Source organism: Brassica napus, chromosome C7 (genome assembly GCF_020379485.1).
Source record: "Brassica napus cultivar Da-Ae chromosome C7, Da-Ae, whole genome shotgun sequence".
Lineage (NCBI taxonomy): Eukaryota > Viridiplantae > Streptophyta > Magnoliopsida > Brassicales > Brassicaceae > Brassica > Brassica napus.
In genome coordinates, this window is record NC_063450.1 from 36,918,401 (window position 1) to 37,193,691 (window position 275,291).

A 275,291-nucleotide genomic window follows, 5' to 3' on the forward strand; every position below is an offset into this window, starting at 1 on the left:
AATAATGTATATATAAATAAATAAACTGATAGATTTTATTTTAACTTTTATTAGTTGATATATATTGATATTATTCACCTATTTATTTTTACATATACTATTTTGATGTTTTGACGTAAGTTTAGACAAAATGTTTAGTATTCTCTTTTGATGGTATTTTCTAATAGAATCAATGTAGTTCTTTAATAGTTTGGTTAGTATTTTACATTTTTTTTTGTTTTGTAATTTTAAATAGTATGTGTTTAAAATAATTGTTTTATTTTAAAATTGATATTTACTATTAACATGAAATATTATTTTCAAAAAAATATAAACAACTTTAATCACAAATACAAATATAGATATATTATACATAAATAAATATATTATATAACTATTTGTGCTTTATCAATTAGTTAAAATATGTACATTAGAACATACAGTTGACCAATTAGTCAAAGTTTAGTAAACTTTAGATTTGAGTTAGCATATGAAACACTCGGAGCAGATACACCCATATCTCAATAGGAGGGGGGATTCGCTAATGCTCTAATTAGGTCTCTCCAAAACATGTTCGGTCACTAAGAAACACATCTAATTGATAACTCAAATCGAAGAAATATTAAAAGATCAAACGAATAACAATATTATACATACAAAGATTTTGAGAGAGAGTCCCCACCTAAATTTTCTATACAGTTTTTCACACAACTTATAACAACACAAATTCTCGATAACTGAGTTTCCGTTCTCAGCCTCTTGCATGTTCGCCTTTTATCATATTCTACAGCTGGTTCTTCCTCTTGTAAGTTTTTTTTGTCGACCCTTTTTTTGTAGCCACCATGCTTGTAAGTTGTAAGTTATACGTTTATAACTTTCAGAGTTACCTAGTCACGCTACTTTAGACAGCCATAGCCCCATCAGTTAGAAGAAGAAAGATGGAGCTCGCATGAAAACAGCGGATGGTATACCAAAAGCATTAAAAAGAACTATTGAATCTGTAAGCACAAAAAGGGAAACATTCAAGGGATCAATTTCCATGTGCTTTCCACTGAATAAAATGTAGGGAGAGAAGCTGTATGAGTAAAACGTGACAGCTACTTCTCCCACCAAACACGATATACAGGCAGCCCATCCTCAGAACTTGAAAGCGTACGTAGTCTTAGTAGCGGTGGCGCCATTATTGATGTTGTCAAGTGGATCGACATAACAGACACGGATCTATTGCTAATCTGTATAAAACACAGGTACCTTTACATTCAAGGATGAAGCGGGCACCATCATCAACTTTTCCAAAATTTTCTTCCATCTCCTGATCTCTCCTCTTCCCCCATCTTTTTTTATTGTTCTCTCTCTTACTCTCTGTGTCTGTCTTCACTCGATGATATGTAATTAGCTTTGTCGTTTGAACATGGAAGCTTCATACCAAAAAGATTTCGGTTCAGTTCAAGTGTTCATAAAGCTTTTGAAAAAAATGTATCATTGTCATCTGGACATTTACGAATTTATAAATCTTTAACTCTAATAAAAGATGTGCATTCTCTCTCTGTATATCCAGAAAAAGAAACTCCCATTTCCAACTTACAAATCTTCGAGGTTTACCAGTGTAGAAGCTAGGGTGCCATATTTCCTCTAAAATGGTTGGAGCCAAATTGCCTGCAAACACAATTTTCCTTTTAAATAAAATCCAAAGATTCTTCTGATTAGCCTCAAGGGAAGCTACAATACAATAAAAAGAAATTAGCGGCGTATATCATATATTTAGTTTTTTAGTAATAGCTTAAAATGTTGCTACCTTCTTGATCCAGTGACTTTGGTTCCATAGAACTCTTCAAGACCACCTTAATGTGTTGTCACAACTATCACCTATGAAGCAAACAGCTTAACCAGATTTAAAAAAAAAGAGGGAGAGTTTAATTTTTTCAGGTAAGCCTGAGTCTGAGGTATTTTGTGGCCAGAATCCAAGGTTCTACAATGAATTATCTATCACCATCACTGTCTGGAGCAAACCCCCGATAGCATTCAAGGATTCAACTCGAGACATGATGAATCCATATTTACATCTCCGGTGAAGCTTTTTCGCAATAAAGAAAATGATGCAATATTTCTGCATCTCCGGTGGCTTTTTTCTTCTTCTTCTTCTTCTTCTCAACAGCTATTCTAGAATCGGAGCACACCCACATTAATTCTATCTGATGCAGTCTCCGAGACCTGAAACTGAACCCCACATGCTCAGAACTTTACTTCAAAAGCTTATTAAACATCATTTTGTTTTGAGAGTCGTGACTGATGGGAAGACTATACCAAAAACTATAAAGAATGTTTTTAAAAAGAGTAGCTTGTGATCATTTTTTGGTCGTCACAGAGAGCTCACCATTTATAATCAGAAACTGAGGTACCTGCAAAAAAACTAAATCGCTCAAAGAAAGAAAAATATGGAAAGTATGGAAATTAGATCACATAAGTGAATTCAAATACAAAGAAGACAAACACAGACTTACGTCTTGAAGAGTGTTAATCATAATCAGTTGATTTGACAAGATTGTTCTGAGCTGTAAGGTGGAATTGGTCTCCTTCTTACCAATAGTAACCATCGCCATAACTCTTCAGTTTCTTGAACCCATATAAAAAGATATAGTTTCCATTACACATATTATGGCTGCTCACATCAAATTCAAGTTCCATGTTTAGCTTCCGAAAATCTTTTTCTCGCCAATCTCGCTTGATTGTATTATTTATGTAATTAATTAATATAGTGCAGGAAAAAATGAGCTGACCAGATTGAAAACAAAAAGAGCTGATGGTTTCATCAGTTCTAGGGTCTTCTTCTGGTGATAGTGATGAGGACTCAACAATCAAGACCAATACACTTATCCATCGATGCGGTGGCATAGCATTTTGGAAGTGGATTTAGTTTTGTGTGGTATCAAGCATCATGGTTAGATGAGATGAACCCTGGTATAACGTTCGTAAAAGATATTAGACAGTCATATGAAATGTTGAATTTAAATTTCAGGGAAACAAATAATCTTATTTGAAATTAGATTGCATACCTGCTCACTGATGAGGAGCAGTTTTAACCCAATAACCATGCCCCTTTCGCTGTGTTTCTTGCTTCCCATAGATGGATTAAACAGAAACGCAACTCCAATTCCGAGAAGCCAAGGGAGACATCGTTGAAAACTGAGCCATTGCAGCCTTTCCGGTGGATTCCATCGATATGGTTGCCATTTTCTATGTGGTTTTGTCGTTTGCGTGATGTTTGTGTGGAACAGAGATACAAATACGGATTAATATAAGCTGAGAAAGAAAGGGAGCTGGAACGCTTCCATTTCTTGAGTGAAAAAGAAGATTTAATGAGAAATAATGGTTGGAGGTCGACTTTAATGGTGAAAAACAGAGCTGTTGAGGGACGCCTGAGTTTCTCTGAGTAGAACGATGAAGGTGAAGTGTCGGAACCTGTTTCAAAGTCTTTGATGTGGATTATTGATTGGGCCAAAAGACATGCCTGTCCAAAACGTGGGTATGGGTTTATAAGGATTCAGATAATCAATGGATATGACATGTCAAAATAGGGATCTCTTATTGGATGATTTTTTAGTGCAACGTGGACAGTCTATGAGGAGCTCATATTTCCTTTTTTAGTATTGTTAGATATTCGGATTTGCAACATTGATTTTTTTTAAACAAGTTATCTCTAAGGGTTATATATAGATACTATTTTTTTAGCATAAAACTAATTTTTTTTGTCATGGACACACAATCATGCTTAAGAAACTTTGTCATATTAGATCCATACAAATATATCAAGGAATTAATAAGCTCACTTGAAAAGATATATATGGAAACGAAATTGAAGATCGTTATCCATAGATTATTTGGTATCTATGGAAAACTCGTAACGATTAATTGTTCCGAAGAATCACACGGGATTTAGTTGAGTTGATTAGACACGCAAAAATGAATGCCAAATATGATTTGACGCAAACTCAAAAACCTCAAGTAAGACTCAAACAGTACACTGAATATGGTTGAGTATGGATGGATGGAGCAGAAAATAAACAACTTTTAGGATTGAGAAACAAAGAAAATCGTATGTCTTCTTTGCACTTAGAATTGTAGGAGTTAATTTGGTCAATGGACACGATGCTTCAACACAAGAATTGCCAACATTTTGTAACATACTGCAAGGATATTATATCAATGATTCTAGACCCAAAAACATGGTCAAGTTTCTCCACGGAGCTAAGGGAGGTAGCATTGCTTCAAGAAAGATTTATGGACTTCAAAATTTTCCATATACCAAGCGTGCAAAATTGGACACCAGATGGTTTAGCTTAAATAGCATGTACTTTTCATTATAGTTTGATTTTTGTTGGTTGTTGTTTATTCCGATCTGGAATCCCAGACTATCTATAGTTTGGGTAATAGAATAGTTTTTCGACGTTAAAAAGCGGTATAAGCAAAATGCTAGTCTTGAAAACAAATGTAAGTACATTATTCAATAACACTATACTCAAAACATTTTTTCAGAATTCATCTATTTATATATGTATTCTCCAATTCCCTAATTCTGTTCATCTTGGTTTCATCGACAAAATTATTACTGACAATCTTCTTGTTTATAATTTTATAACAAAATAGGTTTTTTTTTTTATCAATTTTAACAAAAGATTAAAATATAAGTAAAAAAGTAAAAAAGGGAGGACACATGACATGACGAGACCGGAGCAAAGGTGAAAACCACGCCTTTCCTTTGGGCGTTACAGTTTTTTCTTCATTTCACTGTTTATTCTCAAAAATAAAATAACGAATATTTAAATAATCTGAAAATCATTGAAATTTTAAATTATTCTCACTCTCTCTTTCTTTCATGCTCTCTCTTGCAGTCGCAGGCAACTCAGAGCTCGAGATTCATCCTTTTCTTTTCTCTGTTCCACCGCCGACGATGCATAAGCCCTAGGCGTAGTTACGGCGGAAAAACAAGTACACTCTATATATAGAAACTTCTTTTTTTTGCTTCTTCTTTAGTGATTCGTACTGTTTCCTGGATCTAACGTTTTGCTTCTTTCTATCGTGATCCTCTCATAGCTAGTCGCTTGTGTGCTCGAGAATGCGAAACGCTTGTGAAAACACGGAAGCGAGAATCTAGGGAAGGCGAAAAGGTAGGGAAGCTAATGTCGGGTTCGAGAGTTTCGGATCTGCATCTCAAGAGAGAGCTGACTCAAATCAGGAAAGCTGGCCGCGTTCTGCGCGATCCTGGCACCACTTCCTCCTGGAGATCCCCTCTCAACTCCTCTAGATCCCTCGCTGCGGCGGTTGTGGATCCTCCGCCCAGCAGGATCTCGAGTCAGAACGGCAAGCTCCCGATTCGAGGAGAGAGTAGTAGTAACCGAGGCAAGGAGAAGAAAGTGTTCTTGTACAACTGGAAAACTCAGAGATCCTCCAGCGAGAAAAGCGGATTAGCTAAAAACGGCAAGGAAGAAGATGATGAATCTTCGTGGACTGAAGCTAGTGTCAACGACGACGATGATGTGAGTGATGCTAGGAAGGATGGCGATTCCAAGAGCGATTCGTATGGAATCCAATCGGCTTCGATGATATCCAGATGCAGAGACACGAATCTAGCGTCACAAGGCGTGTCGAAGATGAGGAAGAACAGTGTTGGTATCAAGAAGAAGAGCAAGAAGGAAAACTCCTCTCGTTTGGATTTTCTATCAAAATATCAACCTAGAAATGCTTTACCTCTAAGGAGAGGTGACACTGCTGAGTTATCAGACGATACGGAGGAACTCAGCAATGCGGAGGATCTAAGGAAGGTCGCTGGTAATGGTGGTGCTTCTCCTTTGCTTTTGAAGCTTAAGCACAAGAACTGGTCACGTTCTTCCTCTAATAAGCTGCTGAGAGCTACTAGAAAAGAGGATTCCTCGTGTACTTATAACAGCACGCCGGCTTTGTCCACCAGCTCGTACAACATGTATGCTGTTCGTAACCCAAGCAACGTTGGATCTTGGGATGGTACCACTACTTCGGTTAATGATGGTGATGATGAGTTGGATGATGATCACTTGGATTTACCAGGGAGGCAAGGCTGTGGGATTCCATGTTATTGGACCAAGAAGGCTATGAAACATAGAGGTGGATGTAGAAGCTGCTGCTCTCCGTCGTTTTCGGATACTTTGAGGAGAACGGGGAGTAGCATTTTGTGTGGGAGTCAATCGGTGTACCGTAGACATAGTCGACATTCTTCTGGAGGGTTTAGTAAACAGAAAATTGCTTCCAGGAGTGCTCAAGGTGTTTTGCCTTTGCTCACATACGGTGGTGATGGTAGAGGAGGGTCTTCTATTGGAACCGGGCTTAGTGACGACGAGCTTTCCACCAATTTCGGTGAGATTGATTTAGAGGCTCAGAGTAGATTAGACGGGAGGAGATGGTCTACTAGTTATAGGAGTCAAGATGGTTTGGAGGCTGCAGTGTTAGATGGCGAAGGAGAAGAAGGAAGTACACCGGAAAACATCAGAAGCTTCAGCCAAAAGTACAAACCAATGTTCTTTGATGAACTGATTGGGCAGAGTATAGTGGTTCAGTCGCTAATGAACGCTGTAAAAAGGAGTAGGATCGCTCCTGTTTATCTCTTCCAGGGTCCTAGGGGAACTGGGAAGACATCGACCGCAAGGATTTTTTCAGCCGCATTGAACTGTGTGGCCACTGAAGAAATGAAGCCTTGTGGGTACTGTAAAGAGTGCAATGACTTCATGACTGGTAAAAGTAGAGATTTTTGGGAACTTGATGGAGCTAATAAGAAGGGAGCTGATAAGGTTAGGTACCTTTTAAAAAACTTACCGACGATACTTCCACGGAGTTCCTCAACATACAAGGTTTTTGTGATAGATGAGTGTCATTTGCTGCCATCTAAGACGTGGCTGTCTTTTCTCAAGTTTCTTGAGAAACCTCTGCAGAAAGTTGTCTTCATATTTATAACGACAGACCTTGACAATGTTCCTCGGACCATTCAGTCAAGGTGCCAGAAGTTCCTCTTCGACAAACTCAAAGATGCAGACATAGTAGTGAGACTAAAGAAGATTGCTTCTGACGAAAATCTTGATGTGGAATCGCACGCGTTGGACCTGATTGCTATGAACGCGGATGGCTCACTTCGAGATGCTGAAACTATGTTGGAGCAGCTGAGTTTGCTGGGAAAACGTATCACTACTGGTCTAGTAAACGAGCTAGTAAGTTTTTCTAACTTGTCTATGTTTCTGTGTATTAGAAAAGGGTAAACCTACTAATGTAATTAATATGGCATTGATGTTTGTGTAGGTGGGTGTTGTTTCAGATGAAAAATTGCTAGAGCTCTTGGAATTAGCATTGTCATCTGATACGGCAGAGACAGTGAAACGAGCTAGAGAGTTATTGGACCTTGGAGCTGACCCAATAGTCTTGATGTCTCAACTTGCTAGTCTTATCATGGATATCATTGCTGGTACATACAAGGTCGTAGACGAAAAATACAGCGACGCCTTCCTTGATGGACGAAACTGTGAGTTACTAGCAAACTATTTAAAATCCATAGTGGTTAGAACTTTAGCTTATTGATGCATTATGATCTATTAGCTTGTTGAGAACATTCGATTTTTTCCTCAAATCAGAAGCAGACCCTTATTAGCCATTGTTTTGTGAGAGTAATGCTACGATGTGTCTTTGACCACTCAGTTTGATTTGAACTTTTTAGCTGATTGATTAATTTCTTGCTTCGTTTTTGTAGTGACTGAAGCGGATATGGAGGGACTAAAGCACGCTTTGAAACTTCTTTCTGAAGCTGAGAAGCAGCTTAGAGTTTCTAATGACCGTTCAACATGGTTCACAGCGACTTTGCTTCAGCTTGGGTCAATGCCTTCTCCTGGAACCACACATACAGGAAGTAGTAGAAGGCAAAGCTCTAGAGCGACTGATGATGACCCATCAAGCCTTTCTAGGGAAGTGATGGCATACAAACAGAGAATAGGAGGACTTCATTTTAGTAAGTCAGCATCCCCAGCTTCGATTAGAAAGAGGAGCGGAAATCACGAAGCCAAATCATTCTCCAGGGTTATCGATAACACCTGCTATAAATCCTCCTCATCTAGCCAAGTTCTAGAGAGCGAAGCCTCCATCTCCTCGCATGACAATAGCACCGCAAGCACCATGATGCTTACCCAAAGAGGTTCAGAGAAACTAAATGATATATGGAGAAAATGTATAGAAAGATGCCATTCCAAAACACTGAGGCAGCTGCTCTATACTCATGGGAAACTTATATCTATCAGTGAAGTTGAAGGTAAAAAACCTAAAAGTTACTTTCTTCTCTCACTTTTTCTTTCCTGCTGTGTTGAAAAGTTGTATATGACTTGCAGGCATCCTAGTTGCTTATCTCGCCTTTGGAGAAACAGATATCAAATCAAGAGCTGAAAGGTTTCTAAGCAGCATCACAAACTCGATGGAAATGGTATTAAGGCGAAGCGTAGAGGTCAGGATAATTCTCTTGCCCGAAACCGAGTTGCTCGTTGTCCCTCGGAAACTAGAAATGACCAACAGAGGTGGAGATCTGAATGCCATTACTGGTTTTAACGCTGCATCAGACGTAGGAGTTGGTAGCGGCGAAGAAAGCAGATCAAAAATCCCAATGCAAAGGATAGAATCCATAATCCGAGAACAAAGATTAGAGACCGCGTGGCTACAAACAGCTGATAAAGACACACCTGGATCTATAATAGGGATAAAACCCGAAAGGAACCAGATTCTACCTCAAGAAGACGCTTATCGCCAGCCTATCGTAGGTTCTCCTGCTATATCTTCTTCCGGATTAACTTCTCACCATTGGGTAGATGAGTTAAACAATGAAGTTAAGCTTTTGAAAATCGGTGAGAACGGTGAGCTTCAAGAGAATCTAACCGGTAAAAGAGGAGAGCATTGTCCTCTTTCCCCGAGCTTGCTTCATGATTCTAGCTTCGGACACAAGAAAGACAATCTGTAAGTTTTTCATGATCCTTGTTGTTCTATGCTAGCTACAAAAAGATGGTTATGTATGAACATTTTGGATTTGGTTTGTGCAGAGGAGGATACGAATCAGGACCAGGAACAAGAAGAGTTGGTTGTAATATGTTATTTTGTTGGAACACACACAAGACTCAAAAGAGTAACAAGGTATGTGGTCATTAATCAGAAACTGAACCTTCTTCCAATATATTGATTCGGTTTGTTTATCTCATTATGCGGATTTGATTTCGTAGAAACAGGGTAAGGGAACTCCTGTTCGTCCCCGAAGAATTCGAAAGAGAGGATTCTCTCTGTTTAATGGATGTGCTAAGCCAAGGAAGGCAGAAGGTAACTTTAGAAGATGAAGCTTTAGTTTCAAGAGTCATGAAAACAGAATTGTTCACTCAAACTCTAATTTTCTCATCTGTTATTCCACTTCCAGCATAGTTTTCCTTGAATACTATTTGATAATTGATGTCAAAGGATAGTTTTAATTTTATTCACTGTAAAGTTCATATCTTATTGAGTTTTATAGACTCTCCTTTTTGTGTTCTTTTTATAAAACTTAGAAAAATGTTACTATGAAATTTAATAAAATGTCAATCCTGAGCAGTGGTTAATATTTTTTTTCTGGTTTGTGTAGCATTTTTTTAACGAAAATTAAGTTAATGAACATCTGCCATTTTTTTTTTTGTTAATGGCATATACACGTAGATGATTTCTCTTCACCGTTGTACGTGATTTATGCAAGTGTCACGATTCTTTCTTCAATGAATAAATTGTTCTTTTCTCTGTGATGGAGTGATATTAGTCTATCGTCTAATATAAATAAGCAAACCTCTCTACAAAGATAACAGTGATCACTTTTGTTCTTCTTGCATTTGGTCTTACCCAAACTTCCAAACCGACTCTTAACCATCGCTTTTATCAACCAAACCAGATGGGAAGATCAAAGAATTACACCAAGAGACTGTTTATGAGTTTTATTAACACGATAGGACACCTACCACTATTCAGACATTTTTGTCTAACTAAATCTCATTCACTCATAAACTAACTAAATAACATTGACAGCTAATACTTATTACGCTAACTAAAATAAAGTGGGACCCTGTAACTTTCTTTTTCCTTTTCCCCTTTATACTTTTCTGTAATTTTCATAAATGAGATCTGATTCTTCCAAATTCATTTTTCCAGTGAAGTTATCTTTAATCATTGTATTTTTTATAAGCTATCTTTTGAGATATATGAAGGATACATGGCTGATGGTGGCGTAGTGATGGCGTATTCGACGGCAACATCAACGGTAGAGCGTTGGCGACTCTCGACTATGAACTACCATAAACATCTTCTTGTTACTCTGACTCATTATTGCCATGAATTAAGATTGAAAGCTATCATATCCGGGTAAAAATACATTAAAAAAAACAAGTTGAGAATGTAAAGAATCATGGAAAATAGGCGAGATATGCAGAGATTAGGGTTTCTGGTCGACAATGGCTAAGGAAGAAGATGAGGTTATTTTCGTAATTTTGCAATATTAATGAAAAAAAAAGAAAAACTGTGTGTACATTACATTCAAACTGTACTTGTGTACACTTAATTTTGTATTATACATCAAATACATCAAAGTGATTGTGTACACATTTTTGGCTCACCGTCATGTCTCTGCTCCGTTATATACGTTATCTTTAGTTTGATTGCTCCTTCTATGTACACGTGTACACGATATGGGGTGTACAAAATCACATTGTACAGAAAACAACAATCTTTTACATGGAAGAATGCTCTCATATTGAAACAAATCGATGAGACGAGATTTACGAAAAATATTTCACGGGCACACATGATTATGCATTGAAAGCTAGGGACTGTTTTAGTTACATGAAATTTATTGAAAGCTATTGAAATACTTTTTTGTAGCTAAAATAGTCCCTAAAATTTCTCAAATTTCTCAAAAAGAAGAAGAAAAAAGTGTTGATAATCAGATACAGAGAGGAGAGAGATAATACAAGTTACCAATTGTGGCACCATTTTAGTCACATGAATAATTTAATTGTGACCATCTTAGTCACCATCAATACCCTAAGATAGCACTAAAATTTTTTTTGTTACAAATAGACTCTAAGGATCAAAATGACCAAAATATTTTATTGAAGAGGTAAATATACATTAATACCCCTAGGGTTAACTAATCCAAACCTTACAGTTTAGAGTTAAGACCATGCGCAGCAAGGGTTTTAGTGAGGTTCATGGGCTCGAGTTCTAAGGGGCCGATGAATAAAAGAAAATAAAAAATGGGTTCGTTTTGATGAACTGGACCTTACGAGTGATATCGTATGAAGCGGGTTCAAGCCATGCGTCGTGTGTTGATTTGTTGAACGAAAGCGCGTAGAGGAGGAGGAAAGTTGGGCTTCCCCGTGTATCGACTCATTTGCTCTTCTCGACCAAAAAACTAGGGTTTCGTTGTGAGAGGCGATTTCTCGTGCGACGCCGTCTCCCGGAGGTTTTCTCGTTCTAATCGACGACGGAGTGTCTTCTCCACTTGCTCAGGTGAGTATCGAGTAGATTGAGGGTTGAATTGGGTCATTTTGTGGTCGAAACTCGAAACCGTTTTCTCGGATTTCAAATCAATTTGGGGCTTTCGAGTTTGGGATGTAAATCGATATCTGGGTTTCGAATAATTGCTGTAAATCGTCATGGTCGTTTCATTTAGGGTTCGTTTCTCTGAGATTTCAAATCGATAGAGGAATTTCGAGTTAGGGTTCTAAATTGATTCGGGGGTTTCGTTTAATAATTGTAAATCCTCAAGCAGGTTGATCGCCTCACTGCGGAGGTTTATAACCTCACGGTGCAAGTAGCTGACCTGGAGAAGCTCTGTTTCGAATAACCACCAAAGGTTAGACTCTATCTTAACTGAACTAGAACTACGCGTTTTGGTTGCTTCGTAGCTAGACGTTAACTAGAACTGAAGTAGGTTGAGTAGAGCTTTAAGTGATCTGAACTAGCTAGAGTATAACTCGTACTTGAATTTGCTTAATTATTCATTGTTGTGTTTGTTGGTTAAAGTTTAAAAATTGTTCGAGTTAAATAAACGTGATTTGATGTGTAATGAATGCTAACCGTGAATAAGTTATTGTGTATTTAAATTTAGTTGTTGTGTAATTAACTGTGGTTGTTGTTGTGTAATTAACCTAAGCGAAACTAGTTTAAAACATAGGGAATCCACTTATAAAAACACAAACAATCCACCCTTAAAAATCACTAAAACCTCTAAACATCAAACAAAACCAAAACAGAAAATGGACCATTTTTCCCTACACTCTCCCGGGTTTGTTAACCTGTTAGCCTCACAGAGCAGTCCACCACTAGACGTAGAATCTGCTGAGGCACCTGTTACCTCTCCCGGGTTAGTTAAACCAGTGGAAATGAGAAAGTGGTCAACCAAAGAAGACATTGTGCTGATCAGTGCTTGGTTGAACACCAGCAAGGATCCCATTGTCAGTAATGAACAGAAGTTAGGATCCTTTTGGAAGAGGATAAGGGAGTATTTCAATTCGAGTCCTCACCTCGTTGGCTCCCTTCCAAGACACTGGAGTCAATGTAAGCAGAGGTGGGGAAGGGTGAATGCGGAGGTCTGCAGGTTTGTGGGATGCCATGAAAGTGCGTTGAAGGAGCAATCGAGTGGCCAAACAGAGAATGATGTCATGAAGGCTGCGCATGACATCTTCTTCAATGACTATAATGTCAAGTTCACTCTTGAACATTGCTGGAGGGAACTTCGGTTCGATCAGAAATGGAAATCACACACTCAGCCGAAGGAGAAAAGTAAGGAAGGTGGTCCGCAAGTGGTGGCTGACGAGGAAGAGGTTAGGCCTCCGGGTGTTAAAGCTAGCAAAGCTGCCAAACGCAAGAAGCCAAACGAAGCAGCTTTTGATCGGATACAAACCATCCTACCTCAGAAAAACACACTTTCTGATCATGAAGTGGCTCTTAAGAATAAGCTAATCTCTGAAATGCTTTGATTTGGTTAGTGTATTAGCTTGTTTTTGTTTATTCAATCTGTTTTCCTTTCTTTGAGTAGTAGCAGTGTATTTGGTTAGTGTATTAGCTTGTTTATTGATTTTGTTCTCTTTTGTTTTGCAGGTCACGGGTTGGAAGGCCAGGGTGTTGCAGGTCACGGGTTGGAAGGTTGCGGGGTGTTGCAGGTAAAAGATTTTGTTTGTTTCTATATGTTATTTGCGGATACTTTAAGCCAAGGGTAGTAGGACTTTATGTCAGTTTTTAATCCCGGATGTAAACGGATGTACTATGTGTAGGACTTGATGTCTTTTGCTGTTGATTCACGGATGTAAAATATGTTGATTCACGGATGTAAAACAATGTCTCTCTCTATATAAACAATGTCTTTCAGTTTGGTTATAAAATGTGCATCACTTCTCTTCTCTATGTCTGTCTCTTATTATTACAACTGAGAAAAGCACACAAAGAAACTGTCTCACTTCTCTTCTCTTGTCTCTCTCTCGTTATCACCTCTCTTCTCTTCTCTTGTCTCTCTCTTCTCTTCTCTTGTCAACAAACTGTGGTAACAATCTGTAACAACAACCTTCAAGCAAGCTGATCGTGGTGCTCAAACATCAAACTTGAAGCTTCAAACTTCTCTCTTGTAGTAGTGAATTCAACAACAAACTTCAAGCTCCAAATCAAGGTAAGTGATAATGCAAAAAGATGATATAATGTGAAAAAATATAGCTTATGAAAAAATATGATAGAATAATGCAAAAAAAAATTAGATTTTGATAAAAGATGATATAATGTGAAAAAATATTTAGATTATGAAAAAAGATGATAGAATAATGAAAAAAAATATAGCTTATGAAAAAATATGATAGAATAATGCAAAAAAAAAATTAGATTTTGATAAAAGATGATATAATGTGAAAAAATATAGATTATGAAAAAAGATGATAGAATAATGGAAAAAAATTGATTTTGATAAAAAATGATACACTAATGAAAAAAAAAATTATGAAAAAATATAATAGAATTATAGAAATATGTACAATTGATTAAATTTTAGTTACAAATCCCCTTTTGTCATTTTAGGAAGAAAAAAAAACACTCAATGTCTTCCTCATCAAGTGATGAAGTTGATGAAGCTTTAGAAGAAATGGTCGACCAAGTAGTTGATAATTTCATCGACTCAGTGATTCATGCTCACCCCAACAAGCCGACGAGACGAGCTTATATCGAAAGAGATCGGGAACAAAGACACAATCAACTATGGAACGATTATTTCAAGGAAAATCCTACATACCCACCGGAAATGTTTAGAAGGCGTTTTCGAATGAACAAGCCATTGTTCCTTCGCATTGTCGAACATATAAGTAATGAAGTTCCATACTTTCAGCAAATACGAAATGCTTGCGGAAGGAACAGGCTATCTGCACTTCAAAAGTGTACGGCAGCTATACGTATGCTGGCATATGGTCAATCGGGAGATACATATGACGAATATCTCCGACTTGGTGACAGTACATCACGTTTATGTTTGGAAAATTTCACTAATGCAATAATACAATTGTTTGGAGATGAGTATCTACGAAGACCTACACCTGAGGATCTTCAACGATTACTCGATGTTGGAGAGGTACGCGGGTTTCCAGGGATGATAGACAACATCGATTGTATGCATTGGGAGTGGAAAAACTGCCCAACGGCTTGGAAATGTCAGTACACACGTGGTTCAGGAAAACCGACAATTATCTTAGAAGCCGTGGCATCACAAGATCTTTGGATATGGCACACATTTTTCGGATTACCAGGTACCCTCAACGATATCAATGTTCTTGATCGGTCACCAGTTTTTGATGACATTTTACAAGGTCGAGCACCTAAAGTTAAGTTCAAGGTCAACAACCACACTTATCGTATGGCCTACTACCTTACGGATGGAATTTATCCGAATTGGGCAACATTTATCCAATCCATCCCACTTCCTCAAGGTCCTAAAGCAAAGCTATTTGCTGAACGTCAAGAATCCACCAGAAAAGATGTCGAACGGGCTTTTGGAGTATTGCAATCGAGGTTTGCAATTGTTAAAAACACAGCTCTACTATGGGACAAGGAAAAGATAGGAAAGGTAATGAAAACTTGTGTCATATTGCACAATATGATAGTAGAGAACGAACGACACGGATACGCTCAAATTGATACATCTGAGTTCGAGTCAGGAGAGTCAAGCAGAAGTTCGAAGGTGAAAAGGAGAGAAAGTATCCATGTCGGTGATATGTTAGGCATTCGCAGAGAAGTTCGAGATACAGAGAAGCATGATCGTTTGAAAGCTGATTTAATAGAAAATATATGGCAAAAGTTTGGTAATGAAGATGAATAATGTTTGTATGTTTGTATGTTCTTGATTTATGTAATCTACTCTTAATGTATTGAATAAAAAGCTTTAAAATATTTATAATATATTTTAATATTTTATTCATGTATTCTCAATAATTTGATTTTTTTTTTTAAAATATAAATATTATTATTTTATTCCTATGAACTCCTTCTTCAGGTTCACTAATGCAGAAAACAATAGATACATGTTAATAACTATTCATGGACCCACAAAAAAATATTAAAAAATCCTTATGAACCCCAAGGGGGGGGGTTCACTAATGCTCTTGCTCTAAGAGCATCCGCAATGGAAATCTTTAAGTGGGAGTTCTTAGGGAAAAAATAATTAAATAATCAATGGACCCCACCAAAGCTAAGGATTCAATCCTTAAAATACCTAAATAAGGACTCTTTCTTAGTGAATCTTTGCACTATTTGCGGGTCCCCACGACTACGTGGCGGCCCGTGAATGGTCATCTTTTTTTAAAAAAAAAATCCAAAATATCCAGGATTAATCTGAAATGTCATTGTCGCTAAGGACTCCAATGAATCTTACCGTTGCGCATGCTCTAAGGGGTGGAGATTTAGGATTGAGGTTTAAAATTTTATAAAATTAAAAGTAAGTATTAAAATTTTGAAAATAAAAATTTTAAAAATAGTTTCAAAAATTATTTTCGAATTACAAAAAAAAAATTTCAAAAAAAATTTCAAAAAACAAATTTCAAAAAAAAAAAGTTTTATAAAAAAAGTTTGAATTTGAAAACATATAATCTAAATTTTTTTATATATATATCTAGGGTATTAGTGTCATTTTACTTATTAAATAAAATATTTTGGTTATTTTTATCTTTGTGATCTATTTTTGTGATCAAAACTTGAAAATAGTCTATTTAGAAGAATTTTCAAAATAATCGTTTCCATCGGTGGGGTGTTGAAAATCGTAGTAAAAAAAAGAGGGTTGAAAATCGTTCTGACGAGTGCAAATCAAGTCCTATTATGTGTGATGTATTAGGTTGAGTAAATGCTTGGTTGGTGTTGTCACGAGTGAGCTCATTTATTAAAATCTTTCTTTTTCTTTATGCTTATAATTCTTGGGCATGCGAGAATGAGATGACTGTAACAGAAGACATGGGATAAAATACGTCATGCATCAAAAAATGATTTCAAGATGTGTTCCTTGTGATATCACGTGTTTTCATGTATTCAAATATTAAATGTAACATTTTCATAACATTGTTTTCACTATTATGTATACTCCATTGTTTCTATTACTTGTTGGATCAGTAAACTTCAACCAGGAATGATGTGTAACACTTAAGCTGTGACTGTATGACAGCTCTGGCGCAATTATTTACGCTGAAAACATTTTCTCTTGTTCTCGCTGACAAGTAGCCAATCAGGTGAAATTGAATTTTTCTTTATTTACTCTCTGCACTGTTTAAACAGAAGAAAATACATCGACAATAATACTCTACGTACAGCTAGAGTAAATTTGTTTTCTCCTTTTTCTTCTCTTTCTCACTTTTCTCTTTTCCTCTCATTCCCTTTTATTTTGTTACTGTGAGTGTGACTGTATGTACTTGTTAGAGTAAATCTTTACTCTAATTTTAATTTTTACTCTGAATTCAACTTTTTCTGTCCAATCAGGTGAAATAATGTTTTCACCCCATTTACTCCAAAAGTGGAAAAACACTAATAAAAGCAGAGTAATTTTTTACTCCATATTAAACAAGTGAAAAAATTTACTCCACTATACTCTAATTTAATTCTTTTCTTTTCTACTTTTTTCCCACCAATTTACTCTATGACTAACCAATCACACTCTCTGAGTTACCCTGGTATTAAAGCCAATATTATCGGCGTCCCAGCAGACCGTCCTTAGGCGAAACGGGCCGAAAATAAATAAAAAGTAAGAGAATAGAAGAGAGGCGTGGGTTAATTAAGAAGTGTCCAACCTCGTCCTTAAGGAGCACGTGGCACAGTTTGATTGGAAAACTGAAAGGGGTAGAGGAAACACGAAGGTCGGTTTCAAATAATCTTGGTCTCGACTCCTTTCTCTCTATTTCGACGGCGATTTCGACGCGACGACGGCGATTTTCGACGCGACGACACCGGTCAGTCGTTTAATCGAAGACTTCTCCGCCAAATCGAATATAGACGAGGTATGTGCTCTTCTCTGTCCTCTGTTTTGCGATTTAAAAGTCGATCTATATGTGGGTTTGATTGGTATATGTTGTGACAATTTCGTTGCATGCATCGTGTTTGTAGGGGAAAGACGAGTTTCGGTGTGGAAATCATTCTCGGCGTCTCCCTATTCTCTCTCTCTCGACGGCGATCCAATCGAAACCAGGTTTGTGTTTCTTCTATCTCCGTCTCGGTTTGATTTTTTTTTTGTTCGATATAGAGCTTAGTATTGATGAGTTGATCTATCTTCGTCTGGGTTTGATTTTTTTTTTGTCGTGACGATGCTTCCTGATTGTGATGGTGTGTAATTTTTTTTCTCATTGTATGGTTGGTTTTAATGCTAAATTTCTCATATGTGAATTCTTTTGATTGAGTAAACAAAATTGGTTATGCGTTTATGCTAATTGTTCATAATTTTCTCATAGTTTTGATTGACTAAATCTGTTCATATACATGTGAAATGCATTAGGAGCTTGTTATACTTGCGCAAAAGTAAACTCATATTTTTTTTTGTGACGATGCTTCCTGATTGTGATGGTTTGTAATTGTGATGGTTTGTAATTTTTTTTCTCATTGTATGGTTGGTTTTAATGCCTTATTTCTCATTTGTGAATTCTTTTGATTGAGTAAACAGAATTGTTCATGCGTTTATGCTAATTGTTCATAATTCTTCTCATATTTTTGATTGACTAAATCTGTTCATATACATGTGAAATGCAAAAGAGCTTGTTATACTTACGTAAAAGTAAACTGATATTTAATAACTTGTTACTAGCTTTGTGGTTCGATGTGTTGCTTGTTAGATTTTATGGTTCGGTCATTACTGAAAGTAGTTTATGGTTCGGTCGTTACTTCTTATTAGAGTGTTTGGTTGTAACTCATTACTTCTTATTAGCGTTAATGGTCTTGTCTACTTTACTTCTCTGTAGTTTATGTGTTGCTTGTTAGAGTTTATAGTTGTAACTCATTACTTCTTAGCGTTAATAGTCTAGTCTACTTATTACTTCTCTGTAGTTTCACCTATTATATATCTCCACCATCTTCATTGTATCATATATCTCCACCATCTTCTTTCTCTCTTGTTTGCGCAATCCCCTCCTCTCTGGTTTCTCTCCGATTTCTCTTCTCTTTCCATGTTCTAATAGCTATGGATTCAAGGAATCCATATAGTCAGTCATCTAGTTTTATGGGCCTTCTTAGCAGTCAAAGCTTTCCTTATGAAAGTTTCCCTCAGTTCAGTTCACAACAAACCGACGCTGGAACTCAACCTGAAGACACACCTGTGGACCGTAAGGAGAGAAGGAAATGGACCCCATCCGATGATGAGGTTCTAATCAGCGGGTGGCTGAACACATCCAAGGATGCGATCGTTGGAAATGATCAAAAGACAGGGAGTTTTTGGAAACGAGTAGGCGAATATGTCACAGCTAGTCCACATGCTAGAGAGGGCTTCTATGAATTCAATAAAATGTTTGTTTACTTTTTTTTTTTTTTATCATTTTTGTACTTTTTTTTTCACTTTTGTAATTTTCTCATGTTTTCAAGTTTAATGTTATATGTTTTATTTTAAATTTATCTTTTATATGTCATTACTAATTAAAATAAATAATTAATTTGCTAAGATACACCAAAAAGTCCTACCAATAATCCTATTATTTTGGATTGTCCCTAACTTTTGTCCTTAACATCAAAATAAGATTAAACTAATCTAAGGACCTAAAAATTAGGGACACCAATAATGTTGCCCTAACCAATCAAACTCTTATTATTATACTGAGACACAAAGAGTATGATTGGTAAAACTGTAGTAACTTGGAATAAAAAAAATTAGAGGAAATGATTTTTACTCTTCCTCAACTAAAATGAGAGTAAATTTTTTACTCTTATAAAAAAGAGAGGAAAATATTACTCTATATATTTACTAGAAGACAAAATTATTTACTCCTCCTCAACTAAAATGATTTTTCCTGATTGGTTTTAGTTTGGAGTAACTGAACTGAAAATTAATTTGTCTCTAGTATTTTACTCTGATAATACCATACAATCACAGCCAAAACCATGGACTTCCGTTGTCTAAAACATTTTGAACTAAGCGATATGTGAAGAAGCTTCTAGAACAAATCCCATTAATAACTACATTACCATAATAGAAGCCTAAGCCCATTTAATCTCTACTTGGCCCATTTGTAACTTATCAGTTTCCTTTTCAGAATAGAAAATTAACGATTCAAGCGAGGTACGGAAAAGGAATAATTACAGTTGTCGCCTCCAATCCTTAATTACTTTGCAACTTCACCACCGTAAGATCGAACCTCTCACTGCTCTGTCCCCGTCTCCGCCGCTCTCTCCCGTCGATTTCTTCTTCTCAGGTTAGGGTTTCCTCCTCCTGTGACTAACTCGTTTGGTATCCGCACACGTAGTCGTCGTAGTCTTAGGGTTTTGGTGTGAAGAAGGTAGTTCGATTTGTAGAACCGAGCTTCTTCTTTGCGATCTTCACAGTTTGTTAGAGAGCTTGTTAGAGTTGCATTGCTCTGCTGATATGGTTTCTGTGTAAGCGTTTTAAGTCCCAATTGAGTGATGGATCCTTGTTTGATTGCAGTTGGAAGAGGTCAAGCAAAGATGGCGAACTCACAACTCTCTGGAATCATTGAAAAGGTCTTTCATCATCTATTTCGAACTAAGCTCACTTTTGATTTTGATGATTATATTCACTTTTCGTATGTCAATGTTCAGATGACGGGTAAAGATAAAGATTATAGATATATGGCGACCTCTGACTTGCTCAATGAGTTGAATAAAGACTCCTTTAAACTCGACTCGGATCTGGAGATGAGATTGTCCAGCATCATATTGCAACAGCTCGATGATGTTGCTGGTGATGTTTCTGGATTGGCTGTTAAGTGGTTAGCTTTCTTCTCTCTGCATCTTTGGTTTTCTCTCTCTTCCGTATCCGACTCTTGGTGTGTTTCTTTTGCTCCAGTCTTGCTCCACTGGTGAAGAAGGTCGGAGAAGAGCGTGTTGTGGAGATGACCAACAAATTATGTGATAAACTGCTGCATGGGAAAGACCAACACCGTGATACCGCAAGCATAGCTCTCAGGACTGTTGTCGCTCAAGTTGCTCCTTCGCTCGCTCCATCTATTCTTGTTACTCTAACTCCACAAATGATTGGAGGGATAAGTGGCCAGGTTAGTTTCTGGGAGGCCTATTCCTTTTTTCGATTGTATATGCCACAATTAGGGTCTGAGACAATTACATGATGTCAGCTAAATTACAGCTCAAGAGAAAAATCAGGCTACACAATAGATGGATTGATACTTATAGTAGAATTGATCTTACGTTAAAGTATTGTTGGCGCTGTTATAGTTTAATAGCTCTTTCTGAATAACTCTTAGTGAACCAGAGAACAGTGCGCGCTTATAATTATTTGCGTACCCTACGAAATTTGAGATGACTAACTTTCTGCTGGCTTGCTTCTGAAGGAAATGAGCCCAGGGATTAAGTGTGAATGTCTTGAGATCATGTGTGATGTTGTTCAAAAATATGGAAGTTTAATGGCAGATGATCACGAGAAGCTACTGAATACACTGTTATTGCAATTGGACTGTAACCAAGCCACAGTTAGGAAGAAGACTGTTACATGCATTGGTAAGTTAACAAAATTGAGTCTAAAAGATTGCTGGCTAGCTCTGTCAATAGTTGGCTTGTTTGAAACTAGATTCTAGCTCATGAGGCTTAATTGACAGCTTTCCTCAGCTGTTGGTGTCAATTCATGTGATACCAACGCTGGTTCAAACGACATATTCAGCTCCATTTGTTTTCTCCCCAGTCTTATGTAGAACTTCTAACTCAATGTTGGATATCTGATTTCTCATTAAAGTTTCAATTTTTTTTGGGTCCAGCATCTCTTGCGTCGAGTCTGTCTGATGATTTGCTCGCAAAGGCGACAGTTCAAGTTGTGAAAAACCTAAGTAACAAGAATGCTAAATCGGAGATTACACGCACCAATATACAAATGATTGGAGCAATAAGGTACTTCCTTTCTATCGTTCTTGGTTGTGGTATTTGTCTTTAACTTCTTACCAATGTATTACTGCAGTGTTATCATATGTTTCTGTTAGTTGTGGTTTTGTATCTATTTATTGAGTGGGATGCATGGTTTACCGTACATATCTATTATTAGGCTTTTTATGAGGTGTAATGTTATTTAATGCGTTTTTTTGTTTTGTTTTAGCCGTGCTGTCGGATACCGGTTTGGGACTCATCTTGGTAACACTGTGCCAGTATTGATCAATTACTGCACCAGCGCTTCAGAAAATGAAGAGGAGCTCCGGGAATATAGCTTACAGGTCAACTGAGATTCCTATTCTACTTTGTCACTAGACGTAATCTTTGTTTTCTTATCCAATAGATAATTATGTAGGCGTGCTTGTAGCCTCTTTTCTCTTATTCTGTCGTATGAAATTGGGATTTAAATATTTATCAAGCTTCAATGAAGTGGTTTGGTGATAATATGCCCGTTCTGAAATTCAACTGCAGGCACTTGAAAGTTTCTTGCTACGGTGTCCAAGAGACATCTCACCATATTGTGATGAAATTTTAAATCTCACTTTGGAATATATAAGTTATGACCCGAATTTTACGGACGAGATGGATGAAGATACTGATAATGAGACTCCTGAAGATGAAGAAGATGAGTAAGTTCTGATATGAACATTGGATCCGAATCCTATCCCCTTACAGTGCATCATTGTCTCAGTGATATATGTCTTTTTCCCTCACAGCGAGAGTGCAAATGAGTACACGGATGATGAGGATGCCAGCTGGAAAGTTAGGAGAGCTGCAGCGAAATGCTTGGCAGGATTAATAGTGTCTCGTTCTGAGATGATCTCTAAAGTATATCAAGAGGTATATATCTTTTTCTTAGTAATATACATCTTTTACTTCGGTTGATAATGTGGCATTATTATAGTGTTTAATCATGTTAGGAATGAAATTTTACTGTAGTCTGCACTGATGAGAAATTAAGTAATAAGTTTATTTTCTTGTGCAGGCCTGCCCGAAACTAATTGATAGATTTAAGGAAAGGGAGGAAAATGTGAAGGTATGTAAAATAAATAAATTAGTTATCCTGCATTGCTATATGGTTACTGATCCGAGGTACTGTTGTTACAGATGGATGTTTTCAACACATTCATTGATCTGTTACGACAAACAGGAAATGTGACAAAAGGTCAAACTGACACCGATGAATCAAGGCAAATTTTCTGCACCCTTTCACTCCATCAGTATGGACGCCTGTCACGTTACTAATGAATCCTTGCTGACTAAAATATATAACTTTGTTTAAAGCAGTCCTAAATGGCTACTGAAGCAAGAAGTCTCAAAGATTGTGAAATCCATTAATAGGCAACTGCGTGAGAAGTCTGTTAAGACAAAGGTACGGAAATATGAACTCTCCTTTTGGTTTGGTTCCTATTTAATGTTTTAGTAACTCCGTACCTATCTGCAGGTTGGAGCATTCTCTGTTTTGAGAGAGCTTGTGGTCGTCTTGCCTGACTGCCTTGCTGATCATATTGGTTCGCTCGTTCCTGGAATTGAAAGAGCACTAAATGTTAGTCGGGATGTTCAGTATATTTATTTATGTACTTTCAATGTTGGTCTTTGTTCATTTGCTCATGTTTCCTCTTTTTCCCCTCCAGGATAAATCTTCTACATCAAATTTGAAAATCGAAGCTCTTGTCTTCACAAAGTTAGTCTTGGCATCGCATGCGCCTCCTGTTTTTCATCCTTACATTAAGGTTGGAAACGTTTTATGCTTTTTATCCATTGAAATATTATCAAAATGTTCAGGGATTGTTGTTGTGTCCAATACTTCAAAACCCTCAGTCTTCAAAAAAAAATGAACATGAACAACCTTTGACCCAAAAAAATGAACATAAACAACCAATGCGGGTTGATTTGACTGACTCTTCCAACTCCTATGTTAATCTAGGCTCTCTCCAGTCCTGTTTTAGCTGCTGTTGGAGAACGCTATTACAAGGTGACCGCTGAGGCATTAAGGGTTTGTGGGGAACTTGTTAGAGTAGTCCGTCCAAGTACTCAGGTGAGTATCTCACTTCATTGAGACATTTTGTATTAACTTGCTGAGTCAGTCTGTTCTCTAGATACAGTGTCAGCGTCTTCTTTTATTATTCAAACCATACTTTTACCCATACACAACCCGCAGATCCTTGCATCTGAAATTTTCTCTTCTGTGGTTCAGAGTATGGGCTTTGATTTTAAACCATTTGTTCATCCAATCTACAATGCGATAATGTCTCGCTTGACAAATCAAGACCAGGACCAGGTTTGTGGCATGAATCCCCCTTTTTATTTATTTTTAATAATTTTTAATATCCCTGCGTTTTGGAGGCTTTAGATCTAAATATTTTTCTCTGTAAAATCTTTCAGTTTGTCTTTATGAGTAATTACAGAATTTGGATAATGGAAGCCAGATTGATTTGTTTGTATTGTACTATTTATGTTTCTTAAACTCTCACTTCGCTTCAACAGGAGGTCAAGGAGTGTGCTATTACCTGCGTGGGTCTCGTTATTTCAATATTTGGCGATGAACTCAGAAAAGAGTTACCTTCATGCCTTCCTGTGCTTGTTGACCGAATGGGAAACGAAATCACTCGCCTCACAGCAGTAAAGGTTGTTCTCGTTCTTCTGTTGACGTTTTTATTTCCGAAATTTTTAGCTCATGTATGTGATTCTGTTGGTGCATGCAGGCATTTGCTGTCATTGCCACTTCTCCGCTGCACATTGATCTGTCATGTGTTTTGGTCAATTTGATTGCTGAACTAACTGGATTCTTAAGAAAGGTATGGGTTTTTACAACCATATCTAATTGTCATCAGATTTCCTGTCTACTGTTCATAATCAGTGGAAAATATTTCTGAATACAATATCTGGTACTTACGCAATTTGTATTAATGTAAAACAGGCTAATCGGGTGCTAAGGCAAGCAACACTGATCACCATGAATACCTTGGTAACAGCGTACGGAGATAAGATTGGCTCAGATGCTTATGAAGTTATTGTTGTGGAGCTTTCATCTCTGATAAGGTTTGTTTGTCCAGAATTTTCCTAACGTTCTTTACTTTTTTACTTTTCTAGGTTGGTTGTGTTATTAGAAAGATGACTTCATCTGTCTTTTCCAGTGTTTTGGATCTCCACATGACAGCTCTTGCACTTGAACTCTGCTGCACTCTGATGACTGGAAAGAGTTGTAGTGAAAATATCAGTTTGGCGGTTCGCAACAAAGTTCTTCCGCAGGCACTAACTTTAGTTAAAAGTCCATTGCTCCAGGGTCAAGCACTTTTGGTAACTCGTCGTTTTGTTTGAATTGTTTTATACTTTGCCTGAGATCAAAATACAAAACGGAAATGATTTCTTGAACGCTTGTCACAGGCTCTGCAAGGATTCTTTGAAGCTTTGGTTTATCATGCAAATACTAGTTTTTACACCTTGCTGGACTCATTACTTTCCTGCGCTAAACCTTCTCCTCAGTCTGGAGGTGTCCCAAAGCAAGCATTATATTCAATTGCACAGTGTGTCGCGGTTCTTTGTCTCGCGGCAGGTGATAAGAATTGTTCTTCTACGGTTAAAATGCTAATGGAAATACTTAAAGATGATAGCGGCTCAAACACAGTAAGCTTTCTGATTTTGTATTAGTGTGCGAACTATTACGGATTAGAGTCTAGCTTATTTTCCTTTATAGATCTACAGCTATTTGAAGGCTAATTTTTTGTGGTGATGGATTTTCTCGTGCAGGCAAAACAGCACCTTGCCCTGTTGTCTCTTGGTGAGATTGGGAGAAGGAAAGATCTAAGCGCACATGCTGGCATTGAAACGATAGTCATTGAGTCTTTCCAATCTTCCTTTGAAGAAATAAAGTCTGCGGCTTCATATGCTCTTGGAAACATTGCTGTTGGCAATCTGCCCAATTATTTACCTTTTATCTTGAACCAGATTGATAATCAACAGAAAAAACAATATATTCTTCTTCATTCACTCAAGGAGGTGAGTTTTACTGAACTAAGTATAGTGTCAAATTACATGGTTTACTGGATTTCATATATTGTTCCTCCGTTTTTCAGGTGATCGTGAGGCAGTCAGTTGATAAAGCGGACTTCCAGAATTCTAGTGTTGAGAAAATACTTGCTTTATTGTTTAACCACTGTGAAAGTGAGGAAGAGGGTGTAAGGAATGTTGTTGCTGAATGCTTGGGAAAAATGGCGCTAATAGAACCTGAGAAACTGGTTCCTGCACTTAAGGTAGCTAGAGAAGTCATACAGATCAATCTAACTATCTGCATTCACTCATTTCCGCCATGCTTTAACGTTGAATAATATTTTGAATTGCGTTCTGAATTTTATAGGTAAGGACGACAAGTCAAGCCGCTTTTACTCGTGCGACTGTTGTTACCGCTGTGAAATACTCTGTAGTGGAGCGGCCTGAGAAATTAGATGAAATCATCTTCCCTGAGATTTCTTCATTCCTCATGCTAATTAAAGATGGTGACAGGGTAAAAGTTAATTAAAATCAACCCCATTCGATGATAACAAAAATGCTTTTGCTGTGCCTACTAGCTTTTTCTCCGCTTTTGGTTTATGCAGCATGTGAGGCGTGCAGCTGTGTCAGCCCTGAGTACCTTTGCTCATTACAAACCTAACCTAATAAAAGGACTCCTCCCTGAATTGTTACCGCTTCTTTATGATCAAACCGTTATTAAGGTAATTTCTATAGAAGGCTCTTAATGATATATAACACAATTGTATAAGGTTTTATTTCTCCGTGACTGAGCCATGTCTGTTTTGCAGAAAGAATTAATAAGAACGGTTGATCTAGGGCCATTCAAGCACGTTGTAGATGATGGGCTTGAGTTGAGAAAAGCAGCTTTTGAGTGTGTATTTACTCTGCTTGATAGCTGTCTTGATCAACTGAATCCGTCTTCTTTCATTATTCCTTTCCTCAAATCCGGACTAGAAGGTGAATGTGTGTCTATATCTTCTTTCATATGAAAATTAACCTATGGTATAATTTCTTTATAACATATATCTCTGTTTATGCAGATCATTATGATCTGAAGATGCTTTGTCATCTTATACTCTCACTCCTAGCGGATAAATGCCCCTCAGCCGTGCTAGCCGGTATGTTAATAGGCTTCCAAAATCATTGTCTCAAATCTGAAAAGAAAAATAGAGAATTTTTTTTTTTGATGCGTCTTCATTTTATCATGATGTTTTTCTTAAGTACTGGATTCGCTTGTGGAACCCCTGCAAAAAACAATAAATTTCAAGCCAAAGCAAGATGCAGTGAAGCAAGAGCATGACCGTAATGAAGACATGATTAGAAGTGCTCTTCGTGCTATCTCATCATTGGATCGAATCAGGTATCTCTCCCATTTCTTTTAAGATTATGATTTCTCTTTTGCGTTGAGTTCCAAACTGATCTGATCATTCTTTTCTTTGAATTAAACGTCAAATGTCAAATAGTGGAGTGGATTATAGCCACAAGTTCAAGAGCTTAATGGCTGACATGAAGAGGTCTGAACGATTGTGGGGAAAGTACCAGACCATCCGCAACGAGTAAAGAGTTTGTATGTTGTGTTACTACATAAAAAAGGTGGTCGATGATGAATTCATCTGCCTGAGATGAGACAAATACTTCAAGAGGGTACATGAAAAAATGAGAACATAGTTTTTTCTTTATCGCGAACAATGATTATATTGTTCAAACTGTCATTTAAAAAAAAAAACTTTTTTGTTTTTACTTTTGCAATAGTAAAAGGTTTTTTTTTCATTAAACCTTTGTTTGAGTTATTGATATGCTTTGCAAGTTTTGCATTTTTGCGACGGTGAAAGATTTTAGTCTTCTATTGTTTGACTTTTCGATAACTAGTAGTATTGTGTTTCAGACAGTTAAAGAATTTGAGTAAAAACTACAATCTGTTGGCCTCTCAAAGAATGAGATGATGTGCAAGCTACGTTGCACGGAAACTTCATCGGACGTTCGCTTCCCGTTTCGGAACCGGAATCGGAATCGGAACCTTGTGGAAGCTTACGGAATCTCGCTTCAAAAGCGTTTCCAAAATATTTTTTTTAAAAACACGTTGGAAGCTTATGATTCCGTTTTGGAATCACGCTTCCGTTCTTTAAAAAAAATACAAGGTTGAATATAAATAAAAATATAATCGTAGTTATTAATTTCTGTAAAATCAAAATTTTAATAGTAATGAATAGAGAGGATATAAATATATAAATATTAAAATTAATACTATAAATTATCTTTATGTATTGAGGTTTTTATTAAACATATATCATATATTCAAATATATTGTGTCAATTATTTATGAAGCATTAACAATAATTAATATAATAATTTTTTTTAAACTTAATTTATGTCTATTTTCACAGTTTTAATATGAAATCATTACAAAATTATTAAAAATGAATAAATAATTTATTTAAATTTATAACATATAATTTTTAGTCCTATTTTTTTTAAAAAAAATTCTTATATTTTAATATATATATATATATATACACACATATATATACATACATATGGATATACGCTTCCAATACGTACCCGCTTCCTAATTTTTCAAAAAATCTCGCTTCTGCGCTTCCATACGCTTCCGTTTCCGCGTACCCGCTTCCGTTTCTATGTAACATTGTGTGCAAGTGAACTCATAAGCTTAGGCAGTGTGAAACTATGGGAAACAGTGTATCAAGTCACTTTACGAATCAAAATTTGACACGTAGAAAATATTTACAAAATTTTAAAAGTTTAATTAAAACAAATAATTTAGAAAATGAACAACTGTATAACGGTTTCTTGAAATCAACTACATTACCCATGATCCTTCTCTTTTATCCACGATCTTAACTTTCATACTCATATATATATCCTATAAACAACAGCAAAGAAACTTCCAATCATTGAAAGGTATATATGCTCCTTTCAGAGAAGAAAAGGAGATCAAAACTTAACCTTTCACTCCACAAGACACACAGATTTTGAATTTCTCTCTTCCATGTGTTAAACATGTCATCTGACTGAATTGCGGGATATAATTCGGATCTTGGGAGTGATTTTCTAAAGCCATGATGCAAAGAACCATTGCTGGCTTCTCTAAGGCAGCGGTGGTGGCTACAAGAACCCACGGATCTCGGAGGTGCTTGTCCATGGTGATTCCTGGTCCTTCCATCGTCACAAGCGTGCTACTGATATCTTTCACTATACATGGTTTGACAAGGTTTTTGTATTATATTTTCTTCTGGTCGATTTCGTTTAATTTAACTCATAATGATCAAGGTTTAAACCTTAGGAAGTGAGTTTTATAGTACTATAAAATTTTACACTCTGAATCAAATTAGCGAGGAGACTGATTATGCTCTCCTTGATGTTTTTTGATTAAATAGACGTTTCTCTTTCTCATTTTGTTGTCTATGTGGGGTTTCAGTTTGCAGATGACACATGTTTTTCTTTGGCTGCGAGAAATAGATTGGGGCTACAAAGCTTGCTTCCTCCTAGTGGTATCTCCTTTGGACAGCTAAAGCTTGAATTTCTTTAGTAGCAAAATACCAGGTATTTGTTATCTCCTGTAATGCTTCTCCTTGTTCCGTTCGTGTGTTCTTCAGTTTCAATATAATATGTAACTGTCCATTTATACGTCTAACTCTTTTACTATCCTTCTAATAAATCTATATGATCTGCTTTCATGGTTTAGTTTGTCTGATAGCATACATTAAGCGATAAAGATCACTTATTCTCTGTTACATGCTAATTTTTAATTGTTTTCATAAGATCTATAATATTATTTTTGTATGTAAATGGAAATACTGAACGAACTACTAAATAAATAAGCCAAAAATATAAATTTCATGTCAAAAATTAGAAGAAAAAAAATATTGAAAGCAAAAAGCATAAGAAAGTAAAACACGAAAGCCTCGAACTAATATTTATATCAAACTAGCTAATATAGATCAATGTAAAAATATTCATACAAATTTAACTTCATTTTATATACTACTAGGGTCTTTAGCCCGGGCAAATTTCTTCCTATAATTTTTAGTTAATTTTAGCTTGTTTATTTTTTATAAAAGCATGTATATATATATTATTTCAAAATTGACTACCAAAAATATAAGTTATAATACACAAATTAATTTATTATGTTGTCCAACGAATTTGAAATGAATAACCTCAGAGGTTGATCGGTAATGGTGGTAAATGTTTTAGATATCCACTTTTTTCTAAAAAATTTTTTTTTTTTAAAAAATCATAATTTAGCTTTTAAAATTAAAGATACTGTACAAAGTTTAAAAAAAAAATAATATATTAGTTTTCAAAATCAACTTTTCTAAATATTTTATTTAGTGCTTTGAAAATAAATATATAGCAAAACAATTAAAGCCGAAGCAAAATAATTCACAGCTTAATTTCTAAAGTTAAAAAAAAAAAAAAAATTACAGAACAACCAATCAACCCCTCACTCTTTGTTGTTTATTTATTATTAAAATTAACGGAAATGGATGAATAGTCAATATTCTTAAGTTTCAGCTAAAATCTTTGGTTTCATATAAAACATTGTTAAATCTACATTTAATTTAAAACTTTTTTATGTATTTAGAATTATTGATTTTACATTTTCAATTTCTGCCCTCTCTACAAAAATACAAACTTACATATATACAAGCTTTTTGCATTGTTTATTTCATATGATAAATAATTTCATTTGTATAATTAATTTACGGCTATACAATATTGATTTGATACACTAACCAAAATTCTTTTATCAAGGAGACTAAAAACTAAATTTTTTAGCTAAAGGTTAAGAAATTTTTTCGATCAAATATCAACGGAATTAAGAGAAATGAAATTGCTTTACATGGTTTCTGATTAAAATAGATGATTTAAATCGGTTATTTTTACAAAACCAAACTATTTTATGATAAAGAATAAACTGAATAAAAATATCAAACAACAAAAATGCTATTTTTTTCAAAACCAGCTTATGGAAACACATTATAAATAAAAATAAAACACAACCCAAACTAATCCAATTTTTTTTTTTTAAAACACCACCCAAAAATTAGTCTTTAAATCATATAAACCGGACCATCACTCTGTAGATTTGGAAACACTACATAAAATTTAAAGTATAATATAGGACTGGCTAAGCATGTTAAAAAGCCAATATTATCTTAAAAAGAAACTATGTTCTAAAAAAAATCTTAAAAACAGAGTAGACATAGTCTCTTAGTGGATCTTCATTTATTCTTGTAGTATCCATCCTCTCCAATTATGCAAGCTGCGTTGGTGTGCTCTCTGGTGTGCTCTCTCTTTTAGACTGTGTTTTTCTTTCAAGGTTTTGAAATATGATAATTGTAACTATTTGCATGATCGCATCACCCAGACTTTATGGCTGACAAAATATATGTGTATTAATAAGGTTATAGACTATAATTTTTGACGATCATGACAACTTGATTATATATGCCTGAGACATCAACTAAGATTCACATTCACATGTTTAAGTGCATTTGCGAGAAAAGTAATTGGCATTCACATGAGATTGATATATTATTTGGTCTTTTAACTCGTTACTAAACCGAACCGTCAAGGGTTCATGTGAGGATGTTCCATGACCATATCATTATTGTATAAAAGGCTTACGTGCAAATGTTAGTCATGATAGTTGAGGAACTTGCCACAACAGCAAAGTTTGAGGTTTTGGGAGGGAAGCCTCAGTTGCCGTCATTTCTTTTGAAGATAATGTAGGAGATACCAAATTGGATGACATCTTCATCTGCAGATATCAGTGAAAATATATTTGGATACATACTGAGTCCTAAATCATGTTGACAATCCAGATTATTGTCATATATATAGATATAATTAAACATATAAAATTGTGATTTTATTTTACCTCTAGATGCATAATTTTTCACTCGCTTTAGCTTTCTTCAGTGATAATAGAGTGATCAAGATCGTTGAACGAATTGTCCTAAAAGCACATGCTAAGAGAGATGATATGAAGACACATTTTCTCATTCGCCCTGTTCTTTTACCTGCTTTTTTTACTTCTCGCTCACTTTTGTTGCATTAGCAATCTATGAATCACAAACTTAATCAAAAATTCCAACTGTTGGAATCAGACTTTTTTTTATTTTAAGATGGAAACACTTACCTGATCAAAAAGCAGGATATATGTACTTTGCAAACTGAATTTCTACATTTTCTCGATTTTCCTGTCAAGATCAAACACCAACAGAAGTCAAATTCCGTTTACAAATCATCGTTGCTAAGACGAGTACCAAACCCAACAATGCATGAATCCAATCAGATACAAACCCAGTGAAAAGCTTATATGAACGGCTCATGAAAAACAATAAGTCTAAACCAAAACACAAGCATGTCAAATATGTGAAGGATTCAAAAATACATAATTGCTCACAAAGATTGCTGAAGACACGGCTGTTCTTGGATCCGCTAATCATATTGTGCAGGGAAAGACCCCACCAATGCCAGTATCTTCCCCAAAGCCATAAGAGCTTCCACGAAAGAGTTCCACCAACTAATGCAGATCAAAAAAGAAGACCAAGAACTATACGATGTAACTAATTAACTAATCTTCTTTATCAAACTTTCACATTCACCAATATTTTGGCCTTTGTGTTCACATTCATCAATTTATTTTATGGGGGGAGATGATGAGATTGAAATAAATTTAGGCTGATTGGATTTCTGCAGTAAAGTGATAAGCTTTATGGCTCTTTGAGGAGCATCAAAATCGACAGTAACTGCCAGGAGTTGGAGGCAGGCCATGAGACGATGGTAATAAGTCGCCGGCGAGAAGATAGGTTTTACTTTTAAAAATGGGTCAGTTCTCAATATTATCAGTCCACATAATTGGCCCGTGAAAATTTTGTATCTGAGTAAACAATAGTCTGACGTGGTCACTAAAAGCTTTCTTATTCGTTGATTATTTTTAATGACGTGACACATCTCAGAGGGTTTCATATTCCCTTTTTAGTATTGTAAGATTTTGTGGTTAATTAATGATAAATGTGTTGATAATTTCTTATATATATATATACATATTTTTCTTATAAATATAAGTTAAATAATACAGGTTTTTTAGTTATAAATATTTTAAATTTGGTTTTATTTGTAAGCAAAAGTATTCTCATGCATAGCATGGACTCAATACTAGTGTTATATATGTCACAGACTAAATTGACAAATACTTCATTGGAAGAGAAGGCAACCGAATGCAGACTGGCTCGCAAAACAGGCTGCAACTTTTGATATTTTTGATCATTCTTTTGCCGAATACCCCAAGAGAGCTTGTCTGATAAATCTTTAGATACGTACTATCTTTATGAATAAAATGAGAATTTGAGGAAAAAAATCAGACAAATACTTCAAGTAGACCCAATATTACTTTGGAATGGAACATCGGAGATCATATTGGAATATAAACCTGACGGCTCGCAGTTTGCAAAAGGTGAAAATCCCAATTTGATAGCAAACAGTGACAGGACAGGGAAACAAAACAGATAAGCATCGCACTCAACTGGATTGGTCGACTCTACTCTATTGTCAACTAACAAGGGAAACAAAACCATCCAATAGGAAATAGCTAATCTTTGATTCAACTTACAAAAGAGCAGAAAATCCACAAGGGTTTTTAGATCTTCTGTTTTAAGAGGTTTATTCGAGAGGCGGGAACAATTGATACTCAAGTAAGTTGCCTGAAAATCCTTTAGTAACATAAAATCTCTTCTCTCTCATTCATTAGAACCCTCAGCATCATTACCAGACTTGAGATGAAGATGCTTCTCTCGCTTTTGGAAATCAGTCAAACCTTTACCACTTCCAATCACACCCACTTTCCCAAATGGATCCTCTGGTGATTTGAATATACTCTCTTTCTTCCTCCCTGTAAAAAACCCTACCTGCCAACCAACAAAACCATCTCAGAATCAGAGAGCAAGAAAAGAAAATGCGAATATTTTTTAAAACCTTTTTAGTTTTGGCTTTAGTCGTCTGAAACTGTTGCCACGCATTCTGTTTCTTGTTCTGTGTAACCTCGAGTTGCTCCTGCCTAGCCTTTGACTTGAAGGCATGTATCTTCTTACGCTTTGCAATTTTCTGCAAAAAACAATAAGCGAGAGATCTCATAAACAAGACCTCATATGTGGGACCAGAAAAATGAAATAATCACATCATCTTTGACTTACCACATCCTCGGGATCATTAGGATCGATTTTAAGCTTTGCCGGTAGAGTTTTGGATTGATAATCAGAACTCGCAGCTTGCTCAACCTTTCTTTTGAGTGCGTTCTTCGCAGCTTCAGCTATTCTTTCAGCTTCCAAGAGGGCATTGGTCTCTATTGCCCTCACATTATCTGGATCAACCTATATTAAAACATGGGAACCTCTAACATTAGTTTTTGTTTAATAGAAAAACACAAACGGGAACAGAAGCATTACCTCTTCCTTGTTACCCCACTCATTATACGACACATAATAGCCATTTAGAGTATGTGCCTCAACTGTCGCATCATACCTGAACATTTAACTAATCAAACAAAGAAAAGAATGGGGAAGAAGACAAATTACAAGAGAGCAGAGAGTTTTTTTCAGACATACCACTCGCCATCGAAGCTATAGACAGCTTGAACTTTTGTTCCAATGGGGAACTTACCCTCATGTATTGGGTCATTCCTTGATTCCTGTAAAAAAAAATGGAAAACAATCACGCCTAGTGGCCAAAATATGTAGTGCGACTTTGGAGTAACATGGATCCAGGTTTACATATCACATCAGTCCTGCTAAGAAGAACTGACTAAAATAATCACGTAGCCGCATTTTCAGGTAAAGAAGAGATGAGATAACAGAAATAAACGTACCATCTTTTGCCAAGCACCCTCAAGTAAATCGGGTGATTCAGGGGTTGCTCCAGCAGCTGATAGAGGAATCTCATTTTGCTTAGCGGTTGCAAGAAGTTCCTCTGTCAATGCAATCACCTACGCGGTGCAAAACAAGTGTGTCAGAGAGAATTGAGGATGCCAGCAATTTAACCACAAGAAATGTCTATTAAGATTATATCAGAAATAGAACTTCAGGGATCAAACACGCGAGAAATCAGGAAGCAGAGTGGTAATCATGACCCACAATAGCACACCTGCACAACAACCAAGATAGAAATGATGAATTCCTCGCTAATTCTCCTACTTCCATGTGTATCTCCCACGGAACAGCACTCAAATATACTCACCTATCAGATTACAAATGAGAGACCTAGCTCCACTGTATGATGATAGCTGTTAAATGAGGTCAGCGCTAATTCGAGCAAGATGCTGAATCCTTCAAAAGAGGGAGGGAATGGAAAACATAAAAGGACATGATGATTTGCAAAACCTAGATGCTCAACTAACATAATCTACTTTAGTGTGTTGTGTGTGTTTTGGGCACATAAGCTAAGGGGAGACAAGCACAATGACATAAAGATTGTGATCACACAAAACCAAGAATGAAGATTGAGAAGGAAGGATGTGTGATCGATCACCTCTTTAAGCTCCTTTTCCATGTCAGCATATTCAGAGTTTCTAGGGTCTTGCGACAAAAGCTGCCTCACCTGCCACAAACCCCCCCAAAAAGAGTGTAAAAATTCTCTTATCAGATAAGCAAAAATAAGATAGGAGAAAATGCGAACAAGAACAGGAAGATTATCATTCTACTTCACAAAAATAACACTTTGTTCAATCAACGAAACCCTAATTTGAAGCATCCTCTAACAATCTGCTCAATTCAATTGTTCTTCGCCAATTCTCAAGCATAATTCGATTCTAAAGCCCCAAATCCCTGAAAAAGAAGAGATTAAACAGTTCTTCACCTGTTGGAGCTGCTCTTTGTAGGTAGTGAGATTGGAAGCTAACTCTTTGATGCTCACTTCTTCTTCTCCGTCCATCTTCTTCTCCAAACTCAAGCTTCGAATCGAATCTCACTGATCTTTCCTCCTCTCCGATGTTCTTCTTCGTCGCCAAAGATATTTCAGAGAGAAGAAGGAACGCTATTGTGTTCTAAAACAAAACTGCACGCCGTTTTGCCTCTATAGATGAATGAATCATTATATAACATCCGAACGCGAAGCTGCGCGTTTCTTTTAATTTCAATAATAACCCCTAGACTTAAGAAAGTTTATATATTTATCCAAACTAAATATCTGCTGGGTCTTTTTTTTCTTTGGACCCGTGGATCTCGGTCCGGGTACAGATCCTACCCGAGATCAGATCGGGTATCCAGAAATTATTGTATATTTGAGTGATTGGATATATTTTTGGTATTTTGGAATTTTTTAAAGTTTTGGATTCGGGTTTTCAGGTATAATTTCAGGTTTCATTTAAAATTTTATATTTCCATAAAATATAATTCGGATATCTTTTGGATTTTCAATCTGCTTTAAGGTAAACTTTTGGATATTTTTGGGAATCTTTGCGGTTTTTCAGATATATTTAGAGTTTTCAGATATTTTCAGAGTTTTGAGTTCTAATTCGAGTATTTCAGGTTCTAAATACCCAAAGGGACCCAAATCCAAAATATACCTGATAATTATGTATATTTTATGGGTTTTGGATTCGGACCCAAAAAAAAAATCTCAAGGTTCCGGTAAGATATTTCAGTCATTTTGCTACTTTCTGAAAACCCCAGCCAACAATGATCATTCCGGATTGAAGAAGAATTCAGAAATGACGATTTCTACACTAGTCTCAATCCCTCCTTTCACTCTACCTTCCTCATCCACAAAACCACATCTCCTAACTCCAACACCCACTCGAGCTTACTCATCCTCGATTTCTCCACGAGTATTGAATCAAAACAGGACTCCAAGTTGCAGTCTTTTCCACCCACTACGCCGTAACTTCACCAGATGCTGCTCCTCTTCTTCTTCTCCGGATGAAGAACCAGAAGGAAACGAAAGCATCATCCAGCTTCCATCTCTCGGCGTCAACCCAGTGAAATTCGCGATATGCGTTGTCTTCTGGGCCTCTCTCTCTTTGCTTTGGTTCGCTAGGTCCGGCGATGCCAAAGCCGCCGCTGATTCCATCAAATCATCAGGCTTTGGTCTCAGAATCGCCGCCGCTCTCCGCCGGTTTGGCTGGCCGGACGAAGCTGTGGTGTTCGCTTTAGCCACGCTTCCGGTTATCGAGCTGCGTGGTGCTATTCCCGTCGGTTACTGGATGCAGCTTAAACCTACTCTTCTCACTTTCTTCTCTGTTCTCGGGTTAGTCTTCTTGATTTCTTGCGTAATACTAAAACCTTGAAGAGAAGAAAGGATACATCTTGTCGTTGTTGTTGATTTGTTATCAGACCAGAGTTTGCAAGTGTCAGCATTTTTATTGGTGATTCGTTTTGGCTTAAATGTTCTTTTATGTTATTTTTATTTGAATCTTTGAGCTTGGATGAGATCGAGTCATATAATAATGATAAGTTAGAGCAAACATTACAGTCCATATTCATATGATTCCATTTGTATAAACGAAAGAGAAATGACAATGTTTTTTTTTTGCAGAAATATGGTTCCGGTTCCATTCATCATACTTTACCTCAAAAAGGTGGTGAATTTTATAGCGGGTAAGAGCCAGACAGCTTCCAAATTACTTGCAATATTATTGAAAAGCGCTAAAGAGAAAGCTGGGCCTGTGGAAGAGTTCCAGTGGTTAGGGCTAATGCTCTTCGTAGCTGTTCCATTCCCTGGGACCGGTGCTTGGACAGGAGCTATAATAGCGTCTATCCTCGACATGCCCTTCTGGTCTGCTGTCTCGGCTAACTTCTGTGGGGTTGTGTTAGCGGGACTGCTTGTGAACTTGCTGGTGAATCTTGGTTTGAAAGAAGCTGTTGTGGCTGGTATTGTTCTCTTCTTTGTATCCACGTTTATGTGGAGTGTTCTCAGGAACGTTAGCAAGTCTATAAGACCGTCTTTGCCTTGAATTGGCTTTACATTGAAGAAGGGTATTGTTATTGTTCTTGGTTCTTTTGTGAAGAATCGAAAGATGTTTTGGTCTCCATCTTTTCCTCAATTCTATCTTCTTTTAAAAATTGGATTGCCCTCTTTTTCTATTACCATCTCTCTGTTTTGAAATTTTCGAAGACATAAAAAGGGACCGCAAGTTTTAATTGTCTCAATAAAGGACTTTATGTTCATGTACAATAATTTATACTTTATAGAGATGTTGTGTTGAATTCACTTCATATTCTCTCTACCTCTCTCTAAAATACATTTTCTTCGTGGCGTAAGTAAACTATCAGCAAGTAGCCATGAAAGAGCTCCTGACCGCAACTCTAACCGCACCAACCACACTCAGCTGCCTTGTCTCCGGTCTCAGTTCTTTACTTTCAATATCTTTGCAACTTGCTTCCATCTGAACCCCTACAAAATATGCTGTCTGAAACCAAACATGAACAAGGAAAACACAGCAAAATCAGAATCACTGAACTCTTGCTGTTCTTATCTCCAACACAACTCATAATCAATTCGGAACCAAATCATAGTGGAATTTGACTGCGAGCTGTTCTTACCTTGCCTGAAGCATTACGAACTGGCGATATGTGAAGAAGATTCCAGAACGTGCTCTTATCTTTTCTGTTACTGATCAAAACCATAAATGATCAGAGAAAAACAAAACAAAAAAAGAACTCTCTCACAAACTTTTTTTGAAGGAATACAAATCTTCAACCTGTAATTTAATATTTGCACTGTGCACGGTTGCCCCTTTAAGATGCATTCCTTCATCTAAACCAAAATTTAGAACTTCCAATCAAATGAAAGTCGTAAGCAATTATTATCTAAAAGTGAAAACGAAATCACTACCTCATACAGTACTGAGGAATCTGTATCAACCCCACTCAGAAATCTACAGTTTTGTCCCAACACTTCATGTCTCTTGTAACCTACAAGACACTGAAATATATAAAGAAGAGTGCCAAGAGGTTGGTGCTAAATAAAAACCAAAACAAGCACTCACCAGTCAATGTCAAAAAGGCATCACTAGCATAAACGATAGGCATGTCTGGTAAGCACGGATTCGTTCTGCAAAGTTACCACACAAATGTCAAAGTAGCCCACAGTAACTCAATAATATAACCAAAGTACCAAAAGAACAAAAAACTCACAATACGAAACTTTGTTTGATTCTACCAAGAGATATAACTAACGACGAGCTTAAGCAATCTGCGCCACGCAAACAGTTCCGCTTCCCACAGACTAATCTGCCAGCGAACTCGCTGTAACGCGTCAAAACAGATAATACACTGCCAACTGCTTCAGCAGATTTAAGCTTCTCGGACTCGCTCGCTTCACAGTGTTCCCAGTTCTCTAACTCTACATTGTAAACAATGATTTAGAATCTCTAACTCTGGTAACAAACACATTAAATTAAAAACCGAACCTTGTTCATCGCACTCCACTGGCAAAGCTCGTTCCTGATGCACGAAACTACCTAAGCAAACCTCTCTCCTACAAGAACCAAACACCATTTCTGAACAACCCGACCCGTTTCTCATCTTCTGTCCCGAGATTGGGACCTGGACCGCGACGAAATGGATCACTCTCCCGTCGTCATTCCCGAAAACAGGAATCATATGGAACAACATCCAAAACGGCGATCCGGACTTTCGGTAATTCAATATGCTCACCTGAACGGGTCTCTCCTCACGAATCGCCTCGCGAATCTCCATGATCGATCTCCGATTGGTCTTAGGACCCTGAAAAGCCCTCCCGTTTCTCCCGATGACCTCTTCTCGCGAGTACCCGGTCATTTTCAAGAACCCGGGGCTGGCGAAAACGATCGGGTGACCCGAGATAAACGGGTCGGTGATTGTGAAGCTGTGTGGAAGCTCGTCTAAAGCTTCTTTGATCCATAGCGAGTAACGGGCGTTAAAGGTTCCTTCTTTCTCCTCAGTGGTGCTGAAAAGAGATGCTGAAGATTGGGTTATGGACATAGTCGTAGCGAACACTCGATGACTGGTATCACTGTTCTTCTTCTTCTTCTTCTTCTACTATTCAGTGCCAATCCCATGTGGGTTTTAGAGCGAAAGTTTCAACCTTTCTTCTTCGGTTTGATCGGAACACGATAACCCAGATTACAATTTCAATCGGGACTCGAGAAAACCCATCCAAGCTTTCGGATAAGAAGGAAGAGAAAGAGAAACACAGCGATGAAAGTGAAGTAAGAAGAAGATAATCGAGGAGCAGTTAGCGTCAATTGATGTAATCTTGCTAGAAGAAACTTTCTTCTTTCTTCTTCTTCTGATTCTCTCTCTCTCTCTGATATTTTATTTTCTTGTGTGTTTCTGTGGCTCTTGGAAGAGGGGACGGTTCTGTTCTGTATTAAACAATTTTAAAATTTAGATATTTTTTTTGTTAGTATGTGACAGCTTTGTTTTTTGATTGGAGTAACAGCTAGTAGTTACTATAATTACATGTCATTATCAACAATTATCCACACGGATTTAGGATAACTACAAGGTTTTTTAGTGGGGCAGGAGGGCTCAGCTAGGATAAGTGTACTTCTTACTATTCATTTCTGGTCCAACCATCCAAGTTTTACTTCTTTTTTTTTCCGCTAAGTTTTGATTTTATTAATTAAATGGGCCAAACCCAAACGGCCGAAGCCCAAGTACACCAAGTACCAAACAAAAACAAAAGACACACATACACAAACGGGCTACAACATTAACGGCCGAAGTCCAAGTAAACTAAACGGCCCAAAGGCCCAAACATTGAAACCAGACAGCTTGACCTAGGCGCGCGACAAGGAGGCTGGGGTTTGAACACGTGTAAGAATCTGGGCCATCAGTATGACACGCGTCGCCCGCCTCGACTTTACCGAAACCTCTTCGCACAGCAGCCGAAATTTGCCACCGACAACCTCGTTTCGCCGGAGCTCAGAGACCGAAGAGCCTCCAACGAAACCATAGTCATTCTACGCCGCTTTGTCTTCACGCCGGAGAGTTCCATCGATCTAACGAGATCTCCTCCGACTATGTATCACCACAAACCTTAGACAGGCGATCCGAGAACCACTGCTATCCTCCTCTTGTATGTCATCACCATTGTCGGAGAGCTTCATCATCATCCGAGATCTCATCCGCGACGGTCCACGACCCCATACCTGACCACAAGAACTACACCGCACTTATTTCACCTCGATCTAATCACCACAACCCAAAGGACATCGGGTTCCAAGACGGCAGCGCGGAGCTTTGCAAGCCTCCACTCTCCGTGCCATCCAAGTTTTACTTTAAAATCCAGTTTTTTGTATATTATTTATATATATATATATATATATTAATAATAAAATGAAAACAAAATTTTAGTTAGTCTGAAAATCCATATCTTCTCTGTAGTAATATTTAGAAAAGAGAATCTTACTCCAATCCTTCTCCATTTTTTATTCAGATATTTTTTCTCTATATTTTTTGCTAAACTATTTTCTCCATATTGAAAGGAATATATATTCTTTTTATATTTAAAGTAATATTTTCTCAAAAAAGGAATATATATTATTTAATATTTAAAGTTTACAAAATGTTTTAGTTATCATTTATTGGAGTCAATTGGATTTCTATTTTATTTTTTATTGTAAAATATCATTGGAAATGTTATGAACTCAAAATAGCAGTGTGATAAGAAGAAAAAAATTAGTGGTTATCAGGATTAATGATACAATCACACCGGATGTGTCGGCTAATCTTTTTGTTCATATATTTCCTGTCAATTTAAATCACATCTGATATTAGGAGCGTGAGGTCCTATAAACCGAGATTCCATGTAAGCAAATACAAGAAAACGTCAAGGAATCTGACTGTCCATACTTATCCATTTTCAGTGACGTGTGGATTTCACTTGAGTATCGAATCGAAGCAAATTCGCTTACGCGGCAAATTACACTGTCTATCATCTCAACATGATAACACGTGTCATTCTCTCATCACTTTTATGGACTGGACCAAAAACTTAGTTCAGCCCATTGGACTGTATTACCCTGGCCACCACCAAACACGTCTTAAATGTTTTAATTGTTTTTCTTTAACTAGTTGTTTCATTAACTAAAAATTGACTGATCGTCAAGGAAATTGTTTCAACGCATGATGGAATACAAAAGAAAGTTACAAAAGAACTATAATTCAGTTTAACAGGATAATCACCTGCTTGGTTAGAACATCTTGCAAGTCCATCAATTGACCTAACGAATCTAATTAAATTGATTTCAATCACATTAATTAAAGTAGATTGAATACCGTTTGATTATCACTTTCGAACTGTTCATGTGGATTTCTTTTCATCAAGACATGTTTCATATATTCAGTTTGTAATGGCAATCTTAGCACGACCCACTGTTCTGTTTTTATATTGTAAAGAGATTTCAACTCTTCCTATTCTTCAAAAAATCCATATTATTAGTTTTATCAACTGATGACTATGAGAGAGATTTATGTTACTATAACAATCTAACACTGCTTGAAATCTGTCTTCAAAAGAACTAGTAGAATCCAAGAGAATCTCATTTCTAATATGTGATCCATGCCAACATGCATGTGCATAAATACATTTCAAGAAATAGTACCATGGATTTTTTTTTTTTTTTTTTTTGAGAACTCGTATACCATGGTTTCTTCATCTGTGCAACATCCTCAACATTGAGAATTAATAACTATACTAATGTGGTTCCAACCGCCCATTGCATGTGATAGCATTCTCTATAGGAAATGATGAATCTCGAGAGCAGTATTCAGTTTCCAGGTTTTCTTTTGTAATCGAATAGTGTGGGCGGAAGAGCAACATTGATCTCTTGATATGGTAAATAATTGTACCGTATAAAGTCCATCCCAAAAGGTCTTGTAATGATATGTGACTAAGTTTTCGCTTTAGAATATGTTAGAGCATCTTTCTATATTACTATTTACTGAACTCTTTTATAACAATTCTGACCAGAAAAAAAAAAGAGTTTTTAGCACAAAACCCAAATATAAATACCACACAATGATAACTCAATATCTTCCACAAAAGAAGGATAAAACATAGAAAGAACAATACAAAGAATCAGCCAAACTATTATTGGTTTTGCAAGAAAACAAATAAAGTTTTTAAAATCAATGGTTACATGATAACTACTCTGCTGATATTCGTTAATCCTCCATTAATGTCTTTCATCTTCCCTCTCTTTCAAGTTCCTTGTTATTTAAACAACCTATGAATCTGATCATCTATTTCTAAACCCTAGGCCGACCAGAAAACTTTTTTTTTGGACGACCCTAGTTCCAAGGGTTATCTATCACCACAATAAGTTACAAAAACTCACCGTCGATTTCAAATGGCGTCTGCTCATTTGAATATTGGGAGCTATGTCTTCGCCTTTGCCTCGTTATTTGTAGCCATCGTGGCTCCATCGGTTCAAGGTCACGTCGCGGTATACGATGAATACTGGACCCAGCGCCAAACCGACGCATTGCGACAAACTATAAAATCTTATGACCCTAATCCATTTAACGTCACGGACCACTTTAACTACCATGCCGCATTGTAAGTTTCGAAAAAACAACCTCGTTATATTTGTCTTTAAAACCTAACTTCTTACACAAGTAAACTTGATTTCTATTAAACCTTACTTATTTTAATGTTTTCTTCTTTTTGTTCACTGTTCAGAGCAATGGAGACGACTGGTGCAGACAACGGAACAAGGAGAGAGCTTCGACAAGTTAGACGCGGTCGGAGAACAAAGAGACGTGGCGGAAGGCACCACTCCCTTAACGCTATCGATAAATGCTGGCGAGGAGACAAAAACTGGCACAAGAACCGGAAAAAGCTAGCGGACTGCGTCCTAGGATTTGGTCGGAGAACAACCGGAGGCAAAAAGGGACAGTTCTACGTAGTCACCGACGCATCCGACCACGATCTCGTCAATCCCAAGCCAGGAACTCTACGACACGCAGTGACTCGCGACAGACCGCTATGGATCATATTCGGTAGATCCATGATCATAAAACTGCAGCAAGAACTGATCATAACACACGATAAAACTATTGACGGTCGAGGAGAGAATGTACATATAATGGGAGGTGCAGGTTTAACGTTACAGTTCGTGAAGAATGTGATCATACACAATATTCATATCAAACACATTAAATGTGGGGCTGGTGGGATGATCAGAGACTGTGAACATCATGTTGGGCAGCGTTCAAAGAGTGATGGTGATGGTATCAATATTTTCGGAGCCACGAATATTTGGATCGATCATGTCTCCATGACTCATTGTTCTGATGGGATGATCGATGCCATTATGGGATCGACCGCCATTACTATCTCCAACTCCCATTTAACCGACCATAACGAGGTAAAGTAGCATAAAACCGAACCAACACATGGGAAACATAAACAACTTTTCATTAAAAAAAGAATTTCGTTTTAGATTTAAAAATTTGTTTTATTATAGGTGTCCTTTTAGATTTTTTTTAATGCAATATTAAATAAAATTTATAGTTTTTACTCTTAGATTTAATTCACTTATTATAAAAATTAAACAACGTAATGTATATATTTTTAAATGTCTCTCCTTACCATGTTTGGCGTTTGGGATGTGCAGGTGCTGTTGTTTGGGGGTAAAGACGGGGATGTGATCGACAAGAAAATGCAGATAACGGTTGCGTTTAACCATTTTGGGAAGAGATTGGTCCAAAGAATGCCAAGGGTCAGATACGGTTTGGTCCATGTAGTGAACAATGACTACACTCACTGGGAAATGTATGCTATTGGTGGGAACAAGAACCCTACCATTATAAGTCAAGGCAACCGTTTCATCGCTCCTCATAAAGAAACTTGCAAGCAGGTAACAAAAACAACTACATTATTCTCTAATCATCACTGCATAAAAATTTGAGACGCAGCTTTTTTAAAAAACAAAGCGCAGGTTACAAAGAGAGAGTATACACCTTATACAGAGTGGAAGTCATGGAACTGGCAATCAGAGAGAGATTACTTCTTGAACGGAGCTTACTTTGTAAATTCAGGAAGGGCAAACGCGTGGAGCCCTGCCCCGAAAAACCCAATCCACAGAAAGTTTGCGATCCGGCCTCAATCAGGAACAGGTGTAAGAAGACTCACTAAGGATGCTGGTACGCTTGGTTGCAGACCAGGCAAGTCCTGCTGATTAAAAAGTTCTCTGCTGGCGCGTTTGTGTGTGTGTGTGTGTGCCGTGTTGTTAAGGTAACAAAACAAGAAAAAGACTGGAAAAAGAGAATTGTAACTAAGTGTGCACATAATGCAGTAGGGATAAATCATTAGGCTTCATTTCTTTTGGCTGTAAAGAAAAATGTTCATTCTTTTTGTGATTCAATCTTCTTTCTTGCCCCAAAGGACACTCAGTTTAAACACTAGTACATAATAGTTACTCCTAGTCTCCGTATATCCTATACTATCATCTATTATATCATCAAGGCTTGATGATATTTGATACCATCTGAATCAGCCTTCAAGTAGCTCTATCTTATCGCTTTCTTTCAAACCCTGAAACATGTCAAGACACAGATCAAAACCTATCCGTGGCTGCATTTGATAAAAAAAAAAATGTATTGATAGACAATACCTCTGAGGTTGAAGTTTCTTCGTTTGTAATTACTATACATGTGTTTGACTTCCCAGAAAGTCGAAGCTTCTCCTGCAATACCACATGTAGCAAGTTATCATCAGAGACAAGATGAAAACAGTTGAGAGGTAAAACCATTAATCGTAGGAACTATGTGCGTGCATACATATGTTTCTCTTCAAAGAGAATACATACCTGCATCAGAATATCTGGCATCTTGTTATTTTCTCCGCCCATAGAGTCGCATAGATACATTAAACCCATATTGGCAATATTCTGCCCAGAGAAAACAACAATGTAAGAAGACATGAGATTTAGATGTCATTGACCTGATAAATATGGAAATGAAGTTACCTGCTTGTACTCAATACTATCTAATTTTCCACCCTGAAAGACATGAGATTTAGATGGGATCAGTAAAACAACCACTAGAAGCTCTAATATTATTATTTTTGTTTGCTATATACACTAGGTAGGCTAATGATGTTATAAGTAAGAAAAAGAGGAAGAGTCCCATTGGTGGTTAAATGAAACAGGAAAAAGTTCTTTAAAACAGCTGGCACACGCACCATACCACCGAACATGCTATGCATTGCGTCAAAATCATCTCCAATGTTAGCAAGATCCTCTAGAGCAAAACCCACCTGTTCCATACATCTGAAACTTATTGGAAGAGAAGAGAACTCTTGAAATCAGTTAATACTTAAATGCGATATTCTTACATTATCCTGGACTCCCTTTAAGAGATCCTTGTGCAATTCCATCTTATCATCCGTCCTCTTAAGCCGCTCGGACAAGTGCTTTTTAGCATTCTAACCAACAACACAAAAGTAAAATCACTAAACAATTAGCATCTCTTAAAGAGCATATATATACAAGGCCTGAGCAACAACTGATGGAAGAAGCACCCTACAGAAATAGCTTCAGAAACAGTATCCAAATGCTTAGTCAAGTTCGAAACTGCCTCTTCCATGCTCCGCTTTGTTACGCACATGATGTCAGAGAATGACATACCCTACAACAGGAACAAAACATCAGCTTCATAGAAATCATTCCCAAGTTACAAACAAACAAACAAGTAATAATAACTTTACCTTGTACCACATGTAGCCATAACCTATAGCTCCTAGTGTCGCTGCCGGGACTATAAACGGGGTAAAGTCAGCTGGAAAGCGTAGCAGAGAATGTCAGACATAACTACACACACATTGACATTCTTTTTTTAAAATACCAAATCAAAAACAAACCTCCTTGAGCTCCTCCATTCATGACAGTTATCTGCCGCGACGAGGATATCTGACGGACCTCCATAGCTAACCGTTGCATCTACAACATCCCACACTTTCTAACTCAAACAATCTCTTCACCTCAAAAAGACTCACACACAACAGTACCTGAGTAGCCATGTCATCAGAATCGTCATCTGAATGATCTCCTGACCCCTCAAATCGCTTCACCAAAGACTTCAAAAAAACAAAAAAAAGGAACCTTTTGGACTAAACCCTTCTCATTCAAAACTCAGAAGAACAAGTTAAAAGCTTTACTACCTGTAGCTCCCCCAAAAGATCCGCCATTTTTCCATTCTTCACAAGGATTGTACTTGTGTAACCTTTCACATTCGAAAACCAATAAGCAACAAAAGAGAGTTAGATAAATCTTCGGAGAGACTCCACAGTGATGATCGAGAAACGTAGACCCCTAGTTACCTGCTCCAGCTAGAATCAAAATCCTCGTTAACCCAATACCGGATTGCATAGCCATTGTCAATAAAAGAGTTGTCTTTATTCTTCTTCTTCTTCTTCGTCGAGGTCTGAAACTTAGCTCTCGCCGGCGTAATAAACCTCCCCGTCAAGCTTGCTCAATGCTGGTTTTGCGGAACGGGGTCGTTTTATTAAAACAAATATCGGCTGTTGATGATGATGCGCACAAGCGTAATAAACAAATCTGAACCGTACATTTTAATTCTATTGGCCCAATTTTGTGATAAACTGTCAAGCTGCTCAACGCCGGTTTATAGTAAACGCTGTCGTTTTACGAAACTAGTCTGGGCCGTGTATTAAATAAATCTGAATCGTTGATTTAAATTTTTTAAGTAAAAACTATTGGGCCAATTTTATAAAGATCTTAAAATTATCGAGTAAAAACGAATTAATACAAAAGTTTATCTCTCCTTAGTTGAAATTTGAAACCTTTTTTCCTCCGTCGTATCCAAGTGGAGAAGACGACGATGTCGCAGCTCTTATCTTCTCCTCCAATGGCGGCAAACTCCAAAACCTTCTTAACCCATCGGTTCCCAGAAGCTCGTGTTCTCAACGCCGCCGGTGGTTTTGTAGGAAAACGGCATGGCTTCGCCGTGAGACCGACGGAGAGGGTGAAGCTAACGGTGAAGTCTCGGTATAGCGACTCATCTTCGCCGGCTTACTCTCCACAAAATGGTAAAACCCACTTGAAAAAAAGCTTGTTCCTTTTTGTTTGAATACTGAAAAATGGAAGCTTGGAATCCAGAAACATCGAAAGCATAGAGCTCTCATAGTGTATGTGTGTTTGTTTGGATTAGGGGAAGGATCTTCGCCACGGTTTTATGTGGGTCATTCGATTTACAAAGGGAAGGCTGCTCTTACGATAGAGCCTCGTGCGCCCGAGTTTGTGGCTTTAGAAGTATGTCTCTTTTACCAAATCTCTATTGAGTCTTCTCTCTGTAGATCTTAGATTGGTCTCCGTTGTCTTTGTTCAGTCTGGTGCGTTCAAGCTTTCGAAGGAAGGGTTCTTGCTGCTCCAGTTTGCTCCTGCAGCTGGTGTTCGTCAGTACGATTGGAGCAGGAAACAGGTCTGGTGTTATCCGTTACTTAGTAGTCTATGGAATTGTGATGATGATCATGAACTTGGTTTTGTGATAGAAGTTTGATTGGGGTAAGTTGATGTTTTGATTTGAATTGATGCAGGTGTTCTCGTTATCAGTTACAGAGATTGGTAATGTAGTTAGCCTCGGGCCGAGGGAATCATGTGAGTTCTTCCATGATCCTAACAAGGGAAAAGGGTATGCTGAGGACCCTGTGAGATCTATTTGATTACTTGGATTATGTTGTTGTTTTAGTTCTGTTTCGTGAATCGATGTTGTGTTATGGTTGTTGTAGTAGTGATGAAGGTAAAGTGAGGAAGGTACTGAAAGTTGAGCCCCTTCCAGATGGTTCTGGCCGCTTCTTTAACCTGAGTAAGTGAATCTTCCTTTTTTCGTTTCTTTCATGGACTAAAAGCTCTTCTGATATCCACCATTGTTGGTGTTTTTTGCATGAAGGCGTTCAAAACAAGCTTTTGAATGTAGATGAGAGTGTGTACATACCAATCACCAAAGCAGAGTTTGCTGTTCTTATCTCTGCTTTCAACGTAAGATCTCTCTCACTGTCTCTTAATCTCTTTGTATAGAACCATTTGCCTTTATATTAACTTTTATACATTGTGTCAGCAGTTCATCTTGCCGCACCTTATAGGCTGGCAAGCGTTTGCAAGCTCTATCAAACCAGAAGACTCTAACCGTCTTAACAATGCGTCCCCAAAGTATGGAGGAGACTACGAATGGAGTAGATGATTGAGAACTATACAGACAACCCTGCAAGCTCGGTTCTTGTGTCCATCCCATCTTTTTGTTATCGCTATCAACGAGTGGCAGTAGAAGTAGTAGTGTTTTAGACCAAATGGGATGTGTTGTTGTGTAGGAAAAACTCATTTTGTGTTTTACAAATTTTGTTTTTAGTCATGAGCAAACGGTTAGAATTTTGGTAATACAAAGAATCAACTTGATCACAAAGGGTCTTCACTACACCTTCTAAGAAGGCATATAGGCAAAAGTTCTCGATCCCGAGGTCATAAACCAAGGATTGGATTTGCAGTGTTAGTAGTGTTCTAAAATACGGTTTACGGTAACCGACAATATTGTTTTCATGTTATACAGTGTTTTATGCAGATTTATATAATTCAGGCGAATGATAGCGTTTAGACGGACCTACAAAGAGAAAGAAATCGTTGTGTGCTTGATCGCATCATCTGTTTTACGTGCTCCGAATCAAGACAATACCAGTAGTCCTCAAAGAGAACCCTGTTCTTGCTCAAACAAACACCTGGAAGTTTAACAAGTTGCTTCTCATTTGCGGAAAGTAAACCTCCGTTGTAGGCCTGTGATTTCGGTTTTTCGAAACCGAACCGAACCGATTTTTCGATTTTCGGTTAACCGATTTTTTTGGAAAAAATTCCGAAGAAAACCGAATTTTAATTCGGTTCAATTCGGTTCGGTTTTCGGTTATTTCCGGTTTTTGATTTTATTCCAAAAAAAAAACAAATCAACATTTTCAATAAAAAAATCGGATCACTCGGTTAATTTCGGGTATTTACAGTTCCTATCGGGTATCGATTACCCAAGGTTGTTTCGGTTATGCCTCTGTTTTCACCTGCCCAATCAAATAATCATGCAATCAACAATAGAAAAATAATCTCCAATATCAAAACCAACTTATATTCGATTCACCAAGTTAAAACATTCAAAAGAGATCACTCTCAAACATGAAAATTCAAAAAAGAAAACAATCTGAATCTCTTTTGCAAAGATCAGACTTTGAAAGATACATAGATTCATGAAGTTCAAAAGGATAAGTTGTCCAAAAGAGAGTGATAGGCTAAGTTGGTTTTGACTTCCTCGACATTCCAACCTACAAGTTTATGAAGAAAATCAGTAAAAACAGGGAGAAGAACAAACTACAAGAAACTATACAAATAAGAGAGCAACAGATTACCTCTAATGATCAGATTCACTCGGAATTTGCAAAGACTCTACATAATGTCAAAGGCAGTTAGGAACTTATGACTGTGAACATATAAAAATTGAAGGAAAATAGTTAAATGATTACCTAATGACTCATGAAAATCGAGTTCCTCAAACATCTGAACCAAGCTTGCAACCTTCTCAGCCTGGATGTTGTTTCGAAGCCACTGTTGTAGGCAGACAAGAGCTTCAATCATATATGGAGTCAGACAACTACGAAACGGATCTAAAATCCTACCACTTGTACTGAATGCTGACTTTAAAGCAACATAGGAGACTTGAACAGCTAGCACATCTTTTGCTAGTTCAGACAAGATTGGAAACTTACAAGAGTTCTTCCTCCACCAAGATAACACATTGTAGTCCAAGCCGAAGTTGTTTGAGCCTCGTGGTACTGGTTTTTCCATCAAGTAGATGTCGAGTTCACTGCTACCTTCTTCATTTGCTGCCTCTGAAACCATCTTTGAATACAAAGAATCTATCCTCTCAAAGTCTTCGTCATCGTCATCAGAGATATCAAACATGGTTCCAACTTCACCTTCCCTATTATCAATAACGTTGCTGAGACTATCACCTTGAGATGAAGAGCTAAGCTTGCTCACATACTCCTCATACAACGATTTCATCAGTGCCCTGATTGATGTTCTGAGATGACCACTCTCCAGACTATCCTTCCCGTACAGCTTATTAAAACATATAGAAGCAAATTGCATCTTGTTCCTTGGATCGAACACACTTGCAATGATGACCAGTGGGTTCATATTAATAAGTCCATCCCAGTACTTCTCAAATTTGTTCCTCATCTCCTTTGCTTGAATCTGTAGAATTCCATCTTTGCTATTGCTCAATGCAATCAAGTTCCTCTCGATAATCACAATCTCATTGTAACAAATGGTGGACGTGACTGTCTTCGATGCTGAGAACGCTAAAGTGCAGCCAAAGAAGATTTTCAGAAACTTCACTAACCTCTGCACCTCTTCCCACCCTTCCGTAGTAGGAGGTCCAACTCGCTTATGTCCATTCTCCTCTACTTCCAGAAAATAATCATTATACAATATGTCTTCGGCTTTGAGCTTCTCAAAAGCAACCTTAAACTTCAAAGCGGCAGACAACATGAGATATGTGGAGTTCCAGCGAGTTATGCAGTCCAAACACAAGCTCTCTCTACTAATCTTTCCTGTCAGCACCCTTAACTGAAAGGACTGCAATCTTGTACCCGATGATCTAACATACTTCACAGCATTTCTAATAGCCATTACACTATCTTTGACCTCAGATAAACCATCTCAAACTATCAAGTTGAGAATATGGGCACAGCAACGCATATGCAACAATGCACCATCCTTAACTAATGCATTTGGTCCTATCTCCCTACATGTTTCTGTAAACAGCCGTAGGGCCTTGTTATTCGCCTTAGCATTGTCTATTGTAACCATAAAGGCCTTCTCTATTCCCCAATCAGAGAGACGTAGACTCAAATGCTCAAAAATAGTGTCACCTTTATGATCCGTGATAGGCTTGAAGCTGATGATTCTCTTCTGCATATTCCAGTTTTGATCAATCCAATGAGCTGTGACGACCATGTAGCTGTAGGATGTTGTAGGAGTAACCCAAATATCGGTGGTAAGAGACACTCTCTGCTTCTCAGAACTAAACAACTGCTTTAAGCTAGATTTCTCCCTTAGAAACATTTCAAATATGTCTTCGGTTGCTGTTCTCCTGCAGTGAACTGTGTACATAGGCAAGATGTTGTGACAGAACCTCCTAAACCCTTCAGATTCGACAAAAGAAAATGGCTCATCATTCAGCACTATCATTTCATTCACTGATCTCCTAAACAAGGCATCATCATACTTAATGGCTGTCAATACACCACTACTATCTCCACCTAGCACCTGCTGTTTTCCAGATTCTTTGTAGAGCTGGGACATCTTACATCGAGCAATGTGATTCTTCATCGCACTCGTCCCACTCTTCTTCGAGTCACATCTAATCCCTTGAGCACAATAACGGCAGTTGCTGATGCTCGGATCATCTTCTCTTTGAATGAAATGTTGCCAAACTTCTGCTCTGTGAGCTTGTTTTTTCTTTGCGACAGGAGGCATATCAGTGCTTGATCTCTCAGAAGCAGATCTTTTCTTTCCCCCACCTTGATCTATATCTCCTTCAACGTCTTCTGCGAGGAAGTCACCATTATCTTCACAAGCTGACATCTACAAATACAATCAGAAAATAAACACTTAAGATTAGACAAATATATATACAAAACGAACCAAACATAACAAACAAAATGAACACAAAATCATACGCTATTTCAGACAACCCATTCGCTAAACTCTGTTCAAAATCAACAGAAATCGTTCCTAACCCAAGCTGATAAATTGATAAACTATAATTGAGTCATTAAGCGACACACACAAACCCTAACAATTAAAATCCCAATTCGATTATCACACAAAGTCACAAACCTTAAAATCGATTTACACATAAACTTAGAAAGAAGAGAAGACAGATACGAAAAGTAACCTTCTACTTTGTGCTCCAAATGATGTAAGGAAGTAGAAAAGTTGGTCTGGTCTGAGAATCAAACAAGGATTGATCAGAGATCGTGTTTGAGAAAGAGAGATTAAGAGAGGCGATTAGGGCAAACCGTTTACGACTTTAGGTTTGTCGGCACTTAGGTTAAGGATGACTAAGGTTAGGTATATATAGTTAGGTTAAAATTTCGGTTATCTGTTCCGTTATCACGAACCGAACCGAGGGGAAAACCGATATATTTGAAAACATTTACCGATCGGTTTCTCTCTTATTTCCGAATCATAACCGATATCTGACGTTTTCGGTTCAGTTCGGATCGAACCGATCAGTTCGGTTCGGAATCGCAGGCCTACTCCGTTGCATCAAAACAAGAATATAAAAATTGTTGGTTCAGGTGTGGTTCAGATCGGGTATTATGACAGTTCGATTTAACGGTCTAATTCCGGTTAAGCTTCTCTTGCTTGCATCCTCCGAGCAAATATCTAGAAGGCAACCACTGCTTGCGTTTATACGAAGGTTGTCCACTTCATCATTTCTCAATCGCAACGGTGATTTCGAGGATCGATCCGGAGACTCTCTTCTCTCATCATCTTCCCCTTTAATTCCCAACCGGCGAGGAGAGATGCTTGCTTGACGACGACGGACCTACACCGTTCCTTTTTTTTTATTATTTTTTGGCTCAAACAGTGAAATCTCTTTCCCGCGATGCTTCGTTGGTGGATCCGAAGTTTTTTACTTTTATGCTTTTCAATGTTTCGCTGTTTCTTTTTTTTTTTTTTTTTGGCTGAATTGATCCGGTCCTAAGAGCGAGATTACTCTGCGGATTTGATTTGTTGATGTGCTTCCAAGCTGGTGTTCAAAAAAAAAAAAAAAAAAGTGCTTCTAAGCTAGGTAGCTTTATGATCATAGGTTATATAAACGTTGGTAGATTTCAAATATATGACAAAACCAGGCTACACTTAGGGAAATGGTTAAGGGTTACCAGAAACGTGAGGTCTGCTGTTGAAGCTGATTGCAACTACAATTTAAGAACACATTGAAAGTCCTGAATTTTTACTAGGTTCTTGTGATCCGCTCTCTCTCTTGGTTAATCTTGTGTTGCTTACTGGAATTTGATAGAGTTAAAGAGAAGGATGTCGACTCCAGCTAGGAAGAGACTGATGAGGGACTTCAAGAGGTTGCAGCAAGACCCACCTGCTGGAATCAGCGGTGCTCCCCAAGACAACAACATCATGCTCTGGAACGCTGTTATTTTCGGGTAATCAATCAAACAAGTGAAAATACATTACAACCCTTTTTTTTTCACTGTACTAATTACGTCGTCTCCTTCTGTTTGGGGATTTGCAGGCCTGATGATACCCCATGGGATGGAGGTAATGTTTTCTAATTGTGATCAACGTATCTTGATTGATCTTTTGTTATCTCTTCTTACTTTCTCTATCTTGTATGATCTTGTCAGGTACTTTCAAACTCTCACTGCAGTTTTCTGAAGATTATCCAAACAAAACCACCTACAGTTCGGTTTGTTTCTCGGATGTTCCATCCAAACAGTAAGTTTAAAGATAACAACATCACCTGCTTTTCTTATTCACGAAACTGACACTTGTTCGTTGTCGTGCAGTTTATGCTGATGGGAGTATATGCTTGGACATCCTCCAAAACCAGTGGAGTCCTATATATGATGTCGCTGCTATCCTTACCTCCATTCAGGTATATATATATATATATATAGAAATGTTCATATTGAAATCCTTCTCATGTCCTGGTTCTAGAAAAGCAAAACAGTTGATGATTGTTGTTCCTCTTCTTCCTCGGTTGTCCTTTTACATTCGATCCCATTTTAAAGTTTTGGTGTTCTTGATATGATCATATTAGCTTAACTATCTCTCTTTTTTCTTTTTTAAACCACAGTCATTGCTCTGTGATCCTAATCCCAACTCTCCTGCGAATTCCGAAGCTGCACGAATGTTCAGTGAAAGCAAACGCGAGTATAACAGAAGAGTCCGTGAGGTTGTGGAACCGAGCTGGACTGCAGACTAGTAATAATATGTTGTAGCATTTGTCTTCAAAAACATTTGGTTCCACTAGCTCTTACAATTTCCTGTCTTCCGTGTGTTTTTCAAACTCTGTGATTGTTGCTTTTGATGTTTCTATGTATTTCCATGTATTATCTCAACCACATTCATCTCTACCTGATTATCATATCTATTTCAATTTGATCATTCTCAGAGATCTTCTTTTGCTTTGTTTAAAACAACAGGTTACTAAGTTAGCTTGGAATCTTCAGTGTAAGATAGTTCATGTAATATTGTAATCCATGAGACTACATATTGACTTATTGACTCTTGACTCTACATTCATCTTACATTATTGTTTCTACAAGTTTCTCTCTCTCTATGATCAGTGTTTTCGTTCATATATTGCCTTCATGGTTGCTTCATGATTCCCACTGTTTGTCCATCCTTGTTGCACTTGAATTGTATATTGCAGATTCCATACAACATCTTCAATAGATGGTCGCTTGCTCTGATCCTCACAAAGACAGTTGATAGCAAATTCCACGGTTGTCCTCAACGACTCATAAGCATATGATCCTCTAACAGATGGATCTGCTAAGCTGCTCAATACTGATGGTTCACCTCTCAAACCATTCTCCAGCTGCAAGATATAACGAAAGAGGGTTCCAAATTTTGTAGATTAACAAATATGAAAAAAGTTTTTAATTGAGAATTTGAAACATGAACAGACCTGAAGCTTCAAACTTCCCATCTCTGAAGAGCCTGCAGCTACTACCTTCCCTGTGATGATCTGAAGTAGTATCACTCCAAACTGGTACACATCTTCTTTCTCTCCATCCTCATTACTGCACACAATTCCATAACAAGTTTCAGAATTTGATACAAGAAAACACATCTTATCATATCTTAAAGAGATATATACCTCCGTGGAGTTTTGACTTGATTGCTCTCTGCTCCAACCTACAAATGCCAGAAAATTTTCTTAGATTGAATTAAAAAAAGAAAGAATGAAAATTATGCTTATACCTTGGATGGTAAAGGAATAGTGTAGCCACTGATTTTTACAGTGAGTGTTCCATCAAGCAGAATATTTTCTATATCCAAATTGTTCCCAAAGATTCCTGGTGCTACTCCCATGTGCAAGAACTGTATCCCTCTAGCGACTCCTATTGCTATCGCCATTCTCTGAGGCCATTGCAGCACCTCTTTCTTCCTACAATCTGATTCAAACATTCCCCATATGAACTACTGAAAACTAAATGTGTTTTTTTTTTGTCTTTTTCAGGTTTTACCTGTGAGAAAGTCCTTCAACGACCCGTTTGAGATATACTCTTGGACAATGAAGATGGTGTGTCCAGCGTGTTGATTATGGCCTTGGTTACTCGCAATGCAATGTCCAAGAACGCTAACCAAATGCATATGCCTTAGCTTTGATAAAACTTCCATCTGCTGGGCTAAGCTCTGTGGTAAACTCTTCTGTTTCAGCTTGATACATCTCACTGTCACTGCTATGCCTTCTCTGAGACAACCTCTGTACAACTGTTGTAATATACCAAAATATATCAACCAATCAAGACTTTATATTACGTAGTTTCATGTTATGTTTGTTGTTGTTTTTACCTGCTCGCAGAGAAGACTTGCTGCATCAAAGTCGTTAGTCGCTTCTTCCAGTTCCTCCAAGGAGAAAATGTGGTACGGTGCCAGACCAATCACTGCAGATCTCATTGTCTGCGGTACACGTCCTACGTTCGTAAAATTCTTTTTAATTGTTTTGCAAGAGAAAAAAAAACTGAATCAATAAAGTAATAGTAATAGTCTTTGTTTACTTGAATCTGGTAATGACTTAGTGCTGGTGGTTGTGTTGCTGCAAACCGAGGCTTTATCAGATGCATGTCTATCATTGTTGTTGTTGTTCACTTCAAAAGTATCTTCTTCTGATTCTGATCTTCTTCTTCTCAGGACAATCAAAACCGAAACAACCAAAATTGCTGCAAGGATGACCACACCAATGATTACCAAAATCACCAAACCGAGTTTGCTTCTTGCAGAATCTTTCTCTTCAACCTTTGGGACAGGTTCCACAGCTATTGCTTTGCTCGCTTGGTTTTGACAGAAAGAAAGCGGACGCTGATATTTAGCGTTAGGAGTCCCATTCAAAGACAAGCAATTGAACGAAAAGAGCACTGTCTGGTTCTTGAAACTCTTGGAAGAGTAGCAAGACGGAAGCTTTCCTGTTAGAAGATTGTGAGAAACGTCTAGAGCTCTAACCTTTGACGAGCTGCAGGTAGAATTTGGAAGCGATCCGCTGAACATATTCTGAGCCAAACCGAGAGTTTGAAGAGAAGGAAGAGAAAACAGAAACTCCGGAATCGATCCGGTGAACTCGTTGGAAGAAAGGTCTAAACTTTGAAGCTTGTTCATCTTCTTGATCTGTTCTGAAAGCTTGGATCTAAAGGAGTTGTTCCTCAACGAAACAGAGATAAGGTTACTTGGGAGTGAAGGCAATTCAGGACCGAGGTTATTACCTCCCAAATCCAGCTCTTGAAGATTAGACAACCCTCTGAGATCAAAGACAAAACCGTTGAGCAGATTGTTTGTTAAAACAAGGCTTTTCAGATTCTTCAAAGAGGAAATCTCTTTTGGAATATTCCCGGATATGAAATTAGAGCTGAGGTTGAGAGATTGGAGAGAAGGTGGTAACTTGGTGATGATCTTTGGAGAGAGAGGACCGGATATACCGAGGGAGGTAAGAGACAAAGTGTTTAAGCTCGAGAGTTTTGTAAGAAGAGTGAAGAGCTCTTCAAATCTTCCAGAGAGCTTGCTGGTTCTGTTTCCTGTGATGGTTAATTCTGTTATGTGACCTTTGGAGCAGAGGATTCTGAAGGAAGGAGAAGAAGGAAGGTTGCAGAAGTTGGCTGTATTGGTCCATGACTGAAGAATATGTGGATATTGTAGCTGCTTTCGGATATCAAAGAGAGTTTTTGATTCACTTGGAGTTAACTGAGACTCAGAGAGTAGTGGAAGAAGGAGAAGAAGAAGAAGGAAAGTGAAGGGCAATACATGGCTTTGGAGGGAACTTTCCATTTTCTCTGTTAAATTTTTAGTGTTTGGAGATGTGTTTTGGTTTAGAGAAACAGAAACTCATTGAAGGTTGTCCCTCTTTCTTTTTTCTGGGATCACAGAGACTGGCAGATCTATGTGGGAAGATGGAGACTTGAGGATAGCTTGGGATCAAAAAAGAGAGTTAAGATGTTCATGGGAAAATTAAGTGGATGCATTTAATGCCTGGAGTAGTAATTTTTTTTTATATTTTTGTGTTTGGTTGTTTGTGCATTACTGCACATCGCACAACCTCCGCTTGACAGACTGGTTTTAATGCATAGAAGAACATGACTATAATTTTTTATATTCTATTTTTCAAACTTTTAATACACTTAAGAACATGGATTATGATTTTTATTTGATTTAATTTTATGTTCACATTTTAAACTGTATTGTATTGTGTAATCAAAGGTCTTCAGATTTAGATAATGTTTTTGGTTTAATTTAGTTCAACTTGTTTATACTACTTTATAACTAGTTTTGATTGACCGGTATATGTAATTATGAATGTCAAAAGAATTGACAATAAATCAAATGCATTAAAATCCAAACCAGATCATAGGATACTTGAGAGCATTACTAGTTTTTCTTTTGTGAATTTTTGGAAACAAATTGATCATGTGCTTTGTTTTTTTTAAAGGGACCCTTATTTTTAATAATGCAACACGTGATTTTGTTCAAAACATGTATGATAACACTTGTTTGATTAAAACCTCTGTATAATTGAACAGGTTAGAGATGATGTTTGGTCACCTTTCGGTGAGAATGAGATCAAGAAATGTATGTCGTTTCTTGTTCTCCTGAAAACGAAGCCATTACGTTTGTGTTCTTTTCTTTTAAAGTGTCGAGATTCTAACAAATGTCGAGCTGTGTTCTTTTGTTTTGATGAACTGTTCATTTACTTTCTCTTTTATTTTATTTTTGTTTATTAAAATTCTCTTTAGTTAATGATTATGCAGTGAAACTACTGGTTTTTCGTTATTTGATAATGAATTACTGATATTGGAAAGTATTAGGAAAATTTTTACTGTACAATATTTATGGATTCTAGACGATGAAGCACATGCAACCGCCTTGGAACAATCGTCACTGCGAAAGTATATCATTTAATATTTCTAAAACAGGCATTTATATAGTAGGAGTATCAAATAAAAAGGTAAAATATCAGTCATTTATATATATTTTCCAGTGTTGAAAGTATATTTTTCTCCTAGAAAATCCAACTCTTTTACTACTCCCTCTCCTTCTGTTTCATAATACTTGATATTTTGTAATAGTGCACAAAAATTAAGAAAATTACATTTCTCTAAAAAAATATTTTAAAGATATAATTTTAAAATCAGTTAACCAATTATAAAAAAGACTGTAAAATCTAATTGGTTGAACAATTTCCAATAAAGCTAAAATTAACCTTAAAATCTCAAAACTTCCTTAAAATCTCAAAACTTCATGTAAATTGAAACAAAACAAACCTTCTAAAACATCATCTATATTGAAACGGAGAGAGTATTAAACTAAGAAATAACCCGCGCCTTGCGCAGAATGTGATTATTAGTTTCGTTATTTTTTAATAAGAAGACATTAATCTGTTTCATCTGGATATCGGTTCGGTTTTAAGTTATTTTTTGGTTTTTAATCTCCTAAAATATAACTATCATTTTAAATCAATATTTATTTTGTTTATTCGGTTAAAATGTTTGATGTTTTTAGTTTTTTTTCTTGTGATAATAAAAAAGTACTATTATTTGTTTGTTTTCATGTTATGAATCTTAGATAGTCGTGGAGTCGAACCAATGGTTTCATATTATAGTTTCTAAACGGATAACAGTTAAAAAAAGAAAAGAAAATTATTAATACAAATTATTTTACTACAATTTGGTTGATAGTGAAAGAAGCATTAAAAAAATATATATTTTAACCTAAAAAAATTAGATATTTCAGTTGTGGTAAATACTTAGTTATAAGGTGTTCACGTCAATGTGCACATAAGATATTTCGAAGACTCATCTTGGATTGTAAATGATGACACTGGCGAGGGAACAGTCTTTGACATAAAAAAAGAAGGTTGTAATAACGGAACACCCTATCAAAACAATTAGTCTCTTCCAATGAGCAGAAAAACAACGATAGGCAATTACCCCATGTGATGCGCCCAAAGATAGGAGGATCACTTTAGCTGGGTGTTGGATATGATCCGAGAAGGCAAACGGCACTTCTGGAACTGAGATGAATTGAAAGGATCGTCAAGAGTTGCGGAATGACTCTTGATATACCCACGATCTCCTTTTCAAAAACAGTTTTAAAAGGAAAGTAAACGTCTTGTTGTGGTTTTGATTTCTTGAGAAGTCCAAACATCCTGAAAACACTTAACAAAGTTAGCAAATAAAATCCTCACACTCTCAAGTTTTTAGCTCACGATTTTTAGATGGTCACTCAGAGTTCTTTCACTGGTTCAAAGGATGATAGACAGTTAAAATTCAGCAATCAAAACCCAAGACAAACTTTTGTGGAAAACAGAAAAGTGAAAGAAAGATGAAGAGATTTTTGATATGGATTCGCCTTAACTGTCCTAAGGGTGGGTTTCTCTTCAGCCAGCAGGGTTTTTCTTCCACCACTCCCCCTGGATTTCTCTTCAGAAGTGATTCAAACCAAAAAAAAAATTTTTTATCAATATTTTTTTTTAAATGACTGGCGATCACAAAGGAGTAAAGGAACAGCCCGTATCCAACAAAAAATAAGAAAAAAAAATCGTGGAGAAATGAAAAGATGAAAAGATGAAATGAAAACAAACCAGCCAAAGTGGCTCTGATATTACTTGATGCGCCCTAAGATAGGAGGATCACTTTAGCTGGGTGTTGGATATGATCCGAGAAGGCAAACGGCACTTCTGGAACTAAGATGGATTGAAAGGATCGTCAAGAGTTGCGGAATGGCTCTTGATATACCCACGATCTAAGGCTAACCACCCAAGAACGAATGTAGTGTGTTGGCTAACCACCAAACGACACACAAAGATGATTGGCTGACCACCAAATCAACAAGCCGGTTCAAACCGATGAACTAGCTAAGAACTTTCTCTCTCACTCAGAAAAAAAGAAGAATCGAAAATAAACAACCAAAACTGAAACTGATTTTATTCATCAAAGGGACTACATATTTATAGTGTTTTGTTGTCAAAGACAATTAAAGAAAATGTGGGAAAAAAATGCATAGAAAATACAAATTTGACTAGATCTAGTCAAGGCACGAAAAATGGAGAAGACTAGATATGGTCAAGGCACAAAAAAATGGAGAAGATTAGATCTGGTCAAGGCACGGAAAATGGAGAAGACTAGATATGGTCAAGGCACAGAAAATGGAGAAAACTAGTCAAGATGTCCAGGTTCATCCGAACCAGATGGATGCACGGGGTAAAGATAAGAACGCTTGTCGGACTGTCCAGATGGTCCGCCGGATGAGAATGCATGTCCGTCTTCGGTTTCTTCACCACCCAAGCTAAATCTGGCTCGACCGTGGGTCTTAGAATGTCGAGTTGGTCGGGGAAGACGAGCTTCAGTAAGGGGAAATTCGTCGTCTGGTCGTGGTTCCAGCCGAAGATCCAATCGGGACGCACGCGGGACGGCTAGGTCAGTGTGTCCGGTACGGTCAGATGAACGAACCTCGGTCAAATTGTTCAGAACGTCCTGATCTCCATGCTGGTTGGCTCCAATGGACTGATCCACGAACCGGGGCACATCACCATGCTACTCTCAGCCAGATGGAAGGTCATACGCAGCAGGAGTTGACGGGCCCTAGCTTCACTTGCTAAACGGGAAAGCACAGCTAGCCAAAGTCTTCATTTTGTCTTTCTGCAACAGTAAGAAAGGAAATCGTACGAATTTATAGATTGAAAATGAAAAATAGGTATGTGTATGTAAAAATATATAAAGATGGTTGATAAATATATAAAGATACTGTTAATTAATATTAACTCACATTTTTTCAAAATAGTACTTGAAAAAAAAAATCTTAAAATGAAATTAGTTAAAAACAAAAATATTGTAAAATTTATATAAACTATAATATATAACTTATATATAAATATTTAAATATATGTATATATATATGCATATATCATATCATATTGAATATCCGTTCCTATAAATATTAATATTTGTGTTTATTTTTTTTACGGATATTGCATTTTAGTATTTGATTTTCTTCGTAGAGTAACGAATATCCGGATTTTTCGGTTCGAATCAAAACGAATAACGAATCGAATCAAAATTTATGAATAATTTGTCCACCTCTATTCGTAAACAGTAAAAATAACGTAAAAAGAACTATGCATGTGAGTTTTATATTAACAAAAAGTAAATTACATAGTGTGAACATATTTACGTAGAGTTTGGCTGAGAAACTCTCTACATGTGACATGTGTCCATTTTAGTGTGAACACATTTATTATAATACTTATTTACGTGACATGTGTCTAATTTAGTGTGAACGCATTTATTACAATGTTTCTTTTTTAGTATATAAAAAATTCTCTATAAAAAATTCAAATAAATAAATAAATAGACGCCGTTATTTATGCTTCTTCGTATTTCAGTCCCGCTTTTCAAACACATTTAGGCCCAACATTTTTACGTCCGCATCTACTTTATTAAAATAGAAGTACAAATAAGAAATAACCCTAAGACTTACAACTTAATTACAATACAATGCCATTGAAGTCTAAATTAATTTTTTACCTAAATCTATTCCACAACAAATTCATGATAAATATTACACTTAATACACATTAATACTATAAACCTTAATATGTAAAGTAGAAAAAAAATTTCCATAAATTTGTGGGTATTATCCTGTATGAAATAATGTTTATTACATTTTTCAAAATTTTATTATTAATGAAATCAATTAACATTATTTAAAATTTTTAAAGGATATGTCGTTTTTGGAAATAAAAACTTAATAATGAGAACATATTTAAAAAGATCCATTTTACTTGATAATTCTAAATTTGTACCTAATTAAACTTTTTAAATAACTAATTTGACTAATCTATTTAATTGACGATATTGTTTTAGATATATATATATAACTAAAATGCTATTAGAAAATTATTTTTAAATTATTTATGATATTACATATGTTCAATTGAATTTTACCTTAAATTATTTTTCTTTAGTAAGGATTTGAAATATTAGATTTGGTAATAACATGTACATTTAAGTATTACTATTAAAAAAATTAAAAACACCTAAGATTTTTCTTATTAGAAAATTGTAATAGGGAAAGTTTCAAAAGAATAACAATGTTCTAAGAAAAAGAAAAAAGAGTTCATATAAAATAAAAATCCTACGTATAATAAAATGTTAAAGTCAATAAGTTAAAATAAAATTCATTTGATAATAATATAAATACAAGAAATGCAATTACTCATTCTAACAAATTACTCATTTTAATAAAGTAGATAATATAAATATTTTAGTGTCGAAAATGGATGACGAATATTTATATATCGGGTTGAGAAATTAAAAATTATGACTACTTATATAACGGGTTGGTATAATTATTATTTATGGACAAAAACTTATCAAAACATCTCAAATATTATTTTCGCATATATATTTTAGTTTATGGAAAACACACACATAAACTAAAAATAAACAAAAAATATATATTTTAATTATTATGCATAATGTCATAATAAAAATACATAATACGTGAAAAAATAAATAAATATTATATTATTTATAGTAAACAAAAGTATACTTCTAAAAAATGAAAAAGTGGTTTTCTTATTTACTGGGAACCCAAATGTTGTAAATAATTTTTTCCAACGTGTATCAAACCCGACTAATGAAAGGCTACTAGCATTTCCTTTACCACTAGCCAACTCGATATCGGGTAAATAAAAATGATATCGGTCAAATAAAAACAAATATTCGCGTGATATTTACATCTACCGTTATATAAATCATTTTACTTTTACTATTAGTGGAATTATATAACAGCAATATATGTATTATGTGATGTATTTTTGTCACCATTTTGTTATAATTTTTATAGATTATATAATTGTGTATAAAATTTTTTGTTACATTACGTAAACAAAAAAAACACTCGCCCGGTCGGGCGGGTCCAGCTCTAGTTCCATCTTAAATAACATTGCGGTTTATATTACATGGAAAGAATTAAAAATTGATTGGGTTATGTCACTAAAGTCTATTTAATTTTTCCGATAATACATTTAGAAAAAACTCCAGAATTAAAATTAAACGAGTTGATTTCCCCATGTATAATACATTTAGAAAAAACTCCATAATTAAAATTAAACGAGTTGATTTCCCCATGTAAGGGTATAAATATTTATAAAGTAAATATATTATAACAATCTTATTAATATTTTTTTTTGTTTGTCTACCCATCTAAACTAGATCAAGTGGAGAACAGACGAGCCGATTCTCCGAAGAGCATATCCATCTGTCCGAGTCTGATCTATATGAGAAAAAACATAGCTTCTCGTTCTTGCTTCTTTTGCTAGCGCGTATGCCCGGCCATTTCTACTCAATTGTTTTAAAGTTTTAATTATTATGTTATTTATATTATAATCAAAATGCATGGTTTATTTATTTTTTAAATATGTTATTATTTGATTTATTATTTGGTTATTATTTGGATATATTAGATCAGATTTATTTTTCCGATTCAATTAAAATATTTTTGTTACACAGATTAAAATTTTGATTAATTTTTTTATTTCATGTAATTTGATTCTTGTCTTATATTTGTAAATATATTTTTGTAAGATTATGTATAGTTTAATATATTTTGTTCTGAGAATTAAATTGTAAAAATGTACTAAAGTGTTGATCGATTCAAAGTCACCTAAATAAATATTACAATGATAGTCTTTTGACACTTTATGCATATATATATATATATAATTTATACAAAATACTTAATTGTAATAGTTGGTTAATATATTTATAATATTATTTGAGAATTTCATATTTATTTAGTAATATGTTGAGTCGTTCCATAATTTATATGTACAAAATATTTTATAAATAAAATATATGATTTTTTATTTAATGTTTGACTTTGTATAAAATTTTTGGATTGGTCTAGTTACTCATTTTGTGGGTGTATTATGTTACATATATTTCGTCAAATTCAAGTATAACTATTTCTAATCTAATTCAACCAAATTGTATTAATTGTATTCATTTTATTAATTTGTTTTTCATATTATATGTGTAAATATTTTTTTGATTTCTTAGTAAGTTTGTATATGTTAATTTACAAAAATAAAATTTAAAAATGAAGTGATGATAGGTACAAAGTTGCATAAAAACATAACCGATAAATATTAAAAGGGAAGATTAATTATTTGCTTCAATATCAAGTTTATTTTTTCTAAGCTTTCCTTTTTATGACATCACATTATGTATAAAATATTTTCGTTTTAAGTTTTATAAATAGTTTCTTTATCATATATGTTATTTGAAAAAATATAAAAAGGAACTTATATAAAAAAAGAAATATTAAATTAAATTTTATTCATTAAAGATATCTTACTTTATGTTATTTAAATTATTTTCTACTAAATTGGGAAACAAATTGATTTAAATAAAATGCTTAATAATTTTAAAATATGTATTATGTTGTTTAAGATTACCTTTTGAAAGGGAAGATTATTTCTTTACTTCAAAACCAGAATTATTTTGTGAACTTTCCTTATTATTAATTACACTATATATAAAAGATATTTTCATTTTTAAAATTTATAAAAAAAATTATTATACATATTATTTGAAAAAATAAAAAAAAGGAAACCTAAATAAAAAAAAGAAATATAAAATAATATAAAATAAATATTTAATAATGATAATTAGATATATTTGATTTATTAAGAATATCATCGTACTACCAAAGAGTTAACGTGAGTGCGACATGTCAGAAACTGACCGCTTAAATAACAGTATAGAGATGCGTTTTAGTTGGATGAGTGATTTATCAAAAAATGATTCTTAACATCGTATTAGTGACATTAATAAACAAATCTTTTGAATTTTCGAAAATTAATGCACCGCCTACCGCACTAAATAAAAAGCCCAATGTTGGAGTGAACAAGCATAAGAAACTCATTAACCATATGATCGGGACGTACAAACTATTTGACTATATCATGTCATAGATAAAAATTTAGATTGTATGTTTACATTACTAAAAATGTTGCACTTAACCTAGTTCAACTAATTATTTACAACGATATATTCTATCCGCTTCAAAACGATACATGTTTTAGTTTTTTTCACACAGATTAATAAAACATATTATATTAAATTTCAATATGAAATGCATAGTTTCCTGTGATTATATATTCCCTATAATTTCAAACTAATAAAAATTCAGCAAATGCAATTAATTTTCATGAAATTTACAATTAGTCATTATTAGTATATAAAAGTAAATTGAAAATATAAAAAATGTATCATTTTGAAATAATTTTTTTTCTCTAAAATATGTATCTTTCTGAAATAGAATGAGTATTAATTAATACTTTTTTCAACATATCCTTAAATTTATGTTTGATACACCGAGTTTTCAAATATTTTGAAAATGTTTTATTTTTCTTTAAATAACACATATTCCATCAAATTTGAACTGGGGTGTCCAACTTTCTTATTTACTTTACGTTACATCTAACAATATTATCTGGAATTAAAGTGATAGGAGTAATGAAAAGACTCGTTGACAAAGAATGTAACACGTAGTTAATAAAACATTTAATGCCAGGAATCAGCTGATTAACGACTTCAATAATGACAGTTGACAATCAAAAGTAAAGATTATTTCCGTAAATTCAAATATGAACTGCAACTAGGCTGATACCATCCTACAGCCCAGTATCGAAGGCCCATCCAAACAACGCTGTCGTTTCGACTCCGTTCTTTTCTCTCTCCGGTCTCCACTTTCCACTTTCTCTCTCTCAGACATTACAAAACGGTGAGTGTAATTCTCTCACTCACTGTAACCACTTTTGCTATTTAGGGCGCTGCTCCGGCGAGGAGGCCAGCCAAAGAACCAAAAAAGGGCAACATTGAGAAGATCAAGAAGACACGATTCGGTACATCTTCAGCTCCATCTTCGTTCACTCTTTTGATTTTGCTTTACAACGTATCTCACTCTTCGATTTCATCTCTCAAATATGTTCGAAAAGTGTTTGGGTTTTCACTCTTTCCTCGTTTTCCCGCTTCTTTTCTCTGTTAAATCGAGATGGGTTTTGGTTTGGTACCGTCAAAATCTCTGCTTTGTCCACTTTACTTTGCCTTTACTCGCCCTTATCTTTTGATTCGTGCTCTGCTACTTTCCCTTTAGTTACTGCACCGTCGATGTCTGTCTTCGTCTTGTGTCCAACTGTTAGGCTTCATTTCTTGTGTGTGTGTGTGTCTTTATAGGGTTTCCATCAACAGATTTGTTTTGACCTTTACCTTGTGGTGCTTTATACCAAATGCAGGTTGCTATATCTGTAGAAACTTTCTAATTATAGCCATTAAAGAATGGGGAAGACTCCAAGTCCTGGTAAATGGATCAAGTCTCTTCTTGGGAAGAAGTCATCAAAATCTAGTTTGGAGAAAGGAAGCGAGAAGCTGGTAAGAACATGGAAAAAACATATTCTTTTTTTTTTTCTTTTCTCTTAACATATGATATGTGACTGTAAACATTGTAGATATCTGCAAAGAAAGAAGAGCATGCAGCGAAAGTGGTGAAGGATAATAACAATCGTGTCTCAAACTTACTTACGAATCCCACTCCGGTAGCTTCATCACAAGAAGTTGCAGCTACACAAACTCTACTAGTCCCCGAGCAGCAGCCAAGTAGAGACATTGAAGGTGACGAGCCAAATGCGAATCTTGAGTCAGGGAATGACACTGAAGAACTCAAGCTTGAAGAAGCTGCTAAAAAGGTTCAAGCTGCTGTCAGATCTCACCAGGTGAATTCTTTTTTCTACATTCTAGTATTGAGACTTTGAGTCTTATTCTGCTGATACTCTGTTGTTTTTTTACAAACTCGCGAAGGCTCGTGAAGAATTTCAAAAGCTTAAAGGTGTCATAAAGCTGCAAGCAGTCATCCGTGGTCACTTGGTTAGAAGACAAGCTGTTGCTACATACTCGTGCATTTGGGGGATTGTGAAGTTCCAAGCTTTTGTTCGTGGGAAGAATGCTAGATCTTCAGAAACTAGGGTTCAACTTCAGAAAACAAATACGGTATTGTTGAATCTCTGTTAGGTTTACAAGCTCCACTTTGATATCCTTTACTCGAATGTGCTTTCAATGTTTTTAAAATCTTTTGTTTGGTAGGAAACTGAGAGTTCTGAGACTTTACAAGGAACCAACACATGCAGTTGGCTTGAGAATCCCACAAAGCTCTCCATGATTGATAAGGTAATATACTAATATTATCTTTTTTTGCTATGAGATTCTCTGACGTGCTCTTGCTTATTTTCTTCTCTGACTTTTTCAGATTCTAGTTTCCTCACCAACGGCGTTGCCTCTGAAGATTCAGTATAGTCCCGAGGATCCTAACTCAGCCAAGGTGTGGCTTGAGCGCTGGACACAGTTACAGGTCTGGGCTCCTGGTCCACTGGTGGTTAAGAGTCTGGTTCCCAAATCTCAGACAAAGAAGCGAAGCTTTCAAGCAGTTGAAGCGGACAAGGGAAAACTCAAGAGAGGAATCAAGAAACCACCCGGTGGTTTGAATACTGGAACTAGCTCAAGTAGCCGTTCTACAGCTGAAAACGAAAAGCCTAAGCGAACTGTGAGGAAGCCTTCCACGCTTGGTAAGGAGCTGAATGACAACAAGTCGAAGCAGAGTTCGAGAAGAAGCACTAGCGCCATAAAAGAAGGGTCTTCACTGGAGGTTAAAGATGAGAAGCCGAGACCTAGTCTCAAAAAGGCTCCACTTTCTAATGGGGTGGAGAAACATACACGCAAATCCGCTGAGAAGAAGAAGAAAGAGATTGTAGATTCAGTGCCGAAAGAATTGCCTGGTGACAAGGCTTCAGCTTCTGTAGTCGACACTCCTGAGGAAGAAGAAGAAAAGGTGAAAGATAGCCCTGAAACAGTTTCCAAAGAGACTGATCTCGAGAAAGATGAACTCAAAACCGGAGAGAGAGATGACAAAGCTGAAGAAGAGATCCAAGAGCCAGACGTTCTGATTATTACCTCTGAGAATGGAAATGTTGTGTCTGAAGACACAAAGCCAAGCGATAGAAGAGCTTCGCTGCCTGCAAAGATTGATGAAAGTCAACAGCAAGACGATGGGCTTACTACACATAGCGGGAGAAAGATCCCAAGCTACATGGCTCCAACTGCATCTGCAAAGGCAAGAGTGAGAGGAGGACAAGGGTCTCCAAGGATTGGTGGTCAAGAGAAGCCAGAGAAAAACGGGACAACTAGGCGCCACTCTCTGCCTCATATAGCCAATAATGATAAGCTGAGTGCAATGTCTCCAAGAGTTCACAGACTTCTCATAGCTTCAGCGAAAGGATCAATTAACAGTGACAGATCTTTTTCTTCTTCCAAGGACATTGGTGGTGGTAAGAAGCCTCTTGAAAGTTTCAACCTTTACTCTGATTTGTTTTTTTTTTGTCTTTTAACCTCATTCTGTTCATGTTTATCTCAGATAAATCGACGAAAGTTGAATGGAAACGGTGAATTCGTTTTGAGGCAATGGAGAGAGCAATCCAGAGAGTCATCCTCTGATCATCTTACACTGTTGGACAAAGCTCTGAAACCTTTTTAATCATTTTAACTGTTTTGTTTCTGTATGTTTTCAGTGTGTTTTACTTTGCTTTGGTGTGCCCGAGTCTTTGACATGTTCTCTTAAGTTTTACAGTCAGGATGCTTTGTTTTCACTTTTCACAAACAAATAGGGTTTTTAGTAAATAGTAGTTCTTATAATGCTTCTCCAGTTCTCCTTAATCATTTACAGTTTAGTTTATTCATGAATTTTGCTTTATTAGTTCTCTGTAAAACAAAGATATATAAAGTGAAATGGAACTGAACCAAAGTCTTGTAATCATAACTCAAGATAAAAAAGTTCAAAACCAAAACCTGAAAACAGATCACATAGTGCTCACCTAAAGAGAAAAACATTAATTTACACACACTGAGCAGCATGCTTTACAACATAAAACTATTTCAAAATGCTTATGCCAAAAAAAAAAAAAAGAATAACACCAAATCCATTGTAGCGTGCACATACATATGCATTAGTGTAACATATAATACAGTGATACTATCTTACACGAGGAGATTGATTGTGAGAAGGCAAAGGAGAAGCAACAGGAGTTATGTGCAAGAGAGGCCGATCATAACTATACCTCCTCGGAGATTTCTGTACAACAGATCCGTTACTACCTCTCGGAGAATCAACCTGACATTGTCTGGTTCCATTGCTACCTCTCGGAGAATCAATCAGACCTTGTCTGGTTCCATTGCTACCTCTCGGAGAATCAATCAGACCTTGTCTTGTACCAGTTCCAGGTTTATTAGTTGTTGTTGATTCAAGCTGATCCAACTTGGCCAAAACTTCTGACATTTTCGGTCTGAGTTTTGCGTCAGGGTTTAAGCATTGCAATGCAAGACTAGCAGCTACGTATGCTCCTTTCTGAGGATACTGACCTCCTAACCTCGTGTCCATTATCCGGAAGAGCTTTCTCCTGTCGCCAAGATAAGGTGTTGCCCAATCCACTAGACTCTGCTCCACTCCTACTTTAGATTTGTCCACTGCTCTTCGTCCTGACAGTAATTCCAGTAGCACCACACCAAAACTGTAGACATCACTCTTAGCAGTTAACCGCCCTGTACATGAAAACTCAGATGTGAGCTTAAGAGTTTTAGGAAGTAAACTGTATCAAACTATGAGCTGCATAAGTAAAGGGCTAAATAGCTTTATAAGTTAAAGCTATTTAGGATATAAAGATAAGGCCAAAGTTCCTCACCTGTGGCTACATATTCGGGGGCTGCGTAACCGTGAGTACCAACCACTTGCGTGGACACATGTGTCCTATCACCAGTAGGACCTGCTTTAGCTAAACCGAAGTCTGAAAGCTTAGCATTGAACTCCTGTGAATAAAGAAGTTTTTTAGTTAGAAACGAAGTGACATCCTGAACTGTGGGGTTGAAGAGAGTTTGCTTACAGCGTCGAGTAGAATGTTGGCAGCTTTAAAGTCTCTGTATATCACTTGCGATTTAGGGTCATGAAGAAAAGTAAGCCCCTTGGCTGCTCCTATGGCAACTTTCATCCTTATAGCCCATGTTAGTGGCTGCGCACCACCTGCAAGAGCAAAGGAAAATCATTTAACAGGGATTACAAAACATGGTTATGAACAAGACTTTGCTGAGGCTTTACATACGTCTAAAAAGATGATTCTCCAAGCTTCCTTTTGGCATGAACTCATACACCAACAACCGGTCTTCACCTTCTACACAATACCCAACTAGCTTGACGAGATTTGGATGACTAAGCTGACCAAGATAGTTCACTTCAGTCTGAAACCAAAAACAAAAAAGAAAACATGTCAGCAAACAACTTTTATGATTTACAAGAAGGAGAGGTGAACAAAGAACGTACCAGCCACTCCTTATGACCTTGAAAGCCTTCGGTTTTAAGCTTCTTAACAGCGACAACGATACCAGAACCAGGTTTGGAAGCGGTAAGAGTCGTACGATCAAGCCAGCCTTTGAAGACATAACCAAAACCTCCTTCGCCTAGAAGACTATCAGGTCGGAAATTCCTAGTAGCGCTCTTGAGCTCGTGAAAGGTGAAAGCTTTGAGATTGGGCGATGATAATATCTCTCCTTCGGTTCTTGGTGTAGGCAAAGACTCTACGCTAGTGTAGGAATTGATGCTTAAGCTTGAAGGAACTGTGGAACGGCTCGTCTTGCTAGAAGGTCTTGAACCCGATGAACCTACATACATTAGAGCCAAAAGACAATATCAAAATAAATCAACTTGTTCCAACATTTAATCTCAAAGAGATATCTAGAATCTTTGAAATCAGACACCTGCAGAGATGGGTAATTCAAAAGGATTGATCTTTGAAGATCATCAGACAAAACAGAAGCTTAAAAAGGTTATGGAGAGGTCTTAAGTCTTAAGCAAGCAACAAAACTGGGTAAAGGAAGAGAAAGCAAGGAGAGGAGACTAACCAGAATTAGCATGAGGACTGTGGCGGCTGCTACTATCCACTTTAGCTGATGAATCCAAACAATTACCCATTTTGCTAAGATAAAGCCTCTCTCTTTTTTTTTTTTTTTTTTTTCTCCAGAGAACGAACGAACAGATTCACAAGAACATCTGAAGATGGAAGCCAACGAGATTCTTCTTATTATTCTCTTTCTCTATCTCTTTCCTTATTGATTGCGACGCTGAGCAATCTAAAAATCGGCCACTATTTATGCCAAATCGGTTTTAAAAATCGGATATCCGATTTTCTCCGTCTAAACCGCCTAAATGACCGCCTAGCCGCCTAATCTGTTTTTTTTTTATTTTTATTTTTAATAATATTTTTATTTATTTGTCTGATCTAAAATTTTATCAATATCATTTATATTCAAAATTTTGATGAAAATTACACTATATTAAGTTTATATATTCTATTTGTGTGTTTTATACAATCTTAAACATGAAAATGTATTAATGTTATACACAATTAAAGATTAACTTGTTTTATAACATAGTAAACAATCTAAAAATTCTGCCCCGCATAATTTCCGATTAATCCCTGATTTTTTTTTAGGCGCTAGGCTCAACCCGACCGTCCGACTAGCGCCTAGCCCGCAAGGGGTAATACTTTTTGATATTTTTTTTTTGTGAAAATAAAAAAGGAAGATTCTACGGAGAAAACAAAAATATCAGAAGTATAGAAGAAGGAACGTGAAATTACGAGAGAACATTTCAAAAATCAAAAGTCAAGGTGGTGGTGGTGGGCTTTATCCGAAACTACGATTCTACCCTTCTCTGCTTTGTCCGTGGTGACTTGGTCCCTTGGCTTTTCTCGTAAAAGACAATAATACCCTTATGTTCCACGTATCTCAATTGTTATGCAACTGCAGCCTGCAGGGTCTCGAGAAGGGATAGTTTGGTGAAAGTGGTTACTAATCTGCTTACGTCAGATAAAGTCTCAACTTTACTTTTTAAACTTTAAGCCAAAGCAAAACTCCTATAAAATGCATCAAATCTAGAATGATATTAGAGATCATCCTACATTATGAATTACTTTTTGTTTGGTCTTTAACGTACTTTCTGCTGGAGAAGTACTTTATGTCTACCTTTTGGATTTTCTGCTCTCGAAATATCTTTGTTAAAAATAAAAATAAATATGAGATATAGAAGAGAGGAAGTAATCAAGTCCGGTGGTTTCATGGTCGTCTATTTCCACCATCTTTGTTTTTTTCATGTGTATTCAATTTCTCTTCTCATCTCTCTCTTCTTCAAATTCCAGTCATCTTAACTCCTCGTTCCTTTTACCGTCGATTTCATCCAAATTATCAAGTTTACCTTTTTTCCTTTTTTCTTTAGATTTTTTTTACATTTACTTCATCTGACATGTCAAAAACCTCCGCCGTTACGGATCTTGAGTCATCGTCACCGGACCCATAGACATTATCCTTAAAGAGAATTGTGTGGGTAGGTTTGTTTTGGTCATCGAATATGTGGTCATAGTCTTTGTGGCTGCGGGAATTGCGTTTGGTGGAGTTAAAGCTGCAACTGCCAGTGAGAAACTATGACAGATTAGAGCAGCTGCCGCTGACCGAGTCATCATGGACACCACCACCGCTGTAAGCATAGTTGTGGTCAGTGGTCAATCTAAACAGATACCAGCTTGAAGCTGTGTTCACTAGCTACTACTAAATCCATAGAGCCAAACTGTTGGTAGGGGTCTTTCCATCCTCGTAGTCACTCCACAAAACATTGTTGCTCTGGCCAGCCCCTAAACACATGGTGAGAAAAATAGTAATTGACTCATGAAACGGTGCCGTATCTATTTTATGTTTATTATAAAATAGAGTTTATTCTTTTCTTCTTGAGCCACGTCGTCTGCCACGTAGATAAGTCGAGCTCTCTCGAGCCGACACGTGTCAAGGAAAGCAAAACACGTTGTTTCATTTAAATCCGTTTGATGGGATTTGATATATTTTTGCGGCCCGATAAGATGTAATAGTGAGTAACGCTAATTCTAATGAAACGCGGAGATGTATATCGTCTCTCCCATTCGATCATGTATATCGTCTCTCCCATTCGATCGACGGCGGTGATGCCTTAGCTTCTCTACGCTATCTGAAACGGTCCGATTAATTGAGCTTCTCCACGCTATGCATCCCTCTTTTTAACTCCATAGACGCACATCAAGCCAGAGTCTCATTCAATGCGACGCTATGTATCCCTCTTCTCCTCGACACAAATGGTTTCTTCTTCTCTTCTTCTTCATCCAAATCTATCTGTAGTGGTTTGGGATTGTTTGTTCTTAGACCTGTTTTGATATCCTTAAGATTGAATTTTTGTATTGGCCAAGTACTTGGTGGTGCAGGATCGTTCTCCAGTGAAGTTCAGAGCGACGAATATGGTTTGATGTCGTACTCTTCTGGGACACACCAGAAAGCTGAGTGAGAAGTTGCATCTTATTGGTTACATATATTCTGCAAATTATATCTTTTTATTCCTCCAGGTATGCATCTTTATGAAGTTTTGTAAATTGTGGTAAGTGTTTAATGTAACAATCTTTAAAGCTTCATTCTTTGAAAGTCTGAATTGTGTTTAGATCTTCAAAAGTGTGGACTTTATTGTGTCCTTTAGGCTTTAGATAGTGTGGATACTTGCTATGAGAACGATGATGGATCGTCGATCATCCATCATGGTCTTGATGATTTTTATATGATTCTTGCGACGGATTTGTTTTTATTGATCAACCACAATCTCCCAAATCAATGAGCAGGGCAGAATAGTCTCCTCGCTGTAATTAGCTGCCAATATCGCACCTTCTTCCAGTTTCCAGAACCTCATGCCGTTCACTTGACCCGCCCATACAAGTGGTATTCCTCAGGAACCTCACATCATTCTTACAGTGAGTTTCACGCTTCTGCTGGTTATGGCTACTCGAAAAATTAGACTCGGAACCATCACTATAACCATCGTCTTCAGCCATGAGTGTCGGAGGAGTGAGGGTTTCTGGTGGAGCTTGAGTGCTGGACGATGAAGTCGTTGATAAGATGCGATCTTGCGGTGGTGGAGAAAGATGGAAAAATAAGAAAATGAAATTTTTAAGTATAAGAGTTTTTTTGGTAAACTTAGAATAACAAATTACATGACAAGTCTAAAGTATGTTTAACTGTAAAGAGAGAGTAAAGGTATGTGTAATATTATTGAATGTGGTAAAAGATTCGAATGATTATCTAGATAAACCAAAAGTTTTATTAAATTCATACTATTGGCGACAGCAAGTTTAGACTAGTGTTTAACGAAAAAGAGGTAGTTTACACGCTTTTGTAATATTTTAATCACAAATTGTAGTTATAAGAACTTTATTCCATGCATTGACCCAACACATTCCTTGTAGATCTATTCACATTACGTCGGACCGACACATACAAGAGCAAACTTTTTGTCCATATTACACTTTGACAATTGAAATCGTTTTATAAATCGTTTTATAAATTGGCAGAACTAATGATACAAACGTTACTAATCGCAGCAATACAAAATGGTACCTAGAATAGTTTTCATATATAGCAAACTTAAAGTAATTTCTTAAAGTATCTTGTTGGAAAAGCGTATGTGACAACTTGCATTTTATGAGCAGTGAAAAAGGAATAGATTGTTACAAACTTACAATATATGTATTATTTTTTACTGAATACAATATATGTATTTTGCAACTTGATATTTCTTTAGGAAGGTCTAAATTTTATATACCAAGCATCTAAATAGTACTTTTTCCGTTTCATAATATAAGTAGTTTTGGCTAAAAGCACGAAGATTAAGAAAATTATTATGTTTTTAAAAAGTATTTTATAATAAATAGATTAGATATAATTTAACCAATAAAAAATAAATCTATTTAATTTGATTGGTCACACTGTATTCAATAAATGTAAAAGTTACCTAGAAATACGAAAACTACTTACATTTTGAAAAAAAATATTTTCCTAAAACTAATTACAATATGAAACGGATGGAGTAATGTTTTAACCATTTATTTCAAACAACATAGTCTCTTTTCTTTTTATATGGTTTGTCAGCCAAATCATCTATCCATTGAGCCATCCGTTATGATAATCGTGAATAAAAAATAAAGAACTTTCACGTATTTTACAAAATACGTTTGAGGAGTGCATAATATTGTAGTTGCTATCATGCTTTCAACTTTCTTTTATTCATTAACAATATTATCATCTTTTCCTTTAAACAAAAGTATCTTATCCCCTTTGTTTTTAATAAACTTTTAATATTTTAAAGTGGTGAAAAAGATGGAGAATCCCTGGCTCTCGTCTGCTCGCGCTTCCGCCTTGCCTCCGGCGCTTCTCACCACTGGTGACCTGCCCCCGCCTGTCCCTGACCCCCCTGACCCCCCCCTCACCTCCTCCTCCTTTCCCCTCTCGCACTACCCTCCCCTTTTCTCCTCAACCTCAAAACTGGTCTCAGAGAAATCTCCCTCTGTCATCTCCTCTACTTCAGAGAAATTGGCTTCAGTAGTCAAATTCCCTGCTTCATCTACTAGAAACAATGGTTCTAAGTCTTCAGCTGCTCCTCTAAGAGCTGGAATGGAAAAAATTCAAAACCCTAAATCTAAAACTACTGCTCATCAACAGTACGTTGTGATTCAACCTAAAAACTCCTCTCCTATCCAAACTAACAAGGCCTCAAACTTCTCTACCTCAACTTATAGACCCCCTCCACCACCAATTTCCTCTAACACCTCCCTTGCTTCTAAGAACAACCTAGATCACACTGTTCCAAGCTTGAACTCCGCCTTAAACCCACCAACTGATGATGTACCCCTTTCTTCTCCTAAGACTTCCGCACAGGACCCTCCTATACTGTCGTCTCAGGTTCTGCCGTCCTCTCAGCCTCATCTTCCTCCAGTGAATCCAGCTGAGCCTCCTCCTAGTCTTCACCCTCCAAGCTCTGCTAATCGTGTTCCTGCAAAAAATCTGGTAGAGCGCATTAGGATAGCTGAAGACAAATCGCTTCACAAGTTAGCCACTCCTACTATTTCTGAGACTGGTAGGCCAAGAGTTCTTATTCCTGATGAGGTTTTCCAAAAAGGAGCTGAGATTCACAAAGACTTCATTGTTTGCTACTTCAATGGCAGACCTCCACCTTTCAAACAGATTCAAAACGTCTTGGATCACATGTGGGGAAAAGGAAAGAGGGTTGAAATCCACAACAACCCCCTCACTAGATCATTGTTAGTCCGTATTCCCAGCGACTATCTTAGGCAAAAGATCCTGGAGAAGTGTATATGGTACGTGGGAGATTCCATGTTTCATACTGCCCAATGGACATCTGCTCACTCCATCTCATCTCCTCCTCTTCATTCCATTCCGATATGGGCTCATCTCCATGGAATACCGCTGGATCTTCGTCACCAAGAAGGATTAAGCTTGGTTGCAGGTCTTGTTGGTTATCCTAAGGAAACTGATGACTTTACTAAGAACTTAGTGAGTCTTGTCACCTCTCACGCCAAAGTGGTGGTCGATTTAACTAAGCCTTTGCCTCCAGTTGTTGAGTTTGTCCGCCAGAGTGGTGAGGTGGTTGAAGTTACGGTCACCTACCCATGGCTTCCCCCCACTTGCTCGCACTGTAAAGAGCTAGGACATATCTCTAAAAACTGTCTCCTCCTCCCACTGCCTTCCCTCAATAAACAGCCTGTAAAGGAGCCTCTTGCTACTCCCTCAAAATCAAAACCCAAAGGCCCTACTACTAAGCGATCTACTACTAACGAGGTTCCCTCAAATGCTGCTCATCCCAATACTGACCTTTCATCCTCTGACCCTCAGGATGAAGTCTCTCTGCCTTCTGAACCAATGCAAGAGGATGTAAACCCAGTTTTACCTCCCTCCCCTTTTAGCCCCCCTATTTTACCTCCCACCTCTCCTCTTCCCCTCCCTGCTGATCCCTCTTTCAAAACCCCCATCCCCCACCCTAATATTGCTTCTCCTGTCCCCACTGCTCCTCATGCCTTTGGCCTTACCGCTGACTGTCCGAAACCTTCTCTTAAAAGATCTCGATCCCATCCTAATATTAACCTATCTCCTTCGCCAGAAAGAAACCATCCCTTCTCAACCATTGACTCTGCTTCTAATCAAACCTCTTTTTTACCTCCCATTAACCCTATTTCTCTACCCTCTAACCCTTCACCCATTCCCGTAACCTCTACCTCAAACTCGTTTGCTATTTTGGACACTGCTGTCTCTCTTCCTGTTGGGGAGGCATCTTCATCCTCCTGATGTATACAAAACTATTTTTTTGGAATGTCCGAGGCATTAATGACCCGGGCAAACATCGGATTTTTTGTCAATGGCTCAATAGCCAAAAACCCATTTTTGGAGCCCTTCTCGAAACCCATATAAAAGCAGAAAACCTTCCTCGGATTATGTCTACTATATGTGCTCGCTGGAACTATGAATCAAACCATGATGAAGATGAGGATGGCAGGATAATAATTATCTGGAAACACCCAGCGGTTGTCAAGATTTTGCATAAATCTCGCCAAATGTTGACTTGTGAAGTTGCCTTGCCAAATGCTCCGCCCTTTGTGTACTCTTCTGTGTACGCCTTAAACACGAGGGAGGAACGTATTGACTTGTGGGTTGATCTACTTCGGATACATCAAAGCTTGTCCCTTGACAATCTCCCTTGGATGATAGGAGGAGACTTCAATCAGATACTGCATCATTCAGAGCATTCTCTGCCTCATGTAAACTCATTTGATGCGTCTATGATTGAGTTTCAAGACTGTCTAACTCAACTTCAAGTGTTTGATCTGAGATTCCAAGGACCTTACTTCACCTGGAGCAACAAGTGTCCTGCCCTTCCTATAGCTAAGAAACTGGACAGATTTCTTATAAACAACAACTCGCTCTCAGCCTTCCCAAATAGCTCAGCCATTTTCATGCCTGCCCTAATCTCCGACCACTCTCCCTGTCTAATTGACTTAGCCCACTCCCTGCCCACAGCCGGAACTAAACCTTTCAAGTTCTTTAACTACCTAACTAAACACCCCCTTTTCACTCAAGTGGTATATGAGGCCTGGAGCCAAGCCGGAAGCGTAGCAACGGATCTTAAGGATCTCTACTGGAAACAAAAAAACATTAAGAATGACTTAATTCAGTTAAATAGAGAGAACTTTTCACAAATTCAAAGGAGAGTTGGTGAGGCTAACACTGTTTTTTTAGATGCGCAGGTACTAGCATTGGAGATGCCTTCCACTCTCAATTTTGAAAAAGAGAAGGAGATGTTTGATAAGTGGAATTTCCTAAGGGCAGTCGAGGAGAGTTATTTCAAGCAGAAATCAAGAGTTAATTGGCTTAAAGAAGGAGACCTTAACACTACTTACTTCTTCAGGATGTTCCAAACAAGATGCAGCTACAACTCTATCAGATCCTTCCTTCTTGCTACTGGAGCTCTAATCACCGACCCCATGGCCATGAGCCTCATCGCAGTAACCCATTTCAAGAGTATCTTGGGGCCTGACTACTTATCTCCTTCCTACATTCACTCTACTCCGGAATGGTTCCAATCCTTATGTCCCTTCAGTGTCGCTTCGGAGCTTCAGATCACCATGTGCTCCATTCCCTCTGAGATAGAGATCCAAAAAATTCTATTTAGGTTGAACCCTAACAAGGCTCCGGGGCCAGATGGTCTCACCTCAGGGTTCTACAAAGCGGCATGGGAAACTGTGGGTCATGAGGTTTTAACTTCTATCAAAGGATTCTTCACTACTTCTTTCCTACCATCTGCCACAAACGCCACCATCCTCTCTCTGATTCCGAAAAGGCAAGGAGCTTCTATGATCACCGACTACCGTCCAATAGCCTGCCTCAACACCATCTATAAAGTGATATCAAGACTTCTGGTCAGGAAACTCAAACCTAATCTTCCAGCTCTGATACTTCCAAACCAGACTGCTTTTGTGCGTGATAGACTCTTGCTCGAGAATACAATTCTCGCAGGAGAGCTCGTTAATGGCTATCATAAAGCTACAGGTCCGAAGCGCATCACCATTAAGGTTGATATAGCAAAAGCGTTTGACACTTTGTCTTGGGATTTCTTGTTCAACTGCTTGAAGGGTCTTCAACTACCTAGCCGACTGATTCACTGGCTCAGAAGTTGTGTGTCTACTCCGAACTACACAGTAGGCTACAATGGATCAGTACATGGCTATTTCAAGGGTAGGAGAGGGCTCAGGCAAGGAGATCCTCTCTCTCCATATCTCTTTGTCATAGCCATGAACAACCTTTCTCACTTACTTAACAACGCAGCAAGGGACTTTAGACTGGACTATCATCATAAATGTCGGGATGCTAAACTAACTCACTTGAGTTTTGCAGATGACCTTCTCATCTTCATTGACGGGTCCATCTCTTCTCTTCAGGCAGTGCTTCAGATCCTTAAAGAGTTTGAATTGCGCTCCGGACTGGCTGTTAGTGTTCAAAAGTCAAGTTTCTTTGCATCAGGTTTATCCCAAGCGGAAATAGATGCTATTCAGGTTTCTACTGGAATGCCAATTGCCTCTCTCCCAGTGAGATATCTTGGTGTACCTCTATCCTCTTCAAAGCCTACTCTCTCTCAATGTGAAGTACTCATTCAGCAGATTAAAAGACGTCTTTCCTCCTGGAGCGCTAAATCCCTCTCTTTTGCTGGACGTCTACTCCTTATCAAGACTGTGATATCAGGAATCAACACCTTCTGGTGTTCCTCGTTTATATTGCCAAAGTCGGTGATCAAGAGAATCAACTCTCTTTGTGGTATTTTCCTATGGAAAGGAGATGTGGAGGGTCATCATACTGCGCGAGTTTCATGGGAAACAGTAACTAAAGAAAAGAGTCAAGGAGGACTAGGAGTCAAGGATTTGTATACCTGGAACAGAGCTTGCACGTTGAAGCTTATTTGGCTGTTGTTCTTTCAATCGGGTTCAGTTTGGGTGGCGTGGTTCAAGACGGAAATCCTGTCAGGGAATCTGAGCAACTTCTGGACAGTTAAGCCTAATAGAAAGTACTCTTGGCTAACTAATAAGTTAATCAAAATGAGAGATGTAATGTTTACCTGGATTAAACTTAAGATTGAGAGTGGCAGAGACTGCAGATTCTGGACAGATAACTGGTACCCGGAAGGAAAGATTTGTGAACTCATGACAGGAGGTAGAAGAACTAGGCTTGGTATAAGACAAGATGCAACCATCGCAAGCTTGTATGACAATGGTCACTGGCTTCTGCCACCGGCAAGGTCTGAAAATCAAGTAAGCATTCTTGCTTTCCTCTCTGGCCTGACAATATCTACTGCTGATGACTTCTACGTTTGGGAAATTGATAGAATAGTTAGCGCAAAATACACTACTGGGCTAGTTTATCAAAAACTGAGAGGAGACTATACTCATATACCTTGGACTAAAGCAGTGTGGATTAAAGGAGGCATTCCTAAGCATTGTTTTATGGTGTGGCTGGTGGTTCTGAACCGCTGCCCAACTCGCAATCGTCTCCAGTCCTGGGGTTTGCAAACTGATACTAACTGTCTTCTCTGTGGTCTTCATCCAGAGAGTCGAGATCACCTCTATTTTGATTGCCCTTACTCGTGGGAACTATGGTCAACTATGGCCACAAGATTCACTTTGAATCCTTTGAGGACATGGGATCGCTCACTAAGTCAGATGCACACACTCTCTGGTAACAGATTCCGGCGTCGTCTTCTCCTGCTAGCCTGGCAAGCGATCATCTACTGGGTTTGGGCTGAAAGAAATTCTAGACTTCATCGACACACTTTCCGATCTCCTGACGTGTTGCTCCGTCTTGTTGATTGTCAAATTAAAGACCGCATCAACAGTCTCCGGGAAGTCAACCCAACAACTTGTTCACAGCTCCTCCAATTATGGTTTCTTGCTTGTGATCCTACCATCGTCTCCGCTTGATTGCTCCATTCTCCGTCTCGTTATTTCTCATCAAACGTTTCCAAATCCGTTTTGGGCTAAACTGCAATGGGTTTCTTAACTATGGGCAATATTTTGTTTTTATTAACTGGGTCTTGTTTTGTAACTGAAGATCATATGGGCTTCTGAACCTTTTTCTATTTTTCTGCGTTTAAATTAATGAAAGTCTTTTCAAAAAAAAAAAAAAAAAAAAAAAACTTTTAATATTTTATTAAATTCACGATTTAATAAACAACGTATATCCCTATCATGCACGAGTTTCTTAATTTCCCCCTGATTTAATTAGAACTTTTTAGAAAAATATAAGTTTCGTGATTTCTGAAATTATTAAAATTCCGTCTAAACCAACGATGACCAACCCTTAATAATTGCGACACACTTTGGTGCACACCTTATAATAAAGCCAGGCATGCCTAAAGTAAACCTCAGCCTTTGACGGATTCACAAACACAACCCAATGCCCCACTGCCTCATGGGTACTACATATAATCGTATACGCAGAGGCGCAGTGGCGGATCCAGAAAATAAATATTGTGGGGGCAAAAATATACTATACACTTCGTTAAAAAAATTAATGTTTTATTAAGTTTGCAACAAAAAAAAACACCAAATATGATAAAAACTCTTACAAAACAACTCTACGCTCATTCATCTTTTGAAACTTTTGTATCACTTTCTCATTTGAAACCGAGTCAAGCAGCTCTTTTTCAACAAAGCAGACCATACAATCACTTAGAAACTGATCTCCAATTCGGTTACGTGCAGCTGTTTTCACTAATTTCATAGCTGAAAAACATCTTTCAACACTTGCGGTGGCAACCGGCAAAATTAGAACTAACTTTAAAAGCCTGTAGACCAAAGGATGTGCAATATGCTTTTGAGTTTTCACCATCAAACAAGAAAGATCTCCAAGATTCTCCACACTCTTAAACCTTTCATCTCTACGTATATTATCAATGTAGATATCAAGTTGCTGCTCTAGAGATAAAATCTCACCATAGGTAAAATCTTCTGGATATAACTTAGCTAATCTCATCAGCTTCTCCTTGTCAAACCCATAAAACGAATCAGTCGGGCTTAAAGCAGCCATACAAATAAGTAGATCAGTGGTTACCTCTGTAAAACGATCATTGAACTCTTGAATCTGTAAATCTAGAACTGTGCAAAAGCAATTGACCTTATAATGATGCATATTGGTTATGTTGCTTCTCTTTCTTGGATTCTTTGGATTAACAAAATCGTCTTCCATGATGAGCATTCCAGCATTATGTTTCTTACAAAAAGAAGCAATTTTATCCATAAGCAAACTCCAACCATCATCCCTAAGCTTTTGCAGTTCTCTTTTAGTAGATTCCACCAGTGACATAGCGTTCAAAATATCTTGATATTTCTCTTGCAAAGCCAATGACAAATTTGCAGTGAGCCCCAAAATAAGCAACATTAGATGCAAATAGAACACACAATCAAATGTGTGAAAATATTTGAGAAGACCACAAGCTTGACGTTTCTGTAAGTCATCCATGCCTTCTTCTTGGACATACTCAAGAACTTTAATGGTAGTAGAAAATAATTCTTCCAACCTCAACAATGTTTTGTGATGAGAACCCCAGCGAGTATTTGCAGGTCTTGGTAAAGAACGTCCTGATTCTGTCATGTCCCAGTCTTAACTTCACCACTACTGATCTGTTTTTCTAATTCTTCACGCTGAATTTCTCGAAATTTATCTTGTCTTTTACAAGAAGCCCCAACAACATTCAACAATGTAGAAATCATATCAAAAAAGTCAGCAATGTCAAAGTGCTTTTTTGCAACTGCCACCACAACTAGCTGAAGTTGATGAGCGAAACAATGAACATAATATGCTGAGCTGTTTTCTCTAGCAACCAATGATCTCAAACCATTAAACTCACCTCTCATATTACTAGCTCCATCATAACCTTGCCCTCTCACCTTTTTGATGTTCATCCCATATCTAGCAACAAATCATCTATAGCAGATTTCAAAGCTAGAGAAGACGTTTCTTTTACATGAACAACTCCAATAAATCTTTCTTTGATTGCTCCTCTTTTATCAACAAATCGAAAAACAACGCCCATCTGCTCCTTATGAGAAACATCTGCAGACTCCTCAACCAGCAAGCCAAATACATCATGACCAATTTCTTCTAAAATAGCTTGTCGTACTTCTTCTGCAAATGAATGGACAATATCCTTTTGAATTAATGGAGAAACCATCTGATTATTTCCTGGAGCATTACTCAGAATGACCTTACTTATGGTTTCATTTTGTTCTCCTGTGTATTTCAGAAGCTGCAAGAAGTTTCCTTTATTCACAGCTTCTTCTTTTTCGAAATGGCCACGGAAAGATAATCCTTGTCGTAACAAGAATCTGGAAGCATCAATCGAAGCAGTTAAGCGGATGTGATACTCATTTTCCACCTTATCATCTTGCTTAAACAAAGCATGTACTATAGACTGATTTTGATTCATCAAATCCTCACATTTCTGAGCAGCAATAATATGAAAACTGTTGGGCGGTTTACCCATATGAGTACGCAATCTATCTGGCTTATTCCAACTATTAAACCCTTCTTTCACAAATGCATCACTTCCACCTTGCATCCGTATCTCATCTTTAAATAGATAGCAATATAAACAAAATGCCCTTTCTTTTGATATGCTATACTCTAGCCAACTACCATATTGATCAAACCAAGCTGGATTGAATCGTCTTAATGAACCACTTTTCAATATTTGTTTAAATGTATGACCATAAGGTTGACATGGACCTTTAGTTAGATATTTGCGTCTAACCTCGTCTCTTTGGTGCGAAAGATACTCCATTATATCTTTTCTTTCACCAGGGTCAGATGGCAAATCTTCAATATCGGTATTATCTATTGGAGGAGATTTTTTTTTGTCTTTCCTTTCACCAAGGTTAGATGGCAAATCATCAGCTTTGGCATCAGATTCCAGAGGAGGTACTTTTTTGAAATATTTCTCCATTGAATTTAACTGTAAAAAAAATATGTTTAGCAAAAATCAGTAGAAGAGTTTAGTTTATATAATTCTAATAGGGTGTTTTAAGCAAACCTTTACAACTCTGAAACATTAATATAAGAGCAAAAAAAAATTTACCACTTTTTCTTCACACAGACGAATGAACGAGAAGATGAGTAGATTAGGGTTTTTAATTCTAAATTAATTAAGTACTTTAACTATAATTAAGTAAAATTTCTAAAACAAAACAGGCAGAAGAATATTTTTTTATGGATGCAATTTTCTTTTTGTTAAAACAAATCTTAATAAAAAAAAAAATTTCATGGTGGCAGCTGCACCCTCCCTGAACAACGTGGATCCGCCACTACAGAGGCGTGACAACCATTTTAGATGCCTAAACAAAATTAACCGAACCCATAATTTCAAGCATATTTTAAAAACATTTATAGAAATTTTATTTCAATTCACTAATCTCTAATTATTCATTTGTTTCAACAAAAGTACTTAGAAAAACAAAATAAGACTAGTTTCTATAAATAAATAAAAATATAAATAAACATATCTCTAATTAAACACAAGTTGAATAAAAAGCAGAATTTTTTAAAAGAGTTGCGTATAAAACTATATAAATGGAAAAATAATTTGGGAAAGTATTAATCTTAACTCCATGCAAATCAGTTATGAGATGCTCATCGTTTATGCTCATTAGTCATCACATTAGTTATCATTTCTAAAATAAACATTTCTAAAATAAACCTATATGATGCCATAAGTGAATGTTTTGTTTTTTCATAAGTGGGCACGGTTATTACTTTCCCCATCAATAAAAAAAATAAATAAAGATCTTGTATTTCCTCTTAACTACGAAATACAAGATCTTTTAGCGAAATCAACAGGTTCTTTAAATTAATTTAAGTCAAAAAAATTTCATTTTATACCTTTAGGAATTATTATTTCTCTTAATTCTTATATTCTTTACTTGGAATCAAAGTTATAAAAGCATCTAGCCACAATTAAGTGAATATTAGATAATAATAAGTAATAATATATGATATTTTTTTTAAGTGATCAAAAAATATTATGTTTGTACAATATAAAAAGATGCATGAAAAGAGATATTTTGACAATTATTGTTTTTCATTTCTCTTGAGCAACTTAGGCAAATTTTAGTTAGAATTTCTAAGAATTTTGGAGAAGTTTTAATTTTTAGAAAAATCATTTTTTTAGTAATAAAATCAATTGTAAATTCCATTAAATTAGCTTCTTTATTTAAAATTTGAATCTCGACGATTGAGTAAAAACTTGTTAGTATTATTTTGAACAAGTTGCCGCTATGGTGAAATTGGTAGACACGCTGTTAGGAAGCAGTGCTAGAACATCTCGGTTCGAGTCTGAGTAGCGGCATAAGATCTTATAAAAGAGATATTATAAGTTTTATAATCAAATTAATACCCGACTTGTTTTCTAAAATCGGGTAAACCCTAGTATTAATTTATTAATTTTTAACAATTTTTTTATGATTTTTTCAATTTTAGAGCATATATTAACTCATATATCTTTTTCGGTCGTTTCAATTGTACTACTAATTTATTTTTTAACTTTATTAGTTAATTTAGATGAAATCTTAGGATTTTTTGATTCATCAGATAAAGGAATCGTAATTACGTTTTTTGGTATAACAGGATTATTATTTACGCGTTGGATTTATTCAGAACATTTTCCATTAAGCAATTTATATGAATCATTAATTTTTCTTTCGTGGGCTTTTGCAATTATTCATATAGTTTCCTATTTTAATAATAAAAAAATCACTTAAACGCAATAACTGCGCGAAGTGCTATTTTTATTCAGGGTTTTGCTACTTCAGGTCTTTAAACAACATGCCTCAGTCTGCAATATTAGTACCAGCTCTCCAGTCCCAGTGGTTAATGATGCACGTAAGTATGATGATATTAGGCTATGGCGCTCCGTTATGCGGATCATTATTATCAATAGCTCTTCTAGTCATTACATTTCGCAAGGTCGGATCTACTTTTTGGAAAAATAATATGAAAAAAAAAGTTATTAAATGAATTATTTTCTTTTGATGTACTTTACTACATAAATGAAAGAAATTCTATTTTACTACAACAAAACATTAATTTTAGTTTTTCTAGAAATTATTATAGGTATCAATTGATTGAACAATTAGATTATTGGAGTTTTCGTATTATTAGTCTCGGATTTATCTTTTTAACCGTCGGCATTCTTTCAGGAGCTGTATGGGCTAATGAAACATGAGGTTCATATTGGAATTGGGATCCGAAAGAAACCTGGGCATTTATTACTTGGACCATCTTCGCAATTTATTTACATATTAAAACAAATAGGAATGCTCGAGGTATAAATTCTGCAATTGTGGCTTCGCTAGGTTTTCTTTTAATTTGGATATGCTATTTTGGCGTCAATCTTTTAGGAATAGGTTTACATAGTTATGGTTCATTTACATCGAATTAACTAAAACATTAACAAAAAACGAAAAGAATCCAAATAAAAAAAATAGCATCTATATATAACTTCATATAAGTTAAGAAATCTAATTTAGTTTTAGTAGTAAATCATCAAGAACTTTTTGAATCAAGTAGTACAATGATTCAAAAGGTTCTTACAATACAAAAAGCAAAGACTTTTTATTATAATTCAATTTAATGTTTTTTTTTATTTCCTGAAAACTATCCATAAAAATAATTAGATAAAATGGATTCGACCTTGTCACTTGCTAATGAGAGCACAAAATCAGGATAAATCCCAATACCAATTATGGGTAGAAGAATAGAGATTGAAAGAAATAACTCTCGGGGTCCAGAATCAAAAAAAGAAAAGTTTTTGGCATTAATTAACTTGTATCCATAGAACATTTGACGTGACATAGATAATAAATATATAGGAGTTAATATCATTCCAATTGCCATTACAAAAATAATTAAAATTTTTGAAATTAAGAAATATTTTTGTCTGGTAATTATTCCAAAAAAACGATTAATTCTGCAACAAAACCACTCATGCCCGGTAATGCAAGGGAAGCCATCAATAAGATAGTGAACATTGTAAATATCTTTGGAATGCAGATAGCCATTCCACCCATTTCATCAAGATAAACAAGTAGGATTCTATCATAACTAGTTCCTGCCAAGAAAAAAAGTGCAGCGCCAATAAATCCATGAGAGATTATTTGTAAAATAGCTCCATTAAGCCCATGATCCGTTATAGAACCAATACCTATAATTATAAAACTCATATGAGATACAGAAGAATAGGTTATTCTCTTTTTTAAATTACGTTGACCGGTAGATGTTGAAGCTGCATAAATTATTTGGATTGTACCGACTACCATCAACCAAGGAGAAAACAGAGAATGAGCGTGAGGTAATAATTACATATTGATTCGAACCAATCCATATGCTCCCATTTTTAATAAGATTCCAGCGAGAAGCATACAGGTACTGTAATGTGCCTCGCCGTGGGTGTTAGGTAACCAAGTATGTAAAGGTATAATCGGTGATTTGACGGCAAAAGCAATAAGAAATCCAATATAAAATAGTATTTCGAGTGTGACCGGATAGGCTTGATTCCCTAATAGTTCTAAATTTAATGTTGGTTCGTTCGAACCATATAAACTTATACCTAAAACTCCTATTAATAAAAAAATAGAACTTCCTGCAGTGTATAAAATAAATTTTGTAGCTGAATACAAACGTTTCTTTCCACCCCACATGGATAAAAGGAGATAAACGGGAATTAATTCTAATTCCCACATGATGAAAAAAAGTAAAATATCCCGAGAAGAAAATGATCCTATTTGGCCGCTGTACATTGCTAACATCAGGAAATAGAATAATCGGGAATCCCGAGTAACTGGAAAAGCCGCTAAAGTAGCTAAAGTAGTAATAAATCCGGTCAGTAAAATCGTTCCTATAGAAAGTCCATCTATTCCCAGTCTCCAATAAAAATAAAAAAAAAATGATCCATTTATAATCTTCGGACAGTTGAATTAATGGATCGTCCAGTTTAAAATTATAACAAAAAAGCGTAAGTCGTTAGAAGAAGTTCTAAGATACAAATGCATATAGTATACCACTTATTAACTTTATTTCCCCTATGCGGGAGAAATAACATTAATGAACCGGCAGATATTGGAAAAACAACAATTATTGTTAACCAAGGAAAATCATTCGTGGTAAAGACAAGATACACCAGGTCCAAAGAACGCGTACTCAAAAAAATATATAAATAAAAAAATATAATTGAACTTCTTTGAGTACGAGTACTTGTCAATAAAAAAAATAAAATATATTCCAAATTTATTCAAATCAGGTTTTCGGTAACGTATCAATAAGCTAGACCCATGCTTCGAGTTGTTTCATGCCATAAATAAACTCGAACGCTCAAAAAATCCGTTGGACAGGCAGATTCACTTCTCTTACAACCAACACAATCCTCGGTTCTTGGGGCAGAAGCTATTTGCTTAGCTTTACATCCATCCCAAGGTATCATTTCTAATACGTCTGTAGGACATGCTCGGACACACTGAGTACATCCTATACATGTATCATAAATTTTTACTGAATGTGACATAGGATCTATAGTTTTTTGAATGTCATAAATTTTCAATCTAGTACACTTATAACTAAATGATATATTAAATTAAAATACTAGATGAAGCAATGATTTCCTTTAATAGAATTTTTTTAATGAATTCTGGCTCAATTGGTAAAAAACGGGGCTAAAATACTTTGATTTCTTAGATTTTCACAAATTTAATCTAGTAAGTCATAACCTATCATATATGCAAATTTAAACCTATAATTTTTGGATTTATGCTACTTATTTAATAAGGTCGATTGGTTGAGGCGAGTTGATTTTCTGTTACGATAAATTGACGAGACTATAGCTAATCCAATAGGTGCTTCAGCGGCTGCAATTGCTATAACAAAAATGCAGAAAATATCCCCTTTTAGTTGGGAATTATCAAAAAAAATCAGCAAATGTTACGAGATTCATATTAACTGCATTGAGTATAAGTTCAAGGCACATAAGAGCCCTAACCATATTTCGACTCGTGATCAATCCATAAAGACCAATCAAAAATAAATAGGCACTCAAAACAAGTACATGCTCGAGTATCATTGAGCAACTCCTTATCAATTTTGATTCATTATCAATATGAATAATAAAAACAATTCACCGGATTCAATCAACTAGAATATAACAACAAAGTACGAATAAAAACTATATTAGGGAAAAAATTTCAAATATATATAAAATATAAAAATTTATATTTAAAAAATGAAATAGTATTCAATCAAATTGAATGAACGGAAAAAAATATCATAACATACACAAACACAAAGTTTTCTTTGGTTTTTACTAATCGGAACCTTTTTTATTGACGAGCCACAGAAATTGCACCTATCAAAGCAACTAAAAGAATTATTGAAATGAGTTCAAATGGAAGAAAAAAATCTGTTGATAAATGAATTCCTATTTGTTGACTATTACTTATTAAATCTTGTTCTAAAATCTGGTTTAATCTTGTAGTCCAAATAACCCCGTACCATGACGTATCGAGAATAGTAGAAATTAATGAAAAAAGAATAGTTGTACAAACCAATGAAGTAATCCCATTCCCAACCGTCCACATATTGAAATCTATGGAATATTCGGAATCATTCATGAACATCACAGCAAATATGATTAAAACATTTATGGCTCCCACGTAAATAAGGAGTTGTGCAGCAGCTAATGGGAATTTGCTAGAATATACAATAAAGATATACAAACAAGAACAAATCCTAAGGAAAAGGCTGAAAATATTGGGTTAGGAAGTAATACCACTCCCAGACCTCCTACTAGAAGACCAGATCCCATAAAAACTAAAAGAAAATCATGTATTGGCCCAGGCAAATCCATTTTATTATTAAAAAAAGAAAAAATAGAAATCCTTTTCATGACCTTATTAATTTAACCGGAGAATTTTTTTTTAATATGTTTCTAATAGAGTGAAATTAGAATCTAATGAATATTAATTGATGTAGATACAATTATTAGACAGTTTCGCTTTTTTATTCTAATATTTTCAACCTATCTATTTCAAGCAAGATAATAATTACGAAAATATTATATTAAAAGGATGAGCCTTAATACTTAATATTATTCTATAAATACAAGTTTTTAATTAAATTCTTTATATAAATATAATATAATTCAACAGTTTTGCATTCTTTTTTTAATAAAATTAATGGGTTTACCCATTTTTTGTTTGAGGTGAATTCAAAATTGTTCGAATAGTATAATCGTCAATTACTGACATTGGTAAACGCCCCAAAGTGATTTGATTATAATTCAACTCGTGACGATCATAAGTTGAAAATTCATATTCTTCAGTCATTGACAAACAATTTGTTGGACAATACTCAACACAATTACCACAAAATATACAAATTCCAAAATCAATACTGTAATTAAGCAATCGTTTTTTTCGAATATTGGTTTCCAATTTCCAATCAACAATCGGCAGATCTATAGGACATACTCGAACACATACTTCACAAGCAATGCATTTATCAAATTCGAAATGGATTCGACCGCGGAAACGTTCTGATGTTATTAATTTTTCATAGGGATATTGAATAGTTACAGGTAAACGATTTGTGTGGGATAAGGTAATCATGAAACCCTGACCAATATACCTTGCAGCTCGTAGGGTTTGTTGACTATAATTCATGAACCCGGTTATCATAGGAAGCATATTGTAATTATCTATGAATAATTTGATCTTTGTTTCTTTCTCTTGTTTAAAACAAGTAATGAATATCTTGGATTGATTTTCAATTTAGAGTGAAAAGAGTTGGAAAGAAGTTGTTAATAATAGATTACCAAGGGAAATCGGTAAAAGAAATTTCCATCCAAGATTTAATAGTTGATCCATTCTTAGCCTAGGTAAAGTCCATCTGGTTGCGATAGAAATGAACAAGAACAAATAAGTTTTAGCTAATGTAATAAAGATACCAATTGTTGTTCCAAAAATTAGATCCTTTTCAAATAGCTCCAGAATAGATATATATGGAATAGAAATATTCCAACCGCCTAAGTATAGAACTGTTACAAATAATGAGGAAATTAATAGATTTAGATAAGAAGCAACATAAAATAAACCAAATTTGATACCGGAATATTCAGTTTGATAACCTGCTATTAATTCTTCTTCCGCTTCTGGTAAATCAAAAGGTAACCTCTCGCATTCTGCTAGGGAAGAAATTAGAAAAATGATAAAACCTATAGGTTGACGCCACAAATTCCATCCCCAAAAACCATATTTTGATTGTGCCTCAACTATATCAACTGTACTTAAACTGTTAGATAATCCTAGTCGGTGATAACATTACTATTCTCACCGCTATTACAAAACCGTATATGAGGTCTTCGCCTCATACGGCTCCTCGGGGGCCGTAAATAAATATAAGGACCAGATTAGTATTATTTAGATGGATATGATGTGTTCTAAAATGAATTAAATAGAAATATATCTGGGTCCTGAATTATACCAATGGAATTCTGTCTGCTCAAATTTTAAAACTAAAAAAACGCGCTTCGGAATTTATCTCATCCTTTACAAATTTTAATTTCTATTTGTTGAGTAATAACTTAATCCTTTAATAAAGCACCCCTTGTAAAAATAAAACTAGGTTTTTCAGCCCGTCGTGTTTTTCAATTACGAAAAAGAATTAAACATCCTATTAGTTTATTATTCACGATAGAAATTCTATTTTATTTTTGAAATCTATAAAAAAAAATATATACTTGCAAAAAAAATATACTTGTTTCATTCCTATTCTTCTTTCTTTTTTAGAAAAAAAGTATGTGGACTTAAAAAAAAAAAAAGGATTATTTCGTTTCTGATAGTCATTACATTTATCGGTGGATGGGAGCATACTCTGAATCGGAATCTTGGGGAGTACTGCCTGATCATTTCTACAAATTTCAAACCCCAATTAACCTTCTTTTTTTGTTATCTTATGTTATGCATAAATATCCTTTTCAATTTGGTTAATCTCTATTACAAATTCTTTGTGTATTTTGGTGTTTCTAACCATCCACGTTTTTACCTAATTGCCGATCACTTTGTAATATATGTATATGTATAGTAATTTATATAACTGATAGTGAAAACGTCATATGGTTAATATTTTTTTTAACCCGCTTCAAGCCCGGCTGACTAATCAACCAACCTTGGGGTAAAGTGATTCTTACGCTTATGTTTATTTCCATTTAACCTTTGTACATAGGAAATGAGACTTAATTTTTCTTTTTACTGCTAATTTCTGAGCAGTTTTTTTTCACGCATATATAACTATCAAATTCCTTTTATTAAGATTAATCCGAAATATAAATATATATATATATATATATATATATATATATATTATTCCGTTTTTTTTTCATTTTTTTTATCTAGAAGAAACGGAATAAACCTTTCTGTTTCAACGAATCGCACGTAGAGATATTGATAAAACACATAGAGTTAATGGTATTTCATAACTAATCGCTTGAGCAGCAGCTCGTAGACCACCTAAAAAAGAATATTTATTATTTGATCCATATCCTGACATAAGAAGTCCGATCGGAGCAACACTTGAGATGGCAATCCATAAAAAAATACCGATATTGAGATCCGCTAAAACAAGGTGATTGCTAAAAGGAATTACTGAATAACTTAGTAAAATAGAGATAACTGCTATAGATGGTCCAATACTAAATAAAGGAGTATTTCTTCTAGATGGACGAAGATCTTCTTTGAAAAGTAGTTTTGTCCCGTCGGCTAAAGCTTGAAGAATTCCTAACGGGCCGGCGTATTCAGGTCCAATACGTTGTTGTATCCCTGCAGATATTTCTCTTTCTAACCACACAATTACTAGTACACCAGTTATGATTCCCAATACAAGAGAAAATATAGGGACAAATATCCATATGAGTCCATAGACCTCTTTTAAAGATTCCAATCTAAGAAAAGAATTTATAGTTTGTACTTCTGTTGCATAAATTATCATTTTAACGATCAACTTCTCCCATAATTATATCTATGCTACCGAGTATCGTCATAATATCATCCAATTTCATTCTTTTAACTAGTTCAGGAAGAATTTGCAAATTAATAAAACCCGGCGGTCGGATTATCCATCTCCAAGGAAAACCACTTTGATCTCCTATGAGAAAAATTCCCAATTCCCCTTTTGGAGCTTCAACTCTTACGTAAAGTTCTTGTTTCGATAATTCAAAAGTAGGGGAAGGTTTTTTACTAATGAATCGATATTCAAAATCATTCCACTCTGGATTCCTTTTTTTATCAAAGCCCCTACTTTCTAAATTTTCATAGGGACCCCCCGAAAGTCCTTCCAGAGCCTGTTGAATAATTTTGATGGATTCTGTCATTTCGCTAAGTCGTACTAAATAACGAGCTAATGAATCTCCTTGTTTTTGCCACTGAATTTCCCACTCAAATTCATCGTAAGACTCATAACGATCAACTTTACGAAGATCCCATGGTATTCCGGATGCGCGTAACATTGGTCCGGATAAACCCCAATTTATTGCTTCTTCCCCACCAATAATCCCAACGCCTTCAACTCGTTCTAAAAAAATAGGATTTCGTGTAATAAGTTTTTGATATTCAACAACCTCTGTTAAAAAATAATCACAAAAATCCAAACATTTATCTATCCAACCATAAGGTAAATCCGCCGCTATTCCTCCAATACGAAAAAAATTATGCATCATTCTCATACCGGTGGCAGCTTCGAATAGATCATATACAAATTCTCGTTCTCTGAAAATATTGAAAAAGGGAGTATGTGCCCCAATATCTGCCATAAAAGGGCCAAGCCATAACAGATGAGAAGCTATACGACTCAATTCTAGCATAATTACTCTAATATAGCTGGCTCTTTTAGGAACTTGAATATTTCCTAATTGTTCGGGTCCATTTACTGTTATTGCTTCTGTAAACATAGTAGCTAAATAATCCCACCGCGTTACATAAGGTAAATATTGTATAATTGTTCGGTTTTCTGCAATTTTTTCCATTCCTCTGTGTAAATAACCCAATATGGGTTCACAATCAACAACATCCTCACCGTCTAGAGTAACAATTAAGCGAAGAACACCGTGCATGGATGGGTGGTGAGGTCCCATATTGACTATCATAAGATCTTTTCCTGTAACTGGTCTCTTCATAAGTTTTTCCTTGATTCGTTCTGGTATGAATTAGATTGCTGAAAAAGAAGTTTATTCAAAAATTCAAGATCTAAAAATAAACTAATTCACAATTTTGGAATTTAACGAGTTTTTAATTCCCGAATATTCAACTGATTAATTAATTCTTTATAACGTACTCTATTTTTTTTTGACAAATAAGCCAGGAGTCGTTGACGTTTTCCCAGAATTTTTCGTAGACCTCTCTGAGATAAATAATCTTTTCTGTGCAATTCCAAATGTGAAGTAAGTCTTCGTATCTTATTAGTGAAACTGAATACTTGAAATTCAACAGATCCCTTGCTTTCTTCGTTTTTTTCTTGAAATGAAATGAATGTATTTTTTATCATAAAAAGAAATCCTTCCCTTTTTAAAATGAATTGAAAGATATGAATTTTACTGATCAGTAATAATAATGGTAGTTTTTTTTGTACAAGGATCCGAATTTAATTATCAACTTCTTAATTCTTAATTTTATAAAAAAAGTTTAAATTTCGATCTAAAAAAGGAGGATTTTAAAAATTTATTTATGGATTCGTTCTGAGTGGTATCTATGTCATTAATTCAATGAATCTCATGTATAAAGATTTAATTTAAAACAATCCCTCACATTTGTGCATCCAATTGTTTTCATATACCGTAACTTATATTATATATTTTTCATATACCGTAACTTAATTATATATATATAGTCAAAATATAGTAAAAAGGATCTACCATTAATGCATTTGAAATCGCGTATACATGTGTATTCTTATCATACTGAAATGATTTCCGTTAGTCGTATTAAACCAATAGCGATTCATACAAGCTAAATCTTCTAATCGAAAATTGGGCCAAAGAAAGGATTTTAATTTAATTAGGTTTTTTTTATCCTTATCAAGATCTTTCTTTTTATTCAAAACTTGACCACAGTTTTGAATATTTGTATCAAATATATAATAAGTTGTCCATCGTTTTTTACAGACAAACGGACAGGTTCAACAATCAATATTCCTTTTTTCATTAATTTTGAAAATGTGAAATTCTTCTCAATCATTAGAATATCTAGGCTCATCTCTCCTCTTTCAATACAAGATATCGTTATCTCGGTTGGATTTTTTAGTCTAACCAAGAGACAGTATGCTTTTACATTATTGAGAATTTTTTGATTAAAAAAACAATTCCATCGCAATTGAAAACGCGAATACCTTTTGAGAAATAAGTCAAGTTCCGCTTCGGTATTGCTTTTTGGTGTTTTTTTATTTTTACGTTTTTTTATCTTCGATTTTGTATAATTTTCTTCAATCTTTTTTTCTTGCTTTGATAGAGCTGATTCCGTATTTATTTTTGTTTCTTTATCTGATTCAAACTCTTCTTGACCTGCCGATTCGTTTTCTTCTTTTTTTAGATTAAAAAACCGAAGGAATTTTTTTTCGTTTGATGGTATAAAACCTTTTTTCTTTAGGGTGATCTGTTTATTCACATTTTTTGTTTCATTAAAATTGAAAAGAAGTAATTTAATTGGTATGACCTACGGTTTCATTTTATATGTACTAGAAAATAAGAAAAATTCTGGAAAGAAAAAAAAGTCAAAATTTGTTATACGAGGATTTAGTATTTCTTCATTCATTTCCATCCAATCAAAAAAAATTAATTTTTGATTGGCAAGACTCGTCTTAGTTATTTTATAAATTCTTTGATAATTCTTAACTTTAGTCTTAATATTTTTTTTTTTACTCTTAGTATCAAGCTCAATATTTACTTTTTTTTCTAAACCAAAAGTTGAGAATTCTCCAATCCAAATATTTTCTATGCCAAATTTCCCCTATACTCCGAATATTATATTTTTTTAGAAAACAAGAGATTAAAAAAATTTCTAGGCCTGTAGACATATCAAAAAAAATTTCTGTAGAATGAATAGATTTGTAGCAAAAACAATTATATATAGAATCCTTTTTGAAATTCTGTTAATGTTTTGGATTGAAAAATGAGTTAGCCTCACAAAAAAATTGTTTTTTGTAATTATCAAAAAAAAAAATTTCGTATGAATACACTTTGTTTAAACTTGGATTTAGAACTAGAGAGTCTTGGTTTATTTTTTTTTTCCATTTTTGGGTTACTAATCTAGCCCATGCAATCCGAGGTAAATTATATTGAGAATGACTTCGTAACCAGTTTTTCCATTGATTTATTTCGGAATTTAAAAGGGTTTTATCTTTCCATTCATAATGAAAGATTCTTTGTTCTTGAAAAAAGCCTTTATTTGATTCTTAACAAAAAAGGATGTTATGTATATGTTATATTCAAAAAAAGACTTTAATTTAGAAAAGTTACTAACTTGAATTTGTGATAATTTGTAAAATACATATGCTTGTGATAAAGACCATAAGTCATAACTAAATTTTTTTTTTTGATATGAAGTTTTTTATAGTCGAAATAAAATAAATGGTATTTTTTTTTTCTCCATTTTCCTCATTCTTGTAAATATATCCATCAAGAATTTTTTTTGTTGAATCAACAAAAAGTTGTGTAGTAATTCTTGGAATATTAATAATACCTAGAAAAATAGAAATAGATAGTTGTTCAACGCAAAATTAAAAAAAAAAAACAGATTTACGAATTAATCAAGTATTTTTTTTTTAATGTCTGCCAACTTTTTTTTTATAACTCAATTATTTTATAATCATAACACAGTTTGTTACAACTATTAGTTAGTTTTTCTTTTTCTTTTGAAATTTTTTTCGTTTGATTTCTGATTGTCTTTATTTTATCAATCACATTTTTAATTTTGTTTTCGCTGAGTGAAGAATTTTGCCACTCCGTCGATTTTTTTTTTGAACAGATAGTTCATGAATCATCTGATTACTCATTATTGAATCTTTTTTAGTTTCATTTAATTCATATATTTCTCTCGGGCCAACTAATGGAATTCTATTTCGTTTTGAAAGGTATTTTTTTTTTCTTTTAGAAAAAACAAGTTTTTTATAATCCCGTTTTTAATTTCTTTTTCGACTTATAGGAAAATTGTTGCTCTTTCTTTGAAAATCCTTAAAACCGGAAAAGACTTCGTTTTGAATTTTTTGATTCTTTTTTTAATTCTTTAAAAATTGGTTTAAAAAAAGAAGGCTTTGTTTTGGTAGAACCAAAAGGTAGGTCAGTTTCCAGCCCCCAAACTGTTAAAAAACGAAAATCATTTTTTTCTCCTTTTTTTTTTTAGTCGAGCCTTCTGAGATGATTGAAATTTATATTTATGCCAAGGTTTAAGATAAAACGGAAATAAGATTTTTATCTGAATACCATCCGTTAACCAGTTTCGTGGAAATTCTATTTCGGATAGTTGAACCCCATTATAAGTACATTTAACATGCATTTCACGTTTCCAATCCTTTAAATCCTCTTCCCACTCGGGAAGTTGAAATAATACGATACGGATGCTATTTTTAATTATTATCAATAAAGGTAATATAATATATTTTCTAAGAATAGATTGAGTTACTAAAATAAAACCTCTTATTATTTGAGCAAATAGGAAGCTATCCCAAGTTTCCGCAATTTTTATACGTCTTTGTTCTTCTTTTTTTGATTGTTCTTCTTTTTTTGATTGTTCTTCTTCGTTCTTATCAAAAAAAAAAAAAATCCAAATGAAATTTCTAAGAATTTTTTTTTTAGCCCCCGTATATCAAACGGAAAAAAAAAATTTATCTATTCTATCAAAAAAAAGGGGCGAATGTGCTTTTGCTTGCAAAAATTCCCAAATAACAGTTTTACGTCTTTGGGAACGCATGGATCCTTTAATTATCTCTCGACGAAAATCAGATTGTTGTGAATAACGGATCAAAGCCATTTCATCTGTTTGATCAGAATTTTGATTATCTTTGAGATTAGTATAAATCTCGTTATGCGGTTCTTTTAAATCAGTAAAAACCACTACACGTTTTGCTTTTCTTGAACGAATTCCAGGTTCGGTTGGTATATTTTCTTCGGTTTCGGCTTCCAATTCTTCCAATTCACTTGTTAATTTGTATGACCATTGAGGAACTTGTTTATTGATTTTATGGAAATCAATAAAAAAATTTATAAGAGTTTGATCATTATTATAAATTATAACGACATCAAATAAAATTTTAAAATTTTTATTTCTTCTTCTGATTCTGACTGAATTTTTTTCTTCTTGCGGTTCGGAAAGAAAATAAAGTATTTTCTCTATTGATAAAGACTTTCTTTTAAATTTTTCTATTGTTTGCTCAAATTTTGAGAATTAATCTTCAGAAGTATACCATGAATTTTGTTTATCCAAGATCCTCTTATATTCTTTTTTTTTTATAGGTTTTGGTTATGATTTGGAACGAAGATAATTTTTTGATTCTTCCGCGCGAGATCCCATGTAAAAATGGATCATAAATTTTAGGTAAATATTCTTTTTGAGTTTCGTTATGACAAAATCGAGTTGTTTTTTCCAGTATATTTTCAATAGACCATTTTTTATCTAAAGCTTCAATTCTATTTAAAAATGCGTTTTTTAAATTTTCCTTTTTTTCTTCATTGACCAAACTCCAACAAGTATAAACTGGATCCGAGGGTGTTTTTTCTGTTGTAAATGAAGGGATCTTTTTTTGTATCATTTCAAAAAAAGTTGAAAGGTTGGGGGGATATGTCAAAGATATTCGTTCTTTTCCATCACTTTGGCATGTATAAAAAAAATATTGTGACATTTCATTTCTTACAGTATTTTCAATTTTATCATTTTTTATATATCGATTTGGTCTATTCCATCTTTTAAAATCGAAAACTAGAGTTATAAAAGGTTTTGTCAAACCATAAAAAACGATCCTCTTTTTTTTTTATTTTGAAAAATTCTAAATTAAAATTTTCTTTATTTCCATCTCGATTTTCAGAAACTGTTTTATAGTTATAGTATGTTCGAACGTGGAATTCATCATCCTTATTAATTTTTTCTTTTCCATTCACTCCGATTTCTTCCATTTCATCGATTTTGTCCAGATCCTCCCTTTCTTCCGAAAAAAGATAAGGAAAAGGAGCTTCTTCGGTAGATACCTCTTGGTCCTGTTTAGTCCCACCCGTTTCTGAGGTTCCTTTTAGTTTCTTAGTAAAAATGGGTGATGCAACAACAAGATGTTAATTGTAACAAGTAGTTTTGTTGGTTGGTTAATTGGTCACATTTTATTCATGAAATTGATTGGATTGGTATTAGTCTGGATACAGCAAAATAATTCTATTAGGTCTAATGTACTTATTAGATCTAATAAGTATAAGTTCTTTGTGTCATGACTCGAATCTTTAGTATTATCTTATTTATTACTTGTGTCTACTATTTAGGCAGAATACCATCCTGGTGAAGTGGTGATGCAGGCAGGTCCTAAAGATTCTATTGAATCTATATATAGTTGCGCTGAATCTATGCTCCTAGGCTGCGCCAGCTGAGAATGAACTTATACATGGGGCACAATATACAACATGCTCTACATGTTTACCTTACCACAAGAGATCCGATTCGAAGCATTGGATTTCTATAAGAAGAAACACCCAGAAGCGGCATGGGACATCCTAAAATACGGTCTATGCGGTGAGATGGACAAAACTTCATATTTATGACGATATAAGTAACAACTGGTAGCGAGCTAACACGACCATAACCACGACTAGGAAGTTTGTTAGCAACTTAGCATCAGACACACTAAAAAGGCGGTTCTTGGTCGGATCGACCGGTATTATGGTTCAATTTTAGAAAAAAATTGATTTTATGAACTGAAAACCGGTTTAGGAGTACAAAGAAAGAGCGGGTGGAAATTTCAAACTAAAAACAAAAAAGGTAAGAAAGGTGATGATTACGTTTTGTCTTTCCACTAACTAACACTTACTTTAACTCTACCCATTTAATAGAGAAGCAATCCTGATCCAACTAAGAACCCTCTTCATTTGAATTTTTTTTTTGTTTCTGCAGTTATAACCACGGAGGAAGGAGAAGAACAAGAAAACATAGGTACGTTCTTATAAAGATACGATAATTCACACCAAAATCAAATCATTTCCATTCATATAATCTCTTTACAAATCACATGAATATTCTTTTTAAAAAATATCCTTATGTTTCTGTTTCTTCCCACACCTATGAGAAGTTACTACATAAAGAAAGGTTCCCCAAAAACCTTTATGAAAGTCTTGGCTTATCTTTTCTTCTTCTTCATGTTTTCTAATCACCACTATATATAGGAAGGTGAGATGCCTCTCCGAAGTTGTTTTATCTTTTTACACTCTAAAACAAAAACTCTGCTTTTATGCAATATTTATAGATTCTGTACAAGAGAATCAACAACACAACAAATCAAGAATTCATTTGAAAAGAAAAGACCCGGATTATGTATCCGGGTTTGACCCTAAAAGAGAGGGAGGACAAACAAAAGAATGTTTCTTACACACACACGTCATGAATTAAAAGAAAACACATACTCTCTAACCCTTTTATGAAACGGGTTAGAGAGTATGATGAAGATGATGATGAAAAGAAACACTCCTGAGTATCTGAGAGAGAAACTCAGGTCTAGACTTAGAAATGTTACCTTTTAACATTCTTGGATTCTAGATTATCAACACTGAGGGGGGAAATAATGCAGATCATGGCACGCCCGCTTCACAAAAACTTTTCAGGCCGATATGGCTGCAAACCTATGAAGAAAATCTAAGCAAAAAGAGAGGGAAGAAATGCAAGTTATGTCGGCTCCATGGAGACATAACCGCGGTCTTTTGGTTTGGGGTTTACAAGCTATCAAGAAGGACTCTTTTGCAAGGAGGCGGTTGTGAAAGATTAGTAGCACTTGGACATGGTGACTCAACACCAAGTGTTTTTAGCACAAAGTTCCTCTCCTGTATGAGATAGATTCATCAGGTTTCTATTTATAAAGCTATTACCAATATTTAGGTGCAAAGCTTACACTTTCAGAGAACTGTGGGCTTGGGATGCCTGCTGCTAGAGATCTGAACAATGGAGTGACTTGAACAGGCGAGTTAAACTCTTCCTCAACCGACATGGGCACAATCTCATGACAAGTTGACAGTAAATCCACTTGCTCATTATCTGGTAGTAACATGGGTTGTTGGGTTTGATCACCAGAAGAGTGTGGCATTGTAGTTGATCCTGAGCTATAGTCAGAGCTTGCAGGTGAGTCATGGAGATCCGGTTGCCTATAAAGGGTCATTAAAATGTCAGAAACCGTTTCTGTATAACACCACAATAATTATTCATACTAATAAGAAGTGTGAGATCAGAACCTCCAAGAGGCTTGACTATCTTCGTTACTACTCCTCAAGTCCTCAACAAGATCCTTAAATTCCTCAAGTTGGAAATCGATATCAGGTAGTCCGTATCTGAATATATCATTCTCTTTGCTTTTATTAAAGAAATCCTGCAGGACCTGCACCATTAGGAACAACAACAACAACAACAACACTTCTCTGTTACTAGAAAGCTAACAAAAAGAATCTTGCAACGGTGTATTGTAAAACCGCAGAACAGTTTACCTTCCAGGCATTCTCCATGCTTTGTTCTGTGTTAACTTTCTGAGCCAATGAACTGAGAAGCTCAGCTTGTTGCATCAATGATGTTACCTTTGGATCATCCTTCTTAAGAAACATCTCTTTATCCTCACCTATTTACCAAAACAACTTAACAGAATAAGAACTCACTATGTTCCATTCTCACGTCAGTTTCTAGGATAAGCAACAAGAAGAAGAAATTTGTAAAGAGTTGTTCACCTTCGCTCTCTTTGGCACTGTCTTTTTGAATCTTCTCCTCATTGTGGGCTATTACCCAAAAAGGAGGTCTTATCTGCTGATTCACAACCTTTATATGCGATCTATCTCCATAGGAGGAATGCTGATTCACACCTGAATTAACCTTTATGTGTGATCTATCTCCATAGCCACCGAACACGGTGGGACCTGGAATGTCACTTCTCCTGAAAGAATGTAACACAACCAAAGTGTGTCAATAAACATTTCAAACTCACTTCTTTGGATCAATGGGACACCAAAAGAGAATCCAAAGAAAAAACAAAGGTTGTTGTCACCTGATCTTTTTAGCAAGAGGGGAAACGCTTTCGGCTTTCGGTGGTGTACTGATACCACAATCTGGAAGCAACATTCTTTTGTTACAAGAAGCAAGAGTATTGTCTTTAGCCATGGCTTCTTCATACTTGGCTCTCTTCTTGCACAGTGTTGTGAACCTGTTCTTCACTGCATTATCCGTTCTACACACAAAACAAGAAAGAACACATTTAACCATTTTCATAAACTTCATTCACCATAAAAGCTCTCTTTTGGTTATGCAATATAGATATATACCTGCCTGAGACCACTTTTGCAATCTCAGTCCATCTGTTCCCAAACACTCTTTGTGCCTATATAATACCAAAACACAGACACACAAAAGATGAGATACAAACTCTATAAACTCTATGTAATAACAAAAAAAAAAAGGATGTAATACCTCACACAAAAGAGTATCTTCTTCGGGGGACCAACCTCCTGTCTTGAAATCAGAGTTTAAGTATGTATACCATCTTCAAAACCCAAAATCCATGACCCGATTAAACAAAAACCAAAAAAAAAAAGAAACTCAAGAAAAAAAAAAACAATCATCCAAACCTGCGTCTACACTGCCTTGTGCTCTTATCAGAGAAGTTGGAAGCAATGATCGCCCAACTGAAATCAATCAACCCAACAAAAACACACACACACACACACATCTTTTCATCAGAATCAATCCAATAAACCACCAGAGAGATTGAAGAAGAATAAAGACACGAACTTGTCAGTGCCATGTAAAGTGATTTGCTTTCGAAGTATGTCATCCTCCTGCGAACAAAAACACATCTCAGAAACTCTGTTCGATCATACAGAGTGTTGGGGATGGATTTAACCCATCCACAAAGCCCATCGAACAAAAGGCCCAATCCAGCAAACCGAGTCGACGTCGGCGCAGAAGCCGATTCTCGAGGCTTCAACTTAACCAGGAAGCGCCGTTAGTCGAAGCGGAGAGCAAGCGAAGCGAGGCTGATCGACTAAACGGCTCGGAACGAGCGCCTCATAATCAGGCCCGAAGGGCCGACAAAGCCCAATGAGTAAAAAGAGATTAGGTAAAGGTAATCGAACAGAGTATAAAAGGAGAGGAAAGCAAAGGAGAAGGATGATCAACACTGAGCTACACAAACTTAGCGGCGAGATTAGGGTTTATCATCCGTACAACCATCTCTCTGCTATTTGTACTTTTCCGGTTTAAGCTCTCACGAGCTCCGGCCTGCTTTTACTTTCTCCACCTTTGTAACATCATCTCGAAATCTAATAAACGCCTCTGTTCGACCCATTTTTAGTATTGTTTACTTCACCGAGACCAAACTCACCTTAAACAATTGGCGCCCACCGTGGGGCAGAACAGACCTAGCGTTTCTAGACCGATATGACCACCGGAGGTACGAACCCTGATACCTCCGGAGAGGAGCCGGCACTCACGCCTCCTCCCCTCCTCTCGTCGGAGTTCATGAGTTCAGTCATAGCCCGACTTGCTCATCAAGAAGAAGTTCAGAAGACGACGAACGATCAACTCGCCGCTATCGTAGCTGCTCTTAGCGCCTCCACCGGTAACTCTCAACCGCTTCGTCGTCACCTTTTCAATACAAACCCCCCTACTCCGGCGGAAGGACGATCGACGAACCCAGTCGATCCTACTCTCCAACTCGCGGAAACCCTAGCCGCCGATGTTTTTCCTACAACGTCAGATCCATCGACCGTCCGAGAACTCGCCGAGCTTAAACTAAATTTCCAACAAATGAGTTCAAGGATCCACCAAGCAACGAGCGCAGTACCCGAGATTGACAGTGTCATCGCATCAACATCGCGTACTCCTTTCACCGAGGAACTGACGGAGGTTAAACTCCGAAAGATGGACAAGTTGCGCCTTCCAGAGTACAAACCAGGAGGAGATCCCGTCGAGCATTTGACAGCCTTCAATATTGCGGTAGCAAGGGCCAGACTTACCCCCGACGAAAGAGACGCGGGATACTGCCAACTCTTCATTGAAACACTCAACGAGCAAGCCTTAACCTGGTTCTCGGGACTCGAAGAGAATTCAATTAGAAGCTTCAAAGAGCTCTCCTCGGCCTTCCTCAAGACTTACATCATGTTCACCAAGCGCGAAGCAACGGCTTCGACCCTCTGGAACCTCAAGCAAACGAAGGACCAGAATCTTCGTGATTACATGGAGCGCTTTAAATCCGTCGTGTCAAGGATCAACATCCCGGACCACATTGCCGTTGATGCCTTGAGGAATAATCTCCTTGTGGAATGTAAGTTCCGAGAAGATCTTTATCGATGCACCGCCACGACGCTGCAAGATGCCGTTGCTCGTTCCCATAACTTCATACGCATGGAAGAAGACACTAAAGCCATCTTGAGCAAGCACAACCCGGCGAAGCAATCAGCTCCTAAGAACGCCGTCACGGCTCACGTCGAACCCCGTCAGCACGCCCCAAGCGATAAAAATAACCAAAATGAACTACGAAAGGCTTGATCCTCCCCGGAGGTACGTAGGCATCCCCTCTACGGGGTCCAGCCCCAACCTAACAAAAACACATTTCGTCTCACTCTCCCGAGTAAAAGACCCATCAAATGATGCTAGCCCCTTAACTCGAAAGCGGCGCACGAGCACTCATCCCACTTGGTCGAAGATATCCTGATCAGATATCAAACGACGGGAAAAACAGAGTCCCGCGTCACCGATGCTTGAGGCATTGACCGACTCACGAGCGAAATTTCTGGATCTTATCGCAAATCAGAGAATAATGAGTTGGCCGACCAAATCTCTCTCGGTTACCGCGGAGCATCCAGATACCTTTTCCTCGGAAACTCGTTAAAACTCCTTGCCTTGTTTTTTCTTGTTATATATCTTTAATATTCAATTACGGACAAGGTTGTCAGGAACAACTTAATGAGAAACGAATTACGATTCGAAGCCAAATAAACACTTAATAGGAATTTCAAAGTTTCTACAGAATGCCGAATTCATAGATTCCGAGGAATCAAGGCAACAAAAAAAAAAGAGTAAAAGAAGTTACAACAAACAACATGGATTATCAATCGACCACAGGAAGATCCTTGTCGCCACTGCCGTCACCCTCTCCGGGACCCGATACGCGGCCAAACTTCGTTGGGATTGCCTCGGTAACATTCGCGGCTGGCGTCTCGGTTGGAAGGTCGCCTCCCTTCCCCGGGTCCTCTGACGAGGAAGCCGACGAGCTGGCGTTCTTCGACGCCTTTGCAGAGGAATCAGTCAGCACGATGGTAGGCACAGCCCCGTCTTTCTGGACAACCGGTCCCTCTGATGTTCGCCCCGTTGGATCGACGCCTTGGTCGATATTCTGATTGGACGATACGGCCGTTTGAGCAGGTTTCTCCGTCGGGTCTGCCGATTGGGGATTTCGGTCGGCGAGGGGAGTACGAAGAGCAATGGCAGCCTCTGAATCGATTAAACCAATGTTCGATCCAAACGGGTCGAGCTGACGCCAAATCTCTTCGATCAGAAACCGGGATTCCAACACTAACGGGGAGAGGCGAAGATCTTCTGCCGGAATTTCCTTTACTTCCAAGCGTTCTGCTTCCTCTTCATAGTGCCTCTCTTGCTCAGCGAAGAAATCGATGGTTTCCTGCGGGATCTCGACGCCTGAGGCCTTAATCTGCTCGAGACATTTCCTCGTTCCGAAGGCTTGGCTGTAGAGGCACCTAGCATCGTCATACTTGTCCCGTTGATCCTCACGAAGAGAAATCCTATGGAAGCGTTTCTCAGCCTTAGCAATCATGGCGATCAACACGCGAATCCTCTCGTGCGTAACCTCGTACCTACGAGATTTCCGAAGCCTGGTCATCTCCTCGGAATGCCTAAGCGATTCCGCGGCTATCCTCCTTTCTAGGTCGACCTTTTCCTTCCGCTGCTTATCTACCACAACCTCGAGGTTGTTCATCGCTTCCTTACACATCTGCAATTCAGCTGCGTCAGATGTTCGCGTCTCGACAAACGCTTTCCTGAGAGACCTCTCCCGAGCAACGGCCTCAGTCTTTTCTTGCGAAGACACCCGAAGAGCCTCCTCCACTTTCTTCTTGGCTTCTTCGCTCTCGCGGATCTGCTCTCTGGCCCGCCTAAGGGCCGAGTCATACTTCCCGATCAAAACATTCCAGTCGCCGTGACTCTGATTAAAAAAAAGGAGAGACTTAGCCAAAATAATTTTAGGCTCAGGAAAGAAGGAAACAAGCAACCGCGTACCTTTACCGACGAGCAAGAAGCATGTTCATACTCATCTTTAAAGATGAGGTCCCCCACTGAAGGAAGCAAGTCAGGACCGCCTTTGACTAGTCGCAGCAAGCGAGCGCAATCCTCCGGGTAACAGGCCAGCGGGAGTTCTCGGCTGAACTCGAACTTAAACCCATCCTCCGGGGTCTCCTTGGGACGGCCGGACACACGGGTTTCGGAACCTTCCGTGATATGAGCCGAAGAATCGCCCCTCAGAGGGACTCGCGGTCTTTCAGAGGCTGGCAATTCCCTCGGAGTCTCAGAGAGGCCTTGATCACCCACTAAGGCTCCGCGATTCTGCTGAGAGCCTTCTCGTCTTCTCCGACGCAAAGCGATGGTCTCATTCTCGTCATCATCCGAGGTCCCAACCTCGGGAGTAGCGTCAGGGACCAAGGCTCGGAGTTCCTCTTCGCAAACCGAGGATGGTCGGGGCGCGGAGAAGTCTTGCTTCTTCGTTTTCTTTTTTCTGGGAACGTCTTCCACAGGTGGTTCCGCGGCTTTCCTCTTCTTACTACTCTTCTTCGAGGGATTATCCGGATCGGTTTGACCTATCTCGTCAGACTCTTTCCGAGTCTCCTTGCCTCTCTTCTTCTTCGAGGCCTTTCCCTGAGAAGAACCGCCAGCGGGCGCCTGCTCGGCGATAACGGGGACGACGTCCGTAATCTCGACTCCCGCAGAGCCGTCAGTACCCTTTTTGGCACCTATCTTCCCCGCCGTAATAAGGCTCAGATCGGGCAATTGCTTCATTGTTCGGGCTTGATTGATTTCCTTTTGCTCGGCTCGGGTAAAAAGAGACAACCGTTTCAGGGTCGATCGGTTGATGAGAGGAAGCAAGTCCGAAACCCAACGCTCTGCGAAAAACAAAGAACAATCCCAATAAGACTTTGTTCGCTTGATAGGAAACATAAAGGAGGAGCGAGAACTTACGACTCGCAATCCGTTCTACAAATCTTTGAATTCTCTCCCGAGTAAAGTCCTCCCAGTGACCTTGCTTCTGCAACGCGACAATCCGAGCACTCTCCTTCCAATCCTCGGGGTACGTAGCGAGATTCGGATGACCAACTACAAAAAGAAAATATAAGCGTTAGACGAGCACACACCACAATCGTCACATAAGATAGCGTGCAGTACCCATCTCTGCATTCCAGAGAACGCGGTAACCAGACTTCGGCGGCTCTTCGAACGCCGACCTGTTCGACTTCACGTAGAAGTACGAGCGCTGCCAGTCTGAAGTTTTGGTCGGATAACCCGTGACCACGTTATAGTTTGGGCGCATTCTCGTCGAGACGAGCCCATCGTCGGAAATCGAAACTGAAGTCAATTCCTCAAACGACCTCACACTCATCGATGTCCCCGCCTCAGCCGCGATCACCGATAAAACGACCATCAACCGGAGAGAACCGTTCATCAACTGGCTCAAAGCGACTCCTCTGCGGAACGCGTAAGCCGTGACGATTCGAGGAATCGGGAACCATAATTTCGTGTCGTTCCTGAAATACGACTCGTAGATGCACTGATATCCCTTCGGAGGCGACCAAGGCCTCTGGTCCCGCTTTGGAATGATGAACGAGACCCCGTGTGCGTTGAGATCTCGGAGGATAGCTTCCACCGACTCCACGGTGGACTTCGTCCTCTCGACGTTGGACCAATCTTGTCCGTCGACGACCGAAGGTCGAATTCTCCAAACCTCCATTGGACTCTCCTCGGCGAAGATGTTCCCGGGATAATAGCTGATCGGAACAATCGAGGTGTCGACCGCTTCCTGACCGTCGTCATCGCCCCGGAACTGTTCCCTCGCTTCCGAGACCAAGAGACGCTGCGATAAGTTCATATTTTCCGAATCCATCATCGCTTCGTGATGGGTATCGTCAGAATCCCGAGAAGATACCGCCCCCTTTCCCTTTTGTTCTCGCGTCAAACGACGGGGTGACGACATCTCGGATAATCGCAGATCTAAAAACAAAGATAAAGAGAGAGAAGGAGCGTAGAGAGAGAAAGTACCTTTAGCGCTGCGGAGAGAAATGAAAAGAAGTGGAGAGGGGGGGAGCTATTTATAAGAAAAGATAAGCGCGGAGATCAAGGCGCCATCATTACGCCTAATAAGGCCTAATTGGGCCTAAACCCAATTAGGCGCGTGGTCGACAGATGCGCCGGTCCGTCTTCTCGACCCGTAAGCATTTATCTCACGATCGCAACGCGTGAAAAACGGACGCGTCAATCCACTCTCTCGATCGAGAAGTATCGATCGAACGGGTCGACTCCTCAACGGTCAGTCGCTTGCTCGGGTTGAACCTTTTGTTCTCCGAACCACAGACACCAAATTCATCGAGGATCGATTGCTCGACCATCAATAAACTGGGGGGGGACTTACTGTTGGGGATGGATTTAACCCATCCACAAAGCCCATCGAACAAAAGGCCCAATCCAGCAAACCGAGTCGACGTCGGCGCAGAAGCCGATTCTCGAGGCTTCAACTTAACCAGGAAGCGCCGTTAGTCGAAGCGGAGAGCAAGCGAAGCGAGGCTGATCGACTAAACGGCTCGGAACGAGCGCCTCATAATCAGGCCCGAAGGGCCGACAAAGCCCAATGAGTAAAAAGAGATTAGGTAAAGGTAATCGAACAGAGTATAAAAGGAGAGGAAAGCAAAGGAGAAGGATGATCAACACTGAGCTACACAAACTTAGCGGCGAGATTAGGGTTTATCATCCGTACAACCATCTCTCTGCTATTTGTACTTTTCCGGTTTAAGCTCTCACGAGCTCCGGCCTGCTTTTACTTTCTCCACCTTTGTAACATCATCTCGAAATCTAATAAACGCCTCTGTTCGACCCATTTTTAGTATTGTTTACTTCACCGAGACCAAACTCACCTTAAACACAGAGCAATCAACCATATAAAATAAATAGAGACCTGTTGAGACCAAGTGACAATATGACGCTCCTTCTTTTTGGAGTCATCCTTCTTCTTCTTCCTTGTCTCTTCCATAGATTGTGTTACTCGCTCTCTGACGCTCTCTCTCGTCTTTTGTTCTAATGTAATAATATTATTTCGTCGACGCTCCTTGTTGTCCCTTTATTAAAAACCCCCAAAACTATCTCTATCCCACAGAGACCCCCATCCGAGACGAGACGACCCCTCCAACTTTGATAATAAAAACCCAAACTTTAGATTAAAATATCACTCCGTGAAAAGTAGCCCCATTTTCATCACTCGGTTGCTTTATAAACTAAACTCCACAGAGTCGTCTGGATTCGTACGTTCACAAAGAGAGTGAATTTCGACTAAATTGGAAAAGAGGGGTTTTATAGAAAGAAATAAAACAAACAAAAAGTTTTGATTTTTTTCCCAAATTGAAATGTTTTTTAATTTTTTTTTCGGTATCATTCAGACAATTCATGAACACTGGTTTGTTTTAGAATTAGAAACCTCTCTCACTGTTCGTTGGAACTGTAAATAAGAAATGAAAAAAATGATCTCATCCCCTCTCTCTCTCCTTCACATGTCTCCTCTTTTTGTTTTAAACGATTTCTTGAATTTTAAGAAAATAAATTAAAAAGGTTGGGGTTTAGTGCGCGGGTATGAAGGCAAGTTTGAAAATAACCCTGAAATCCATGTGTCTCCCCATTAACGCTTCTTTTGTTTTTCTCCATTTATTTCATTTTTCTTTACATATTACATCCATGAAATTTTGGGATCTCAGACGATTTAATAAATATTTCAATAATTTTGAAGGCCTAAAATTCTTTTTTTACAAATTTGAAGGTTTATGTATATATAATTTTTTCAAAATTTTTAGAAATCCAAAGCGAATATTTCGTTAGGCTTGGCCTATAACCGATCCTAGTTACGTTCGTAAGAGCACGTTTATTCGAGTCCCTTAAGTAGGTTGGTTAGCATAATTGGGCTTTAAAAATAAAGATTAAATCGGATTAAAGTAAGAGGCGTTGTTTAATTATGACCGCGAAGAGGCGTCCCTTACCAGGCACGTGTCACGTTCCAATTGGCGAGAGGAGCGGTGACGGGGTAAACTCAGGTTCGTTTCATTTTTCCTTCTTTTTTTTTTTTCTGTCTCTCTCCTCCGACAAAATGCGATTCTCTCCCTCTCCGTGGCTCGCGTCGAGGAAACGGTGACAGCTCTATCGGTGGGTCTCGGCGAAGAAGGAAAACAGAGACCTTTCTATCTTTCTATCGGTGGTTCACCTTGAAGAGCGTCCGGTGAACTCTCTCTCTACCGGTGGCTCTCTGAGACGATGAACAACGCGACTGCTTCGGTTGAGGCGAATCGAAAGGTAAATCTGCGGTTATATATGTTTATGTTTCAATCTTTCAAGTTTGCATGTATCAGATTCTTCATCGTGAATCTTTGAAATTAATTCCTCTGAATTTTTTTTGTCTTTAGGTGGATCGATCAAGAGGCATGAGGCATGATCCAGGTTGATTTGTTCCTTCTTCATCGTCAATTTATAATACATATCCTCTATTTTTTTTTTGATTTGTTTCTCTCTGTTTTCTCTTAGGTGGATTGATGAAGACACTGTCCGAGTTAGATTGTGTATGTGTGTAATGAGGTATGTTCCTGTAAATTAAGCTCCTTGTTCATCCATATTTTTACTCGAATTTGTTTTGATATGTTTCGGAAATTTTTTGTGTTTAGATGGTTTGATGAAGAGGCATCACACAGGTTCATGAGACAAAGAGCGTACGATTGTTCATACAGGTAAAGCCTATGTCTTTATTCTGTTTACGTGTGATAAAGCATTGTTTGAAATGAATTCAATCATCGGTTAATGTTAGGTTAAGTAATAAATACCTCTTTCTCTTGTTAGATAAAGGTTGTGTGGTTGTGTTAGGTAATTAATAGGTTTGGTTATTGTTAGATAGAAGTAAATGGCGTGGTGTGTTGATTGAGTTATTGTTAGATAGAAGTAAATGGCGTGGTGTGTTGATTGAGTTAGATATATGTCTTTTCGGACAACTTGGTGTGTGGTTGTGATCAATGCTTTGATAGGATTCTTGAAGCTATTAAGGAAACTGTCTTCTCCTCTATCTTCAATACACTTCTCTTCTCACTTCATAACTTTTCTTCTTTCATTTCTCTCTATCTTGATCCTCCTTCTAATATGGATTATTATCCATCTTCTGAAACTTCAAAGTTTGTTGACTTACTTAACAGTCAACAAACTGTTTCCTTTGGAAACTTTGAAGAAAGTGTTGAACTATCTTCCTCTCAAGTTCCCTTTCTAGGCAGTATAGGAACCCAAGATTCAAAATTTGATGGAGTCACGGGGGCAGAGCGTAGAGAACGGCGTAAATGGACACCAACTGATGATATTGTCCTGATCAGCTCATGTTTAAACACGAGCAAAGATCCTGTGGTTGGCAACGAGCAAAAATCTGGAACTTTTTGGAACAGAGTTGCTGCATATTTTGCGGCAAGTCCTCTAGTTGCTGCCTGCGAAGAAAGAGAAGGAGCCCATTGCAAGCATCGCTGGCACCGGATCAATGACATCGTGTCCAAATTCTGTGGTGCGTATGAAGCTGCTACAAGAGAGAAAGCTAGCGGCCAGAATGAGAATGACGTTGTCAAACTTGCTCATCAAATTTTCTACAACAACCACAAGAAAAAATTCAATCTAGAACACGCATGGAAGGAACTACGCAACGACCAGAAGTGGTGCGATCTCTTTACGGCTAAAAAGGAAGGGAGCTCATAACTGAGTTGTTCTCAAATTACGCAACCCCTTGCTGACTATGAAGAAGAACTCAAGAAGAAGCTCATAACTGAGTTGTTCTCAAATTAAGTATTGTTCTGTATCTGGTTATGTTTCATGTTAAGTCTCTTGTTATGTTTCATGTATCTGGTTCTGTTTCAAGTTGAAGTATCTAGTTATGTTTCATGTTTGTTTGCTTGTGCTCCGAGTTGGTTTGCTTGTTTAATGTTCTATAAAATGAAATGTTGGTTTGCTTGTTTAATGTTCCTACAATTTTCTTCTTCATCATCTTGCAGGCTGCGAGGCAACGAGGTCACGGGTTTATCTTATATCTTTGGACAGAGGAAAGCATAGTTCACGGGTTTGTACTGGAGAGAATGAGAGAATGTGAGTGAGAGAGTGTTGTTCTTGTCGGGTCACGAGAGTTAGAGAGTGTTGTCTTTTTGTAAATGACAGAGGTCACGAGTGTTGTTGTTGTTGTGTCACGAGTCACGGGTTTGTACTCGAGAGAGTGTTGTTGTTGTTATATAATTCAGAGAGAATAAGTCACAAACATCTAACTTTCTTCCTCTATCATTCGCTCATCACTAATTCTTCCAATCATAATCCAGAAACAATTCTTCCAATCATACTTCTCTCATTCTCTCATCACTAAAACAAACCTTTCATGGGTTCTTCTTCTAATCACAACTTGGATGAGTCATTTGATCAAACTTTCGATGAATGTTTTGATCAAACTTTCGATGAAACATTTGAGAATTTGTGCAATCTTTATGGTGAGCAAGAAAAAACAAGGAAAAGAAGAGTGTTTATCGAAAGAAATCGAGAGGAAGGCCATATGCGTCTATGGAATGATTATTTCAGTGATATTCCAACATATCCTGAAAATCTTTTCCGACGAAGATTTAGAATGAATAAGCCATTGTTCATGCATATTGTTGATCGACTCTCCAATGAAGTTCCATTTTTCCGACAAAAAAAAGACGGTCTCGGAAGACTTGGTCTCTCTACACTTCAAAAGTGTACAGCAGCTATTCGTGTGTTGGCATATGGTTCTGCGCTTGATGCGGTCGACGAATACCTCAGGCTCGGTGCAACCACTACTCGGTTATGTGTGGAAAATTTTGTGGAAGCAATAATAGATTTATTCGGCGATCAATACCTTAGAAGACCAACACCGGATGATCTTCAACATCTACTTCATATTGGAGAGCTTCGTGGATTTCCCGGGATGATAGGAAGCATCGATTGTATGCATTGGGAGTGGAAGAATTGTCCCACCGCTTGGAAAGGGCAATATTCTCGTGGTTCTGGAAAACTCACAATCGTTTTAGAGGCGGTTGCTTCATATGATCTCTGGATATGGCATGCGTTTTTTGGACCGCCAGGTACTTTAAATGATATCAATGTTCTTGATCGCTCACCTATTTTTGATGACATAATAAATGGTCAAGCTCCGCAAGTGAATTTCTTGGTCAACGGAAGAGAGTATCATTTGGCTTACTATCTCACCGATGGTATTTATCCGAGATGGACAACTTTTATCCAATCTATTCCAGTTCCACAAGGACCGAAAGCTGTTTTATTTGCTCAACGACAAGAAGCTGCCCGAAAAGATGTCGAACGTGCTTTCGGCGTCTTGCAAGCTCGATTTGCCATTGTTAAAAATCCGGCACTTTCTTGGGATAAAGTCAAGATTGGGAAGATTATGAGAGCATGTATCATACTCCATAATATGATAGTAGAAAACGAACGAGATGACTACACTCAATACGATGTTTCGGATTTTCAACAAGGAGAAGGAAGTGTTTCTTCATATGTCGATCTCACATATTCTACAGATATCCCTACAAATATCGCCAATCAGATGGGTGTTCGAACAAGAATTCGTGATAGACAAGCGCATCAACAACTGAAAGGTGATTTGGTTGAGCATATATGGCATAAATTTGGACGCGATCAAGACAACAATTGAGCTTCGATGTCTCTTTCAAATTATTATCGTTTATTTTAGTAATCTTTGTTTTAAGGTTTTTATGTTAAAATATATGTTTAAAATGTTATATTTGACTTTGTTTTATTTAATAAATAATTTTAATCTTTTTTAACAATTTTATGTTTACAAAGAAATTTAATATTTTTTTATTGCTAGGAACCTTAATTAAGCAACTACCAATAAACTCCTATCATTAAGTGTTTCTTAACAAAGTTGCCTGTCATAATTATAATAGTTAAAAATTAATGATGCCCCACTTAAATAACAATTAAAGGTTGCTAGCAATGCACATGCTCTAAAGTATGAACTTAATAAAATACTGTATTTATGGATGTGTTACCTTATGAATATATAATACAATAAAGTTTAGTACATTCAAAAATTTGCCTTAAGTTGCACACAACCGAACGTGCTGGTTTTATTACGGCATATTGCCAAGAGTTATTTTTTTTTGTTGAGTGTATGATATAACTTTTTAAAATCACAGAATAATGTTTCAAACTGTTTGCATTTAAAAGTGCACATGGTTCGACATGTGATCTTCAGACAATATATAGTCGTATCTAGAATAGGGTTTTCATTTTTCACACCTATTGTTCATCTTGATTGTGTTTTCTTATCTTTCGATAAGTAGATACTGGCATACTGCTTTAAATATAATTTTATCTCCATAGCGATTTGGTTCGAGTTTTATTTCCAATTTTGTAAAATATAACACAAATATATCACTTCAACTGAGATATTACAGAACAGTTATTGCAAGGAAGCAGACTGGCAATGTTGTTGTTATTTTGTTTAAATACTATACTAAATTTACATGACTCAACGAGCAACCAATGCTTTTGGTTTAAAAAATTCAACATTTAACGAAATTCGTTTTAAACTTAAATTAATATTTGAAGAAGAATTTAGCTTTAACTTATAAAGAAGATGCAGTTCGATGTATCCAAACTTAAACCTTATTTGGTAACTATTTGGACTTTTTTTTTTACTTACAAACTATTTGGACTTATATATCACTCAATACTTAAAACACTCCAAGAGAATGAATAGAAGTATTTTTATTTGGACTTCTATTTTCATATTTTGTAAGTATTTTACAGTGGTTAATCACGTGGGAATGTGATAAAGAAAATGTTTATATTTTTGGTTAAAACGTAAAAGTTAAAACTATCAGTTGGACGATTCGTTAGTTCAAACTTTGACCAGGATGTTGAGGTACAGGTGAGATTTGAGCGCGTGATGTTTGGGAATTTGGAATAGTAGCAGATTTAACCACCGAAGCAGTCAGACAAATCACTCTTCTTATTCACTTTATAAGTAAATAACGGGAAAACGTGCTATTTCCCCACGAGAAGTATCGTATCCTTCCATATGTCTCCCAAACTATGACCTTATCGTAGGTGTCCCCGAGAAGAAAGTTCGAAACGTATTTCCCCATGAAACTCAATTCGATATTAGTTAAGCCATTTTTCGGTATAATCACAAAACCAAACCGAAAAACATGGTTTAATTAACCAAAACGGTTCGAAACTAAACATAAACCCAGATTGACCCGACCCGTTGACCCGCCCTCTTTAAAATCAAAAATTGACTTCCCGACGAACAAGAACCCTAAAACTCATTTATCGACTTCGATTCTCTTCTCCCCCCCCCCCAATTTCCGACTGTGAGAATAAGGAGTGATGTCTGGATCTTCAAATGTCGTGACTGGAGCTTCCTCTGGAGCATCAAATGCGCGTAGAAGAGGTGGACGTTTTGTAGGTGTCCCGAAGAAATGTTGGTGTGGTGGATCCATCATTCCCTTGATGTCAAATTCGACTCCTAATCCTTACAGGAGATACTTTCGATGTGCGTATGCAGCAAAGAAGAGGGTAATTTTAGTTGTTATTCATGATTAGTCATGTTTAAGAAAGTTGTTAAAATCGTTTTTATCTAGAGAACCATGATTGAGTTATGCTTTGTTGTGTATGTGTATGTATGTTAATGAATTGTTCAGCTGGAGAATGATGATCATAGATTCAAATGGATAGATGAGGCAATATTGGAGGAGTTAGAATCACTTGAATGCAAAAATGCAAGTATTGAGCAATGTGTGAAAGAGATTACAAGAGAGATATTGGTCCTTGAGAAGGAAGTTCTTGATCGAGTTGAGGCCAAAGTTCTTGATCGAGTTGAGGCGGAAATAATTGATCGAGTTGAGGCAGTATTGGCTGAAGAGAAAACAAAGATGAAGAAATTGATGATTGTCTTAGGCATTGGAGGTGTGATTTGTGTTGGGTCGATGGTGGTTCTCTGCTTCAAGAAATGGTGAAGCATGATGAAGAATGTATGTGTGTTGGCTGTGTTCAATCTATGTTTGTTTTCCTTTAGTTATGAACTTGAATCTATGTTTGGTGTTGTAAGAACTTGAATCTATGTTTGTTTTGTTATGTAAGATGATGACTTGTTTTAGAGCTTATTGGTCATATGCATTGAAAATAGATAACAAGAATGATAAAAAACCATGAAGCCAACATAAACCTGAGCAAGATAATGTTTAAATAGATACTACCATTTCCTAAAGACACATCGGTTTGAACAAAAGAGGGTTAAGATAAGTTTTAAAACAACTTGACACACCAAAACCCACAACTTCCGAGACTCTAAAAAACACAAAAGCTGAGAGACAAAAACAACACCAAATCCGAGACTCTAAAAACCACAAAAGTCGTGACCACCATCAACACATATCTTCATATCCATGGATGATATGACAACCACCTTGAGAAGAAGCTTGAGAAGCAGCTGGAGAAGGAGCTTGAGAAGGAGCTTGAGAAGCAGTTGGAGAAGCAACATGAGAAGGACCAGCTCCAGAAGCCTACCAAAAATGAAATAGAACGATGGTGAATTAGAAACAGAACAATCATCTTTGAGCTTGCCAATGGTGAATTAGAAACATAACAAACCTGTTTTTTACTATGAAACCTTGAGTTGTGATCAGGTTGGCCACATATTCCGCAGTGCATTATTCTCTTTTTATGTTTTGGTTGCTTCTTGGTTGGAAACTCATTAGCCGGTTTCTTTCTTTTCTTCTCAGCTTTAGTCATCTTCTTCCTCTCCGGTTGGTCTGGATCAGGTGGAATATGAACGTCCGGAGCACCCGTTTGAGGCCAAAATCGAGCACCTCTCACCGGAATAAGGCCATCAGTATAGTTTCTTCTCCACAAAGACGTTCTGAACCACTTACATACGAAGTCCTCAGCCTTAAGCTTCTTATGGAGAATGACTCCATAGGCATGCTCACAGGGAATACCACAAATCTCAAACTTCATACACGTGCAAGTCCATCTATCCGAGCTGACACGGTGAGTACATCCACCCAACTTTGCTTCATACATTCCGTTGGTGCTTCTTGTAATTGTGCATTCAGTAGCCTTCTTCTTCTCTACTTTAAGAAACTCAGTCGCATATGGTGTACAAATCCCTAAAAAAATAATCACATTAGAGAATGAGAGACATCAGAGAGTGAAATCCTTGAAAACCAAAAAAAAATAATCAAATCATTTTATACCTTTGTGAGCATGAGAGATTGCCGATCGTTTTGCAATCCGAGCCATGGCAAGTCTTCTTATTGTCTCGAACATAGGGACAAATGGCAGTTCCCTTGCCTTTCCAATGGTGTTATTGAAAGACTCCGTGGAATTGTTTTCCACATCTTCACAATACGGCCCCAACCTGTGGTATGCTCTACACCAAGACTTCGGATTTGTCTTCATTACATCATCATATACACCAACATCGTAATTCAAAATCCTATCCAGCCTTTCCTTATATTCTGCTTCGTTGTAACTCCATGCTAAGCTCCATAAATAAGACTTCATGTCGCTTTTACTTCCATGTTTTTTCTTCAGATTCTCATAGATGTGTCTCACACACTTCCTATGCTCTACCTTAGGCAATTCCTCCTTAACTGCAGCTATCAAACCCTGTACCAAAAAGCCAAAAAAATAACCAGGTTAAATTCATTTCAACTTATTCAATTAGCTCATTTAAAAAAAAAAATCATAAAGACACTAACCTTTTGGCGATCAGACACGATAACAAACCCATCGCCATCATCAAGTCCTAAGTCTTCCCTTATCATTCTCACAAACCATAACCAATTATCTGTATTCTCAACTTGAACTACACCCCATGCCACTGGATATATGGCATTATCTGCGTCTCTTCCTAATGCCACCAACACTTGTCCTTTGATCTTGTGTTTAACGAAGCATCCATCAACTCCAAGCAAAGGTCTACATGTCTCCTTCCATGTCCTTCTTATGTTGTCGAAACAAATGTAGAACCTGTTGAACTCATCTTTTCCATATGTATTTTTCAAAGTCTCAATCACCACAGTAGAGTCTTTGTTTGATTCAAGTATCTCAGCTGCATAATCTCGAAGACGAGCGAACTGATGATCATACTCAAACTCAATCCACTTCAGCGCCTTAGTTCTAGCAGCTTGACACTGAGCCCTTGACACTGTGATCCCCCATTTCTCAAGAACCAGTTGTTCAATCTTCATTGGCATGTAATAATCCGGCTCTTCTCTGATTTTATCAACAAACAATCTAGCTATTTGAGGAACCTTCAGCATCGAACACTCTCCATTAGGCACACACGAATGATTCTCAACAAACACTCTCACTTTCCACACATTATCACTAGACAGAACTGAAGCATATATTTTCCATTCACAGCTTCCTCCCTCATTAGAACCCACACACTTAAAGCCAATTTTATCCTTATCATACATGTACTGTTGGATATTGTGACCTGTCTTAAGAGCGTAGTTTAGAACACAATCTTTGAAACCAACCCCGTTTACGAATGTATGTTTTTTGTACAAGCTTCCATCACCGCGTTTGATGTGAGTTACCTCTGGTGGTTTCTTCTTGCAGCCTTTCTCTTCCTCGTCATCACTCTCAGGAATCTGATCATGGCGAATGGAAGGCTCGTCGACGAACTCGTTGAGCAGGTGCTCGATTTCACATTCATCTCTCTCTTCTGCTTCTTCATCAAAGGTTTCTCCTCCATCGACATCATCAACTGAAGCCATCTCTCTTGTGTTTTATCTCCTTGATCTGTAGTTCTAGGGTTTTTAATTTCAATTTTCAGTTGAAATTGGGTATAAGTGAAAGGGGGGGGGATGAAAGGGTTTATGAGTTTGTCGGCTTAGGTTTATAATTTCTGGTTTGATTTCTATAATCGGATCTTTAATCGGGTTGTTAATTGGTCTATACTGGTTTAATTAACCAAAACGGTTGAAGTTTATAGGTTTAAACCGAGTGATTTAATTTTATGGGGCTATGGCTTTCGAACTTTTATTTCAAGGAGATATAAGTGGTTTGTTATAGTTTCATGGAGAAATACGTTTCGAACTTTCTTCTCGGGGACACCTACGATGAGGTCATAGTTTGAGAGATATATGGAAGGATACGATACTTCTCATGGGGAAATAGCACGTCTTCCCGTAAATAACAGATACTATGATAGATGTTTGTTGTATTGCAATATGACCGGGATACGTATAATGTTTTTTTTCTTAACAAAGGGATACGTATAATACTACTACTTTTTTTTGTCAACCGTATAATACTACTACTAGTCGACAAAAAAAAAAACTGTTACTACTTGTCTACATCCAAGTTACATTTATTTTTCCCTCGAGCTTCTTATACAAATGTAGGGTTTATTTTGAGATTTGGTTTGTATAGAAACTACAATATCTTAATTTCTGGTTCAGAGCATCTCTCAAAACAATTTCAATTTAAATTGGCAAAACTTCAAATTTTTAAGTGTGAGGGTATTTTTCTACAAAATAAAAAGTGCAAAATTATTTTATAAACTTTATATTTTACACAATAATCTTTTTATTTATAATAAAAATCACAAATTTTTATCTAATGATATAATATATAATAAGCATATTACAAATTATTCAATGGAGTTTTTACCAAAACTAACCCACAACTTGATTTTAACCCCAAACTTATACCCAAACTTGAATCAAATGCAAAACTAACCTAAAAGCCTAGTGAAATTACAGCTCAGCCCCTTGTGACCAAACAAAAAAACAGAAGCCATTTTTACGAATATAGCCCTAGTAAATCGTCTGAGTCGTCTGAGATGTTGGAAGTCGTCTGGACGACTGAAGTGTAAGTCGTCTGGTACCGGTTTATTTTAAAAATAATTTATAAATCTTGTAAAAAAATATTTTGATGCGTGAAAAATAAAAATCAAGTAATTATAAACAGTTTTAAGTGATATAAATTAAGATATGATAAAATTGATTTGTTTTGAAGATAGATGAGTGGAAGTAGTGAATCATGAAATACTTTGGTTTAGGAGTTTGGCAAACAAATGTTGTAGTATTGTATGTATTGTTAGGGTTAGATTTTGGAAAACTAAAATGTTTTTTTCAAAAATTAGTTTTCACCTATATGTGTTTATTTATGTGTATAGTAAACACTTTTCAAGTTTGATTTGATTTTATGAAGTCTTTAATTAGATAATTAAGTTTAGGGGTTATGTTTAGGGTGTGGACGACTTATATTTCAGTCGTCTGTTGAATAATTTACTCGGACGACGTATATTTTAGTCGTCTGTTGAATAATTTACTCGGACGACTTACATTTCAGTCGTCTGGTGAAGAAATTAAAACAGATGACTTACATGTAAGTCGTCCAAATATTCCCGCCTAAAATTTTTTAAAAAAATTATTTTCCCGCTTAAATAATTTAAACCAGACGACTTACAAGTAAGTCGTCTGGAAAGTCTTCTATTTTAGTTTCCCGCTAAAACTATTTAATTTCCTGCTAAAAATATTAAACTCTTCTGGACGACTTACATGTAAGTCGTCTGTTTTAATTTCTTCACCAGACGACTGAAATGTAAGTCGTCCAGGAAGTCGTCTGAGTAAAAAATATTTAATCTAATTGGATTTTTTGTCTCCCTATATAAAGAAAAATTTACACATTCTCTCTCCTCCTCTCAAATGGCTGCAACAAAAATGTAATGTTCATCATTCTAAAACTCTCCAACCTCTCTCTAATCTCTTTGACTTGAAAACACCAAACTTTATATGAATTTTTCAGTTTTGTCTCATGTATTTCTTACTAATCTATCTCTTTTACAGGTTTTTAATCAAATGGTACTCATCTTCCATTAATTTAAAGGTAAATCTATTAATTTTAGATATGTATTTTTGTGTGTTCTATAAATGTAGATTTATCTAATCTTCCACTCATTTTCTCTATTTTTAAGTCATTTGAACGTTTTTGGATATGCAGGTTTTTCAGATCTGGATTTGATATGCAGGTTTTTCAGATCTGGAAGACTTCTTGGACGACTTACCTGTTAGTCGTCTGGAAGTCGTCTGGAAGTCTTCTGACAAAGTCGTCTGGACTTCCAGGAAGTCGTCTGGACTTCCAGGAAGTCGTCTGGACTTCCAGGAAGTCGTCTGGACTTCCAGGAAGTCGTCTGGACTTCCAGGAAGTCGTCTGGACTTCCAGGAAGTCGTCTGGACTTCAGGGAAGTCGTCTGGACTTCCAGGAAGTCGTCTGGACTTCCAGGAAGTCGTCTGAACTTCATGGAAGTCTTCTGACGAAGTCTCCCTTTCATAATAGATCTGAGCGTTTTGGTAAGTTCTTATGTCTGATTTTTCTTCATTTGGGAACTTCTTGTTGTATAAAGTTCTTACTTTTTTCCCAAACTAAAACTCTCCAAACCCACTCTAATTTCTTTGACTTGAAAACACCAAAGTTTATATGAATTTTCCAGTTTTGTCTCATGTCTTTCTTATTAATCTATCTTTTTTGCAGGTTTTTAATTAGATGGTACTCATCTTCCACTAATTTAAAGGTAGATCTATTATTTTTAGATATGTATTTTTGTGTGTTCTGTAAAGGTAGATTTATCTAATCTTTCACTCATTTTTTCTGTTTTTAAGCCATTTGAACGTTTTTGGATATGCAGGTTTTTCAGATCTGGATTTAATATGCAGGTTTTTCAGATCTGGAAGACTTCTGGGACGACTTACCTGTTAGTCGTCTGGAAGTCGTCTGGACTTCTTGGAAGTCTTCTGACAAAGTCGTCTGGACTTCCTGTAAAGTCGTCTGGACTTCCTGTAAAGTCGTCTGGACTTCCTGTAAAGTCGTCTGGAAGTCGTCTGAACTTCCTAAAAGTCTTCTGACAAAGTCGTCTGAACTTCTTGGAAGTCGTCTGGACTTCTTAGAAGTCGTCTGGACTTCTTAAAAGTTGTGTGGTCTTGTCTACTCAAGTGGAATCCAAGCTTGTCTTTGTAGAGGAATGATCTATAATAGTTTTGCTTGTGGTCTGTTTTGTGAATTGCATGTCTACTCTTTTAGTTGTGAATTTTTTGTAAAATCAGTAATAATGTTTTCCAAGATGTATTAAATGTGCTAACAATGTGTTTACACATTTACAAATCAATGAAATAATATACTTCAGTAGCCTTTTTCTTATCTTTGGATCTCTCATATGCAATAATAAACTCCAATGGCCTTTTTCTCATCTTAATAAACAAGAATGTTGGTAGCTTTATATTGATACAACATTTTAAGAAGTATTTTAACCCTTCTTCCAACTCATAACAATAGTCATCATTTCAGTCGTCTAGTGAAAATTAAAATAATAATATTTTTTTAAAAGTAGACGACTTACAGTTAAGTCGTCATAGGTTAGTTTTGCAATTGAAAAAAAAAACTTCATGATTTAATTATATACAGACGACTTATAATTCAGTCGTCCACGAGACGACTGAAATGTAAGTCGTCCAGGATTTACGAGGTTTGACCAGAATCTCAGAAAAAAATCCTGGACGACTTACAAGTAAGTCGTCTCGTGGACGACTGAAGTATAAGTCGTCTGTGTATAATTAAATTTTGAAGTTTTTTTTTTCAATTGCAAAACTAACCTATGACGACTTAACCGTAAGTCGTCTACTTTTAAAAAAATATTATTATTTTAATTTTCGCCAGACGACTGAAATGTAAGTCGTCTGGGGAAGTCAAACTTCTGAAATTATCCAGTCAAATGCAAAACTAACCTATGACGACTGAAATGTAAGTCGTCTAGGTTCTTTAGAAATTTTTTTGAAACCAAACAAAAACAGACGACTTAACTTTTAGTCGTCTCAGGTTACAGATTTCAAAGTCAATTGCAAAAATAACCTCTGCGTTGACCAGACGACTTCCAGGTAAGTTGTCTACAGCCAGACGACTTCCAGGTAAGTTGTCTACAGCCAGACGACTTCCCAAGTAAGTCGTCTGACGAACAGATCTGAAAAAAAACTCGATGTCATACCTTAAATTGGTGAGATAAGTTCCTTAGCATACATAAGGCTTCTCCAAGCACACAGAATCACAAACGAAAGTAACCCACCCAGAATCGTTAGCTTCTATGACTCTATGAACCATAAAAAATTTAGAATCAAAATCTTGGGTTTTTTTAGCTCATTGTGGAGAGAAAGTGAGAGGCATGTTGTGTTTAGTTCACAAGAATGGAAAAAGAAGAAGGGTAAATCGATTTTGGGAGCATTAAGAGCTTCAAATTGGTTGTTCATGGTGGTTGTGGTATTGATGACAATGGCAATCTTGTAATTACTTGAAGATGATGAGGGTGAGAGAGTAAAAATGTCATTTTCGAAAAAAAAAAGAAAAAAAAAATTGATGGCATTTTCGTAAATTATATGAACTTGTGGGGTGAATAGGGCAAAACCAATTTTCAAAAATAAAGGAGGTTAGTTTTGTGTTTGACTTTAAGTTATAGGTCAATTCTGCAAAAAGCCCCGAAAATGATAACTATAAAAGTGACAAAATTATATGAAATTGTACCAAATTGTATAAGAATAAAATTTATAATGACTAAAATTATAAGTAGAAAATTTAACAAGATTATTATAAAGACTAAAATTTCAAAAATTGTATAAGATACAAAAATATAATGATTAAAATGATAATTAAAACAATTAACAAAATTATTTGAAAAATAAATTATTAAAAAAGTTTTGAAATTTACAAATATGAAATTTCACTATTTAAAATTTAAAATTTGAAGTTTTGAAATTATTTTTTGGAGCATGTAAAATTTAGGTTTGAAATTAATTTTGAAAATAATCTTAGAAAAAGAAATGCAACTTAATATTTTATTTCATTTACAAGAGGATTACAATCTACATAATCTGCTTGGTAGGGAAGGAAGAATCCAAATATCCAAATTTAGATTTGTGTTTATATCTGGATTTGTGATTCAAGATATTTAAATCTGGACTCATTTTTGACGAATCTAAATTTTACTTTCAGATTTGAGTACTCTTTCGAATATCACAACTTTTAGAATATATCCTGAATGAATTCGGGGACTGATCCAGATCTCATACAATAGCTCCATCCCTATTTTTTTGTACATAATTTTATTTTTTATACTAAAGAGTTGGATTTGGATGTATACAAGACACACTCCATTTTATATCTATATTATTAAAACTCAAGTACAAAATTGGAGTGTTTGGAGACTTGAATAGGACTATTAAAAAAATTTGGAGTGTTTGGAAACATGGATTGTAGTCCTTTAAAAAAAAATAATTTTGTTTGGAAACAAGGATAGTAGTATTAAGAAAAAAAGTAATGGACTTATGTTATTAAGAAAAATTAAAAGTACATCATATTATAAGAAACTATCTATCTCGGCCAGTTTTAAAATATACGAAAATGGCTCAATCTAATTGCCTAAAACTTTTATTTTCCAAACTAACCATAAAACAAAATTTAAACTTTATATACATATTTCAAATCAAAATAATAATTCAAAGTTGATTTATATCAAAAAATTGATTAATATATATATATATATATATATTCAAAAATGGATTTTTACTAAACTATTTTTCAATAACCATTATACAAAAATGTTGTCAATATATATAAGAAAAATAAAACACAGAGCTCAATTTGAAATACCAACTCAAATTATGGTTTTTATATTTCATATTAAGTTTTAAAAATATAATATATGTAATTATTTATATGATGATACGTATAAAATACTATTAATTATATGATTACTTATATGATGGTACATATAAAATACGATTAATTATATGATGACAATATACGATATATAATAATGACTAGGGATGGGCTTTCGGGTACCCACACAGGTTTGGTTCTGATCGGTTTGCGTTTCGGGTTTTTGGGGTCAAAGATTTCAGCCCTATTAGGATGTTTCTAAATTTTGGTTTGAGTTCAATTCGGATCTTTGCGGGTTTGGTTCGGGTTTTGATAATCTATTTAAATTATTTTTATAGTTTTAAATCATTATATATTTTAAATTTCTCAAAATCTAGAAATAAAATAATATATTACCTATTAATTTGAATAACATATGTTAGAATACCTAAGCTTAACATATCAATTGGCTTGATTTAAAATTTTGGACACAGAATCAATAATTATTTTAAGTATTTTTGGTGATTTGAGTATACTTTAACTATTTCAGATATTTACTTTTGACTATCTATATATATTTTCAAGTATTTAAACTAATTTAAAAGTATCATTCTTGATGTTTTATATACGTTAAATCTAAAAATAATTAATATATATATATAAGTATATAAATATATTTTTAGATAATTCGGGTACCCGAATACTTCGGTTTGGATCAGATTCGGTTCTCTAAATAACAAAATTTTGAATAACTCGAATATTTAATCAATTTCTGTTCGGGTTTGGTACTATATTTTTGGATCGGTATCGGTTCTGTTCCTCAGATTCATTTTGCCAAACATTAATAATTACATGAAAAACAAATATCAACATATTTTTCAAAATATAAACCCGCGCAGGTGCGCGGGTCAAAGTCTAGTTTGTGTTATAATAGAAAAGAAAATTGTGGATACAAAATTTTATAACGTGGTGGATGATGATGAATCCGTGAGACTTATCGAGCAAACTTGTCGTCATATATGTATGGGAAGCATGCGTACTACGTATTGGTTTACAGTATTTGATACTAAACTATTTTTTGGTGTACATCTATTTTTCTTATCCTATTATATTTTGTATAAAACTGAAACTGTATCTACTTTTATGTTAAATCGAAAAGAGATATAGATGCAAGGAGAGTAAAAGGTCGGTGAAATGAGAAAGGCCCACAAGTAGCCACAAAAAGGGTGACTCTATGATAGATAATGGAACCCAATGCAAAAGTTCACTCCTTTCGTCCCTCATTTTATCACAATTTCTTACACTAAAGTACGTTTTCGTTCGACCAAAAAGTTTACGTTTTTCTTTCTTTAATTTCTATCAGCCAACAAAGTTCTTGTCTTTATAATATTCGCTCTCTCTTTTAAAATATTTCTTTTACTCAAACTTTTATATAAACCATATAAATTTCACTCGTTTTATTATAGTGCTCCAAGTCATCAGTTGAGGATTAACTAAAGCTTATAGTTCAAAAAAAAAAATTAAAGCTTATTATATTTTCTTAACGACCTTATATTTTCTTATAATTTATGAAAACAAATCACTCATTTATTAAATATATTTATTGTTAAATAATCACAATAAAAGAAAATATGGTGGAGATGAAAAATGATTCCCACCACAACATGGGTCGTTCTCAATTCTTTATGTCACAAAAAATTGTCATATTGTGGCGTTTGGGCTCTACTTTGAAAGAGAGTGAACATTTATCTCCCATCACTTGTACATGATATTTCCATTGGATAAAGTATTTGTAGCTTCCAATTTCCTAAACCTATAATGCAACTTTACCAACTCCAACTACACACATATAGTCTTCTTTTCCTTCATCAGACCATGATTAATGGAAGGTTCTTAGGACGGGATTCTTAGCTGAATATAATAAACCGTCTCTTAACTTTTAACTAAAAAAGCTAAGAACTGGTTGTTAAATATCTTATTTAACAACCGGTTCTTAGTTTTTTTTTAGTTAAAAGTTAAGAGACGGTTTCTTATATTTCGTTAAAAACTTCGCTCTAAGAATTTCCCCATTAATCTTATATTTCCCTAAGAACCCTGTCCTAAGAAACCGTGGATAATGATGCTCTTATATTTTCACATCATGTACTTGGATTTTTCCTTCTTTGATTAAGTGAATCCACCCTTGTTAAGATTTTCATTCATAAAAATAATAGTATCTATGCCATAAGCTCATCGTATAACTTATAAACTTTTACCACATGTTTCCACCAAAATACGAATTTACAACAACGATATAATATAAAATCCAATGCAAAAATAGTATACAGAATCTATAGATGAATGGGAGTTTAACAGTATGATACACACAAGTGGAATACAAGCTAAGATTTTAAGAAACATGAATTGGAAATAAGCTGTTATCGTCACTATATTTTATGTATCACATATATCATGATTATTGGGGGGTGGGAATGATTATGGGGGTTTCATATTGATCAATATGATGGAAGATGTGAGATAAAATTGAATATATAAAGAAATGCGGAAAGAGATTGATAGAATTTTTGTTTGTTTAAGGCAGTGGCCAGCTCTTATAGCTTTGCAACAATTGTTTTTTACTTAACCCCTCACACTATTGCCTTGTTCATCCCCACACATTATTATTATATATATAAAGAAATATATATTCTTTATAAAAATTATTCAGGGTCGCATATTTATTGCTTTCCAAAGAGTTCTATTCTTATACGGTTCAAAATCTAGTACCACATTAAAGCAACACTATTTGTGTATAGTCTACTTAGCATGCTTATCAAATAAAAGGGAAGAAACGAAAGAATGGTGAGTCCACATTTTATTAATATCATATAGTGATAATATTTTGCAACTTAAGAAATAAAAATAGAGCAGAGAGCATGTTTGTGTATTTAGACAGGATAAAAAAATATAGTTTGTTTGCAGTAACTATAAGAATATGTTACACTGTTTTATTGCCTAAGAACTCTCGTAGAAATGTCCGGAACTTCATGGCCCAATGGTAAGGACGGGCTCCTTACTGCACCTAAGTTGCGAGTTCGAACCCTGCCGGAGGGAACTAGCTCATGATGTCTCTGGACACCCCACACGGATATGGATCCATGCTTTAGGGCCCATTTGCATACCCGGAGAAAGGGTCTATCCGTGGGCTGCACCTCCCCTTGGAGATTAGTCTGGGTCTTTCCATTGGCCCGGGATACCCCAGGTTTAACAAAAAAAAAAAAAAAAAAAAAACTCTCGTAGAATGAAAATATATTGGATAACCACTTTCTACTATTCTATTGGAGTGACGAGGATGTGATCCAGTGAAGATGATGATAAAATTAGTGAGTAGAAACGACTACTTATAAAAATATTAAAATCTTGATCCATAGATGGAAATGATTAGTTATATAACAGAACTATTGTGTGAAGTGGGAATTGATGGGGTTTTGTTGTTGCCTTGTTGGAGGAATGACCCAATTTCCCATAGTGATTTATACTAGTTTATTAATTTTGTTAATATTAACAGAACGTGATATGTGCATCTTTTCTTGCTTTCACCTTCTTTACATGATCTCATCATGCCAAGTAGAGCGGCCTCTGCTCCAATCAATTTCAACCACTTGTCGTTGTGTTCTACCGTATTCGTACTTGGGTTTCCACTACGTTGCATAGCCAGAGTTAGAAAAATATAAACAACTATTCGAACTCAAACTCATGCAACTTGATCAATGTCTTTTGTATATTATTTTGTCACATTTTATTTAAAATATGAGGTCTCTAAGATACATGTACACCCATATATATATATTATTTGTATTTATAATTTTTTGAATAGTAACACAATGATAACTATTGTAAACTAGTATTAGGTGATTATGCAAAGATCATCTTTACGTCTTCTGAATAGATGATAATCACATTACGTTGAGTTTTATTTCTATATATCGAAAGCATACGGAATTTGATGATTACGAATCTCCACTAGTTATTATATATATGTCGCACAAATTATCAACTAAACGTGATATTTCACTAAGAAGTTTTTACCAAAAGAACTTTATAAGAAGTTCAAAAACTTTCATAATACGGTGGCTAAGTAATGATGATCATAGCCCATTCATCAATATACTAGTAGGATTTATCGTTCAGTAGGTACTCCATCCGTTCCACAAATATAGACTTTTTAATATTTTCACGCATATTAAGAAAACACATTAAACTACCATAATAAATGTATCGTTTTTGTAATTTTTAATTTTTAATAACTTTTAACCAATAGTAATTCAATAAAATCAATTAATTTTCTTGAAGTTTACAATTTTTTCATAAAACACAAAATATACATCTTTTTGAAACATTTTTTTCTTCTAAAAAGTCTATCATTAAGGAACGGAGAGAGTATTATTTAATTTTGACATAATAATCATGGATTAAATCAAAGCATATGGTAATGTGTTTGGGTTGATTTATAAAATTTCAATTTTTTAAAAAATGTGTTCAATAGGTATTGTTGTCACAGATAATTTTTTTTGTCAACAAGACTGACACTTAAATATCATGGTTCTAGGAAATTTGTAAAACCGAACACTTATATTTACATCTATTATAGAAGTACCTCATACATAATTTGAGTGGAATAAATGGATACAGTCTGGAACATCATGGCCCAATGGTAAGGACGGACTCCTTTCTGCATCCACGTTGCAAGTTCGAGCCCTGTCGGAGGGAACTACCTCATGATGTCTCTGGACACCCCACACGGATATGGGTCCATGTTTTAGGGCCCATTTGCATACCCGGAGAGAGGGTCTATCCGTGGGCTGCACCTCCCCTTGGGGATTAGTCTGGGCCTTTCCATAGGCCCGAGATACCCCCAGGTTAAAAAAAAAAATAAAAAAATAAAAAAAATAAATGGATACATATAAAGAGTTATATTGTTATTCTAGTGGTATAGGAACTCCAGCTGGAGTGTCCGCCCCTGGGTTCGAGCCTTGGCCACTGCGAAAATTTACATGTGGGCTGCAGCATCCGAGACCGAAGACCGTTACACGGTGAGCCACATGGTGACGTTCTGGCAGCGTCCATGTTCACTTCGGTCTCTAGTCTGGACCACTTCGGTGGGGCCAGGATACTCGGTTAGCAAAAAAAAAAAAGTTATATTGTTATTGATATGTAGACAGTTTAAAAGGATACTTATGGGTAGATTTAATGTTAAAGCAGAAACGTTCCCTAGAAGAAATTACTAAAGGAAATTTTTCGTCAACAAAAAGAAATTACTAAAGAGAATTTTTCGATCGTACTTTCTTTTAATTTGATATCTTTTGACCAAAATATTAAGAAGAGTTTTATATACACTTTTGTCTACTGCATAAGGTTTTATGCTCTTATTTTTGGGTATTAGGCCGCTCCCTTATCATCATGAGTTTGTCTTTTTGTTTTTCCATTCATCATACAAAGTTAACAGGAAATAAAATAAAGACAACACTGGGAAGAAAAACACATTCATCTGTCCCACGTGTGCAAAGAAAGTAATTTGAGCATTCTTAAAATCAATATTAGCAATGTAAAAAATGATTTATAGATGTTGAATTGCTTGGGATTCCTACAACCGTGTGGGCACCTCACTTTAGAAACTTGAACCGAATTTTCTAAAACCCTAACCTTTTGTTTTTCTTTCGTCTATTTTCTGTTCTTTTACTTAATAGTATGACTTTTAACATATATTACCTCATGCACGCTCTCCCTATGCCCACAAGCTTTCTAGGAATCCGATGCCTATCTTAATCTTAGCTTGCTTAACTAAAGTTTCGTTAATTGGGCCTAAATCATCATAATTTCAGATCCAACTATTTATCAAAACTATGATCTAAGTGACTAAGTGAGGAGTGTTATATATGTAAGTATACAAAATAAATGAAACTGGTAGAGGTTTTGGACAATCCAAGCTGCAACAGCTGTCACCTGAATTTGCATTCATCAATAAGAACATGTCTAATGAAACTTAATAAATGATGGAGGCCACTAAAACACCATCAATTAGTTTAATGAATAATCTTTTGTTGTTAATTAACTATACTTCTTGGAGGGTGTGAAGTTTCTTTCATACTATACTTTTTTTTTTGTCAACTTCTTTCATACTATACTAGTATTAATTTTTGGGATTTTTTTTATATTTTGAAATAACAAATAATTAAGAAAGACAGAAAAGAACAAGATATATTTATACTAGTGGTTGGCCCGTCCTACGGGCGGGGTGTATAATTTTATGAAAATATTTTATGAAGCATTTCTTAAAAAATACTCTAAACTGAAAATTATTATTTTTTATTTTATGAAACATTTTTTTGAAAATATATTCTAAATAGAAAAAAATATTATAAACTAACAAATAATAAACATAGTAGAATATTTTTTTTTTCAGTTCATAATTATGAAATTTTAATTAATCTTTAGTTTTTTTTTCTTATTATGTTCTGTTAATTATTATGGCTTTTGTTGAACACTATTTAATAACAAAATTATTCTCATGTTATTTTAAATATTTTTATAAATTAGTATTTTTGAAACTGATAGAATATGATACTTTTAATAGTTTTTTACTTTGGTTACGTACCGCTTCAGATCAAATAATTTAGTAAAAAAGCTAAAGTGAACCGAACTGTAATTAAACAACAAAAGCTTAAATGTAGTGTAACCATTAATGATCTGGAAATCAAGATGAACCAAACCGTATATAAGTATTCAGTGAATTGTTTTTTTCTTTTCATCAACTAAAGCCTGAATAAGAAACTTTTTGGTCAAACAAATTATCACCTGAATAAGCAACTTTATTCTGCAACTTTTTAGTGTTAGTTGTATTGAATAAAAGCATATAATTCATAGCTCATCAAACATTTTCTATCAGTTTTATATAGTTATAACAACGAAAGCATTGTTAAACATATATTAATTACATAATTAAATAAAATATAATAATCAAAGAATATGTTACCTTTATATTACAAACCCAAAAAAGAGACCACGAAGTAGGATGTATACAATAATCTCTACACTCCAAATATCGATATTCTTTCTGTAATTTCATTTTGATACTTCAGGAATAACATAGTTAACACTTCCTACTATATCACTGTAAACCTTTGTTGTAAGCATATGCAGAAAAACATTTCAATTAAAATGACAGACAATGTAACAGAGTATGAAGGAAACAATTATGCACACTAAAATACCCAGAGCCACGTCCATCATTTAATGGTTAAGATTCCAAAATTGAGCCAAATAACGAAATTACATTTAAGACCCTATCAGTCACTCATCACTCCCTGTAAATCATCGTTCGTTGCTTCCTGCGGGAAGTTTATTTATTTTATTTAACATCTATTTTATTTTTAAAAAAATATTTGGCTATATATTATGTATTTTACTTTATTTTTATCATTTCTTTCTATTAATTTTTGAGTTTACGATATCCAAAGTATATTTTGTGCAATTAACTAAATTTCATAAATTAAATTTTGAGATTATTTTAGTGAGGCTATGTTCTACTTTACTTTGATAGTGTATATCTTTTTATAAATCTATTTTATTTTCTGTCATCTACTTTTATATATGTTTTTTCTAATTTGTTTTATCAAGTTGTTTAATGATACTTGTAACTATTATATGCTTTTTAAAATGACATTCTTTATTTTTATGAAATGATTAAAATAGATATATGCAATAAGTAGTGAATTTGTAGATTTGTAGCATTTTCTATTTTGTTCTCACAATTTTTTTCGGTGTGAATTTACTGTTTCTAGAATTTAATTTGTTGATGTTGGTAAATTTTCATGAAATTAATTAATGTTCCTATTCGTTTTAGTTTTTGGTGAATAGCTTTTATATATTTAAAATTTTGCAACTTTGAATATACCAAAAATCGCATAAACGATTATTTACAAATAAGTGATTACTTATAAGAATTTTGAATAGTATTTGTATTTTATATGTAATAATACTAATAAATCAGATAATTTTTAGTAAAATGTTGAAGATTCGGTTCGTTTTTAAATTTTATATAACTTTTTTAAAGTCGGATATAAGGTAATAATATATGTTTTAATATTTGATATATGAACAAAAAAAATAGGATTTATCTTCAAAGTTTGGTGATTTATTAATTGTTCAATGGATTTATCAAAAGAATTCGTCACATAAGATGTATCATATATTGTCAGAAAAAATTAAATATATACACAAGTATAGCAAATTATCAAGAGGATATTATCATTGACTTAAACAGCAATAGTTTAACAAATATTATTAAAAAATACTGAGAAGATTGGAACCATTAGAAATAGTATCTTCTCCAGAATATTATGATCTTCAAGTTGACTATTAGATGTTGTATTGCTTCTACCTTCAAAGCAATATTTGTGTTGAGGATTTTGTTTCCATAGTGTGCAGTGTTCCCTCTCAGACCAAACACCAGAAGGAAATCTTCTTCGTCTAGAAAACCAAATCATTATATCGGCAAATACACTGTTGCATGATTGCCAAAGATGGCAAACTCCATCAGCATACATATGGAGAGAATCTCAAGATAGGAAGATGAAAATGTAGTGCAGCTGATAACATGAGAAGAAGAAAAGTGAGAGTAAGAAAGATTCAGAAGCTGAGGCGTTAAAAGTTGGAAGAAACCTCTTATATAGGTATGTGATCTCACATGACTTGGCTGGTCAAGATGTCCTCCATTCCCTCCATTGGGGACTGAATATAAACGGGTGAATCTCCCCTGAACATGATTCAAGTACCATCATCACTGCAAGTTTTAAGAACGTCAAGACACAGATCGCGGAAATCTTAAAAGTTGCAACCATATTAAATCAAACTTACCAGCTAACTTCATACTCATCCACCATGACTCAAAAAGGATAAGAAAGCTATGTTTCATTTGATTTATGAACCTTAGCTCAGGTCTGATATTCACCTTAACGTCTATACTCTCTCTCTGTCACTCAATTGCCGACAATGGTTGTCAGAGAGAAGATGAATTCGACAAAGGATGGAAAGCATCTCACACACACTGACGGTTCTATGCTTTTCTTTAACCTGCAGAATGAAAGAAAAACACATGAAAGACGATCATTTAAGAAAAGAGAGTCTGATTTGAAGGTAATTAGTAAAAACATTGGATTCTGCCAGGAAGAATAATAAACAAAAACGTATGACAATAGACAAAATACTCGGTTAACGAAAAGACTTTCAATATACCTGAAATATGTATTGTCTAAAGTTTATCCATTTCCAAGATATAAGTCTCTGCAGATGATCCATTTTGTCTCGGCCCATCTTCCTCTGAATCCTTAGAGCTTTCTAGAGGCTGCAGCCTTACCCCACCTCTATGTTGGTGATCTACATTAGGAAACATATCAAGATACCCACCCTTTCAGTTTCATGGAAACCTTGGAACCCTTCAATAGCTGATGACTATCAATGTCTGAATCAACCGTTGAACCAAATCAACCGTTGCGTAAAACCTCACTGGTCTCATCAACTCTAGCAGGTTATGTGTAGTCTTTTATTGAATCGGGAAATCAGTACGGTTACTGGAACTGAGTTTATCTTTGTCTCCACGTGCATTCATCCAAGGCATCCTATTAGCCACCACAGCTTTCGAGCTTGAAACCCACATCTCTTTTAGTACTATCTCTCTTATAAGAAACCTTGAACATAGGAAACGGTAAAGCCTCTTGGTCAGCCCGAAGAGATGTATTGATTGCACAATTGAAGTGGAAGGAGTGGATTAAAAGGGGTGAGGTGGAGTTAAGTTGCAAAGTTATTGAAATCGGAGGCGTTAGGCATACTGAACAGCCTCGAATCTCTGTGTGGTCTCGCGGTCGGTGTGAAAAGGTAGAAGACGAAGACAAAGACAAGACGTTGAAACCCTAGGCGTGCTTCAGATGGGCCGCGATCATTAAACAAATAAGAAGACGCCGCAGCCCAAAAAAAATTAAAAAAGAAGTAACCAGTTAAGAGCCGACACGTGGCGACATATGCCCACACAAAAAAAAAGACGTGGATAGCTGAGGTGAGAGAAAACCCCAAATTATTATTATAGATGACACAAGTGCATAGTTTAAGGTTAGTTGTCACTTGTCACTTTGACCATTTGACCAAAACAGCTTTTTGTTTCATAAACATAAACCATTATTTGCCCAAAGAGTTATACTATTAATTATCCAATAAAAGTAGTTAACTACTTAACTTTACGTACGAATATGTACATGAAACGAATGGATATGTATGGACACGAGGGGGGGGGGGGGGGGGGGGGCGGCAGCTTAGTAAGTGGGGGTCAGCTGACCCCACTTCTTTAAAAAAAAAAAAAATCTTTTAGATAAAATTTGTATAATTTTTGTATTGACTCCACTTAAAAAATAAATTTGACCCACAAAAATTATTACAAAACATTAAATACAAAATTTTATTCCAACTAATATATTTTTATTTTTAAAACTTTGGATTAATATCAGTTTTAATCTTATTTTTCTATAATTACAAAAATTTATTAAATCGCTAAACATATTTTTTTAATTTTAAACATTGTTAATAAATTAGTTTAAGCCCAAATTGTATTAGATTTAGACTCAAATAGTTTATAATATAGAAATATTAAAAAATAAACAAACTTAAAAAAAATTAAGCTATGAGTGAGCGTCGAGTATATTTGTATATTTTTGGAGTAATATATTTGTAGTTTTTTGGTCATTTATACATTTTGCTTTTGATTTTTTTTTCCGATTCCAATACAAAAATTTTCTGGCTCCGCCACTGGACACGACATACATGTATTTATAAACAGGGCACATGTAATAAATCATGTAAATGTGTAAGAAAACATGTACATGTATACACAATGTGGCCATGCATGTGGCTTAAAGCTTTAACCTATGATAATTCTGCAAATATTGCGTCTTTATCAACAGCTGAGAGGCCCTTTTCTCTTTATGTTAAATCAATCCACCAATCATTTTTTATTTTTTCAAGATTCCACCGCCCATACACTCTCTAGCTTATGTACACACCGTGTGTGCGTTTATTAGTATATATACATCACTCGTATATGTATTCCCCCACCAATGTTTAATCACGGCATTACGTGAATGAAACAGTGGTAAGTTTTATAGTTAAGAGGTCATTCAAATTTTAAACACCCGACTAGTCGTTTAATTTGAATGAATATAACTATATATTGAATATTTCATTTACTGTATTTTATAGAGCTAGATATAACAAATTATTTCGAATTTTTAGCTGATTCAATGTCACCACCACTTAATTAAATAGTGGCAAGTTGATCTATAAGACTTCATCAATCTCACATATAATGTATACATAAGTTTTTGGATTTTGGTTCAACTCCTTACGGATTATACAGATAAACTGTATATTTTGGATATGATATATATGTACAAAAAATTGCTAGATATGATCAATTTGGTTTAGTGAAACCAGACAAAAAAATGACAATAATAATGAAATTTATTTGTGTATGTATACACGCAATGTCTACATAAATATAAAACGAAACGTAAGAACAAAAGGAAGCATTTCTTAAAAACAAAAACAAATGATACATATATAGTATAATCATATAATATATATTTTTGAACTATTTCTCATAATCATATAATATTTGCAAAGAAAAGCATATATTTGCAAAGAAAAGCATAATGATCAAGGAAAATGGAGAAGACTGCCTCAGTTTTGGTGAGAATGTGTCAGACATTAAAGCAAATTCTCACAACCAAACTCTTGTTTTTATATAGACTCACCTAGCAGTTGTTCAAAAAAAAAGAAAATAGACTCACCTAGCTGTGTTTCAAAAAAAAAAGACTCACCTAGCTATACTTTGGAATCCAATGTAGGTTAACTTCACCGGTATATATATGGTCAACATGGCATATAAAAGCATCATTATCCACGGTTACTGAGAAACATTTTCTTATATTTCCCTAAGAACCGTGTCCTAAAAAACCATGGATAATGATGCTCTAACAGCCTAGCTAGACTAGTTTCTAATTCGAACGACATTCTTTTGTTTTGTTGGATATGAATGATAGCTTAGATCAATTTCTAAAGAAGTCTGGATTGTGGTTTTTTATATTAGTAATGTTTCAACCAGTTAGTTTAAACATTTTAATTTCTTCTTACATGAAATAAATTTTAAATTGTGGAATCTAAGTAGTTGTTATATATTTAATGCGTGGTCGTACTCATTCAATATGCAGAGGGCGTCCCAAAGCTTGAATGGGTGTGTTCATATTTTTCATATAAACTGTATTCAGAATAGATTTACAGCAAGAATTTCTATTTTAAAATTTTGCCCGAAAGTTTCTAATACAAAAACTTCAAATATTAATACACTAACATGTTCAATTGATGGCCAGTGTACTACAGCAATATCTGGGCTTACGTTATCACAAAGTCCATTAGTGAAGTTCTAATTTATATCACGTTTATGATTTCTGCTTTTCTATTTTAGAATCTACAAAGTAACGAAGGATCCTCCAAATTATCAAGCTATATCTATCTTCTGCGGATATTGAACCAGATATTTATCAGAAGAAAGATAAAAACAGGGTAACTAATTAATGATGCAAAATTTATTGGATGCTTAATATATTTTTCTTAAGAACATAGACAAAGTGAAGATCATAGTACTATCTTGAATGCATGATGAAAATCAAACGGCAGTGACTGCAATTTTCATATTGCCTTCACAATGGCCTGGAAAATTGCAGATGAAGAAGTTTTGTCCTTTAGACAAAGTTAGATGATCTTTGCCTGAAGTGTATGTTGTCGCACCTGCCGGAGTTTTGCAATTGTTGTACCCTCCACTATCCACCACGACCACGTTGTGAAAACTCGGATTATAGTTAAACACTACAACAAATTTTTGAAATTGTAAATAAATGAAAATGTTTGCAGACTATGATACTTATAAATACTTAAACGATGATTTTGCACATGCAGTCTTGGTTAAAAAACACAGTTTAGACATATCTAGGGCGGGCAGCAAAAACTTAATTGCTTGTGGTAAATGTGTAGGTGTAGCAAAACAATAGAATACTATCAAAGCTTAAGTTAAGGACGTAAAGTTATGTATACCGAGAACATCACCGGCTTTAAAATGTTTGCCTTTAGGCCAGTCCACAACATTAAAGGCCCATTTCAAAGAATCACCAACAATGTAAGTCGAAGCTTGAACGTAATAAGACTGAAGCACCAACACTGAGATAACCATCAAAGCTACTATAGCACGAGCCGAGCATGATACAGTGCCTCTTCCCTTGGCCATAGATCAATCTTCTGAGAAAGTGTATACAGTCAGAGAGGGAGGGAGGGAGGGAGATGGTCTATAGAGAGTGAATGAGAAGAACAAACCAAAAATATATGAAGAGAAAGTGGACAAAGAGTTTTCAAAGAAGATATGAAGGCATTTAATACTATTTTGTTTTGTTTCATTAAAGGGGCATCTCAAGAATCCACGATATATGGTCATTTATCATTTATGGACACATTGTCTACGTAAAGTTGTAAACTGACTTTAGTCACCCAAAATATCTTTTATTTGGTTTATTTTTGTTTTGTTAGGACGCGAGAATCCAAAATGAAAAATTACACAACAAACGAGTTGGAAACAATAATATAAGGCGTTGAAATGTTCGAAAACCATTAAGAAAATAGACGAATATATAGTCGAAATTTGATATATTTTCTTAACTTAATAAATCGTCCGTAGAGACTGTTTACATCACCCGAAACAAAATATGCGAATGTAACATCTGCGCTATGCTCTCAAAACTTACTTTAGAAAGACTGGAGATTTTGGTGGAACTTAGAAACTTATCAAATCATATGATGTTTATGGGAGGTTGCCAAAATCGTCACACCACCTAGCTTATTTTTTATGGGAGGTTGAACTTTGTTTCTTGAAGCTCTTAAGTGCTTGTTAAGCAACCTTCAGACCAAAATTTTGAAATCTTTTTCTTTTATTTATCTTTATTCATGTATTTAGTAACATTAGCATCATGAGTACGAAAGATCTATTTTTATCATGTTTTAGATTCTAAAGTTAGGTTATCAGGTTTGCCAAAATCAAAAAGTTTTTATTTGTAAACAAGATAACTTTTGAAGTATTTCCAGTTTGGAAGAAGCTTATCAATGAAGCAATTCACAGTGAAAATTTCACAGAGATTCATAACTTCATATGTGATATCTTGAAAGATCAATTGTTGCTCATGAATTTGATCCATGATAGGTCTTGAGTCCACCTTCACAAAATTAAGAAATTTTGTTGTAGCAAATTTCTTCGAATCTACATTGTAAATTTTGATTTTTTTTCCAAAGCATCTTATAGATGTTTGAATGTTTCGACCTTATTGTATACATTGAAAAATTGGTCCACCAAACAATTTTTGATATAACCTTTGCATAGGAAGTCACCACACTTCCATGCGTCAAAGCTAGCTAGTTCCCTTAGATCAGTGTTATCGCATATAGCACCCTTAGATCAGTACTGTCGCATGTAGCACTGGTTTGACTTCAGTAAGATACCTAGCCAGTTTCAGAGTAGTCAGAAAGAAGTGCATTCTTTGCTGCCACTGCTTGAAGTTCATACATCAAATTAATTGGGCTGAAGTCCATTTACGTTGCTAGGAACAACCAGAACTTACGTAAACAGTGTTCTGTGGTTAACCATTCTCGGGTTAGGCTGTCGGCTCATTTGTTGAGTCACCATTCGCCCCATTGACGTTAGTTATTGTGAAGTATACAAAACTCAAATCTTAGTAAGTATTGTGACTTAAATTAGAGTAAACAATTTAAATCACTGAAATGTGTCCTTCAATTTTTAATAGTCGTTTTCAGAAACTGCCAAAAGACGTTTCTTGAAAGCTATTTTAATCATGTATATCATTTTAAATTTTAGAAAAACGAAATCCGAAACCTTTCAAAGAATTTTGTGTAAATCATTTTCTAAATATGATTCGTCTTTAATACCAAAATATTATGCCAAATAGCTAGAGAGCATTAACAGAAACGTTTCAGACCATTGTAAAACCATTTATAAAATCGTTTTAGGAATATTGTTTGCAATATTCAACCCAATATTGTTCTAGAAACTTATCTTGGGTTAGTTACTAAGTGGACTTAACTTAGCAATATGTCACCAAGTTGATTGAGCTTAATCCATAAGTTAGTTTAGTCACCAAATTTACTTAGTTTAAGTCATTTATCACCAAATAGATTTATTTTAGTCATCAACTTAGCCTAATTATTTTTTATGTAGACAAATCTAATATTTTACCCCACCTATGACTTGCAAAATATGAGGGTCATTTGCCATACAAAATCTAACATTTATTTTACCTTAGAATTTCACACATTAAATTTATAAAAATTATATTCACATTTTTATTTTTTATTCGGTCCATTAAACTTGTAAAAATATTTAATAATTTTCACTATTGAGGCTATTGTTTGTTCATGACTATAGTACATCTTTATGAGACTAGTTCGATTTAAATACTTTGTTATATATATAGATGCTAGGTGATTCTCTCGTGCTCATGCACAGATTTAAATATTTTAAATTAAATATATTATAATAATTGATTAATATTTTTATTTTCAATGTTAAATATTTTTATAATTCATATTAATAATATTATTTTGTTTTAGTTAGACATATAATTTTAGATATATAGTTATCATTTGAGTATATTACATTGCATCTATTCCCCCTAATTTAACTACAATATTATTTTTTCTAAATAGATTTATATTTTGATTAATTTCGCTATTTTTATTTAGATTGGTTGTTCTCTTAGATAAGTAAATAATTTTTAATAAGATATGTATAACATAATATGAATAGAGTAAATAATTTTTAATAAGATATGTATAACATAATATGAATAGAGTAAATAATTTTACACGAATAGACATGTGTGGGGGTTTCCTATCACATTTTGATTCCATATTATAAAGTAAATATAAAAAAATAACTAATATCTTATTTACATTTTGAATTTTTTTTTAATTTATATGTATAAATATAATTTTAAATAATATCATATTATTTTCAGTTAGGAATGTGATTTTGTATATAATATTTGTTTTGAAAATAAAATATATAAAATAAGATAAAGTGTTGATCGATTCAAAATTACATAAATAAATATGAATATAATATTTTGAAATATTATGCACATATATACAGTAGAACCTCTATAAATTAATAATGTTGGAACTTCAAAATTTTATTAATTTATAGAGATTTTAATTTACAAAAGTTTCTTTTTTAAAGATTTTTTTTTCTATTTTTGAATATTTTTATTAATAAAAAAAGAAAATATTTGATTTTACCGTATATAAATTATTTAAATATTATAAATTTGACTTTCATATTATTTTATTATCTTATTTGGTGTATATTTTTATGTTTCATAAAATTGTTATGTGGTTTTCGATATAATTTTACTAAATATTATCAAAATATATTAAAATATTAAGTAAAATAGAAGTATTTTCATTGTGAATATAAAACCAACAATATAATTTTTTGTTTCTACTTATATAAAATATATATAGAGATAAATTATTAATTTATGATTTTAATGGGACTATATATTTACATTGGAGTTTTAAAAATATTATTATCTTATTATTTTATCGATTTGTGTCATATTTTACACCGGCCCAAGTTGGGACCGACGAAATTTATTAATTTATCGAGTATTAACATAGTGTATTGTACAAAGGAACTAACCCATGAAAATTAGTTATTATTTTATTTTTATTTATTATTATGTTTTAAGGTATCCCATAATTTATATGTACAAAAATAAATAAACTGTTACTATAAATATAAAAGAGTTTTATTTTAATTAAACCTTTATTTTTGGACATAAGAAATTGGATTAGTTTATTTACTCATTTTGTGAGTATATTAAAGTTACATATATACTCCATCAAATTGAAGTTTAGCTATGTTTGATTCTTGTTAAGCCAAAATTGGACTGGTTTTGTATGTTTTCTTAGTTCAGTTTTTCATCTTAAATGTGAAAGTATCTTTTGGTAATATTTTAATTATTTGATATATGTTGATATATTAGGGAAAAAACAATGATCAGTATGAAGTTGCATTAATAAAAATAACCGGCAAATTTTATGCAGAGTTTCCAATTTGGTTTACAGAGTCAATATGAATCTGTAAATTGTTTGCTGTCAAAAAAAAAAAAACAATAATTAAAAATATTTGTAAATTCTAAGTTATTTTACACTTCAGATTTATAAATGTTAAACTTAAAATTATATAAATCATCTTCAAAGTCAGATTTTCTTAGGTACTTTATTATGTTACTGGATTACATAAATATATAATAAAAAATTAAAAATAAAATGGAATATTTAGTAAAATAAAGATTTATATAAGTGAAATATTTTTATAGATACATTTTTATTTTTGTAACTATATAATATTTTTATTCAACTAAAGATTAAGCAAAAATGAATAAAACATCTCAATAATAGTAATTATAAAACATTTTTAGTTAACTAAAGTTATCTCGATTTATTACTTTGAAAATATAGTTTATGTTATCTAAGAATTAAGATTATGTTTAAATGGCATATGGAATATTATTTTTTCTGCATATCAGTATTATTTTCGTTAACTTTCTTATTTTGTGAAACCACATTATATATAAATAAATATTTTTATAAATTTGTTTTTAAATTTTTAAATATTTCCCTTTTATAATATATGTTGTTTGTAAAAATATAATACATAAACTATACTAAAAAGGAAAATAATCTTTAATAATGGTAATTAAATGTAATATTTGAATTTCATTAAGAGTACCTCAGTAATCAACCATCGTAAGAATTAACGTGAGTGTGACACGTAGGAAATTGATTTCTCAATAATATAATAGAGATACTAAAATAAGAATTTGCGTACAGCAAGGAGTCATTACAGTAGTCGTATATTGCTTGTTTTATATTATGTATATATGAAATTTTAACAAATACGATCAAACAAACAGTAAATGTTTGGTAAACTTACATAACATATTAACCAAAAAACAATATTACCTAGTATTTTATTTTTTAGGGAGGGAAACTCTTTGAAGTGATTCAAAATAACGAAGATAATTGTACCTTTCAAGTGATAAAAGAGGTGTATTTGTAAATTTATAGTCCCATTGTTGTGTCGTTACATTACAACAAAACTAAAAATGTACAAAACCTACATACATATATGTCGAGAGACGAGAACATGGCCAACAAAAAGAATCTGAATTTTAAGTCTATACCTCATGAAAAAAACTGTGTGGCTCGGTTTTGTATTGGAGTCCCGGTTTAAAAGTTTTCACCCGATATGGAAACCAGTAGACTTGAAAGAACTAGATAGTGTGGGAAGGCTACGCAAAGCAATAACTCCGGCAGCAAAAGCAGCAACAGACGCCAAAACAAACGCAGGTAAGTTTCCTCCTCCAAACAATGCATCCCATGGACCCGCTCCAAGCGAGACTATCATCTGTTTCAAACCATATTTAGTCACTTAGCAACAGGACTTGAGCAGCGTTATACAAAGGTAATCAAGTTAAGTGTAGTTAGATTTGAGAGATTGCCTGAGGGATAACGATTGCAAGGTTCAACACTCCTATAGCCAAACCTACATTGAGAACAAAATTCAAAAAGAGTGATGTAACCATTTGGTACTTTGAAATCTAAGACGCAAAGCTATGAATGGGTTGAAGCTTTACACCGACCTTGACCACCACCGGAATCAGCAGTGACTTCTGCTGTGACAGAGAAAGGGACACTGTATGTGATCTGCACAAAAGAAAACAAAGGATGCTTCTATCATCACATATTTAAAGAAATGTTGCAACAAGAATTTTAAAAAGAGGGTTCCGGCTTATATAAAATACATACAGCTAGAGGAAAACCAAGGAGTGCAAAAACGATTATGGCTGCAGTTCTTGTTGTTTCGTTTCCATCTATTATATGTTCAATTCCTTTAGAGTTATCCCTCAAAGACATCAAGCTAATAAGAGCTGTTCCTGCCATGCATGCGAATACTGTAAAATTGCTCAGAGCCCATACAGCTCGTGCACCCATCCGCTGACACATTGGTTCAATCAAGAATGAGCTGATCCCAAGGACAACCTACAGAAACCAGGAAGAAGAAAATTCAATAACTGAGTGACTGGTGTAAGCATACCATAATGTTGTTACACTGATCCTTACAGAGTTTAGTAACAAGCCAAATGCACCTTCCCGAACACCTTGATCATAAAGTTCCACGCGCAAACTATCTCCCGTTGGATCACCATGGTAAACTTCTCTTCCCATCCAATCTGTATCAAACAGAAAGAAGGGGAACCACGATAGCTGCAAGGAAGACGACAACAATCAATATATAAAAGGATCTAAGAACAGGAAACAATGTCGCAAAGGTGATGACCGATATAAAGATATACCATAATGTTTTATTTGGTACTCACCCATGTTAGAGCCATTACGATAAGAACAGAGTGCATAGCAGGCGGCAAATGCCTTAAACTGGTTAGCAAATTCACTAGAACAGATCCAGGGCCATCAATGAAGGTCTCATCTTGATGCTCATTGTTTGACTTTTCAAGATGCCCATCCATATCACGTTCCACTCTCTCATAATTAATCCCATTGGCAGCACCATGGTTCGATTTTGAGTGCTCAAGGCCTTCAGGCTGGAGATCATCCAGCAAAGGTGCAGAATCTGGTATGCGTGTGGGCTTACTGCTTGCCAAAGGAATCTCTTTCGCAAAATAGATTGTGACAAGAGTGCATATAGTGAGAAAGACCTGAAAAAATGACAACTCTTAGAAAAATATCCAACAATATATTCAGATTGCAAAATACGAACAAAAACCCACTAGGTAGATTTTATATGTCTTGAGTTGTGACTAAATGGTCCCCGAGATATAAACATGACATGGTTTGGTAGATGCATGTGTAAGAAAAAAAGAACATACTGCTTACCACTGCAAGAAGAAAAGCTGCTTTAAGATTTCCACATGCGGCACAACATGCTCTACTGGTTAGGAAAGGAAACCATCTGCTCAGTAAAGATACTCGGATTATTTAACAGTTGGTGAAAAATGCAAAACTGCAAATGAGGAAATAGAATACAAGCTTCTGAGAATGAGGATCTCAAAGATTACTCTTGCCATCGTCCACTAGCCCCAGCAGAAAACCCAAGGATATTACCAATAGCCATCCACAAGCAGAAGACAGCATTTGCAGTATTCCGCTGATCAGGACCTAAGGAACGCAAGAGAAATCTCATATGTTTTTTATTCTAAAGATCAGAAACAATGAAAATTCAATCTATTCTAGATTTCAGTCTGTTACATGTCTGGAAAATTTCTATCACTACCTGATAGATCAGCTAGAAGAGCACGAGCAGGTCCCTGAAACCAAAGCAGAAAACATCATTCCAGGATATTTAGGTAATGACTAACACCATTGAACTAGTAGATTAGATTGGATCTGAACCTGTACTGTGTTGTTTGCTAGATCCAACAACCAAAACCCAAGGATAAAGACAAAAGCTGCCCTGGTCCGTGTGCCTTTGAAAGTACTGCATTTACATATACATATCATCAAGTCGTCAAAAACTTTAAATTTAAACATTCTTTATAAAACATGACATTGGCAGGGTAGCAAGAGAGCAACCTGCAATGTTCCTTTGTATCTCCTAACAAATACCCAATGTCTGCAGAAAACCCGATAATTATCACCTGAATAGCAAGTTTTTGTTTAGCTTATATACATAAAACACAACGTACGCAGCTATATCCTAAAGAAAATAAAAAATCATATCTTCAATTGCCCCCTTACTGCTATAGAGATCATGAGTGATCCCACGAGGATGAAAGGTCGTCTTCTTCCATACTTTGAAGTACATTTATCACTCCAAATGCCCACACAAGGCTGGACCTAATAACCAACAAACAAATAAGTACCAACAAAATGTTTCTGATCAGAGTTTTAACTCCCATGAGAGACAAATATCCCCACCATCACTAAATAAATATACTCCTTACAAGAAAATTTGTACAAATTCTCAAAAAAAAATTAAAGGAAACAAAACAAGATTGAAAACTTACCACGAGGCCTGTAATAGGGCCGCATAGCCAAATAAACGAAGAAAAAGCGTGCGATATTCCAAGGGTCTGCACACCAATCAGCCAAAATGCAAGTAAGAACTCAAAGGGTTCATCAGCAACAACAACAATGAATGCACGCTAGTTCTGAAGGAAGGTAAAGGAAGTCTCTTTTTTCTAACAGTTATAGAAAAGAGACAATGGAGGTGGGACAGTATAGGCAACTTTGGATGCGTGTTTACACAAGCAGTTGAGATACCATATGAAAACGTAACTATATATTTAACTAGGGGTTGGCCCGCCCTACGGGCGGGTAAATTTACCATAAAATAATTTTATATTAAATATTCTTAATTTTATAAAATATTTGAAATTATTCTAAATTGAATAGAATAAATATAATTTGGTTTCTAATTAAATCATATATAATTTGACCTTTTTATAATTTTTACGTCTTATAATTTTTTATTTGAAATCAACTATATTTTATGACATTGTACTACTTTATTTTCAATATTCATTTCAGTTATTAATTGTTAAAAGAAATATGTTCTCATTTTTACATTTGCATGAGATTATATGTGTAGTATTTTAATATTTTTTAATTTTTTGTTAAAGTTATATGTTTGATTGTGATATATCTGAATATATTCTATCTTTAATTATAAATGTATCTCTAACAATATTTTTTTTCAAAAATTTCCTTAACCAAATACTTAAATCACATTGTCTTTGGCTAATCTAGCATGTTAAATCGTCATCTATAGATTTTTTTAACACATGTTATCTATAATTTTTTTATTGATATATTTACATAAATTGTTTTTTTGAAGTTTGCCTTAGATTTCTATATATATATAGCTCTAAGTGGTGATAAAGGCTTAAAAACTTTATAAGATATCCTAATATACATTTTATTACATAGATTTAATGTTTATTATTTATTATTTTATATATGTTTTGGATATATTTTTAAAATTTTGCTTCTGAACTATTTTTTATTGATTAAAACAGATTAAAACTAAATTTTGATTTAATCTGATCAATATTTTGTTTGGGTGTAGAACATTAAAGTTTGGTTTTCTATTGAAATGGTTAAGCTTAGCTTGATATTTATAGCCTAATTATATACTCTCCCTGCTCTTAAATATAGGATGTTTTTTTAAAAAAAATTGATGTTCCAATATATAAGATGTTTTCAATTTTCTAGGTAACTTTTACTTTATTAAAAACTATGTAACCAATCATATTTATTAATCTATTTTGTAATTGGTTGAATACAATTATTTTATAGGTTTAATGATACTTTCTAGATAAAAAAATAATTTTCTTAATATGTGTGTTTTTTCCTAAACATCTTATATTTAGGAACAGAGAGAGTACCATTTAACCATTAATATTGTATTTTGATATACTTGCAATTTTCAATAGATCTACTGAAGGCCAAACAATTTAAAATATTTTGAAATCTTGTGGACCTATTATTCATAAATAAATTTAAATTATACTGAATAATTTTTAATTAATTTTTATACTAAACCTAAGTGTATTACTCATGAATGAGATGAATATAATTTCTGTATATAATTGGATTATTATTTTTCAGTTTTTTAAAATATTTAAATATTTTATCTTTTGATTAGATTTTATCCTTTTTGTAGGGTTCGTATTGTGAATGGATTTTTTGTTTCATTTAGAATAAAGTTAAATGTTGAATGTGAACATGGAAGCTTCCTTACTTCTCAAGACATGATCTTCCTGGATAGAAAAATGGCTTCTTAATGATTTAGTGAAGGCAATAGCTCTCAAAGCTTTCATCATTTTGAAAGATCACCTATGTTTTTTGTTACTTGAATTCCTCAAAGCAGTCCTCAATTTAATATAGCTTCTTTGTAGAATGGAATCTGTGTTTATATCAGACACTTTTTCCGGAGCCATTAGAGTTGTCGCTGTTTTCATTCTAATTAAATGGTTTGATGCTTTGTACATAGCTTCCATGAGGGACTGAGTAGACGACCTTTTAGTTCATTTCAGTTCGAATAAAGAAGCGTTTGGTAAATAATTAAAGGATTTAATAACACCAAAAGAGTAAAATCTTTACATAACTAAACAAATATAGTCATCTGTCAAGAGCTCATGCATATAAGGTAAAGGCTAAAAACAAACACAAACAAAAGGCAGCAGATAAAACTGTGATGTTTTAATAAAACTACCCGGTATGATGTCTTGGAGGGTAGATCACCTCGTAAAATTACGCAACCTAAAGATCTTTTCGGTGCTGGTACCACCAGGCATTCTCAGAGCTGGAGAAGCTTCATGAAGAAATCAACAGTATTGTAATATGTCCCCCAGCTGCAGTGTTACTTTACTTCCCTCTCGCATTTTTTCCAACGACTCCATCGCGGCGTTTGTCACCTCCACTCTCAGACTTAGATAGTGATAATTCATGCACATGTTCAATATGTCTATAACAATGGACCAAAGTAAATTAGACTTTGGAGCTAGTATATATTACTAACAGAAGGGAAGAACATACCGTATCAATCAAAGACTTGTCCACATATTTCAAGAAGATTGCATGACCATGGAAATATTAGAACCACAGTCAGAAAAGGGGAGATGGTTATTGCATGTTTTTGTTAGGGTGCTGATTCATTTTAGAGATGGCACAATGTCAACAGATGCCTCGGATGGATACAATAGAAGACTCAATGAGATGAAGGTTACCTTGATCATGAGCAATCAAGTGAGGATGGTAACCGGTAGCTCAGTGATCAGCTAGGGGTGTTAAGATAAATTGGAATTACATAAGATTTTTAACAGTAAGGATTATAAATATGAAGACAGCCTATATATTTTTAAAATTGATTGGTATACAGAATTATAACACCCCAACTTTAATCCATTAAGGCGAAAAAACTGTATCAGCACCTCACTTAGTCAATCAAATCTGGATTCGTAACTCCCCAACGTTTCTTTCTATATGCGTGACAAACATCCTCACATGAATTGCAGAAGTCGTGCACTTCCTGCAAAGAAAACCAACAAAGGTCACATGAAAGCTAGCTAAGCAAAATTGAAAAAAACTTCAACTATTCGGAAATGATAAGTTATATTTCATACACAGGAAAAAAAATCACACTGGAAGGAAAGTTACGTTTATTGTAATGCAGTTATTTATAGTTTATGTTCAAGAGAAGTGTAGAGACCTGAGTTTTGGAGTAAGGTACGGTAAACATTCGCTTTACAATGTAAACTGGTGCAAAAAAGCTTACTTTATTCTCGTATTCCAATAACCCAAGACAGAAAGTGCTTCACTTTTCTTGTTAAGGTTCATAGCAATAACATTAGCCTCCTTTGATACTAAATTTAAAATGATGAGTTACCCATTTTTCCTCCACTTTTTGGGAGATGAAGAATTCGAATCACCTTTTCTTGATCACGTCATGAAATCTAAGAGGAAAAAAAACACATTAATCAGGCATACATAATCACAAAAGCTGATCAAAATGGTAAACATTTGTCCTTCCATAACCAAGTCTTCCATGATCTCCTCTACCAAACTGATCAAAATCATAATCATTAGAAATGACTCTTTTCTTTTTAAGTAAATCTAAAAGTTAGTTTTTTGGGTTTCAAGGGACTAACCAAAAAAATTCTGCCATCTGTTGTCAAAGCAACAAAATGTGTTCCTCCACAAGAAAAATATTTGTAATAAGGTTATTGATCATTAAAGTTTAATACTTCTTTACATGAATGATGTCCTCTTTTAGACATCTCAAGATCAGTAAAGTTTGATTTTAAGCAATATCTTTGTCAGCTAGAATATCAACTTTCTGTGGAGCTATTTTGCTGCTCTTGTCATTGTCACCCAACCCGAGTTAAAATTAGAAGACCAAACAAACAATTATTCTTGATGAAAATGAGGATCTAACACATGGTGATTGGTGAGAATGAGTAAAAAAAACATTAAGAACACGTTTGAGAGAACATGAGCGCTAATATCTATCATCCACATGCATCAATATCAACCTAAAAATACGTCTAAAGAGAGATAGAGATAGAGAGGGAAAAAGTTGTAGATCAAGCATCTGAAGGTTTTGATAAGTAGAAAATGAACCAATAAAAGGAAGAGAAAGAAACAAACCTAATTGAGATCGTCGAGGCCTTGGACTGGGACATGATGAGGGGTTGTGCCAATAGTCTCCCATCTTCTTCAAGAGCCAGATAATGAAACGCTCCAACAGCAATAAAACAGAAGTTTTCAAAACCTTGAACACTCGAACAAATATTTATTTTCTAAATAGAGGAAACCAAAACAGAACATTCAAGTAGTAGCCAAATAATGCACAAATGGCTTTGTGTGAGTTTTAATTTGTCTCTATACATGTCACCGGGCGGCCACGAATGACCCCAAGTCCACACATAACCTTTGCGTGTGAAAACTACTGAGTGAGCACCACCTGCAGCAACCTGTTAAGAAGGTAAACCATCAGATGGATTATCATCCACGGATAAACATTGAGGAAGAGACAAATATTTCTGGGCACAACGTCTCTTCACACGGCTCTCATCTTCACGACACCATGTTCATTCCCACCTGCGTGTATTTCCATAATCATTTAATAATATGACTTGACTAACCAAACAAAACAGTTTGATACTAACAAACAACAATAAAGCGTACCCTACGCGTATGCTCATCCTTCATCATCAACAGCTACACAACAGTTAGGTGAGATGAACCCATGTATGAAAGTACATTGTCTTAAAATGATATTAGTTACTGGAATTTATTAGTAGGCAAATAATTATTTGAAGAACTCGATTTCATACCTGCTCATAGATCAGAAGCAGTCATAGCCCAATTAAGATTTCCACTTCGGTTGTGTTCCTTGCTTCCCAAACATGGATTTACCGGAAACGCAGCTCCGCCTTCCCCCAAGCCAATAGAGACATGTTGAAGAATTGAGTAATTGAAAACTTTGATCGGGATAAAGGTATATATAAGGTGAAAGGCTGAGGGAATCACAACAGTTGGATGGCTACAGAAAATTAAGGGGCTTCATGACTCTTTAAGAGGTGTGATGCCAACGTTACGAAAAGTGTGCGTAAAGAGGTCAAAACAGTTGGGTTACTCCAATGGGGAATGAGGAAGATGAAGAGGCTGGTCTCCGTCGGCTAGAGCGAGGATTTAATTTACAGAATCATGAGGTGACACGTGGCGAAGAAAGCCCCCTCCTTACGGATGACGTGGACAGCCTAAAAAGGGAGAAAACTCTCCTTTATAGTTATAGATTCCCATCATTCAATTCAAATGTCATATACGAGTGAATATAATAAGCCATCAACAACAGTCACCTAACCACTAAACTTCATTGTTATCACCAGTTTCTTCTTCGTACAATCTAACAAGAAATGGCGGCAACGAACGAAACCTGAATATAAGGAGTGAGGAGAGAAAGTTGCAATGCCCATCCAAATTGAACACCAGCAGCCACTGTACAGCTAAGCACCAGCGTCACCAAGCTACAATCCTTCGCCACGGGTTCACCACCATCGGAACCATTCAAAGGAGAAGACGACGAAGACGAAGAGGAAGAAGAAGAAGCGCGTTCGTTTCCATGCTTCGTCGCCATCTCAACTTCAACATCCTTCCTCAAATTCCTATACGGCACCGAGATCGACACCGAGTCTCCACTCTTCCCGGCCATATCTCGCCGTCGTCAAAAATGCCCCCCGAAACTACTACAGATCCCTAAATTCTGATTCAAATAGATTATAATACTCTCGAATCAAAAAAGAGCTAGGTCCAAGGGGGATTACGCCTGGAGATTCGGAGACGACGATCGAAGATCTAGCAGAAGAGTCAATTTTGGAGACGACGATCGTTTTCTTATTTTTTTTTTTTTTTGCTTAGACGTTTTACAGACACCGTTGATCTATAGATGGACGGCTGAGATTTTATCTACTAGTCTATTATAAGACTTACCGGTCGTAACTCATAAGTCAACTTCCTCGTCGCGTAATCTCCACCGTTGGTTTTTTTATTCGTACGGATCAAAACCGTTGCTTCGGTTTAAAGAAAAAGCGGACGAAAGTCGCTGTCACCGACGCCAAACATAAAAGCGCGCTTTCTAAAATGGAAACCGCAGTCGTTTTAATTATGGGCCTAGAGTTGTCGCCGCTCAGCCCATTTATAAGAAATCAAACTATTAAGCCCATTAAATCCCAACGTAGACATGTTTGTATAGCATGATATATATAGGCTTGTAGCATATAACGTGATAGGGATTATACGAAAAGAAAGAAAAAAATTTACAAAAGGAGGAAAGGAAAAAGACGTGAGCCTAACAGATGTTATGATGATGTATTGGTGAAAAAATGCAAAGAAGATTATGATTCTTGCTTGTGGAAAATGAAAGGTGTAGGCACAATTTAATATACTTACGTCTTTCTTTCTCCATCTCTCCTTGTCCCTCTCTTTCTCCTTCGTGTGCATGACCTCTCTTATGTCCAATCTTTTATTTTATTTTTGTTTCTTTATTACATCAACTGCACTTTTATAACAAGTTTAAAGCCAATCATTTTCAGTTGTGTTAAGACCTCAATTTTTGAGGTTAGCTATAGTGGTTATGGTGTTTTTTTTTCCTTTCATAAAATAAAATGACTAAATTGACATGAGAACGGTTCATTTTTGTATTAAATGGTACTGGATCATTTTATTAAATTTTTAGTCATAACCTTTTTAAGGAACCATTGTAGACAAAACGTAAAAAAAAAAAGATAAGAGGAATTGTCTATTCTAACAAACATACATTTGCATTCATGATTTTTAAGTACTAAAATCTGACATATATATATATTTCTTCTGTTGCAACCAATACATCTAATTATTTCATGGAGACGGCATTTTTATGGAAATTTTTTGTTTAGATGAAAACTTTCAAAATAATTTGTTTTAGTATATAATTTATAAATAATTTGTTTTAGTATATAATTTATAAATAATTAATTTATACTTCTTACCTAAAGAATTGTAAATTTATTCACAATTAATTTTCATTCTTTAATAGTTAAAATTAAATTAAATATGTTAGTTTGTGTTCTATAGATTTAAAGCATTTCTTCAACTTATTATTTGAAATTGATGACATAATCAAAATAAAATTTAAATATATGATTTTTAAATAGTGAATAAACATATTAAAGTACGTATTTGTTAAGTTTATAGGTAAAATTTTCAAATATTGATTAAAATATTTTCACGAGATATCAAAATTGAATATCTGTAGATGATAAATTCGCAATAGAGATTATCAATGGACGTGTTTCTAGTGTTTGTTTTTCATACCTCTTATAATTGTATATCAGACCGGTTTAGGTGTTTTTTGAGTCCTATCAAACGTGTTTAATCAAACTTATCATGCCTACTTTTCAATATTCACATTCGTTTGTTCTTCTCTCATTTTGACTCGATTTGTCGACTACATTCAAAGATACTTTGCAAATTGTAAGTTGATAACTAAATTATATTTCCTCTTTGTAATTAATTCTGAAACAAATAACTAACTAAACTGCTATCTATTTATTTAATAAACTTTAGGCTCAGTTCATAATCATATCATCAAATCCAAAACTAGATTATATTCAACTAGTTTTATTCCATATCGACGGTATTCGATTTCAAATTTTTTTTAGTCCAAACAATCAAATTAACTCACTTAAATTATTCTCTTCTTACGTTGTTTGGGTGAAACTCACAGGACATGGAGTTTCTTATCAGTATAATAGTCTTATTTTGCTATAGTTTAATTGTATGGTTTTATTTTAAACTATAACACTAGACTAATTATATGATGAAAAACGCAATTAAATGATGACAACTTTACTATGAATCTCTCATGAGTATAAATTTTTTTATGTGAGATCTTCGTTTATTTTTTTCTTATATACTACCATTTCAGAAAAATACATGTTTTAGATTTTTTACACTTATTAAGAAAACATATCAGATTTTAGTTTCCATTGCATTATTTTTCCTTATAAACTGTTCCCACAACTTTTAACCAATAAAATCTTTATAAATATCATTATGACCATTATGTTTTTTAAGTTTACAATTTACAATTAATTTATGCATTAAAAATGTAAAACATATATCTTTTTGAAATAATTTCTTTTTAAATATAGATTTGTTTGAAACGGAAAAAGTATTTATCATTTTAACATAAATGACTCGCTTAGAAATCTCCATTGACCATATTTTCACACTACTCTTACATTGTCCTAATCAAAAGTTTCTACCGAGACAAGATAGTCGACAAAAGCATGCCTAACTCGGTCTTTAAAATCTTGTAACAGAAAAATGGATTATTTAGTCTGAATACAAATAAATTATATGGTTAATGGTAAAAGGATATTACGGTGGATCACAAGATATCTATATACAGTACGTATGTGGATAAGGAATTTAACTGGTAATAAAGTTGATTAATACCAAATTTGTTAACAAATTACATTCTAGAAAGAGCACGTGTTGAACGCGGCCTTGACCTAAATAAAGAGAAAAAACATGTACCATAACTTGGCACGTCATCTCTTGCATCTCCTTGACGCCGAACGCGTCGAAAGCTGGCGCTTGAGATTTTTTATTTTATTTGAGAAAAAAATAAATAAGCGCCTGAAAATATTCCTTCGTCGTTTCTCAAATTACGAAATTAATAATATAGATAACCTTTTTTTTTTTTGTTAAAGGGTTTAATAATATAGATAACCAGAGGTGCGTGGTTATATAAATGCATGGTAAAAAAGAGAGGTCTGTGGTTAAAATTATTGTTTTTTTTTCTTCCTTAAATGGTTAAAAATATTGTTTAACGTAGTGATTAGATTATAGACTAGATTAGATTAGATGACCAAAAAAAATTGTATATCGTAGTGATTGGTTGGCGATTTTGTTTTTCTCTGTCGATAGGTGAATGAATAGAACGGTAGTGTGATTACATTTATAAGAATGGGGCTGTCATGGATAACTAATTAAAATATGTCTTTAAACTTGATAAAAGAATAATTTGAGTATTTTATAATGTTAATCAAGAATGTTACCATCGAATTAAAAGATAGATGTGGAAATATGGGAAGAACGTGAAGAAATAAAAAAGAATCACCTCACGTGGAGACAGCTCTTTTACAAACTCTTCTATCCACTCACTTCATGAGACCATTTGGAAAGTGGACGATTTAAAAGCAACAAGAGAAAACACTTATATGTCCCTGAAAAATACATATTGCTTTTAGTTTTTTTTTTTTTTTTTTATGATTAATATTAATAATAAAAACACAACCCATAACTAGGCACCGGAACAAGGCTTCTGGCTAACCGACGAAGAAACAACAATCCTCAGCAATAGATTAGGCTTATCACTAAGGTACAAGAAAAAGTAGGCTAAAAACAGTGGGACGAAAAAAATCTAGGCGCAAGGGTCCGTTCCCGGTCCCTCGTAGATCCGCGGCCAACGACGCCGACTTAACCGAAAGGCAAGCCGACCACTGCCTCTTCACTTCCTTCTTAAAAAGGCGCCGACACACAAATTTGAGGACTACCCGACACTTCTGTCTTCACACCATTGACCAAGACTCAGAAGATCGAAAACAGAGATTACCATTGGAGGGAACCGCCATCCCCAACTCAACCGTCTCTCTCGTCTAAGCCCTAGTCATGGGGAATCCCAAAGATCGGCTCCGAACCCGTTAGCTAGAATTCCGTTCTTTGACGATGAAGTTTGGAGCCGATAATTACAATACGAAATAACTTGAGAACAAGCAAGAAGACGGGCCCGAGACAGCAACTGCTACTAACTCCAGATGGCTCTTTGGACCTGAACACGCTAAACAAACCGGTACTATCGAAGAAATTCAAATGAAATAGCCTCGACACTGGGAAATGCCCGCTCGACAAGTAGTACCACCGAGGAAACCTGCAAAACGGAGACAACCCGAGCTGACACCATCCTCACCACTTGCTGCTATCGAGAACCGAAAGGCAGTTGGCTTCACAACGCCTGTGGTCGCTCCGGTAGCAAGGAGACGACTATCTTTCCGTGAAGAACAAGGGCGAACACCAATGAAAACTAGCCGGCAGTAACACCCGTGAACTGGAGTAGGAACCTGACAGAAACTTCAGAGATGAGAAGGAGATCATCCCAACTGTGACGAATGGGCCATAGACGACCACACCGTGCTTCAGTTCATCAGATCTCCATGCGCCTAACGGTAGGGGCACTGGCACGCACCGGTAACCACCACCTAAGAGCGCGCCTTCGAGTAGTGAAATCTCCAAAGCTCTCATGACAATGGGAGGAGAGGCTGAGATCCACCAAGACGCCGAGGAGAAATCCCATACCAAACACCATTACCTCATCTCACACCAGACCATATGGAGTAGATCTGATAGAACTTACACCGGATCTGGAGGAGGAGCCCCGAAATCGCCACCACGCGCCGCGTCTTGTACAACATGAGCCAAGAAAGGGGAAAACTTGGAACCCACAAAGAACCCTAAAAATCCGACCACTTAACCACATCCGTTTCACCAACCTCGTGACATCTCCAGAAATCTAGAACGAACACCGGATCCAGCCCCGGAAGCTTTCGCCGGCGGCGCTATTTCTCCAGAGGGAGTCGACATATCAGAGGGATAGACGGAGGTGGAAGAAGAGGCAAAACAAGGCGAATGGGAAGAGAAACCCTCCGACGGTGGCGGTAGGACACACGCGCCAGAGGTCACGGAGGCTGATGTCGAGAGAGAAAGTTAAGAGAGAAGGGTTTGAGAGAGAAAGTTTTCAATTAATGTAATCCATAGTTCGATTTATTCATAGTATTCGCTAATTCGTGCAAAAAAATGTCTAATATTTTTTTTTTCTTTTTTTTTGTGAAAATGTGTAAGAGTTTGTTTCCTGAAAACCATGAAAGTTTCTAACCTTTGGCTTCTAAGAGCATCTGCATCGCAGAGACGCGCGTTTCTAAAGAAGGGTCCACGATTTTGGAATAAACCGTATACAAAGTGTGCACAATAAAAAACGTATGTTGTGTGTTTTTTGCACTGTTTGCAGACCCCCACCGACACGTGACAGTCCGCGATTAGTGCGGTTTTTTTTTTTTTTTCCTTTTTTTTAAATCAGAAAAAAAATTTTTAGCGAATCAGATGCTCTAAGATCTCTCCAAATGTCCAGAGTAAAAATGCCTTAGTGTGTTACATCGTTATGTCAAGGTTATTAATTTATTATATATATATATTATGTTTTTTAGTATGTTTTTTTTGACGTATTTTAGTATGTTTATGATGTCAAATTTGAAAATAACATGTTTTTCTTTTTGTATATCACTGAACATGTATACAACTAATTAAGGAACTATAGTCTTTGTTTATTGTAATTTTCTAGTTATATTTGTCAAGAATCGTTTACTTATGCATACTGATAACAATACAATTGTAACTCCAAAGTTACAAAGTAAATGGGTAAGTCATATATTTTTACATTTTCCAGAATTTGTTGTGATATGGTTCACCTCGCACATCATCCAGAGCAAAAACAATCTGAGAAGATATATGTTGCTCATAAGAAAAAGAGATCAAATCATTTGCACTTTGCAGTCATAACTTAAATCAATGATTCACTAAGTGAGTTTAGCAAAAAAAAATCCACTAAGTGTAGATTAGACTGTATGTAAATTACATTACAGAAATAAAAATTCAAACATTTCAAGAGATTTTTTTAATACTGATGAGATAGATATATCTATTTGTCTCGCTGTAATGTACTTTCATAATAAAATAATATTAAAATTCAATAACGTGGGATTTGTAAACAACTTTTTCTGCTGGTAATTAAATTCCTTTTGACCACTGAAAACTAACAGCTGGAAGTACTCTGAACATCTGCATTCAACGCTGAAAAGTAGATTGTTTCTTTTTCCTTATTTCCCCACCCTCGACAAAAAATACATTCCAATTTAATTTTCATGGTCCTTTTGGCACTAAATATTTTCATTATTTTTCCAATTATCCAATCATCATAAGTACCAAAAATATGAATAGCGATTGTTTTCGGAAAATGATTCCAAAACGTCACTAATGAGGTAAACAAGCTAGACGACTAAGCCTTTCTACAAATGAAATAAAATAAATGTATTTTAAATTTTAAAAGTGGCTAATCGTTTAGGCCTTCCGTTTTCTCCTTTCTTATAATATACTTTCAAGATATAAAAAGTAAACTAAACCAAATCTAGTCTATGGAAAAAGACATAATTAGCGTTAGTTGAGATAGTTTTTTTTGTGTAGGTGTATTGGCCCTTCTCAATTAATTAATTTTCAATTCTTTTTACAATAATAGGAATAGTTGTTGTAAATAATTTAAGAATTATTCTGTTTTTGCATATTATAATTGTTAAAAAGTTAACAAAAGAGGAATAAACAAGAGAGAGAGAGAAAGAATAGTTCGTCGAAAGAGTTTTAACTTTGAGGAGCCGCTGAGAAAACCAAAGAAAGCTTCACTCTGATTCGCAGAGACGACATCGATAAAACGCGAAGAACAGAAACTGCTCAGATTTTTAAATTTGATTATTAGTACTATTTTCTTCTCTTTAATCCAATCTCGTAAGCTCTCTCTCTCTCTCTTTAACAATCTGTTAATTATTAATTAACCAAACAAAACAAACAAACCCCTTTTGTTGCATTCTTCAAAAGGATTTTCTCACTTTCTTCTCCAGCAGAAGGAATCATGAACAGATCGGGATCGAAGATTTCGCTGTTCTAAGCTTCCGGGTTTGATTCTTTCTCCCTCTCTCGTGAAATTGGATTGAAATCTGGAGATCTGGACTCGAAAGCTCGCGACTTTGCGCGTGTGTTGTGGTGGGTTGCTCTGTCCTCGATTACTGATTTTGATTTAGGTGATTACTCGAATCTGAATCCGTTTCTCATATGGGTTTTTGATCTAGATTCGAAATTCGAGGACTTTTAATTCAAGCCGAGCGAGATTGATTTGAATCGTAGCTTTTTTTGAAGACATGTTGGAGAATCGATCACCAGATTCGTGTTTGAGTTCAAGGCTTTTCTCCGAATCAACCTGGTCCAAGTCTTTCATGTTTCCACAGGATGACGACGACAATAAGCTCAGCAACGGCAAGAAGAGAGCTTTGGAGGTTGTTGGTGAGATCAGAGGCACCAAGTCGCTTAAACTAATGGGTTTCTCTATTACATACGATAGCGATTCTTCTGACTATTCTGAAGATGGGTCTATTCAGGAGCAAGAGCAAGGTGATTCCAACAACAACGGTGGTGATTCGTCTGATTCACATTCTCTTATCAACGAGATTGGTCGGGACAACTCCATCGACTGTCTGATCCGCTGCTCGCGGTCTGATTACGGCTCCATCGCTTCCTTGAGTAGAAACTTCCGTTCTTTGGTGAAGAGTGGAGATATCTATAAGCTAAGACGGCAAAATGGGTTCGTGGAGCATTGGGTTTACTTCTCTTGCCAGCTCTTGGAGTGGGTTGCCTTCGACCCTGTAGAGAGAAGGTGGATGCAGCTGCCAACGATGCCTTCTAGTGTCACCTTCATGTGTGCAGACAAGGAGTCTTTAGCCGTCGGCACGGATCTTCTCGTCTTAGGAAAAGATGATTTCTCTTCTCATGTAATATACAGATACAGCCTTCTAACTAATTCTTGGTCCTCTGGTATGAAGATGAACTCTCCGAGGTGTTTGTTCGGTTCCGCTAGTCTCGGAGAGATTGCTATATTCGCTGGCGGTTGTGATTCTCAGGGGAAGATTCTTGACTTCGCTGAGATGTACAACTCCGAGCTTCAGACTTGGGTGACTCTTCCTCGGATGAACAATCCGAGGAAGATGTGTTCAGGGGTCTTCATGGATGGGAGGTTCTATGTCATTGGTGGAATAGGCGGTGCTGATGCCAAAGCCTTGACGTGCGGCGAAGAGTATGACCTTGAGGCCAAGAAATGGACTGAAGTCCCTGACTTGTCGCCTCCAAGAAGCCGTGCTGATCAGGCTGATGCGCGGCCAGCGGCTGAAGCACCGCCTCTTGTTGCGGTTGTGGATAACCAATTGTACGCTGCTGATCACGCGGACATGGAGGTGAGGAAGTATGATAAGGAGAAGAAGAAATGGTTGACTATTGGGAGGTTGCCTGAGAGAGCAGGCTCGGTTAACGGATGGGGACTTGCTTTTAGAGCTTGTGGGGAGAGGTTGATAGTTATAGGTGGACCAAAGTACTCGGGAGGTGGGTTTATAGAGCTGAATTCATGGATACCGAGGGACGGTGATCCACCGCAGTGGACGTTGCTTGATAGGAAACATTCTCCTAACTTCGTGTACAATTGTGCAGTGATGGGTTGCTGAAACAGCATTTGAAGACCCTCCCAGATTCTTGTTGATGGGTCTAAAAGACTCCATTGAAGGTTCCAAGCTCTCTCTCCAACCCCTTTATGCTTCTTCTTCCGTATTTGTTTTTCTTTACAAAAAAATTTCAATTTGAATACAATCATCTCTGTATTGGTAGAGGACCAGAAAAAGGAAACAGGTTATAATAAGTTGGTTAAAAGTTAAAAAGCTTTTTAGAGTTTGCCAGTATCATCTGGTTAACATTGTTGTATGTGTTTTTTAATCCATTTGTTTCCTAATAAGTTGTTATGTTTGTAGAGCCCATCTTTTGATCTTTGTTCACAGTTTTGCTTTTGTGTTCTTTCTTTTTATTTTTACAAGTCGAATAATCGTTAGATTCACTTTACAGCGGTGGTTTGGAGTGTGTGTCATTTTTATGAAGACAGAAAAGAAGCGTCACTTTTGTTGGGGGGTAAGGAGGGGCAAATGTGATGGTCTTTAAGGATGTGTCCTTTAAGATATCTCAATCTGTTGCTTGCAAGTTACTGTTCTGTTAAGATTGTTTTTGGACTTTTTGCTTTTAGTTCTTTGGCTTTGCGTATTTTCGTGTAGAAAACAAATTCCAACGTGAGTTCGAGTTTACCAGTCGGAACAATGCGAAGAGGAAAATTAAACAAGAGTAGTTAAAATTATACTCTTTTAAGCTGTTATTTATTTACCTACTTTGCTGTAATTTTTTTGTTTGGCTAAGAACAACCATATCAATAGTATATAAGTAAAGTTATCAATAAATTATGAAATAAAAATATAATAAACAATTGGATTGGGTATCTCAAAATTTGGAAAATTCAATCCAAAATACATATCTCAGTTCAGATATTTTGAGTTAGGCTTTCTCATAATTTTGAGATACTCATAACTAAAAACTAATACTTATATATATACATGGATAAATATATACATGAATTGAGAACCCTTTTGTGAGAATTTTCAATAAGAATGCTCTAAACTCCTCCATTTTTATCAATTAATGTTTTAGAATTGTACATATAAATTAAGAACATATTTACTTTTCCTAAATAAAACATTATTAGTTAGAGTCTCTAGGCCATTTTTTGATTTATCTTTACATTCAGAGTCACTTCTTACATGTGAGACACTTTGTTGTGGGCTACCAATAAACTGTGGACAACTTTGCCTTTAATAGACATTTGATGCGTGGACGGATGATGTGTGGACGGGTAATGCGTGGACGGAAATGAGTGTAAAAATTTCAGAAGTTTCATCAGAGCAAGCTCCACAATAGCTGAGTTTAATGACACAACCCCAACAACAATGGTTGTCTGTGGACAGGAAATAATATTTTGATTATGTTGTGGATATGGACACTAACATAACCATGAATAAAGAACAAGAGAGATCTCTTAGATTTGTGGATAGAAAATTGAAGCTTGATGTGATGGATAGAGTAGTAACTCAAACACTAAACATTGATTAAAAAAATGTAATATATTGAAAGGCTATGATATGGATGTCAATGTGTCCACGATATCAAAGATGAACAAATTAATAACTTCAAACCAATTACGACCACATACATGTCTAGGGAAATAAAACAAGCTTGAGTGATGAAAACAAAACTAAACAAACCAAAAAGTTAAAACGAGTCAGCTCCTCCTCCAAAACCATAGGTCAAAACGAGTCAGCTCATCTTCCCGGTGAGCCACACCATTGATTCCGAGATCAACATCGTCGTGGATGAGCTTGGTGAAGCTGCATTGGTTTGAGCTCGTCACAATCCTCCACCATGAGATATGTAGTATGCTAAATTATGATTTTTAATCATAATTTTACTCATCCACAAATAGCCGTCCATATTTACTCATCCATGCTTACCCGTCTACATTATCTTCCGACACTCATCCACATGTGTCTTTCCATGCTTATATTCAACATGTAGTTATCCACGGTCTTCAAACATCCACATATCACTCATCCATAACACAATCATTGAATACGTGTACAACTAGATTTTTTAAAATATAACAAAAAAACATATCAAAGTGGATATCAAATTATAGAGGATAAAAAAACATAATTTATTATATCAACAAAATTTGTTATATGTATTTTTAATTTAAAAATAAGCAAAAACAAAATATTAAGAAGTACATTAAATAAAAATAAAGAAACACACTTTCTCTTTCCTATAGTTTAAAAACTATCTAATTTTCTTTTCATTAAGGGCAAATCTGTATATTCTCTTTGTAGGTTCCATGAGTAAGTGTCTTACAAGTGCATTGCGGCTTTGGATGTAATTGAAAAATGATAAAATGCCTCTTGATGTAAAAAATTCTTTAACAAATTAATAAATTTTACAGTAAAATTGAAAATGCCTTCCATTTTTTTTTTAAAAAGACTTTTTGACGTAATTATTGAAAAACTGATGAAATATGTGCTTAACTGATTTTCCAACGAGTACCTAAAATTTTAGTTTATTGATATTTGATGATAACCATAGGAATGTTTTAAGTTTGATGGTTAAGTTGTTCCTGATGGGAGGAGGATCAATTACCAGCGATAATGTCGGTATGAAGAACGGCCAGACGAAGATACATACAGAATTCTCATGAACTTTGCCCAAAGACCGGTTCTTATCCAAAATCAAATAAGAAGAAAAACATACCAAAGGATCAAGAGACCTTGGTCTTTAAGATTGCTTACGCTTGATTGATCAATTTGAGATTAATAAATGAGTACATACATGTGGAGCTATCCATCACATATAAATCGCAGCCGAAAATGTGAAAAAAAACTAGTTACAAGAAAAAAAACATAATATCTATAATAATAAAAGATACTTTTCTCTCTTCTCGGCCCTCCACCTCGTCATCTTAGAATGAGGCAAATTCCGCCACCTGACATCTTCTCATTATACAGCTTTTTTTTTTTCCGTAAACAAAAAATGAATGGACTCATCGATTTGTTGACGTTTATAGGTAGGCATGGCCTTTGTTCGGGCTTCTGTAATATCCTTTTGTTCATGCCCAATATAGATAGGGTTTGAACATTTTAGGAAATCGAGAAAGTGATCTCTGTCGTCGCTTCCCTTCTTTTCAGACGATACCCCATCCGAGGAAATTTCAGTAACGGTGCGAGTTTCCATTTATTTGTTCCTTAACTTCATGCATTTATGTCATTATCCCATTCTCTATGAGTTAATCGATCTCTCCTTCTTCCAAAGTAACCAGCGGAAGCTCTCCTATAAATCTGCAAGCTCCCAGCAATGCACAGCACCAACTCTATAAAATTGACAAGGATGGTCTCTAGCTCCGCTAATAACTAACTTCAACAATGGCGTATTCATTCATCTTGCTTGCCGATTTAAAAGCTTGCTGCTGCTCAGACACAGCCGAGGTCTGTTTGTTGAGATTCATGGAGGCTCAGAATGTGAAGAATCTATCGGATCCATGGCTAAGAAGACATCAAAATCAACGGCTGACGGAACCCTCCATCGTGTTCTTCCATGTCGTTCCTCATGGGTTGGGAAAGGCCAAGATCATCTCCAAGCTTATCCTTTTATGGGAACTTCTCCGGATTTATGTAGAGATGTTATTCATCAACAAACAGGTAAGATGCTATTTACTATTCGTATATTCTTCCTATTAGAGAATCAAAGACCCTGACTAATTTCATTTACTTAGGTTCAATGCTACAAGGCTTCATCTCCCCTTATCGTGTAGCACAAGACGGAAGTCGTACTGCTTTTGAATCCAAATATGAAAAGTTGTATTAGCTTAGTATGCCAAGGTATTTGGGAGTAATATGTGAGAGTTTCATGTGGGATCGTGTTTATATCATTTGTTAAAATCTTAAAAAATAAATCTAAGCAATGAAAAGCTATGGGCATCTGTGTAAAGGCTTTTTACCTCAACTATTCCCAGCAGTGTTATATATATTAACTTCCTCTTGAATTCTAACTTGGTATCTTGCAATGCACAGCATTATAAGCTTGTCAATAGAACTACGAAGGTTGAACCAACTCTAGAAGATACAAAGGTGGACAAAGAAGAGGAAGAACCACATAAAGAAAGTAACTGATATCTTGCATATTTACATTGTTTTATCCATTCATCCATGAGCATTTTTATCATATAGATTAGGATTTAGCCATGTCTAGGTTGCATTTTGCATTCATTGTCCTTATTAGGTGTTGGAGTGTGCCATGGAATGATTTGAGATGTTTGGGAGCATTGTGATCCAAAAGGAGGTGAAAGATGAGCATGGATGGAGCCTTTAGAGAAATCTCCTGTTGCTAAGATTTTTTGGAGACACAGAAAATTAATTTAGCTTTCTAATGGAAGTGGTTTCAAGTCATTTGGAGATGTAATGAAGGAGTTATGATCAATTTACTAGAGGCATATCCATCCTGGTCGAGCATCGCAGAGTGACCTCTCAGAGCGACCTACCGAGGTCGCTCCCAGCCAGAGCGACCAGCCAGAGCGACTAGCTCAAGTCACTCCCAGCCAGAGCGACCAGCCAGAGCGACCAGCTCAAGTCACTCGCGTTTTGACGGGTCGAGACACAAAGAAACGCGTCGGGAGTGACCTCCTGGAGCGACTATGCTAGGTCACTCCGCGTGTTTTGCTTGGACGATTTTTATGTTATTTCAGGGGCCTTTTGGTCATTTGTTTTGATGTTTTTACACTTTCTAAACCTAAGTTAAGTACTTTTGTAAGTCATTGGAGGAGATAATCTCTTTTCTAGAGAGAAGAACTAGTAAAAACTTCTTTTGACTCAGATTTCATTGCGTTCATCTTGTGTTCTTGTTGATTTCTTATCTATTTCTCTACATGATTAATCTGAAATCCAATATGGGTTTAAGAGAAATCATGGAGATTAGTGAGTAATCACTTTTTGAATTCATGGGTTAGGGAGATTAAGGGTGATTAGGTTAGTTCTAGGATGTTTTAGTGTAGATCATTCTTGTTCCTTGCTAGTAGAGTATTCATAATGCATCTTCTGAGTTGGCCACTCAAAAGTTGATCAATAGACATTTCCCACCCAAAAGGTGTTTGATGAAATGCCTGAGACAACTCTCCTAGGCTTTTAGTATACTTTGCCAAAGACATATGTTGTTAAAGGTGCTAAAATAGCTAATAGACTTGATAGTAATGATTGCTTTCATATTATTCAACCAAAGACATTTGATGTTTGAGATATGTTAGCAAATGAGCATTCATCTAGACATAGAGCTTGCTTAGAATTGTGTCTAGGCTTAAGGTTGATAGTTTGATTGATCATTTGTCATCCTTAGTTCGATACCTGATAACCCAAGGTCTAATCCCTATGCCCATGAGTTCTCTTTTCCCTTAGTCAAGAAAGTATCATTCTGTTATTGTTTTCTAGTATTAGTAGTAGTTTAAAACCCATCTAAATCATTGGTTGCACTTAGATTAAGTGAGTACTTGCATTCTCGGTGCTTTGATATCCCTCAGAACTGGTTCGACAATCACTATACTACAACATTTGTCTTAGGAGCCTTGAAAACTCCTAACACCAAATTGGCGCCGTTGCCAAATTCTGAGTAGATTTAAACATTGAGATTTAGTCACTTGCTTGAGACTAAGTCATTTTTATTTTCTTTTGTTACTGATTCTCCTTCTTCACCTCCCTTTACTTTACAGGTGTATGAACTTGAGGAGTAAGGGTCCATCAAACCTAGTTCCAAGAGCCGTAGACATCAGAGCTTTAGAGAGAGAGTGTGCTAGAAAGAGACGAGAAGAAGAGCAACAGTCTCACTTGCAGAGATTGGATACTGATATGGCAGACATACCTCAAAATGATGCCAACAACGTTCCACACAACCAACAGCGAGCAGCTCGACCCATTGGCACTTACGACCGCCCCAACACATGGTCATAGATTCGGAATCCGAGCACCAGCTGTGGCAGCCAACAACTTTGAGGTCAAGTCAGGACTCCTCAACGTGATCGAGAACAACAAGTATCATGGCTTGGCTCTAGAGGACCCATTTGATCACTTGGATAGGTTCGACAGCTACTGTGGGTTGTCAAAAACCAATGGTGTGTCTGAGGACGCCTTGAAGCTGAAATTATTCCCTTTTTCTTTAGGGGATAAGGCACGTCAGTGGGAGAAGTCTCTACCTAGCGACTCTATCACTACTTGGGATGAGTGCAAGAGAGCATTCTTGGAGAAATTCTTCTCATCCTCAAGAACTGCTAAGCTGAGAAATGAGATCTCCAGTTTCCAACAGAAGAACTTGGAAGGATTCAGTGAAGCCTGGGAGAGATTCAAGGGCTACCAAGCTCAATGCCCACACCATGGTTTCTCTAAGGAGAGCTTGCTGAGCACATTCTACCGTGGTGCTCTTCCTAAGTACAGGGCCAGACTGGATACAGCTAGCAATGGGTTCTTCTTGGGGAGAACTGAGGAAGATGCAGAGGAGCTGGTTGACAACATGGTAAAGAGTGATGCAGTCTACAGTGGAGACCACGACAGAAGCAGTCGAACAGATGATAAGCAGACGAGGAAGGAGTTGAAAGCTCTACAGGATAAGATAGACATCCTCCTTGCTGATAAAGCCACACAAGAGCAGCTGCACTTTGTTGGTAACCCAAGCCAAGAGACACCACCTGTTGTCCATGAGGTTGAGGGTTTGGAAGGTCAGGAAGAGCTGTGTTTCATCAACAACAATGGTAGCTGGTACAAAAAAGAGCCCAACTTTCAGTACAACAACTACCAACAGAAATCCTATCCCAACAACCAACAGAGTGGTTATCCGCCTCGAAACAACCAGCAAGGCAGCTATCAACCTCAGCAAAACCCCTCATCTGGTTCCTCTGCTCCTCAAGAGAGCAGCACTGACACCCTGCTGAAACAAATCTTGGAGTCTCAGACTAGAAGTGAGAAGCATGTTGGTTATGAGTTGAAGAACCTTCATTCCAAGATTGATGGGAGCTACAATGAGCTCAACAACAAGTTCTCACATCTTGCTTCTACAGTCAAGAATTTAGAGAATCAGTTTGCTTCCATGAACACTCACCAGACTCGCCAGCAAGGATCTCTACCTGGAAAATCTGACCAAAACCCCAAGGAGGCCAAAGCTATCACCTTAGGAGTGGTAAGCAGTTACCTCCTACAACCCTCACCAGGGATGCTGAGAAACTAGGTGAGGAGGTGGCCATCAACTTAGATGATGAAGTGGTGATTGTTGATGAGAAAATCAATGATGAAATCTTGGAGAAGATTGTGGAAGCCAAAGGTAAAGGAAAGGTGGGGGAAGAGAAGAAAACAGTGAAAGATGGTGAAGTTCTTGCTCCAGCAAGTGAGAATTCTTTTGTTCCTCCTCCCTATGAACCCAAACTACCATTCCCTGGTAGATTCAAGAGGCAGCTGCTAGAGAAGTACAAGGCTTTGTTTGAAAGCAAATGAGTGAAGCTCAGGTTGCAATGCCCATCATCGATGCTTCATGTTGATTCCTCAATACAACAAGTTCCTGAAAGATGTTGTAGCTGCAAAGAAGAAGGAAATGGAAAGCATGATGATTCTTACCCATGAGTGCAGTGCCATCATCCAGAGGCTTGATGTTCCAGAGAAGTTAGAGGATCCAGGATGCTTCACACTACCTTGTGCTCTTGGACCTATGGTATTTGAGAAATGTCTCTGCGATTTGGGAGCTAGTGTCAGCGTGATGCCTTTGTCTGTTGCAAAGAAGCTTGGATTCACTCAGTACAAGAAGTGTAGACTCTCTCTGGTGTTAGCTGATCGTTCAGTGAAGTACCCTGTGGGCATCTTAGAGGACCTACCTGTGAAGATTGGAAGGTATGAGATACCTACAGATTTTGTGGTGCTTGAGATGGGTGAGGAGGCTCAAGACCCATTGATTCTTGGAAGGCCATTCTTAGCTACAGCAGGAGCAATTGTTAAGGTGAAAGAGGGCACGATTGATCTCCATTTGGGTCAAGGGCATGTTCTCCACTTTGACATCAAGGAGAAAATGAAGAAACCAACTGTGTTCGGGCAAGCCTTCTACATTAAAGAGATGGGCACTCTTGCTGATGAGCACCTTGAAGAGTTACCACCTGAGGACGACGAGGAGGGAGCATCTCCCTCTACTCATTCTCCATAGAAGGTAACCCACTACTTTCCCTTGTATATACCATTTCGTTTTTGCATATTAGTTTTCTCTTTTTGGGTATTTCTCTCTCCTTGACAACACAGAGACTGTGTCATTTAAGTTTGGGGGAGGTACCAAGTATTTGATCACGTTTGCTTTGATGATTTTGAGTCTCATGCATTGCATTATACATATATATTTGCATAAAAAAAAATATTCATTTAGTTTGCATCATTTGCATTTCTAGGAGAGTCTAGAGCATATAGGTTGCATTTACTTGCATTGGGAGCAATGATTTGAAATGCCTTGTAAAGAACATTACTTTGCACCTGAGTAGCTTATGCACCTCTCAAAAACACTTGTATGCTTCGAGCCTTGAAGACTCTTCCTGAAACTTGTTGATTGCTGAAACTCAGTCTTTGAAGCCAACTACAAACCCTATTTGAACTGAATGAACTTAATGCTTCTTGCTCATGGTCCCTTGTGTACTGAGTCATGGCTATACACACTTGAGTTGTCACATCCTTTATGCCAATCTTATTTTGACAAACTCTAGTGGTAGACCACTCCCAAAACCTTTCCCTCCTTTTAAGCTTTCATTGTTTGATGAATGAGGCCTTCTTCGGAAAGTCTTACATGTGCATAATGTTGAGAGTATCGGGAATGACAATGCTTGATCTTCATTCTTGCTAGATTGGGCACTCTATTGTCTAGCTATAGATGGGGGGTGAGAGTTGTGATTATGATTTGGGAGCAATGAAAAAGGAAAAGAAATGACTCTTTGTGTTTAAGTGAATTGTCTTATTGGGATAAGTAGAAAAACCTCTAGCTCAAGTTATGAAAAATCTTGGCCCCCATCTAAAAAAAAAGAAATATAAAAAAAGAAATAAAATATGAAAAGAAAAGAAAAAGAAATAAAAAGGGGGGTTAGCAAAGTTGTTAGGAGCTAAGTAATGTTTTGAGGTTGTGAAAAATCCCTTGTAGATTTCAAAGAGAAGGAGTTAATGTTCTTAGGATCTTTTGATGAGAGATGTGAGTTGGGTTTGACATTTGGGAATGATTGTGTAATTGTATGTTTGGGAAAAGGGTAGAACAATGGAGATTGGGCATTGTATGCATGAGTTGATCCTTTTCTTAGATATATTATGTGCAATGTCAAGTCTACTTGTTTCGAGAGTAAACCACCTTAAAGATCATATGTTTTGAACCTCTTGAATCACTTGAATAAAAGCCTTCCCTTACCCAACCAAATGATTTGGACCAACTGACCATTTGCAAGAATTCACCTAATGTTTTGTGCTTAACGAATGTGAGAGTTGGTTGATTTGAATATGTGGATGATTGATGATGAGTGTAAGGGCAAAAAGAGTTGAGATAGGCCTAGAGAAGCTAGAGTGTAATAAGAGAGTGTGCTAATTGTGTGTGCTACTTGTGTTTCTTTTGGGTATGAGCTTCCAACTTCAAACCTCTCTCCCTATGAGTTCTAGAAAGTTCACTTGTGGACAAGTAAAAGAACAAGTTTGGGGGAGTTGATATCTTGCATATTTACATTGTTTTATCCATTCATCCATGAGCATTTTCATCATATAGATTAGGATTTAGCCATGTCTAGGTTGCATTTTGCATTCATTGTCCTTATTAGGTGTTGGAGTGTGCCATGGAGTGATTTGAGATGTTTGGGAGCATTGTGATCCAAAAGGAGGTGAAAGATGAGCATGGATGGAGCCTTTAGAGAAATCTCCTGTTGCTAAGATTTTGTGGAGACACAGAAAATTGAGTTAGATTTCTAATGGAAGTGGTTTCAAGTCATTTGGAGATGTAATGAAGGAGTTATGATCAATTTACTAGAGGCATATCCATCCTGGTCGAGCATCGCAGAGTGACCTCTCAGAGCGACCTACCGAGGTCGCTCCCAGCCAGAGCGACCAGCCAGAGCGACTAGCTCAAGTCACTCCCAGCCAGAGCGACCAGCTCAAGTCACTCGCGTTTTGACGGGTCGAGACACAAAGAAACGCGTCGGGAGTGACCTCCTGGAGCGACTATGCTAGGTCACTCCGCGTGTTTTGCTTGGACGATTTTTATGTTATTTCAGGGGCCTTTTGGTCATTTGTTTTGATGTTTTTACACTTTCTAAACCTAAGTTAAGTACTTTTGTAAGTCAGTGGAGGAGATAATCTCTTTTCTAGAGAGAAGAACTAGTAAAAACTTCTTTTGATTCAGATTTCATTGCGTTCATCTTGTGTTCTTGTTGATTTCTTATCTATTTCTCTACATGATTAATCTGAAATCCAATATGGGTTTAAGAGGAATCATGGAGATTAGTGATTAATCACTTTTTGAATTCATGGGTTAGGGAGATTAAGGGTGATTAGGTTAGTTCTAGGATGTTTTAGTGTAGATCATTCTTGTTCCTTGCTAGTAGAGTATTCATAATGCATCTTCAGAGTTGGCCACTCAAAAAATTGATCAATAGACATTTCCCACCCAAAAGGTGTTTGATGAAATGTCTGAGACAACTCTCCTAGGCTTTTAGTATACTTTGCCAAAGACATATGTTGTTAAAGGTGATAAAAATAGCTAATAGACTTGTTAGTAATGATTGCTTTCATATTATTCAACCAAAGACATTTGATGTTTGAGATATGTTAGCAAATGAGCATTCATCTAGACATAGAGCTTGCTTAGAATTGTGTCTAGGCTTAAGGTTGATAGTTTGATTGATCATTTGTCATCCTTAGTTCGATACTTGATCACCCAAGGTCTAATCCCTATGCCCATGAGTTCTCTTTTCCCTTAGTCAAGAAAGTATCATTCTGTTATTGTTTTCTAGTATTAGTAGTAGTTTAAAACCCATCTAAATCATTGGTTGCACTTAGATTAAGTGAGTACTTGCATTCTCGGCGCTTTGATATCCCTCAGAACTGGTTCGACAATCACTATACTACAACATTTGTCTTAGGAGATTTGAAAACTCCTAACATCAGTAACTTCAAGTACAGTGTGTTCTTCTTCTTTGTATTTATTTTTATTTTGGTATTATGGGAAGATAAAACAATTTAATATGTGTCCATGTGTTCTACCGCAGACAAAGGAGTTCCAATATTCTTGCTGACGGCAATGAAGAACAATGATATTAATTCTAAGGAGGTACTCTATATGCAATTATGGTATTCATTTTGTATGCAAAACTCCCAATCATTACCATGGACAATAACTATAGCTTGATGTCCGTAACGTCAGGTCAAAGATGTTAAATGGTCCTACACTGATAAGGGATTCAAACTTGAGATTTTTTTTTAACTTAGATGCCTATTTTAAGAACATTGTCTTGACAAAGTCTTATCATATGATTGATGAAGATGACCCCATTGCTTGAGAAGGCTATTCGGTAACTGTTCTACAATTTTTTTTTGCATATACTTCATATGATTATATATAATAATATTAAATCAGATTTATATAATGTTGGCCTCCAGCTCGGCGATGCTCTTGATCGGATTCAGAGAGATGGGCGACATCTCAAGCACTATGGCTGGAGCATTGTCCACTGCTAAGGAACCAAGAGCTTGAACTCAAATGTCAGGTAGATTAATTCTCTTCAAAATATTTTGATGTAAATAATGCATCTTCACTGCTCCGAGTTGAGTTTTTGATATATCACTAATACGGAGCTCCTCAAACCGTCAAGTAGGTGCCACATCAATGACATGGACAAACATTGCAACCGGTACTTTTACTACGAGCAGATGAAGAAATTCCTTAACTACATGTACCTGAAGATAATATGGATCACATGCATTCCTATTGCTTATGTTTTTCCCTAAATACTGCTTCTGTTTACACCTTTACCTCCTATTGCAATTTTCCATTAATTAAGTTAAACCTTTCCGAGTGCAACTCGAAGACCCCATACACCCACACATGAATCAGACATTTCTTAAAACAATTTATCGAGAACAAAAATATATGAAAACTATCTATTTATATAAAAAAAATAACTAAGTTATTTAATTTATTTGACAATTTTATAATTATTATAATATCTTCACTTATTAGTAAGTTTTTGCAATGGTGTGTTACTAAATTCAGATTTGATGAACGTTAATCTTAAATAAATAAAAACTATTCGAACTTTGTTAACAAAATACCAAGCGCAGATTACAACTTAGACATAAAAGGTTAATGATTGTGAAGTTGGAAAAATGTGAAAATAACAATGTCATGCCTACAATAACAATGTCAAAAAATAACAATGTCATACCTACAATCACCGGTACGCAAATTTGCAATTACACCAATCGCAAAAGCATTATGCTAAATGCGCTAGGGTGGCAATGATAACCCGGTGATTACATGCACGGTGTAGAGCTGTGAAAAGAAGTCATCCATGTGAGAACATAAGGGACTCGGACAATAGAGGAAGCACTGCTGATGGAATGGTGATGGGAAAACAGTTGCTCCAAGTGAACCAAATGAGTCACATGTAGCTGACAAGAATACATGAGAGAATGCAGCAGTTCTGGAGGAAGGGCGCTCCACAAAGAAGAAGAGAAACAATGAGATTAACAAGTTTGAACTAAGATATTTTTCTTAAACCATGTCACTGCTTTTAATAAGTTAAGTTTGTCGCGCTAATCTGTTACTACTCGGTTATCAATGTAAAGAAATATTTGGGACCATTTTGACCACAATTGTTTTTTTTTTAAATTTATTCTTATTATCATAGTCAAATTAGAAGAAAAAAATTAATAAATTAAAAAATTAAAACATATCCATTTTCATGAAAACATTAATGGTCGAACAAGTATATAATCTCTAAATGGAATAATAAAACATATAGCAATTTTTTTTGAAAAAATAAGAAATAGTAAAATTTAATATTATTTTAAATTAAAGTTAAAATTTCAAAAGTTTGCCTAGCCATGGGCTATATAGCAATTTTTTTGAAAAAATAAGAAATAGTAAAATTTAATATTATTTTAAACTAAAATTAAAATTTCAAAAGTTTGCTACATTTAAATAATATTTATATTATTTACTCATTTGCTCACCTGTCGGTAGGTACTATCTGGTACTTAAATAAAATAAAGATTCAAATACCGTTCATTCTATATATTGTCCACATGGTACTTAACAGTATAAGTATGTTCTCTAAATAAAATATCAACTTTACTTTATGTTTAAATTTCAAGTAAATTAATTTTGTTACGACTAACGGTTTTTTATTCTACTTTTATTGAATCGATTAGTCACAACCATTTATGCTATTTCACTCTGAACTAATCAACTTCAAAACAAAGTAATAGCTTATAGTCGCTAACCACTATCAAATAGATCGGAAAAATATATCATTCTCATTCAATATATTTTCATTTTCATATTTTTGAACATATTCTATTTACTAAGATCATAAAATAAATTGTAAATTCATGTAAGAATAAAACATATGAACCCGGCGCGCACCGGAATACCACTAGTATTTAAATATTTCAGTCCCAAATAGAATCACGAAGCTAAAGTCATAAAGTATAAAAAACGAATACACCAAAAGCTTTAAGAAAATAAGAAAAAAGTAGAAAGAAAAGAGACAAATTGATAACAAACCACCAAAAAGTAAGATGCAATATTTTAACTTAGTCCCTCGGCTGATAATGTACTCAATCTGGCACTCCTGTTTTTCTTCCAACACTGTCCATATAACAGCGTGTGTCTTTCCCCACTCCCTTATGATGAAAATTGTCACTTTTTTATGTCTATGCATCATTCCTTTGCACTCAGAACATTCTTGAACTTTGAGAAACAATGAGAAACTAACAAAGTCCATATTCTCCGGCACAAGGGGAATACCTTTCTCTAAATAAATTCCTCCAAATACCCGGTTAAAAACTGAATGAAGGGAAAGTATAAAAAACACCCAGAGGTTAGAACATTTTTTACAAAGCTCTACATAAACAACATCTTGTTGCTTCCAAAGAGAAGACCATCCTTTTGACAAAACGCTTGTAGCTGCAGTCTCTTTTGTTGGAAGCAATGACAAAATAATCTTCACCAATAAATCATCAGGCAATTCACTGAAATTTCTCATATTGAAAGATTGCACACACAAACTTTTCTCCTGAGCCCTCCTAATACACTGTATGAAAATCAAAATCAAGTTTCGTGCCAAACCTTCTTTCTGTGTGACAGCAAAGTAAACCCTAATTCACAGACTTTATTCCTCTTGCAAGAAAGCTGGATACGTTATTATATGGGAACACAAAAATTTGACGAGTTATTTGCGCTTGAAACAGGGCCCGAGAAGTCCATTAAAAGAGCAAGATTAATAAGAAAAAGTTAAATGGAGATGCGGGGTATCGATCCCCGTACCTCTCGCATGCTAAGCGAGCGCTCTACCATCTGAGCTACATCCCCTTTGATACTTGAACGGTTTGATTATTCTAAACAAATACGATATCTTGAGAAGAAAAAGATCATATGCTCTGAACAGACGACAAGCAAACGGAAAACTTACAGTTTTGTATATTTCTGCTTTGTGTTATAAAGAGATTTCAGCTTAGAACTCTTTCCTTGCAGGTCTTTAACTTTTAGTCGCTTACTAGGCTACTAGCACAGTAACATTTGCTTCGGTTAGGGTTTAATTAGTTCAAACAAATCAACCTTAATCAGCAACTGGTTAAATTACCAAATATTCTATCTTGGCTCGTTCGCAATGCAATTAGGTCCCTCTTCCATGTTAATTTCATCTCCTTCAAAACTATACTAGAAGCAAAAAGATTTTTTTTTTAAGTTATAAAGTAGACAAAATATTGGTACATTGAATAGTTTATGAACACACAATATGTAGAAACAATACTTAATCAATCAAGCAGGAGGAGGTGATGAATCTGTTTGATGGTGGAAGAGTTTAGTTAATGCTCGACGCTCACAGTCCTGAAATGAACCTGTAGTTTATCAATCTCTTCAGCATGATTGAAATGAAACCGATGATCCAAACTCTAGCATGTTTTTTTTTGTGTTACCTTATACATGTTTAGGCGTAAATGGTCTATCGGGATTCAGTGTCTAAAGTTTAAGGTAAATGGATGCAAAAACTCAATTGATCTCGTGATGTAAACCGATCAACTTCATTGAACCAAAGGCAGGAGAAGGGGTTTAAGATTGGTGTATAAGCCCTTACAATAAAAGAACCTTCAGGTACATCTAACAACAATATGAGGAGGGCTAGACGGAGAGACCGCTAGAAATTCTCATGCTTTAAGAACATTTGCCCAAAGACCGGCTCTAATTCAAAATCAAATAAAAGCAAAACATACCAAAGGATGAAAAGACCACGAGACCTTAGCCTTTGAGATTGCTTATCCTTTGCATGATCAATATGAGATAACTAAATGAGTTACATATATACATGCGGAGAGATCCATCACATATAAATCACAGTGGAAAATTGGAAACTCGGTTACACGAAAAACATAATATATATTTCAGTATTTCACAATCCTAAGTAAAATCACCAAGCTAAAGTCTTTGAAAACGTACGAAAAAAATACACCAAAAGATCTAAGAAAATGTTTAAAAAGTAGAAAGAAAATAAACAAAGTTGATAACAAACCACCAAAAGCTTAGTTAAGTGAGATGCAATAGCTTAACTTAGTCCCTCGCCTAGTAACGTACTCAATCTGACCCTCCTGTTTTTCCTCTAACTTGGTCCATATAATAGTATGTGTCTTTCTCAACTCCTTTATGCTGAAAATGATAACTCTTCTATGTGTATGTATTCTTCCTTTGCACTCAGTACACGATTGGTCTTTGAGAAAAGATATCAAACTAACAAAGCCCATTTTCTCTGGTAGAGGAGGAAGATCTCTCTCTAAGCAAAAACTTGCAGCTACCTCGTTGGCAACTTTCCAAGAGGTCGGCGGAAGACTGTGATGCAACCAACTTAAAATTGTACAAAACATCCAGAGGTTAGAACATTTTTCACAAAGCTCAACATAACCAACATCTTGTTGTTTCCAAAGAGAAGACCATCCTTTTGACAAAACGCTCGTTGCTGCAGCCTCTTTTGTTGGAAGCAATGACAAAATCTTCACCAATATATCATCAGGCAATTCAATGAGATTCCTCATATTGAAGATTGCATACAAACCTTCCTGAACCCTCCTAATTCACAAGAGACTATCTTATATATTAAAACAGAAGTCACAACATTGATTCATGTGTGATTTTTTAAAAAATAGACCTAATGTACTTATTCATAGAAAATCATGTTACATTTAATCTCTAATCTTATCATTTAAATTTTGGGCCTACCAGAAATTTTTATTAGGCTATCAATAATTGGATTTAAAGAATTGATGATTCATTAGATTTATAGATAATATAAATTAAATAGATATAATTTAATGTTGTAATACTATACCTCCATATGTTAAATATTTAAATATTTGTCGATGTTAACTTTTAAAATTATAAAGATTTTTTTAAAATAAAATATTCGTTCTGGTTGGATGGTGATATTCTTGGTTTAGTTCTCTATGTTTTTGCTTTTCTGTTTATGCTTTTCTCGGTTCTGTTTGGATGTTATAGTCTTTAGACTAAACTATATAATGCAATTTTTCAGAGTTAAAAAAAAAATAAATAAAAAAAATTATATTATCTAACAATAATTAATCTTTACTAACTTAAACCAATGAAAAAAAAATTTAAACTATATAGTTTATTTTAAAAATTAAACAAAATCTAAATGTTTAATTATTTACTCGATAATATAAATCTATGAAACAAAAAGTTTAATTTTTTAAAAACTTTCTAAATTTGCGAAATGTTACGAAATCTTTGAATATGACAATAAAACAATATTTGACTAATCTTTATATATATAGTTACAATTTTAATAATGAAATAATAATCCGAAAATATATATAGAAGAAGATACAAATATATGTGAAAGTTTAAAACAATCTATTCAATGAAAAAATATATCGTAGACTTATTATGTTTTAAAATTGATAGACATATATATTATAATATATACCAATTTAAAATTAAAAACAAAATATTTATATAAAAGTAAATGAAAACAAAAATCGGCGCAATCCGCGCGGATTGATATCTAGTTATTATTATTAGTGTTATTGTTTTACTGTTTGAAAATCAAATCAAGTTCCGTGCCAAACCTTCCTTCTATTCTGTGTGACGGTGAGGTAAAACCCTAATTCACAGAGACTTTATTCTTTTGATTTCTCTTGCAAGGAAGTTCGATACGTTGAGTTACTTTACACATATATGGGGGAACAAAGAAAACGGGGCTTGAAGCAAGGCCCGATGAGCCGAAGAGAGAATATTTAGGAAAAAGTTTATTGGAGATGCGGGGTATCGATCCCCGTACCTCTCGCATGCTAAGCGAGCGCTCTACCATCTGAGCTACATCCCCATTGATGTTAAACTGAATTGATTATACTTTATATACTAAATCACGAGTCACTCAACCAATAAAATTTTACCACATAATCAAAGAAATAAAAAAAATTAAAATAATAAAACAGAAAAAAATTAAAGAACGCAAAAGAACAAACGTTGCATTTTACGTGTTTCAATTCTAAGACAAAAGAAAAAAAAATCACTCCACCCCGTCGACACCTCCACGATCCAACATTCTCCGGATAACTACGGTTATTCTATCATATATATTCTCCTTATCTGATTCATGCAACGCTTCTTCTCCAAGATAAATTATTGATTCATATCATTTTTTTGTTCTGGCTTAATCTCAATGAATCTCACTCTTTTCTATTACTATGGCGTTTCTGTATCAAACCTCATTCGCTCACATGTAGGGTTTTCTCAAAAACTCAAGATTATTCTTCCTTTCCAAACCCGTACGTAAATCAAAGACATAGGTGAGTAGGAGATATATTGAAATTTCTCTGTATCTATGTTATTCTTCAAAAGCTTCTATTATGTTTAGCATTTGCATACTTAAAAAAATTGTATTCCATTGCTAACAAATAATGATTGACTGATGTAGATTTCAAAAGATGTGGAGAGGAAAAAATATATCTCTAATCTCTACCTAAAATTACTGTCAAGAAAAATAGAATTACAGGTATACAAGTACTTTATTTTACAGATATTTGTTTGTTTCTTCTGGCAAAAATAAAGTGAGTCATGAAGATAGTACATATACTATCACCATTCTTTTGTGGCTTTTGTTCAAAGCCTGACTTGAATAGCAATTATATCTTTCTTGGTTTATTTTCTAATGGCCAAAATCAACATATTTGAAAATTGGATGTGAAAGTAGAAAAGCTATAAACATAATTCTTTTAATATTTTCAAAAACAAAATTCATAATTGATATCTACACTCAGTCTGCTCTAAAAAAATTTTCAGGGTTGGCGCGGAAATGAATTTCCATAATATGATTCAGTTTAGACGGCTGTGTATTTATACAAAGAAAGTGGAACAATTTTCTGGTGCGGATGAAAGTTGAGTTTTTTCTTTTCTTCTTTTTTGGTTAAAATTGAAGATCGAGTGTAATTTGATATATATATCATAACCAGATATATATATATATATATATATATTTATATATAATTTATTATTTAGTCATGTTTTACAATACATGAGATCATAGTTTGGGTATATTAAGCATTGTACGGGAACTATTGTAAGAGAACATAACCAGAGCTACACAAACCTTACAACCAATTAAAATAAATTTTAAAACAAATAAATCTGATAAGAATGTTATTAATAATTTTTTCCATAAATAAAGAAGAAGAGAATGCTATTACTTACCATCCTAATAGAACTCAAGTATATATTTGATGTCTACAAATTTGCAAAACATTTGAGTATTAACATGAATCCATGAATAAATTTTTCTACAGACAATACAACTTTAACATAAGAAATGAATCATGTTTTTTTTTTCGTACGCAGTACGGGTAGCATACTAGTATATACTAAATCATAAATCGTAAACAATCGCTCAAGAAAAGAGGAGAACCCAAAGAAGATTTGGCTTTGAACTTAATTAGTTTTTTCAAAAAAAAAAAAACTTAATTAGTTAATTATGAATAGCTCGCTCTCGAAGGTTGTGTAGTATATGTTTTTATTAGTTTAATATCAATTAAGATAGTTTGCTATCGGGGTTTTTGAAAGTTTTCAATGTCTTGCATATTGCATGGACCGACTCAACCCACCGATTACATAGTCTAATTTTTATTTTGAACTTTATAAAGTCCAACTACAAAGCCCATAATGTTTTGCTAAAACCAACCAAGCATATCTTTTAGCGGTAACATGCATGGACAACCGGTCCTTGCGACAGAGGCTCAAGAATATATTCGGAGTTGCTTTGTAGAAAACCGCTCCTAACTTAAATTCTCAAAAACATTCAGTACCATGTATTTAGAATTGAAGATATAATTAATATGCTACTGGCTGGGAGCTGTACTTTTGGAACTATGAAAATATGGTTTAAAATCTCTTAACTAATTGAGTAAATGACATTTTGCAAAATTGACCTAGAACTCAAAGTCAAACACAAAACTAACCTACTTTTTTTTTTGGAAATTAGTTTTGCCCTATTCACCCCACAAGTTCATATAATTTATGAAAATGCCATCAAATTTTTTTTCTTTTTCGAAAATGACATTTTTACTCTCTCACTCTCACCATCTTCAAGTATTTACAAGATAGCCATTGTCATCAATACCCCAACCACCATGAACAACCAATTTGAAGCTCTTAATGCTCCCAAAATCGATTTACCCTTCTTCTTTTTTCATTCTTATAAACTAAACACAACATCTCTCTCACTTTCTCTCCACATTCAGCTAAAAAACCTAAGATTTTGATTCTACATTTTTTATGGTTCATAGAGTCATAGAAGCTAACGATTCTGGGTGGGTCACTTTCGTTTCAGATTATGTGTGCTTGGAGAAGCCTTATGTGTGCTAAGGAAGTTATCTCACCAATTTAAGGTATGAAATCGAGTTTTTTTCCAGATCTGTTCATCCAGACGACTTCTCAGGTAAGTCGTCTGGTCAATGCAGAGGTTATTTTTGCAATTGACTTTGAAATCTGTTTTCTGAGACGACTGAAATATAAGTCGTCTGCTTTTGTTTGGTCAATGCAGAGGTTATGTTTGCAATTGATTTTGAAATCTGTTTTCTGAGAAGACTAAAGTATAAGTCGTCTGCTTTTGTTTGGTTACAAAAAAACTCTCCAAAGAACCTAGACGACTTACATGTAAGTCGTCATAAGTTAGTTTTGCATTTGACTGGATTTTGTCGGAATTTTGACTTTCCTAGACGACTTATTTTTCAGTCGCCTGGTGGAAAATTGAAATATCAATATTTTATTAAAACCCGACGACTTACATGTAAGTCGTCATAGGTTAGTTTTGCCATTGAAAAAAAAACTTTAATATTTAATTATACCCATACAACTTACAATTTAGTCGTCCGCTCGACGACTTACATGTAAGTCGTCCAGAATTTTATTCCGAGATTCTGGTCAAACCTCGTAAATCCTGGACAACTTACATGTAAGTCGTCGGGCGGACGACTGAATTGTAAGTCGTCTATATATAATTAAATATTGAAGTTTTAATTTTCAATTGCAAATCTAACCTATGACTACTTAATTGTAAGTCGTCGAGTTTAAATAAAATATTGATATTTCAATTTTTCACCAGACGACTGAAATGTAAGTCGTACAGGAAAGTCAAACTTCTGAAATAATCCAGTCAAATGCAAAACTAACCTATGACGACTGAAATGTAAGTCGTCTAGCTTTTTTGGAGTTTTTTTTAACCAAACAAAAGTAGACGACTTATTTTTCAGTCGTCTCAGATAACATATTTCAAAGTCAATTGCAAAAATAGTCTCTCCGTTGACCAGACGACTTATATTTTAGTCGTCTGGAAGACTTAGATTGAAGTCGTCCGCGCCGATCTTTAATAAACTTTCGTTTTCTTTGTTCTATGTTTGCTAATGTGTTTTGTTTTGACTTTTTCAGATGATGCGTCAGTTACATGCAGTGTATGGAGAATGATTGTTAAAAGATGGATGTTGGAATTTTGTGGTTGATCTTTTCAAAGGAGCGAGAATGTTATTTTTGAGTGAAGGTTCGACACATGTTGATCTTGTTGCAATGGCTCAAGAAGATTATAACCTGGACATGAACACAAGGTCTGTGGAGTTAACCTACTCGTTACAATAGATGGCTCCAGACCTTCCTCCTATTCATGTTACAAGTGATAGACAAGTTCTGAACTTGCTCGAGATAACTAAAACGCATGAAGTACGTCTTTGTGTATCAAGCTTTAGCAAGATGAGAACGGTTTCAGAGGAAAGTGATGAAGCTGAGGAGGGGGATGAAGATGAGGAGGGGGATGAAGCTGAGGAGGGGGAAAAGCTGAGGATCATGATGGGGAGGAGGATGCTGACATCCCTATTGCCGTTGATGCTGAGGATTATAGTGAGTATGGAAAGGTTAAAGACGAGGATGAGGAAGATGATGATGAAATTTGTTTTGAAGATTACAAAGAGGCATATGGTTGTGAAGGAAAAGGATCATCTGCAGACATAATCTATGTCAGCCAGAGTTTTGCTAGTAGGGATGCACTGCTTTCAGAGTTGCGGTTGACAGCGGTGAGGCGTAGGTTCTCCTTCAGAATATACAAGTCAACGAAAACTCTCTTTGTGGCAACATGTCGTGTTAGTGGTTGTCAATGGAAGGTCAGAGAAAGTGTGAAACATGGGACTAAAACTTTTTGGGTAACCAAGTATGTGGAAACTCATACATGTTCCATCACAGACAGAATCGCTCAGCGGAAACACTGTACTCCGAAGTACATGGGTCGACTTTTCATAGATCGTGTTGGAATCATTGATGGGTTGAATCCGCAACATATCAAAGATGCAATGAAGAACATGTTTGGCATGACACTTGATCATACAGAGCATTGTTATATGCGGAAGAAATGGTAAGAAGATCAGCGGAAGATGGGTATGAGCGACTGCCTTCATATTTGGAGCAAATCAAGGCAGCAAATCCGGGTTCTATCACTGCTATAGAACTTGATTCTCTGAATAGATTTAAGTATCTATTTCTCTCTTTTGGAGCTTTTATCAGAGATTTGAAGTATCCGAGAAGGGTCATTGTGGTGGATGGGACTCACCTAAGTGGGAAGTATGAGGGTACTATGTTGGTTGCAGCCGCACAAGACGGTAATTTTCAGATATATCCATTGGCTTTTGGGATTGTAGATGGTGAAAATGATGAATCTTGGGAATGGTTTTTCACAAAATTGGCGAGTTGTGTATCTGATGAGTATCCTCTGGTGATAGTCTCCGACAGGCACTCCTCCATTATAAAAGCGTGTGAAAAGGTGTTTCCTTGGGCAACCCGAGGAATATGTTATTATCACCTTCAAGAGAATATTGTCAAAAAGTGTAAAGGGAAGCATCTCTTGTACTTGGTGAAAGGTGCTGCTTATGCTTATACACTTTACGATTTTGATCGGTAGATGGATGAGATACGGAGTGCAAATGCGGATCTTTCCGAGTATCTAGAGGATGCCGATGTGAGCCTATGGTCAAGGGTTCATTATCAGGGAGACATGTACAACTTAAAAACGAGCAATATCGCTGAATCAATTAATTCCGCACTGAAGCGAGTAAGAGGATTTCCTATTCAGTTTCTGCTGGAGTTCATAAGGGAGAAGCTACGAAGGTGGTATTGGAAAAGGAGAGGAGATGCTTTGAGTCTTACAACTCAACATAGTCGGGGTGTTGAACACTTGCTTGCTGTTCGAGAGGAGATCGCGTACACTCTGAGAGTCCAACAAATTGATGGATTGAAGTTCTTTGTGAAAGGTGGAAATAGGGACTGTAATGTTGATCTGGAAAGTGTGGTTGTGGTGTCTATCAAGTCGAGAAAATACCTTGCTCTCATGCTATAGCAGCTGGAACAGCATCTGGTTTGCATATCTCAACACTTGTATGGCCAGTCTACTCAAAGGATACTTTGTTTGCATGATACTCAGAGAATATATATCCTTGTGTTGGACAACAAGTTGAGGCACACACATGCTTTCCTCTGGAAGTAAAGCGTGGTCCGGGGAGACATAAGAAATCAAGATGGCAATCTTGGTTGGAGCTATCCAGGATGAGAGGACGCACACCCCGGAAGCAACACAGGGTTTATAGGTGGTCAGTCTGCAAAGAAGCTGGCCATAAGCGTCAACAATGTAAGAACTGACGTGGAAGACCTTCAAGTAAGTCGTCCAGAAGACCTTCTGGTTAGTCGTCCACCGACTTAACTAGAATTCTCTCATGTCTTCGAATCTATCTATCTATCTGTAGACTCTATGTTTTACGAACTTCTCTGTAAACTCTATGTTTTATGAACTTCTCTGTAGACTCTATGTTTTATGAACTTCTATGTAGACTTAACTTTAAGTCGTCTGAGAAGTCTTTTTGCTGGAAGTGGTGGTAAATCGTCCAGAAGACCTTCTGGTTAGTCGTCCAAACGACAATGCAATTTAAAAAGACAAGTCAAACATTACATTATCCGAAAGGTTACTGCACTACCAAACTAATTTCCTACGGAATTCTAGTTTGGTATGAGGATAGGTTACAAAAAACATCATCCTATCCTGACCCTGTTAACATAGCCTAATCTACCATACAACAGTACACAAAAGCATCAAGTTCAAATACAAATAATACATCCAATATCTACTCATACGTTCCCACAGGTGCTCATCATTTTCTTGGGTTTCCCATTCATGGCACATAGGAAGCTCTTGAAATATATCCACTGCCATCTTCTCCCTGATGGTATTCTCGTTTCTAGTACAAAACGCTTTGGGAAATTCCATCCCAAGAGCATGACATTCAATGTACTTCAGAGTGAAGGGGGCACAATCACCAGCTCGGCACTGAGGTACTCCAACGGTTTGTTTCTCATATGTGTATGGCTCCAATGTGTATTGAACCTTTTGTTCGTCAGAGACAGCACACTCAACAAGCAGATAAGGGACCATTGTGACAAAAGGCTCCATTACCTCATCGAGTTCTTCAGGCCTAATATGTTTGATGATGTTGTCCCATACGACTATGTGCCTCTTAGGGATCGATATCCATAGCAAACCAATGCTGGTTCTTGAAGTTCACAGGTGCATAGATATCATCCACATCCACCCCGCAAACCTTCTTAGATTGGCAAAAAGAAGGTATCTCGCCTGCATGATAATTCCACGCCCTACCAGGGAGTCTTCTTCCTAAAACCTTTGGCATCTCCCTTGTCGCTCTTAAAATCAGGGTAGGAGGGCCTCCACTGCCGAGAAATATATGATCAAGAAAGCACATTCTCTCGCTCCTGAAATGTTGTGGATGGTCTTGGTACCGTTGCCTCAGTAAATTAATAAAAGCATTCATTTGCTGCATATAAAACAATACAAGTCCGAAGAACTACCAGACGACTTACGTATAAGAGTAAGAAAATAGCAGAAGACTTACATGGTCGGTCAGCCATTCTAAGGAGGTTCGGAGGACATGATAAAAGCGACTTGGACATCTACGTGATTTTTTTTTCAGAGGCAGTTTATAAGAACTGCGAACACAAAATGTAAATAATCAATCATTTTTTTCAAAAGCTGTTTTATAGGACATTCCAGCAACTTACGGATCTTGTTCCAGCCATTCAGTGAGCTCCTTTGACTTCTTCTTGTCATAGGCTGCAAAAGGATCATAGCCTCGGCCAACCTTTTTGTTTGGAATGATCTGTTTGGCAGTGTTGTTTCCCTTAAAAGGAGTTTGCTGTGTGGGAGCAAGTTTCCTTTCTCGCTCACTTTTTTCACGGAGATTCACCATAGCAGTCTCCTTCTTTGTCTGGCTTCTAGCTTCCTCCAAGAGTAAATCTGAAGCAGTGGGTACTTGTTTGTCCAATATAAGAACGCTAGGTTCATCACTCGGTAAGTCGTCTGCAGGTTTCACAAGACAGAGCTCTGTCGAGGAACTCGGTTCTGTAGTAACACTATGTTCTTTGGCTTCAATCTGTCCCGCTTTTGCCTCCATTCACACTTTCACTCTGCAATTTCGAGTTCACAATGTGTTTATAAACTATTAACCAAAGATCAAATTCACACATGAAACAAAATCCATACAGTAAAGATCCAAGCACACTAGAAACAAAGCACACATGTTCAGAATCAAAGCATACAATGGTTCATCAAAGCACACAAGAAACGAAGCACATCAGTTCTGACTCTTCCTAACACTTTGCCGAGTGACTCTCTTCTCTGCAATTTTGGGAGAGGTTTTGGTACTAACCCCGGGTTTGTGCACATGTTTTGGTGGATTCGAAGTGGTTGTAAGTTGAAGATCATTAGATGAACTTCCTTTTTGGTGATTCCCACCTTCTTCTCCACAGCTCCCATCCTATCCCCCAGCAACTTGATCTCCCTAAGGCACGTGCCAAAGCCATCACTAATGGCATCATATATGTCCTTGAAGGCCCTTTCAATCTGCTCTTTCGTCATCCAAAAGCCATCACTACCCGGTGCAGGTGCCTCCAGAAACAGAAGACCCTTTACGAGCTTTCTTCCGAGGTCTGCTACTTTCGTCCTTCACAACACTCTCTGATTTACTGTAGTCGCTTCCGTCTTCACTGGACTCACTTCCATCTTCACAACCTTCTGAGTACCGGTGACTTGCCAGCAGTCCATGGTCCACTTCCATCCATAATCATTAAACATGACTTTAATTATGTTATCCGCGGCAGGGTCCTCTACGTCTCCATCCCATTCTAGAAACATTTCATCAAGGTCCTTCTGAACAAAGTTGTTCACGTTAATCTGTAGTAAATAAAAGATATAAACTTAGTTAAGTCGTCTGAGAAATCTTCAAACAAAAAGACCACTCAGACGACTTAAAATTAAGTAATCTGAGAAGTCTTTTAGTTGGAAGACTTTCCAGATGACTTAACTTTAAGTCATCTGAGAAGTCTTAGGGAGTGAAGTTAAGTACTTGTCTGTTGATAGCCGACTTAAAACATCTGTGTCATCCTTGGCAACCCTTGTAAGCCAGCAACAGTGGAAACGGTCTGTTTGGTACGGGAGACCCATAATTAGCACCCAATTCTGGCATAGCATAGTACGCCCACACCTGGATAACTTGTATAAACCCATCAACAGTGTTACCTGTTTGCGTCAAGTCTTTTGCCTTCAGAGAATCCATCAGCATCGTAAACGCCACTCTCCCCCATGGATAATTCTCAATTTTTTCTAAATCCATCACTAGCCTTGCAAGACTAGCCCGTGTAGAGGTTGAGAACTTTTTCCCTTCAATGTATCATGCGTAGATGGAAAGGTATCCCAGCCACTTGCGATCATCCCGAGACCACTCGTCGCATCTGTAAAATGCTTTTGTTATTTGTTCAATACTTGGCCCAGTATCGAGATCAACACTCATCTTCTCCCAGAAAGCAGCCATCTCCTTCGTAACCTCACACCTTGGATTTTCCAGGTCCTTGATGTAATCGCAGTTCAGACCAGTGAGGTGTTCAAACTCTATCAGTGAAAACCTCACAGGTTGTGAAACGACAAGACTCCAGAGCTCAAACTTCTTCTTGATGTCCAGCTAGAAACAAAGAATAAAATGTACCAACCTTGAAGTCCAACCAAAGCCAAGCTCCTTGAACTTGATGAACACTCCCAACTTCGACGCCTTCAGATCCTCATATTCGTTAGCTGTGAGACAATCACATAGAGCTTTAAAAACCTTCGTGTCATCAGAATGATACAAAATGCTCCTGATTGCAGCGGGCTCTTCTCCTACTGTAAACATCCTCGGCGAGAGTTCTGGTAAAACCATTTTAAGGCCTGCAAACAATCACAAACAACCATCTCAAACACATAGGTAGCACATTATTCTAAATACTATAGAAGACTTGCAGACGACTTCCAGGAAGTGAGAAGACTACCTGGATGACTTCCAGGAAGTGAGAAGACTACTTGGTTCCATTCCTGGAAGTCTTCTACAAAGTCTTACACTCTGGACGACTTACATGTAAGTCGTCCAGAGTGTAAGACTTTGTAGAAGACTTCCTGGAAGTCGTCCGAGTAGTCTTTCAGTAAAAGACTACAACAATCATCACAACCGACCTCCTACAGATCTCAAAATCTTGTTGAGCATGCATATCTGAATAAATAGAAAAACCATCTTTTAAACAAAAGACGAATGACTTACAATTGGAGAAGATATTTTCGAAGAAGATATGGTCGGAGAAGATATGGTCGGAGAAGATGTGGTCCAGAGCGGTTACAGATCTGCAAATCGAAGGGAAAAGAAGAATTAAGACTACAATTTTTAGGGTTTTCCGGCGGCTAAACGCCTTAAGACATGAGAAATAACATACCGGCGGCGGAGTTTGGCAAACGAGATTTCAGATTTGAAAAAAGGAAGCGGATGGTCAGTTTAAACTACGAAAATACTCTACGGCATGAATGAGAAACGAGATTCGTCGTAATCGGAGAGATTACCGGCGAAGAGAACAGGGGAACACGATCACGGTAGGGTTTTCGTTTTATCGCCTTCGAAATCGCCCTTGGAGAGAAACGGTGCTAGGGTTTCGTAAAGTTGTGAAAAAGTCAAAAAATAGTTTTTATATGTTCGGTAAATGATCTGGTTAGGTTAAAACGTACATTGGTAAAATTAAAGGTTCGGTACGATGTGGACGACTGAAATATAAGTCGTCTGGGTAAAATTATTCACCAGAAGACTGAAATATAAGTCGTCCACATCCTAAACATAACCCCTAAACTTAATTATCTAATTAAACATTTCATAAAATCAAATCAAACTTGAAAAGTGGTTACTATACACAGAAAGAAACACATATAGGTGAAAATTAATTTTTGAAAAAAACATTTTAGCTTTCCAAAATCTAACCTTAAGAATACATACAATACTACAACATATATTTGCCAAACCCCTAAATCAAAGAATATCATGATTCACTACTTCCACTCATCTATCTCGAAAACAAATCAATTTTATCATATCTTAATTTATATCACTTAAAACTGTTTATAATTGCATGATTTTTATTTTTTACTCATCAAAATATGTTATACAAAATTTATAAATTATTTTTAAGATAAACTGGTACCACACGACTTACTTGTTTGGTCACAAGGGGCTGAGCCGTAATTTCATAAGGATTTTAGGTTAGTTTTGCATTTGATTAAAGTTTGGGTATATGTTTGGGGTTAAAATCAAGTTGTGGGTTAGTTTTGGGAAATTCTCCATCTTTAATCACAATACTAAAAGGGGGATAATCTCCAATTCTAGCATGTCCACGTCAGCATAAATAATCCTCCAATCAGAACATTTCGTTTTCGGGCTGGGCTTTAATTTTTTTCTGAATTGACTTATGCGTGTGGGCTTCTTTTGATTTGGGATTGGACTTTTAGATCATCTAATAATTAGACCTAGGTCTACGACACAGAGCTGAAGTCGCGTGTCTCTTCTCGCCTCCTCTACCACTTCGTCTTCTCTTTTCTCCTCTGCCACTTCAGCTTCTCCACCTAAACCATTTCGACTAAGTTTTAATTGATCCATCAATACTCCTTCTTTATGGTTTCGTTTCAGCTCCTTTTTTTCCTCCTTCTTTATATACCCAGAAGCTTATAATTTCCTGATGTCGCGGAGTTAGCTGATGTCGTTAAGCATTTCTCTGCTATGTATGGCAAAGATTTTGTTTCAGCTACTGTTGGGTTGCAGTCAGATTCTGGTGTGAGCCGCTTGGTGAGTTTTGGTTGCTTGTGTTGTTGTTTTCCTTTCTCTGATGTCCGTAGGAGAGAGGCATCATTCTTGATGATGATGATGATTCTTTCTCTCTCTATGTATGCTTAGTTGGTGGATAAACTGTCGGTTAAAGCTCCTGATGGTCCAACGAAGAACAAAATTTTGAAAGAGATTGCTACAGAGCATAATGTAACATGGGAACCAGAATCTTTGGTTGAGCCAGATCCAAAGGAGACTGTATTGATGGTCAGTAACTACATCTTCATTTCATAGCCTAAGCTTCACCAGTCTGTTTCTTTAGTATAAGTTTCCTCAATGACATTTTCAATTTCTTTGAGCAGAGTGGAGCAAGTTGCTCTCAGTCCGTGAGTGGAATAAACTCATATTCTTCAAGAATCCAAACAATCAACCTCCGAGAGTTTCAAGCTCCATCTACTGCTAACGTGGAGCAGAACTTATATGAAACTGTCGGAATATCTTCCAGCCGCACTGCTTCTACTGATCACTATCGTCAAGATCCAAGACCTTTTGGTTATTTTTTTCCATAAAAAAAAACTTTTTGTTTAATGTTTGTTCTATCTGTGTTGAAGCGTTAGATGTAACAAATCGTTTCTTCTTTTATACAGAAGATAAGAATGGTGGCAGAGAACACAGACCCTCATCCAGGTTATGTGGATTCATCTCCATACGAAACAGATTTTGCTGATGCTACGACTGCCGCACATGCAGCTGCTGAATCTGCTGAAAGAGTGAGTTTTGCTGCACGTGCAGCTGCTGAGCTTTCAAGTAAAAAAAAGGATGAGGATGACGATACATAGTTCCACAGAGTCGCCGAACTCATCCTCTTATGATAATATAAAACCTTCACATAGACATAGTAGCTCAAATGTGCAAAGCGGAGGTTTTGTTAAAGAAGAAATGCCAAGAAGCATTTATAGGGAAGAAGAAGATCAATCTACTACCAGGGCAGAGCTTTCTAAGAAAAATGTTGATGAACAATCAGAAAATGCTTCATGGAAGAGAGGTCATTCTCGAGATAACTCATTGGAGATGAGGCAGAGTGATTCCTTTTCTAAAGTAGGCAGAGCGAAGCAACAACCAATTAAAAATGATGTCAACGATAGCTGTTCATAAGATGTTCAGCTCAAGAAACAGTCAAGCCTGGCTTCATCGAGTTCACACACAAGCTACGTTTCTGATGACAATAACATCATCTTTGAGGATAAACGATTTCAGAGCACTGTTGAAGATACAGAGAGAAAGAGTCATGGTCATGATGTTGCTCCAGTCATGGTCACGGCTGATAAAAGTATATTATCAGTTTTTGTTTTATGTTGCCTTAGTAGATTATTTATGGATTGGGTTTGAATTTATGAACCTTTACAAATATTTTATAAATGATTTTAAACATTTTTAAATGATTTATAATGTCAGTTTTAGTTTTTGGAAATTTAAAGTATTTATGAAAATGGTTATCTCTTAAAGATAAATTTAAATAATGATATCAAATTTGGGGTAAAAGCTAAAATTAAAATTCTCTCGGAAATCATAACATACATTTGTTTCTCCAAAAATTCTAAAAAAGGATGTTCATGTCTAATTGCAGCTTCTAATGTTTATTCCTTCCATATATTTAAATTTATTTTTTCAAAAGAAATTTTGGTTCATACACTATTATGCGTTGTATTTAATTAGAAAACAGTTTTTCCATAATTGTGTTTCAATTTATGTAGTCCAACGCCAAATAAGACTTATTTACTATAATGTTATCAAAATTATATTAGAACAAATTTACAAAAACAACATCTACGCATTCTAAGAAAAGTTTTTTTTTTGTTTACCCCAGAAGGCGTAGATTCACCAGCCAATTATAGCATGTCATATCATATTTTATTTTTTTAGAAAAGGCAAAATAACAAAAATTTGCTAAGTTGTATTGTGTTTTTAAAATAAAAAAAGTAAAAATAAATTAAAAAAATAGTACTAGCTGCAAAAAATGAGTTTTTTAAAAAACATTATTAATGTTGTCAATAAAATTACACTAAATCCTAAAGTCTAACCATTAAACCCTAAACCATTGGGTAAATCATAAACACTAAACAATAAATCCTAAACATTAAATCCTCAACGCCGTCATTAAAGCTCTAAATCTTAGCCCTAAACCCTAGGGTTTAGGATTTACCCTATAGTTTAGGGTTTACCCTAGGGTTTAGAGTTTACCCAAGAATTTAGGGTTTACCCAAAGATTAAGGGTTTACCCAAGGGTTTAGAATTTACCCAAAAATTTAAGGTTTAGTTTTTAGGGTTTAATGTTTAGGATTTAGGGTTTATTGTTTTGATGATTGCGTTAACAATGGTTAAAAAAAATTTGTACTATTTTTTATTTTTTTTATTTTAAAATTCTTATTATTTTGTTTCTTTTTTCTTCAATTAATGAATATGAGCTCGCAGACTTTTATTCGTCGGTGAATAAATAATTTTTCTAAGAAATATCAAAGTACGGATCAATAATTTTTCTATATTTAAATTATCGGTCACTAATAATAGTATTATTACATCGCTTCCAATAAATATTAATATTATTTTATAATTTAATATTTTTACGATTTAATAATGCATAGACAAATTTTAAACGGTTTCAGTTCTAAAACGGTTATCAATCATTGATTTTATAAAATTTACGTAAAACAATAATAATAAATGAAGGTGCATTATTGAACAAATTTTTTTGTTCTGAAGTGTTTTACTTATATGAAATTTTGATGCCTAAAATGTTTCAAATCTTATATAGAAGTAAAATTTGTCAAACATAATAAAAGAAAAGTAATTCAAACTGTCTTCCTAATTTTATTGTGAAAGTCAGGTTACTCCTTTTCATTTCATATAATAGAAACTTATTTGAGATTAATATAAATAAAATTTTAAAATGAGAAATAGAATTTTAAAACTAAATTTCCTCATTTATACAAAAGATTTACCATGAAATTAAAAATAGTATGTTGCAATTGATCAAATAAACACAATTAATCTTAAATTAAGATGATAATTTACATGTGATAAAATGTGAAAAAAATAAAAGTATATTATCCTCGCGTAGCGCGGAAAAATAATATAGTATAAATACAACTTTGTGATATGTGAATAGAAGCTGATCAATATATTGTTTAGGATGGGCGATGACTTACACAAGCTACATGTTTATGTGTAATATTTGGTTCATAAAAAGGAATAATAATTTAGTAGTAAATGTTTGAGATGCCGATGAAAACACATATACTCGCCAAAGGAACCCACACGATTTGTGTATGATTCCATAAGTTTTGTTAAGGAGAAAGAAATTGTTGCTGCTATCAATGATTCTCTTTTGTTTACAAGTACTTTGCATCCTCTTTACATGTCTAATCCTCTTGATTAATAATTAAAAGGTCTTTATGAATTACATCAGCAAGTGGGGATAGCTCAGTTGGGAGAGCGTCAGACTGAAGATCTGAATGTCGCGTGTTTGATCAACGCTCACCGCATAAAACGTTTTTTTTTCAGCAAAAAAAAAAACCATTATGGATCTCCAGCTTGGTTAGGTAACCAAAGGCTCATCTACCTTTTATTTGTTAAGTTCTATGATATTGTCATATGATCTTTATTCTTTTCTCTCCGTGGAAGGTGTCAGTAACTAACACACTCGATAGAGAACTTCAGAAATCTTAGTTTTAATGTCTTGTGGCCATTTTGTTTTCAATAGATTGTAGCTTCAATACAGGTCATAACATAAGTTCCTGAACAAATCCTTGGCAAAAAAAAAGTTCCTGAACAAATGCAGGTAGAGACCACACAAGATTCTTCTTCTTATGTGGCTCTTTGGGAACAGCTTTTACATCAACACAGTGAATGTTTCACCAAGAACTCCGAAAGAATTTAAAATAACTTCTCTTAGACATTGTTTGTCATGTGGGATTGGATTCTTCTTACCTACTTGCCTTATTTACTTGAGGAAAAAGCATGTGGGCGCTTTGAAGCATGGCCAACAAAGAAACCAAACTCGAGTATTTTTTTTTGTGTGTTCTGCCTTTGTTTAACTCAAAATGTCTTCTTGCTCTTGTTGTTCTTTTCTCTACCACATATGGAGACTTGAGAAGTTAGATCACGTTTTGATTTCTCAATTTAGCTCACTATTTTATAGGAAAATAAGTGAAGGCTCAATTATTTCCCCATCTCTTTTGAGAAAAATACAAATTTACAATACTTATCTTCTTCATCAAGATATTCTTGGTTTTTCATCAAACCCACACTGTATTTAGCTTTGATGTCTGGTATCATCATCTTGGTTTCATCCATGTAGCTTCTTGAAATCTTAATTTTCTCTTTTGAAGGAAGGTTCAATGGAGTGTGGATAAGATCACTTTGGGTAAATTCAGTCCTTTCAGGTTATGAGTTGGCTACAAAGACATACATCTGATTTGCATTTATTGTCTTAGTAAGGAAGGCCCTCCCAATTTGGTTCTTATCTCACATCACTTCATACCTATTTTTCAATCAAACAGTTAAGGTTCTTTGTCTTCTTTGCCTTTATCTCAGACACGCATGGCCATCAGGAACATGATCTTAGATATGTTAGGTAAGATGACACTATCATTGAATATTGATTCAAGTTTACTAATTAATACTTTGTGACAAACTCTTGAAGGCTTAAGACAAAACTTGAATCTCTATACTTTAAGACTAAATCCAAAAATAACAAAACGTGGTAGGGACATTTTTTGCTAATTGTGTAATCATTTTGCTTCATTATATATGTATTTTTAACTGAGAAGAATGTTGTATTAACTTTCTAACCACACGTCACTTTTTGAGTATTGTTAGGGTGCAAAGAGAGGAAGATGACCTTATGATCAAGAAATCAATAAGACATTATATAAAAAAAATTACAAATCTTCTCTCACTCAATAGCCATTACAGATAAGAAGAAGTCATAGATTGAAATCTTTTTTTGTTTTACTTACTGTGCAATCAATACTGACTGTACAGAAGAGATGATGGTGTATGAGCAATGGAGCTGCTGCTGATCCTTCTTCGCGTTTCAAAACTCTTAGTTTAAGTAGTCTCCATTGGGAATCTCGGAACATAACTCATGGACGTCTTGTTCATGCTACTTCTTTTGTCTGAATCACTAGAAACCATAACAGATTTATGACTCTTGCAGCTCAAGAAACCACCCCTTCCGCTGCTACTTGATTTCTGCCTCTGCGGTGCGTTTTTATCGATGTAACTATTAGTAGGGATCTGAGGAATCTGTGAAGATCGGTTTCTTCTTACAGGGCTTGTTGCACATTCTGACATAACTGAGAAATCAGCTGCACTTGCTGTCACTATGCTCCACTCTATGCTAACTTCACTTGGAGCATAACATGTAGGTGAAGCCGGATCGCTTCCTTGCCTTCCAAGAATAGGTTTTGGTTTCCGTGTAAGATTTTCTATCTCGAAAAGATCCGAGCTTGAATTACTCTTTGTGTCTTCTTCCTCTATTCTTGATTCCCATTGAGGAACTGTGAGCTTCTTCTGAACAAAAACCCTCTTATCAATATTTAGAGGGGAACCAAACACTTCAGGAGACTTCCTCTGCACCAACTCTTCTTGCTTTTGAATCTTAACTGAGATCTTATCATCGACATCGACTGAGTTCCCATCAGAACACACGCATTTACACCTTAGGTTCGAGATAAAACTCTTCTTACTGTTGTTCACCTTTGGAATCTGATCACTATTGTGTTTCTTCTCCTGCAAGGAACTGTTGCAGCTATTAACCAATTTGTTCTGAAGCAATATGCTCTGACTATTCCAGCTTGAGTCAGAGCGGACACTCGGAGTTCCAGTAGACCTCTTCTCGCTCTGCTTCGATTCAACAACGAATCTCTCAACTTCTGGGTTAGTCAGAGACAGAACACTAGAACTCTGGTCTGAATCCATGTCTCCGTTGAAGTACTTCTCAGCTCCAAACACACCAATCTCTGGATCTTCCGGAGCTTTCTTCACTTTGTTCGTCTTATGGCCAAGCTCTTGATCTTCTTTTCTCATGTTTAGGGGTTCGCAGGGTTCTATGAGCTTCTTGGTTGTGATAACAGCTTCTTCCTTGCTTCTCAAGTAAGAAAAAGGAGAAGAAGAAGAAGAAGAAGAAGACGGGACAGGGACACTGAGACTGTGATTGTTGGTGTTCTTAGTGAAATCAAAAGATGTTTTTGGTGTTGAAGAAGATGATGGTGTTAAGATCACCATTGTTTTTTTTTTTTGTGGGTTGCTTGATTTTCTTCTTGTTTTTTTTTTCTTGCTTGTGTGTGAATTAGATTAAGGTATAAATAAGAAACAAGACAAAAGTGTTGAAAGCTGGTTTCTTCGAAGCTTATGTGTCCTGATAAGTGTGACTGGGTTCCACTTTGAGTTATTGGCCAGTTTGTTGCATGTGAATTGAAGATTAAATATATCTCGTGAATAAATGTTTGTCAATCCTTTATATCATGAAGGAATACTAGAGAGATGATGTTACCTCGTGACTTCAATGGTGTTTATTCTTTACTTTTTCTCTTAACATTCCAAACACTATTATACGGACTGCGCTTTGAAGATTTCAATTACAATTTCAAAATCTAAATAAACAGGTTCTGAAAAAGCCCCGGGACCAGATGGCTTCTCGGCTGGTTTTTTTCATACTCAGTGGGAAGATGTAGGACCGGATATAGTGAAGGAGGTACAAGGCTTCTTCAGGGGGGAACCACTATCGGAGCTCATCAATGAGACTAACGTCCGCCTCATCCCAAAGATTCCCAACCCGCAGAAGGTCTCGGACTACCGCCCTATTGCCTTATGTAATGTTTATTACAAAATCTTCTCCAAGCTACTCACACGTCGCCTCCAGCCCCTGTTGAGTAAGCTGATTTCGGTGAATCAGTCCGCCTTTGTCCCAAGAAGAGCTATAGGGGACAACATTCTGATTACTCATGAGGTTTTGCACTACCTCAACACGTCGCAGGCTGAACAACGATGTGCGATGGCTGTCAAGACTGACATGAGTAAGGCGTATGACTGGCTCGAGTGGGAGTTTATATCGCTGGTCATGCTTCGTTTGGGATTCCACCAAGCTTTTGTCAACTGTGTTATGCAGTGTATCTCATCGGTTACGTACTCCTTCCTCATTAACGGCTTGCCTAGAGGGAAGGTAGTACCGAGTAGGGGAATCCGCCAAGGAGACCCCCTTTCTCCCTACATATTCATAATGTGTAGTGAAGTTCTCTCGGGATTATGTAACCAAGCACAAGAGGATGGTTCTCTGCAAGGGATAAGAGTGGCAAGAGGCTGCCCTCGGATTAATCATCTCCTCTTTGCTGATGATACTATGTTCTTCCTTGAAACCACTCAAGGGAACTGCAGCGCACTTACTGACATTCTTACCAAGTACGAGAGCGCGTCTGGCCAAACTATTAGCAAGGAAAAATCGGCCATCACATTTTCCCGACGTACCCCGGCAGCGATTAAAGAAATGGTCAAGGAAGAATTGCAAATCCAAAAAGAGGGGGGGACTGGAAAATATCTTGGCTTACCGGAGCAATTTGGTAGGAGGAAACGCGATATTTTTTCTCCATTGTGGACAGGATAAAACAAAAGGCTCGGGGATGGTCCAACAAGTTTCTCTCCTCAGCGGGTAAGATGGTGATGCTGCAAAGTGTGCTTTCAGCAGCCCCCTCCTACTCCATGTCTCACTTCGATCTTCCTGTGTCTTTATGCAAGAGAATCCAGTCCACGGTGACGAGATTCTGGTGGGATAATAATGAATATACCAGGAAAATGGCGTGGGTTTCATGGTCTTCTATGGCCAAACCAAAAGCACTTGGTGGGCTTGGTTTCCGGGATTTCCAAGTGTATAATGCTGCCCTCCTTGCTAAGCTGAGCTGGAGACTAGTTCAACATCCAGACTGCCTTCTGGGACAAGTTCTTATGGGGAAATACTGCACTGAAAACAATGTCCTAACGGCCACAGAAACTTCTAACATGTCTCATGGGTGACGGAGTGTTCTTGTCGGACGGGATCTTCTGCTTAAAAATTTGGGCTGGGTGGTTGGAAATGGACAAGATATCAAGGTCTGGGATGACCCTTGGCTGAGCTTATCCAAACAGGTACGCCCAATGGGACCACCTCAGGAGAGCACTGTTGAATTAAGGGTTTCGGACCTCATGATTCCGGGGACCTGCGAATGGGATGCGACAAAAATCCAAATATGGCTGCCTATGTATGAAGAGACTATTCGGTGTATCAAGCCTAGCCAATCTGGGGCTCTAGATAGGATTATTTGGCTGGGTACTAAATCAGGAGATTATTCGGTGAAGTCTGGATATTATAGTGCTGTGGACGATGGTGACTTTACTCCTGCGGGTCCGGTCATCGCTGCTGTAAACTGGAAGAAGTATGTGTGGCAACTGGCCTGTGCACCAAAGGTGAAGATGTTTGCGTGGAAGCTACTCAAGGGCACTCTGCCTGTGCGAGAAAGACTGGTGGAAAGGCATGTCCCAGTTGATCCAGCCTGTAAGCGATGTGGTGAAGCTGAATCTATTACTCATCTGTTCTTCCAATGTGCCTTTGTAAGGAAAGTGTGGCTTAATGCGCCTTTCTCAACGGCCCCGGATTTCAGTGGATTACTAGATTTAGCGCGGATGTGGATGGATCTTTGTTCCATTACTTGCTTACCCCCTTCGGGGATCTCTGCTGGGTCACTTGCTCCTTGGATCTTATGGAGTATTTGGAAGGAGCGCAATAAGTACGTTTTTGAAGGTACCTCAGCCTCTGCAGAAGATACGCTATCAAAAGCGATTGGATTAGCCAGAGAATGGATTAGTGAACCTAACCTGAAGCCAACGCCGAGAGGGTTGGTTGAACCAATCCACCATCCCCCACCTCCTAACACGGTCACGATTCGTCTGATGCTGCGTGGAAGGGTCAAGGGAACAGAGCGGGTGTGGGATGTTTCCTTATATCCCTGTCAGGAACTAGATCCATTAGCTCCTGCATTCCGTTTGTAGCTTCGACGATCATGGCGGAGGGTTTGGCTCTACTTGAAGCAGTGAAGATGGGCATTTGCGACAACTTGAAGGCGATACGTTTTGAATATGATTCCTCGCAGCTGATTAAAGCGGTTAACTCAGGGGACTGCATACCTAAACTCTATGGAGTGGTGTCGGATATCCTCTCCCTTATCTCTGTGTTTGATTTTGTTTCTTTCACTTGGATTCCTCGTGAGTTTAATATCCAAGCAGACAGACTTGCTAAAGCTGCTTTGGCTGTAACCGATTCGGTGGTGGTTGTAGGAGTGTTTAATCCTCCCAACTAACTTTGCTCCTTTAATTAATATAAGTGTGTTTTAAAAAAAAAAAAAAATAAACAGGTTCTGCAACCATATTTTTCAGGATTTTCATTAAACATCAAAAAGAACACATCGTACTAATATAAATCTTAATTTACATATTACGAAGAATGCATGATATATTGACATATTTATTCATGTCGACCGATAGTCGTGCAAATTATTTAAGACGGATCGATTACGGATGCATGATAAGTTGATAACTCATCAGACACAACCCAATGGAAAGCTAAAGTAGAATGCAGTTTAACTATAAACTACCTAGTTAATGATCAAACCTGCTTGATGCTTACGATAAGATAATTAACCAACATAAAACGATACTGTATGCAGCCCCTAACTTGCAAATGCATCTCCTAGTCGTACAATATTATGCTCTTAAGTCTTAAACCAAATCTTTGATAAACATTCACACAGATAAAATATGTCATTTAAAATGTCAAGATTTTGGACACAGTGGTGAAGCCATGCATGTTAGGGGATTGAGCTGTAAGTGAATCTGGATTAAACTAGTGGATGTAATTCACTTAAGAGGAGCAAAAATACAAAAAATAGGAAGCATGAGGGATGTACGTATTTTGTTGCATGGGGAGATATTGACAAAGACTATCGAGTTGGGTTTTTCTTAAAATAATAATATTCAATGTAATAATTTGTTGTATAATTTATGTGTATATATATATTAAGAAATACATTGGATTGTACCTTGTGATATCGAACATATCATAAAGCAATTATTGTGTATTCTTTCTTGAAACATATCGAGATTATATTTTAATAAATGGCCAATCAAGGAAGCTGTGTAACATTTATAAAATATGCTGATTAGTCATATTATAGTTCACATATGAATGGCAGCATTTTAAACTTGCCCCACAGTTTACGTGTTTGATTCTCATCCTCAAACACAAGCTACTTTTCATCGTCCAACACAAATAGAAAACTCTTACTACATTCCAAAACTCTTACTCCCTTGATAAAAATAAAGCTTAATATTGGGTTTAAACTCATCTAAATTGCTTTAATATCTTTACGTTTTTGAAAGCTCTGTAAGGGTTCTGAAATCGCTTATAAATGGTATTATTATCATCCATGAATTATTAGCAAGATGTAATAATGGCCATTTAATATTCCGATTTGTGGTATATGATATTGAAAGATTTAAAAAAATTGATTTGAATATAAATGTCACTAGAATACACCTATCTTTTCGATTATATATTCAAAAAATCTAAAATTAATTGTGTTTGAACTGAAAGCAAAAAGATGAGTAACATATCAGAAAATAGTTTATGATATCATGCGAACAAAACCAAAACATGGAAATTTTTTTTTTTTCGAATTTCTTAAAAATTTACACATCAACCATCGGCCGGGAGTGTGCCCATGGGAGTGAGTGGGCATGTTAACCCATTAGCAGGGGTCAGAGCGTTACAATTTACACAATTGAATTAGAGATTGAAATGTTTGGAATGAAGCCTTCACTGCTAGAATCTACTACATACACAAACAAAAGTCGGTGATACTATTTAAGAAACTTGCAATGAAGAAAATTTCATTTATTTACAGATTATTCAAAACATTCAAACAATTTCGTAAACCATGGTTATTCTTTATAACTTATAATTTTGTAGATTCAATCTTTTTTCAGAGCGAGGAGATTTATCACCAGAGAATCAAAATCAAAGGAGAGAGCGATCACAAGACCAGTAACAGAGATGAGGGACGATATGTTCTGTTACATACCGCCTCATGTGAAGGTAGAAAGACTAGACTACCTTCACTATGTGACAAAAAGTGAAGATGGTTCTTTAAATTCCCGACTCATGTGGATTACTACGTACATTCTTTTGCGGGTCGCTGAGATTGATGCTAAGAATATGCATAGAGGTGTGTTATGCTTTGAGAGAAGATTAGCTTGGATTGAGAAAAAAAGATAGACCAGGTTTTGCATTTAACTCCACCTCTTATGACTTGAAACTGCTGTTGTGAATCTTGTGATGTGCAATGTTGCAAAAGATCTGATTCTTTGATCTGATTCTCTAATTCTTACATCGATGTCCATAATTTTTTGTTTATTTAAAGTCATAGAATCTTCTGTAATCATGTCCAAAACAAGAGAGAGAATCTACTCGTGTGGTTTCAACAATTAAATCTCAAGACAATATATGGAAGATAGTAAAACAGAATTTACAAATTTGTGAAAAAAAACTAGTGACATTTTTGGTTACAGCTCAAATGATTTTCCTTCACTCATACATTCTAAAATTTAGAGACATCAAGTCTCCACTCGATTCACTTGGTACCTTGTATGCTTATGAGTCAGAAGAATCAGACTGGCTCTTCAGGTTGTTGTGTAGACGTAGTTGCAGTAGCCATGGAGGGTGATGGTGGTTCTGGTGCCACCGTGAAGTGAACTGTTCTAGGTTGACCTGACTGAAGCACCAATGCAAACTGTGTAGCCAAAGCTGCAGCTTCCTGTTCAATAGGGTTCGGGTAGTAACTCAATACATGTGATTCAGTTTGATACTACCGACAAAGAAATAAAAAAACTGGTTGTCTTGACAAAACCTTGTGCGTAGTTCTTATACTAACCTGCCTTTGCCTTCGGTGTTGTAGGATACTGATCGCCCAAGCCATGATATAGCAAGGAAGAAGAAATCCAGCAGCTCGGAGCAAGACGAGCTGGAATAACACATAGATGGTTGGTTATTTTTGGTTTTGGTGTTAGTACTACTTACATGTAAGTAAGAAAAAAAAACTAAGCTTACAGATAGTATGTTAGATGGGTCATCCTCGTCTTCTCCATCATCGCTTGTTATGGTCAATGCATGACGTAAGAGAAGAAGTGCCATTAACTGTAAAAGAAAAAATGTGTTACATGATCATCAGAACGAGAGAAGTTGTGTTAAAAAAATTACCAAGAAGCTTTTGACACTTACTATTAGGGCAGCTGAGCGACAAAAGGCAGCTCCACTGGCACTTGAAGCAGTATATTCAACGTATTCAGACTCTAAATAGCGACGTTCAGCTTCTGCAATGGGAAGAAGGCGAGGATCATGCAAATCCAAACCTGAGATTGTCCATCCTCCACTGCAACGCACGCATACTAGATGTCAGAAACAAGCACAACCAATAAAGAAAAAAGCATAAAAATACGAGATTTAATGTACCCAATGTCAATAGTGGTTTCTTCAGGCTGAGGAGAAGGTGGTGGAGCGGTGTATCCAGGTTGGTAAGGCTAGTAAAACAAGTTAAGGGCGGTCAGATAGTGTAACTTTCCTCAGCTTTCAGACATAATAAAGCAGTTGCTGAGCTTAAGTTCCAAACCAAATTCAAGTGCAATGCAATATCTTAAATCTTTTACTACGGACATAACTTAACCTTATGTGGGAAACTTGCATTCATATATATATATGCATATATTCATACTTACATTTTTGCTTTTGTCTATGATCATTATGCACTTTGTGGAAAATCTTGCGCCACAAGGAACCAAATTAAGTCTATAAACCAAGAGATTGCGAGAGAAGGTAAACATACCTGATGGCAAATTTCGCATATGATGTTTCCCTTTTCATTGCACCAACGCTGAACACATTTTCTGTGAGCATACTGGTAAAAAACATAAAAGCTTTTGGTCAATTAATCATCGGCCATTTTTTCAATCTCAATAACAATTAACAAGAATTATCAGCTCATCATATAAGAAAAAACATATGTCGGTAATTTTTCCCTAAAGGAGACGATGATGAAACACACAATACCTTGAGGCTACCACTGCAAGCACAAGGGCTCTCGAGAGTCTTGATAGGGCACTCGTCCTGACAAATACGACACTCCGCAGAAGCAATGAGCGGCTCATTCTCCTGACCCTCGTCATCTGAAATATCAATTGCCTTATCATTAACCACCACCGTCGACTCTTCTCTTATATTTTCGACCTCCGCATTAACTGGCGGAGATGGCACCGGTGGCATAAGTCCATCTACATTGACCACCATGTGACTGCTCTCTGTTGACAAACCTATCATTCCTCCAACTCCTAGTCTACGAGTTCAAAACAAATAAAAATCCAAATGAAAACACTTAACGAAATAAGAACCAGATTATCTTGACGAGAAAAACACAAACACGGGAGAGAAGAATATTCCAAGAAAATCACCAGCGAAAATGGAAAGAGATGTCCTTTGGTTAGTCGCAGAAAATGAGGAGGAAGAGACGAGAGGAAGTTGCTGTGCGCCTTGAAACTTTTTCCTGAGGCACAGATCAAAAACTCTTCACAAGATTTTTCCGCAGATCCAGCGAAAATAGTAAATGGCTTTTTATAGCGAAATTAAATGACAAAAGATATTATTACAAACGACGTGCGGACACAAAGTTTAATGGCCGTTGACCAAAACTAATGTAGTCATTACACAGAATAAATAAGGGTGTCTATTGTAAAAAAGATACTTTGCCATGCTGTAACGTGAACGACGTGTTCCCTGTCGGATAACATTAGCTGTTCTTTTTCTTACAATTTTTTTTAATCTTCTGACGGAGTTAGTATGATTTATGAATCATTTTTTCTCATTATTGGCACCTAATTCAATTTAAAACTAATAGGCATAATTATTGACTGGTTATAGAAAATAATTATGCTTAGATTATTTGATTACATGATTGGGAGAATATCTGTCGTTTAAGATTAATTTAGTAGTGAATTAGATGCATGACCATAAGTAATCCTGAAATTTATAGAGTTATAATGATAAGATATACTTCTTCCGTTTCAATAACTTAAATGTTTTAGAAAAAAAAAATTGTTTCAATAGATTTTTTGTATTTTCTATAAGAAAAATTGTGATTTTCAAAAAATAATAATTGATTTTATTGAATTACTATTAGTTAAAATTATTGAAAATTATAAAAAACGATACATTTATTATAGTGATTTAATTTGTTTTCTTAATATGTGTGAAAATACTAAAAAGTCTATTTTTCTGAAAAGAGTGGAGTATTATACAACTTGAAAGGAAAAAAAATTGTCAACGAATTGAAGATTAATTTAGACAAGATAAAATACTATTTTGTAACTTATATTTGACAAAAATGCATTGACAAAAACAATAAACGATTAAACTAGTACATCATATATAAATCTATAGAAGAAAGGAAAAATATTGCAGACTTGAATAATTCCACGAGTAAGACATAATTTCTCATCATTTCAAACTATATTTCGAAATTTTATATAATGTTTTTTATAATACAAATGTTAATAGTCTAAACCGAACTTGGTGCACAAGAAAAGCTCTCTAAAACATCGAAATCATGCATACACCTCTCCATTACAATACAGAAACTACTTTCCTACCCCCATGATTCCCAGCAATTGCTAAGCCGTTGTTGATAAGTCACTCGGACGCTGCTCGCTCAAGAACAGCTTGTACGGAACCTTAAAAAATGGAGAAAACTTTATGATCACAAGCTTCTAAAGAGACGAGATTCATGTGAAAACCGGTTTGAACCAAGGTCATCTAATGCGGCTGACTATGTATCGACCTTTCTCAAGGTCGTAAATCGTTTTCAGCTGCGGTTTTCTCCATTTAGATATCAAACATACCAAAACTGTCATCAGGATTGGTACCCCGATGAAATATAGCAGCGTCTGCGAGTCGATACCAAACAGAGCATAGAACCAATGGAGGTGACTAGAGGATGCGTGCTGCGAGGTCGACGCTTCAGTTTGTAGAATGAATGCACCTAAAGCCCAATCTAGCGGTATATCATCTCCTGCTTGATTCGCAAACCCGACTCTGCATAAAAGCAAAATAGTTTTCTTGATAAAACCGTTGATCTAAGTCTTCTGTTTAAAGTTCTTGAATGAATATACCTTTCATCATCAAGAGGAACACCGAGAGTATCGTGAAGCAATGATACAATATATGCCGATGAGAAACAATACCGAAGAAGATCCTCTTCCTCGAGTGACGGGTCTTTTACTCTCAACTTTGACCAATCTTCTCCACAGAATCTTTCTCCAGCCGATATCATATTAGATAGCCACGACTTCTCTCCCAGCCCAAAGAACTGGTATGAGAAAGAAAAAAAAGAACATGTTCATCACACTCTCCAGAGTAAAAGACATGCGCATTGTGGTGTTTCCTTGTTGGTCCAATTGAGTTATATACATTACGAGCATGAAAACAGATATGAGAAAACTAAGGTACCTTAGAGGTGTAGAAGAAGTTTTCTGTAGCTAAAAATCTTCCTTGAAGCTTAGGCGTGAACATTGATCCAATAGAGCAATGCTGATACGAGCATTTATCTGCACTCAAAGGTAGAAATCTATATCCATTAAAAACAATAGAAATGAATGGAGATCATGAAACTCTAGCAACAAAGATAATGTTGTACCATTTCCTTCTTGCAAGATTGATAGTGCAGCTGAACGACACTCTGAGTAATTACCCACAGCTTGAAAAGAAGATGCGAGTTTGCTTTCTTCAGCTAAAAATCCAGATAGATGCTTCTGTGTGATTGCGTCGAGGCTGTATCCTTTAGGAGCACAAGGGTCTGCATGTTTTCCTTCCAGTGTAGGTTCCACAGCTTCAAGAAACGAAACAAAGTATGAGTGGGACAGCCAGCCAATAAACATTGCTACAAGCTCTAATAACCTTAGAAAAGTTCAACCACTACACTGATGATTCTCACCCACTACCTGAATTACGGTCTCTTGAGACAAGCGAACCCCATAACTTCTCATGTGCAGCATTCTACAAGGTGCCAAAAGTTAATAGCATCAGGGACATTACCAAAAGATAAAATACACGAGATTGAAACTAGAGTTAGTCTGTGAAACTTGTTCCAAAGACATATATTACACACAAAAAGGAGACGTACCTGGCCAAAGTGAAGGAAGCTGTGACTGTAGAGACTGTAAGAAACATTTCCAAATGATATTGTACGTGAGAACTCAGAAGGCACTGGCTCATTAGACACAAACGTCACCTAAAAAGAACACACAAACAGTAAAACCATGTATCTAAACTCTCACAACACGCCTGAGGATCGAGGAAAGAGACTAAACCTGCGCAGAAGCTCCACCAAGCTCAACAATCCCAGTTGTCTTAATCGGATCACCACCAAGCGAACCAAGAGCAAAGTTCGCAACAACCCAAGCATACACACCTTCGTCAGAACCTGACAATAATCGAAACATACATTTACATTTTAACAACTCTCAATTACATAAAGCTTTAATCTTTGAGAAACTCACCAGAGATAACAGAGGCCCATTCATCTCTAAACAAGAACCCAGAAGATCCAAGAACACTTCTCGCAACCCCAAGAATCTTCTCCTGTGCAGGCGCCTCAAGCAACCTCATCCCCGCCGTCGCCATCAGCCTCACTTCCGTCTCCACCCACATTCCCCTCGGAACCCTCCCCTTCGCGAACTCAACAAGCTCCGTCAACGCCGCGCTCGCTCCCTCGGGATCGTCCGCGTACGCCGACAAGCCCGGATGCAGCTTCAAGCTCGCGTAATTTGCTCCTCGGAACTCGAAAACCGGTTTGCCCGACTCAATCCGGTACCCGAACACGTGGATCCGGGTCCCCGTGCTCCCGCCGTCGATCACGACGTTGTAGCGAAGCGATCCTCTCCCGGAGGATGCAATCGAGTAGCAGACGAAGAGGAAACCCAATACGGTGGCGATTGAAGCGACGGTTAGGAAGAGATTCGATTTCGCGTGTTTGGAATTGGATTTGGTAAGGGTGTAGATTGAGGAAGATGATGATGATCGGTTCGAGGAGCGGATCTGGAACTTAACCGGATCCATAGCTGATTTTTCCGGTTTAGTCTTCACCCTGGCACGGGTATGCGATCGTCGCATCAACAGTTCATGAGATGTGAAATAAATCAATGTAACGAATATACAAATATTGTTTTTGTGTGTGTTTTTCGAATTTTTTTGCTTTTTTCAACCGAGAAGAATGGAGATCGAGAGGGACGCCGTGTAACAGCGCCGGTGAAGCTCTCCGCCGCCCTCAACCTCCGATGTCGTACTCGGTTATGCGGTTTTTTATTATCAAAAGATAATCAAATGCACAAAATAATATATATAGAAAATAAATTGATCGTTGTAGCGCATTTTACGATTTTTTATACCTAAATATTAAACTCCATATCGGGTCGGGTCGTAATGATATATTGCTCACTAATTTTGCAGTCGGGTCCTGATCACGAGACGGGTTATCGTTATTAAACTACGGCTTCAAATGTTTTAATCCCTTTCGCGCCCGCACCGCAGTTAACACTAATAAAATTTTTTACATATACTATATATTTATACGTTTTTATAACTGTTAGAACTGCACCACACATGTGTACCGCTTGTCCCGTACCACTTAATCCGCTTTTACCATTTGAGCCTGAATATCGGATCGGGACAAAAATTTCCTCATTAATTTTGTAATCGGGACCTGATTACGAGACAGTTGCATTGTCTCTGGGTGAAACTAGGGCTTGATGGTAATGCATATCTTTGCCCTATGCTTATCAATATGTACATAGAGTATGGAGATGTGGATGCTGCTTGAACTGTGCGTTGTTTATTATAAAGTTATAACGCTATAATAATGGGATATGCGGGAAGAAACACACCGGACAAGGCTTTATCTTTTTTTTTTTTTACTAAATTGTAAATATCATTTCAGAAATGAACTGTTAAGGTTTACAATATGTGATGAACAAACTATAAATCCTCTAAAACATATTTCCAATGCCAAAAAAAAGTAAAAAACATGGAAGCAGAAATCAATTAAACTTGAAACCGTTTTATTTTGGAGCGAAGATGACTTAAAGTATCAATACAAACTTGTAGTAGCTAGATAGAAGGTTGAGCCGAAACGGGCTTAAAAGGAGAGAACTGAGAAACTAGAACACAAGGAACACAACACTAGTAAGAAGCGGATTCAACAGCTGCATGCACAACTTGCTTTACTCTGAGAGACATAAATAATCCCGCTCAAGGACTGTCCTCTAGGTCCGGGCTGGGAAAGAACTAAACTCAGATTCAGCAAAAGATGGGACAATGTTAACACACACTACATGTGCTTAATAGCGCTCAACTAACTCTACCGCGTGCACTCGCCCACTACGGATAGCCTTTGAAGGCAGCGGAAAAAAGCGACATTTTCCTCCAGTCCTGCGGGAAGATTCAAGTGTCGGGAGAGGAGATTGCTTCGGTGGTGAGGAGGATGAAGCAGCGCACAGTCGCTAGAGATACCACATCGCAAAACCCTCTCAGCTTCGAAGAATCTAACAACATCCTCTGCTAAGATGACGACCCGAAACATAGTCACTCACTGACAAGGCTTTATCTTTGTTCCGTGAACTTGATATTTGAAGGCTGAAGCCTAATGAGTCAACCTTTCTGAGTGTTCTGTCTTCTTGTTCATTATTAGGATCGTTAGATTTAGGGAAATGGATATATGAGTATGCTAAGAAACTCGGGTTATGTAAGTATGTGAAAACATCCTTGATTGATATGTTTATGAAATGTGGTAGCTCTGGATGATGAGGTGTATTTATTTGAAAAGATCAAATCTTGGTCCACGATGATTGTAGTGTATGCTAATCACGGACAAGCTGAGAAATCTATGTTAATGTTTGAGAGAATGAGATCTGAAGCTTCACATTATTTTTTCTCAGGGGATGGTGTAAAGTCTATATCGACTAAGCTTCACAGAGCATTAGATGATATTGCTTTTGGATTTTTGAACACCCCTCATGGGACGATGTTTTGGGTTGTTAAGAATCTTAGGTTATGTAGAAATTATCATAATGCTCTTTCTTATATTTGGTATAAAGAAAGTCCTTAGAAATGTTCAAAGGTTTCATCATTTTGAAGATGGTAAATGTTCTTGTGGGAATTTTTGGTGACCTTATCCACACAAAGAACAATATAGTTTTGTCGATTCAAGTAAGCTTATCTCCAGGTGAGTATATAATTTGTCACGTTGTCGACACAAGGTACAATACTTGTTGTTTAAAACATGTATCGTAGAATCAACTTGGAAAATTTTATATTGATCGACGATTCTTGTATTTTGCAGAGATCATAGTAATGTATGCAGTACGTAATAGACATGCAATGGTGAAAGTGTTCAAATTACCAGAGGTTATTAGTTCAACTTGAAAATACATTTGGTCATTGTCTCAGAAGTCTCCCGTTTGAATAGCCGCTAAGACGAAACTAATATTACATGATGTGGTTTTAGATCCGTGGAGATTACGAGATTCGGCTTCGAACCTCCTAATTAATAAGCAAGTTAGTAAGCAATAGACCCACGAAAACTGTGTTTAGCTTCTTGTGTGTGAATAGATTATTGTTTTGCTAAATGGTTTTCTCTATATTTTACAATTCCATATTATGTTTTCCTTTTCATTTTTAGAGGTAATGAAATATGAAATAATTCGTTGACTTGATGATCTACAATGTCATCAGCTTAACACATTGCACATCACACAATAATAACAAGGAATGTTACAGTTCAGCTATCGTCTACTTTTAAAACACTTGTTACATTGGAGCCAAGAATGTCGGCAACAGCTCCAGACCAATAGAATTCCGTGTTTGAAGCTAAGTTGTAATCTACTTCTTTTCTTTTTCACTTTATAACTTTCTATTGTATTTTTGTTAAAAGTATGCTAGATCCATTTCTAGTTTTAGTGGAGGTCATCGCTTATTGGATATTAATGAATATAAAAAATTTAAGTTAAATTATGTGTTATTGAATTATGATTTATTATTATTTTATTAAAAACATATTTTAGAATGATTTGTAAATAGTGATTGAAATCCGGTCACTACAAGAAAACACATGCTTAACGAGGAAATTTAACGAGGAAAAACAATTCTCGTAAATTTACGTCGATTTTACGAGGAACTTACGTGGAAAACTAAAGTCATCGTTATTTCCTCGTAACGTAACGACAAAAGTGTTTCGTCGTAAAGTGGATGTAATTTGACGAGTATTTTACGAGGAAAAATTATTTCCTCGTAAATACGACGTAAACTTTGCGTGTTATTTACGAGGAAATAGTTTACGTGTATTTAGCGAGAAAATTTTGAATCCACCAACTTTGTAGGTGTTACACGTTTTTTTTTGCCACCTAATTAATTTTCGTCGTAAATTCATAGGAAAATTACAACTACCAGTTTCGAAATTTCCTATAAATATGGATGTTTGAATATCATTTTAAACACACCAACAACAAAAAACGTGAAAGAAAAAAAATGGCTGGCTCCGGGACTATTTACGAGTTGCGGAAGTGGATGTATATGCATAGAGATGCTAACGGGAGAGTGACGAAAGAATACCTTGCGGGTCTGGAGACATTTGTGCATCAAGCAGATTCAACACCGCTCGCCCAAGAAAGTGGTAAGATGTTCTGTCCTTGTCGGAAATGCAACAATTCGAAACTGGCAAATCGTGAAAATGTTTGAAAGCATTTAATAAATAGAGGTTTCACGCCAAATTACTATGTCTTGTTTCAACATGGAGAAGGTTTTAATTATGATCAGAATGAAGCTAATAGTAGTAATAGCAATTTTCAGAAAAAAAAAGAAATCATCATTTGCATAAAGAACATAGTTACCATCAGGAGGAGATGGTAGATTATGATAGGGTTCATGATATGGTAGCTGATGCATTCGTAGCTCATGATGAAGATGAAGAACCTAATATAGATGCAAAAAAGTTTTACGAAATGTTAAACGCGGCGAATCAACCACTTTACAGTGGTTGTAGAGAAGGTCTCTCTAAATTGTCGTTAGCTGCTAGAATGATGAATATTAAAACTGATCACAATCTACCTGAAAGTTGCATGAACGAATGGGCGGACTTGTTTAAAGAGTATTTGCCGGAAGACAATGTGTCTGCTGATTCTTATTATGAGATTCAGAAACTGGTTTATAGTCTTGGGTTGCCTTCGGAGATGATAGATGTTTGCATCGACAACTGCATTATCTATTGGGGAGATGATGAGAAGCTAGAAGAATGTCGATTCTGCAAGAAGCCACGATTCAAGCCGCAAGGACGGGGACATAATAGGGTACCGTACCAAAGGATGTGGTACCTACCAATTACAGACAGATTGAAAAGATTGTATCAATCAGAGCAGACTGCTGGAAAGATGAGATGGCATGCCGAGCATACTCAGACGGATGGTGAGATGACTCATCCATCAGATGCAAGAGCCTGGAAACATTTCAACAAAGTACATCCGGATTTCGCTAGCAATATCCGGAATGTGTATCTCAGACTATGCACAGATGGATTTAGTCCGTTCGGAATGTCAGGGAGACAATATTCATTGTGGCCAGTCTTTCTTACACCATACAACCTGCCACCGAAGATGTGCATGCAACATGAGTTGCTATTCTTGACCATATTAATACCTGGTCCGAACCATCCAAAAAGGTCCCTTGATGTTTTCCTACAACCACTGATAAAAGAGTTGAAGGATTTGTGGTCAACAGGGGTGAGGACGTATGACTGTTCAACGAAGACGAATTTTACGATGCGAGCGATGCTTTTGTGGACCATAAGTGATTTTCCTGCCTATGGGATGTTGTCTGGATGGACTACACATGGGAGATTAGCTTGTCCATATTGTAATGGAACGACAGATGCGTTTCAACTGAAGAATGGTAGGAAGACAAGTTAGTTTGATTGTCACCGTCGATTTCTTCCCATTGGCCATCCTTACCGAAGAAACAAGAATTTGTTTAGGCACAAAAGGGTTGTGAGAGACACTCCTCCTCCATATCTAACTGAAGAACAAATTGAAGCGCAAATCGACTACTACGGAGCTAACTAAACAGTTCGTTGGGGTGGTAATTGGCATGTCCCTCGTAATATGCCTGATTCTTACGGTGTTCATCACAACTGGCACAAGAAGAGTATATTTTGGGAGTTGCCATATTGGAAGGATCTTCTTCTGCGCCACAACCTCGATGTGATGCATATAGAGAAGAATTGTTTTGAGAACATCATGAATACAATATTGAATGTCCCAGGGAAGACAAAAGACAACATAAAATCGAGGTTGGACTTGCCGAATATTTGCTCAAGAAGCGAGTTACATATTAAAAGCAATGGACAAGTTCCCGTTCCGATATTCAGATTATCTTCAGAAAAAAAGTCGGTATTGTTCAACTGGGTGGCATCAGAAGTGAAGTTCCCTGATGGGTATGTTTCGAATCTCTCTAGATGTGTTGAAAAGGGTCAAAAGTTCTCCGGGATGAAGAGTCATGATTGTCATATCTTTATGCAACGACTACTGCCCTTTGCATTTGCGGAGCTACTTCCAACAAACGTACATGAAGCACTTGCAGGTACGTAGTGTATTATATCACAATAATTTACAAAATAATATATGAATAACAATGTGTTTAATTTTTTTTGGAATATAAAAGGCATTGGAGCATTTTTCAGGGATCTGAGCACACGCACTCTTAAAGAAGAAGTTGTGGAACAGCTTCAGGAGAACATTCTCATCTTATTGTGCAACTTGGAGAAGATATTTCCTCCCAGATTTTTTGACGTCATGGAGCATCTAGCTGTCCACCTCCCATATGAGGCATTGCTTCGTGGACCTGTACATTACGGATGGATGTATCAGTATGAGCGAGCCATAAAATATTTGAAGGGAAAAGCAAAGAACCTCGCCAAAGTTGAAGGTTCTATAATTGCTGGAAGTTTGACGGAAGAAGTTTCTCACTTCACATCGTACTACTTTGCGTCAAAAGTACGTACCCGGAGAAGAGCTCCAAGAAGATATGATGATGGTGGTGTTGCGCCAACATATACAGTTGCTGGTATTCCAGACATCTTTAGCCAGATTGGACGACTCGGTGGGAAGTCTAAAGAGGTTTGGTGGTCGAGTGAACAAGACGCTCATAGTGCACACACCTATATTCTACTCAATTGCGAAGATCCATTGATGCGTTATTTTGAAAGGTAACATATATTGACACTTCGAAACACATATAAGTATAATTAATTGTATAATTGCGAGAGATTCATTCCTATAAAATGTGATTTTAGACCCGGCCTCTTCTTCAGCTCCCGGTTCTTCGGGTCAGGAGACTGTCCCCGAGACTCAGTACACTCAGAGAGTCTCTGGGTCTACTTCTTCTAGTGCACCATCGGCTCCTCATGTGCCTTCCCAGATGGCTCATCCGACGATGCCTCCTCCTGTGCCTCCGATGTCACCTCCGATGGCCGCCGATATTCATCCCGATTTGATGGTGCCTCCGAGTGCTCCTTACTCGCAGTACACTGTAGAGGACATTCTCCGTCTGCCAGGCAGAGAAGGTTTACCAGTCATCGATCCAGACCGACCGGACGGAACTTTGTGGTATGTTGCATTAATTTTTTTTAATTCGTTTAAAATTCTTTTATAACATTAAAAATAATTTATATTTTAAATTTGTATTTTCCAGGTGGGGGGTTGACGGATGTCTTGCATCGGACGTAACCGACACGATTAAAGGTTACTTCTCCATGGCACATCCGAACTGGAGTAAGACGCCTCACTACGTCAGAAAGACGTGGTTCAAAATTTACGCTGTAAGTTTCTATTAATTAATTATATATATTTTAATTTTTTCATGATTTATATATATACTTTCTAAAAAACTAATTGTTAATTTATTTTTTCCAACAGCAAAAATATAATTGGGCCTTGGGGATCACTGAGAGGGTGAGGAAGAAGTTTAACGCGAAGGCGAAAGCTCGCTTGTTGGACACGGTCTCCAACTGGAAGGGTGACTGGATCGTGAAGGGATATGAGCGTGGCAAACCCGCTGAGCTCACCACGGATGTGTGGGATGGCCTCATCCGTTATTGGCGCCTTCCTGATTCCATTAGAATCGCCCAGACTTGCTCTAACTCCCGTAACACGGTCGATGAGCACGGAAACGGGCTGATGCTTCACACTACGGGCCAAAAACCCCACGCCGGTGTCCGTTTGGAAATGGTAATTAAATATTTTATTAAATAAATTTTTTAATATATATATTTTATTCTAACTTTCTTAAATATTTTTTAGGCCAAAGAGACGGGACATCTCCCGTCTCTTATGGAACTTTACGAGAGGACCCACAAGAACAAGGCGGGCGTATTTGTAGATGGCAAGTCCGAGCAAATCTACAACGACGTGGTTGCTCGGGTTGAAGACCGCCAGACTCAACTGACCCAGCAGTCTACCGACGGATTACCCGTCACCTTATCCACACTTGAAGTGGATAAGATTTACGGGGAGGTAAATTTTCAAAAATTTTATTTTTTTATTATTCATTTAATATAACTTTAAATTTTTACTAACAATATTTATTTTTTGTTTTTAAGGTTGTCCCTAAAAAAAAGGGACGGACGTTGGGGATTGGTTACGTCAACGATGTTCCGAGAGCGACATCGTCTTATGGTCAGCGACGGGATGATGAAGTCACTGAGCTGCGTAGAGAGTCCGCTCAGCTGCGTAACGAGTTGGCCGCGACAAAATCTCGTATAGGTGGAGTCGAGGGCTTCTTGGACGTTATAGCGGCCACAAATCCGGAATGGGAGTCCATGTTGAGGAACATGCGACAACAACATCCCATTCAAGGCGAGTCATCCGACGTACATAACGAGGCGGATGTTACGAGGAGAAGTGATGAATTCTACCAGGCGATGAACGACCCTTAGTTTTTTTTCCGGTTGTTGTATTATAAATTCAAAACTTATTTATATATAAAATATTTTCATATTGATTTATTTTTATTTTAATTTTTAATTTTATTAATAAATTAAATAATTTTAATTATTTTTTAATTATATTTTTAAATTCTGTAAAATAATAAAAACGAAGTAAATTCGTAGCTAATGTACGACCTATTTACGTGGAAACCTTACGAGGAAATAACGAGAAATAGTAAACGAGTATTTTACGAGAAAACATTTACGAGGAAATAACGAGGAAAGATAAACGAGTATTTTACGAGGAAATCCTTTCATGGTCGTTACGTGTATTTTGCGAGGAAACACTTTCAAGGTATTTACGTGTAGTTTACGAGAAAATATAGCGACCTCCTTACATGGAATATTGACGTGGTCTTTACGACGAAATGATCTACTTCGTCTTTACGACGAAATATATTCCTCGCTAAGTTACGACGAATTAGCGAGGAAATATGTGTTACGAGAGATGAGTAACGAGCAAACGCGCTTCCTCGCTAATTCGTCGTAAAGCCTCTTTTACGACGAACTCACGAGTAAAACCGCCCTCGTTAAGATTATGTTTTCTTGTAGTGGGTGTGATTTCATTCTAAACTTTTATTTACAAATTTGATTTTGTAATGAATGTAATTAATTTGAAAATATAAATAAATAAATATGGACATTTTTTATAGAATATAAAAATTCATTTGTTAGATTTGAAAATTAATAAACCAAGTAAAATTTATAAGTTCCTTATGTTCCAAATCAGTTAAAATACATAAACAAATAAAAATTTCTGTTATTAGCTATTGAAAAATAAAAGCACTTGACAAAATTTGGCATGAAAATGAAATGCATTGTCCTTTAATGTTTTTGTAGGTGGATATACCAAAGTTAACACAATGAATAACAATATGAATTTGCTAACACAATGAGTAACAATATGAATTTGCTTTGTTAATCTCTATGATGACACTGACAATTTATTTGATAAATTTGATGTTTATATCTTACTCACCTGAAAAAGATATTTAAATAAAATCATAAGAATTATCCTGTTAAAAAGAATAAGATCATCAAAAGGAACTTCTATTTTATAATCTTTTATAAAATTATAGAAAAATTATTAGATTAGATTAGATAAAATATGTTGACAAAAAAAATTAGGTAAAATATAAATGGGATTAAGAAAATAATTGGCCAGTTACGAGGATACGCACAGAACCTTGTATCAATCCAACAAGTGGGAACATTACGACTTCAAATTAAAAACCACACACCATGTCCACACGTAATCTCATGTCGTTGTTCAGAGTTTTAAGGAAAGACAGAAACAAAATCTCGTAAATATACTTCCATTTAATTTCACATAAAGGGATATACGCCCAGATTCGTTTGATGTATCTGTCATTAAACTAAAACACATACTACAAGGAAAGGGATATCTCTTTTCACATTCCTCTGATTTTTTGTTCCCCTATATATATATTCATCAATAACTATCTCGATCTTACAACCTCAAATCTCCAAAACTACAATCAATCTTATTGAAAATGAAGCTTCTTCATGCATCACTGTGTTTGATCAGTCTCCTCCTGATCTTGCCTTCGATCTTCGCTGCTTCTTCCTCTGAAGATTTCGATTTCTTCTACTTCGTCCAACAAGTAACTAAACCGTTACTAATCATCCTCTAATAAATATTGTTTATAGTCGTTTTTAACACATTTTCTAATATTATTGTATGATTATAAAGTGGCCAGGATCATACTGTGACACACAGAGGAGTTGTTGCTTTCCAACTTCTGGCAAACCAGCTGCTGATTTTGGAATTCACGGTCTTTGGCCTAATTACAAAGATGGAACTTATCCTTCCAACTGTGACAACACTAAACCATTCGATTCATCTTCGGTAATAACATCTTGAGTTCATATCTACACTTAATTTGAGTGATCCGGTTCGATTGTAGTCGAAAACCGGTTTAAATTCTCAACATACGGGTCTTTTGATTTGGTTTGGTACAGATATCGGATCTGATCAGCTCAATGCAGAAGAGCTGGCCGACACTAGCTTGCCCCAGCGGCTCAGGCGAGACGTTTTGGGAACACGAATGGGAGAAACATGGTACTTGCTCCGAATCGGTTATCGACCAATACGAGTATTTCCAAACCGCTCTTAACCTTAAGCAGAGAACCGATCTTCTTGGAGCTCTAACCAAAGCCGGTACGCTTGAATCTAATTCCCTCTTTATGTCTTGAATCGTTCTAATGATCTAATTATTTTTGGTTTACTACATATAGGAATCAATCCGGATGGAAAATCTTACAGTATAGAGAGCATCAGGGACTCTATCAAAGAGTCGACGGGTTTCACTCCTTGGATTCAATGTAACACAGATGAGTCTGGCAATAGCCAATTGTACCAAGTCTACCTCTGTGTTGCCCGGTCTGGTACCGGTTTTATCGAATGCCCGGTTTTCCCTCGTGGAAAATGTGGAGAAGAGATTAACTTCCCTTCTTTCTAATAATCTGTTTTCTAATTTCTTAATCTATTGAATCACATCGAGAATGTTTCGTTATTATAATTGATGATGTAATAAAAATTTATTAAAATCGAGAATGTTCTCTGTTTATTGATTAATTAGTGGTTTATCCATTATATATTAATTGATAAACATCACAACTTTTAAGTGTAGTCACGTGTCATCACCCGAACGAAATTCAGAATCTTTAGAAAATATGTTGGTACAATTAAGTATATATTATACTTTTTATTAAACTAATCATAAAATTAATTAAAGTGTACACTTACTATTTTCTTTTCTTTTCTTAAATAAAAGCTATAGAATTATCAAATATGACTAATATATATATATATATATATATGAATTCTAATAATAAAGATTTGATAACAATTTATATCTCATCCATTATTTTGGTTTAATTTTATATTATTAAAATAAATTAAACAATCATATTAGCTATACAATTAAAATATAGATTTTTTTCATATATGTTATATTTTGAATTTTTAAAAACAACAAAATTACAAAAATTGTTAAAATTATTAAGTTAAAAATTAATGATCAATGGTTTAACATCCTATATATATATTAATAGGAAAACATTTAAAAAGTTTAGAACATGTAATTTGTACTAATTAAAAAAATATCATGTTGGAATTTGAAAATCAATTGAGAATTTTGTTAGTCCAAAATTAAATTGTTAGAGAATGTTATATTATATAGTATGTCCATTATATACCATTCATTTATCCAATTAAAATTTATTATATATTATTTCATTAAATAAAACCTACGGAATTACCTAATGTGATTATGATATATATAGTAATTAATAATTTTAAATAATGAAGATTTGCTAATAATCTGTATATTTTCTATCATTTTTGTTTAATTCTTTATTATGAAAATAAATTACACAATTACATTAATAATATATTAAAAATTCATATTTTTTGTATATGTTATAGTTTGAATTTTTCAAAACGAGAATAAATAACTAAAACTGTTAAAAATCTCACATAAACTTTTGTAATCAATGTTTAAATTTTTTTCTATAATAAGATACAATGATAATAAAATTATATAAATAAATAATTTTATTTAAACAGGTGTTTATATATATATATATATATATATATATATATATATATATATATATATATATATATACTTCATATCGTTTAAATTTAATTATATATCATATACGATAGATAAGATTGATTGATTTGATTCATTTATCCTAAAATAATTGTGAATAAACAAGAGTGATCATTTGATTTATATGTGCAAGATAATTTATTACATAATAGTAACTGATTTCTTAGTTATTTAATATATAATTATTATTTATTATGCACAAGCCGCATTTTAACCTAAGTATGTATCTCTTTAATAATTTTGAATCTTAAATATTTTCTAAATGTCAGACCAAAATAAAAGAAAGAAATGAGAATAAACTCAAAAATCAATATTTATATCGAGCAATAACCAAAATGACAAAAAAAAAAAATTTGAAGATATAAATGATTGACACGTGAACGTAAACTTCTCATAACCATAATTAACTTTTAAATTGCTAAATCATGATATAAAACCGAATTGGTATAGTTTCATTGTAACCAAATAGTAGGCATGAGATTCTTCGGCCTAAATATTAGGTTTTTATGTGATAAATAATTTTTGACCTAAAATATTTTTAAAAATAAGATCAGTTCATTAGTAAACAAATTATGTAATTAACAAAAAAAATTTAAAAATTGTTCAAGGTCCAAAAATATTAATTCTATCAATAATATAAATTTTATTTTCCATACGATATTTCTTAAATAATTTTCATATAAATTTATAATATGCACAAAGTGCTGGTCTTATCCTAGTATATCGTAAGCAAAAATCATCTATTAACTATGGTTGATTTTAGAATTACTTAGGAATGATTTGGATTATTAGGAAAGTTTTGGATTATAGCAAATATTAAATATTAAAAATATAAATCATATATTCAAACTCCGAATGGTGACATGCGGGACAACTACAGAACAAGTGCGGTGTGGTTATAATAGTAACAAAAATATATAGATACATAGGTATATGTAAAGATTTTTGTTACTATTCACGGTGGTGCGGGACAAGACGATTCGTCACCATTCGAAGCCTGAATAATTTGGGATTGTGGTTACTTTTAAAAGTTTAACGTAGGATTTATATTATAGAGATATTGAAAACATATTAAATTTTGTGTGAATCTACAGATAATATTTTTATACATTCAGTATATCTTCAAAAGAAGACAATAATCTATAAACTCATAGATTAAGATTCCATCTTGTTCAAAAAAATGAAAAAAGATTATGACTCCATCTTTGAAGAAGCCTTTTTTTCCTTTTGCTTATAAGATGCTATTTAAGATTTGTTGCAGTATCATCTTAAGTGGCTTTACCATTCTCGTTTCTTTGTACGACGAGCGTGATTTATACGGTCGCAGTCATTACGCTATAATAGAAGACTCCCAACAACGATGACAATGCCATCATCATCAACATCGACGGTGATCGAGCCGTAGCCAGCGAGGGATTTTTGCCCTGAGACGGATACGGGACATATAAGGGTACGGGGACCAGAATCGGCAAAATTAAAAAATTATAGATACGGATATGGTATATATATGTTAAAAATATATATAAGCTACCCATAATTGACAAAAATTTAAAAAATTACACCAAACTTTTAACATAAAAATTACTTCAATATATTATTTTAAATAATGATGATCATAAGCTTAGAAACAAGATTATAAGTCAAAATTTTACTTCCATTTATTTTTTGGAAAAAAGTAATTGATTTAGCTTAAGATACAATTAGGGCTGGAAAAATAAACCGAACCCGATCCGAAACCGACATAAATACCGAATAGATCTTGTTTTATGGTATTTCGGGTTATGGATAATATCCGACCAAACTCGAACCTAAATGGATATCCGTTAGAACCCGAAACATTCAAAATTTAAAAAAAAAACTTGTACAAAACATGATCACAGTTCCTAATATGTATCTTAAATACACTAAGAGATTATTGACTTCTAAAATAATTATCAATTATGTGAAGGTTGATGGTTGAAGGTAGCAGTTGAAGATTGAAGTTTTTAGATTTTGGTTTTGTTTTCATTGAATAATGTTTTTCATTTCATGAGAACTTGGTTTGCGTTTTATGCTTTCATTTATTTAGTTTTCTTTCTATTAATAACTATGTCTACCTTTCGTTTGATTTTGAATGATTACGTTTGATGTCCTTTCTTATTTTTGAATCAATTTTACTTATATTTTGGTTACAAAATAGATACAAATCATGTATTTTAAAATCTAAAAACCGATTTAACTTATGTTTTGGTTACAAAGTAGGTAGAAATCATGTACTTTTAAACCGAAGAACCGATTGGGACCAAACCCGAAAGTACATCGAGTTCTACTGGTTCTTTGAAGATTTACTAACTCCGACCCGAACCGATAGAACCGGAACCGGTCCCAAACCAAACTTTCATATAACCCGAATGAAGCTGATTTTGATAAACCCAAAAAACCGAGACCCGATTAGACAAAACCGAAACCCGATTAGGACCCGAATGCTCAGGCCTAGATACAATAATTTCGAAGAGAATTCATTTCAAAACATTCCATAAATCGACTACCCCGTCCCCAAAGTGTCCCCGTGCCATTTCTATGGTGTTTCCGGTACGGGTACATCAACCAAACCGCCGTGCCCGTGCTTCATAGTTTACTAACCTCCTTAAAGAGGAATATAGAGACGTCCTTGTCAACACCAAGGCCCACACAGCTTCCAGATTGCCTAGGAATGTGCAGTCGTCGACATAAAGGACCGCAACAGTGTCGAGATTGACTAGTAATGTGCAGACGTTGACGCCAAGAACCGTACATGCCTCAAGATTGACTATGAATGTGACAGACGTCAACACCAAGGACCGTACCAGCTTCAACACTAACGAGCAATGTGCAGACGTCGACACCAAGGACCGCACCAGTGTCGAGATTAACCACGAATGTGCAGACGTCGACACCAATAACCGCACCAGCTTCGAGATTGAATAGGAATGTGCAGACGTCGACATTAAGGACCACACCAGCGTTGAGATTGGCTAGTGGTGTGCTGACGTCGACACCAAGGACCGCACCAGTGTCGAGATTGGCTAGTGATGTGCAGACGTTGACACAAAGGACCGTTCCAGCGTCAAGATTGGCTGGTGATATGCAAACGTCGACACCAAGGACAGCAACAGCCTCCATACAGACAAGGAATGTACAGACATCGACACCAAGGACCGCACCAGCGTCAGGACAAACGAGGAATGTACAGAAACCGACACCAAGGACCGCACCAGCGTCGAGATTGAAGAGTAATGTGCAGACGTCAACACCAAGAATCGTACCAGTCTCATCATTGATTACCTATATAAGCACAAGTATCACTTCAAGTGTGTAAAGAACTGGTTTTCGATTAACTCCACGTGTCCTCAATGCAGATACGAGCTGCCTCTTTAAGGTCAAAGAAGAGTGGTATAAAATAGAGCTTGATGACGACTCTATTGATTTCTACGAACTTTTAATTTATTTCTTAGGTTCTCTTTTGTTTCTCGTAGAGATTGACTTTCAATTTGTATTTTTTTTTTCAATCTAATCTCTGATGCAAAATCATGTACAAGCTCATGCGAAGCAAACTTTCTCATAAACTTGGTGCGCAAATTAATTTTAAGACATCCTGAAAGCACACACATTCAAACCAACTCTTATTATCTGTGTTCTTAGTTACACACTACATGACCTAACAGAACACCCCCAAGCCTAATCTTTTGAAACAGAAGTATGTAACAGAAGCTCAAGTTAAGCAACTTTACTTCATAAATTAGGAAGTTCACATATCAAATTCCGACAACCGTATACAACTTCAACGAAACTTAATGATCTAACAAAACATTTCCCCAATCTAATCTTCGCAACAAAAACTCTATACAAGCTCAAGTGAAGTGTTTGATATGTTTCAAAAGGCAAAACTTTTGCAATTAAACGAAACTTTCCTCATAACTTTGAATCCTCAAATACATACTTCCATGATCTTACAAAACATTTACCTAACTCTATTCAAGCTCAACTGAAGTGTCTCAAAGTGCAAATTCTCAGCAAAAGAGAACACAAAACAAGCTCAATACACACAAAAAGACGAAACCTTTTACAATCTCCTTTCAACAGACCTAAGACGAAGTTCCACAAGCCAAAGGTTAAACTGTCCATCACTAACCTTCAACATCTCCGACAAGGGCATCAAGATCCCGTGCTCCTTAAGCAACCTATGCCTCGGCTTAATCTTCCTCTCCAAGCTAAAAGAAAAGTACTGAGGAAACCTCTTCAGCTCCTTGACATCTCCACGCATCTCCTCCATAAAGAACTCGACTTTCGGAGCCAAATTGTTCTCCACGCTGTACGTCAACAGCGCCGGAGACCTCACCACCATCTTCGCCACCTCATCCCTCGTAAACCCTAGCCCTTCCTCAAGGAACTCGATTTTGGGGATTAGAGTTCGCTCCACGCTCGAAACCAGCAGCACAGTGTTCCGCGACGTGACCGTGTCGCGCCCCACGAATCCTAGGGTTTTGAGGAAGGCTAACGCAGGACGGAGCTGGAAGTCGACGGAGGAGATGAGGAGTCGAGGGCAGCGGGTTATCGACTTCGGGATGTCTTCGTCGGAAAGGTAGATCTCGTCGGATAAGAAGCGAAGCACCGGTAAGATGTCGGATTCGGGGTCTGAGGTTAGCAGATCGGGGAACATGTCGAGGATCCGACCGACGGCGGGTCTCGAGAGACCGATTGAGGAGAGGAGGGTTTCGACGGAGACGACGGAGGAGATGGGAGCGGCGCGGAGAGAGGGGTTTACTCGGAGGGCTTTGTGAGGGTCAACGTTGAGGTCCTGGAGGTAGATGAGCTTTTCTCGGAAGAGAAGGCCGGTGTCGGAAGTTTCGCTGGCGAAACATCGGGTTCTCACGGCGGAGATAAACGGCGGCGGGAGAAGACAGCACCGTGCAAACATCATCAGCTTTTTTTTTTTTTGGCAGTTCAAGCTGAGTGGATAAACGATGGAGTAAGGGTAAAATGGTAATAACAATTAGATAACATTTCGAACGGCGTCGTTCTGCTTTCAGAGATTTTTAACTTATTCCTTCTTGAAGCTTTTAGTAGATAATAAACGATGGATAAAGGGTAAAATGGTAATAATAGCTAGATAGCATCAAAACGCCGTCGTCTCTTTGTAAAGGAAAAAAACATTTATCTTTCTTCTTGATAAACGATGGCCTAAGGGTAAAAATGGTAATGGAGATTTGTTTTTGTTTTTAAAAAAAATTGATTAATCTGTTGTTCGTCCCTCTTCTTTGTCCAATGGGATCCCTATTCTCAAGGAGCTCTATCAGAAGAGCGTAATTTACGGAGTCTCATGTAAACCGCATTCGTCTTCTTCTCTGTCTCTCTTTCTACCTCTGCTTTTTCATTCTTCGTTTCTTTTTCTTCTTCTTCTTCTTCTTCTCTAAAGAGCTCCCTTTTAATATCTCCCCTCATGGTTAGTATCCGCTTGGCGTTTAAATTTGCTTCTTTAGGTAAGTTTCCCCTTTCCTTTTTCCTCACCCAATAGATTCACGATTAGGGTTTTCAAAAACGTTTCTAAAGGTCGCATTTTTATTTTGAAATTTCAAAGTTTTGTGATTGTTGTGTTGAATTGAGGAGAAAGGAGAATTGGATGATTCGTTGAATGTGTGTGTGTGTGTGTTTTGTTTGGTGGAACAGGATGGGAAGGGTGAAACTGAAGATAAAGAAGTTAGAGAACACAGCAGGGCGCCAAGCTACGTTTGCTAAAAGGAAAAATGGGATCTTGAAAAAGGCGAGCGAGCTTTCTGTTCTTTGCGACATTGATCTTGTTCTTCTTATGTTCTCTCCTACTGGTAAACCTTCCTTATGTTGCGCTCAACGAAGGTAACTGATTGTTCTCTCTGTGTATTTGTTTCCTCCATGTCTCTGTTGGGTTTGTGTTTTGTGGTCTGATTTTCTGTGGGTTTTTTTTTTTATTATTATTGTTTCAGTAGCATTGAAAAGGTGATTGCAAAGTTTTCTCAAGTAACACCGGAGGAAAGAGCAAAAAGGTTTGGCTGATTCTTTTTGAGATTCTTATCCATATGTTTCTTTCCGCTTTGTTCACTTGTTTGTTCTTGTTTGGTTTTGAATACAGGAAGATCGAGGGTCTTGAAGTAAGTTGTTTCACACAATCAAAACAAAACTCTTTAAATCTTTTTTTTTTTTTTTTAGCTTTGATTCTGATCCTTGTGAAGCTTGTTGTTTGTTTGGTCCCTGATTCAAATTGTTTTGTCTTTTGAAAGCTCAGGTCTTGAAGAAAACTTTCCAAAAGTTGGATCACCATGTAAATATACGAGATTTTATATTCTCTAGGTGAGTAGGAGAAACGAAAACATTTCATTAACAAAATCATTCGCTTCATTATCTCCGACATGAATTTTAACTTTCTTCTCTTTTTGTCTTGTGTGCTTCTTTTTCCTTCTATGGTTCCAGTAATCCAACAACAGAGGTATTCATTATAAGACTCTATATTTTTTTTCTCCTTTTCTACCGTTTATGAGATTTGCCAAAGCCTAGAATTTTTCTAAAACCGCAATTGTTTCAGGACTTGAGTGCTCGAGCAAGGATTCTGCAAGATCGAATTTCTGAAATACATGGAAGATTACGGTACGAAGATCTTTCTGAAGTTGATGTTTTTCTTGATGTTGTTACATTGTTTTCATACTTGTTTGTATCATGTTCTGTAGTTATTGGACAGAACCCGATAAGATAAACAACGTTGAAGACTTGGGACAGCTCGAAATCTCGATCAGGCAATCCCTTGATCAGTTGCGTGCGCATAAAGTAATCCTTTCTTTTTAAAACCTTTTCAACTTCACTTTATTAAATAAAAAGGAAAACTCAATTAAACTTTTCTTGTTGTTGTTGATAGGAGCATTTTGGACAGCAGCAACACGCAATGCAAATCGAAAACGCAAACTTTGTTAAAGATTGGTCAACCAGCTTGGTAATTTACTCAGAATGATTTCTTCTTTGATTTCTCATTCAGAACAATCTGAATCTCAAATCTCTGACTTATAAAACTTTCAGTTGCAAGATGGGATTCAGATTCCTTTGGAACAACAGCTTCAATCTATGCCATGGATTCTTAATACCAACACAACCAACATTGTCACTGAGGAACACAATTCAATCCCACAGAGGTTAGTGAAAAAACTCTCACACTTCTTTCTTTCTAAATCTGAATCATATCTTAACCAAAAAAAATAATAATTGTGTATACTCTAAAGGGAAGTTGAGTGCTCAGCGAGTTCTTCATTTGGGAGCTACCCAGGATACTTTGGAACAGGGAAGTCTCCAGAGATTACGATCTCGGGTCAAGATACAAGCTTTCTTGATGATTTAACCAACGGACATTTGAAACCACAAACAATCACGCAGCAGCAGTTCACTGAAAACAGCGTTATCCCATACGTTCCCAGTCTGCAGAACGATCTGAATCATCACCAAACGTTGCCTCTTCCTCTTCCTCTTCCTCATCCTCCTCCGGTTTTTAACTTTCCAATGAACCAGAGAGAGTACCATATGAATGGATTCTTCGAAGCACCGCCACCTGGATCTTCTGTTTACAACAACACTGCGAACCAGGCAAGGTTTGGTTCTAACAGCAGCTCCTTGCCTTGCTCTATCTCCATGCTGGACGAATACTTGTTTTCACAGGTGAAACATCATAACTTTTGCAGTGATTCAAGATATGGGTTTTTACTTTCGACATGATTTGATATTTGTTATGACGTTCTTTTTATAGATGCAGCAACCGAACTGAGAGAGAGTTTTGATGATTGATGATAAAAACATCTCGTTGAAGGAGTCACCAGTGTTTTTTTTTCCAGATACAGCAAGAAGAAGTAGTCCTGCAGAGTTCTTGATTGGTTCCAAGAAGCAAAACCAGTGGTGAAGGCTGGTAGATTGCAACAATACGTGATTATTAATTTCTATACATAATTTCTCCATCGGATGAGAGAATCTGGGATTTTTGATGAAAAAAGCAGAGAGGTTTCCCATTTTTTTTGTTCTGTTTCCCGGCAGATATGTTTAGTGTCTTTTGGAGGCTGTCAAAGTAACGCCATGACAGCCAGAGATGATGAGAAACTCTCTCTCCTTCCCTTCCTACAAAAACTATAGCTTTTGTATCCTTTTTTTTTTCTTTCATTCATTCTTTTGTAAAACAAAACAAAAAGATGTTTATTATTTCTTTATAAATCATAAAAAGACATTTACGTGTATATATATATATAGCTCTTTGTCTTGAGGGCATTGCCTCTTTTGTGGTGTTGGTTGTGGCGGGCTTTTGTTTCACTTGCCTCTCTAAATAAGGGCGGGGGGGGGGGGGGGGGGGGGGGGGGGGGGGGGGGTGGGGGGTTACGTAGCTTTGGGATGGGATAATAGAGCAATAAGGTGCTCGTGAGCTTCCGGTATTGAGTAGAGGAGGATGAGGCTGCCTGGCGGTTGTTGGTGAAAGTTTATGTATTCTCACTTGATTTACAATGTACATAGGAAGCTTTTATATAATGTACAGTTGAGAGATTCCTAAAAATTGAGAGAATAAATGCAACAGAAATATATCTATATTATTAAAAGAGAAGTACACTTTTGAAAAATGTTTTTACCCTATTTTTTTGCTTGTTTTTTTCAGTTGCATTTATGAAATATCCTAAAACGAATAAAACTGTCTAATTTATTACTTGTCTTTTCAGTTACATTAATGAAATATGCTTAAATAAATTAAACTTCTTATTTTATTGTTTGTCTTTTTCAGTTACTTTAATGAAATATCTTTAAATAAATTTAGACATAATGTCATTTAATCAACAAAAAAAACTCATGAGTTATCCTTAGCTTTGGGATAATAGAGCAATAAGGTGCTCGTGAGCTTCCACTATTGAGTAGAGGAGGATGAGGCTGCCTGGTGGTTGTTGGTGAAAGTTTATGTATTCTCACTTGATTTACAATGTACATAGGAAGCTTTTATATAATGTACAGTTGAGAGATTCCTAAAAATTGAGAGAATAAATGCAACAGAAATATATCTATATTATTAAAAGAGAAGTACACTTTTGAAAAATGTTCTTACCCTATTTTTTTGCTTGTCTTTTTCAGTTGCATTTATGAAATATCCTAAAACGAATAAAACTGCCTAATTTATTACTTGTCTTTTCAGTTACATTAATGAAATATGCTTAAATGAATTAAACTTCTTATTTTATTGTTTGTCTTTTTCAGTTACTTTAATGAAATATCCTTAAATAAATTTGGACATAATGTCATTTAATCAACAAAAAAAAACTCATGAGTTATCCTTACGTGCATAATTTTAATAATGGAGATTTTAAAAAACGTGCATCATTAAAATGTTACCTAAAACATACATCACTAATATATAACATGCATCAATAAAACTAGAATTTGACTCACACAATTGTACGGATATTATTTTCAGTTGATTAAATTAAAAAATATTTATTTATTCAAAAAATATTTAAGAATGGCTATGTTTTTAAAAATTATGTCTATTATTAAAAGAGAAGTGCCCATTAAAAAATACCCCTTAATTTTTAAAGTTAACTAGACTCTGATCTGCGCGTCACTGCGGGTATGAATTTTCGGTTTTTGGTTATTTATTTAACTAAATGATGTATTTGTAATATTTGATGAATTATATTCACCAAGTAAATAATTTTTTTGGCATCTTAAACCTTCTATTTATGATGAGTATTCGATATCATATACAAAATTGAACAAATAGACGTAATTAGAGAATTGTGGACGATATATAAAAACAATGGTTATTAATGTAAAATATGAAGAAATATTATATCATGACTTAGTATGGCATAAAAGATTATAAATTAGTTATACATGTTTAAAGAAAATAAAATGATTTTTAAACTTCTATGAAAAATTTAACATATAAAAAATGGTGATGAATTAGTCATCAAATTGTAAATAATTTCATAATTTTGTTAATAATAAATTATTTATAGTTTTTGTTTTTCGTCAAGATAATTATTAAATGTCCATAACATTAATATGTTAAAAGGTCATATTATGAAAGCCCATGTTGTAACCGTTTTTTTCCGGGAAGTGTAACAAAAAAAAATTACCTTTAACTCTTCGTTTTGTTTAAGTTCTGTGTCGGTAAAAGATTAAAAAAATCTCTCTATCTTTTTCAATGTTCAATTTGAAGCTTATTATGCGAAAATCATACGCAAATATAGGCAATTGGTTGGAATCTCTATATCTTTATATTCTTATAAATTTTAAATTTATTGTTTGCACTTCTGCAAGCAAATCAATTACCGAAGTAATAGATCAATTGGTTGGAATCAAATCTATTCTTATAATTAGTGTAATTATGGTTACAGTTTTTATATTTAATAGGTACATTAAAGATACGACATTGAAGATATTATGTTTTGATTAATAGAAGATATTGGATTTTGAGTTTGTATTTATTGATTTGTTTTTTTATAAAGCATAGAAAATCAGTGGGATGAGTGGTTGGTTGATACATCCTATAAAGAAAACGAAAACTATAGGTGGTTTGAATATTGTGCATTAATCGATGCATGATGTAAGTTGACTATATAAAACTTGAACATGATCATTTCAAACTAAAGTATAGGTATGTTATATGCATTTGTTATATTGTAGTTAATATATTTTAAATATTACATAAGTCAAGTGATTCACGTTTTCGTAAAAATAAAATTCAAGTTTATTATTGGACCGTACTCGTACGTGATAAGCTATGTTAAATATGATGTATTTTTAGGTTAATTTAATGACATTAAGTTTAAATTTGATTAAGGAAAACTCATTAATTCAACTGGAAAAGACAAGCATTAAAATATGTAGGTTTATTTAATGACATTAAGTTTAAATTTGATTAAGAAAAACTCATTAATTTAACTGGAAAAGACAAGCATTAAAATAGGTAGTTTAATTTATTTCTCAGTGGCATGGAAGTGTAAATAAGTTAGAAAACTTAGGGGTATTTTTTAATGGGTACTTCTCTTTTAATAATAGAGATTTAGTTTGATGTCCTCCAACGTTTTCGGTTAAATGTTGTTAAGTTTCGAATTTGTACTTTACTTTTACGTAATCATATTTAGAAGTTAATTTAATGATGTTAAGTTTATATTTGAATAAGGAAAACACATTAATCTAACTGAAAAAAACAAGCATTAAAATAGGAAATTAAATTTAATTGGCAGTGGCATGGAAGTGTAATCTATATTATTGAAATGATCATGTTCAAGTTTTATATAGTCAACTTACATCATGCATCGATCAATGCACAATATTCAAACCACCTATAGTTTTCGTTTTCTTTATAGGATGTATCAACCAACCAATCATCCCATTGATTTTCTAAGCTTTATAAAAAACAAATCAATAAATACAAACTCAAAATCCAATATCTTCTATTAATCAAAACAAAATATCTTCAATGTCGTATCTTTAATGTACCTATTAAATATAGAAACTGTAACCATAATTACACTAATTATAAGAATATATTTGATTCCAACCAATTGATCTATTACTTCGGTAATTGATTTGCTTGCAGAAGAGGAAACAATAAATTTAAAATTTATAAGAATATAAAGATATAGAGATTCCAACTAGTTGCATATATTTGCGTATGATTTCCGCATAATAAGCTTCAAATTGAACATTGAAAAAGATAGAGAGATTTTTTTTAATCTTTAACCGACACAAACTTAAACAAAACGAAGAGTTAAATGTAATTTTTTTTATTACACTTCCCGGAAAAAAATGGTTACAACGTGGACTTTCATAATATGGTCTTTTAACATATTAATGTTATGAACATTTAATAATTATCTTGACGAAAAAAGACTATAAATAATTTGTTATTAATAAAATTATGAAATTATTTACAATTTGATGACTAATTCATCGCCCTTTTTTATGTTAAATTTTTCATAGAAGTTTAAAAATCATTTTATTTTCTTTAAACATGTATAACTAATTTATAATCTTTTATGCCATACTAAGTCATGATATAATATTTCTTCATATTTTACATTAATAACCATTGTTTTTATATATCGTCCACAATTCTCTAATTACGTCTATTTGTTCAATTTTGTATATGATATCGAATACTCATCATAAATAGAAGGTTTAAGATGCCAAAAAAATTATTTACTTGGTGAATATAATTCATCAAATATTACAAATACATCATTTAGTTAAATAAATAACCAAAAACCGAAAATTCATACCCGCACTGACGCGCAGATCAGAGTCTAGTTAACTTTTATATAATGTACAGTTGAGAGATTCCTAAAAGTACAGAGAATAAATGCAGGCTCTAACGGTTAGAAACCATTAAAAAAATTACCGAGAGTAAGAAAAAAAAAGAACGAAGAAGAATAAAATAAAAAGAAAAGTTATTCTTCTCCTAATTTTATAAGAATAATTATAGTTTATTATCCCTTAAATGTTAAAAAATGTAAAGAGGTAACAAATATTCCTTGTAAATGATATAAATTGTAAGGAATGATAAAAAATTTACTATTTCCACTCATCCCATTGGTCACCATTTATAACTTAAATCAATCAAGAATATTCGCATATTCTTGTACCCTTTTGCAGTGTGATCGTCGGTGCAGCAGACGGCCAAGAAGGATCTAAAGTATGTAAACAGTGACGTTGGAAGTCCTTTAGAAAATATATCAGCATATTATAGAGATGAGGGAACATGAAGATTCTTGACTTGCTCCATTGCCACTTTTTCCCTAACTAAGTGTAGATCAAATTCAATATGCTTCGTATGTTGATGCTTCACTGGATTTGTAGATAAATACACCGAGCTTATATTGTCTAAGTACACCGACGTTGATGTACTTAGAGTACAGTGTAGCTCAAGCAATAGGTTACACAAGAAGCAAGTCTCAGCAACTTCATTTGCTATTCCCTAGTATTTTGCTTATGCACTGGACCTCGATATTGTTTGTTGACGCTTTGACGACCATGAGATCAGATTGTCACTGAGGTAAACAGCATAGCCGGATGTAGACCGTCGTGTATCGGTGCACCTTGTCCAATCTGCATCGGAGTATGCCGTGGTGTCGTGAATTTTGATTTGAAAATTTGCAGACCACGTGAGTTTGTTCCTTCAATGTATCCGATGATGTGACGAAGTGCACTCAAGTGATGTTTGTGGGGGTCGTGCATGAACAAACAGATTTGTTAGATGGCGTAGACGATGTTCGGACGAGTGAAAGTGAGGTATTGGAAAGCTACGGCCAGACTTCTATATTTAGTCGGATATTGAAACTTTAAAAGTGGAAACTCTTGCAATAATTTCCGTCACATATTGTCTCTAAGATAGCAGAACCCCGAGTTGTTATACTCAACCTTTATTCCAAGAAAATAGTGAGGCGTCCCAAATATGTTATTGGAAATTCTCGTTTGAGTTGAGAGATGATTCATACAATCAATTCTGGAGAAGATCATGTTAGAACAATATCATCCACATAAAGAAAAAGATATGCTATCTTCTGCCGTCAGGATATACGAACAGAGACATGTCGCATTTGCTTGAGTCAAAGCCGAGTAGAGATAGACATGATGCAAACTGAGCATTCCAAGTGTGGGGCGCTTATTTCAAACTGTAGATGTCTTTGTCTAATTTTCATAGTTTGTATTTTGTTGTTGTAGTTTGTATTTCTGTTATTCCGCTACTCTTTATCTTTCTATAATTTCTCAAAAAAACTTGAAAATGATAATACGATTTTAACATGTTTACAACCAACAAAAAAAAGTGCAAGAACATGAAGTTTATATGCAAGTTCATTGGTTTTGCTTAGAGCATCATTAACGCAGGGTTCTTAGTACAAGGTTCTTAGCAGAATATAAGAACCCGACTCTTAATTTTTAACTGAAAATGCTAAGAGTCGGCTCTTAAATAAGAGATTTAAGAGCTGACTCTTAACTTTTTCAGTTAAAAGTTAAGAGTCGGGTTCTTATATTCTGGTAAGAACCTTGTACTAAGAACCTTGAGTTAATGATGCTCTTAGTAGGTTTTGAGGAGCAAGTATATCCGTGGGAAAAATATGGTGTTTATATAGTAAAGAATTAAAACCCCAAGTTTTGTGGAAACAACTTTGTTAAAGCCCAAATTTTGGAAACAATAAATGGGCCCATCTTTTAAAAGCTTGTAAATATAAGGAAAGAGCTCTCAGTTCTCCAACGAACTTCTCGCTCGGTAACAATCTCAGACGAACACACACACCACCCCTCCGATCATTCTCGGGTCTCTCTCTTGTCTTCTCCCGTAGACTCCCTTCAAAGCAATCTGTGCACAGATGGAGAGGGCGACGACACAGCCACAGCAGGCTCCACCGGTAGCTGAGGAGCTGAATCTAGACTACGTAAAGAGACAAACGCAGAGCTTGCAGCAGGCCATATCTCGAATCCTTGAAGACTTCGAAGCTTATTCCCAAACCAACACTTCTCCCAAATGGTACCCATCCTCAAGACTCCACACATATTTGGTTTCCTTTTGAGCTTTTTTATCTTTTCTTTCTTGTCAGTCAAGAAACAAGATTGTGTATTTGCAGGAAGGACATTCTAGGGCGATACAAGATGATAAATCTTGACCTCTTTATCCTTGTGGAAGAAGTAAAACAAGTTTCCAAGGCCTTCGTTGTGCTTCCGAAGAACGTGAACGCCGAGAACGCTTCAAGTATGATCGATGATCCTTTCTAATGGATGCTTTTTGCTCACGAAACTGATTGAAACTTTGTTTTGTGCGATGTTCAGTTTTACCGGTTATGTTGGCTACCAAGTTACTCCCCGAGATGGAAACTGATAACAATGTCAAGATAGATCAGTTGCTTCAAGATGTTCAGAGTTTGCCTGTGCCAATGCAAATCGAAACCCTAAAGGTGTGAGAGTTTTGTGTATGCGTATCTCTGCTGTGTAGTAGGAGTTTTTTTACTGAAGATTGTTTCTTTTTTAACTAGGAGAGGATTGGTAGGATTGCAGAAGCTTGTGAAAACGCAGAGAAAGTGATGGCTGATGCTCGTAAAGCTTATGGATTGGCCCCCGATCGAGGAAGTCCTTCTATGCTTCCTACTACTATGGATAAAGCTCAAGCTGCAAAGATTCTGGAGCAGGAGAACATGCTACGTGCTGCTGTAAACGAAGGTGAAGGTAAGGGAGATTCATTTTTTTTTTTTGCTTTTAACTTGTATTGAATCACTTGTTTTGGGTAAGAAGCTGGGGTTTTGTGTTTCAAGGACTAAGATTGCCTCCAGACCAGAGACAGATCACCACTGCACTTCCACCGCATATGGTGGATGCGCTATTCGTCAACGATGCAGGTAGAGAAGTTAACCCAACAAGCTAGACTCCATGCTTGTTCTTTCTTTCGTTCTATTCCGATTATCTAATTATCTTCCCTTGCATGCCGTTTCTTGCAGTGTTTAACAGCAGCGGAATGATGCAAACACAACAGTCTCAGTCTCAGTCTCAGCAACCAGAAAAGCAGCAGCACCAACAACAAGGAGGAGAGCATTGAAATATGCAGACCAATCAGCAGAATCTTACAGCCTGACATGTTGCAGAATGCGCAACAAAGACGCCACCAAAACCCTCAATAAAAAAATAGTTCCATTTGTATGACTTGGGCTTTTAATGGGCCTCATTTTTGCAACTGTATGGTTAAAAACGTTAGCAACTTAGCATAATGGGTCTCGTCCATTCTTACTATGATGATATTGTTGATATAACACCCGACCACTTGGTTTTGTTCTGTACTTCACCTATTTTGTAACTCTTGTTCTCGCAACGTGCGGCCTGTAACACGAAGCAGAGATCGGACGGTGTAGGATCGGTTTAGTTCTTACAGACTCTCTTGCGTTCGACACGTATTAGTGACGTCGCAATCTCGACGCCGTTGATGGGTACACGACAAAACGTAAACGCGTTTTTTGTTGTACACGGGACTCGATAACAGCGACGTGTCCATCAAGTTTATTTACCTGTTTGTTTCCAAACTCTGAACAGAGGGGGCTCAAAAACAGCGACTCGGAAGTTATTGAATTTTCCTGACAATTTGTTTTCATCTTCTCAACTCAATTTTATTTTGACATAATGCATTTTATGTACTTTTCTTATTTTTGGCGTAATTTAATTTTGATGTACTTAGGTTTGGCATCATATATATGTAGAACATTGAATTTGAATTGCGCTTTTAACTTTACTTGAATCAGTTTACTTTGGTATAGTCTAATCTAGTTCTACGGTCAAAGACTCCAAACGAAAAATAAATTATTGTGTGAAAGTTAACATTATACAGAAAGGTAATATACCATTTGATAATATGATGAAGGCAGCCTATAAGAGTTGATGATTAGTAGCAATAGCATTATTAATCCTCAACACAAATAAGTAGAAAACTAGTACTGATGGTATAATGATGAACATGAGATTGGCCAAACGAATTAAATGCTAACACCAAGAAATCTCCGAAGATGAGAATTCTGACAAATGGAGGAGAAGTGCAGATTCTCTTGTCTCTCTTCTTCTCTAGAAAAAATACAGCTATATTGTCATGAAGTAAATGCAACACACAGATAAAAAGCTTGGAAATGAAACGGACAGATAGATAAAGGAGACAAAGCAGAAGTTATGAAATGTCTCTTTAGCTTAAAACGTTTTGTAGATTCGAGCATGGATTACAGCCTTGCAGCTTCCTCCACCGTCCTTTCATTCATAACATGACACCTTTATAGTAACAGTACATGCACATATTAATGAACTTTTTCTACGTGTTTACGTTTTCAAAAATATTAAATCATGATTCTTTGTTGCCTTGGTTTATATATTTTGATTGATTTAGAAATTCATATAGTATTTATAAATCCAAGTAAATATGCAAATCCGGAGGTTTTCCCTCGGATTTGAGTCTTTGTATTTTTAACTAAAAAATCCAAACAAATCCATTCAAATCCATTGTAAAATCAAATATATTAGTAAATCCGTACGATTGAATAACACTTGATTTGATATAGAATTTATGAATCATTAAACCAATAACACATGATTTTAATACAGATTTTAAAATCATAGAACCAATAACACTAGATTTAATTCGGATTTTCAAATCCATTAAAATATAACAACCAATAACCCCTACTTAATATTAAGGATATTTTAAAAAATCTAAATAAATTTCTAAATTTTTCACAATTTAGAATATTTTATATATAAACATTTGTGGAGTAAAACCGCCATGTTTCTTATATATCAATTTTTTGAATTAAAAAATATCAATTTTTTTGAATAATTAGAAGTTTATGTACATCTCAGGTCCAAACAATATTAAATTAACTTTTCTTTATTGTGAATACTTTTACCAACATGATTTGATTCTATGACCTTTTAGACTTTTACTAAACGATCTAAGAATTTTAGTCATTAGATCAATTTATGATAAATTTCTATTATTTTGGTAGTCATCATTCACATTTTTGTAATAATATGCATCCTACTAACTAATACAAATCGTTTGGGTGCACAAACTTAGCTACTTTTTCTCCCTAATATATATCTACATTTGAAGAAACAGGTTAAAAATGTGAATACTAGTAACGGATGTTAGTTTTCTTTAGATGCATTTTATAACATGGACAGATGATCTTAGAGAAATAATAAGGAACAATACTGTATACAAATTCAACTTAGTTTTATGTTGATGTAAATTTTATGTTAATGTGAACTTACTACACTCACTGTCGTTTGAAATTATATACTATATACTCCACAAGCCATTTCCTAGCTACTGAGCAAGACTAATTACATTCATGATAGTCTCTGAAGAAAAGGACATTCTTGACATCACTATTACAAGTAGGTGATCACTCTGTTTATTTTTAAGTGGGATACTTAGAAGGTTTTGTAGCATTGTTGCTGAGAATGTTCACAATCACACGGTGTATTACATTATTATCCATTGGAGTGCTATTTCAGTATTTTGATTCACTTACCTACATTAATACTCACCGAACTTTCTAGAGTTTAAGTTCAAGAATCAATGTTCTTTAACAGGAAAGTGATTAAGGCTTAGAAAATGATATCACATGAACAACATAAAGTTCATACTTGGTAACATAACATTTATCAAGTCCATAAGTATGCTGATTAAGCAGTCCTTACATGATAACTTCATAGCAACAACAAAACACAACCCAAAAGAAAAAGAAAAACACATGGCGGGTGGTGAAGTTCCTCCTCTGCCCCTACCCACTTCTGCTTTTCAAACCAAAAGACAGAAGGTAAAAAAAAGTTGACAAAACAAAGGAAACCATTACATAGAGGTCCCTTTGCTAAAAGACGCACACACCACACTACTCAATACTCACTTATAACCCTAGTTCTTAAAATGACTAAAAGAGCCCTTATAAAACAAGCCCTTTTCACCATTTTACCCTCAAAAGTTGAAAGAAGAAGTTTAATGGCTCTCGAATTAAAACCCTGACAGAGCCTTAAACCCTCTTTCTCTCCAACTCTTTTCTCTCCTCTGTCCTTGACGCTACACAAACCCTAAACTACATAAACCGAACTTCTGACACAACTTTTAACGGAATTGACGGCCGGTGAAGGTTTGTCCGAAGGACCAACTAGCAGGAGCAACGTTGTTGGAGACAACGGTTTGACCATCACTAGCAGTAACCTTAAAGGACAATGCTTGACCATTAAGAAGATTGTTGCTTTGCCAGTTTTGTCCCCAGTTCCTCGACATCTGCTGCCAGTTTGTTCTTGAACCTTTAACCGCCACAGAGCGAACATCTCCGGCTCCGCCGACATTAGTGACCAAGACAAGGTTGAAGTAAGAGTGGCCATTGATTGTGAATCTTATACCTCCCCTTCTCTTACACGGAACCCTATAAATAAAATTGACACAAAATTAAAAAAAATTGTACATAAAGACAGAAACTTTACAATCGTTTAAAAGAAAGCGTGGGTTTACCTTCTGTAAGAAACAGGGACAACACCAGCTTTGTAATGAGCAATGCGTTGGAAGATAGGCTGAGAGAGATCAAAATGGTGAAGCGGAGGGTTACACCAACCACCTGCGGTATTAGGCAGAGCGTTGTTGGGAGGACAGAAGTTGGTCGCTGTGACCACGATAGCACCGGGTAAACACCACGCGCCGTCGCTCTGGCACTTGATCTCGAAACACGCGCCGCAGCTAAGGCCGTTGTTGAACAATGCGGTGCTTAACGCCGCCGTGTTGGTTCCGTAGCCTTGACTGTAGAGATTCCCGTACCCACAAGCGCCACCTAGAGAACAAGAAATGGTGAGGCATGTCATCAAAACATATTTAATGTATTCTTTAAGAGTTGTTGAAAGTTGAAACATACCCATTGTTCCAGAAGCATCACTTCCACCGTAGAAAGTGGCATGAGCATTGACCCACCCAGCTTCGTATCCATGAACAGAGGACGCCATTGCAGCAAGACCCAACAGGAAAATCCCCAAAAGACTCATTTTTCCCCTGAAAAGTTGAAAAAATATCAAGCAAAATTAGTACTCACGACATTACTATCAAGATGTAACAAAAACAGTTAGAATTAAAGAGGGAATGTAATGAGAGAGAGATGTTTACATGAACATTCTGTTTAAGAAAGTGCAGAGCTTTTTGGAGAGTGGGAAAATGGAATGTGAAGCTAAGGAGAGAGAGGTAGTTGCTTTGATGGGAGTGAAGAAGAAGGTTGATGGTTGGAGTGGCATTTATAGAATGTTTTGACCTTTCATTTACCACTTTAACCTTATTTACTGCTTTAACTTTCTTCGACTCTTCCTAGTTTATTTTTCTTATTTTTTAAAAAATATTTTTTTTATCAACAAAAAAATATTCTTTTATTATAGTTTTAAATTATACAAACACGAACAAGAATTTTTGAATGTTATATTGTGAAGGTTTTGGGGACGTTTGCCTTAATGTGTTTTTTGTTGTATCCGAATATATAATGAAGGTTGTTTACTTTAAATTTGGTAGTTATTGAGTCTATTAAATATCATTCAATGTTTTGTTAATTAAATTTGTTTGCTTGCTCATCTGTTCTTCACGTACGTTCCACTACTTCATTAAATTACTTTTGCTTATCTACTTAATTTAAAATTCAAATTTTGACATACTTCAAAAATTTCACCAATGCTTAAGTTTTACAAAAGTCCGATTCTACCACCAAAGCAACAAAAAGGTAGGATTCTTTTCTTTCGTGTGATGGTTTCTACACATTTATTTGAATTTTGTTTTAAAAGTTTGTAAAACCTACAAGAAGATGAAAACTTTTTGAAAGAAAATCACGAGCCTCACATAATAACTTTGGAGAGAGAGAGCACATGGGAGGAAACTTGCAGGCGGTTTTGATGGCTAGTAGAACTTTGGAAGCGTGTGACTCTTCTTCTGCAACTTTCTTCGTTTAGTATCTTTTTGGGCCATCTCTACTTTTTCCTCACTCTCCTTTTAAAACAAGAAATGTTGTTAAATCAATAAACTTTACTCCCTCCCTTTCAAAATAATTGATGTTTTGGATTAATGCACAAAAATTAAAACATACACATTTTCCTTAAAAGTAACACTAAAAATATTAAATAAATCTAATCCAGCCAAATACTATAAAACATCATTAGTCACACAGTTTTTAATGACTTTTAAACTAATTAAAAAATATCAAACATCATGTATTTGAAACATCAATAACTCTTCAAAACATCATCTATTATGAAACAGATGAAGTATTTTATTTCGGGTGAAAGCAATAACGTATTAAGGTTCTTTGTGTCACAAATATCGGTCAAGAAACACAATCACTTTTCCACTTAACAAAAACAAAAACCAAAATGTAGGATTTTCTCTTATGTGTCAGAGTGGAATGCATCTTTTAGCGGTAACAATTATTTTTTGAATTCAAGAAGTTATGGATTGAAACCTATAATTTTTTTCGACCATGGACAAAAATCAATTGTTAAATTTCTTCTACGTAATTGCTCAGAATCAAATTTGTCATCTTTACTCTTAAAGACAATGTTTCGAAAACCAGACAAGACGTTGACTCGGCATTGTACCTAAGTCAATGGTCGAACCGTCCAACCGATTCAACCGGGTTTTAAATTTTAATTTAATTTTAAATTAAATAACTATTTATATATGCATAACTATAAAATTATTTTTTATAAACTTTATATCATTGTTAGAATCTAAAAATGATATGAAAATAAAAATAAAAACTTCAAAAATAATATAAAAATATAGTGAAAACTAATTTGTTTTGATAATTATTAAAACAATATGAGTTTTTATGTGTGTTTTAAATGTGCAATTTATTTATTTATTTTTAACTTGAATTCGAGAAACCTAAGTTTTAATATCAAACCGGATCATTGGTTTTAGCGAGTTTGACCAGTTTTTAACTGGGGTTGTTAGGTTAACTTAAATTTGGGTTTTAACACAATCTATAACCAATTAGAAGAGCGAGTCACGGTTCAACCGAACCGGCCGATCCGATCTGGTTTTCAGAACACTGCTGAAAAAATTACTAAAAATTAAGTGAAGCTTTTTTAATTCTTCTGTTTTTATAAGTAAAAAAATGTATTGAAACTCTAATGTGGACCATGAAATATACGAAGATTCTATATATTTGAATGTAGTGATTGCAATATATTGTTTTTAATTGATGAAAATAGTATTTATATCAGTAAAATAATGTATTATGTACCACCATTAATCGTGTTTAGTTTAGCATATATGTAGTTGAAAATCAATGTTTTTTGAACAAAAAAATATAGCCTTCGTCTTTACGTGAATTCATGTTTAATTTTTCCATTTTGATAAATAAAAATGTGGGAAAACTTTTACTTTTTACCATTTTCAATTACTATATTCTTTAGTTATGTTTTTGTTGCCACTTATCCCCTTAATTCATATGTTAGTCCGAACATTCACTAGTCATACCCATAAATTAGTAATTAAATATTTTATATGCCAGTTTCTTGTAGATAATCAACATTTAAAGAAACAAAACAATTACTATCTGCAAAATTTATTTATTGTAGGCAATTAACTAGGCATCTTTGAACTCTATTTTTAGTACCTTTTACAAAAACGAAATTATTGTTACCATGGCATATTATCAAGATATAAATAAATAATAGGGCAAATCTCTCAGATAGATCTTTTAAGTTTTTATCACAAAAATAAACTTCAAAAACTAAAATGAGCAAAATATTATTTTTTATTTTGAAAGTTTTAAACTTTTTTTATTTTTTAAAATTTGAAATCCTATCCCAAAACTCTACTCCTCGACCCTAAATCTTAAACCCTAAACCCTAAACTCCACTTCTTAACTCTAAACTCTAATGTCTAGATTAATTAACCCTATGGGTATATGTGTATATTTTACTTTTTTGATAAAACATTTAAGTCTATTTTGGTCATTTTTATTTTTAAGGTCTATATTTGTGAAAAAAACTTTTTTAAGGTATATCCTAGAAAATTTCTCTAAATAATATCGGTAGTAGATTCGAAAAACCAGTCTTCAGTTCTAAGTTCTAACCACCTAGGTATGGTCTTCAGATTCGAGAATAATTGACACCTATTGCATAAAAGCATGCACATTATTTAAAAATATTATCAATCTTATCTTTGCGTTGTGGTTAACGATATCTCCTATGATTTGCTGTCTGGAGCCTAGTCACTAAACATCGTGGTTTTTGGAAAAATCATGTTTATATTATTCTAATCTAGGAGCCATAATCACAATTTCCAATGTGGTCATAACATTTTTACTTAGAAATATAACCTCATTCATAATGATACCAATGTGGTCAAAACATTTTTACTTTAGAAAAAGTAACATCGTTCATAATCATACCTTACTCATCAATAAAATTGGTAGAAAAACTGGATTCCTCAAAAACTGCGAAAATTCGTTTGCGCATGTCTTTCTGCAGTACTTGCAGAGTCTTCAGTACCTAATTATTTTTAAAAAAAAATCTTCAAAAAGTTAGAAAAAATGAATAATAGTTATACAACCCATGTTTTTCCTGACATTTGTGTTTTCTTACTGTTGGTCCGACTATGCTTTGACTGTGAAGCTGTAATGCCAGGACCAGAGTGTTTCATATGGTTATGTTTGTCTTAAAAATGTAGTTCCACTACAAGAAAACAACGGCATACTGAGGGAAAAAATCGTCGGTATGTCGTCGGAATAACGCTATTCAGACGACATACCGACGAAAAAAATCCTCGGAAATAACTCCTCGGAAATTCATATTTCCTCGGAAATCCCTCGGAAATTTCCGACGGAATTCCGAGGAAACCCTATTTCCTCGGAATTTCCGAGGACCACAAGTTCGTCGGAAATTCCTCGGAATATTCCGAGGAAGATGTCGTCAGAATATTCCGAGGGATAAACTTCCTCGGAATATTTCCAAAATTAAAAAAAAAATTATAAATTTATTTTTTAAAATTGAAATTCGAAAATATAAAATTAAAATTGAAATAGAAAACATATTTAAAATACAAAAAATAATAAAATAGTTTTTATAAATAAAAAAAATGTTTTATAAATACAAAATTAGTTTTAATAAATATGAAATCATCTTTTTATAAATACAAAATAGTTTTTATAAATACAAAAAATAATAAAAGAGTGTTTATAAATCAAAAAATGTTTTATAAATACAAAATTAGTTTTATAAATATAAATATTTTTATAGATATGAAATCATCTTTTTATAAATACAAAATAGTTTTTATAAATACAAAAAACAATAAAATAGTGTTTTTAAATAAAAAAAAATATTTTATAAATACAAAATTAATTTTAAAATATGAAATCATCTTTTATAAATCCAAAAATCAAATTTATATACAAAGAACGGTTTGTATATTTAAAAATAGTTTTTATAAATACAAAAATAAAAAAAATAGTGTTTATAAATCAAAAAAATGTTTTATAAATACAAAATTAGTTTTAATAAATATAAATATTTTAATAAATATGAAATCATCTTTTATAAATCCAAAAATCGAATTTATATACAAAAAACGTTTTGTAAAATCGAATTTATATAGAAAAAAACGTTTTGTAAATACAAAAATAATGAACAATTTATAAAAAAAGTTCTAAATCAATTCAACACAACCAAATCACAATTCTAAACCTATTACACAATAAATCACAATCCTAACCAATCACCCTAACAAAAATCTATCAAAAACCTTCTAAAATCATCAAATCTACTTAAAAACCTAACAAATAGGACCTAAGAGAGTGGGATAGGGTCCTTACATGATTTGCAAGGGAATGGAAAGGATTCGCCGGAGAGATCGTCGCGAGAGAAGGTGGAGAACGCCGGAAGGAGAGAGAGATCGCCGGAGAGGAAGAAGAGAGAAATGGGGAAGAAGAGAGAAATGGGGAAGAAGATGCGTTTCAAGTTTATAAAACCTTGGGTCCGACGGATATTTTCCGTCGGAATTCCCTCAGTATTTCAATTTCAATTTTCGCGAAATATTTGGCGGCTTGTTTGCCCGGTTAAATGAAAATATTCCGAGGAAATTCCGACGGCCACTTAAATATCCGTCGGAATTTCCTCGGAATATTTTCATTAATTCGAGGAAAAAAATATCCTGTGCATGTATTTCTATTAATTTATATTGTTCCTCGGAATTTCCTCGGAATATTCCGAGGAAATTCCGAGGAACTAGTGTTTGGGGTTTCAAAACGTCAATTTTTTTTTATAAACGCATCGATCGATGTATATATATTCAAAAACGCATCGATCGATCACGTAGATGCACCGGGCCGTAAGAATGTGATCGATCGATGAGATTATCCCATCGATCGATTGAGGATATCAAGTGTTCCTCGGAATTTCCTCGGAATATTCCGAGGAAATACCGAGGAACTAGTGTTTGGGGTTTCAAAACATCGATTTTTTTTGCCGTATTTCATTTCTTATACAATTGTAATGCATACCATTGAGGATTCTTTGTATAGATGAGCATAAACCATGGAATAAAAAATTTCAAAACGAATTGTAAGTATTCCCTTTACCGTTCATTAAAGTGTATAAGTGTTTCTCTTATGTTGTGGGGATTTCGTTCATACAATCGGAAAAGTGTTTATTATAGGGTAAGGAACAAATTTTTGACTTCATAATGAACGTAAGACCCTTAATAAGGGTTATATAGGTGTTATTCAAACCGCAAAACGTTGTTTTCGGTTTAAAAACCCTATTTCCTCGGAATTTCCTCGGAATATTCCGAGGGAATTCCGAGGAAACCCTCTTCTTCCTCGGAATTTCCTCGGAATATTCCGACGAAATTCCGAGGAACTAGTGTTTGGGGTTTCAAAACGTCAATTTTTTTTTATAAACGCATCGATCGATGTATATATATTCAAAAACGCATCGATCGATCACGTAGATGCATCGGGCCGTAAGAATGTGATCGATCGATGAGATTATCCCATCGATCGATTGAGGATATCAAGTGTTCCTCGGAATTTCCTCGGAATATTCCGAGGAAATTCCGAGGAACTAGTGTTTGGGGTTTCAAAATCTCGAATGTTTTTTTATAAACGGATCGATCGATGGATTTATGTCCAAAAACGCATCGATCGATCACTAAGATGGACCAAAGCGTAACAATGTGATCGATCGATGGGTATATGTCCAAAAACGCATCGATCGATCACTAGTTCGTCGGAATTTCCTCGGAATTTTGTAAAATCCCTATAATATTTCCTCGGAATTTCCTCGGAATTTTCCGACGGATTGATGTTTCCTCGGAATTCCGTCGGTTTTTTCCGAGGAACACATTTTTCCTCGGAATTTCCTCGGAATATTCCGACGGATTGATGTTTCCTCGGAATTCCGTCGGTATATTCCGAGGAAATTCCGAGGAAACCCAAATTTTGGGTTTCCTCGGAATTTCCTCGGAATTTCCTCGGGAAATTCCGAGGATTTCATTTTCCGTCGGAATGTCCGTCAGAATACCGCTGTTTTCTTGTAGTGTTCTAGTACTTAACCTCTAATTTTCAAACTTTAATATGGTAAAGTAACTAATTACCAAAACAAAAGCGCTTAAGTTGTGTAATCAGTCTAACGACCACTAACCGTTCAACTACATTCAAGATTTCCAAAGGCAGCCTTTTGCTATTCCTCTTCTTTTGAGGTGTTTGTTTACAACTTTTTTAGATTCATCTGCACCGCTGATAATATTAAATTTAACGGCTAGAATTGATCTCATGCTGCACGAGCATATATGATGATTCTGTCTCTGCACAGCAACTAAAACCGTGTATTTACCAAGTTGACATTTTTAATTTAGGATTTGTTTTTGTTTTAGTTATGTTTAGAAAAGAATTAGGCGGATTGACGTAGGGATAATAGGTTGTTTTTAGACCATCCAATTGTTTGCAATATTTTTTACTCTAAAATATAATAACTCTATAATAGAGTTTGAGTTTGCTCTAATGGTACTATATTTTAGAGTATAAAATAGACTGATGAACAAACAAAAAACAAGTTACTCTATATTTAAAGTAAACTTATTTTTCACTCTATTATAGAGCGAGAAATAAAGTATCATTAGAGCATTTTTTTATTCTAAACTCTATTTTAGAGTGAAAAATAGAGGGGAAAATTATATGTTTAGCACTTTCATGCTATCAATTTTCATTTTTACCACCACCAAAGAAACATTTTCAAAAATATATTTTTCATTAAGTGGCAAAAAACTCTTATGCCCTTGTTTTTATATATATAATAAAAAAATATTTAAATAAATAAAAATCTAAAAAAATAAAAAAAAATAATTTTTTAAATTTTTTTCGAATTATGCTATTTCGAAATTCAAACCCTAAACCCTAAAACTCAATTCAAAACCCTAAATCATCAATCCTAAACCCTATTTTTTTAAAATACGAACTCTAAACCTTAAACCATCAATCCTAAACCCTATTTTTTTTTGAAATACGAACCTTAAACCCTGAAACATCAACTCTAAACCCTAAACCCCGAAACCATGAACTCTAAACCCTAAAACATCAACCCTAAACCCTAAACCCTGAACTTCAACTCTAAACCCCTAAACCATCAACACTAAACCCTAAACTATCAACACTAAACCCTAAACCCTAAAAAGTAAACTCAAAACCCTAAACCCTAAAAAATTAACCCTAAACCCTAAAACATCAATTCTAAACCCTAAACCCTAAACCGTCAACTCTAAACCCTAAACTTTAAACCCTAAATCCTAAACCCTAATCTAAACCCTAAACCCTAAATACTAAACACTAAACCGTAAACCTAAACCCAAAAACCGTAGAGTTGATGTTTTAGGGTTTAGATTTGAATGTTTAGGGTTTTAGGGTTTAGGGTTTATGTTTAGGGTTTAGAGTTGATGTTTTAGGGTTTAGATTTGAAGGTTTAGGGTTTTAGGGTTTATGGTTCGAATTTCAGAAAAATCTAGGGTTTAGGGTTTACATTTAGGTTTTGAGTTAATGTTTTAGGGTTTAGATTTGAAGGTTTAGGGTTTAGGGTTTAGAGTTGATGTTTCGGGGTTTAGGGTTTAGAGTTGATGTTTCATAGTTTAGGGTTTAGAGTTGATGATTTAGTGTTTAAAGTTGATGTTTTAAGTTTAGATTTAGGGTTTAGGATTTACGTTTAAGGTTTAGAATTGGTATTTTAGGGTTTAGATTTGAAGATTTAGGGTTTAGGGTTTAGAGTTGATGTTTCGGGGTTTAGGGTTTAGAGTTGATGTTTCATAGTTTATGGTTTAAAATTGATGATTTAGGGTTTAAAGTTGATGTTTTAAGTTTTGATTAGTTAATCATATGTTTTTTTTGTCAAAGTTAATTGTCTTTTACCCTTCATTAAAGATGAGGGTAATAGTAGTTAGTGTAAACATGAAAAGTGATACTTTTAAAATAATATTTTTGGCAATTTCCTAAAATAGAGTGCGGCTGAAGATGCCTTTATAGGTTTTCTTTAGTTATTTAAATCGAGTTGTGTGTCCAGTTATTTGTGAATTAAATGAGAAATTATACTACATTCAATTTCTTAAAAGTTATTACTAATTCCGTTGATCCTCATGTCAGTTCATCTCATATTGGAAAAAAACAAAAAAGCATGATAAAGACTGAGAACCGATTCTCTAGAGGGACTTTTCTATCAGTTTTTCTTTCTTAATGGTCAGCTAATTTATTTCAGTATTTAAAAAAAAAATAAGAAACTCATTTTGTAAGCGGTTTGGATGCTGTAAAGTTGTATAATGTTGTTCTATTTCAAATTACATACTCTTTTGATTTATTAATGTATTTTCCCATATCTATATTATTAAAAGAGAAGTATCCATTTGAAAATGTTCTTACTTTATTAATTAAATTCTCTATATTTTTTTGCTTGTTTTTTGCAATTGCATTTATGAAATATCCTAAAACGAATAAAACTGTCTAATTTATTAATTGTCTTTTCAGTTACATTAATGAAATATGCTTAAATGAATTTAAACTTCTTATTTTATTGTTTGTCTTTTTCAGTTACATTAATGAAATATTCTTAAATAAATTTGGACATAATATCATTTAATCAACCAAAAAAACTCATGAGTTATCCTTACGTGCATAATTTTAATAATGGAAATTTTTAAAAACGTGCATCATTAAAATGTTACCTAAAACATGCAACACTAATATATAACATGCATCAATAAAATTAGAATTTGACTCACACAATTGTACGAATATTATTTTCAGTTGATTAAATTTAAAAATAATTATTTATTCAAAAAATATTTAAGAATGACTATGTTTTTAAAAATTATATGATATTATTTGCTCATAACTCATTTGTCATTTGATAAATTGTTAGAAAGAAAATTTTAGCATAATATAACTCAGTTGCCATTTGCTAAATTTATGGTTTTTATTTATATTTTTATTATTTAATTATAATATTTTCATTTTATATTTGAAAGATAAATGAATTTTCTTTCAACCAATATTTTTGTAAATGTATTTTTTTAAAAAATAATCAATTAAAATTGTTATTATCATTGAATATCATTATTTTTTACATAATTTGAGTTTTCGTTTACATCAAAACTTATCATATTTTAGGATAATTTTAATTTAAAATGTAATTTCATATTTTTCAAACAAATTCTAAAAATATTTTAAAATATTTTGTTATAATTGTTAAAAAAATATTGAGTGGCATTTCAAATAAAAAGGTAAAGATATTAAAAATATTATAATTAAAATATGTAAAATTTAATATAGTTTTAATGAAATAGTCAAAATAAAAAAATTACACATAAAATAATCATGATTTTTATTAACTGGGCGAATCATTATTTATATGATATCGCACACGAAAGAAAAATTTCTGTTTTTAAAATTATCTAATTAACTCTATACTCATTTTTTATATTTTTTATATGATATCACACATTCGTAAAAAAATAGATAGTTTAAGATGCAAAAAAAAAGTTTACTTAATGAATATAATATGAACGAATATTACAAATACATCATTTAATAAAATAAATAATTAAAAACTGAAAATTCATATCCGCGTTGGCGCGCGGATCAGGGTCTAGTCTACATTATAATAGGACAGTTGCATCACTCCTGATGCGACATGTCAGCGATTTGTGGGTCCTACTTTTAAAAAGTGTGAAAAAGTGTCAAGTCTGTGACTCGAACCCGGGTTATTGAGATCTAAACAACAACATTTATACCACTGAGCTAAAGGATTCTTTGTACATTGATGGCTGAAACAAATATATATTTATGAAGGTCGAAAACTTTTGCTTCTTCGGTTTTCTCTGTGGGACCCACACTTATTTATTTTATCTAATGAATTAATAAATACTTTATAACTCACGTTTTGAAATGGGATTCGTTAAAAAAAAGCCCAATAAACCTCTTTGGTCTGTAAGCGTTCTCTTCAATGGAAATTTAGGGCTTTCAATTTTTAATCATCGGTTCATGACTCATCTAAGAAACACAGATTGGCTCTTTGAGTTTCATGAATCAGTTTTTCTTCTTTAGTCTCTACATCTCCACATCTTTAATAAATTCATCATCGGTTCTTTTATTTTGCCTGATAAATCATGATTGTGTGGTTTTAATTTTCTTTGGTCATCCTTAGTTTGCACCCTTTGATCTAACCAAGAAGAAGAAGAAGACATTTGTCGTTTAGGATGCCATCGAAGACTCAGCTGAGTCACACGGGAGACATACTATCCGTTGCCTGATTGTTCAAGAAGAGTTTATGTGTTGTGAAACATATTTGTTTCTTTTCATCAGTTGCTTTGTTTAATCTTTTTTCCTGCAAATAATGATGGCTTTGACAGTTCATTCACGGGAGCCAAGAAGTAAAAGAAGAAGAAGCCAGTGAGTGTTTGACATTTTCTGTCTTCCTGAGTTTTTTTTCCATTCATTAAACTTGGATTTTGAAGATTATGTGCCTCACATTCTTTTTATTTTGATGGTTGTTAGGTTGAATGAATATCATTGAATAAAGAAAATGTCGATGCTCCTGAAGATTTGGAGGGTACTTTATATTTCTTTCTCTGATAATTCTAGCGACATAAATTTGAACCTTACAGAGGGTATAATGCAGAGCATCCTAATGATGAGGAAGAGGTGGAGGGAATTGATCTGCACCAGCAACGTTACCCGTGGGAGGGAAGTGACATGGATTACTTATACGACGAGGTAAGCATATCATTAGATGGTTTGCGGTCCATCTTTGAGAGCCGTCGATTGTAAGTGTCTATCGTTTTGAAGTTGTACGACACTAAGATGTAAAGAATTACTAATCACGATTACCTTACTAGCAGAGTTCTTTTGCACAGCTATTGTCAATGGAATTAACACTGGAAATTGATGGTGCTATATTTCATGTTCCAAATGCTAACGCAAGCTCCAATGTTGATTCTCAGCTTTAACATGCCAAAATCACAATGCAGTGGGTGTTGTAAAGTAATTCAGTAGGCACAAATGTTCAGTTGAAAAAAATTCTAAACTGTATTTATGCATCAAACTTATCATCCGTAACATAATAATATGCTTTTTCTGTGCTAGGAACCGTTTGTAAATAAATGTCTCGGATGTATATGACTGCTTAGTTTGTTGCTTTTGACAGTGAAATCACTAAACTTGCAATGTGTCAGGACAGCAAAAGCATCTCAGCTGATGGTTAACTTTACAATTTCGTTGGTTTCTTTTTCATATTATGTTGGATGGATTATTTTAGCTAACAAATATCGCAACAGAGCGCTGACAATAACTCTAATAGATTTATATATACATTTAGAATTAAAAGTTTGGTGAGAACAGGAACAAGTACTTCTGTCACGCTATTGAACAGTTATACGCCATTTCAAGAGAATTGATTTCTTATATTTCTCATAATCAGTAAGATTTTAACTGTTTTGTCTACTTTGCATTCATACTTCATTCTCCATCTAACTTCTCGGTGCTACTATATAATGATCAAGTCATTTTCTGCACAAATAGGCAAGTGGGGATGTTACGTTGGGTGCTTGGTTTATTTGGCTTGGCTATACAAAGTCTGTTGTGACTCTAAAACTTTTACCTCATTTAACATTGATTCTGGTTCTTGGATGAATTGCAGATTGTGAATGAAAGGCACAAGCAGGAAACATATGTGTAGCTGCGTTCGACTCGACATGTAGCGGTATCTGCAGATCCGCTGATCCCATTGTGGAGGTTAACATGCAATGTGTTGACCTGGAAATCATTATTTGAAAGCTACATTTCGAGGCATTTCCTCAACATATAAATAGACCATAGACAGAGTTTGATATTTATAATACTCAGTGATCATGGAGTCTGCAGAAAACAGTTCTTTTGCATATTCTATATGGAACCAAGAGATATGTCCTTTATTTGATGATTGTATTATGATAGCTACTAACATAGGAGATGACTAGAGAAAGAGAAATGAGTATGAAAATCTTATATGGGTAGCTTTTGTAAACACATTTGGGTTTATTAACAGTTGTGACAAGCAATTATGTTTATAGTAAAGGAAACCCGCCGCAGCGTCAATAACAAATGCGCCTGTTTTTTGGTTGTTTGGGATTGAAATAGCTTATGGGTTTTCTGAATCAATATAATTGATTTGACTAAAGCTATCTTGGATGACAAAAAGAAGGATTGCAAGTTTAATAACTTCTACTTTAAACTTTAATTTCAACTAAATTATAATCAATCTTTTATCCATATCATCTTAGTTATAATCGTAAGGATTTATTAGAATAAATAAATAGTTTCAACAATATTTAATATGTGATTTAATAAACAAAAGAACATGTAGGATTTTTAGGATTTAAAGAGATTGGAGACAATAGTTAATGAATATGAAAAGAATACGAAGCAGATGATGAAAAATGATTCAAGCAAATTAGTGGCAACACAGAGCTAAGGGAGATAAAAATATCAATCAATAAAGAATAAAAGAAGAATGAGCAGGGTTAAGTTATTACACAAGCCAAAACTAAGACAAATCAAACGACAGAACGTGAAAACAAATGTAAACAAGACAAAAGGAGATGATGAAGATAAAATGCATTGAAAAACTGAATGCTAGATTAGTAAGCAAGAGACAAAAATAGATTAGAATGCAAAAACTCCGCGCCTTGGTGCGGGTAACAATCCCTAGTATACATAAAGTCACAAACTAAACTCGAGCAAAACAATACTCCGTTCCTAAAAGTAGGATGTTTTACAGAATTTTGATGTTCCAATTTATAAAATGTTTTTATTTTTCTAGGTAACTTTTACTTTATTAAAAATTGTGTACCCAATCATATTTTAATAGTCTATTTTGTAATTGGTTGAATACCATTAATTTATAGTTTTAATGATATTTTCTAGACAAAAAATAGTTTTCTTAATATGTGTGTTTCTACCTAAACATCTTATATTTATGAACTGAGGGAGTATTACTTTAAAATGTCATATAGACCAGCAGCTTATAAATTGATTTGAATTTATTAAACATAGCAAAAGTTAGTGATGTTTATACCAAAAAACATACTCCTGTTTCTGAATATAGGATGTTTAGTTAAAAACACACATATTAAAAAAAATTAATTTTTGTCTAAAAAACAATTTTAAAACTATAAATTAATGATATTCAACCAATTACAAAATAGATTATTAAATATGATTGGTTGCACGGTTTTTAATAAAAATAAAAATTACCTAGAAAAATGAAAACATTTTATATATTGAAACATTACAATTCTTTAAAACATCATACATTTAGGTTTGCTGCCTGACTATAGAAACGTAACGATGAAATTAGTTGATAACAGTATAAATTAGGTAGCAGATGATCAAATTTAGAATATCTTCAAGCTACCGACAGTTATTGTTAGGCAACCAAGTTCAGTAATTGGAGAAAAGATAATTCGCTAATCATGATTAAGCACATGACTATCACTTTTGTTTCACTCCTCGTGAAAACCGGATGAGTCAAATCATGAGAACATTCATTATAGAAAAAAAACAGAGTAATATAACGTGGACTGTTTATTGATAATCAAGACAATACATTTGTTTAGCTTCAGATCATTTGTTTATGTTCCATAGTCCACGTTTCTACAGCTGGTGATGTGTGAAGTTGCTTTAGTTCTCTTTCCAGATAAAATGAGTCTAGGACATATGCAGATAATGACATATGTATGTATGTACATGGTCACGAAAGAAAGATAAGGGACAAAGTAGGTGTCACGAGCGATACAACGAGCCTAAGGTCGTCTTAAGATATGATTAATCTTAAAATCAAACCAACATTTACTTCTCCTTTTCATATTAGGTTCTACCATTTTCTGTCGATAAGATGCATATCGTCCGAGTTCATGAAGACATGAACATTACATCTTCCACAGGACCACAAGTACTTTGTTTTCAAAACTCACGTAAAAAGTTAACAGCACGGGATCTATGCGTTTAAGAAATGAATTTAGTATCGTATAAATATAAACAGGGGAAATGTAAAACCAAACCATATTATAATTTCATTGACTTATCTAAACCTAGGTGTTTTATTATTCAATGCATTTATAATCACCAGAAGTGGTTGAAATCATAGTGAGGAGAATCAACATTAGTTTCCCAATTTTGTAAACCAGTTGAGCACCTTCGCATAAGCAGCTTAATTTAAAGCGTTTCTTATAAAAAACATGTTACTATTATTTTCTAATAAAGTATGGGTGACAAAAATTATATTTTATTGTTATAAAAAAGAAGAAATCTGAAATTCAATCTTATTAATGATAATTATACAAAACCCAAAAACCAACCAATTCAAATATACTATTCAGAACCCTAGAGAAACTAAAAAATGGAGATGTAGTTAGTTACTTACACTAACATGAGAGTATTCGACACCCATTTGCATAGAGAGTTAGAAGAAAAAGGCAACCGAGCAAGGCATATTATAACATGGGTAAAGCGAAATATGTCGTGTAAAAGCTTGAAATCCTTAAAGTTCCATTTCACCAAATTATATATATATATATATATATATAGATTTGTGTGTTATAAGAAAATGTTATAAAGTTATCAAAACATATCTAGTAATTTACTCAAAACATATCCGCTCACTAGTAACAAAAGTAATTTAAGTACCGTTGAAGAAAAAGGTCTAGTGATAGTTTCTTGGAAAAATTGTTTTTGGATAACTATGTCTTATTAAGCTAATTTCTTTTATTTTTGTACCTTTTTTCCTCTAAATCCTTTAGTATTTTTTAAAATAAATCAAATAAATAGTTTTACAAACAACTTTTTTTAAATAGTAACTACTCATGAAATATGTATATCAACTTATTGGTATTTTTTTCCAGTTCTAAAAATGTTTAAATTATAATTTCATATTTTGTTCTACAAAAAGTAGAATTGACATTCTACACAATAGAAAATGTAATCCAATTTTTTCATTGAATCTAATATGTTTAGAATACGTGATTTACGTAAATAATAGTAATCTAAAAATATTTGGAAAACACATTACGCGCTTAACCTATCGTTTTAAAATCTGTAGAAATCGAAATCTACACATTACTATAAATCTAAAATATGTAGAAATCGGAAAATACACATTACTATAAATCTAAAACTAATAGAAATCGATTTCAAACATGTTTACTGTATTCTACTATATGTACAATACAAATTCTACGGATAAAGATAATCAGTTCCAAAAATATGGGAAAAAAATATTTGGAAATATTCAGTTTCCTTATATTTATTAAATCGATTTAAAAAAAAATCATGATTTATAAAATCAATTTTTAAATTAAAAAAATTAAAACATCGATTTGGAAACTTCTTCTCACGCCATCTTCTTCTCCCCTTTGTTCTTCGAGGAGAAGAGAAAATTGGGTTTGATATTAGAAATCGAGTTTTAAGAGTTCAACTCGAATTTGTTCGGTTCAAATTGATTTGGAAGACTTACCTGGGCACCGATTCGAAGAAACGACCGATCGATCAAAGTGGGATCGAGCTTCTGTGATCGACTGACCTGGGCTTGGTCGATCAGTATATGCTCCACATATTTTCGTTGTTCTGGATATATTTATCAGGATCGACCGGTTCAGATCGAACGGATCGATTGATCCCTTTGAGAAAAAAAACTTCTAACTTTAGTTTTTTTTGGGGATTTTTAATATATTTTTTAATTATTTTAATTAAAAAATATATTTTAATATTTACCAATTGTTTTATTAATTGTAATTTCGATTTTTTAATTGAAATTAAGGGCAATATTGCCATTTTGAAAATAGTTAGACTAATATGACATAAAATATATGAGATTAGCCTAATATAACATAGTTATCCTTTTTTTGGCCAAAAAAAATATTTCACTAGTTTCTTTAATCCTGAAAGAGCTCAACATTATCACCCAAATTTTGAAGATTGTTATGTAAAAGGATGTGGTGATCCCTTGTTTTTCTGTTCCTCCTAAAAGATGTTATGTTTATTTCATACGAGTTCGGTTTATAAATAATGCTTTTAGAGCATCTCCAAAAGAGATTCTATAACTTCAAATATAGAACTTTTTGCTCTTCAAAATGGAATTTCAAAACTTCAAATTTAGAGTTTTAAAGAATGAAGTTTCACTACCCAAAACTCTAAATTTGAAGTTTCATCTTTTTATTTGTATTTTGGTCCTTATAATTAATTACACATCACATTTATGATTTTCAAGTATTTTCACATTTATCGTTTTATTCTTTAAAACTTTTATATATCATAAATATTTCAAATTTATTTTAATGAATTCAAATTTTACACATAAAATTAAATAAAAAAATTAAATAAGATTTATAATATTGAAAGCTAGAATTAGACAACAAAAATATTACAAAAGAAACTTAATAAAAAACTTTTTAAAAAGATACATGAAGACATAATTATTGCACAAATTTAAATTAATTATTTTTGTATACTATTAATTAATTTGATAGCTAATTTAATAAAATGTATGATATGTGTTTTGATGGATCAACCTATTTTTATAAAAATTATAACAATCATCGTGGTGATGATGATACGTGACCACGTAAATTGTTATAATGTTTTTTCAATTTTGATATAATGGATTTACGTACGACATGCCTAACTAAATAATAAAGATAATCAATTAATATATTGGCGAAGGTGAATAAACTGAAATTTTTAGTAGAAAAAGGTGAAAAGTATTGAAATACATTTAAATGGCGTATAAGAATTTCATGGACACTATCTGTATATCGACCTAATTATTTTGGGTTTTTATCTCTATTATTAAAATAGAAGTACAGTTATAAAATACTCCTAAATTTTTTACTTACAAATGGTATGCCACTGAAGTAATTAAATGAACTTATCTTTAAGTAATCATTGTCTTTTCCTATTTATTAAACCATTTCCTAAATCAAATTTAGCTTACTTTTCTTATTTAATACATTTCTTAAAACAAATTAGCTAATTTTTTGGAATATTCAAATTTAAAATCGATTTTAATAATATTAAACTTGGATAATGTTACTATTAATTATTTTTGAACAAAATTCAAGTTTAAATTCGATATTAAAAAATATGATGAATATTCCTAAAATATATGTTTAACTTACCATTAATTATTTTGAACAATAAAATCTATATATGCTAAGATTTAAATATCTTTAAACTACCTATAGAACAATATGAAATATTTGTAACTGGATATTATTTTTAATATAATTAAATCTGGCCTAAGATTATATATATTTCAAAATTTTCTAAAACATATGTTTAACCATTTCGGTTACTATTAATTATTTTAAAAAAATTAATATTAAAATTTAAATATCTTTGAATTACTTATAAAACACTGTTTAATGATTATAACCAAATATTCTTTTCTAACGTATCTAAATCTCACCTTATGCCCCATATCTGATCAAAATATTTAAATTCTTATTACATTTGAAAAATAATTTCATGTTAAAAGAAATATTACTCAAACATATCAATAGATCAATATTTCTCGAAAGTTTAGTATCAGACATGGGTCACTATTTTTTACAGCACGTAAACTATTTGATTGTTGTGTTTATAAAAAGTTTAAAATATGATAAATATTTAAAATATAAACCAATAAACACTTAAATAATATTCATTTATATAAAAAGTGAAAATAAATATCCGCGCGGATGCGCCGATCAAACTCTAGTTAAACCTTTAAAGCACTACACAAGTCTATAGAACTTAAAAGACTTATGGAAACTAATTCCATAAGTAAAAAATGTTGTAGCTGCACGGCTCGGCCCATTTACTCACTGGATTCTACAAAAGGAATAACAAGATTAGTTTGAAATGAACTTCCAGTTTTTATTACTACATCACATTCCAGGTGAAGCTACGATTTGAATATAATGCAGTATCATGGTATGTTATAAAAAAAATTGGAGAGGATTAAGGTGACAACATTAATAAACTCATGTTTTTTTAAAAAACTCATGAATTTAAATTTTAATATTTATTTTTATTCAAATTTTAAATTATTAAATTAGATACAAATTTTAAAATAATATTATAAATTATAAAATTTCAATATTCATGTTGGTAATCGATGTATTAAATTTATGTTATTTTGTCTCATATTTTAATTATTGGGTGTAATTTTGGAGCAAAAAATAGTAATAATCAAACTAGAAAGATTAAATTTAAAATTAAATATTTATTGTATTTGTTGGACTGAAAAAAATCCATTGGTGTTGAAATGATTATAAACAATCACAATCCATAAAACATCAATAGAATGACAATATCTAATAAATACTATACATTCTCTATAATTTATATTTTTAAAATAGTGACACAAAAACAGAAAATAATAAACTAGAAAACATTATCTATTTATTCTCTTAGATTATATTTATATCATGTTTATTATTTGTAAGTTTTAATGTTATTTGTTTTATCCTAATTTTTCATTCTTCCATATATTTTTAATATTTTGGTTAATTTTCATTTTTTCCTTTATATAATATTTATTATTTTGGTTTTAAATATATTATTTTGATTTTACGGATAAATAATTTGATGTTCTTCATATTAAAATATTAATTTATTTTATGTTTGGAATATGATTGTTTAATATCCAAAATATATAAAATATTTAACATACGTATACAATTTATATATTACGAAATATATTTTTAATGATCCTTTACTTTTAATCTTAATTTTAATATGTATTTAGATCAATATTTCTAATAAAAAATCGTAATTATGATATTCTCGGTAGAATTTGTTTAATATCTATTGTTAATATATATTTATTAATTAAATATTCTAAATATCAAAATAAGTATATATATTATAATACTTTTTTAAAAAAGTAATAGTATATGTATATTGGCAGAATTAGTTAATAATTTTTAAATAATACTAAAATAGTGATTTTTTCTAAACTCATTGAAAAAATTACAAATAAGCAAATTCAATTGTCAAATAATAGTACAAATCGTTTAATTACGTCAACTCATTTCACTTTTTCCAATTAATAAATTTCGCCGGTCCCAACTTGGGCCGGTTCAAAATTTGACATAAATCGATAAAATAATAAAATAATAAAATAATAATATTTTAGAAACTTCTATGTAAATATATGGTCCCGTTAAAATTATAAATTAATAATTTATATGTATATATATTTTATATAAATAAAAACCTATTATTATATTGTTTGTTTTATATCCACAATGGAATTGTTTTTATGTTTCTTTAACAATTAATATATTTTTGATAAAATTTAGTAATATAATATCTAAAATCACATTTAATTTCTATGCTATATATATTATATACACCAAATAATATAATAAAAGTAATATAAATATCTAATTTAAAAAAAAACAATTAATTTTTATACACTAAAATCAAATATTTTTCTTATCTTAGAATATATATATCTTAAAATAAAAAATTTAAATAAAGAAAATTTTGTAAATTAATATCTTTATAAATTAATAAAATTTAAAAGTTTCAACATTATTATTTACCAAGGATCTATTGTAGTTTTGGAAAATTTAATTTAAACAGGACTACTTGTCGTCACGACGCGTGAAAGAGTAAAGAGCCCACACGTCACAAACTCGCTTCGGCCGCCCTCGTCTCTCCCATAGACGTTTAATAAGCCCAAAAGCCTTTTTTTCGTTCTCTTCAATTTCAAAAACGGAGGGGGAGGCCGTTGCATCTTTCCGGCAAGCCGACGGCGACCGATCGTCACCTTCTTTTATCCTCCGGTGAGAGTTTCCTCCTTCTGACTTTCCGATTCCGTAAATGCTCAAAGACGCTAATCTATTGTATCAATCGATTGCGTGAGAATCTGATCTTCATAGATACTTATATTCTGCTTCTAGGGTTACTATACTTCTCGCCGATGATCAAGGGTTTACATTGAGTCTATTAGGAAACATAATCTGCCCTAATTTTGAAAATCACTGATTCTCTTCAGCTTCCTTTGACTTTGCCTCACCAGATCGCTGCTAAAATGGCGGCTAATACGAGGAACATTTATGGTAAAAGACCTCTTTCTATTTCTAGTTAGTTTTCAATCTTGATTTTGGAGAGGCTGAGAGATCTTTTCTCTGATGATACAGATAACAATGGTGTTGGATCAGAAGACACTGTGTATCGTTACCTGTGCCCTGTGAGAAAAGCAGGAAGCATTATCGGTAAAGGCGGTGAGATCGCTAAGCAGATAAGGTCTGAGACGAAGGCAAACATGAGGATCAACGAGGCTTTACCTGGTTGCGACGAGCGCGTTGTGACTATATACTCAACTAGCGAGGAGACGAATTGTATTGGAGATGATGAGGAGTTTGCTTGTCCTGCTTTCGACGCGCTTCTCAAGGTTCATAATATGGTTGTGGCTGGAGAGGGGGACAGTTATGGTTATGATGAGTATAGCGAGAAGTATACCGTTGCTGCGAGGATGCTTGTGGCCTCGGATCAAATTGGTTGCCTTATTGGGAAAGGTGGGCAGGTGATTCAGAAACTGCGTGAGGAGACCAATGCTCAGATTCGTGTTATTAACGATAATCTTCCTCTTTGCGCTTTGGCTCTGAGCAACGATGAGCTTCTTCAGGTAACGCAACAAGTCTGCTTATTAAGAGAAGCTTTGAGTTCGTGTTAGCTTATGTGTATTGATTTTTTCAGATCATTGGAGAGCCCTTAGCTGTAAGAGAAGCTCTTTATCAAGTTGCCTCTTTGCTTTATGATAATCCGTCGCGGTTTCAGCACTACTTTCTGTCTTCTTCTTCAAGTAGTCTGCACCAGCAACAATCCGGTGGAATGCTGATGAATCCTCCACTAACGAGCTCTCACAAAAACTACTCTGCGTCAAGAGATGTTGCTGAGGCAAGAGAGTTTTCTATCTGCTTCATCTGTCCAGCTGAAAACGTTGGAGGAGTTATAGGAAAAGGCGGCAGTTTCATAAATCAGATTAGGCAAGAATCTGGTGCAGTTATTAAAGTCAATACCTCTGAAACTGATGAAGATGACGACTGTATCATTTTCATATCATCAAAGGAGGTAACGCAAAACATTTATACTTATTAGAATCTGATTTTCTATATGTGAAATGTTGAACCGTTTGGATGTATATCACAGTTCTTCGAAGATCAGTCCCCAACAGTGGATGCAGCATTACGCTTACAAATGCGATGCAGTGAGAAAGTAGGGAAAGACTCGACAGATTCTGCAATATCAACTCGTGTTCTTGTTCCTAGTTCACGGGTAGGGTGTCTCATTGGGAAAGGTGGAGCTATTATATCCGAGATGAGGGGTGTCACTAAAGCCAATATCCGCATTGTTCAAGGCGAAGACGTACCACAAATTGCTCGTGAGGATGAGGAGATGGTACAGGTAAAATAGGATATTGACCCTTTATCGTCAAATGCTTGTAAGTTTTGTGCGTGTTTTAGAACAATGTATTTTTGTTTTTCTTGTTGTTTAGATAACAGGAAGTCTTGATGCAGCAATCAAGGCACTTACGCAAGTGATGTTGCGATTAAGAGCTAGTGTCTTCGACATGGATCGTGGTCTTGTCTTGCTTCCAACGTTCTTTCCTTATATATCTCAAGCGACAGAGACTTCTAGCAAGCCTAAGCAGAGGAAACGCGAGAACCATTCTCATGGTTCAATGGAAATTGGTAGAAATGAAGACTATGGCAACCAAATGGTATGATTCACAAGACTATGCGGCAAAATAACACTTACAGATTGGATGTAGATATATTTTTTGATGGTGTTTCTTCTTTTGCAGAACTCAAATTCCCATAGAAGAAACCATGTCTATTGATCACTGAACCACTTCAAAAGGTTCATTGTTCTGCGTTTTAGACACTTTGATTATGGGCTGTTTCTTTTTGGGTAAACACTTGGCGTTTTTTGTGATCCAAGGAAAAGAAGGTTTGTGTGCTTTTCAGATTTTCTTGAAAAATTGATAATATTTTGTTTTTGCCATCTTCATGCAAAGTTTAAAGTTCTAAAATTAAAAAAAGCCAGAATCCAGACTGGGAAAGGATCCTATTTGATCTTAATAGGATGTGAATTCGGCAATGTTTCAAAACCGTCTTAGACCAAGTACTTTCTTTTTGTCAACGTGTTAGACCAAAGTACTAGATTTCTTAGTCGTACCCGGTTTAATTGGTTTTATTTATTTATTTTGTTTCAAAATGGTATTTAATTTAAAAATAACAATACTGGTTATAATCCAATAATATTTAATTAAGATTTTAACAGATCTTAGGATATTTTTCTAATTAAAACTATAAAATGCATAAAATTATCTTATTTATTTGAAATTCTCAAAATCAAATAAGCCAAATATATTTTAAACTAAAAAACTCTAAAAAAAATTCAAAATGTTTTAAAACACATGAATGAATAAATCAGACAAGGATTTGTCTCCATTCTGCTAATCTCATTGTTAGATACCCTTCTAAATGTTCGAGAATTCTTATGTTGATGACTAAATTCCATTCTCTCTGTTATTTTTAATTTATATCAATAATTTGATGTTTACATTATAGTCTTCCGTTGAAGTCAGAAAATATCAGATGCCATTTACTGCCTTACCATACCGAAAATAAAAACACACATTGTGATGATGAATGCTATGTCACTAGTTGACCAATAAGAATACGAGGGTGATGATATAAACTTATAAACACGTTAACATAACCAATGAGATACGTCTGTCACGTAACTAGGTCACAGCCAGTAACGTTTGCAGTCGTCGTTAATTTAATTTTCTTCCTTACTCTCTTCTTCCTCTCCTCGTTTTCTCTCGTAAACTTGTTTTTAATATTTAATTTTAACAGATCTGGTGGATTTTTTTTTTTTTAATCTATTGACCCCACACACCACTTGATCTCTCTCTCTGTCGCTATACATTCATCATCAGTTTTACAGAGTAAAACGAAGGATCAGTCATGAAGAATTGTGAGCGCATCGCTAATCTCGCTCTCGCAGGTTCTCTTTCAGTTGTTCTACGACCTCCCCTTTCTGGGTTTCTTAATTCGATCGATTTACAATGATGTGATTGTCTCGTTTGATTGATTTCCTTTTCTGATTGAGGATGTACGTAAACCAAAAGTTTGTAGCTTTCGGTTTAGTTTCCTCGAATTTGTTTCGATTCATTTTGTTTTGTGCGTTACGTTAGCTGTTTCAGATCAGTCAGGTTCCTTTAGGTTTAGAATTGGTGGGTGTTGATTGATTGTTTTGAATATATTTGGTGAAATGCTTAAAAAATTGAGTTTTTTTGTTTTGTTTCGTTTGGTAATGGTTTCAGGATTGACAGTGGCACCACTTGTTGTGAGGGTGAACCCAAACTTGAATGTTGTTCTTACGGCATGCCTCACTGTTTACGTGGGTTGCTTTCGTTCCGTGAAGGACTCTCCTCCAACTGTAAGAAGACGCTACCAGAGATTGTCTTTATTTTTTTTATCAGTTTCTCAGTCAAACCATTCTATATAAATTGTATTGTTTTTGTTTGGAATGATGTAGGAGACGATGTCGAAAGAACATGCGATGCGTTTCCCATTGGTTGGGAGTGCTATGCTTCTGTCCCTTTTCTTATTGTTCAAGTTTCTCTCAAAGGACTTGGTCAATGCTGTCCTCACTGCTTACTTCTTCGTTCTTGGGATCGTCGCTCTTTCGTATGTCGCTCTTTTTGTTTGAGTATTTGTGGTCAAAGTCGTGACTTTTCCTTTTCCTTTTCCTTATACACAATTATGTTCGTTTGCAGGGCGACATTGTTACCTGCCATCAGCAGGTTTCTTCCAAAAGCTTGGAATGACAATCTTATCGTCTGGCGTTTTCCCTACTTCAAATGTATGGTTCTGAAGTTCGCTTTCTTTGCTAGCCTTTTCTCTCCTTGTATTTGGATGTGGTTTGGTAAATGTAACGACTTGTGTTTTTTGTCTTCTTGAAATAGCTTTGGAGGTAGAGTTCACAAAGTCCCAAGTCATTGCGGGAATCCCTGGAACCTTCTTCTGCGCTTGGTATGCTTGGAAGAAACACTGGCTGGCTAACAATATCCTTGGCCTTTCCTTCTGCATTCAGGTTTACTTCCTTTCCATTACGAGGAATAAAATATAAGAAGAGCACATCATCGGAATGTAGTAGCGTTGTTGTGTGTGTCTGTTTCCTAACTAACGATGTGGCCAATACAGGGAATTGAGATGCTCTCTCTTGGATCATTCAAGACTGGTGCCATCCTTTTGGTAAGAAGGATTTATCTGAGCTCCATCTTATGCTTTATGTGTTCTTGAAAATCTTTTGAAATGTTTAGACGAACATAAGACAAGATTTTGAATATGTCTCAAACATTTGGTGTTTTTGTTTCATATCTGACTTGCAGGTAGGACTGTTTTTCTATGACATTTTCTGGGTTTTCTTTACTCCAGTTATGGTTAGTGTTGCCAAATCCTTTGATGCTCCGATCAAGGTTAGTGAAAGAAGCCCCTAAAAGTACATAAAAACAAAAACAATTCGATTTCGTCTTAGTAATTAATCTCATTGTTGAAATATTTTATCAGCTTTTGTTCCCTACGGGCGATGCTCTAAGACCCTACTCTATGCTTGGGCTTGGTGATATCGTCATCCCTGGTACGAATGCATAATGCTTATCTGAATGTTCTTGAACATTAGATATTATGTGAATGTATATGAGACATTAGTTTTTGTTTTCCTTTAGGTATTTTTGTTGCACTGGCTCTAAGGTTTGATGTGTCAAGACGTAGTAAACCACAGTACTTCACAAGTGCATTTGTGGGATACGTTGCTGGAGTTGTCCTCACCATTGTTGTCATGAACTGGTTTCAAGCTGCCCAGGTCAGTTTGTTTGTGTCTCTTAATTTGTTATGATCTATTCTTTTAACCCTTTTTTTTTGTGGGATATGATCTGATGGGTTTTGGTTTGTCTTTTGCCTTTGTTTCAGCCTGCTCTGTTGTACATTGTCCCCGCCGTCATTGGGTTCTTGGCTTCTCATTGCATTTGGAACGGTGACATTAAACCGGTTTGTTTTCTCTTCCTTTTAGGTTTCAGTTGTTTCAAACGCAAACTCCAGCATTTGCATTTAACATGTTTATGGTAGTTTTGGGTTGATTGTAAACGGTAATGCATATACAATTGCAAGTTAGTGAAATGGTTATTGTCTCTTTTTTTCATATGCAGTTGATGGCTTTCGATGAATCCAAGACTACTGAGGGAGAGGTTGATAAAGCCCATGAAGAATGAAGACAGTGGAGAAAGAAGGGCAGAGGAGTAACATTTATACACATAAAATGTGTTTTTATATGTATGGAAGAAAAAAAAAAGAGATGGAAAACATTTTTTTGTTTCCAATGATCATCAGTCCCTTCAAAAATAGTTCTCACCCTTTTTTTGTTCTTTTTAGATTTTCAAACATCTTCTTGCAAAGACTTATGTAAGTTATACAAGTTACAACAGGTTTTTCTTTAACTTTTGAAGATACTACTACTAGGTTTTGTTTCCTTTTACTTCATCACATGGGTACAGTACAATCTTCTCTTTTTCTACGGTTTCATGCCACTAGTGAATTGTAACTTCCATAATCTTAATCGTTGAAGCATGATTGTGCGATAAGTCGATATAACATGGTTATCAAAGATATTAGCGAGGAGAATGAATTAGCTCATTCTTGATGCTGTTTAGCCAAATCAATGTGCATCCATCAAAAGTCCTTTTTTTGTAAATGTATAGACCTATTGACGACAATACTGATAAAGATTTATCATAATAGTACCGAGAGAAGTTAATGTAAATTCGATTTCTGCATACCTGAGCTTGTCAATCACTTTAACAAAGATGTAGAGAAGTGAATTGAATCCATCAAACTGTTTCTGTCTGCAAGGGACTTGTGCTGAGTGCTTTGTTAGAGAGCAACACTGAAAGAGATGATCGGATTTTATACAATAAGCTTGTTAGGTTGTCTTTATAGAGATGATTATTGATAATGGCCATGTTTCTAGTGTTTTACTCTATGGAAATTCACGAGACATGTGTTTTCCCCCTGATTTTCGACGGTTTTGCAATGAACAGTTATCATAGGATAAAAATTAATATCAACAATTTTTTTTATAATATTTTTCATCATACAGTTTTCTAATCTCCTATATACAAAAAGAGAACCATTACCACAATGATTAAACTAACCATAAATTAATATTATTGTTCTTCATTCTTTTCTTAAACCACGGAATTGCTTAATATGACTAAAATATGTATGATAATTAATGATTTTGAATAATAAATATTTGATAAAAATTATTATATACTATATCATTTTTTAAATCTGAACTTATTAAACAAACACATTAACTATATAATAAAAAAATATATTTTTTCGTATTTGTTATATTTTGAAATTTTAAAAACAAATATAAATTATTAAAACTGTTAAAAGTCTTACACTGGAATTTTTGTGATCCATGGCTTAATTTTTTTTGTTATAACAAGATACAAATGATTACAAAATCATATAAGTATGAAAGATTCTTTTAATAAATATAAGGATTAATATATATATATATATATATATATATATATATATATATATTAATATCGTTTGAATTAAACTATATACCATATAAAAATACATAAATTTTTTAAATTTTTAAATTTTCTTTGGACAATTTTTTTTCTTGAAAAAAGCTTTGAAGAAATATTGATAAGTTAGGGATTGATTAGTTGTTGATGTAGGTGTAGATATTTTGCTGTACAATTTAAGCTGTAAGTTTTTGTGCTGTAGCTTTAAGTTTTTTGCTTTAGAATTAATGTTGTCGGTTTTTATAATAAAGTTATAAACATTGGATTATGATTTTTTTTTAATTGTAGTTGTATATAATCTTTAATATTAAGTTGTGACTAATTCAAATAAAATCAAATTGATATAATAAATAAATTTAAATATATGTAATCATATATTATAAAATGATTATCATAAATAAATATAATTCATAACGATAAATAAGAAACTTATATTTAGATTTATATGTTCTGCATAATCTGTACATAGTAATTAAAATATTTTAGTCATGCATTTCCGTTTTGTGTATATATTGTTATAAATGTATTATTATAATTATTTATCAGAGTGAAAGAAAAATATTAGTAGAAAGCAAGAAAATATTTATTCTCAAAGCACTTGTAAATTGCTTTGGAAAATTTGCTTTACAGAGCCGTAGATTTTAGAAAAAGCTAGTTATGGTTGTGAGTTTCAAAAACAAATTACAGCTTAATTGCTCAAAACTTAGCACTCTGGAAAAAAAAAATGAACTTGTGCACAACCCTCACAGCACTCACCAATCATCACCTTAATATTTGAATTTTAAACTTTGCATTGAATTTCTTAAAAAAAATATATAAATTACTAAAATTATTAAACATCACACGATGAAAATTTTGTTATCAGTGATTAAAGTTTTTGTTATAAAAACACACAAATGATCAAAAAACAATATGAGTAGAAAATATTATTTAATATATATCAATATTAAAACTATACTATATATCTTTGTTAATATCATTTAAATTTAATTACATACCATATAAAATAAAAAGTGTTTGTTTGGATTAATAAAATTTATTTATGTGTTCACACCAATTTAATTATATTTGTAATAGTTACTAAATTTTTAATTATTTAATATACGTTTATTATTTCATAATATGTAAAAGAATATATAATACAAAAAAATAATTTATATATAATGTTCATTCCGCGCAAAGCGCGAATCTTAACCTAGTTATTATTAAAGTTGATATATGGTGTTTTTGGCATCTTGTATATATGTTTTCTAATTGGTTTTCAAGTCTTTATCGAGTCTTTCTAGTACTTTTCGAGTCATTACAAGTCTGGAGTTGCATTGGATGAGAGATAGACCTGTTGGAGGAAAAGAGGAGAGAAACAGTGCAATTTGGTGATTTTCACGCAGAACAGTCTGACGAATGTTCCTGGTCGAGCGGAGCAACCCGAGTGTCTGTTCCAGCGGCATAGATTTTTAAGGAAACTTCTAATATTTCGGGATTTTCCCTAATCACCCCAATTTTCTCTCCTGCAGCCGCCAGAGACCTGCAATATATCTTTTCTTATTTTTTATTATTATTGTACGCTAGTTTTTACACAAAAAACCATTGGAGACTTTTGTACTTGAAAATTTGCTACCTTGAAAGGGAAAAAGCTTAAATCTCTCTCACATTGAGAAGATTCCTGAACCCTATCTTATTTATTTATTGATTCAACATGTTTTCTTCATCTATTGTCTCTGTGATTTTTTTGTTCATGGCTGAGTAGTCGCTTGTTATGTTTAGGGTGTTAGGGATCATGGAAGAATGAGTTAGACACAAATAGGATTGCTATTCTTTGATATCTCTATCTATTTCTAATCTTAGAAAAATCATAAATATGTGATTTGTCCTAATTAGCTAACGAAAGCTGATGCTAAGACAAATTGTGAACCAATTGAATGTGAACTTAATGCTTGTCATCATTCTCTGATCCAAACGAAGTTTAGGCATTAGGATTGCTTGATAAATTGGTAGACACCACGACAGTGAGTTTATCTATTCTTGTTTTTCAAGTTCTAGATTGGCTCTTATTGCCTTCCTGAATAGTTGTGTAACTCATGATCCTAAGTACCCCGATGAATCACCCTGAACCTAGCTCTTTTATTCATCTGAAGACCCTTAAACTAGTATGTTATTTTCAGTCACGATACCCTTATTGCAAAACCTCCGTATTGTTTTAGCTTGATATTGATTATATACAAATAAAGTGTAATCGTTGGTCTCTATAAATTCGATCCTAAAGTGCTACATCGACATACCTTTCGATTGTGGTAGTGTGCACATTAGGTTAATTGGCGTGCGTATATACGCATAATATCAAAAGTACAAATCATTAACCCTTTGTTTGCTGAAAATCACCCAAAAAAGAAAATAAACTAATAAATTAATTATCGTACTAATGCTAATATATTAGTTGGATAAATTGTGAAATATTTATTTTGAATTTAAATAAAAGAAAAGATTATATCAGTAACTTCTTATGAATGATATCACCTTTAACTATATATATACAGGTAGAATACATGCATATAAAAAATATATATTTTTTTGAAACTTAATCATATAATACTTTTACTGTTAATTAATACATTGTATGCTTTTGCAATGTCAATATTAAGATATTTTATACTAATTTATATAATTTACCGTTGTATTAGGATTTGTTACCTACTTGGCTATTACAAAATCTAATTCATAATCTGTTTAATAGAAACTAGCTCTTACCAAGATAAAAATAAATCTTCATACCCTATTGATTTCTGCCAAATAAATCTTTGAGAGAGATAATAAAAGAGATACTCTTTATAAGCATTAGTTGTATACTAAAAATTGTCATCTAAATTGCTTATTGTATATTTGCTTATATCTTCAAAGTAAAAATATTTTACAAACAAACACTATAAATTAAATATTATTAATTATTAACAAATAATATTATTAAATTTTAGTAGATTTAGTCCAGAAGTTTTTATGAAATAGAAATTCTGGTCTACCTTGATTGATTAAGGCATTAACAAAAAAGAAGGGAAACTGGCGTATGATGGACTCAAATTGCAATTTGTCACCCGGATTGGTTAGAACCAAATTTTAAAATAGAAACCCTAGCTCTTTTTGCCAAACTAAACTGTAGGATATTTACTTTTTATTATTGCTTTAGGAAAAAAAAGGAAGATTTTATTTTACATATTTCCAATTCACCGACCCTATTCAAGTTTATAAATAGAGACCAATATGTTTTCATCATATCACATCAACTAATAAACCATAACCTAACACTCTTCTCCCGAAAAGAACCCTAGAAACAAAAGAGGTCTACATCGAACATGATTACGTTGACTAGCTCCGATGGCGAGTGTTTTGAGATTGAAGAAGCGGTGGCGCGTAAGTTCGAGATCGTAGCAAACATGATCGAAGACGACTGCGCCAGTGGATCGATCCCATTAGCAAACGTAGCCGCGAAGGCCCTAGGCGCAGCGATCGAGTATTGCAAGACGCACGTCGAAGCTGGTGCGGTCGAAAGCAACGAGGCGGCTGCGGATAAACTCAAGAAGTGGGACGATGAATTTTTGGCTAAATATGATAATGCTATGCTGTTCGATCTTTTGACCGCTGCTAACTATCTAAACTGCAAAGGCCTTCTCGACCTCACATGCCAAAAGGTCGCAGATAACATCAAAGACTTGTCACCAGAGGACGTCCGCACGATTTTCAACATCCAGAATGATTTTTCAGAAGAAGAAGAAGCAGATGTTCGTAAGGAGAACGAATGGGCTTTTAATTAGTGATGTTGAAATCTTTTCTAGTCTTAAAATTATTTATGACTTGGTTTGTCTCTTTTCGACTTAGTGAATGATTTTATTTTTCTTGTTTTCGAGTGTGCGTGATTGACATATTTGCTTATTCAAAGAGCTTTTGTTCCGTCTACTGTCATGGTTATGTGATCATCGTATTCTTTACTCATACTCGAAAGAAATCGAGGGAGATCTGCCACTACAAAACATTAAATTTTCTTGTTTAATTATGTTCAATACAGGCGGATACTAAACTGTTATTTAGAGCATCATTATCCGTAAGAGACACTTAGAGGTTTTTAAGTTTTTCTTAATATTTTTAAGTATTAAAAGTGAGTTAAGATACAACATTAAAAAACTCAAATATTTTTATGCCCCCTCTTAATTAAGGGTTTAAAAAAAATTTATTATGGAAAGAATATGCCATGAGATGAAAATTGTTTATAAAACATGAATCTTTACCATTGCATGGTCTGGATTTTATAACCGGTTCAAACATAAATGGAAAGAGACTAATACAACAATGTTCAAGAATAGCATTTTCTTCACCACATACGATGTCAAGAATGTTCAAACTTCTGCTACAAAGTACCAATAAGAAGACCTACATGAATTCAGGTTAAAAATCTTCAGTGTCCATCAATCACTGAACCCCTAAGACTCAAAACGCTGAAAGAGATGCATAGGGTCATAAGAAATTACTTTCCATTAAGTCCCTGAGAAAGACCCAGCAAGAAAATAACTCTTACATTGCTCTGCACATACTCAGAGCTTGATCCTAGAATCCTCTCCCCATACGTACATCTCTCTGTCTATCTAAACAAAATCGCCTATCTAAACAAAATCAACACATCTTTAATCTCATATGAACCAGAAGTATACCAAACAGTCTGCATATCAATATTCTTACAAAGACATATTTGCTTTTTAGATTCAACAAAATTCTCTTCTAATGTCAACCATTCCCCATGAGAGACCTTTCCATGACTCATAACCCTTTCTTTCTCCATATTTCCATACCAACGCCATCGCCATAATCCCACAAAACAGCAAAACACAAAACAAAGTCTCAATCTTTTAATTGCAAAGTCTCGATCTTTAGACCGGTCTTAACACAAAATGAAGATGGAAGCTTAACATATATCAAGAACTCGAGAAACCCACAACAGAAACTACTATCTCGCATCAATATAGATCAAAAGTTCAAAACTTTTTCTAAGATGAGAGTTGAATCAATTAAAGCAAGGAAGAAGGGAGAGGAACCATTTGACAACGCTGGAAACATGAACAGCCCAAGTGGGTAAAGACAATGCGTTAGCGGGTTCGGTTAGCTGAAGAGAATCAACCGCCGCCATAGCAGTACTATCTGGTCCTGCCGCTATGAATGTTGCAGCCACCAAACCGGTTCCGATAAGACCGGAGAGACCAATCGGTTCATGGGTTAAGGTACGTATACGGAATTGACTTGTAAGAGGAGATGGAGACGGAGAAGATGAGCGAATATGGGAAGAAAATGGTCGGAGATCGGGTTTGGCGCAGAGAGAGAGAAGAAACCAAACGACCAAAAACAAAGACACCTCTCCTCTCATTTGCCAACACGTGGCCACGAAGAACCGACTCTTCTTTCCCGGAATTAAGACACGGTTCTTCTGTTAATATGTATTTTTCATTTTTTTTAATAAAATTAAGAGTCATCATTAGAAACCGCGATAATGATACTCTTATGGGTTCTCCCGTAGATCTTCTCCATTTCTTAAACCTTCTTTACTGAGAGCTAAAAAAAAAGTTATTTCATGTCTCATAAAAAAAATGTATCTATCAAAATTTTGATGTTTAAGATATTCAATTATTATGTATTACTTTGGTTAGCTACTAAAAATTAAGAATGCTCTGATAATTTTATTTAAAAGCTCTAAATTCATTTATAGCTTTATCCCGCTGAAAACGACAGGAACCATATAACCCTTTTTGGTAATTAAATTAGGTTTCATACACCGTTAAAAAAAAATTATACAATGTTGTCCAGAGATAACTTTTGAGCAGAATACAAACACAAAGACAACCCAATAAAAGAGATAAAAAAGAACAAAGCGAGAGATTAAGGAGGCCGGAAGCAGGAAGAAATAGAATGAAAAAGTTATTGATGCAAATAAGCTGGGAGAGAGAGGAGCCTATCCCGCATCAGGGGCGGACGTACGGTCACACTCACACCAACGGGGTCACGTGCCCCTGGTTCATTTTTTGTTTTCATTAAGTAATTATATGATAATGTTTTCTTTTTTTTCTGAAAGAAAATGATAATGTTTTCAACCTTACTCAAAACCTATAATAGTGCCACCAGCTCCGGTTATAAACTCTTCAATTCTAGATCTGCGCTAGATAGATGCCTGAAACATACAAACTGTTTGAGAGGAAATAGTGTGTCTCATTAAAGGACGAGCATAGCACACATACGGGATGGAACAAATAAGCCCCATCGTCTCAACTGATATCAGTTAGTAAACGTCGAAGCAAAGCCAGCCAGGCAATGAAGGAGAACCTAGGAATATGCACTCTGAACCAGATTACCGTGTGCCAAGGCATTGTTGGAGATTGGACTCGAAGGTGTTCCCAAGTCGATTTAGAGGAGAAGATTTTTTTTTAGAAATTTCCACTTGTTTCAAAGAAATTCATCATCTCATCAAAGATAAGGATTATTAGGAGATATGAGGTTAGGAGCAGTGTGGTAGCCAGCTTAGTGGGAATGGGAGGACGTGCACTCATAGTTTTATGAATTTGTACATTTGTGTGTATAAAATCATTAATATTTTGTTGGATGTGATGGTAAATGTTGTGTTGTGCACCCATAATTTCCTAAGTTAGATTCTCTCGTATGTCATTTTTTTTGTTTTGTAACAACAATGCACCCAATAAAATTTTGTTCTAGATTCGCCCCTGATTAGGAGACACTGGAGAGATTCAATTTGAGGAGATCTCGTCGGAGGAAGTCTCCATCTAGTTGCCTTAATTGCAATACGCCAAGAGCAGATTGGCCAGTGAAGGCCATGAGAAGGCCGAGAGTCGTCCAGGAATCAAACAAAAAGGATGTTGTCCTTCAATTTCTAATCTCACATCTTATAAAGTCCATGAATAAGTGCTTTTGTTTTATCATGCTTCTGACGAAATGAGATAAACGTGGAGAATCCACCATTAACCAATAACTTTTCTTCTGAAAAACATGACGTCTGGCCCACGCCATCAGATCCAGAATTTGTGAATAGATTCCAGACCTGTTTAAGTCGAAAAACCACCTCAAATAGTCAAATTCCTCTAACAATCGGACACCCAATATACCATATATAACTTTTTGAACCAGAAGTGAAGGTAGGAGGAACTGAGTTTTGTGCCAGACCAGATAGTAGTACGAACGTTTTTTGCTTGCATTCTGGTTTCTGAATATGAAATTTCTTCAAAAAATATTATTATATTTTTTGAAGAAATTTCACCTAATGGGAACCTGGTTGATGCATGAATAATGGATCATCACAGCTTCTAGAGTCTAAATTAAGCTTTCCCCTGTTTTTATTTTTTTTTTGGCTTGGGACTGCTTCTCTTTTCACATTTTAGTACTAGCTACAATCCATCTCATTTGATAAATAAAATTCACACCCTTATAAAAAAAAAATATATATTATTATATTTTTGTAGATTTATTTTGTAACTTAATTTTTCTAGATTTAGTCCAGAAGTTGTTAGAGCATCAGCAGTGGTAATAATTGAGTGAGTTTCTTTAAAACAATAAAATATTAACACTTAATTGCATATTCATTTTTTGTTTTGTCTTCATCCTCCAAACCATTAAACACTTTACATGTGGCATAGAAGTTCTCAGAATTTTTTTGTGGGTACCTCAACGACCAGACGTCTCTTAACATTCCGGGCTTTCTCTCTCCATTTTACAATTTTTTTTATTATATTCATGTGAAGAGACGGGTCAAGAAGCACCGCTGCTCAGAGCATCCACAATGGTGGATTTGTGGGAAGAGTCCTTAGGATTAGTTTAATAAATTTTTTTTTTTGAATAGTTAAAGATTCTAGTCAAAATAATGTGTCCAATGGTGATCCTCAATTAGGAGTCTTTAGGAATAAGAAAATAATTTTTTTAAAAAAATTGAAATTTATTTTTAATTTATTGCATGATGGAAAAAAAAAGATACAATAATTAAACTCAAAGATACAATAATTTTTAATCTTCATCACCAAATTTGTTTCAAATATGCTCAATTAAATCTTTTTTCAATTGTTCATGTATACGCCTATCCCGAAGATCTTTCTGATTGACAAATATGTTATTAAGATTTGTAGGCCTGTCGGTTTCGGTTTCCACCTGTGAACTTCTGGTGATGTTTCCTTCTTCAAATTCCGATATGTCGATACGAGCATATCCATTGCGTTCATTTTCGACTATCATATTGTGTAGTATGATACATACTCGCATAATCTTTGCTATATTTTCTTTGTCCCATGTAAGAGCCGGGTTTTTGACAATCGCAAATCGAGCTTGCAATGCTCCAAAAGCTTGCTCCACATCTTTTCGGGCTGCTTCTTGAACTTTAGCAAATAAGTTTGCTTTAGGACCTTGAGGAAGTGTGATAGATTGGATAAATGTTGACCATTTTGGATATATACCGTCTGTGAGGTAGTAAGCGAACTTATACTTGTGTCCGTTGACCACGTACTCTAACCTTGGAGCTCGACCTTCTATAATGTCATCAAAAACAGAAGACCGATCAAGGACATTAATATCGTTTAAGGTAACGGCGTCTGAAAAAATGTGCCTCATATGCATGAATAATTCCTTGTTCATACGGAAACGGCGTCTGAAAAAATGTGCCTCATATGTTGGATTTTCGGTGAAGTAGTCATTCCATAAACGGATGTGTCCTGCTTCACGGTTTCGTTCTATATAAGCATGTTTCCTTTGCTTATTGGTTTGGGCCTCGAGAGTGTCGTTGAATGTATCTTCGCAGATATCGTCGAAAACTTCGTCTAATCT

The 275,291-nt window shown here is 35.2% G+C and overlaps 37 protein-coding genes, 3 long non-coding RNA genes, 3 other non-coding genes and 4 pseudogenes across 60 annotated transcripts; 24 read left to right on the forward strand and 23 right to left on the reverse strand.

Moving 5' to 3' along the window:
• Positions 1–4,755: 4,755 nt before the first annotated feature.
• Positions 4,756–9,616, forward strand: LOC106410723 (protein STICHEL). Of its 3 annotated transcripts, none has more exons than XM_013851297.3 (7): positions 4,756–4,965; positions 5,071–7,211; positions 7,300–7,519; positions 7,745–8,296; positions 8,373–8,988; positions 9,072–9,162; positions 9,249–9,616. In XM_013851297.3, the coding sequence occupies exons 2-7, from the start codon at positions 5,157–5,159 to the stop codon at positions 9,357–9,359; spliced, it is 3,645 nt and encodes a 1,214-aa protein (XP_013706751.1). In that variant the 5' UTR covers positions 4,756–4,965; positions 5,071–5,156; the 3' UTR covers positions 9,360–9,616. The 3 variants fall into 3 exon arrangements, with proteins under 3 accessions (XP_013706751.1, XP_013706754.1, XP_013706752.1); XM_013851300.3 differs by having other exon boundaries at positions 9,255–9,616; XM_013851298.3 differs by having other exon boundaries at positions 4,826–4,965; positions 5,075–7,211.
• Positions 9,617–12,296: 2,680 nt separating this feature from the next.
• LOC106408106 (glutathione S-transferase T3-like) lies at positions 12,297–13,349 on the forward strand. Its single transcript, XM_048764217.1, has 4 exons — positions 12,297–12,980; positions 13,029–13,092; positions 13,141–13,202; positions 13,314–13,349. Exons 1-4 carry the CDS (start codon positions 12,297–12,299, stop codon positions 13,347–13,349), a joined length of 846 nt encoding a protein of 281 aa, XP_048620174.1.
• A 1,577-nt stretch (positions 13,350–14,926) lies between these two features.
• On the forward strand, positions 14,927–15,388 carry LOC125590600. Its single transcript, XM_048764218.1, has one exon. It carries the CDS (start codon positions 14,927–14,929, stop codon positions 15,386–15,388), a length of 462 nt encoding a protein of 153 aa, XP_048620175.1.
• A 4,393-nt stretch (positions 15,389–19,781) lies between these two features.
• LOC106410807 (cullin-associated NEDD8-dissociated protein 1) lies at positions 19,782–27,493 on the forward strand. The gene is made up of 29 exons (XM_013851419.3): positions 19,782–19,937; positions 20,168–20,223; positions 20,302–20,471; positions 20,549–20,756; positions 21,051–21,216; positions 21,471–21,600; positions 21,803–21,917; positions 22,108–22,265; positions 22,353–22,476; positions 22,622–22,672; positions 22,744–22,826; positions 22,924–23,008; positions 23,081–23,182; positions 23,271–23,369; positions 23,564–23,674; positions 23,834–23,917; positions 24,124–24,264; positions 24,342–24,434; positions 24,557–24,678; positions 24,774–24,936; positions 25,024–25,263; positions 25,387–25,635; positions 25,713–25,889; positions 25,994–26,140; positions 26,232–26,348; positions 26,436–26,604; positions 26,688–26,765; positions 26,869–27,007; positions 27,111–27,493. Exons 2-29 carry the CDS (start codon positions 20,188–20,190, stop codon positions 27,205–27,207), a joined length of 3,654 nt encoding a protein of 1,217 aa, XP_013706873.2. The 5' UTR covers positions 19,782–19,937; positions 20,168–20,187; the 3' UTR covers positions 27,208–27,493.
• Positions 27,494–33,240: 5,747 nt separating this feature from the next.
• LOC106411202 lies at positions 33,241–35,757 on the reverse strand. Its single transcript, XM_013851911.3, has 8 exons — positions 35,527–35,757; positions 35,200–35,268; positions 34,541–34,657; positions 34,281–34,363; positions 34,122–34,197; positions 33,870–34,046; positions 33,652–33,780; positions 33,241–33,584 (listed from the first exon to the last, which is right to left on the reverse strand). Exons 1-8 carry the CDS (start codon positions 35,599–35,601, stop codon positions 33,417–33,419), a joined length of 894 nt encoding a protein of 297 aa, XP_013707365.1. The 5' UTR covers positions 35,602–35,757; the 3' UTR covers positions 33,241–33,416.
• Positions 35,758–36,247: 490 nt separating this feature from the next.
• On the forward strand, positions 36,248–37,699 carry BNAC07G21820D. Its single transcript, XM_013851008.3, has 2 exons — positions 36,248–36,915; positions 37,204–37,699. Exons 1-2 carry the CDS (start codon positions 36,380–36,382, stop codon positions 37,619–37,621), a joined length of 954 nt encoding a protein of 317 aa, XP_013706462.1. The 5' UTR covers positions 36,248–36,379; the 3' UTR covers positions 37,622–37,699.
• Positions 37,700–37,781: 82 nt separating this feature from the next.
• LOC106410498 (protein TWIN LOV 1) lies at positions 37,782–40,040 on the reverse strand. Of its 2 annotated transcripts, none has more exons than XM_013851006.3 (7): positions 39,080–40,040; positions 38,805–39,012; positions 38,657–38,721; positions 38,503–38,582; positions 38,369–38,424; positions 38,211–38,280; positions 37,782–38,077 (listed from the first exon to the last, which is right to left on the reverse strand). In XM_013851006.3, the coding sequence occupies exons 1-7, from the start codon at positions 39,630–39,632 to the stop codon at positions 37,937–37,939; spliced, it is 1,173 nt and encodes a 390-aa protein (XP_013706460.1). In that variant the 5' UTR covers positions 39,633–40,040; the 3' UTR covers positions 37,782–37,936. The 2 variants fall into 2 exon arrangements, with proteins under 2 accessions (XP_013706460.1, XP_013706461.1); XM_013851007.3 differs by having other exon boundaries at positions 38,211–38,274; positions 39,080–40,006.
• Positions 40,041–42,604: 2,564 nt separating this feature from the next.
• LOC106409219 (probable pectate lyase 6) lies at positions 42,605–45,029 on the forward strand. Of its 2 annotated transcripts, none has more exons than XM_022705892.2 (4): positions 42,605–43,215; positions 43,339–44,026; positions 44,276–44,518; positions 44,595–45,029. In XM_022705892.2, exons 1-4 carry the CDS (start codon positions 43,007–43,009, stop codon positions 44,673–44,675), a joined length of 1,221 nt encoding a protein of 406 aa, XP_022561613.1. In that variant the 5' UTR covers positions 42,605–43,006; the 3' UTR covers positions 44,676–45,029. The 2 variants fall into 2 exon arrangements, with proteins under 2 accessions (XP_022561613.1, XP_013705335.1); XM_013849881.3 differs by having other exon boundaries at positions 42,625–43,215; positions 44,600–44,913.
• Positions 44,957–47,276, reverse strand: BNAC07G21850D. Its single transcript, XM_013849882.3, has 12 exons — positions 46,981–47,276; positions 46,822–46,883; positions 46,669–46,737; positions 46,522–46,600; positions 46,369–46,439; positions 46,188–46,289; positions 45,997–46,086; positions 45,844–45,918; positions 45,629–45,661; positions 45,470–45,550; positions 45,275–45,346; positions 44,957–45,195 (listed from the first exon to the last, which is right to left on the reverse strand). The coding sequence occupies exons 1-12, from the start codon at positions 47,033–47,035 to the stop codon at positions 45,154–45,156; spliced, it is 831 nt and encodes a 276-aa protein (XP_013705336.1). The 5' UTR covers positions 47,036–47,276; the 3' UTR covers positions 44,957–45,153.
• Positions 47,277–47,426: 150 nt separating this feature from the next.
• Positions 47,427–49,075, forward strand: LOC106407445 (single-stranded DNA-binding protein WHY3, chloroplastic-like). 2 transcript variants are annotated; one of them, XM_022705708.2, is made up of 7 exons: positions 47,427–47,709; positions 47,832–47,932; positions 48,009–48,101; positions 48,217–48,311; positions 48,412–48,485; positions 48,570–48,658; positions 48,741–49,075. In XM_022705708.2, exons 1-7 carry the CDS (start codon positions 47,502–47,504, stop codon positions 48,858–48,860), a joined length of 780 nt encoding a protein of 259 aa, XP_022561429.1. In that variant the 5' UTR covers positions 47,427–47,501; the 3' UTR covers positions 48,861–49,075. The 2 variants fall into 2 exon arrangements, with proteins under 2 accessions (XP_022561429.1, XP_013703758.1); XM_013848304.3 differs by having other exon boundaries at positions 47,430–47,709; positions 48,409–48,485.
• An 831-nt stretch (positions 49,076–49,906) lies between these two features.
• On the reverse strand, positions 49,907–51,343 carry LOC111208049 (zinc finger BED domain-containing protein RICESLEEPER 2-like). The gene is made up of 2 exons (XM_048764219.1): positions 50,173–51,343; positions 49,907–49,974 (listed from the first exon to the last, which is right to left on the reverse strand). The coding sequence occupies exons 1-2, from the start codon at positions 51,341–51,343 to the stop codon at positions 49,907–49,909; spliced, it is 1,239 nt and encodes a 412-aa protein (XP_048620176.1).
• Positions 51,344–53,122: 1,779 nt separating this feature from the next.
• Positions 53,123–54,847, forward strand: LOC106410733 (annotated as a pseudogene).
• Positions 54,848–54,907: 60 nt separating this feature from the next.
• Positions 54,908–57,982, reverse strand: LOC106410732 (probable LRR receptor-like serine/threonine-protein kinase At2g02780). Its single transcript, XM_013851316.3, has 7 exons — positions 56,470–57,982; positions 56,264–56,385; positions 55,936–56,182; positions 55,670–55,863; positions 55,566–55,603; positions 55,374–55,488; positions 54,908–55,283 (listed from the first exon to the last, which is right to left on the reverse strand). The coding sequence occupies exons 1-7, from the start codon at positions 57,725–57,727 to the stop codon at positions 55,026–55,028; spliced, it is 2,232 nt and encodes a 743-aa protein (XP_013706770.1). The 5' UTR covers positions 57,728–57,982; the 3' UTR covers positions 54,908–55,025.
• Positions 57,983–66,689: 8,707 nt separating this feature from the next.
• On the forward strand, positions 66,690–69,702 carry LOC106406922 (protein IQ-DOMAIN 29). Of its 2 annotated transcripts, none has more exons than XM_013847668.3 (7): positions 66,690–66,866; positions 67,257–67,392; positions 67,470–67,733; positions 67,819–68,007; positions 68,101–68,184; positions 68,264–69,338; positions 69,425–69,702. In XM_013847668.3, the coding sequence occupies exons 2-7, from the start codon at positions 67,300–67,302 to the stop codon at positions 69,454–69,456; spliced, it is 1,737 nt and encodes a 578-aa protein (XP_013703122.1). In that variant the 5' UTR covers positions 66,690–66,866; positions 67,257–67,299; the 3' UTR covers positions 69,457–69,702. The 2 variants fall into 2 exon arrangements, with proteins under 2 accessions (XP_013703122.1, XP_013703123.1); XM_013847669.3 differs by having other exon boundaries at positions 68,264–69,335.
• Positions 69,703–69,802: 100 nt separating this feature from the next.
• Positions 69,803–72,159, reverse strand: LOC106407093 (probable serine/threonine-protein kinase PBL3). Its single transcript, XM_013847886.3, has 6 exons — positions 71,956–72,159; positions 71,378–71,715; positions 71,160–71,295; positions 70,944–71,080; positions 70,746–70,869; positions 69,803–70,605 (listed from the first exon to the last, which is right to left on the reverse strand). The coding sequence occupies exons 1-6, from the start codon at positions 72,023–72,025 to the stop codon at positions 70,040–70,042; spliced, it is 1,371 nt and encodes a 456-aa protein (XP_013703340.1). The 5' UTR covers positions 72,026–72,159; the 3' UTR covers positions 69,803–70,039.
• A 4,113-nt stretch (positions 72,160–76,272) lies between these two features.
• Positions 76,273–78,255, forward strand: LOC106436420 (proline-rich protein 36-like). Its single transcript, XM_048764220.1, has one exon. The coding sequence runs from the start codon at positions 76,273–76,275 to the stop codon at positions 78,253–78,255; it is 1,983 nt and encodes a 660-aa protein (XP_048620177.1).
• A 2,483-nt stretch (positions 78,256–80,738) lies between these two features.
• Positions 80,739–87,473, reverse strand: LOC106408107 (annotated as a pseudogene).
• Positions 87,474–87,654: 181 nt separating this feature from the next.
• On the reverse strand, positions 87,655–94,301 carry LOC125590268 (NAD(P)H-quinone oxidoreductase subunit 1, chloroplastic-like). The gene is made up of 2 exons (XM_048763689.1): positions 93,483–94,301; positions 87,655–92,350 (listed from the first exon to the last, which is right to left on the reverse strand). The coding sequence occupies exons 1-2, from the start codon at positions 94,033–94,035 to the stop codon at positions 91,821–91,823; spliced, it is 1,083 nt and encodes a 360-aa protein (XP_048619646.1). The 5' UTR covers positions 94,036–94,301; the 3' UTR covers positions 87,655–91,820.
• Positions 94,302–95,073: 772 nt separating this feature from the next.
• On the reverse strand, positions 95,074–100,354 carry LOC125590602 (annotated as a pseudogene).
• A 138-nt stretch (positions 100,355–100,492) lies between these two features.
• Positions 100,493–101,914, forward strand: LOC111207816. The gene is made up of 2 exons (XR_007326599.1): positions 100,493–101,048; positions 101,181–101,914. It is a non-coding gene; the product is annotated as an uncharacterized LOC111207816 (long non-coding RNA).
• LOC106410609 (transcription factor MYB88) lies at positions 101,245–111,139 on the reverse strand. Of its 2 annotated transcripts, XM_013851153.3 has the most exons (11): positions 110,485–111,139; positions 104,043–104,089; positions 103,880–103,936; positions 103,722–103,794; positions 103,577–103,632; positions 103,303–103,482; positions 102,989–103,191; positions 102,755–102,882; positions 102,506–102,648; positions 102,169–102,418; positions 101,245–102,100 (listed from the first exon to the last, which is right to left on the reverse strand). In XM_013851153.3, exons 1-11 carry the CDS (start codon positions 110,557–110,559, stop codon positions 101,993–101,995), a joined length of 1,320 nt encoding a protein of 439 aa, XP_013706607.1. In that variant the 5' UTR covers positions 110,560–111,139; the 3' UTR covers positions 101,245–101,992. The 2 variants fall into 2 exon arrangements, with proteins under 2 accessions (XP_013706607.1, XP_048619644.1); XM_048763687.1 differs by having other exon boundaries at positions 103,880–104,089; positions 110,485–111,070.
• Positions 104,139–108,479, reverse strand: LOC106388265 (meiosis-specific protein ASY2-like). Its single transcript, XM_048763686.1, has 2 exons — positions 107,547–108,479; positions 104,139–107,472 (listed from the first exon to the last, which is right to left on the reverse strand). The coding sequence occupies exons 1-2, from the start codon at positions 108,477–108,479 to the stop codon at positions 106,363–106,365; spliced, it is 2,043 nt and encodes a 680-aa protein (XP_048619643.1). The 3' UTR covers positions 104,139–106,362.
• Positions 111,140–116,966: 5,827 nt separating the features above from the next.
• On the forward strand, positions 116,967–117,595 carry LOC106408108 (uncharacterized protein At4g04775-like). Its single transcript, XM_022705552.2, has 2 exons — positions 116,967–117,155; positions 117,281–117,595. Exons 1-2 carry the CDS (start codon positions 116,967–116,969, stop codon positions 117,593–117,595), a joined length of 504 nt encoding a protein of 167 aa, XP_022561273.1.
• A 206-nt stretch (positions 117,596–117,801) lies between these two features.
• On the reverse strand, positions 117,802–121,235 carry LOC125590269. Its single transcript, XM_048763690.1, has 2 exons — positions 118,230–121,235; positions 117,802–118,141 (listed from the first exon to the last, which is right to left on the reverse strand). Exon 1 carries the CDS (start codon positions 120,365–120,367, stop codon positions 119,309–119,311), a length of 1,059 nt encoding a protein of 352 aa, XP_048619647.1. The 5' UTR covers positions 120,368–121,235; the 3' UTR covers positions 117,802–118,141; positions 118,230–119,308.
• Positions 118,004–119,144, reverse strand: LOC106408109. The gene is made up of 3 exons (XM_013848935.3): positions 118,835–119,144; positions 118,230–118,747; positions 118,004–118,141 (listed from the first exon to the last, which is right to left on the reverse strand). The coding sequence occupies exons 1-3, from the start codon at positions 119,142–119,144 to the stop codon at positions 118,004–118,006; spliced, it is 966 nt and encodes a 321-aa protein (XP_013704389.3).
• A 17,693-nt stretch (positions 121,236–138,928) lies between the features above and the next one.
• LOC106409511 (basic blue protein-like) lies at positions 138,929–139,801 on the reverse strand. Its single transcript, XM_013850136.3, has 2 exons — positions 139,452–139,801; positions 138,929–139,226 (listed from the first exon to the last, which is right to left on the reverse strand). The coding sequence occupies exons 1-2, from the start codon at positions 139,639–139,641 to the stop codon at positions 139,027–139,029; spliced, it is 390 nt and encodes a 129-aa protein (XP_013705590.2). The 5' UTR covers positions 139,642–139,801; the 3' UTR covers positions 138,929–139,026.
• Positions 139,802–144,517: 4,716 nt separating this feature from the next.
• Positions 144,518–154,031, reverse strand: LOC106411317 (sucrose transport protein SUC3). 2 transcript variants are annotated; one of them, XM_013852058.3, is made up of 14 exons: positions 152,944–154,031; positions 147,509–147,574; positions 147,240–147,338; positions 147,075–147,139; positions 146,895–146,979; positions 146,776–146,809; positions 146,561–146,660; positions 146,379–146,454; positions 145,862–146,200; positions 145,605–145,748; positions 145,290–145,523; positions 145,124–145,187; positions 144,983–145,026; positions 144,518–144,888 (listed from the first exon to the last, which is right to left on the reverse strand). In XM_013852058.3, exons 1-14 carry the CDS (start codon positions 153,217–153,219, stop codon positions 144,721–144,723), a joined length of 1,794 nt encoding a protein of 597 aa, XP_013707512.1. In that variant the 5' UTR covers positions 153,220–154,031; the 3' UTR covers positions 144,518–144,720. The 2 variants fall into 2 exon arrangements, with proteins under 2 accessions (XP_013707512.1, XP_013707513.1); XM_013852059.3 differs by having other exon boundaries at positions 147,075–147,114; positions 152,944–153,340.
• Positions 154,032–159,878: 5,847 nt separating this feature from the next.
• LOC106411133 (F-box/kelch-repeat protein SKIP11) lies at positions 159,879–162,226 on the forward strand. Of its 3 annotated transcripts, none has more exons than XM_022706184.2 (3): positions 159,879–160,160; positions 160,251–160,415; positions 160,502–162,226. In XM_022706184.2, exon 3 carries the CDS (start codon positions 160,571–160,573, stop codon positions 161,918–161,920), a length of 1,350 nt encoding a protein of 449 aa, XP_022561905.2. In that variant the 5' UTR covers positions 159,879–160,160; positions 160,251–160,415; positions 160,502–160,570; the 3' UTR covers positions 161,921–162,226. The 3 variants fall into 3 exon arrangements, with proteins under 3 accessions (XP_022561905.2, XP_013707278.2, XP_013707280.2); XM_013851824.3 differs by having other exon boundaries at positions 160,274–160,415; XM_013851826.3 differs by having other exon boundaries at positions 160,277–160,415.
• A 5,920-nt stretch (positions 162,227–168,146) lies between these two features.
• On the reverse strand, positions 168,147–168,253 carry LOC125590805. Its single transcript, XR_007326807.1, has one exon. It is a non-coding gene; the product is annotated as a small nucleolar RNA R71 (small nucleolar RNA).
• An 8,127-nt stretch (positions 168,254–176,380) lies between these two features.
• TRNAA-AGC lies at positions 176,381–176,453 on the reverse strand. Its single transcript has one exon. It is a non-coding gene; the product is annotated as a tRNA-Ala (tRNA).
• A 2,665-nt stretch (positions 176,454–179,118) lies between these two features.
• LOC111207711 lies at positions 179,119–180,529 on the forward strand. Its single transcript, XR_007326600.1, has 3 exons — positions 179,119–179,941; positions 180,070–180,147; positions 180,435–180,529. It is a non-coding gene; the product is annotated as an uncharacterized LOC111207711 (long non-coding RNA).
• On the reverse strand, positions 179,403–179,475 carry TRNAA-AGC. Its single transcript has one exon. It is a non-coding gene; the product is annotated as a tRNA-Ala (tRNA).
• Positions 180,530–184,584: 4,055 nt separating the features above from the next.
• LOC125590603 lies at positions 184,585–185,019 on the forward strand. The gene has a single exon (XM_048764222.1). It carries the CDS (start codon positions 184,585–184,587, stop codon positions 185,017–185,019), a length of 435 nt encoding a protein of 144 aa, XP_048620179.1.
• Positions 185,020–190,756: 5,737 nt separating this feature from the next.
• LOC106408110 lies at positions 190,757–193,141 on the forward strand (annotated as a pseudogene).
• A 2,604-nt stretch (positions 193,142–195,745) lies between these two features.
• Positions 195,746–197,372, reverse strand: LOC106407661 (protein PHYTOCHROME KINASE SUBSTRATE 1). The gene has a single exon (XM_013848532.3). The coding sequence runs from the start codon at positions 197,135–197,137 to the stop codon at positions 195,959–195,961; it is 1,179 nt and encodes a 392-aa protein (XP_013703986.1). The 5' UTR covers positions 197,138–197,372; the 3' UTR covers positions 195,746–195,958.
• Positions 197,373–198,562: 1,190 nt separating this feature from the next.
• Positions 198,563–198,919, forward strand: LOC106408111 (uncharacterized mitochondrial protein AtMg00310-like). Its single transcript, XM_013848936.1, has one exon. The coding sequence runs from the start codon at positions 198,563–198,565 to the stop codon at positions 198,917–198,919; it is 357 nt and encodes a 118-aa protein (XP_013704390.1).
• Positions 198,920–202,331: 3,412 nt separating this feature from the next.
• Positions 202,332–204,591, reverse strand: BNAC07G22020D. 2 transcript variants are annotated; one of them, XM_013850353.3, is made up of 8 exons: positions 204,437–204,591; positions 204,039–204,321; positions 203,815–203,886; positions 203,445–203,512; positions 203,214–203,364; positions 203,043–203,129; positions 202,867–202,956; positions 202,332–202,749 (listed from the first exon to the last, which is right to left on the reverse strand). In XM_013850353.3, exons 2-8 carry the CDS (start codon positions 204,303–204,305, stop codon positions 202,603–202,605), a joined length of 882 nt encoding a protein of 293 aa, XP_013705807.1. In that variant the 5' UTR covers positions 204,306–204,321; positions 204,437–204,591; the 3' UTR covers positions 202,332–202,602. The 2 variants fall into 2 exon arrangements, with proteins under 2 accessions (XP_013705807.1, XP_048619649.1); XM_048763692.1 differs by having other exon boundaries at positions 204,039–204,316; positions 204,437–204,567.
• An 858-nt stretch (positions 204,592–205,449) lies between these two features.
• LOC106411097 (probable apyrase 6) lies at positions 205,450–208,373 on the reverse strand. Its single transcript, XM_013851782.3, has 8 exons — positions 207,536–208,373; positions 207,347–207,459; positions 207,160–207,267; positions 206,978–207,032; positions 206,674–206,865; positions 206,487–206,584; positions 206,150–206,346; positions 205,450–206,072 (listed from the first exon to the last, which is right to left on the reverse strand). Exons 1-8 carry the CDS (start codon positions 208,146–208,148, stop codon positions 205,790–205,792), a joined length of 1,659 nt encoding a protein of 552 aa, XP_013707236.1. The 5' UTR covers positions 208,149–208,373; the 3' UTR covers positions 205,450–205,789.
• A 9,109-nt stretch (positions 208,374–217,482) lies between these two features.
• On the forward strand, positions 217,483–218,706 carry LOC106409422 (ribonuclease 1-like). Its single transcript, XM_013850063.3, has 4 exons — positions 217,483–217,688; positions 217,778–217,933; positions 218,047–218,245; positions 218,323–218,706. Exons 1-4 carry the CDS (start codon positions 217,578–217,580, stop codon positions 218,544–218,546), a joined length of 690 nt encoding a protein of 229 aa, XP_013705517.2. The 5' UTR covers positions 217,483–217,577; the 3' UTR covers positions 218,547–218,706.
• A 4,904-nt stretch (positions 218,707–223,610) lies between these two features.
• LOC106436787 (transcription termination factor MTEF1, chloroplastic-like) lies at positions 223,611–224,699 on the reverse strand. The gene has a single exon (XM_013877732.3). It carries the CDS (start codon positions 224,641–224,643, stop codon positions 223,786–223,788), a length of 858 nt encoding a protein of 285 aa, XP_013733186.1. The 5' UTR covers positions 224,644–224,699; the 3' UTR covers positions 223,611–223,785.
• Positions 224,700–224,943: 244 nt separating this feature from the next.
• On the forward strand, positions 224,944–227,959 carry LOC106436789 (agamous-like MADS-box protein AGL30). Of its 4 annotated transcripts, none has more exons than XM_048763693.1 (12): positions 224,944–225,202; positions 225,390–225,575; positions 225,686–225,742; positions 225,829–225,847; positions 225,982–226,046; positions 226,167–226,182; positions 226,279–226,340; positions 226,421–226,517; positions 226,606–226,680; positions 226,764–226,876; positions 226,964–227,393; positions 227,567–227,959. In XM_048763693.1, exons 2-12 carry the CDS (start codon positions 225,391–225,393, stop codon positions 227,600–227,602), a joined length of 1,155 nt encoding a protein of 384 aa, XP_048619650.1. In that variant the 5' UTR covers positions 224,944–225,202; position 225,390; the 3' UTR covers positions 227,603–227,959. The 4 variants fall into 4 exon arrangements, with proteins under 4 accessions (XP_048619650.1, XP_013733188.1, XP_048619651.1 ...); XM_013877734.3 differs by having other exon boundaries at positions 224,948–225,202; positions 225,683–225,742; XM_048763694.1 differs by having other exon boundaries at positions 224,949–225,202; positions 225,683–225,742; positions 227,488–227,959.
• Positions 227,960–233,783: 5,824 nt separating this feature from the next.
• LOC106436790 (mediator of RNA polymerase II transcription subunit 8) lies at positions 233,784–235,603 on the forward strand. Its single transcript, XM_013877737.3, has 6 exons — positions 233,784–234,234; positions 234,332–234,456; positions 234,534–234,658; positions 234,737–234,926; positions 235,013–235,096; positions 235,196–235,603. Exons 1-6 carry the CDS (start codon positions 234,077–234,079, stop codon positions 235,291–235,293), a joined length of 780 nt encoding a protein of 259 aa, XP_013733191.1. The 5' UTR covers positions 233,784–234,076; the 3' UTR covers positions 235,294–235,603.
• A 2,249-nt stretch (positions 235,604–237,852) lies between these two features.
• LOC106436788 (expansin-A15) lies at positions 237,853–239,525 on the reverse strand. Its single transcript, XM_013877733.3, has 4 exons — positions 239,386–239,525; positions 239,141–239,274; positions 238,747–239,059; positions 237,853–238,660 (listed from the first exon to the last, which is right to left on the reverse strand). The coding sequence occupies exons 1-4, from the start codon at positions 239,508–239,510 to the stop codon at positions 238,354–238,356; spliced, it is 879 nt and encodes a 292-aa protein (XP_013733187.2). The 5' UTR covers positions 239,511–239,525; the 3' UTR covers positions 237,853–238,353.
• Positions 239,526–250,297: 10,772 nt separating this feature from the next.
• Positions 250,298–252,438, forward strand: LOC125590270. The gene is made up of 2 exons (XR_007326601.1): positions 250,298–250,352; positions 250,422–252,438. It is a non-coding gene; the product is annotated as an uncharacterized LOC125590270 (long non-coding RNA).
• A 6,984-nt stretch (positions 252,439–259,422) lies between these two features.
• Positions 259,423–261,838, forward strand: LOC106410756 (KH domain-containing protein At4g18375-like). Of its 3 annotated transcripts, none has more exons than XM_048763695.1 (7): positions 259,423–259,608; positions 259,845–259,884; positions 259,966–260,453; positions 260,525–260,899; positions 260,978–261,232; positions 261,324–261,548; positions 261,633–261,838. In XM_048763695.1, the coding sequence occupies exons 2-7, from the start codon at positions 259,857–259,859 to the stop codon at positions 261,666–261,668; spliced, it is 1,407 nt and encodes a 468-aa protein (XP_048619652.1). In that variant the 5' UTR covers positions 259,423–259,608; positions 259,845–259,856; the 3' UTR covers positions 261,669–261,838. The 3 variants fall into 3 exon arrangements, with proteins under 3 accessions (XP_048619652.1, XP_048619653.1, XP_048619654.1); XM_048763696.1 differs by having other exon boundaries at positions 259,445–259,608; positions 259,821–259,884; XM_048763697.1 differs by having other exon boundaries at positions 259,462–259,608; positions 259,726–259,884.
• Positions 261,633–265,339, forward strand: LOC106410757 (signal peptide peptidase). Of its 2 annotated transcripts, none has more exons than XM_048763698.1 (11): positions 261,633–261,778; positions 263,163–263,278; positions 263,378–263,529; positions 263,619–263,704; positions 263,808–263,935; positions 264,046–264,096; positions 264,234–264,320; positions 264,412–264,481; positions 264,570–264,706; positions 264,814–264,891; positions 265,050–265,339. In XM_048763698.1, exons 1-11 carry the CDS (start codon positions 261,721–261,723, stop codon positions 265,110–265,112), a joined length of 1,026 nt encoding a protein of 341 aa, XP_048619655.1. In that variant the 5' UTR covers positions 261,633–261,720; the 3' UTR covers positions 265,113–265,339. The 2 variants fall into 2 exon arrangements, with proteins under 2 accessions (XP_048619655.1, XP_013706806.2); XM_013851352.3 differs by lacking the exon at positions 261,633–261,778 and adding an exon at positions 262,125–262,843.
• A 4,258-nt stretch (positions 265,340–269,597) lies between these two features.
• LOC106408114 (SKP1-like protein 14) lies at positions 269,598–270,379 on the forward strand. Its single transcript, XM_022705442.2, has one exon. It carries the CDS (start codon positions 269,789–269,791, stop codon positions 270,245–270,247), a length of 459 nt encoding a protein of 152 aa, XP_022561163.1. The 5' UTR covers positions 269,598–269,788; the 3' UTR covers positions 270,248–270,379.
• Positions 270,380–275,291: the final 4,912 nt, after the last annotated feature.

Coding starts and splice junctions, on each gene's coding strand:
- LOC106411097 (XM_013851782.3), bottom strand. CDS start 208,148: ATGCGACGATCGCATACCCGTGCCAGGGTGAAGACTAAACCGGAAAAA. Junction 206,585..206,673: donor AATCTTGCAAGAAGGAAATG/GTACAACATTAT, acceptor CTTTGAGTGCAG/ATAAATGCTCGTATCAGCAT. Junction 206,347..206,486: donor ACTTCTTCTACACCTCTAAG/GTACCTTAGTTT, acceptor TTCTCATACCAG/TTCTTTGGGCTGGGAGAGAA.
- LOC111208049 (XM_048764219.1), bottom strand. CDS start 51,343: ATGGCTATTAGAAATGCTGTGAAGTATGTTAGATCATCGGGTACAAGA. Junction 49,975..50,172: donor CGATTTTCATGAGTCATTAG/GTAATCATTTAA, acceptor ATAAACTTGTAG/GTTGGAATGTCGAGGAAGTC.
- LOC106409511 (XM_013850136.3), bottom strand. CDS start 139,641: ATGGCCAAGGGAAGAGGCACTGTATCATGCTCGGCTCGTGCTATAGTA. Junction 139,227..139,451: donor TAAAGCCGGTGATGTTCTCG/GTATACATAACT, acceptor AATTTGTTGTAG/TGTTTAACTATAATCCGAGT.
- LOC106409422 (XM_013850063.3), top strand. CDS start 217,578: ATGAAGCTTCTTCATGCATCACTGTGTTTGATCAGTCTCCTCCTGATC. Junction 217,689..217,777: donor TCTTCTACTTCGTCCAACAA/GTAACTAAACCG, acceptor ATGATTATAAAG/TGGCCAGGATCATACTGTGA. Junction 218,246..218,322: donor TGGAGCTCTAACCAAAGCCG/GTACGCTTGAAT, acceptor TACTACATATAG/GAATCAATCCGGATGGAAAA.
- LOC106411133 (XM_022706184.2), top strand. CDS start 160,571: ATGTTGGAGAATCGATCACCAGATTCGTGTTTGAGTTCAAGGCTTTTC.
- LOC106406922 (XM_013847668.3), top strand. CDS start 67,300: ATGGGGAAGACTCCAAGTCCTGGTAAATGGATCAAGTCTCTTCTTGGG. Junction 67,734..67,818: donor CTGCTGTCAGATCTCACCAG/GTGAATTCTTTT, acceptor AAACTCGCGAAG/GCTCGTGAAGAATTTCAAAA. Junction 68,008..68,100: donor AACTTCAGAAAACAAATACG/GTATTGTTGAAT, acceptor TTTGTTTGGTAG/GAAACTGAGAGTTCTGAGAC.
- LOC106407093 (XM_013847886.3), bottom strand. CDS start 72,025: ATGGGTAATTGTTTGGATTCATCAGCTAAAGTGGATAGTAGCAGCCGC. Junction 71,296..71,377: donor AAGGTCATAAGGAGTGGCTG/GTACGTTCTTTG, acceptor TTTTGGTTTCAG/ACTGAAGTGAACTATCTTGG. Junction 71,081..71,159: donor GGAGAATCATCTTTTTAGAC/GTATGTAAAGCC, acceptor TTGCTCTTGCAG/GTGGTGCGCAGCCACTAACA.
- LOC106410757 (XM_048763698.1), top strand. CDS start 261,721: ATGGGCTGTTTCTTTTTGGGTAAACACTTGGCGTTTTTTGTGATCCAA. Junction 263,279..263,377: donor TGAAGGACTCTCCTCCAACT/GTAAGAAGACGC, acceptor GGAATGATGTAG/GAGACGATGTCGAAAGAACA. Junction 264,097..264,233: donor AGACTGGTGCCATCCTTTTG/GTAAGAAGGATT, acceptor TCTGACTTGCAG/GTAGGACTGTTTTTCTATGA.
- LOC106407661 (XM_013848532.3), bottom strand. CDS start 197,137: ATGGTGATCTTAACACCATCATCTTCTTCAACACCAAAAACATCTTTT.
- LOC106411317 (XM_013852058.3), bottom strand. CDS start 153,219: ATGGCCGGGAAGAGTGGAGACTCGGTGTCGATCTCGGTGCCGTATAGG. Junction 146,810..146,894: donor TAGCAAACAACACAGTACAG/GTTCAGATCCAA, acceptor CTTTGGTTTCAG/GGACCTGCTCGTGCTCTTCT. Junction 146,201..146,378: donor CAGCTTTTCTTCTTGCAGTG/GTAAGCAGTATG, acceptor TCATTTTTTCAG/GTCTTTCTCACTATATGCAC.
- LOC106408109 (XM_013848935.3), bottom strand. CDS start 119,144: ATGAAGTCTTATTTATGGAGCTTAGCATGGAGTTACAACGAAGCAGAA. Junction 118,748..118,834: donor AATCTCTCATGCTCACAAAG/GTATAAAATGAT, acceptor TTATTTTTTTAG/GGATTTGTACACCATATGCG. Junction 118,142..118,229: donor GGTTTCATAGTAAAAAACAG/GTTTGTTATGTT, acceptor CATTTTTGGTAG/GCTTCTGGAGCTGGTCCTTC.
- LOC106436788 (XM_013877733.3), bottom strand. CDS start 239,510: ATGCCACTCCAACCATCAACCTTCTTCTTCACTCCCATCAAAGCAACT. Junction 239,060..239,140: donor TGATGCTTCTGGAACAATGG/GTATGTTTCAAC, acceptor CTTGTTCTCTAG/GTGGCGCTTGTGGGTACGGG. Junction 238,661..238,746: donor GTCCCTGTTTCTTACAGAAG/GTAAACCCACGC, acceptor TTTTATTTATAG/GGTTCCGTGTAAGAGAAGGG.
- LOC106436787 (XM_013877732.3), bottom strand. CDS start 224,643: ATGATGTTTGCACGGTGCTGTCTTCTCCCGCCGCCGTTTATCTCCGCC.
- LOC125590269 (XM_048763690.1), bottom strand. CDS start 120,367: ATGGCTTCAGTTGATGATGTCGATGGAGGAGAAACCTTTGATGAAGAA.
- LOC106436790 (XM_013877737.3), top strand. CDS start 234,077: ATGGAGAGGGCGACGACACAGCCACAGCAGGCTCCACCGGTAGCTGAG. Junction 234,235..234,331: donor ACCAACACTTCTCCCAAATG/GTACCCATCCTC, acceptor GTGTATTTGCAG/GAAGGACATTCTAGGGCGAT. Junction 234,927..235,012: donor TGCTGTAAACGAAGGTGAAG/GTAAGGGAGATT, acceptor TTGTGTTTCAAG/GACTAAGATTGCCTCCAGAC.
- LOC106408106 (XM_048764217.1), top strand. CDS start 12,297: ATGGACCATTTTTCCCTACACTCTCCCGGGTTTGTTAACCTGTTAGCC. Junction 12,981..13,028: donor ACACACTTTCTGATCATGAA/GTGGCTCTTAAG, acceptor TGATTTGGTTAG/TGTATTAGCTTGTTTTTGTT. Junction 13,093..13,140: donor GAGTAGTAGCAGTGTATTTG/GTTAGTGTATTA, acceptor TTTGTTTTGCAG/GTCACGGGTTGGAAGGCCAG.
- LOC106411202 (XM_013851911.3), bottom strand. CDS start 35,601: ATGGACGGAGAAGAAGAAGTGAGCATCAAAGAGTTAGCTTCCAATCTC. Junction 34,658..35,199: donor TGGAAAAGGAGCTTAAAGAG/GTGATCGATCAC, acceptor TGCACCGCGTAG/GTGATTGCATTGACAGAGGA. Junction 34,047..34,121: donor AGTGGGGTAACAAGGAAGAG/GTAATGCTTCTG, acceptor GTTTTAATATAG/GTTGATCCAGATAATGTGAG.
- LOC106409219 (XM_013849881.3), top strand. CDS start 43,007: ATGGCGTCTGCTCATTTGAATATTGGGAGCTATGTCTTCGCCTTTGCC. Junction 43,216..43,338: donor TTTAACTACCATGCCGCATT/GTAAGTTTCGAA, acceptor TTCACTGTTCAG/AGCAATGGAGACGACTGGTG. Junction 44,519..44,599: donor ATAAAGAAACTTGCAAGCAG/GTAACAAAAACA, acceptor AACAAAGCGCAG/GTTACAAAGAGAGAGTATAC.
- LOC106410723 (XM_013851297.3), top strand. CDS start 5,157: ATGTCGGGTTCGAGAGTTTCGGATCTGCATCTCAAGAGAGAGCTGACT. Junction 7,520..7,744: donor CTTCCTTGATGGACGAAACT/GTGAGTTACTAG, acceptor TCGTTTTTGTAG/TGACTGAAGCGGATATGGAG. Junction 9,163..9,248: donor AGACTCAAAAGAGTAACAAG/GTATGTGGTCAT, acceptor TTGATTTCGTAG/AAACAGGGTAAGGGAACTCC.
- BNAC07G21820D (XM_013851008.3), top strand. CDS start 36,380: ATGACGATTTCTACACTAGTCTCAATCCCTCCTTTCACTCTACCTTCC. Junction 36,916..37,203: donor ACTTTCTTCTCTGTTCTCGG/GTTAGTCTTCTT, acceptor TTTTTTTTGCAG/AAATATGGTTCCGGTTCCAT.
- LOC125590268 (XM_048763689.1), bottom strand. CDS start 94,035: ATGATAATTTATGCAACAGAAGTACAAACTATAAATTCTTTTCTTAGA. Junction 92,351..93,482: donor TGTTTTATCAATATCTCTAC/GTGCGATTCGTT, acceptor ACCGACTAGGAT/TATCTAACAGTTTAAGTACA.
- LOC125590600 (XM_048764218.1), top strand. CDS start 14,927: ATGGCCTACTACCTTACGGATGGAATTTATCCGAATTGGGCAACATTT.
- LOC106410756 (XM_048763695.1), top strand. CDS start 259,857: ATGGCGGCTAATACGAGGAACATTTATG. Junction 260,900..260,977: donor TTTTCATATCATCAAAGGAG/GTAACGCAAAAC, acceptor TGTATATCACAG/TTCTTCGAAGATCAGTCCCC. Junction 261,549..261,632: donor AAGACTATGGCAACCAAATG/GTATGATTCACA, acceptor CTTCTTTTGCAG/AACTCAAATTCCCATAGAAG.
- LOC106410807 (XM_013851419.3), top strand. CDS start 20,188: ATGGCGAACTCACAACTCTCTGGAATCATTGAAAAG. Junction 22,266..22,352: donor CCTGAAGATGAAGAAGATGA/GTAAGTTCTGAT, acceptor TTTCCCTCACAG/CGAGAGTGCAAATGAGTACA. Junction 23,370..23,563: donor TTTTTCATCCTTACATTAAG/GTTGGAAACGTT, acceptor ATGTTAATCTAG/GCTCTCTCCAGTCCTGTTTT.
- LOC125590603 (XM_048764222.1), top strand. CDS start 184,585: ATGGATGAGATACGGAGTGCAAATGCGGATCTTTCCGAGTATCTAGAG.
- LOC106407445 (XM_013848304.3), top strand. CDS start 47,502: ATGTCGCAGCTCTTATCTTCTCCTCCAATGGCGGCAAACTCCAAAACC. Junction 47,710..47,831: donor GGCTTACTCTCCACAAAATG/GTAAAACCCACT, acceptor TGTTTGGATTAG/GGGAAGGATCTTCGCCACGG. Junction 48,102..48,216: donor ACGATTGGAGCAGGAAACAG/GTCTGGTGTTAT, acceptor GAATTGATGCAG/GTGTTCTCGTTATCAGTTAC.
- LOC106410609 (XM_048763687.1), bottom strand. CDS start 110,531: ATGACTCCAAAAAGAAGGAGCGTCATATTGTCACTTGGTCTCAACAG. Junction 102,883..102,988: donor CAGTGCCAAAGAGAGCGAAG/GTGAACAACTCT, acceptor TTTGGTAAATAG/GTGAGGATAAAGAGATGTTT. Junction 102,419..102,505: donor GATAGTCAAGCCTCTTGGAG/GTTCTGATCTCA, acceptor GACCCTTTATAG/GCAACCGGATCTCCATGACT.
- LOC106436789 (XM_013877734.3), top strand. CDS start 225,391: ATGGGAAGGGTGAAACTGAAGATAAAGAAGTTAGAGAACACAGCAGGG. Junction 226,518..226,605: donor ATCAGTTGCGTGCGCATAAA/GTAATCCTTTCT, acceptor TGTTGTTGATAG/GAGCATTTTGGACAGCAGCA. Junction 226,877..226,963: donor CACAATTCAATCCCACAGAG/GTTAGTGAAAAA, acceptor TATACTCTAAAG/GGAAGTTGAGTGCTCAGCGA.
- BNAC07G21850D (XM_013849882.3), bottom strand. CDS start 47,035: ATGGCTATGCAATCCGGTATTGGGTTAACGAGGATTTTGATTCTAGCT. Junction 46,884..46,980: donor TTTGATTCTAGCTGGAGCAG/GTAACTAGGGGT, acceptor CGAATGTGAAAG/GTTACACAAGTACAATCCTT. Junction 45,196..45,274: donor AAGAAACTTCAACCTCAGAG/GTATTGTCTATC, acceptor GACATGTTTCAG/GGTTTGAAAGAAAGCGATAA.
- LOC106408108 (XM_022705552.2), top strand. CDS start 116,967: ATGTCTGGATCTTCAAATGTCGTGACTGGAGCTTCCTCTGGAGCATCA. Junction 117,156..117,280: donor CGTATGCAGCAAAGAAGAGG/GTAATTTTAGTT, acceptor TGAATTGTTCAG/CTGGAGAATGATGATCATAG.
- LOC106410498 (XM_013851006.3), bottom strand. CDS start 39,632: ATGTCCATAACCCAATCTTCAGCATCTCTTTTCAGCACCACTGAGGAG. Junction 38,722..38,804: donor ATCAAACAAAGTTTCGTATT/GTGAGTTTTTTG, acceptor GTAACTTTGCAG/AACGAATCCGTGCTTACCAG. Junction 38,281..38,368: donor GTGCAAATATTAAATTACAG/GTTGAAGATTTG, acceptor GGTTTTGATCAG/TAACAGAAAAGATAAGAGCA.
- BNAC07G22020D (XM_013850353.3), bottom strand. CDS start 204,305: ATGATAGGTTTGTCAACAGAGAGCAGTCACATGGTGGTCAATGTAGAT. Junction 203,887..204,038: donor CTTGCAGTGGTAGCCTCAAG/GTATTGTGTGTT, acceptor GTTTTTTACCAG/TATGCTCACAGAAAATGTGT. Junction 203,130..203,213: donor GTCGCTCAGCTGCCCTAATA/GTAAGTGTCAAA, acceptor TTTCTTTTACAG/TTAATGGCACTTCTTCTCTT.
- LOC106410732 (XM_013851316.3), bottom strand. CDS start 57,727: ATGGAAAGTTCCCTCCAAAGCCATGTATTGCCCTTCACTTTCCTTCTT. Junction 55,604..55,669: donor CTATTCCTTTACCATCCAAG/GTATAAGCATAA, acceptor TGGCATTTGTAG/GTTGGAGCAGAGAGCAATCA. Junction 55,489..55,565: donor CAAGTCAAAACTCCACGGAG/GTATATATCTCT, acceptor AATTGTGTGCAG/TAATGAGGATGGAGAGAAAG.
- LOC106436420 (XM_048764220.1), top strand. CDS start 76,273: ATGGAGAATCCCTGGCTCTCGTCTGCTCGCGCTTCCGCCTTGCCTCCG.
- LOC106408111 (XM_013848936.1), top strand. CDS start 198,563: ATGGTGATGCTGCAAAGTGTGCTTTCAGCAGCCCCCTCCTACTCCATG.
- LOC106388265 (XM_048763686.1), bottom strand. CDS start 108,479: ATGTTTCCTATCAAGCGAACAAAGTCTTATTGGGATTGTTCTTTGTTT. Junction 107,473..107,546: donor CTTCTTGCTCGTCGGTAAAG/GTACGCGGTTGC, acceptor TTTTTTAATCAG/AGTCACGGCGACTGGAATGT.
- LOC106408114 (XM_022705442.2), top strand. CDS start 269,789: ATGATTACGTTGACTAGCTCCGATGGCGAGTGTTTTGAGATTGAAGAA.